Source organism: Mirounga angustirostris, unplaced genomic scaffold (genome assembly GCF_029215605.1).
Source record: "Mirounga angustirostris isolate CCGP_5_RB_7025 unplaced genomic scaffold, mMirAng1.0.hap1 SCAF_10, whole genome shotgun sequence".
NCBI classification, from domain to species: domain Eukaryota; kingdom Metazoa; phylum Chordata; class Mammalia; order Carnivora; family Phocidae; genus Mirounga; species Mirounga angustirostris.
The window spans coordinates 53,238,397-53,458,633 of NW_026991718.1; the positions used below are offsets into that span (position 1 = coordinate 53,238,397).

A 220,237-nucleotide genomic window follows, 5' to 3' on the forward strand; every position below is an offset into this window, starting at 1 on the left:
ACAGAATCTTACCTGTGTGTAAATTGCATCACCCAGGGAGCCTGCCTGGCTAAGTTTTCATTGGAAGGCACAGATGGGTTGGGAGGGAGCAGAGAGCCTGTGTAGTTGCTTCTGTTCTTCAAGAAGAATGTCAGCTTTCAAGACCCCATCTGCTCCTACATCAGAAGGGAAGAAATTCTGAGCGAGGTTGTGAGGCATCCTGGAAATAGAACCCCAGCGGAAAGAGCAGGAAGAAAGCTAATGGGAAGTTAGCATAACTAAGTCATGGGAAAATATATGCATAGTTAGCAGCAATTAACTACAAAATGACCTTGGGCCCAACACTAGTAAAAGAGAAACAAAACAAAACAAAATAGAAGCACCTGAACATTCCATATCTTTTAGCTCTGACTGTTGCTGTCAGCATATTTCTACGCTGGTCTCCTGTATCACTGAGAACTGTTGATGTAGGAAAGATGTTAGGGTTCGAAGCCATCAGCCAAGAAAGAATTCTTGAGATGTCTTTGGTGCAGAAAGGTGGTTTTATTAAAGCACTGGGACAGGACCCATGGGTAGAAAGAGCTGCACTGGGGTCATGAGGAGTGGCCCATTATATACTTCCAAGTTGGGAGGGAGTTAGGGATAGCGAAAGCCTCCCAGGTATTTTGGAAACAAGGTTTCCAGGATCCTAGGGGGCTAGCTATTGTTAGAGAAAGGTCATTTATTACTGTTTAGTAAAAACTCAGTCATGAGACTCTTCAGATGTATATCGGTGGGTGGCTTAAAAGATAATTGCCAACCTGTATCTTGGGGGGTAGAAATAAAGGAAGTTTCCTAAAGAATTTTTATGTTAAAGTAGACTTACATGATCCTGGGGGTCCTGCCTAAGATTGCCTTTTGCCCTTAGCAAAGTATTAACATCGAGGCAGCTGGTTTCCTAGAGGAGTATCACTCTGCCTTTTTCAAGCACTTGTCAATGGGCTGTAAGTAATAAGGAAACTTAATTTTTCTTCTGCCTTTGTTTCCCACATCACTGTGACATTGAGACTTTCTTAATTTTAAGGTTATTCAGACACAGTGTCATGTCTTAAGGTTTTTCTTGCCTGTGGTCCTAATCATCTTTGTTTTTGTTTTTACAACCAACTTTTATTTATTTCTATTTCAAGAAAGGCCTTGTTTTTCCCACTTACCTAGCATAGTCTCAGGCTGCTTTCCTCAAAAGATTAACTAGTGTTTGTAAAATATTTTTATAACTTAATATAATTGAATTGCCCTTGAAATGTGCAATGCCCTATGCTGGTCAAATCATGATAATGATCATCATCATCATCATCATCCCTCTTTAAAAATCTTGATGATTTATAAAATGAGATTTCAATTTATTCTTCCCTCCACTACCCTACTGTCAACAAAGCTGTAATCTTTTCATTAGCCTCTATGTATCCTTGATAGAATTTATAAAATCCCTAAGGTTAGAGGGATATGTATGTTAACTTTTTAGGGACGATAATTCCATTTCACCATTTAAAACATTCTTTATGATTATAATAGTAACATATTTTTTGCAAAAAATCCAAGTAGAAAAGATAGAAAAACACTCAATTCCTTTACTTAGAAGCTTTATTGTTAATATTTTTTCATTCTTTTTTCTATATGTCTTATTTTATATACTTATGCTCACACTGTATATAAACTGTTTTCATCCATCTTTTTCTTGTAGACATTGTTCTCAGCATTTTCTCTCATCATTAAAAACCCTAAATTCCTGTGTAATGGTTACACAAATCCATCATATAAATACACCACCATTTTCATTATATTCTCCTAAAGTCAGATGCTTAAATTGCTTCTGGTATTTAGACATTTTTGCCAAGTTGATAGGTGAATAATACCTCTGTCAAAGTTTGTATTTCTTTAATTACTAATAATATTACATTTAAAGATTTTTCAGATGTTTGCCATTTTTTTTCTTTTTCATGTAATCACCACCCGTCAAGAAGTAAAACATTTCCCCCCAAAAAGTTCCCTCTTACACATTTTCCTCAATCATTAATCCCTCCCACCCCAGGCTCTAAGTAACCACAGATGCTTCCTGCTTCCTGTCAGCATACATACATACATACATACATACATACATACATACATACATACATATATGAGTTTTATATAAATGGAATCATACAGTATATGTGTTCTTTGGAGTCTGGATTATTTTGCTCAGCACATCTTTGAGATCCATCCTCATTGCTGCCTGAATCAGTATGTTTCTTTTTATTGTTGAGTAAAATGCCATAATGACAGGCATACTAACGCTTGTCTATCACCAAGTGAGTGATGAAACATTGGGCGGATTCAAGTCTGAAGCTATAGTGAATAAAGCTACTGCGTACTTGGACAGGTCTCTAGACTGTTAAGCCATGATTCTCTAGAAAGAGATACTTTCTTTTCCTACCTGGGTAAAGAGTTGGGGACTCTAGGTATATCACCCACTGTTTCGAGTCAGGCATGTTTCCCAAAAGAAAACCAAACCCTGTTTTGGGATCAAATTAGCAGGATGAGGCAATGGTGCAGAATATAACTTGGAGAGCGTCTTGGAAAGCCATCTGGGAAGCACCTGATCACCCTCCTCCTGTAGCAATGTCAAGCGTAAGGCTCCTATTGCTTACTGCCCTGCCCCACTCCACGTCTTCTGGCTCCTGACAAGTCTAAGAATGCTGCCAAGGCAGTCCCCATCCCCTCCCATGACAGGAGAGGGTCAGAGGAGAAAATAACGACAGGCATCATGCTGTTTAATGTCAGATCCCCTAAATAGCTCCAGGAGGCAGTAGCAAGGTTAGGCTACCCTGCAGGCCACTTGAACACCTGCCCGAGTGGCCCCTAGGGTATTCTATGTCCTCTTCTCAGCTACACGGGAATTGTGTGCTCAGGGCTCAGGAGAATTCTATGCAGTGATCCGCAGGGCCTACCTTCTGGAAGTAGAATGCAAACTTCTTGAGGGCAAGAATCCTACCTCATACAAATTTTTATGTGTGCAAAGCACATAATAGTTACTCAAATATGGTTCTGGACAATGTACAATCGAAGCCTGAGACATGGACATGGATTCCTGACTCATAAATGCTCAACGTATTTTTTTTTTTTTATTATTTAAAGGTTTTATTTATTTATCAGAGAGAGAGAGAGACAGAGGCAGGCAGAGGGAGAAGCAGGCTTCTTGCTCAGCAAGGAGCCCGATGCGGGACTCGATCCCAGGACCCTGGGATCATGACCTGAGCCGAAGGCAGTCACTTAACCGACTGAGCCACTCAGGCGTCCCGCTCAATGTATTTTTAAAAGTTAAAGTAGGGTCTTTAACAATCAAATGCTTCTAAGAAAATATTTTTCCCTGGAAGTGAAATTAATGACAAAAAGGCAATTGTATCTTACATTTAGTGATACTGTGTATATGTTATTTTGTACAACTATCTTTTGAAATAGACACCAAAAGATAATCATCAAACACCATTCCCTCTCTTCGCTTCCTAAACCCCCTTCGTGGCAAGCTCTGAAAGTCTGAGGTTCAAAGAGTGGTTTCCAATAATTAAATTTGGAAAACAGATAAACTTGGGGAGTTATGTTTATTAAAGACCGTATGACAGCAAATGCCACTTGTACAATAGGAATAAGATTTTATAGAGAAAAAAATGGCTTACAGACAGCTTTTCAGGAAATTAGCTCACATAATAAAGGAAAATAGTTCATTAAAGTTAAAGGCCTAAACTTTGCAAACCAAAAGAGTCTTGACTGTTGACCCTTGAATATGCAGGATCTCTTTCCCTAACATGAGCTCTTATCTGTTGTTCGTGGCAGAATGAGGTTTTTATGGTGCGTGTTTCTCTCCCCTCAGTTCACTGACATTGGGACCTTCGAGACGGTATGGCAAGTCAAGTTCTACAATTACCACAAGCGAGATCACTGTCAATGGGGAAGCCCGTTCTCTGTCATTGAGTATGAATGCAAGCCCAATGAGACACGCAGCCTCATGTGGGTGAACAAGGAGTCCTTCCTCTGAAGATGGCTCTTTCTGATGTTGCTGGACAATCTCTTCAAAAATCAACTTTCAGATAACCCAGCGCAAGCCTTCACCAAGGCACACAACACCGTTGATGTTTCCCATCGGGTGCCGTTGACCTACTGGCCCCGATTATTTTGAAAGTGTAATTCCCTTCTGATGCCATGTCCCTGACATAAAAAATTGCGATGTATCACCCCCGAGAAGATCCCTTGCTGTGTTCTGTGTTGGTGTTCCTGCATCCAGTTGTTCCTGGTCATGCCGTTGACTGCTTGTGAGGAGCTCAGTGGAACTGGCAGACATATCCCATTTTTAGCCATTCCACTGGATGACTGTGGTGTTTTGTTTCCACATTGAGGGATTCCCCCATTTTTTTGTAGTTGTTAAATGCTAAATAAAAAGATAACAACGTGTGTGGGTTCTCTCCGCAGTATAATATGGTAACATGTAGCTTGCAGTGTTATCCAGCTCTCAAGGGAGGCTTGGTGAAAATGTAAGACACACAGCAATGAGTGGAACTCAGATGTTGTGCTTCATATAAACAGCTCAGCTTCTTCAGGGAACAATAATGACAAAATAAAAGGGCAAGTATTTAAGAAGTATATGTAACACATTAAAACTCTTTCAGGTTACTTAAGGGACTATGTTGTGGCCTAGTAGAAAGGGGAAAAGGCATGGTTGGGGTCCACTGTTAAACAAGGTGACAGAAGTTTAGGGTTACCTTTTTGGCAAGCTGCCGTAGTGTTCAAACATGCATATGATGGCATCCCAAATTCCCCTTCACTTGAACTTTGTAAAACTGTGTATGGAACTGTAATGAACTTTTGATATTTCTTAATAAAGGTATTGAAAATCATGCCCTGGCTTTTCTTCTTCATGTGGGCAATATCTGTCTAGACGGTCGACCTCTGTTCCAGGCCAGCCCCATTCAGATCTCCAGCTACATTGCAGGGTACGGAGGACATACCTGGAGGAGAATCAGCACACTTCATCATAGATCAGCTTGGACAATTGAACAGGAGCACTCCAGTCAGCTCTAACAAGGCTAGCAGAGACTCAGGCACTTGGTGGACAATCCAAAACTTGTCCCTACTTCTCCCCATGCTTCCTCCTGGGACGACCACTCCCATCAGCTGGCTGTGTAGCTGAGCAGCTTGAGGACATGCTATTGTAATAGTGAATGGACACTGGGATGGAGAGCTCCTTGCCTGCTCCCAGGGGACTGCAAGTTGTGGGGCACAAATCCCTCATTCCATGCAGTTTGAGGATAAATTCCCTAAGAAGGAAAGACATTTTCTCTGGGAGAGTAGCATACTACCCCGCAATGGTGTTGTCGTGTTCCCTTGGGAAGCACAGACCCTATTGCGTCGGGAGAAGTTAGCTGTGGATCTGCTTTTCTGCTACCTGCAAAGACTTCGTGTGGGTATATGCTAGGTTAGGGGGAGTGTTGTAGAGAGTTTACCGTGGAACCGCATTCGCAAGGCTGGCAGCAAACCCGTGGCCCCTCTGAGTCGCTTACCTGCAATGAGGCCATATTGCCAGTAGGGCACAGCAATGCCTTGGATTTGGGCTCATTGTGAGCGGTGTTGAGAAGAGAACGGTACGTTTCTCAATTCCTTCGTCTTTCAAAAATAACAGTGTCTCCTAGAACTGCTGCTAAAAAATAAGCATGAATCCACTCCTAATGACTGTATTTTAAAAACCAACATTCACTTATTGCAACAGACATTGACATAAGCAACAGATTTACTACAGACAGAGGCTTAAGTTTTCTTCCAGAATATCCAGTAGAGAGGCAGGCTTATTAGATGGTGGGAAAATATGAAAACTACGTATTTTAATCTCTTGAAACCTCTGATTAGTAAATATTTTCATTTGTGAAACGAGGTTTCAAGCTAGTGACTCATCTGTCAGAACTTTAGTATTTGTTTTGAGGAATGGAGGCAATATCACAGCTTCGGCAATTTTCCTTTTTTTTTTTTTAAGTAGAGGCTTTAGGGGTGCCTGGGTGGCTCCGTCGTTAAGCGTCTGCCTTCGGCTCAGGTCATGATCCCAGGGTCCTGAGATCGAGCCCCACATCGGGCTCCCTGCTTCTCCCTCTCCCACTCCCCCTGCTTGTGTTCCAGCTCTCACTGTGTCTCTCTCTGTCAAATAACTAAATAAAATCTTAAAAAAAAAAAAAAATAGAGGCTTTAATTTTTGAGTTTGGACTGACTCAAAGCAGAGCTGGGGAAACGTGGCGTGTTGTAACTGCATACACCTCCCCCCGGAAGAGTGGGCAGATGAGAACCGGACAAGAAGCCGGAGCAACTGAGTCCCGCAAACATGCTGGTTGAGCCTGACTGGTCACCACCTTTGTACGTCTTGGTTTGCTTGCAAAAAAACAGGAGTTAGGCTAATAGAATTCTAAAGCCCTTTAAGATTTAAAGTTTATACCTCTACTTTACACTCCTTTAAAAAAAAAAAAAAAAGCATGTGTCTTTTCCTTGGGGCTAAGAGGTAAGGTTGAATCAAAGGAGGTGGAGAGGAGATGGAGTTGAAGTAAACAGGAAATCTTAATAGCTAATCTGCCACGTTAAGTGATCTCTCCTGGCATATACTGTTCTACTTATGACTGGACTCCAGCCCAGTCTCTCTGGCTACTTCTCGCATAGCTCTCCTCCTACTCCAAAATGTGAGTGCTCAGCTATATCAAGCTGCTGAGTTGTAACTTTGCCCCTCAGCCATCTGGAAGGGCTATTTTTATACAAGTTGTAGCCATGACTCTCTACTTCTAAGCATCAGATGGCTACCCAGAAGCTTGAGGAACTAGGCCATCCTTCTAATTATGATGATGACTAAAAACACTTTTGAACAGGTGAAGAGTAGAAATGCCTTGAATTTATATTTTGTGACACCTCGCTTATCGAGAGGTACTTACCCAGCCATCCAAACTATCTGGATCATGGTTGAGGACAGAAAACATGCCAAAAAATAAAGATCCCTGTCACAGATGTCACAAAGTCCATTCACTAAAGGCTTGGGTCTTCTCTCAAGATCTCATGACTCCTACTTCAGAGACAGTTCTAACATATAGGGTGATCTGGTTTCTGACTTTTAGGAAATCAGAAGCAGAATAATTGGAGGAAAGAGGGCAATTTGTAAGAGTAGATACACTGCAAATAATCTTTTTTTCACAGAGAGGACAAAGAAAAAAAGCAGGTAAAGTACATCAAAAAGTATAATAGATAGGGACATCCCTACCGTATAGGGCTACAATCCTGTGCTAGACCACAGTAGTTCCTGTGGACATCAAATAAAAATTGATATACGCAATCATTACCCTGATATATTTAGAAAGACGATCAATTATCTTCGGAAATGTAGCATCATGACTCTGTGTTTAAGAGTTCAGATCCTGAAGCCCAGACCCCCCAAGTCAAATCCTGGCTCATCCACCTAACAACTATAAGACCTTAATATCGCTTTGCTCCAATTTTCTCATTTAGAAAAATGGAGGTAAGAAGAGTTTTATATTATGGCATGGTTATGAGGATTAAATAAATTATGTAAAAACTTTAGAAGGGTGTCTGACACATAGTATTATTTTTCTAATCTATTATCCTTTTTTTATTTGAATATAGTTGACACACAAATGTTACCTTGGCTTCAGATCTACAACTTGGGGATTTGGCAATTTATACGTTATGTCCACCACAAGGGTAGCTAAATCTGTCCCATTATATCGCTATTATAGGATCATTGACTGGCACATAGCATTATTCAGTACATTTTGTTTAAAAGACATAAAGGGCAAAATAAATTTTCAAACAAAATCATTAAAAACGTCGAGAAAAAAATTAAGGTATTTAAGAGATAAAACTCCTTCTTCTAGGATATTCCTGACATGGATGTGGAGTAATGGCCAAAGTTTATGTTCTATTTTTTACAAAAACAAAAAACAAAAAAACACCCACATGTATAGACAATATTTTAATTATTTAAAAGTAAATAGCTTGAAGTAGTATATTTTAAGATATGCTGGGAAAAGAAATTCTCCACAAACAGGCTTCCCTAAAGTTTCTTTTAGGAAGACCCAGTTTTGAATAACATGGAAACATCAGGACAGAGTCAGAGAACTTAAAATCTGGTAAAGGTCAAGAATGATGTCTCAAGTTCTATTTGTTATTTCTTTTACTCCTCCTAACATTCCGTGAGGTAGGCAGTGCCTGTCATATCTCCATTTTACAGAGGAAAAATTAGTCTCAGCTGGTGAAAATTAAGGCTCAAGCTTAATGACCTAATTTTATAGCGAACTTCTTTCTTTGATCTTCCGTTTCTCATTTATGAAATGGTGACAGTGATATTACCATCACAAAGTGTGTTATGGATTAAATAACATATCCCATGCAAAGCATCTTCTTTCCCTTCTTCCCATCTCCTTCCTCCTGACACATTTCATTCAAAATGATTTCATTATGTGCCCACACTCCTACAGTGTTTTTTTAACTTGGTGGTTTTGCCTAAGTTTGTTTGCAGCCTAGTAAATCAGTCACTAGTAAATCAATCACTTTTCACCAAGAAAATAACTATGACTCTCTTAAATATATATTATATATCTTATAAATCTCATAATATAAATGAGACTTAAAAATTACTGCCAATAAATAGAAGAGCTCAATTTCTCAAAACTCAGTACTCAGTATAGAAATCTATGGCACTTGGGGTGCCTGGGCGGCTCAGTTGGTTAAGTAGCTGCCTTTGGCTCAGGTCATGATTTCGAAGTCCTGGGCTGGAGCGCTGCTCAGCAGGGAGTCTCCTTCTCCCTCTCCCTCTGCCCCTCCCCCTGCTTGTGCACTCATGTGCACTCTCTCTCTTTCTCTCTCAAATAAATAAGTAAAATTTTTAAAAAGAGATCTGTGGCACTCTACACAGCATATATCTTAAAGATGGCCTTTTCTCTTTGAAGTCATACTAAGCACTAGATAGGACACCACAATTTTTCCTTACCAAATACATTGTTCCGTTCCCATTTGCTAAAGGGTGAAAAATCGGGCAATACTTTTGGTCCCACCCAGGCACTCTAGACTCGGCCATAGTGAACTTCTGCTTCTCCTTCAGATATACCAAGTCAGAACTGTTTCCTTATCACTGCACACCCTGTTCCCTCTGCTTGGAATGCTTCGCTCCATTTTCTACCTAGCAATGCCCTCAGATGCCAGCTTAAATGTCACCCCCGCTATGAAGTCGGTCCTGACTTCTCTAAAATGTTGAGTCAAGAATAATTTTGAAATCTTGTTTACTCAAATATTTTACTTTTTCTTTTTTACCCCATTTCTGAAAAGTGTCATCAGCCTCCACCTAACTTCTGCTTTTCTTAAGTTCTCTGGATGGCTTCCACATGTTCTTACTGACTCAGTGAGAATGAGCTGACTCAATTAAAAGGTGATGAGATTCTAGAAAGAGCTAGCTGGCTGGCTGGCTGACTGGCTAGCTGAAAAACCAGCCAGTGAGTAGTGTGGAATGTATTAACCCTTAGGAGGTTAGTTCTGCTCCCTCTAAAAGAAGGAAAGCCAATGAGAAAGAAAAAAGCTTCTGAATTCTCATACTGACGTTGATTTAGGTGAATATGCCTTTTTTATTTTTTTTAAAGATTTTTATTTATTTATTTGACAGAGACATAGCAAGAGAGGGAACACAAGCAGGGAGAGTGGGAGAGGGAGAAGCAGGTTTCCGGCAGAGCAGGGAGGGCAATGCGGGGCTTGATCCCAGGACCCTGGGATCAGGACCTGAGCCGAAGGCAGACGCTTAAGGACTGAGCCACCCAGGTGCCCCGTGAATATGCCTTTTAATGTTAGGAGTATTGTTAGTGATGATGGTACTAAGATGTGTAGTTCTTTTAAGGACTTTATTTATGGCAGGGTAATCATGTGTGCTACCCACCGAAGGTTTCCAGCCTTCCCCTGTTTAAGTGCATGATAGGATTGCAATTCCATGGCCTGGCTAGAGCCATGTGAGTGTAGCTCAGGCCAGTAAATTGTGAGCAGAAATGACTCTGTTGCTTTCAGCCCAAAATATCCAGCTGTCTGTGTGACACCCAACAGAACTCTCTTTCCCGTTGCCATGGCAACCAGCCACTTTCAAGCTAATCCGTCAACCTGCATCCTAGCATGAGAAGATATGGAGTAGAATCCTAGGCAACCTATGTTGGACCTGTAGCATAAGTAAGAAATAAACTTTTCTCCCCAACTTTTTTTTTTAATTTTTATTTTTTTTTGAGTTTTTCTTTAATTTATTGGCAAGAGAGAGAATGAGAGACAGAGAGCATGAGAGGGAGGAGGGTCAGAGGGAGAAGCAGACTCCCCGCTGAGCAGGGAGCCTGATGTGGGACTCGATCCCGGGACTCCAGGATCACGACCCGAGCCGAACTGAGCCATCCAGGCGCCCCCCCAACTTTTAATGTGAAAATGTTGAAATATACAGAAAAGTTGAGAGAACTGTACAACAAACATCCACATACCCATCACCTGGATTTCACAGTTAACAATTGGTGATATTTGCTTTACCACTTATCTATCCATCTTCCAGGCTGTATGAATCCATCCTTTTTTTTTTTTTTTGATGAATGAGAAACTATCATAAGACACTACTAAGATCTGGGGTTGTATATTATGACAATATAATTTAGACTTTCCTGATCTACAGCTGAGGAGCCCTGACCAGCTACTCTCCTTTTCTACTGAGGGTCCTAAAGTGGAACTACTCCAAAAAGAAAAATAATTGTTTTCAATTAGTTCTAAAACATCATTTCCTGCCAGGGAAAATTTAAAGTCATGGAATGAATTAGGAGACTGATTAAACCATCTTTTTTCTCTCATGGACTTAAAAAAATGAGATAAATTCTGAGCTAGTTTAGGTGGGGCTCTGGAAGTAGTGGGATGGATTAAATGGGGAAAGGAAAGGCAAAAATCACATTCATGAAGTGCTTTTTGTGGGGCAGAAATTTTATATATACTATCTCATTAAATCCTCCAACTACCCTATGAAGTGTATATGATTTCCATTGTTAAAATGAGGATATTAAGCTCAGAGAAGTTAGGCTGCCTGCTCAAGGTCACATAGCTAGTGTGAGTGGAAGAGGCGGAATGAAAACCCAGTGACTCCAACACACACACCAGCCTCTGGAAGTCTGCAAACTCTTGGTTTCTGACAGCCCCAGAACCTTTTCCCTCATACTGAGAAAGTTATTCCTAGAAAGGACATAGCCCATGAGGTAATAATGATGTTAGTGGCACCCTTCCTCAATTCTTTTTTTTTTTTTTAAGATTTTATTTATTTATTTGACAGAGAGAGAAATAATGAGAGCAGGATCACAAGCAGGGGGAGAGGGAGAGGGAGAAACAGGCTTCCCGTGGAGCAGGGAGCCCGATGCAGGGCTCGTTCCCAGGACCCTGGGATCATGACCTGAGCCGAAGGCAGACGCTTAACGACTGAGCCACCCAGGCGCCCCCTTCCTCAATTCTTGAAGCAGAATTTTATTTTGTTTTCATTTTATTTATTTATTTATTTATTTATTTATTTATTTATTTATTTATTTATTTGAGAGAGAGAGAGAGAGTGCACAAGCATGGGGAGGGGCAGAGGGAGAGGGAGAAGCAGATTCCCTGCTGAGCAGGGAGCCAGATTTGGGGCTCAATCCCAGGACCCTGGGATCATGACCTGAGCCGAAGGCAGATGCTTAACTAGCTAAGCTACCCAGGCGCCCCGGAGCAGAATTTTAAATCCCAAATTATTTGACAAAAATATTTTTTGAATGTTCCAAAAATTCAACAAGCCCTTTAAACATGGGAGCACTCTGAATTTTTCAAAGCTGAAAGAACTGGTTTTTCCTTTGCCTTTATCGGTCACTTTATCTGATTTAAAAAAAAAATTCTAAAATACTCTTTTCTTTCAATTTCTTTAGCTCAAAACCCAGTCAGAATCGTGATTTTCTCAGTTTATTCTTTAGGCTTTTATTTTGTTGTGGAGTAGATGTGTGTGTGTGTCCGTGTGTGTTTGTGCACGCGCGCGCGTGTGCGCGCACGCGTGCACACTGGGCACTTACTTCCCCAAATCGAGATAATTACATATTGAAATTTAATGAAAAGACCATACTGAGACATTTTAGAATTTTGATGGCTGCAGCCTAATTATTTCAGATTCATATAAGTTATACCCAAAGTAATGGGTGTGATGGATGTAACTTTAAATCATCATCACGTTTCCATTCAGGGTAGGGATGTTCTTCCTGAAGCTAAGTAGCTCTTGTTTGCTGGGGTTAAAGGGAATTGCTCAGCAAGGTTGCCTGGAAAGACAACTTAAGAATCCATTTAGCACTTGGGATTATGGGAATTTATCCTCCAACCCTGAATGACAAGTTTCTTCAAATACTGAACACAGACTTTTGTAACTTTTTATAGAGCTTAACCTTTCCGTAGTGATTTTTACGAGATTAAGCCTTAAAGTAAAGCTTGGATACATTCAAAGGGGCAGCATGCAGGAGTTGCCTGGGATGTTGAAACTGTTCTATATCCTGATCGTGGTTGTGGTTGCATGAATCCATCCATGTGTTAAAACTCACAGAACTGTACACACACACACACACAAACACAGAGTTGATTTTACTATACGTTTACTTAAAAAAAATATTGAAGATACTGATGCAAAGTGGCCTGTGAGTCAAGAAATCAAGTTTTCAAGGTCAGACCATCTCCCTAAAGCATCAGGGAATATAATTCCAGGACACACCACTTAACAGACTTCCCAAGGGGTAGCTGCCAGTGTGGGTGTCTCCTCTTTCCTTCAGGTATATAAATCCTTCTGGAAAACTGACCAGAATCAAATGTTTCTCAGAAATCATCTGAGAAGAGTTTAATGATGGTCTGCTTTGAATATATATGTATCTTACTTTGGCCTTGTAGTGGTGTTTTCACCCAGTCTGGAGCCATGAAGCTGGAGAGTGGACATGCTAAGGGACACCTGGGTGGCACACTCGGTTAAGCATCCAACTCTTGGTTTCAGCTCAGGTTGTGATCTCAGGGTCATGAGATTCAGCCCCACATAGGGCTCTGCACTCAGTGTAGTGTCTGCTTGAGTTTCTCTCTCCCTTTGCCCCTCCCCTCATGCTCTCTCTCTCTCTTTCTCTCTAAAATAAATAAATAAATCTTAAAAAAGGGGGGGGGCATGCTAAGAAGACAATGGTTGAGAAGACAGAACCTAGCAAATATGGAGTCAGGAAAGTACCCAAATCAGAAACTGGGTTGATTCAATTGGGTTAGCTTCATTGGATCTGAGGAAATCAGAGTCTGTAGAGCTGAGAGGGGGTTCACCAGAAGGAAAGTCCCAGGAATGAGGAGTCAGGGCAAGTCCAGGCAGATCCATGTGGCTACGTTGGAGCCCCTGGACCTCTGGGAGAACTGGTGCTCTGCATCCAAGGGACATCTGCTGCCATCTACAAAATCCTGTAATTTAGTTGTATGAAGTCTTCACTTTCGTCAGTGTGTTCCTTGGCAGTCCTGCATTATCTAGAACCTGGGAATCTTTTTGCAGCTTATCTATCTGGGGAGGGAAATTTCTGAGCCAACTTGAAGGCGGGGTAGGAGCCACCTGCTGAAGACGCCAGTGAGCATTTGGAAGGGTGGGTGGAGGAAAATGAGAGAGAGCGGAGGGTAGGAGCTGGGAATTATCCCACTTTCTCCCTCTCGCCTGCATCTGGCGCCCCAGGAGCTGTTCTTGAGCAATGCTTCTAACGAGTTGGAGAGTTGGCGTGACCTCGTGCTTGTTCCTCCCTAAGGGAATGAGGGAAGACAGGCTTAAAGCTGCTAAAATGCTTGGAGAACATCCAAAGAGAAGCTTAATACAAATGCAATATATTAATGAAAACAGCTTGGGTCTGGCTAAATAGTGACTATTCTAACAAAACAAACATATGGGACTTGACAACTGTTCCGAAAAAGAAACAGTCCAGCCCTTATACATAAAGCTTGATGCTTCTTCAGAGTCTTCACAGAATTCACTGCACTGTGGTTTTTCTCAAACTTAGACTGCTATTTATTTATTCTAGGAGTGCAAACACCTCTGGAGAACAATCACCTCAAGGGATCTCTTATGGGCATAAGCACATTCTTCATTGTATGCCATCTCGAGGAACAAATGTTCTTTGCTTTTTCTTTTCTTTTTCAGATTATTTGCTTTGCAATCTAAGGGAGGGCTTCTTCTCACAGGCCATCAGAACTATCTGGGGTGCTAGTTAAAATGTAGATTCCTGAACCCCACCTTCTGCAGACCTGTCAAATAAGGTAGGCTCTCTGAGAGTAAATCCAAAGCATCTGCATTTTAATAAGCACCTTAGATGATCCTTATCACGGTAAGGTTTAGAATCCACTGGGTCTATTCACTATAGTTCTTCTCTTTTTTTTTTTTTTTAAGATTTTATTTATTTATTTGACAGAGAGAGACACAGCAAGAGAGGGAACACAAGCAGGGGGAGTGGGAGAGGGAAAAGCAGGCTTCCCATCAGGACATGAGCCGAAGGCAGACCTTTAACGACTGAGCCACACAGGCGCCCCTAGTTCTTCTCTTTAATGTTCATTTACTCATTCAACAAATATTCGTGTTACCAGCTACTCTGTGGGATAGGAAATGGGGAGGGTACTACAATAAGTATTCAAAGTGCTCATCACCGGATAATTGCAATAAAATGTGGTAAATGCTATACTGAAGGGCATATAAAACACATGAAAGGATAGGGGAGGAGCCTGTGGGAATTGAAGGCAACTTCATAGGTGATATTTGAGATGCATCTTGACAAATTAGTAGAATCTAATCAGGAAGACAGGAGAAAAAGCACATTTCAGGCAAAGAGAAGGAATTGCAGAGTATTTGCATATGAAGGCGGGTGATCCACTCTGGAACAAGGGATTCTGTGTAGCTAGAGTGTAGGGAATATGGGGGAGAAAAGAGGCACAGGTTGGGGCCAGGCTATGAGGAGCCTTGCATACATGCAAATGGTTTAGGCTTTGCTCTGCAGAAAATGAGAGCTGCAGGAATTTTTTTAAGTGTAAAATGACAGGATGACGTGTGTTACAGAGTGATTTCCCTGTTGGCGGTTTGGAGGCAGGGAGAGAAATACAGAAGGAAGCATCTGCAGTGGTGAGGAGTGAGGAGGGGAAGGAAACCGGAACAATGGCCCATATAGACCGGAAGGTTTCTGAGGTGGTGTTAACGGACTATGAGAATGCAGGAGAGGAGGCTGCGTGGAGGCAGCCTGCCCATTGTCAGTTGTTTGTTTGTTTGTTTGTTTAAGATTTTATTTATTTATTTGAGAGAGAGGGAGAGCACAGAGAAGCAGACTCCCCGCTGAACAGAGAGCCCGCTGGGGGCTCGATCCCAGGACCCCGGGATCATGACCTGAGCCGAAGGCAGACGCTCAACTGACCGAGTCATCCAGGCGCCCCCATTGCCAGTTTAGACCATCACATGGAGAGGTAGAGGGACTATTGTTCTCATAGGGAATGAGGTAGGGCAAGTGATAATGGTTAGTCTGAGTCAAGAACCACTTCAAGGGAAGACTATTTTTTTAAGATTTTATTTATTTATTTGAGAGAGAGAGAGTACCTGTGGGGGATGGGGGTAGGGGCAGAGGCAGAGGGAGAAGCAGCGGAACCCAACACAGGGCTCAATCCCAGGACCCTGAGATCACGACCTGAGCCCAAGGCAGACGCTTAACGGACTGAGCCACCCAGGCGCCCAGGGGAAGGCATTTTTAATGCCCGTATAACTCTTCCAGCTCAGTAATTTGAAAGCCCACTTGACAGTTGAGCTTGTGAGCAAACTGTAGTGTCTGGACCCACTAGTGATAGTTTCTGCTATGCTAGGAACTAGGTATACTTGTTAAGTGAAAAGAAATCACCCCATAATATGTAGTATGATTCCATTTATATATTTTTTTCAAGATTTTATTTATTTGAGAGAGAGAGAGCACGCACAGAGGAGAGTGAGAGGGAGAAGCAGACTCCCCACTGAGCAGGGAACCCGACACAGGACCCTGGGAGCATGACCTGAGCCGGAGGCAGACGCTTACCCGACTGAGCCACCCAGGCGCCCCTCCATTTATATATTTTTTAAAACTAAATGCAGGGAGGGCCGCCTGGGTGGCTCAGTCGTTAGGCGTCAGCCTTCAGCTCACGTCATTGTCCCAGGGTCCTGGGATCAAGCCCACACCGGGCTCTCCGCTGGGCGGGAAGCCTGCTTCTCGCTCTCCCACTCCCCCTGCTTGTGTTCCCTCTCTCGCTCTCTCTCTGTCAAATAAATAAATAAGTAAACAAATAAAATAAATAAATAAACTAAGTGCAGGGAGTAAGACAAATAGCGGGCCAGGGAGAAAGACAGAGATTGGGATTTGAAGAAGTGCACAGCAGGTTACTATTAGTAAGGAAGACGAGCGGGACTGGGAGAGGGAATGGAGGGAATCTTGACAATTTGCTCTGAATTCCTGTGCATGTTCAAGTTGTTTTGAACAATGCGTTTTATAGATGTATGCTTTCGTGACTTTTCAAAGCCGTTTGTTGCGAGATGCACGATGCTTACACATCTTCCTGGCTGCCACTAGGTGGCAGTAGCGGCAGGACGGACTGGACGGCCTTTACGCTGCCTGTGCTCAGCAACGACACCTCCGCGTGGGTCGAACTTCACAGTGAAGAGTGAGACAAATTGCTTCACCCATTATTTTTATTATTTTTTTTAAAAGATTTTATTTATTTATTTGAGAGAGAGCACATGAGAGGGGGGAGGGTCAGAGGGAGAAGCAGACTCCCTGCCGAGCCGGGAGCCCGATGCGGGACTCGATCCCGGGACTCCAGGATCATGACCTGAGCCGAAGGCAGTCGCTTAACCGACTGAGCCACCCAGGCGCCCACTTCACCCCTTATTATTAGCATATATTCTCAGAGCTTAGGGCTCAAGGGTCCCCAACTTCCCTTTTGTTCCCCCTCTGGATATGAGGTAAAAGATTTTCTATATCCTTTGTATCCAAATATTTTCAAGTAAAAAAAAAAATGTCCTTTCTGCATCAATATAAGTTGTACACAGTTTGGTTCACATATATTCAGATTTATCTCAAGATATCCACTCTAAAAATAATATTCCCAATCCAAGGGGCGCCCAGGTGGCTCGGTCGTTAAACGTCTGCCTTCGGCTCAGGTCATGATCCCAGGGTCCTGGGATCGAGCCCCGCATCAGGCTCCCTGCTCAGCGGGAAGCCTGCTTCTCCCTCTCCCACTCCCCCTGCTTGTGTTCCCTCTCTCGCTGTGTCTCTCTCTGTCAAATAAATAAAATCTTTAAAAATAATTAATAATAATAATAAAGACTACTGTTCATTTGAATTCTTGCTATTTGCCAAGCCCTGTGCTAAATCCTTCATGTACTTTATCTTGATTTCCTCAGCCACGCTGTAAAGAAGCATTATTGTTCCCATTTTACAGATATGAAAACAGAAAGTTGGGAAGGTTCAAGTGGCAGGCTCAGATTTATCTATCTTCAAAGCTTGTCCTCTTAATCCCTGTCCTTTTCTGAAGATAGTTAAGGGCCCTGATTGCTCAAAAATCTGTTTACAGCCCCATTTAATAGATTACTGAGGATCTCAACTTTCCCCCTTCCTCTTACCCCTTAGTTCACTCTCTTTTGCAAAGGAGAGAGGAAAGTTCAAGGCAGGGAAGTAAATGTAAACTTGTCCATGTGATTTATACTGACATCTTGCCTTATACATTTTTAAAGGCAAGAACTGTTTTTCAGTTGCTTTTTATCTCCCCTCAGCACCTCCTATGATGATCTACCCACAACAGTTGCTCAATACTTTGATGCGCCAGTGACTGGCTGGCCTCTGTCTCACATTTGAGGTTGAGAAGGTTAGTGATGGGATATAGCTCAAGGTTTGTGATTTTCTGTGGGCCAAGATGATTTTTACCATCTGTTTCCCTTTACCATGAGTCCTTAAGAATTAAATGCAAATTGGTTTCCAAATTGAAATATTTCAGCTAGTTGTTTTTTTTTTTTAGGTGGGTCTAATCGTATTATTTTAAGAAAAGAAAAACAGATCAAGCGTGGGTGTGGTTGTTTGAAAGTAGTAAACAAGAATAAATCCACCACAACCTTCTCTTTCTTAGGAACTTGGAGCTAGAGCTTGTTTTCATGGTATAATTAGGTAGGGACTTCTGTGACTTAATTTAAAAGCCTGAATTATAATCACCTTTTTTTTTTTTTCAAAACAGTTTTCTTCTCTGCTACCCCTGGATGAACCTGGCTCTGCCTCTCCAAATTCAATGATGTCAGGTCAGTAGGGAGCGAATTCAAGACCGTGCAATGCCCATCAGCTATTAGCTGGGGAGATCTCTTCATCCCCAAGGTCCAAGTTCAATTCTAAAGGGCATGTTTTCTTTTCAACATATGTGGTTATCCCTATGAACAGTAGTGGATATTGAGTGTGATCATGAAGAAGACTCTTTACCCCTAAGAATTTCCCAAGCATGAATTTCACAAGACCAAACTAAACACGGTTTTGCTCTTTGGCTTCATCCTCCTCTGTGTTCAGACAAATGGTGACACGTAAGAGATGCCAATTGATGAAATGTCGACACAGGTGGCTTCTCATGCGTCATCTCAAGGACGTGGGCTTTGAAAATGGCTTCTCTGTGTAATTCTTGGCCATTGTGACCGTGCGAGGGAGGCGAGGGGGCATTTCTGAACAGCGTTGTTTTTTTGTGTTTTTTGTTGTTGTTGTTGTTTTCTGCCCAGATGTCCTACAATTTGTGCCAGTGAATGAGATATACTCAGGACTGCATTAATGTCCTATTTTGAAATGCTGGCTTCCCTGTCTACCTTCGGCTGATTTTATCAATATCAGATACTCTGACATCATGAACTGAAAAACAGGCACTGAAAAAAAAAAAAAACAACTAAAATATGAATAACAAACCATTCTAGATGAGACAGACAGTTCTAGAGGGCTGGCTCCACTTGCCGAGAGGTGTATAACAACAGCAAATAAGCCAAAATAAGAGGCGGCCTTGTTTGTATAGTACTTAATAGGCCCCAGAGGGAAAACAGAGAGCTCGATGAAACAATCTTGCCTAATTTTTTTCTTAGGTTCTTTGCTCTCTATTTCATGGAAACAGTTTAGAAAGGTCTCTAAAATGCACTGGTTGAAAGAACCCTAGTGTTCTTAAAATGTACGTTAACGGCTTTAATCTTGCTGGATATACAACTATCCATAGCCGTAGTTGCATTAGCATCAACCAAACTCAGTAATCTCCGCCAGTAAGGGCTTAACTGATATTTCCAAATTCTTCACCAGAAAAAGAGTGGGAAATAATATGATTAATAGTAAGATGAAGACACTTTTCTTTTGAAATTATTTTTTTTCTTTTTTCCTTTTTTTTAGATTTTATTTTATTCGACAGAGAGAGACACAGCGAGAGAGGGAACACAAGCAGGGGGAGTGGGAGAGGGAGAAGCAGGCTTCCCACCGTGCAGGGAGCCCGATGCGGGGCTCGATCCCGGACCCTGGGATCATGACCTGAGCTGAAGGCAGACAGCTAACGACTGAGCCACCCAGGCGCCCCTGAAATTATTTTTAAGGATGTAGACAACTCACTCTCTTCTTTGTTGGTATTAACCTACAAAAGACAAAAAGTCAGCTTGTGGTTATCTTTTCATGACTGTTGGCCTCAATTCCTGGCTCAGGACATAATATAAAGCAGTGCAATTGGTTTTGTCTTGTATAAGAAACTAAAATTAAAATCTCAGGAGTTACTTATTTTAACCCAGAAACAGGAAAGGAAGCAGTCTATCAGAAAAAGTCATAAAGACAGCTTCTCAAATGTGTGGACCTTTTTAACTTAGTACCAATCTTTGACAAAAAGCAAAACAAAACAGAAGTGAGGTTTTCTTTAAGTTTTTAAAAATTTTTCTTAAAAATGTCTTTCTCTAGTTGCAACTGGACACTGCTTCTGTCAGGTCATAATCTACTCTGGGGAATGACTAACTAAATTACTATATCCATAAATATTCTAGTGGAAAACATTTGCAAGGCTCATTTTCATAAGTACACTGCAGTACCTCGAAGTTGAGACCAACCCCATAGACTAAATTCAATTCTATTTTTATACATTATAGTCAACAATTTCAAGGTGTTATTTTAAACATCACAACTCTGAAAGTATGACAGAAAAGAGTTATATGGATGCAATATAAACCAATATTTCAGTTTATTGTGGAAAAAAAACTACTCAGTGATGGTGAATTCCATTTTTCATACTACCCAGTTCTGAAAGTCAAGCAGCCTCTAGCATTTTTTTTTTTTTGGCTAGGATAAGTGATTTTTGGAAAATAAAATTTGGACAAATGTATGTTATGCTGGCTCTTGACACATTCAATCTCTTTCTGTTTTTTAAAAATCATAAATCATACTCCTGTTGTCAAATTTTTAACTTTTGAAGAAGAAATAGCCCTAGATGTTTATTTACCAAAGCTAAATGAGTTGAAGTCATCACAACTAATTCTGGCTCATTCCTGGGATTCTTCTAATCACACATTACTTGGTTAAAGGAGTAAATGTGCTATATTAACTGAATGCTTGAGTGAGTGAAGTTGTTTATACACTGTGTTACCCATTAGGCAATATTCTATACTACTCACTGGTCATTCTATAATTGGAAGGGGAATTGTATTTTATTTTATTGTATTTTATTTATTTTTTTTAAAGATTTTATTTATTTATTTATTTGAGAGAGAGAGAATGAGAGACAGAGAGCACGAGAGGGAAGAGGGCAGAGGGAGAAGCAGACCCCCTGCTGAGCAGGGAGCCCGATGTGGGACTCGATCCCGGGACTCCAGGATCATGACCTGAGCCGAAGGCAGTCGCTTAACCAACTGAGCCACCCAGGCGCCCAGGGGAATTGTATTTTAGCCAATAAGCCTTTATTGAGTGCCTTCTATACATCAAAGGATTGGGACAGAGAAAGAGATCACAAAATAATCTCTAGGTTATCTTACAAGTTACAATTGTTGAGACAAAAATGTGAAAGTAAAACCACAATAAACAAGTAAATAACTTATCTGCTAAAGAGGAAAATCTTTTATTTTCCTTTTTGCTTTTGGTCTTGTTATTAAATTCCATTTTTAATCCACTTACAGTAACAGTTTGAAGCTTACTAGGTAAGTTTAGATCTAAAAGATTGAGGTGTTAGCATTATCAACAAATAATTTGTGATTACAGTGCCTGAAACAAAGAGCTAACATTTTTGAATGTCTCAGTAGAACACACAAATCATCCTCCCACCCCCTGCAACTATACCAGTCTAAAGAGAAGTAGAAATCTTTTTATATGGGAGGAATGAGTCTCTTTCTTCTCTTATCTTTTAAAGATTTTTTTTGTTTAAGTCCTCTCTACACCCAACATGGGGCTCAAACTCACAAACCCCAAATCAAGAGTTACATGTTCCACCGACTGAGCCAGCCAGGTGCCCTGGAATGAGTCTCTTCTTACTTTGTAAACACATAGGGCTCGAATTCCAAACTCCTTGGTTCCCTTTTCTGGCTTGGCAGCTTCTTCCACACATCCCCAGGGTGAACTGCTTTGTCTCATGGACATTTCATCTTCTTGCCTGATAAAAGGGGAGGAGGAATAATAATGCTTTTACTGCAGAGGTGTTGGTAAGAATTAATTAATATTTATAATGTGCTACATTAACGTCCTCAAGTGATTCATAACGTAGAATTTATAAGCACTTGATCGTTGCTTATTTAAAACAGTTCTTGGGTTTTCAATTCAGGCAAAAAAATGTAACAAATCTTTATACTTCAAACAGTAGGATTAAGCATAGGAACATTTTGGCTCTCCTAGGAACAATTATTTTCCTGAGGTGAAAATATGGCTTTAGGCTATGAATACAGTAGCTTTCATTTAGAGCTGATAAAAGCTGAAGGAAGGAGGTTTTACAAAAGCCATTTTAATAGCTTATCCTGCCATCTTTGGTTGTGTTTTCTTTTCTTTTCTTGAAGATTTTATTTATTTACTTGACAGAGAGACACAGAGAGAGAGGGAACACAAGCAGAGGGAGTGGGAGAGGGAGAAGCAGGCTTCCCACCGAGCAAGGACCCCCATGCGGGGCTCCATCCCAGGAGTCTGGGATCATGACCTGAGCTAAAGGCAGACGAGACGCTTAACGACTGAGCCACCCAAGCGCCGCTTTGGTTGTGTTTTCAACCATTCGCTCTTCAAGGGGAATCAGTTCATCTAATTTACAATTATTAATTTTAGCGCTTAAAAGAAACCCAAGGGGCGCCTGGATGGCTCAGTCGTTAAGCGTCTCGTCTGCCTTTGGCTCAGGTCATGATCCCAGGGTCCGGGGATCGAGCCCCACATCAGGCTCCCTGCTCCGTGGGAAGCCTGCTTCTCCCTCCCCCACTCCCACTGCTTGTGTTCCCTCTCTGGCTGTGTCTCTCTGTCAAATAAATAAATAAAATCTTAAAAAAAAAAGAAACCCAAGAAGTCATTTGGTTGATGTCCTCTACCTGCAGTAATAGTATTGAGCACCTATTCTGCAAAACGACTTTTTCATTTTATAGATTAGGAAATGATGGCTTGGTGAGCTTAAGCGACAGAGCAGGGATTTAAGCCCACATCACTGGACAATACAGCCCATTCTCTTTCCACTACCTCAAACAACCATCTCCAAGAAATACCGAAAGCTGCCCTACCCTGTGCAAACAGGCATTTCTTCTTTCTGTCCCCATCCTTTCTCTGAACTTAAAACTTAAATTAAGACGTTCTAATGGAACTTCAGTCCCAACCCCAGAAAGCCCAAATCATCAGTTATTTTTGAAGTTGTTTTTGAAGGATAGGTAGTTTATAATCACTTTAAAAAGACACTTTTATAAATTTATTTTTTTTAAATTTTATTTATTTATTTGAGAGAGAGAGAGCGAGAACATGAACAAAGAGGAAAGGCAGAGGGGGAGGGAGAAGCAGGCTCCCCAGTGAGCCGGGAGTCCGATGTGGGGTCGATCCCAGGGTCCTGGGATCGTGACCTGAGCTGAAGGGAGACACTTAACTGACTGAGCCACCGAGGCACCCCCACTTTTATAAATGTATATTGAAGAAACAGTAGCTATATATATCCTTTCTTGAAAATTGACTTAGTTCACTCAGTTTCAGTAATTTTTTTATGCCAAATTAAAATGCATGTCATATTTTCAGAGCCTTTTAAACTTTGAAGTATAATATACATACAGAAATGAAGTATACTGTCTAAATAAAGTAAATGTCTAAAACGCATTCCATCTTTATCTTATTAGACATGATGCCATTTCACATCTCAGACAAATGTATACAAGTAATAATGAGCTCTAATATTGTTTAAATTACCTCATATACTTAAGAGTGCTCTGAAAGGTTAAGCTCATTATTTAAATTAATGATTATTGTTAAAATATTATTATAATTGTGGTTATTTTAAATGATAATGATATATTTTCTTATGTCTTTGGACGGCAGGCAAGACAAGATAAAGATAAGTTTACCTTATTTATTTATTTTTTAAAAGATTTTATTTATTTATTTAGAGAGAGAAGAGAGAGCATAAGCTGGGGGGAGGGGCAGATGGAGAGGGAGAAAGAATCCCAAGCAGACTCTGTGCAAAGTGCAGAGCCTGACACAGGGCTCGATCCCACAACCCTGAGATCACTACCTGAGCTGAAATCAAGAGTTGGACACTTAACCAACTGAGCCATCCAGGTGCCGCAAGATAAAGATAATTTTAAAAATTGTAGGCTCCGCTGCACACTACCACAATCTGTAAACAGTGATTAATAACCCATACAAGTATGGATATGTACAAAATTTTGTTCATTCAATTTACCTCCACACAAGTTGTGTAAATCATCTTTGTTGTTTTTTAGTGAAATGATATGGCCTTAAGGTCCAGAAATACCTAAAAACTTGAATAGCAATTGAGAGAAGTCAGTCTTAAGTTGATACCCATCTTCATCCTTTCATTTGGACTCATATTTTTCTGTTTAACATTCACTGACATGTAAATAGACAGAGAGACCTTTTCAAACTCACATCATTGTTCTAAGCCGGTAAATATCAAACCCCCAACTATGGAAGCTCTGTGATGCTCCTGGGCTAAGAACACATATTTATGGGATCCCCAATGAGCATAGGGCTTCTACTGTATGTGGCCGCACTCTTCTCATCTCTTGACAGTGAGTCGGTTTAGCCCTACTTCTAACTTAGGTAGAAGGATATAGGCCACCAAATATCTTGCTCTATGCCAAGACTCAAACACAAAATACATACACCTTAAAAGATTAACTTGGACTTAGTCCCTATTCTCAGTGTCTATTATGACAGGTGCAAGAGCTTAGCAGCCTTCTGGGTACCACGTCTCCAGCTCCCTCCTGGTCATGGGGCTTTGGCACCATAAGCAGAAAACACCCTGAGGGGCGCCTGGGTGGCTCAGTTGGTTAAGCGACTGCCTTCGGCTCAGGTCATGATCCTGGAGTCCCGGAATCGAGTCCCGCATCGGGCTCCCTGCTCAGCTGGGGGTCTGCTTCTCCCTCTGCCCTCTTCCCTCTTGTGCTCTTTCTCTCTCATTCTCTCTCTCTCAAATAAATAAATAAAATCTTTCAAAAAAAAAAAAAAAAGAAAGAAAGAAAACACCCTGAGAATGTTCCCTAAGGGGCTGAATTCAGCTTTTGTCTGCCTGGTGAAAAACATAATTCTTCTCCAACCATTCCCCTAGGATTTTCCATAGGGAGTAACATATAACACTAAACTGACCCAATTTGAAGAACAAGTTAGCTAAATGAGAAAGAAAACAATGTCCAATAAACATATTGACTGAAACTTCTGTAGTTTGAGTTTAATTTGCTATCAGATTGTGTTCTCTTTTGGCACTGCAATCTGGCTATAAGTTTTCAGGAAAAAACCGTATTTTTAGAAAATATTAAATGTTGGGACGCCTGGGTGGCTCAGTCAGTTAAGCGTCTGCCTTTGGTTCAGGTCATGATCCCAGGGTCCTGGAATCAAGCCCACATTGGACTCCTTGCTCAGCAGGGAGCCTGCTTCTCCCTCTCCCCTTGCCTGCCACTCCCCCTACTTGTGTGTTCTCTCTCTCTCTCCCTGACAAATAAATAAAAATCTTAAAAAAAAGAAAATATTAAATATAAATATAGGTATTAAAAAGATCATAAAAACTTTCTTAAGAGCTTTGTTGAGAGTAATTTGAATTATTTATGAAATTTATTAGAACCCAATATAATCATCTACTTAATTTGATTTTCTAACATTTTTCCTTAGAGTTGAAATTTTTACAAAGTTTCAGACCAAAAAAAATTTTATTTACATGGAAATATTTTTTCTTTTTCTTTTTTTTTAAGATCTTATTTATTTATTTGACAGAGAGAGACACAGCAAGAGAGGGGAACACAAGCAGGGGGAGTGGGAGAGGGAGAAGCAGGCTTCCCGCCGAGCAGGGAGCCCGATGCGGGGCTCGATCCCAGGACCCTGGGATCATGACCTGAGCCGAAGGCAGACGCCTAACGACTGAGCCACCCAGGCACCCCTACATGGAAATATTTTTTAAAGGTCTTCATTTTATAGACATTATATGGTCCCAGAACTTAAGCAACAAGTAAATAAATAAATAAATAAACAAACAAAGCAACCAACGAATTTTTAAAAAGTTATGGGGTGACGAGTGGAGAGAGGTTAGACTGATCTATTGTCATGTAACACATTCTCCTACTAAATCATACAGAGGAATTTTAGATCAGCAGGTAAAAAACTATTCCAATTTCCCTTATAAATGCTTTAACAACTGCCATGGTGAGAAAGTATTTCTAGGTATCTACAATTAATGATAAAAATGAGTGGTCATTATCTACATAGAAACACTGTACCTCTGGTACAATAAAACTCAAAAACTAAATTCATAAAGTGACTAAAAATAAGTAGGCAGAAAGTCTATCTGAATCTATTTCAGAGAGGAGTCTTTTGACTAATTCAAAAAGTATCAGTCTTTGCTCCCCTTCAAACACTCACTTCATTTCCTTAACTTCTAGTTATATAACTGATTCTGTGACTTGTAAACAAACAGCCCCATTGCTTGACAATTCTGGATCTGTGGGTTTGTACTGCTATTTCCCTGTGGAGGTTGAGAGCTGCATAATGATTTATTCTTTCCCCCACCCCTGCCTTCTTTTCCTATTTTGCTCCCTCTTTATTGTGAAAGTAGGTTACAAAAAAAAATCCAAGGGAACTAAATGTGAAAACAAACCCTGGTGCTATAGGATTGAGGCCAGCAATTTAAACACCCGAGGCGAAGGAATGCAAAATGTGAGGGTCTCATAACTCAGATGAGCTCCCTACAGGGAGACGACTAATATACTGTATTTTTCAGCATCCCCTGGACTCCCAACCATATGCTTTTGTGTAAAGCAGCTTTGATTCTCCTGATTTCCCACGCATGAAACTCTCACAGCTTCAAAGAGAGCTCTGCATGCAAAAGATCCATGGGGGAGAGTTCAGGAGGAGAACCGGGCTAGTAGGCAGAATGTGGGTGAATTAACATTCCAGTCTGTGCTTTAATTCCAGTGCTACCTTTCCCTGGTGTGCCCCCGTTATAATATTCACTGCTGGCAAATTAGATGCTTTCTATTCAGATGATTAGACCTAATCAATTACCTGGAATCGAAACACACCTAATTCCACCACAGAGAGGTTAGTTAGATTCCAATGGGGACGTTACGTGGTGGATTTGATTTATTTTCGATAGTGTACATTAAATACAATTTATACTATGGCGTGTTGTACCATGCACTTACTGGCACTTTGTGTTGCTGGTGGAATCTTCAGGAAACAGTTTTGTGACATAATAATTTAATGCAGGAAAAATAAATATGAATAAATTAGGTGTTTGGAGTTTTTAAAAAATAGAAATGTGGTTTTTTTTTTAAAGATTTTATTTATTTATTTGACAGAGAGAGACACAGCGAGAGAGGGAACACAAGCAGAGGAAGTGGGGGAGGGAGAAGCAGGCTTCCCACTGAGCAGGGAGCCCTATGCGGGGCTTGATCCCAGGACCCTGGGATCATGACCTGAGCTGAAGGCAGATGCTTAATGACTGAGCCACCCAGGTGCCCCCCTAGAAATGTGGTCTTAAGTAAGGACAGATGACAGAGCCTTTAAATACCATCAATGATTATGAAATGTAAGTAATTCTTCTTTTGTGCTTGCTATTTTAGACCTTTTTTCCTAAATATTTTTAAAACCATTTTCTTTTCCACTTATCACTTATTCTTCTATGATTCTGGGCAGTGTAAATTATTTCCATGCCAAAGAATCTCTTGGAACATTAGCGTCTAACGTCTAACCTACTTGTGGACTTCCTTCTTTTAAAAAAAAGCCCCTAAAAGTATTTTATTAGCTGCCACAGGGCAGAAATAAGGATCTTTTAAAATTGTAAAAGACATCTTTGAATAGTGTCTGGTGATTTGGTCTTGGTCCCAGGAGTGTTAAGTGATTTGTGTTGAAGGAATATTTGATGATCTCTCTTTTTTTAAAGATTTTATTTATTTATTTGAGAGAGAGCGAGCGAGAGAGAGCACGAGCCGGGAGAGGGGCAGAAGGAGAGGGAGAAGCAGGCTTCCAGCTGAGCAGGGAGCCCAACGTGGGACTCAATCCCAGGACCCTGGGATCATGACCTGAGCCAAAGGCAGATGCTTAACCGACTGAGCCACCCAGGTGCCCATTTGATGAGCTCTTTATATGATGTTTGCCCCTTCCCTTTAAAAAACATGTTGTCCTGGGAACTTTTTTACATTAGTGTATTCTCTAGCTTTATTTTTTTTTAAAAAAGATTTTATTTACTTATTTGACAGAGAGAGACTCTCTAGCTTTATTTTTAAAATTTATTTTCACATGTATATTTTGAATGGGAAAGCCCTATTCTCTCTGATCTTGATCCACGTGATCCAGGTTGAAAGTGGCAGGCCCCAGCTCTATTGCCCGCAGACTAAAATGAGATTCTGAAGCAAATTAGCTGCTGAACCCAAGAAATGAAGAGGCGCCTCTGTGTTCCTCTCAGAGACTGCCGTTGCAGCTTGCCTGGTTTTGCTCTGGCAAGTTTCATAAGGTCTGTGAGAAACAATAGAAGCATAGATCTGTAGAGCTGAAAGGAATGGTGCTTAGCCTTCATCTATTCTAAATCTCTTATGCTAGAGATGAGAAAATGCATCCCAGACAAAGATTGTGATCTTGAGAGGCACATTTTCTATTTTTATTCTTTTTTAAAAAGCCTTTTTTTTTTTTTTTAAGATTTTATTTATTTATTTGAGACAGAATGAGAGAGAGAGAGCACATGAGAGGGGGGAGGGTCAGAGGGAGAAGCAGACTCCCTGCAGAGCAGGGAGCCCGATGCGGGACTCGATCCAGGGACTCCAGGATCATGACCTGAGCCGAAAGCAGTCACTTAACCAACTGAGCCACCCAGGCGCCCTAAAAAGCCATTTTTAATTCAAGTTCATATTAGCAATATTTATACCCTACTAATGGACAGGGACCCCAAAATTTGTTGTGATTGCTCTGTTCACATAGTAGAGGAATTAAACAGAAAGACTAGTTTGCTCCCGTTAAAGGACTGAGAAAATACAGAGCAAAACACTGGACAAAACTTAAGAACCTGGATGTGATTTGCCAGCCTCCGTGTTAGTAAAACCAACTACCTGACTTTATATAATCACAAACTTCAACTATGAAATAGAATAATAAAATATTGGGGCACCTGGGTGGCTCAGTCAGTTGAGTGTCTGCTCAAGTCATGATCTCTAGATCCTGGGATTGTGTTCCCCACCACGCTTGCTCAGCAGGGACTCTGCTTCTACACCTTTCCCTCCCCCTCCCCTGCGCTCTCTCTTTCTCTCTCAAATAAATAAATAAAATCTAAAAAAAAAAAAAGAAGAATAAAACCTTATTTGGAGGACTATATGTTTCTCCACAGTGGAACATAACTGGTATTTTTATAAGGTGGTTTAAAAATTAACTTTCTTACTTCACATATCTGCTTCCTGTGTATCTTGGAAACACATTTATTTACTGTATAAACAAAGTTGTAGTGTTTTAAAAGTTTACTGTTACTGATTATTATCTAATGAGTAGAAACACTAATTGAGGAAACAGTGGAGAAGATTATATTCCTGCTATTTCTACACACCAGCCCAAAACATTCCAAGTGAGAAAAAGTTGGTGAGTCTGTTGTCATGGATGTCTCCATGATTTGACTGTTTTTACAAAGTCAGAAATATTGGACCATTGTCTTTTTTCTCATCACTACTTCTGGACTTGCTGTCTGACAGATGAATGGCATGAGTCATTGGTAGATTTAGTATGGTCTTCTGGGACTGTTCTTTATGGAGGGAATTGGTTTTGATTTAAATATGATTCTCAGGCTTAAGGTTATGTACCTGGAACCATTGTTACCAGAGCTCTCCAAAGCCTAAAGTGTTACATGAATACAATAGTTGGTGAGGGAAACAGTTACAAAATAGGGTTAACATCCTTTTTTTTTTTTAGATTTTTTATTTATGTATTTGAGAGAAAGAGAGATCATGAGGGGGAAGGCTAGAGGGAGAAGCAGACTCCCCGCTGAGCAGGGAGCCCGACTGGGGGCTCTATCCCAGGACCCTGGGATCATGACCTGAGCTGAAGGCAGCCACTTAACCCACTGAGCCACCCAGGCACCCTCAACATCTTATTTTTATTTTAAAAAGAAAATTAAAAATATAAGGGATAATGCACGCACACCCACACACCACAGTTATGCACCAAATAGCAGTATAACATAGTGGGGAAAAGCTCAAGCTTTGGAGTCACACAGACCTGAGTTCTACTTCCAGGCCCAGGACTTAATGTCCTTTCTTCTTAGACCCACAAAATGATTTTCAGTCAACTGAGAAGAATTAAAAATATGGTACAGGTTTCAAAGTGCTTAAAATTATGTCTTTATAGCTACTCATACTCACTCCCATGCTTTTTCAGCCATACCTATGATTCTTTTTTTTTTTTTTCCGTACCAATGATTCTTTATGACCTGCTAACGAACCAAGCTCAGATTCCTCAATTCTTCTCCACCAGTGCTGGTCCTGGATGGCTCTACTAGGGTTCAAAGTTCTTAAACTCAGTGTTTATAGTGCCTCAATCTTCCACACACCACTACCTAAACATCCTGCAGCCCCCGCCTTCCAAAGCCTGTTTACTCTGTCCCAAGAACATGCAGATCTCAACTACTCATTGAATTGAATCTTCTGAGACTCTTCTCACGATCTCAACCCCTTACTCTGAAGTCCTTACTCTTAAACCCACACCCTTTGAGCACCAGGATACCTTTGTTTTGGGCCTCCAAAAACCAGTTTTAAATGAGAGAATAGGTAGAATTCACTGAGGACATTTACCAAACATTTCATCCTTAGTCAAAAACATACAATTTATAAGTAAAATATTTTCTTAGAGATGCAATCACCTTCCTCATTCTAATGAAATGCATAAAATATGTCTACATTGCAATTTCCAGCTGTGGCCTTGAGAATTTTAGCACTAGTGCAATTTGCCAATTACGCAGAACTAACGAGTTCTATTTACAATATTATAAATTTTGCATATCTCCTACATGTTTATAAACTCTTCTCAGAAGAGCAAATTATTTTAAAAAGCATACTGATTAATTTTAGTGATGCAGTCTTGAATATGCAGTCATGGCTCATTTACTGAATATTCACAATTTACAACATTGTACTGTATATATTTATTTCCATAATTATTTTTCTTCAAAATATGACTTTTTGGTTACTCTTATATTTCCTGGAAGAATAGCATTATAGAGAATATGCTAGTGAGTATTTTAAATTTGATTCCAACAAGATCGCCCTGAAAAAAACAAATTTTCTATAATAATTTTAATCATTACAAGGAAAACTGATATAACTAGTCAATTTTTAAAAAAGATATTTCTAATTTAGAATATCGCACAAGAAAGAACTCATTCCAGCAAAAAAACAGAATGAGGATTAACTATCCAAAATAGCTATGATGTTATTTTTGTTGAAGCAAGTTATTTTATTCTTTTCTTTTTTTTTTTTAAGATTTATTTATTTATTTGAGAGAGCGAGAATGAGAGAGAGTACATGGGGGGGGAGGGTCAGAGGGAGAAGCAGGCTCCTCGCTGAGCAGGGAGCCCGATGCGGGACTCGATCCCGGGACTCCAGGATCATGACCTGAGCCAAAGGCAGTTGCTCAACCAACTGAGCCACCCAGGCGCCCGAAGCAAGTTATTTTAATATACTCATAAAATATAGATGTAGAAGAACTATGCTGTAGTTACTTTTATGTACAAATAATAGGCTAGTTTAATTTTCTATCAATTAGGATACCATGGAGAGAAAGAATGATATGATATAAAATTTTGTGAAATTTTGTGAATAGTGTAGGTATTTCGATGGAGAAAAATTGAAAAGCAATGTTATCACATAGGACATTTTGTAACTACATTATATGGGCTATGTGTGCAATTGGTACAAAATTATAACAAAATAATATAAACAAAATTATAACAATATAAGACAAAATTATAACAAAATAAAAATTTTAACAAAATAATACAATAATCTAGGAGTAGATCCTAGATCATATGACATTTTCAGAAAATAATATCTTCAGCTCTGAAGAGTGTTAGTTGTATATGTAGTTCATTATATGGTCTTGATGCAGGATTTGCATACATTACTTGCCTCTTCATTAAAGAATATGACTGACAGGGGCGCCTGGGTGGCTCAGTTGTTAAGCGTCTGCCTTCAGCTCAGGTCATGATCCCGGGGTCCTGGGATCGAGCCCCGCGTCGGGCTCCCTGCTCCGCGGGAAGCCTGCTTCTCCCTCTCCCACTCCCCCTGCTTGTGTTTCCTCTCTCGCTGTATCTCTCTCTGTCAAATAAATAAAATCTTTAAAAAAAAAAAAAAAAAAGAATATGACTGACAGATCAGTTTTTTTTTTTTTTAAGATTTGTTTATTTATTTTGGAGAGGGTGCGTGGGGGGGGAGCAGAGGGAGAGGGAGAGGGGAAGCAGACTCTCTGCTGAGTACAGAGCCCAACAAGGGGCTTGATCTCACTGACCTCAGGACTCCAAGATCATGACCTGAGCAGAAACCAAGAGTTGGATTCTCAACCAACTGAGCAACCCAGGCACCCCAGTTTTGCTTATTTTTCAAGTCAAATGAAGTTTTGAATGAATTGGATTAGCTATTCAATAGAAAGGAGAGTAAGTAGCCACTGTCAAGACAGGTTTAATGAACTCATACTTTGTATGGAAAAAGTGGGTGGTAATTTCCTAGATATTTTACCTTCAAATCTAATCACTGAATATATATATATATACACACATACACACTCTCTCTCTCTCTCTATATATATACACACATACACATACTCAATGTTCAGCATAGAAGAAATAGATTAACAATATGAAAAAATAGTTCATAATTACCTAGAAGAATATTTATATAGTAAGGATATGAACTCTTTTGTTGACATCTTTATATTTTCTTCCATATACAGAACAGGAAAATAAACTTTGAAAATATAAATGGAATCAAAAGTCAAACTACAAGCTTGGGGGTATCATCATTAACACATGATAAGGGGATCATATCCTTCATATACAAAGAGTTGTTATAAATCACTAAAAATGATAAATCCTCTCCTCAAAAGTGGGCAATGAACAGGTAAGTTATGGGGATATATTCTTATTATTTGAGTTGAAAGGTCAAAACTTAAGAAAAATGTTCAATATTACCAGTAAACCAAAAAATGCAAATTACAATGAGGTGCCAATTTTTTTTTTTTAAAAGATTTTATTTATTTATTTGAGAGAGAGCACGCAAGAGGGGGTAGGGTTAGAGGGAGAAGCAGACTCCCCACCGAGCAGGGAGCCCGATGTGGGACTCGATCCCGGGACTCCGGGATCATGACCTGAGCCGAAGGCAGTTGCTTAACCAACTGAGCCACCCAGGTGCCAGAGGTGCCAATTTTTTTAAAAACCTACATTTAAAAGAAATGTTGGGGCCCCTGGGTGGCTCAGTCAGTTAGGCATCTGCCTTTGGCTAGGGTCGTGATCCTGGGTTCCTGGGATCAAGTCCCAAGTTGGGCTCCCTGCTCGGCAGGGAGCCTGCTTCTCCTCTGCCTGCCGTTCCCCCTGCTTGTGTCCTCTCTCTCTCTCTGACAAATAAATAAAATCTTTAAAAATAAATAAATAAATGAAAAGAAATGTCAATACATAGTTTGTACAGTTGTTGGGAAATGTGCAATGCTGGTGGAAGTCTACAATGGTACAAACTTTCTTGAAAGTAATCTGACTATATATATGTATATTTAAAAAATCTTGGACATTTTTATATTCTTTGGTTCTATAATTTCACTACAATGAATGTATCTTTAAAAAAATCAGAGATTTGGGGCGCCTGGGTGGCTCAGTCGTTAAGCGTCTGCCTTCAGCTCGGGTCATGATCCCAGGGTTCTGGGATCCAGCCCCGCGTTGGGCTCCCTGCTCTGCCGAAGCCTGCTTCTCACTCTCCCTCTCCCACTCCCCTTGCTTGTGTTCCCTCTCTGGCTGTGTCTCTCTCTGTCAAATAAATAAAATCTTTAAAAAAAAAATCAGAGATTTGCACAAAGATTTGCAAAGATGTTTAATATGCTACTGTCTATAATAGGAAAAAACTGAAAACAACTAAATTCAAAATTAAGTCATAGGACATTTGTTAAATAAATTATGGGATACATTAATATTATTGAATATGTAAAAACTAAAAATCATATTCTTGAAGAATATTTACAGATGTGGGAAACATTATCAAATATTAAGTGAAAAAGTATGTTCTAAAACAGTAGGTCCCAATTATGTAAATAATATATATAGATATATATAAAAAATTTTTCTGTATATATACATAAAAAAGATTAGATATACATCCAAATATAGCAATGATTATCTCTTGGTGGTATGATTTACAGATGATTTTCCTTTCTTTGTACTTTTCTGTATTTAAACATTTTCTATAATAACCACATTAATGATCCAGTGGTTTTCCCCCAAGAGCCCCCTTAGAATTAAGCTATTCCATTTATGTCACTAAAACTTACCCAGTGCTCAGAGCCAGGCAAAAGAGAGAAAAGGCTTGTTCAAACGTGGAACGTTCAGAGTAGTTCCCTCTAATGGAAACAATGGATGTAAAGGACCAGTTACTAATGCCTAATATTTAGCCTCAGTGTTCTCCACTCTCTCCACAGCCCCATCTAGAAAATGCCATTCTAAGTTATGCCCTAGTTATGGTTTAACCCAATATAATGGCAATGTGATGGCATTACACTGCCTCCTCACTTACAAGAGAAGTCAGTGGGGACCTCTGAGGTCTGTCATCTAAAGGCAAATAATCCCTAGTACCTGTAGGTTATAATCTGTAAAACATTGTTTCCTTTTCTAGGGGTTAGCTGGATTCTGAGTGTATATCTTTTCAAATATCAGATGAGTTAAATTAATGAATGGCTATTGTATGCCAAACCAATTTTCTTTGCCAGTTTATTCATTTCCTTTCCTTTGGAAGTCACAGTCTACCATGGAAATTCCCTGAGAAAAACCCTGACAATTGAAAGAACTAGATTCAATATGTTGCATACTGAAGGTGCTGATCAGCAGTAAGGATGTTATTTTTAGATGGACTATAAAACTGAAATCTTGATCCTTTATTTATTAAAGATCTCTTAAGAATCTTTGTAAGATGGCAGGATTAATACTTTATCCCCTACTACATTCTCTTTGCATCTTAGAATTTCTCTACAGTGTACTTATTGGTACTTGAAATTTATATTAATGGCTTGGATAAAATATGGAATTTGAATTATAGTAAGAAAAAATCATTAATGAAAACTAAATAAATTATTAATTCTATGTAGTTGCTAATAATATTTTTATAAATTAAAAATTTTTGTTGTAATATATTGCTTGATGCTGAAAAAACTAGATTAAACATTTTAATATAGAATATATACATTTTGGGGGCGCCTGGGTGGCTCAGTCATTAAGCGTCTGCCTTCGGCTCAGGTCATGGTCCCGGGGTCCTGGAATCGAGCCCCGCATCGGGCTCCCTGCTCCGCAGGAAGCCTGCTTCTCCCTCTCCCACTGCCCCTGCTTGTGTTCCCTCTCTCGCTGTGTCTCTCTGTCAAATAAATAAATAAAAATCTTAAAAAAAAAAAGTATATATACGTTTTTGTCAGTAAAAGTATTGACAGTACTTTGAATTTTTCATTTTTCAGTCTCTTTAACATACACGCATACACAATTTTTTTTCTGACATCAGCACATTTTTATTTGTTCAAATATACTTTTCTGGTTTATTTTTAGTGTCAATTATATGTCAAATGTTAAGGGCACATAATATAGTTTCAATTAGTTTGTTATATTTAAATTTTTCTTACCCTCATAATAAACAAATATTGTATTTGTGGTCAGTGATGAATAATGTCAGGTAAAGGACTTAGATGAGTGCTGTCCAAAAGAACTTTTTGTGATGTCCAATATGGTAGCCACTAGGTAGGCAGTTATCAAGCATTTGAAATGTAGCTAATAGGACAGAAGAACTGGGGACACCTGGGTGGCTCAGCCATTTAAGCGTTTGCATTTGGCTCAGGTCATGATCCCAGGTCCTGGGATGGAGTCCTGCATCCGGCTCCTTGCTCAGCAGGGAGCCTGCTTCTCCCTCTGCCTGCTGCTCCCCTTGTTTGTGCTCTCTCTCTCTCTCTGACAAATAAGTAAATAAAATCTTTAAAAAAAAATAAGACAGAAGAACTGAATTCAAATTTTATTCAGTTTTAAATAATTTAAATTTGAATAGCCACAACAGGCTAGTGGCCACCATATTAGACAGTGCAGACTTAGACTTAAACGGACTATCCAAAATTTACACAGAAATGGACTGGAGCCAGAGGTGGGATTAGAACTAGGGTCTCACTCTGGACTTACACGCTATCTCATGTGTGGAGCACATGTAGGTATTTGGGAGTGTGTAAGTATATAAATGTGTTAACAAGTATGAAAAACAGATCTTCTCTAGTGTCATAATATGTCCATTTCATTTATTTTTTAAAAAAGATTTTATTTATTCATTTGACAGAGAGAGAGAGAGAGAGAGATTGAGCACAAGCAGGGGGAGCGGCAGGGAGAGGAAGAGGGGGAGGGAGAAGCCTGATCCCAGGACCCTGCAGGGCTTGATCCCAGGACCCTGAGATCATGACTTGAGCCAAAGGCAGATGCTTAACCAACTGAGCCACCCAGGCACCCCAATATGTCCATTTTCTATTTAAATCCTATTTTTTGTTATGCTTAGGTAAATACTTTTCAGATTAATGCTATACGGTAAATACTCTTAGTAAATGTGTAAAGTGGAAATACTATCGAAATTGAAATACACAGCTTTTTCTTGGTACTCACTTTTAAGAGCAAGACACCAAAGAAACAAATGAGAGTTCTAATTCAGAAAAACTATTTCAAGACATAATCTAGGACATCTCAATGGAAATGTCCAGGTGTATACCAACTGCCTGAACTTTCCCATCTGTCTTGGTCCTCTTTGACATGCTGGTGGACCATCCTTTTCATCTTGAACTCCTCTTCTTCAGCTTCCTGGGCATTCTTGCTGGGTCTCCCGCCCAGAGCCCCCAGAGCCGAGTCCATCATCTTTTCTTTCACTTTCTCCTTGCATCACTTAAAAGCAGATGCTACCTTTGGTTCTGCATTTGGTCCTGCTCTATTGCTTCTGTGCTCTCTGATTTCTGTCCTTTACCTCATGTTTCAACATTCATCTTTATGCAGATAACTACCCAATTGTAATGTACGTATCATATGGAACAATTATCAGCACAGAAAAAGAATTGCTCATTATGTAAAGAGTGTTAACAGACTGCCTCTAAAAGCACTGTGGAATATTCCTCCAACACACAGATTTAGATGTGGATTCAAGAGCTTTAGGAATACATTTCACGAAGACTTTTTCCTCCTTTTCTTTTTGGCCCAGTATATAATATAAAAATAACTTATACAACCAATTAATCACATAATTTTGGGAAACTTGTCCAAATTTAAAAATATTTCTGATTTGTGTTTCATCTGAAAACTAAATGACTGAGGATTTTATTTTGAACAAATTCAATGTTATTAATTCTTAGGAGAATTAGAAAAGTTGCACACAATATCCATAATTTAAAATACTTATGCTTAAAAATTTAAAAATTCCATCCAGTAATTGGTATACATTTTCCCCAAACTCATTAATTCATAAGGCTATATCTTTTTAAGAGCATTGTTTTTCTACCATTATGTTTTTAATAGCAAATACAGAGCTTCAGCTACATTATAATTTAAATAGGCTTTTGCAGAAAGGTCATTGTTTATAAAACTCTTTGTAAAATGGTTTCTATGGAGAAATGAGTTTCCAAGATGGAATTTAGAATCCTTGGCTCAAACCTCTACTGCTTAGCAAGAAGGGAAGGAACCACTTCCCTGCCATCTCAGGTGCTGAGGAACCTTTCCTCAACCACACCCTTGGGTAAGGGGTGAGCTGGCATCCCTGCTCTTCCCTTGGTACAAAAGAGGATTCTGGGAAGGAAGGCAATCGATTCCCCATGCAACCTCATGTCCACTGAAAGAGGCTTTTGTGGTGTGAAACTAGGTGGCAAAAAGGTACAAAATATTCTTAAGTCTGGGATTCTTGAACTGGGACATATGTGTTTTAGCTAGGAGGAGAGGTAGACATTTTCTTTAAATCTGCATTAACAAAAAACAAAGGAACTACAAAGGAACAGACATTAATTTCAAGTCATTTTAATCAACTCTCCTTTTTAATTGGCATTTTCTTCCTATGTGTAAGAGTATAAAATTAAACATGGTTTCTAGTTGACATTAGTCAGTATAATCATGAATAAAAGTGTGGACACTTTGGGGTAATACTGCACTGGAATTATCTGAAACAACTACAGGAGTGGTAATTTGTTTCTTCTACCACCCTTAAATCTTATATATGAATAAATGACAGTGACCAGTCCTTTAAGAATAAGGCAGATTTCTGGATATCACAATGATCTGGAGAGTCTACACATAGGATTTCCTGTGACATTTCTAACTTCTTAAAGATAATTGTGGAAACACTGAAGCCTGAGGCTGTCTGTGGTCGAATAGGACTATAAACATTACTCTTTCTTAAAACTTTCTTTCTCTTTAATTTGCTTTCTGCTTAGCAGCTTAATTACTATCTTTGCATCTTTTTTTTTTATCTCTAAATAAGAGAAAACTTGAAGATTTTGCTTTCAACCTGTTTTGAAGTCGATTCCCTTCTCTACTCCCTCCTAACCTGCACTTCCAGCTCCTACTTGAATGCTTCCACTGGGATCTCTCATCAGCAGCTCAGCATTCTTAAATCCAAACTCCTCTTTCTCCACTCAGCATCCAAACTTTTCCTGATTTGTTTCTTTTAATGCCATCCTTATTTTCTGTCATCCAAACTAAAATTGGTAATCTTTTTTTTTTTAAAGATTTTATTTATTTATTTAAGAGAGAGCATGAGAGGGGAGAAGGTCAGAGAGAGAAGCAGACTCCCTGCTGAGCTGGGAGCCCAACGCGTGACTTGATTCTGGGAGTCCAGGATCATGACATGAGCTGAAGGCAGTGGCCTAACCAACTGAGCCAGCCACCCAGGCGCCCCAAATTGGTCATCTTTTATTTCTTCCTATCCTTGTTCCCTACATCTACTAAGTTGCATTGTCAGTGCATTTTTGCTTCATGTCTTTCATATTTACCCCTTCTTTTCCTCTGCCATTAGTACTTATTACCTCATGCATAGCTGTTACTATTCTTGTAACTGGGATGTCTTAAGTGTGTCTTCCTCCAACTTACCTGACATAAAACTCCCCAACAGTCATCTTTTGGTTGCTAAGTTTTCCAGGAAAAAGATCCATTTGTTAGCTATGTCCTTTGTCTTTCACTTACCTAGTTATCTAAAAACATGCATACTTGCTGCAGGACTATTTGGTACTTGCCCCCTCCCATACTAAGCTTTACACAAAAACTTAATGGAATCATTAAGTTTTAATCATTTTGAACCTTAGGGCAAAAACCCTGTGTATTAAAGGTGCATTTTAGGTTTGCCTCTCTCAATAGATTCAAAATAGACTAATTAGTTTCAGTGTCAGAGATGCAACCTGCTACATGCCTGTATTTTATGCAGTATACACAAGGCTGAGAGAATGTAAATGGTGTATCTGGGAGATTTGTAGATGAGAAGGACCAAGTAGACTTGGCTCTTGTGTCTCTTGCTTTGGTCAGTAACAGAGGCTAACCAATCTTTCCCAGTGCCTAGCTTTTGAATTTCTGATTTAGGTTCACAGTACACACTTGTTGAATGATGGTAGTCTAAATTGGCTCAAATCTTCACAAAATTATGGGTTACTCTAAATCTCCTGCATCCCATGTAAATCAAATTCTTTCTTGGTATTTAATCCTCAGTCAGAATGATAATTTGATTTTCATTGAGTCTGTCCTAGGGACACACACACGAATGCAGTTACAGTGATTACCTCTAAGAAGTGGAGTTAAGGGGGAGGAATTTTTTTATATATTACTTTTAACAACACGAGCACATCTTAATTTTATGATAAACTAATTAAAATAATATACCTAAAAAACATAAAATGACACACATTTTAGCTTAGGGACTTTTCCCTGTTTTAGAACGTAACATATTAGTATATAAATAGAAACATATATAAGAAACTTAGTATAAGAAGCAGTGTTACTTCTTGGCCTTTGCTTGATGTATTCACTGTATGAGACAATTTTATGTTTTAGTTACTTTTCTTTATTCATCTGGACACAGAAAGTAGTTCTTAGAAAAAGAGAGAGGGGGGGAGAAACAGAGAGACCTAAGGCATGCCACTGAGCCTCTTAGAAAAGATGCGCGCTTATCATGGAAAAATAATTACCACAAAGAGTAACACTCTTATGTGAGAAGCGTCAACAGACTGCCTTTAAAAACACTACGGCTTTTTATAAAACTATTCAAAGGATTTGTCAATAAGGAGTTTCTGACCACTAGAAAACATTATCTCCCTCTCTTTCATACACATAAACCTCAAGATTATCAAGAATTTGAAAGGGAATAATGGTTAAAATAATTGCAAAATGTTTTCTTCCCTATCCTTATCACACCTTTCCCATCGGCTCGCCGCCCCCAATAACTTTCCTCCTTATGCTCTTCCATTTCCCATTACAGTCTGAATTTTCTGGGAATGGTAATTGCCACCAAAGTAGATATAGCCCTACTAAAGGGATAAGTGGGCAATCCATCTTCGAATGTGTTTCAAAAACAAACACTGGGCACCCCGTCAAACGGCAGCTTGGAGGGTTTAAGGAAAATACAGAACTGGGTGAGCAAGTCTTTGCGGGAGTGGGAAGCAGCTCTTCCACTCAGCTGTTTTGTGGCTCCTCAGCCTCGAGCTGTAGCCAGCTTTGGCTCTTCTTCCCTGTCTTTCCAACCTGGCTCCTGACCCTGCCAGCTCATACTGGGGTGTGGGCCTGCGGGTGCTGCACCGGGGTGACAACAGTCTAGATGCGCCGAGCAATTTTGTAGTGGGTCCAAGTCGGTACACTGATGCAAAGATACCAATCCTCCTGAGTAAACGGATTCCCTTCTAGCTCCAGGGCTTGGATTTTCCTCTTTTTTTGTTTTTGTTTTTTGGTGCAGTGCCTGGGTGGCTCTGACACTTTAAGGCCGCTCATCTGCTGCTCCTCCCCCACGAGGCTCCTACTCCTGGAACCAAGTACGCCTTCCCCCGGAGCTCGGACACCCCTCACATTTCCTCCCTCTCACAGCACCCTCGCACTTCCTCCTCCTCCTCCCGACCCAGCCTTCCCCCCACCTGCCCGCCTCCAGCCACATGACAGGAAGGGCTCCGCCACGCTACGTCACCGACGTCCGCGCCCCCGTCCCTGTCCTCCCCCCACACCGCACGCAAAGGGCGGCCCACGGTGGAGGGAACGTGGTCGCGCGCTCCGCGATCCCCAACCAGAGCTCGCCAGAGCACCCCGGCGGCCACCGCGGAGCCGGCGCGCGGGTTCCCGGATGTGCGCCTCTCGCGGAAGCCCCGCCCCCCCCGCCGGCCCCGCGCGCGCCCCCGCCCTCCGCCTCGCTGCGCGGCGCTTTCCCCTCCCTCTCCCGCCCTCCCCCTTTTTCGTGCCTTGAGGTTGCGGGTCAGCGCGAGCCACTGCAGTGAGTCCGTCACGGCTCTGGCGCGAGCGCTAGGCTGCAGCCCCCGAGCCGCCTGGCCCCCTCTCCCCCCCCTTTCTCTCTGCTTCTCTGTCTCTCCCCTTTCTCGCCGTCTCTCCTCCCGCTCTCTCTGTCTCCGAATCTCGACCTTAATTTCTCTTCTTCCCTGCCCGCTCCCGTGTGCCCAGTCACCCGGCCGGCGCGGGCCCCGAGGCACCGCCTCCCCTCCCCCAGCCTGCACCCCCTCCCCCGCGGGCGTCCCGAGGGCCGCAGCCGCCTCAGCCCAGCACAGCTGGGCCGCCGCCGCCGCCGCTTCCTGCGGGAGCTCTTCTGAGCGCCGACACTCTCCTCCTCCCGCGCGAGCCGCCGATCGCCGAGCAAAATGGTGAGACCTTTGCTTCCCTGATGCACCATCCCTCCTCCGCCCGCCGGTTCCAGGGCCGGGGGCGGGGGCGAGCCCCGATGCCTCCGGCCAGCTTCCCCCAGTGGAAAATTCGAGAGACCCGGCCCCACTGGGGCCGCGGCGGGTCCGAGAGAGCCCTCAGTGGCCCGGGTGTGTTGGCGGCGGGCGGAGGCGGTGGGCCGTCTGCTTGACAGGACCGCGGGGCCCCCGCGCCCGCCCCCGGGCCTCCGCGGGGCGCCCCTCCGCCCCCTCCCCCCCGCGCCCCCGGGAGTCCGCCCGGGCCTCGACCCCCTTCTCCCCGGCCATCGGCCTGGTCCTGGCCACTCGTCGCCCTGCATTACTTTTTTCCGGATCCTCCTCCACGTGGAGCCCCCTTTCACCCCCAGACTCACTCCTTCAAGTTCGGGTATATTCCAGAATCCTGGGGGAACTAATACGTGGTAAATGGCTTTTTATATAAGACCCACTTTCTCTCCAGACCTGTTCTTTCTCCCACTCCATTTTCAATCAGCGAGCTTTCGCAGGAATCCTGCCACTTCTCCCCTCTCCTGTTAGTGTTTCGCTGCTGTTTGCAGCCTTATGGGGTTCCTTTCGCTGCTGCTTTTCTCTCTGCACTGGCGAACCGGAAAGGTCCAGGTATATGTTCCTGAAAACGTAGTCTAACTCGGTCTTTGATAAAGGGGGATATGTTTTCAGTGCTTCTTTACTGTCAAGGGTTTTTCGTTTTCTTTGTTACCTTCGTAAGTCTCTCTCTCGTGGTTGTTTTTGAATCATGGCGATTTAAATTTGTCTTTCCTTAACCCTCGCGTTAATCCCTAGGTAGAATTCATTGCTGTAGTGTTTCAAACCGACGCTAGGGGTGTGTCTCCCGCCTCTGTCACTGTAGCCAAGAAATCAGCGACGCCCTTGCAGCCTGTTACCTTACCGGTTCTCTCGCTCCGGGTAGCCGCTGCAGTTTCCTCTCTGCGATCACGAACTGTATACGTAGTAGAAAAAGTTCGCAGTGCTTTTCCATATGTATCAGATATTCAGACATGTGATTTGGGTGTTAGGCTTTTTCTGAAAGTCTTCCAACAGTTGTCAGAAGATTTTTAGACCGATTGTTTGACGTTGGGTAATTTCTTGGATTGTGTTTCACCCTGTGTGTAGAATTTAAGTGTTTCAAAATAGAGCGGTGGATTATCGAAGAGAGAAATTCTGTTGACTGCAACTTAAGATCAGTTCGATGTGATTGTGAGGGAACAAAGTGAAACTAGAAAATTCGAGTAAGTCAGCTTTTATTTAAAATACAGGACAAATCAAGTGCACTTATCATTGTACTTAAAATCCAAATTAGGAACAGACTTAATAAATGATTAGTGAGTTTGGTATATAGAGGTAGTTTTTCCCTGCCGACTTGGGAGGCAGCTCAGAGACAACTTTGGCCCCCAAAGTTACAAAACTTAGGTTTTTCCAGACTACTACAGAACACAGCTTAGATCAAGACCATTCATAGTGCTGTCTTTTTGTTGGCATAGTTTTTTGGAGTTACGAATTGCACTTTAGTGCTTTAATGCCACTTCCTTATACATGTATTTTACTTGAAGGTCTTTGACCATTGCAGTGGGTGTTTTTACCAGCATTTGTAAACAATACATGGTGAGGAATAATGATCCAACCTTTTGTTGCTTATGTGTTATAGATCAGAATGAGCTGGTTTCCAAGTTTTGTTTTTTTTTCCCTGTAGTGTGTACCCCCCCCCCCCGCCTTTGACCAACAGATTGAATTTGGGAAATTCCTTTTTTAGTTCTTAAATTTACCTTCCTGGTACTCAGTGTTTTTTTATCTTAAAAAAATATATATATATTTTAAGATTTTATTTATTTATTTGAGAGAGAGAATGAGATAGAGAGAGCGAGCATGAGAGGGGGGAGGGTCGGAGGGAGAAGCAGACTCCTCGCGGAGCAAGGAGCCCGATGCGGGACTCGATCCCGGGACTCCAGGATCACGACCTGAGCCGAAGGCAGTCGTTTAACCAACTGAGCCACCCAGGCGCCCTTAAAAAAATATTTTAAGATTTACCTTTTGATACTGTTTCCTTCTAGTTCATTATTTCCCTCTTTCCAGTTTTCTTTTCAGTATTTTCTGATTTATTCTTGGTTCTTTCTTCTCACCATTCTATCAATACCGTTTCAGGACCTAGTTAATTTGTTGTGACGGTGGCTTCCCAAGTTTAGAATTATTTTGGTCTGTTGAATGCAGCACTGGTTTGAAAGTATCCAGACCATATCTATAGGTCAACTCTGCTATATAGGGTATTAATTAATTCAAATAATTTGGGCTTTGGAGTGATCTGGTTCATTTTTCTAGTTAATTGAGCATGGAATTCTGAAAATTTTCACTCCCTTTGGAAAACTTGATTATAACTTACGGAGTATCATGATCATACTGACAATTTTGTCAGTGGGTTTTAGTTTATGAATTAACTTATGAATATCACTGATTAATTCAAGTAAGAGGAAAGTAAAAAGATTGGATTGAACTTATCAGCAATCTTTTCTGACAGTTATTTTAGTTGCTATATTAAAAGTAGTTTCTTTTTTTCCTGAGGGTAAAGTCTTCCCCTCTCTTCACCTCTTTTTGAATTTTTCAACTGCTGAACATCCAGGTGGGATGAAGATTTTACACACACACACACACACACACCTGAGTACTGAGCTTCTAGGAATCTCCCCCCCCCCCCACTAATGGTCAGTTGTCTGATAAAATAGTGTATGTTTACTGAAGTAAATAAATCGATGTCTTCACAATTTTTTTCTCTAGGTAGACATCTGTATTTTAGATAGAGTACTTCAGTGTGCCTGACATGCAGAAAAAGAATAAAATGATCAAACAGAAGAGTGTTTGTTTAGGTCTGTGTGATTGAAAAGTCTATGAGTAATTTTTGGAGAAGTAAATTTTGTAGGGGCATTTTTATTTTATCTATCTATCTATTTATTTATTTATTTATTAAAAAATGTTTTATTTATTTATTCATGAGAGTCAGAGAGAGAGAGAGAGGCAGAGGCAGAGGGAGAAGCAGGCTCCCCGCCTAGCAGGGAGCCTGATGCAGGACTCGATCCCAGGACCCTGGGATCATGACCTGAGCCGAAGGCAGATGCTTAACCATCTGAGCCACCCAGGCACCCTATTTTATTTTTTTAATTTATTTTAATTTATTTATTTTTAAAGACTTTGAGACAGAGAGATAGCAAAGAGGGAGAGTAAGAAGGAGAAGCAGACTCCTGCTGAGCAGGGAGACCTATGTGGGGCTCGATCCCAGGACCCTGAGATCATGACCTGAGCCAAAGGCAGATGCTTAACTGACTGAGCCACCCAGGTGCCCCTGTACGAGCGTTTTTAGAAACTTAGTTAACTTTTCTTGCATCAGAAATAGTTTTTACCATGTACTTAGGATAATTTAAAACTAGGATTCTGGGGCGCCTGGGTGGCTCAGTTGGTTAAGCCACTGCCTTCGGCTCAGGTCATGATCCCGGGGTTCTGGGATCTAGCCCCGCATCGGGCTCCTTGCTCAGCGAGGAACCTGGGTCTCCCTCTGCCTGCCGCTCCCCCTGCTTGTGCTCTCTCTCTCGCTGTCAAATAAATAAATAAAATATTAAAAAAAAAATAGGATTTTATTTTGGATGCATATATGAATACGGTGTGTAAGTAATTGGCTTTTCTTTTAAATTTGTTTTTTTAGGAAAACCTTTAATTTTATAAATGACCTTTCTATGTCTTTGTGTTTTTAAACTTTTTATTAAAGTTATTTCCATAGTCTGGGGCACCTGGGTGGCTCAGTTGGTTAGGCGTCTGCCTTTGGCTCGGTTCCTGATCCTGGGGTCCTGGGATCGAGCCCCGCATTGGGCTCCCTGTTCAGCTTCCCCTTCTGCTCCCCCTGCTTATGCTCTCTCTCTTTCAAATAAATAATAAAATCTTTAAAATAAAATAAAATAATTTCCCTAATCTGTAAATAGAAGTCAAAACATTTGTTACTGTCCATGATACCTGCACTGGAGTTGCACACAGCATATTTTAGTTCAGATTTTGTGAGAAAGGCTGTATAGCAACAACAAAGTAAGCAACCTGTCTTATGGCCAGCAGAATTAAAATTCACATTACTCATGAGAAAATTTCTCTGCTCATTATGTCCCATAGTGGATGAGAAAATTAAAAAGGCATAGATTGCAAGGTAAAGAAGCTGACTGAGGGTTAGTCAGCAAAGCAACGCGAGGGACAGATAACTCTGGGTAGATCAGGCCTCTGTTATGGGTGGTAAAGCAAGCAGAAGTACATGGCAGTATAAGGAAGTCAGCTTGGGCCAGGAGAATTAAGCAAGTCAGACCGTGGGCCCAGAGTCTGGGTAAGCAACAGGGATTCATTCATATCACAGATACTTGTAGTTTTTGTCTGCTGTTCACTGGTTACTGTGCTTGGTTGTTGAAAATATTAAAATGATCAATGCAGGTTTCCTATCTTCATTTAAATCTAGAACATTAGACAAATGCCAGTAGGTATGAAAAAAGTCCCGAGTTATCATATGAATAATGCACACAAAGCCTGATAGAAATTGAGGAAAGAGCAAGATTAATTTCCTTTGGCATTAGGGAAAGTTTTATGAAGGAGGTGAAAATTGACTTGGGTCTGAAAACGGTATTAGGATTGCAGAAGGAAGAGTTGGAGGCATCTAGGAAAAGACTTTAAATCCTGGAGATAGGAAGAGAAAATATATTTGGAGCACCGATAACTTGAAATAGCAGTGTCAGCATCATCTGGGAACTCGTTAGGTCCTGTCCTGGACCAGCTGAATCCAGAATTCTAGGGATGGGGGCAAGCAGTCTAGATTTTATAGCTTTTCCAGATAATTTTTCTATTTTTTTAGAGAATAGCAAGGAATGTATTTATTTAAATTTTAGTTAAGTATCTGTTAACATACCTCACACTGACTGTACAAACATAAGACACATTTGTAATTTCCAAGGAACTTAATCAAGTGGAGTAAACAAAACAACTGTGCATTGTGACGTGTACTATTAACAAACTAAATGTGGGGTGCTTAAGAGTACTTAGCAGGAGATGGGTGCCTGGCTGGTTCAGTGAGTGGAGCATGTGACTCTTGGACTTGGGGTTGTGGGTTCAAGCCCCACGTTGGGTGTAGAGATTACTTTAAAATCTTAAAAAAAAAAAAAAAAGTACATGGCAGGGGAGAGGCTTAATCCAAACTGGGGTGAGGATGGGGCAGGGAGACAAATGTCACTCAGAGAAAGCTTCCTGAAGAGAGAGATGAGGTGTCTGAGCTGAGTCCACCCCTTTTTTTTTTCAACAAAAACCAAATTTTTTATTCATTTCTTGCATTTTTGAAGTATTCCTTGATGACATCCTTCTCCTGAGATTCTTTGCCATATCCCTTAACTACCACACAACTGCAACCAGCCACTTTGTGGGGCTTTCCATCTCTGTCAGTTTTACAGAGGCCTACCCATTCACCTAGTTTCTTGTGTCATCAGCCTTGATTAGGTTGATTTGGTGTTCAGCACAAAGGGCCACCAACTTGACATACATGGGCTCATCACAGTTGGGCGCAAAGCACACAAAGATGGGCTTGATGCTTGTCTAAGGTTTTGGCATCTTCGCAAATTCCGCGTGCCAGGCCATCGTGGATGAGGGCTGTCTTCAGTACCTCTTGTAAAGCAGTATTAACGTCCATTACACCTTCAGCATCAATGCCTTCCTCGGCCATGGCGGCATGGCTGTGGATTACAAGTGTAGCCGAATCTTGACGGCACCTGAGCCTCTGCTTCTGCGCCACTTGGTGGTGGCAGGGAAAGAGCTGAGCGGAGTCTTTTTTTTAAAGATTTTATTTATTTATTTGGCAGAGAGACAGTGAGAGAGGGAATACAAACGGGGGAGCGGGAAAGGGAGAAGCAGGCTCCCCGCAGAGCAGGGAGCTCGACGTGGGGCTCTATCCCAGGACCCTGGGATCATGACCTGAGCCGAAGGCAGTCACATACCAACTGAGCCACCCAGGCGCCCCTGAGCTGAGTCTTAAAAGGATGAGTACTTAGCCAATGAGAGAGGTGGTCTAGAAAGAGAGCTTTATGTTTAAAGCCATAGAGGCATAATATATACAAGCCAGTTCATCATGGCTGGAGGGTAGAGGGTTAGGGTGGGTGGAAAGGAGAAAGAGGGTGGTCAGTTAGATTGAGGCAAGATCATAGAGGAGTTTGCATATCATATGAAGAAGTTAACTTTTTTTCCCCCTAAACCAGTGGGAAACTATTATTTTTAAGCAGGGGAATGACATTGTCTCATTTGCCTTTTTAAAGAGATCAGTATGGTGGCCGTGTGGGTAATAAAATAGGGTAAATTAATATAGGAATGGGGGCCAGTTAAGAAATTGTTACAGTAATTCATGTGAGGACTTAAAAGACTGTAGGGACAGTGCAGATGAGGAGGAGAGACCAGGTATGAGACACATTTTGAGAGGTAGAAGATAGGACTTGGTGACTGTTGGGTTGTAGGAAGAAAAGGGGTGTACCCTGTGTGGCTTCTGGCTTGGGTGACTGGACAGATGATTGTGCCATCCATTCAGCAAATGTTTATTGAGCACCTACTTGGCTAAGATTCAGTTTTAGGGATATAAGAAATGTCCTTTCCTCAGGAAACTTTCAGTTTGCTGGGATGACTGTTGTATTATCTCTAGCATTCTCTTATCATATGGTAATTAATACTTGGAATGCTATGTTGCAAGATTCTGTAAGTTCAGTAGGATAGAGTCCTGTGAAATATTACTGCTGCTTGCTCCGTAGATATCGTGGCCTAGGATAGAAGAGACTTGATAGCCTGAAGGTAGGGAGAGGTAATATGTATTAGAGCAGTGATTCTCAATATGTGAATCCTGAACTGGCTGTATCAGCCTCATCTGGGATCTTTTCAGAAATGCACATTCTCTGCCTAGGAGGTATAGGAAAAGGAGATATGAGGGAGTAATGTTGATTTCTATTTTGGACATGTTGAATTTAAGGTAGTTGTGGGTCGGAGCGCCTGGGTGGCTCAGTTGGTTAAGCATCTGCCTTCTGTTCAGGTCATGATCCTAGGGTCCTGGGATGAAGCCCCATGTGCAGCTCCCTGCTCAGCTGGGAGCTTGCTTCTCCTTTTTCCTCTTTCTCTGCCCTTCTCCTCTGCTCTCTCTTTCTCTCTCTCTCAAATAAATAAATCTTAAAAAAAAAGTAATCGTGGGTCATCTAGGTGGGAATGGCCAACAGGTAATTGACTCTATATCTGGAGCTCAGAAGAGAAATCTGGGCTGGAATTAAAGATTTGAGCATTGTCTGTGCAGGTCTCTTAGGTAGTAGTTGAAGCCATGAAACTGGATGAAATCCTATGGAGAAAGAATATAAAATGAGAAGAGGGTAAACCATAAACACTGCATTTAAGAGGTAGATAGAGGATGAGGAATCTGTGAAGGTTGTCTGAGAATAAATTGAGTTGGAAAATTAGTAGAGCGATGTCAGATTCGAAGGAGTCAGCAGTGCCTAGATATTGCAGAGATCAGGAAAGAGAAGAACTTTAAAAGTATCTTAGAGGAATCAGGAGAGTTCTGGTGACCCTGGCAATAGTACAAGAAAACACCATTTTGTACTGGTAGCAAGGAAAGCCAGGATGCTGTGAGTTGAGGGATAAACGGGTGGACAAACATTGAGTATAGACTGTTCTTTAAAATTTTGACTAGAATGAGACAAGATAAGAGCTATGGAGTTTAGGTTTGAGGAAGAATTTAGTTTGGGGTAAAAGGAATAGCCTGGAAAGAGGGAGTGTAGTTGAGGATTCAAAGGGAAAAGATGGAATTATTAATAGTTTGAGGTTCCCCAAGGAGGTAAGATGAAATATGACTCTCCTTAGGCAATAAGAGATTTTTTTTTTCATCTGTTAACATGAGAGGGAAGGAGATAAAAATGAAAACTGTTATAGAGGTCATAATCTTTAAGACAGTAACTTAAATCCTAGGTAATGAAAATAAGATTGCAAGGGAATGTAAACTCAGAATGCAGAGGCCTTGTCTTTGTCTTTTCATTGTTTTATTACAAATACTGATATATACCAGATATTAAGTAGTGTTTGAAGAAGTAATATGTGAATGAGTAAGTGGAATAAAGGAGTGAGTGCTGATGAGCCAGTGGAGGCAATGAGTGTCAGTTCCTTTTCTGAGAAATTTATGAAAAAAAAGGACAAAGAAAAGTTAACTTAAGTGGTTTACAGTTGGGGGGGAGTTCTGTTTAGGATAGCAGATGTTGGTATTCTTTATTTACTTTTGAAGATTTCATTTATTTATTTGAGAGAGAGAGCAAGCACAAGCTGGAGAGGAGAGGCAGAGGGAGAAACAGACTCCCCGCTGAGCAGGGAGCCCGATATGGGGCTTGATCCCAGGACCCCGGGACCACGACCTGAGCCAAAGGCAGACACCTAACCAACTGAGCGACCCAGATGCCCAGATGTTGGTATTCTTTAGAATTAGAAGAGAAGCCAGGCGAGGGAGCTGTAAGAAAGGATAGTTAATGGAATGAGTCCTGGAAGTGGCAGAAAGAAGAGGGATAAAGGGAAAGAAGGGACATTAAAAGAGAGGGGGGAAAAATAAAAAAAGAGTGAGGTGAGTAGGCCATGGCAACAGATACATTTTAATGTAGTTCATGGGAGGTGGCCTAAATTCTCTCAGTAATTCAAGATAGTTTGAGGCAAGATCATATGAAGTTGAGATTAAAGGTTGAGGCAAATGGGGTGAGATTGAGGGTGAGGAGTATGGAAAAGGATTATAATACTGATTTGGGGGGATTTGATATGCAGTTAATAGGGTATTAAGTAAATGTTATTAAATAGTAAGTGGGGGCGCCTGGGTGGCTCAGTCCGTTAAGCGGCTGCTTTTGGCTCAGGTCATGATCCTGGAGTCCTGGGATCGAGTCCCACATCGGGCTCCCTGCTCAGCGGAGAGCCTGTTTCTCCCTCTCCATCTGCCTGTCACTCTGCCTACTTGTGCTCTCTGTCTATCTCTGTGTGTCAAATAAATAAATAAAATCTTAAAAAAAAAAAAAATAGTAAGTGGACCCAAGAGAGAGTACCAGTGGGTCAGTGACCTAGGGAATGAATCTAAGAAACAGGAGTATTAACAAGAGAAGAGGTTAATACTGTGTCAGTCTTTGTTTTAATATATTCTGACGAAGTTACATAGGTCTAAAAAAACCATTTTCAGAGTTCAGGTTTTATGTAAGGGGAACATCTAGTTGTGGATTGATATTCTTAATTTTTTTTTTAAAGTTCTAAAGACACTTAATTCATTTGCTTAAAATTCAGATTGTACCAAAAGTATAAAATGGCAAGTGAGCCTTTTCAGGGTTGATCACTGATATTCTTATATTGATCACTGTTGAGTTTCTTGTGTACTTTTTTGTTTTTTGTATTTTTTTCTTCCTTTTTTTTGAACTTGTGGCAGTGTATGGATTTATTTTTTTATAATTTAGTTCTTATTTGAAAGATTAAATTTAAAGAGATTTTAACAGTACCATGCTCTAGTTGACTCATTACAGTTAGTTTTATTCCAAGGTTTTTAACTGTATTTCATTGTAAGCATGACTCAACAATTCAGCATAATTTTTTGATCGGGTAGTGATTTTGTAATGATTGAGGTTGGTATTTTAACAAGGTTCTAACTGTGACAGTGTTTTACAAAATTACTCTTAAGAGAAAAAAAAATTTTTTTAAAGTAATTTCTCCACCAAATGTGGGGCTTGAGTTCATAACCCTGAGATCAAAAGCCGCATGCTCTACCGACTAAGCCAGCCAGGCCCCCAAGAAAATATTTTATTACAAAATTTTTTTGTAATATTTTTTCCATTTATTACCTTAGTAAGCGTTAACTAAATGGATAACAATTTCTTAAAAAGAGAAAATGATCTCCAAAGTGTAGTCTATAAAGCATCTATTCTATTTCAAGCTTGCCAGTTAAAATTACTTCCTCACTTTTATACTTCCAAATAAACCTTTTATTCAACAGCTCACATCTACTCTCCTTTTCTGAATTTTCTCCTTGAACTCCCATACCCTTTTTGTGGTATGAGTTGACAGTTAATGCATAGATCTGGCACAGGAATAAAATTTTGAAATGAGCTATGACTAATACATGTTTCTGGGTTTGTCTTTGGTTTTTGTAACCTTGTACTATAAAAATTTTTTACACATTTGAAGATTTCTATAGGAAGTCTTTTAAAATTTAGCACTGAAAATTCAACAGTCCATAGGTTCTTATAGGTTCCTTCCTTAGAGTTTTGTTTTGTCAGTTAAAGCCCTTTATTAGGAGTATCACAAGGAGGGCCATGCAATAATCTGTTGCATTTCTGTGAGATGACACTTTGACTTGTTTTGGTAGCATTATTAAACTTATGTGTACTCTAGCCAGTTCTCTTTTGTCTTTTGTAAATAATACAGAGTATTCATTTTTATTTGTGAGAATTAGATAAGCATTTTTAAAAATTATTCCTTTTTTTTTTTTTTTTAAAGATTTTATTTATTTGACAGAGATAGCGAGAGCAGAAACACAAGCAGGGGGAGTGGGAGAGGGAAAAGCAAGCTCCTGGCTGCGCAGGGAGCCCAATGCGGGGCTCAATCCCAGGGCCCTGGGATCATAACCGAGCTGAAGGCAGACGCTTAACAAGACTGAGCCACCCAGGCGCCCCTAGATAAGCATTTTAAAACCTAAGTACAAGACAGTGAAGCATAGCAACCTACAGAAAAGATAAAATCTTTACCATTGGTCTTAATGGAGCTGTTAGCAGTTTTATTAATCCTTAATCTATCTAATTTCAGGGCTGATTTTTTTTTTTTTATCATATCTGCCTGAGTGTGATGCCACAAGGAATCTCCTGTTACCGGCATGCAGTAAGCTGACATCCTGTAGTATTATTTACTTGTAAGGCAATCTTTAATAAAAATTGGAATATCAGGAAAAACAAGTACTGTAATAAGGGAAGTCGTAATTTTATATCTACTTATGTTGCAACTGTTTTCCTAACAAAGAGAATTTTATGAATTATAAACTAACTCATAGTAATCTTTTTCAGGTAAATAATGAATTTATGAACAATCAAATTACTTAAACTCTGCCTTCTTGTTGGCTGTCACTCTGTCTTTACCATCATACTTCTTGACTCTTTTATTTGCTCATTTTCTTGTTTTCAACCTACTACAGTCTAGATCTGTGATGTGCAATTTAGTAGCCACATGTAATTGTTTAAATTTTAATTAAAATGAATTAAAATTAAATTGTAAATTCAGTTCCTTAGCCACAGTAGCTACATCACAAGCCCTTAGTGGCTCCTTGTGTCTAGTGGTTCCTGCATTCATGCAGATACAGAACATTTCTGTCAGTACAGAGCAGAAATTTTTATTAGATAGCACTGGTCTAGAATGATTATGTATCTGCAGTTAACTGAAAGTTATTGTGTTGGCAGTAATCTTCTAATACCAGCACGAGCTTTGGAGTTGGAAAAATTTGAATTTAGATTCTCGTTCTGCCATTCATTAGCTGTGTGACCTTGAACAAATACCATAAACTCTTGACCTTATTTAGTAGTGTAAAATGGGAATAAGAGCACCTCAGATTGTGGTGACAGTAGAGTGCCCGGAAATCCAGTTGCTACTCATTAAATGTATTCGGTTCTTCATTCTTCTTACTTGACTTCTTTGTAATGTTGGAATTTGTTGGAAACTCTTGGAGTTCTTTCCTTTTTTGGCTTCTGTGGCATTTTCTGCTAGTTGCTCTTCTGTATCTCTGACCATTTTTAATCTTTGTTGCTAGCTTCTCATCTGGGTTTTGTCCAAGGCCCTCTTAAATATTGATTGTATCACTTTCCCAATTAAAATCCTATATATTATAGGATTAACATCACCTTAACATAGTGCATGGACTCAGTAGGTTCTACTTGTTTACTTCAGCTTCTTTTACCATGTTCCTCCTTTTTCTCTATACTCTAGCAACTTGGTCTTTGTGAACGTTTTATTCAGTATTGTATGCTAGATTTATTCTGCCATCTGTTTATTCTACCATCAGAACCTTTTGCATAGGCTATGTTTGGAATGGTTCAAAAGTCCCGCAAGGAAGTAACTGAGCCTCCCACCACCGTGCTGGGTCAGACCGTGTTCCTATGTTACGCCAGCTGCCAGCATAGACCCCTCCATATTACAGGAACATTTGTTGAATAAGTGAATTGAGTGAATGCATAAATTCTTTGTTTATTCTCAAAGTCTCATCATCTCCTGTGTACTGATGATTCATACTTTCATTCTTTTCTGCTCCAGTCCATGGATCTGACTGCTTACAGGATATTTATCTAAATGAGGGTGTCTGTCAGTCACCTCAACTCATAGTAACTAAAACCACATTCATTATTGTCTTCCTATTCATGCTTCCATTATTCTCTAATTTTTCTTCCTAGAAACAGTATCTATTCATTCACTCCTATCTGGAAACCTGGTATGCCTTTTTCTCTCCTTTACTACTAGTTAAGTCTTAAGCAGTCATCAGTTGCATCCTGTACTGAAAGAGTATAATACTGAAAGAGTATAACATAGGAATACTGGCCTGACCTGGTGTGGGGGTAGGAGGCTCAATCACTTACGAGAGAGGGTTTTTGAGGAATTCCATTTTGGTTCATGTACTATTGATAAAGAGGAAAATGTATTTATAATATTCCCAGCGTATTAATGCTTCATGCTGTTAAGTAGTGGCAGCTGAATCCAAAACACACTAGCTGCTAGTGTGGTGTTTATTTATTTTTTAAGTAAGCTTTATGCCCAGCGTGGGGCTTGAACTCACGACTCCGAGATCAAGAGTTGCATGCTCAACCCACCGAGCCAGCCAGGCGCCCCAAGCCATGTTATTTTTAATGTGTAGTTTTAAGAGCATGAAGTTTTTTCAGGAACATAAGTATCATATTATAGCAAATGGTCTTCCCTTTTAGATCCCCCAATGCCTCTTGAATCAGCTTCTTTATTCCTATTGCCACTGGCATTGTTAGAGTTTCATTTAGATCTCATGTGGACCATTTCCATAGCGTACTTAATGCTTTGTTCTTTTTGCCTCCAGTTTCTTCCTTCTTCATTCCTTCTTTCATATTGCCAGTTTTTCTTCTGAAAAGGAAATCCATGTCACTGCCTCATTTGGAAGTCAGTGCTACATTTTATATTAAAAATTTAAATTCCTGGGGCATCTGGGTGGTCAGTCAGTTAAGCATCTGCCTTCGGCTCAGGTCATGATCTCGGGGTCCTGGGATTGAGCCCCACATCAGGCTCCCTGCTCAGTGGGGAACCTCCTTCTCCCTCTCCCTGCCGCTCCCCCCGCTTGTGCTCTGTCAAATAAATAAATAAAATCTTAAAAAAAAAATAAAACCTTTAAAAAATGTAAATTCCTTTGCATGACACTCATGTTCTGATCCTTATTTCTAGCTATCTTTATGCTATAACCAAGTCATACTAATGGTTCTCAAGTGCCTCATCTTTTTTTTTTTTTTTTTAAAACTTATTGGTGCTTTTGTTTTTACTTTTTCTTCCATCTGCACTGTGCTTCTCCTTTGTCTGGCAAAGATCAAGATCCCATTCCCGTGGCATTCTGTGAAAACTTTCCCAATTCCCTCGAGCAATTAATGGCTATTTGGAAACGTGTTTAATTGCCTCCCCTAACCTGTGGGCTCCTCTGAAGCGGGGGATGCATTTTTATTCATGTTCGGAAAGCCAGTTCCCATTCCATTCTCCTGGACTGTAAAGGTAAATGATGGATAGGTATAAGTAGACACTTTTCCTGCTGGCTTGGGAAGTCAGCAAAGGTGCAGCTGGGTTAGTTATATTTTCGTCTAGGGCTGTGGAGGTCTCTGAAAGTCCTATGAATAAACAATTAGAAAGTTTAAGTGCAGGGGCTCCTGGGTGGCTCAGATGGTTAGGCGTCTGCCTTCGGCTCAGGTCGTGATCCCGGGGTCCTGGGATCGAGTTCCGCATCGGGCTCCCTGCTAGGTGGGGAGCCTGCTTCTCCCTCTGCCTCTGCCTCTCTCTCTCTCTCTGAATAAATAAATAAAACATATAAAAAAAAAAGTTTAAGTGCATTAGCACAATGGGAAAGCTACTGGAAAGGAAACTATTGATTTCTAGAAGTTATAAGACTTCTTTTATGCTTCAAGAATTTTTTTACGTATCTGAGTAAATTGTCAGTTGCATGTGAGAATGTTATTTCATTTGTTAAGTGGTAAGTAGACTTTTTCATAAATAAAGGAAACTCAGAATTTGTAAATAACATTTTTATTTACGTAAGTTGATTTATCATAACATTTTTGTACTGGATATATTCTAGAACAGCTGATAAAGTGAGACTGTTACTCTGAATCTTTTATTTCTTAATTTAGCAAACATTTATGTTTGCCTACTACACATATCAAACTTAGTGTTAGGTACAAAGATGAAAGAAAAAAAAGACTCCCAGAGACTTCACAGCATAGACTGAGTCAGGCATGTGGAAGAAAAAATTATAGTGTATGTGTATGTATATATATATATAAAATTAAAATACAATAAAGTATATATATGTATACATGTACATACATACACGCTAATATATGTTTTAGTAGAGCTATTATAAGGTGCTGTAGATTTCTTCTGATCACTCTGCTTGAACTTGGCATGTAGCAGCTATTTGAACATTTTTATTATTCTCTTGGGTCACATTTATAGATAACATCAAACAGTTAAGTGCTGAGAGAATCATTTTGTTGTTATGTTGCTTTGAGTGAATTTTGTTTGATGCTGTGAGATATAATACAATGTGGTGGAACATGCATGGGTTAGAGAACTGGAAGACCTATAATGGAGTTTGCTGAATTTATACACACACACAGACACACACACACAGACACACACAAATAAATATATGCTCGTAAAATGGCCACAGCCTGACTGATTCAGAGTTCTTGTGGGTATTGAGTAAGGTAATTATCTAAGATGCTTGATAAAATGCAAAATGCTGTTTAAATTTTTATTTTATTATTTTTTTTAGACAGAGTGCAGGGGAGTGGTGGAGGGGGAGAGGGGGCAAGAGAATTGTAAGCAGGCTCCATGCCCAGTGCAGAACCCAATGCAGGCTGGATTTCATGACCCTGAGATCATGACCTGAGCTGAAACCAAGAGTTGGATGCTTAACCAACTGAGCCACCCAGGCACCCCTCTGTTTAAATTTTTAAAAATCAATGTACTAAAAACTAGTATGTCGTACTTTTTGGCAGATCTGGGTTTCATAATCATTTCATTCTGATTTCTGTGTGGCTCTCTGTCCGGTAATACACTCCTTAACAAAGTAGAAAGTGTATCTGAGTGTTGGGCTCTAAGTAACAGACTACCCACCCAACTAAATGTGGCCTGAATAATAAGGAATGTATTATCTCACAAAATGAGAAGCCTAGAATCAGAGAGTTACAGGGTGGTTCAGAGTTCATCCAGTTTCACCAGGGACATAGGTCCAATTTACATTAAAGCTCCACTTATCCAAAGGGGGCCACCTCAATTTCAGACACTAACACCTGCCTGAAGGAAAGCAGAGAGCACTTCCTCAAGTGTCTCTTTTTATTAGATTGCAAGCCTCATTACAGGTTTTTTCTTAAGGTCCATTGTCTTTTCCATGTTTCTTGCATACCAGAAAAAGACCAAACTTCTTACTCAGGCAGTTAAGTGCATCCTCCCCCCCGTACAAACTCCCCTTTTTATTGAGAAATAATTGACATACACCAGTATAAATTTAAAGCATACAGCATGATTGTTTGATTCACGTACATTGTGAAATGATGGACACGATAGGTTCATTTAACATCCCTCATCTCACATAAATACAGTAAAAAGAGGAGAAAAAAATTTTTTTTCTCCTTGTGATTAGAACTCTTAATAATTTTCCTACATATCAAATAGCTGTGCTAGCTCTAGTCATTGTGTTGTACATTACGGCCCTAATACTTATTTCTCTTATTACTGAAAGTTTGTACCTTTTGACCACCTTCCTTCAAGGCAGTTCTTTTTTTTTTTTTTTTAAAGATTTTATTTATTTATTTGACACAGAGAGACACAGCGAGAGAGGGAACACAAGCAGGGGGAGTGGGAGAGGGAGAAGCAGGCCTCCCGCCGAGCAGGGAGCCTGATGCGGGGCTCGATCCCAGGACCCCGAGTTCATGACCTGAGCTGAAGGCAGACGCTTAACGACTGAGCCACCCAGGCGCCCCAAGGCAGTTCTTATAAACTGTCCCTAGCTTACCTTCTATCACCAGAGGCTAGGCCTTATGTAGTAAAAAACCACTTCAGTATTTTATTTGGTATTCTGAACAGAAGTCAGTGATTACTGGTGGGATTGTAGGCAGTGAAAATTATATCTGGTTTTTGATGTTATACTGTATTTCTTCCCTCACCAGTATGTGGCTATAGCCCTGTGTTGTCAGCCTCTTTACAAAAATATTTTCTATACCTAGATTACCATAACCAAAAGTCTGCTTCCTTCCAAAGGATATCATTTGCCTTGCAGTCCCTTCAGGTGAAGGAAGGAGTTGGAAAAGTATTTCTATAAAAGGCCAGACAGTAAATATTTTAGGCTTTGTGGGCCATATGGTCTTTTGCAACTACTAAAGTCTGCCATTGTAGCTTGAAGCAGCTGTAGACAATGCACAAATGAGCACAGCTGTGTTGCAAAAAAACTTTAGTGTACAAACGCAGGTGATGAATTTCTAAAAGCACAAACCTCAAAAGAAAAAGATAAACATCATACATACTAACTTTTATGCTTCAAAGGATACCAAGAAGATAAAAAGACAAGCCACAGAATGGGATAAAATTTTTACAAATCATAGATTAGAGACTTCTTTCTGGAGTATATAAAGAATTCTTACAATTCAGCAATAAAAAACCCAATGAAAAATGAGCAAAAGATCTGAGCAGACATTTCTCCAGAGAAGATAAACAAATATCCAATAAGCACATGAAAAGAGGCTCAATTAGGGAAATGCAAATCAAAACCACAAAGAGCTACTACGTACCTACTAGCATGGCTATAATCAAAAAGACCAGATAAGTGTTGGTGAGGATATGGAGAAATCAGAATCCTTATAACATTTTTGGTGGGTTTGTAAATGTTGTAGCTGCTTTAGGAAACAGTTCTTCAGCATGTTAAACATAGAGTTACTATATAACCTAAGTTATATAATCTAACCTATATAACCATTCCTAAGTATATACCCATAAGAAATGAAGTGAAAAACTCATACATGAATGTTTATATGGCATTATTTATAATAGCCAAAAAAGGGGAAACAGCCCAAACGTGCACAGATTAAATAAAATGTGGTATATCCATACAACAAAATATCATTCAGCAATAAAAAAAAGTATTGATTCTTGCTATACTACATGGATGAACCTTGAAAATATTTTAAGTAAAAGAAGCTGGTTACAGGGGAACACATACTGTATGATTGCATTTATATGTGATATCCAGAATAGACAAATATGTAGAAACAGAAAGTAGAGTGGTGGGGTGAGTCAGGGAGATGGGGAGTGACTATGTGAGGAATTTGTGGTAGTAGCTGCACAACTTTGAATGTACTAAAAACCGTCCACTTCAGATGGATGAATTACATGGGAGGTGAATTATATTTCAATATAAAGCTATTATTTTAAAAAACCAAACCCTTACAAAGCTATAGTAATCAAAACAGTATGGTATCGGCATAACCGCAAACACATAGATCAGTGGAATAGAATAGAGAAACCACAAATAAACCCACACATATATGTGGTCAATTAATTTATGACAAAGGAACAAAGAATATATAGTGGGGTGAGGATGGTCTCTTCAATAAATGATGTTTGGGAAACTGGACCACTGTCTTACACCGTACACAAAATCAACTTAAAACGGATTAAAGACTTGAACATAAGACCTAAAAACATAAAACTAGCAGAACATTTAGGCAGTAAGCTCCTTGACATCTGTCTTGGTGATGATTTTTTGGATTTAACACCAAAAGCAAAGGCAACAAAAGCAAAAATAGACAAGTAGGACTATGTCAAATTAAAAAGCTCCTGCAAAGCTAAGGAAACCATCAACAAAATAAAAAGGAAATTTAACTGAATGGGAAAAATATTTATAGATCATATATCTGATAAGGGGTTATTATCCACAATATATAAAGAGCCTGCAGCTCAATAGCAAAATGACAATCCAGTTTAAAAAAAATAGAGGATCTGTATAAACATTTTCCAAAGAAAACATACAGGTAGCCAACAGGTACATGAAAAGATCCTTAGCATCACTAATCATCAGGGAAATGCAAATTAAAACCATAGATATCACCTCAAACCTGTTAGAATGGCTGTTATCAAAAAGTCAAATAACAAGTGTTGGCAAGGATGTGGAGAAAAGGGAATCCTTGTACATTGTTGGTGGGAATATAAATTGGTGCAGCCATTGTAGAAAATAGCGTGAAGGTTCTTCAAGAAATTAGAAATAGAACTATATGATCCAGCAGTTTCCACTTCTGGGTATTTTTCTGAAGGGAATTAAAACACTAAAAGTTGTATGCACTCTCATGTTCATTGTAGCCTTATTTACAATAGCCAAGACATGGAAGCAACCTAAGTGTCCATCAATGGATGGATGAGTGAATGAATAAAGAAAGTAGGATGAGTGTATATATACAGTGGAGTATTATTCAGTCAAAAAAGAAGGAAATCTTGCCATCTGCAACAACAGGGTGAGATCTTGATAGCATTATGCTAAGTGAAATAAGAGAAAGACAAATACTGTATGTTCTCACTTCTGGAATCTTTTTTTTTTTTTTTTAAGATTTTATTTATTTATTTGACAGAGACAGAGATAGCAAGAGCAGGAACACAAGCAGGGGGAGTGGGAGAGGGAGAAGCAGGCTTCCCGCTGAGCAGGGAGCCTGATGCGGGGCTCGATCCCAGAATCCTGGGATCATGACCTGAGCTGAAGGCAGATGCTTAACGACTGAGCCACCCAGGTGCCCCTCACTTCTGGAATCTTAAAAACAAAACCAAAAACTGAATTCATAGATAACAGAGAACAGATTGGTAGGTGCCAGAGGCAGGAGATAGTGGGTAGGTGAAATGGGTGAAGGCGGTCAAAAGGTACAAACTTCAGATATAAAGTAAGTCATGAGATAATACAGCATCGTGACTATAGTTAATACTGTATTGCATATTTGAAAGTAGTTAAGAGTAAATGTTAAAAGTTGTCATCACACACACAAAATTTTGTGATTGTTTTATGGGTACTGATGTTAACTAGACTTACTGTGGTGACCACTTCACAATATATACAAATTTGGATCTTCTTGTATACCTGAAACTAATATAGGTCAATGATGTCTCAATTAAAGATGTCACTAAAAAAACAAAACCGAACCCCAAGAGATGGTAGGCCTGATATGACCTGGGGCCATAGTTTGCTGACCCGATAGATTACCATTCTTTTTTTTTTTTTTAAAGATTTTTATTTATTTGAGAGAGAGATAGTGACAGAGATAGCGAGAGAGAGTACGAGCAGGGAGGAGAGGGAGAAGCAGACTCCCCACTGAGCAGGGAGCCTGATGCGGGATTCATTCCCAGGACCCTGGGATCATGACGTAAGCCAAGGGCAGATGCTTAACCGACTAAGCCACCCAGGCACCCAGATTATCATTCTTAATTCTCATGCAAAGTCATTTTCCTCTGACTGTGTTCCTTTTATATCTTTGAATTGTTATCAACTAACATCTTTCTGGATACTCCAGTTTTTCATTCAAAATATAGTACCTCTGACGCATTTTCCCTCTAGGATCCTCCTTCACTTCAGGTGTTTATGTACATCTTTGCTTTAGTGTTTCTTGACCTTTCATTTGACTAACCTGTACTTTATATTTCATCTGTTTACTTTGGCCATAGTCAGGGTGGTCTCTTAGCATCATCCAGAACTGTGCCACTACTAGGATTTTATTTCCTCTGTTCTGAGATTATTTTCTTAATTATAATTACTGAAAATGCTATGCTTATAGAGTTTTCTATTTTGTTTGGGGATAATAGATGTTTTTAAATTAAAATACAGTACCAAATTAATGTTGTTCCTTCCAGGTTTCTGGACAGTTGCCATGTAATAGTGTTTTATATTTTCCATCCCTTTACTCCTCTTCTCAGTTGTCCCCACCTATCTCACACCCTGTCGTTGTCATGTTTTTGTGATTGAGACTACGATGTTAGATATATGAACAACACTGTGCCAGTGTAAGTTGGAAGTGACAAGTCACTTAAGATGAGAGGAAAATGGTTTCAGTAATTTACTGCTTCTCTTATATAATACAGAAAGGATATAGCTTTGTCATATATTGGTGAGAATATTATGGGAATTATATTAGTGTGAGTTCAAATTTGTTCTCTGCCACTACCAGCTGTGTGACCTTGTGCAAGTTGCTTAACCTTGACATCCCTATTTATTTATTTATTTATTTTTAAGATTTTATTTATTTGACAGAGACACAGCGAGAGAGGGAACATCATAAGCAGGGGGAGTGGGAGAGGGAGAAGCAGGCCTCCCGCAGAGCAGGGAGCCTGATGCGGGGCTCGATCCCAGGACCCTGGGATCATGACCTGAGCCGAAGGCAGACACCTAGCGACTGAGCCACCCAGGTACCCCCTTGACACCCCTATTTAACCAGAAAATTGTTTGGAAGATAAATGAGATAATGTATGTAAAGTCTCTAAAAGAGTACCCAGCACATAAACGTGATTTCATTTTTTTTTTGTATTCGGTAAACTTTCCTTTTTTCCATACTTGTCTATATTTACAAAACTATTAAAGATTTCTTTCTCAGCTTTTACCTTTTTTTTTTTTTTTAAAGATTTTATTTATTTGACAGACAGCGGGAGCAGGAACACAAGTAGGGGGAGTGGGAGAGGGAGAAGCAGGCTTCCCGGCGAGCAGGGAGCCTGACGCGGGGCTCGATCCCAGGACCCTGGGATCATGACCTGAGCCGAAGGCAGATGCTTAACGACTGAGCCACCAGGCGCCCTCTCAGCTTTTACCTTTAAAAAAGTCATCCATGAGAACTAGACAAAGTAACATTTACTGTATTGCATGTTTAGTTTGAACTAAGGTAGTTTTTTTTTTTTTTTTAAGATTTTATTTATTTGAGAGAGAATGAGATAGAGAGCATGAGAGGGGGGAGGGTCAGAGGGAGAAACAGACTCCCTGCTGAGCAAGGAGCCCCATGCGGGACTCGATCCTGGGACTCCAGGATCATGACCTGAGCCGAAGGCAGTCGCTTAACCACCTGAGCCACCCAGGCGCCCTGAACTAAGGTAGTTAATTGAAATTTAAGTTAGTGCATCTGAAGTGTCTGAAGGATATTAGGCGGTTATGTAAAGAATTGTCTTAATTTGATGAAAATGTCACTGTTAGAAGTAAAACCAGATGAAAAGAGCCAGCAGGTTTTTGTTTGTTTTTGCAAACCTAGACTTTGAGAAAGATCTCTGCTTTATTTTTTTTTTAATTTTTAAAATTTTTTAAAGATTTTATTTATTTGACAGAGAGAGACATAGCGAGAGAGGGAACACAAGCAGGGGGACTGGTAGAGGGAGAAACAGGCTTCCAGCGCAGCAAGGAGCCCCATGTGGGGCTCAATCCCAGGACCCTGGGATCATGACCTGAGCCAAAGGCAGATGCTTAATGACTGAGCCACCCAGGCACTCCAAGATCTCTGCTTTAGTAAAGCTTTTGTCACGTGTCTGTTGCTACTTGAGAGGTGTTTTACATCTTTGGGAATTAAATCTTATTCTTAAATCCTTTTCATTAATTGCTTATAGTGTATCAAACACTTAAGATACCATTCTTAACTTTTTGGACATATACTCAGTTTCAGTCCTGGAAAAACTTTGGGTTGGCATAAAGAGGAAGATTAATTGGCAGATGGACTGTGTTTAAAGTTCATATAACAGTTGTTTGGAACTTCATACATTTTTTCAAAGAAATTACAAAAAGGGATTTACTTTATAAATTATAAAAGCATATTTCAGTGATAATTCAAAAATATATATTAATAAGTATTTCCTATGTTTCCATGCACTGGAGAATAACTGTAGTGAAAAAAACCCCATAAGAATACAACCCATTGAGGGCGCCTGGGTAGCTCAGTCAGTTAAGCATGTGCCTTCAGCTCAGGTCACGATCCTGGGGTCTTGGGATTGAGTCCCACATCAGGCTCCTTGCTCAGCGGGGAGCCTGCTTCTCCCTCTGCCTCTGCCCCTGCTTGTGCTCTCTTTCTCTCTCTCTCTCTCTTAAATAAATAAATCTTTAAAAAAAAATACAACCCATTGAAATTTGTGGGATGTAGGTAAAGCAGTGCTGAGAAGGAAACTTACAGCACTAAATGCACATTTTAGAAAAGAAAAAAAGTGTTAATAATCTTGAGCTCCCAAGAACCTGAAGAAGAATAAAAAAGAAGCAAAATCAAGCGGCGCCTGGGTGGCTCAGTTGGTTAAGCATCTGTTTTTGGCTCAGGTCATGATTCTAGGTTCCTGGGATCAGGCCCCACATCGGGCTCCCGGCTCAGCAGGGAGTCTGCTTCTCCCTCTCTCTCTGCCTTTCCTCACTGGCTTGTGCTCTCAATTTCTCTCACTCACTCTCTCTCCCAAGTAAATAAATCTTAAAAAAAAAAAAAAAAAAAAAAGGCAAAATCTACCTAAAGCAAAGAACAAGGGAATAAAGATAAAAACAGAAATCTGTGGAATTGAAGACAAAAACCAGAAAAATCAATGAAATAAAGAGCTGGTTCTTCAGAAAGATCAATAAATTGACAAACCTCTAGCAAGACTGGGAAGATTAGAAGAAGAAACAAATTATCAGTATCAGGAATGATGTGTAGGGTATCACCATAGAGCCTTCAGACATGGAAAAGATAATATGGAGATAAGATGAACAGCTCATACATAATTTTGACAACTTTGATGTAATGGACCAGTTCCTTGAAAAGTACATACTACCACCCTTCACCCAATATGAAATAGATAATTTGAATAGTCCGCATTACCTTGATACCCCCCCAAAGGAAACATTTCAAAAACTATCAATTTTCCCATATCAGCGTAATGCAAAAATTTTAAGAAAATGGTAAAGAAATAAAACTAAGCAGTATGGGAAAAAAATTGAATGCCATTACCAAGTATGTCTCACTGCAGGGATGCACAGCTGGTTCACTGTTTGAAACTCAATATAAATAATCCACTGTATTAACAGCTAAAGAACAATCACATGATCACATAGTTTGATGGAAAAACGCATTTAATAAAATTCAGGACCCGCTCATAGTTTCTTTAAAAAAATAAAAATAGATATAGAGGGGGGAACTACCTCAGTTGGATAAGGAATAGCTATACAAACATATAGGTAACATTATACTTAATGGCAAAGACTGAATGCTTTTCCTATAAGATCATTAACAAGGTAAATACCTGCTCTCACCACTCTTTCAACATAGTAATGAAAGTTCTACCCACTGGAATAGGCAAGAAAAAAAATAAAGGCATACAGATTGGAAAGAAAAAAAACCTCCCTATTTGCAGATGACATGATTGTCTACATAGAAAATTCTGGGAAATCTACAACAAAAAACTAGAACTAATAAATGAGTTCAACAAGATTGTAGGCTACAAGATAAACATACAAAAATCATGGTTAATTTTGGGTAGAAAAAAAATAGGATTGGTTAGGTTAGATTTTTTTTTTTAAAGATACTTATTTATTTGAGACAGAGAGAATGAGAGAGAGAGAGAGCACATGAGAGGGGGGAAGGTCAGAGGGAGAAGCAGGCTCCCCGCCAAGCAGGGAGCCCGATGCGGGACTCGATCCAGGGACTCCAGGATCATGACCTGAGCTGAAGGCAGTCGCTTAACCAACTGAGCCACCCAGGCGCCCGGTTAGGTTAGATATTTTTTAATGGATAAATTTTAAACTGTAAGATTGAATAACAGGTATCACTATTTCAGGCCCCATCATGTGGTAGGATCTTTATATTTTTATGCAGTAGGATCTTTAAAATAGTTAACATTATGTACCCTCAAACATTTGCTAGGTGTAGTTACAGAGTATAATTTTGGCAGCATTTATCAGACTAGGAAATTATAGGGTTTTGTTTTCCTCCTAAAATAATTTGACAAGTATAGATGTTCTTGACTTCTGTTGGAAAACTAGTCACTGTTTAACAATGGTATACCACGTTAGCGAATATTTCTGCCATATGATAGCATCATAACTAATTTTTATAGAGTATACACAAGATCCCTGGTGCCAGATTTGTTGCCATAACCAAGGTCATGTTTGATTTGTATTGCTAAGAACTTCTGAGATTTATTGCCTTTTTTTTTTTTTTTTAAGTTTTGTTTATTTGAGAGAGTGTGCGCACACGTGACGTGAGAGAAGAGCATGGGGGGTTTTGGGGGAGGTGGTGCAGAGGCAGAGGGAGAGGGAGAAACAGACTTCCCTCTGAGCAGGGAGCCCAGTGTGGGGTTTGATCCCAGAACCCTGGGATCATGACCTGAGCCTGAAGCAGATGCTTAACCACCTGAGCCATGCAGGTGCCCCTGCCTCTTTTCTTAGGCTGATTGTTGTACTGGCCTACAGAAGAGCATAATACAAAGTTAAGCATACGCTGTTTGGGAAACCCTTGTCTCCTGGACTACCAGGATGCTTAAGAAGTTTCTTGAGGTTCCGTGTCTGTGTTCTCTCTCCCTTTCTCCCTCCCTCCCCTTCTCCTATATTTAAATATGTCTAACATCTTCATTAGTAGTAAAAACAAAAAACGGTACAGCTGGAAGGACCCCTTGAAATCATCTAGTCAAACTTTCTTATTTCCTGTATGGAGAAGTCAGTGTCTAGAGGGAGGGGTACTTGTGAACTCAGCTTGATACAGAGACTTGTCCTTGGAAGTCTACTGATACTAGATTTTTTTGTTTCTTGGTTCTGTCCTTTGATCTTTTTACTTCCTTTCACCCAAATTTACCCATCCACAGTTCACATCTTGTTTTATACTTCTGATAAGGAATATCTGTCCTGGAACAGGCATTAAGATGGTCAGTGATTTTACCCTAGAAATTGATTTCCTTATAAAAATTACATTAACTGTGGGAAGTTGGCATACTTGTCTTTCAGCAGATGAAGACATTTGGATTCTAACTTTTTCTTCAAGTCCATATTATTTAGTATTTAAAAAAATTTTTTTTTTAAGATTTTATTTATTTGACAGAGAGAGACACAGTGAGAGAGGGAACACAAGCAGAAGGAGTGGGAGAGGGAGAAGCAGGCCTCCTGCGGAGCAGAGAGCCAGCCCGATGCGGGGCCCGATCCCAGGACCCCGGGACCACGACCCGAGCCGAAGGCAGACGCCCAACGACTGAGCCACTCAGGCGCCCCTATTTAGTATTTTTAAAATTTACCATCTTATGATTATCAATTTTGATACACATTAAATCAGGAGGAATAGGAATTTAATTTCTAAAGAAATTATCTGGCAAAGAAATGAAAGTATTTTTGGATCTCTTATCTCATTTTGTTTAGAGTTACTTTGATCTTGAAATGTCTAGATGTGAGAGAATAAAAATAAATTTTATAGATGCATACTGTAAAGTTTAGACTATTTTCAAAGGGCCTGCTGTCAGAATATGTAGACATTTATCTTCAGGAGACTTTAAGAGGTGACAACATTGTCTTATTTGGTTATAGGCTCTTCTTGGGAACTATATAAATATTACTTACGTATTACAGTACTGCTTGCTTATTTAAAGTGTATGGAGATCCAGATCTTAATAGATACTCATTATGAAAAGTGAGCATTAAGGAAAGCAGAAATCTAAAGTTCTTTAATAACTGAACTTTTAAGAATTTATTGAATCTCTTAGTATGTCCTTAATCTAACCATGTTATGTAATACATTGATGCTTAACATGCCCCTTAAACCAAGTTCCTTAAGGCTATCTGGATTTTTACATGCACCTATAAAATACTTCCTTGCATAAATTTAGGACAGTGTTAGATCTGGCAAGGGATATCGAAAGATAATAAAACAACTGCCTTCATGGAATTTAAGCTCTGAGAGGGGGACTAAGTAAAGGATGAAAGAATTATAAGAATCAAGATTACTGTAAGTTTCTGGTTTCTCATGATACTGTAAAATTAATCTAAAAAATACATAATTTGCTACCTTGAAATGAGTATGTAGGTTATAAAAACAATTCGATATACTTTAATTGTGAATAATAGTATGACAGGAAACTTACTATTTTAAAGAAAGTGATGAGAAATTTTTAAAAAGTAGGGATTTAAATCTGAGTTAGGAAGCAATTCCATTATACTTGAGACTCCTACTGAGTTTTAAAAAATAAGCTTTAGGGGCACCTCGGTGGCTCAGTTGAGTGTCCAACTCTTGCTTTCGGCTCAGGTTGTGATCTCATGGGCCGTGAGATCAAGCCCTGCGTGGGGCTGCACACAGCAGGGTATTTGCTTGAGATTCTCTCTCTCTCTCTCTCTCTCTCTCTCTCTCTCCCCTCCACCCGATTGTGCACGCACATATGCATGTGCTCTTTCTCTCAAATAAATAAATAACCCCCCCAGCTTTATTGAGGTATAACTTACATATAATAAAATTAACCTATTTTAAGTGTGTAGTTAATGTGTCTTGACAAATGTATAGTTTTGTAAGCACCACCACAATCAAGATGTGTAGAACATTTCTGTCACCCTAAAATGTTACCTGGTACCCTTTTTCACTGACCCTCTTAACCCCTGATCTTTTGGTAACCATAGTTTGCCTTTTCTAGTACTTACAAATGGAATCATGCAGCATGTAACCTTTTGTACCTGGCTTCTTTCATTTACTGCTTTTGAGATTCATTTATGTTGTTGTGTGTATGAGTTGTCTGTTCCTTTTCCTGAGTAGTACTCCATTGTCTGGATATACCACAGTTTATCCATTTGACAGCTGATGCACATTTAGATTGTTTCTGATTTGGGCTGTTAACAAAGCTTCTGTGGCCATATGTGTACAAAATCTTTGCATGGACATGTTTTCATTTCTGAATGTTACATTAAACTTAATATTAAGAATCCATCAAACTCTCCCAAAATGGCTGTGTCATTTGGGGTTCCCACCAGCAATGTATAAAAATTTCATTTGTTCCATATCTTCAACATATGTTAACATTTTTACTTTTACCCACATATACTGTATGTCTGGGTGTTAATTGCTGTTGCTGTGTTACACATTACCATTAACTTAGTGGCTTAAAACAGCACCTAGTTATTATTTCATAGTTCTGTAAGTCAAAGTTCAAATGGGGTGTCTCTTCAGGGACTCAAAAGGCTGAAATCCAGGTGTTGGCCAGAGTGAGCTCTCTTGTCTGGAGGTTTTGGGGAAGAATCTGTTTCCGGGCTCGTTTAGGTTGTTGGCAGGATTCAGTTTCTTGCTGTTGTAGGATTGAGATCTCTGTTTCCTTGTTCACTGTCAGCTGGAGGCTGCACTCAGCCCTTAGAAGCTGCCTGCCCTCAGTGACATGTGGTGCACTCCCTAGTCTTGAATTCTCCTCATGGTTTGAATCTCTGACTTCCCCTCTTTGCTCTTAAAAGGCTCTTATGATTAGAACAGACCCACCCCAATAATGTTATCTTAAGGTCAACTGATGTGGAAACTTAATTACATGTACAAAATCCCTTTGAGCTAGTACCTAGATTAGTATTTGAATAACTGGGAAAAGATGTTTGTATACCTAGGGCTGGGAATTTCAGAGAGGGCCATCTTAGAATTCTGCCTTGCACATAACCATTTGTTCTACATTTTCAGCAACATTTGGTATGTTAGTTTTTAAATTCTAGGCATATATATACTAGTTGCAAGTATTGTGGTATCTAATTGTAGTTTTAATTTGCATTTGGCTGATGTCTTACGATGTGAAACATCTTTTCATCTTGCTTATCTGCTGTGTCTATATCTTTTGTTATACAATATCTACTCAAGTGTTTTGTCTTTTCCTTTTTTTTAATATTGATATTCATTTGTTTTAGCATCATTTGTTGCAAAGGTTTTTTTTCCCCCATTGAATTACCTGGACACCTTTGTCAAAAACACATAACTTTGTGTATGTGTATTTTACATTTTATTCTTTTGCATTGATCTTTATGTCTAGTCTTACACCAATATCACTCTATTAACAACTCTAGCTTTATAATAATTCTTTAAGTCAGATAGTGTAACTCCTTCAACATTGGTCCTATGTTTGGCTACTTAGGTCTATATGGAAATGCATTTGATTTTTGTATACACCTTGTATTGGGTGACTTTGCTTCATTTATTAGTTCTGATAGTCTTTTGCAGTTTGTTTAGTATTTATGTACATACATAAATGTTAATCATGTTATCTGCAAGTAAAGGCAGTTTAACTTCCTATTTTCAATCTGTATGCCTTTTATTTCTTCTCTCTCACCTGATTGCACTGGTGCAGATATCTTACCTTCTTGATCTGAGGGAGAAAGCATTTAGTCTTCCCCATATTAAGTATGATGTTAACTGTAGGCTTTTTGTAGATAGCCTTTATAGATTGAGGAAGATCCTTTGCTTGCTGGATTGTGGTTCTTATTTTTTCATGAATAGGTGTTGAAATTTGTCTTATTTGTTGAGATGATCATACGGTGTTTTTTCTTTTTTAGTCAGTGTAGTGAATCACATTGATTTGGAATATTAAACCAACCTTACATTGCTGGGATGTTCCTCAGTTGGTCATGGAATTTTACTTTTAAAATTTTTTTCTGGATTTGCTCAAATATTGTTAAGGATTTTTGCATCTGTTGTCATGAAGAAGTGTGGGAGTATAGTTTTCTTTTTTTGTAATGTTACTGGCTGATTTTGGTATGAGGGTAATATTGGCCTCATTAAATGAGTTAAGAAATATTCCTTTCCCCTTCTGCTTTCTGAAAGAATTTGTGTAGGGTTGGCATGTTTTTTCTTCGAGTATATGGTCAAATTGACCAGTGAAGCCATCCAGGTCTGTAGTTTTCTTTCTAGGAAAGTTTTTAATTCAAATTCAGTGTATTTTAATAGTTGTAGAGCTGTTCAGCTTTTCTCTTTTATCTTGAGTCCGTTTTGTCATATACTGTCTTTAAAGAAACTTGTCTGTTCATCTGAATTATAAAATTTGTTTTCATAATGTTGTTTAGAAAATTCCTTTATTTTTCTTGTAATGTCTACAGGATTTGTGTTGATTTGTCTTGGGGGTTTACTTATTGATCTTTTCCAAAAAATGGATTTTTGTCTTTATTGATTTTTCTTCTGTTTGTCTACTTCTATTTTATTAATTTCTCATTTTTTTCTTTCTCGTTTTCTCTTGGTTTAGGTTAACTTACTCTTTTTGTAGCTTTTTACTTTGGGAACAGATCATTGTGTTTTGGACCTTCTCTTGTAACAGCATTTTCCTCAAAACATTGCTTAACCTGTATCCCATAAATTCTGATAGGTTTTGTTTTCATTCTATTCAAAATATTTTCTGATTTCTCTTGTCATTTTCTCTGTGACTCATGGGTTATTATTAGAATTGTGTTTTGTTTCCAAATTTGAATATTCCCAAATACCTTTGTAGTTTAATTACATCCTAATGGGAGAATATATTCTGCATGATTTTAGACCTTTCAAGTTTATTGAGACTTTTTTAGGCTCAGAATAATGTCTTTGTGATTGTTCTATGTGCATTGGAAAAGAATATTCTGCTGGTTTAGGACATGTTGGCTGATAATGTGTTGTTGATTTTCTGTTGTTGTTCTACTGGTTTTCTGTCAGTTACTGTGAGAGAAATATTAAAATCCCCCAAATGATTGACTGTTTGCCCTTATGTTTTTTTAGTGTTTAATTTCATTTATTTTGAAACTCTGTTCCTGTGTGTGTTTTTTGTAGACCTAATTACAGTGTGGTGGTGGGAGTTCCTCACATATGCACACAATTTCTGGACATCAGCTGGATATCCTATAATTCAACTCAATTCTGACATAATCTACCTAGAGATAGCATCAGATTCCACAGGTGAAGGGCTCACCTAGCTCTGACCTGTTTTTAAAGTAGGCTTCTTATAGAAAGCATACAGTTGCATCTTCTTTTTTTTTTTTTAAGATTTATTTTAGAGAGGGAGAGACCTCCTGTGTGCGTGTGTGAGCAGGGGACAGAGGGAGAGAGGGAGTAAGAGAGAGAAGCAGACTTCCCGCTGAGCAGGGATCCTGATGTGGAGCTCAATCCCAGGACCCTGGGTCAAAAATCAAGAGTTGGATGTTTAACTAGCTGAGCCACCCAGGCGCCCTACAGTTGCATCTTCTTTAATTGTAGTTTTTTTTTTTTTTTTTAAGATTTTATTTATTTATTTGCTAGAGAGAGTGAGCAAAAGTACAAGCAGGGGGAGCTGCGGGCAGAGGGAGAAGCAGGCTCCCTGCTGAGCAAGGAGCCCGATGCGGAACTCGATCCTAGGACCCTGATGTTAGACTCGATCCTAGGACCCCGGCTGGGATCATAACCTGAGCTGAAGGCAGCCGCTTAACCGACTGGGCCACCCAGGCTTCCCTTAATTGTAGTTGTTAAGAGTGATACACTTAGCATATCATTCTCAAAATGTTTGGATTTAAATCTGCCATCCTGCTATTTTACTTTCTATTTTTTCCACATTTGATTTTTGTCTCTTTTTTCCTATTTATCTGCCTCCCTTTGGATTGAATATTCTTTATGATACCATTTTATTTATCTTTTTATTAGAAAGTGGTTGCTCTAGGGTTTATAATATACATCTTTAACATTATGCTCTACTTTCAAATAACATTGTAATGTTTCCCTCATAGTGTATGATCTTGACAACATACATCATTCTTGTGTCTCACATTTGAGCTGCTTTTGTAATACAGTTTACTTCTACAGTATACATTTTATGCCCCAGAATATATTTTTATTATGTTTGTGTTAAACAGTCAGTTATATTTTAAAGACACTTAAAAATGAGAAAAAAGTCTTTTATATTTACATGTTTACCATTTCTGGTGATCTTCATTTCTTGGTCTAGATCCAAATTTCCATTTAGTATCATTTTTCTTCTGCCTGAAGAATTTTCTTATGACTTTTTTTGTAGTGCATGTGTATTGGAGCTTAATTCTTTTAGTTTTTGGTTATCTGGGGAAAGTATTTGCCTTACTATTTGAAAGATATTTTTGCTGGGCACAGATTAGACAGGTTGAGGTTGAAGTAATCTTTTGGATATATGGGTTCTAAGTTTGGGAGACAGATGAGGCATTCAGTGTTAGTGGATAAGCACTGAAGGGCTCCAGCTGGGCTGGTCCTTGGGTTTTGTGGATGCTGGCTAGCTGGGAATGATAAAGATAGAGGATGGATGGTATCATTTATAAAGAATTGATAACATTATAAAGGTCAGTGGGTTGAAGAAACAAGGACCTGGTTTCAGAGTTCTCCATGAAGCTACTATATAACCTTTTTGCCCTCACTTTTTTTAAGTTTTATTTATTTATTTAAATAATCTCTACACCCAGGGTGGGGCTTGAACTCATGAGCCTGAGATCAGAAGTCTCATGTTCTACTGACTGAGCCAGCCAGGCGCCCCATGCCCTCACTTTTTTTTTTTTTTTAAAGATTTTATTTATTTATTTGAGAGAGAGAGAATGAGAGAGAGCAAGCACATGAGAGGGGGGAGGGTCAGAGGGAGAAGCAGACTCCCCGCCGAGCAGGGAGCCCGATGCGGGACTCGATCCCGGGACTCCAGGATCATGACCTGAGCCGAAGGCAGTCGCCCAACCAACTGAGCCACCCAGGCGCCCATGCCCTCACTTTTAAGACAATTAAAATATTAATCATTATCGTCAAAGAAACCCAAACCAAAACCAACCAAACAACAACAAAAAAACCAACAACCCAATTCAGAATGACAATCCAAAGTATTAATTGTATTGTTTTTTTGAGAGCCTCTCAAGAAACATACTTATTCTTAAGGTAGAGTAGAATGAGATTTTTTTTTTTAAGTGTATTTTAAGGGGCTCCTGGGTGGCTTAGTTGGTTAAGTGTCTACCTTCCGCTCAGGTCATGATCCTGGGGTCCTGGGATCAGCCCTGCATTGGTGTCTCTGCTTGGCAGGGAGCCTGCTTCTCTTCTTCCCTCTACCTGCCACTCGCCCTGCTTGTGCTTGCTCTCTCTGTCAAATAAATAGACAAAATATATATATTTTTTTATTTGTCAGAGAGAGAGAGAGCACAAGCAGGGGGAGCAGCAGAGGCAGAGGGAGAAGGAGGCTCCTCACTGAGCAAGGAGCCCGATGTGGGACTTGATCCCAGGACCCTGGGATCATGACCTGAGCCGAAGGCAGACGCTTAACGACTGAGTGACCCAGGCGTCCCTAAATAGACAAAATTTTAAAAAATAAATAATAAATACATAAATAATAAATTTAAAAAAGTGTATTTTAAAAATTTAGGCATGAAATATGTGAGGCAGTAAAAGATAGGAATCATGGTAAGAATCTTAAATCCAGTAAGAGGTGGAATAAGCAAGAACTCTGTCTCTGCTCATTACTATCACGTTTTATTAATTTTTGCTATTTCTTCTATTTTTAATATATATTTGATAAAGTAACCTAAAATTAACCAGTTCTGGAAAATTGCCGTTATCTGCTATAATTTTCAAGGGAAAGACTGGTTATTGGTGACATAAGAATTGAGGATGCTAATTTACTGGTAACCTTTCTTAGACCTCAAATTTACATAGTATAAGATACTTTTAGGAGTTTAAAAGCTAATGAGCCAGACTAAAATGTTTTTTTCAGGCTGTATTCAATAATTTCTTAATCTCTATATTCGTATGTTAATCCTATTATACACATTGCTAGACAAGGTCAAGATTAGGTAAATGGAATGAATATAGGATGCATGCTACTCTGACTGTATCACTGAACTTTAAAAGCTCAATTTATGTTATTTAAAATTCTGTAGGCTTTTTTTAAAGACTTTATTTTAGAGATGGGGGCGGGAAGAAGCAGAGGGAGGGGGAGAAGCAGAGGGAGAGGGACAAGCAGACTCTATGCTGAGCCCAGAGCTGGATGGGGCTTGATCCCCTGACCCTGAGATCATGACCTGAGCCAAAATCCAGAGTAGGATGCTTAACCGATTGAACCATCCACGCGCCCCTAAATTCTGTAGACTTTTTAAAAGATCTTCATGATTTTTACCTCATGTGAGTCTGTTGTATTTGGAGTTTTTACTGTTTTAGAACTACTCCTGGTTTTATAACTAATCAAAATGGTGTGATTATCCACCAGGTACTTGACCTCCCTGGGCTCAGTTCATTAAGAATTATTAAATGTAAGCTTTGGGCGAGGTCTGTAGTTTTTCTCAAGCTCTTTTTTTCCTTAAATAGATTCAAATGGAATCCTGTACAGAAAACAGATGGTTGGTTTTATATATTTTATAAATATAGGAATTGAGATAAATTATATCAACGTGGAGTTTATCCATGAAATAAGACTTAAGAAAAAAATTTGAATTGGCTATCTTACATTAGACCCACCTTCCAATGAATATTTGTCTTATTTTAGTTGCATAGCATATAGAAAATTGTTTTAGTGCAGTTATAAATGTTTTTTGGTTTTTTCTTTTTAAGAGCTTTACAGTCTCAGGAAACTTCATTTAAATAGAGGTGGCAGGAGGAGCTTTTTTTCTGAGCTCTGTCCCAAATTGAATTCAGTTAGAGCCTTGATAGTCTCCAGTGTATGATAGTTTGGTAGACAACATATTTAGGGCATTAAAAATATTTAAAATAAATTTTAACTCAAATGTTTGTGTAAGTCACACAGCTCAGGCCTGTTTGATTCAAGAGCACTGTCATGTTGTGTAATATTTTTCATATCAAAAAACTAATTTATAGATCTAGCCACTTTGGTTTTTGGCTTATTTCCCTATGTTTTGTGACTCAAAATATTTAACCTTTTAAAGAAATTTGTGTCAATTTTGTGACTAATTATTATTTATTTCTTTTCTCCAGGGAAATGAGGCAAGTTATCCTTTGGAAATGTGCTCACACTGTAAGTCAGATATTCTCGTTATCAAGAATTTCTTTTATTTACACATCCCTATGTATGTATATATATCATACCGCTCTATATATCTTTATAGCAAAGTTAGCCCTTAACTATTTAAAGTGGGTAATGAATTTGACTTACAGTCTTTTTAAGTTATCAGAGTAGGGAAATTTTTTTAAATAGAACTGTTCTTTATTATCTACACTATGCTGTAGTTACAAATCAACCCTCAAATCTCAGTGGAGCAACCCAACAGAAGCTTTTTCAGATTAATAAAGTTTCAAGTAAACAGCTAGTTTATTTATCCTTCTCAAATCTCAGTGGAGCAACCTAACAGAAGCTTTTCAGATTAATAAAGTTTCAAGTAAACAGCTAGTTTATTTATCCTTTGGTAACAAAATGTTTGTTGAAGGCAAACTTCCATAGACCAAGTAGCTATTGCAAAAGATGTTTTTCAGGGGAATGAGGAGTATAAAAAGTGTGGGTGGTCTGGTCATTTCTGACCATACTGGAGAACGTGAAGAAAGAAAATTACAGTTTTAGACATTCTTGATTTAAGGATCAGTCAGAGGACGAGGGAGGTTAAATAAAAATCATAAAGTCTCTTGTGTGGAAGGGCAATAATTGGGTAAAGGAGAGATCTTTAGAATTGGAATAGGGACTTTTGGTAAATTTAGTTGCCATCATGAGGTCCCAGAATCCCTAAACCATTCTGAATCTTCTTGCCCTTTCTGTCCCTGTTTGATGTAGCTGGCTCTTCCTTGTTCGGAGACTTCTTACCTTGCGATGAAGTGTCACTTCCTTAGTGTCTTACTAAAACCATTTTCCCAGTTGCTCTTTATGTTTCATTGGTCTCCTTTTCCCAAAACACATGTCAATTTCATTCTCTTCTACACCTTTGTTTGCTTGTGAGCCCTGGGTAGAATGATGTTCTGTCAGCTCTTTATTTGACTGACTGTGTTGTCATTCTGTCAGCATAAATGTCACCTGTTTGGAGATGTGTTCTCTCTCTCTACTCTGCTTAGATTCTCTCTTATCATGAATAGTACCCTGTTTATTTTCTTTAAAATAGTTATAATCTGAAATTATTTATTAATCATTTTATCTTATATTTTGTGACTTCCTACAATTAAAAAAAATTTTTTTTAAATGGTCATACTCTAAGACCAGTTACCTGTAATTCTGTCATCCCATCTCCTGTTTACATTTGATTTTACTGTTTCCTCCCAGGCTTTTTAAAATGAGTTTCTTGGGGCGCCTGGGTGGCTCAGTCGGTTAAGCGTCTGCCTTCGGCTCAGGTCATGATCCCAGGGTCCTGGGATCGAGCCCCGCATCGGGCTCCCTGCTCCACGGGAAGCCTGCTTCTCCCTCTCCCACTCCCCCTACTTGTGTTCCCTCTCTCGCTGTGTCTCTCTCTGTCAAATAAATAAATAAAATCTTTAAAAATAATAATAAATAAATAAATAAAATAAAATGAGTTTCTTGTGTAATTATGATCATATGTAGGTGTATGTTTCTATTTTAAACGTGAGGATAAATTGTTACATCAGCATATTGCTAGAATTGACTAAAAATCAAACCTAAATATGACACTGTAGACCAGGGGTTGGTGAACTACTGCCTACCGGCAGTTTTTGTTAATAAAGTTTTGTTGGAATACAGCTGGGCCCATTTGCTTATATACTGCCTGTGGCTGTTTTTATGTGACAGTGGCAGAATTGAATAGTTGTAACAAAGACCATGTAGTATGCAAAGCCTAAAATATTTACTACCCAGCCTGTTACAGAAAAAGTTTGCCAAATCCTGTTACAGACTGTCATGGTCCTCTGGATTGGAGAACTGTCACTTCTGTCAGTGTCTAACCTGCCTCTGAAATATGATCAAGATTAGAGTAGTTACATACTGGTGTCCCGGGTGTTATGTAGATCTATAATTCTTGTCTCTGGCAAAGTTTACTGTGTCAGTTTTATAGTTTCTTTAGAATTGAAAGGATTCTGTTTAAAATTGTGCCTTGCCACTTAGTGTTTGGTTTGAGCATGTGACATAATTATTTCTCCAGTTGCTAGTGGGCAAAAAGAAGGTCTGGAAATCTGTAATTAGCTGGGCTTCAGACTACAAATAGAGTTGGGTTTGGCTATTGGGATTACAACAGGAAAGAGGTTTTAGGAAGTTAGTTTTTGTTTCTTTGCCACGCAAAGAGGTCCCTAAGGGGACACACATCCAGGATGGCAAAGACCAATTTTTTTTTTAAATGTGTGGTATTTAAAATTTCATACACTATTAAAGCTGCTCCTTTCAGTTTTATCATTAGAACTATGTCTTCTTTCTTATGACTTCATTTATGCTTTTATGAAACTGTTGAGCCTTGTTACTAAAGATCTATACTTGCCAATGATTGTTCAACCAGCTATGAATCTTATCTGGATTTTTCTCTGTTCCCTATTTGGTTCACTAGAATAAAATGTGCTTTTACCAATTTTATACATGATTTGGATGAATTTCCCCAAAGAACCTGTCCACATTAAAACCGCTACTTTTCCCCCACCCACATGTTGCAGTAAACTTTTTTGCTCATTTAAGAAAACTCTTCATTATTGAAAGAGCTTATTGTTATCTGTGAATAGCTACCATTATAGATAAGAATGTTAAAACTAATCCTTGAGGCACTTCACTATTTATACTTCCTTGTTCAGGTAAAATGATGTCATGCCTTCTCATCCCTCCAAGACCCACCTCAATTCTATGTTCTTAATGAGGCTTTATGTAATTGTCCCTGCCTTGAGTGGTCTTCTTAACTCTTCATGTAGTTACTGTCTGTTTTGTTCTTTTAGTATTTAAATTGTGCTTTTTAAAAAGGTAAGAAGAATCTAAATTATATCCTGTAAGGTACTGCCTTTGGCCCTGTGATACACAGATAAGTAAGCACCCACAAAGTGCTTACAGTCTGGCTGTTGGGTGAAATTATTACAGTACAAGTAAACCATTATGAGAAGTAAAAAAGTTCTAAGGAGGGAAAATTACTTTTGGTTAAGGACATTAAGAAAAACTTCATGGAAGGGCACCTGGGTGACTCAGTCAGTTAAGTGTCTGACTCTGCTCAGGTCATGATCTCAGGGTCCTGAGAGTGAGATCAAGTCCCTTGCCTGGCTCCACTTTAAGATTCTCTCTCTCTCCCTCTCTCTCTCCAAAAAAAAAAGCTTTGTGGAAGGGATGATGCTTGAAAATGGTTTTGGAAGCTGTATAAGAGTTGAATGCTGATTAACTTGGAATACAGCTGGGCCCATTTGTTTATATACTTTTTCAGTCTTCTTAAATTCCATCCAGGTCTTCAACATTCTTTCCAAATTCCCTACATAATCCTTTCCAGTACTCTGCTTTTAATCAGTGCTTTGTCTCCTGATTCTTAAGAAGATTGGAAACATTTTAAGTGTTAGCCTTCACATGTCCCCACCTCCACCTTCCACCCCTGCCTGCTAATTTTCCCAGTCCGATACATACTTTACTAACTGCTTCTGTCGGGAGTTTGTGTTATAGCTCCCTTATTTAGGGTCAGCCTCTTGTGCTTTTAACTTCATCCAGTCTCATCTCTAGGACCTTATTTTGTTTCTGTTGTTTTTTTCCTATGTCTTCGATATCTTCAGCCTCTTCATCTCTCTTCAGTTTACACATCTAACCAATTATGCTGTGATTCTGATTCTGTGTGTACCTTTTACTTTTTCTTCTACTTGAACTTCTCAAAAAAAGAGCATATGCAGTTTTCTCTATTTCCTTATTTCTGCTCATTTCTTGGCCTGCTGCATTCTGGCTTTCATCTCTTACTACTGTCATTAAACTGTTACTATTAAGGCCACCCTCATTTTATGACACATTGCCTGTTTGCCAAATTTGATGGATTCAAAAAACCTGTAAAGTCATTTGTGATGGTTGGGGAAATTGGAGCATGATTATTTAATACCAAGGAGTTAATTATTACTTTATTAAATATTTTTTCAAGTAATGTTATTGTGATGTTTTTAAAAAACATTTTAGAGATAAATACTGATCAATTACAAGGAAATGGTATGTCTGGAGTTTGTTGTAAGATAATTGAAATGGGTGTATAAGTAAACTAAGATTTCTCATGTGTTAATTGAAGCTGGTTGAAGCTGGATGATAGGTATATGGGATTCATTAAACTATTTGATTCATTAAACTATTGTATGTGAAATTTTCCATTATTAAAAGATTTTTTTTTTAATAATGGAAAAAGGGAGAGGGAAGTAACTAAAGAGTAATATCAAGAGAAATAATTGATTTATAGTTAAGTATGGCATGCAACACAGCAAGCTTTAATAATAATAAGAGGCTGTTTAAGCAGTTTTCACCAATAAAGGAATTGAGGCATTGACAGTAGAAGTGTAAGTGCAATGCCTGGCATAAAGCAGATGCTGAATAAATAGCTGTTGACTGAATAAGCTAGTAAGAGCTCACAGCTGGAGTAATAGACAACTATTTAGATAATTTAAAAGGCTGTACCTTTAGGAAAACTCAGTAGTTACCAATGGTGATAGGTATTTATTTTCATAAATAATCACAACAAATACTTATATGGCATTTGACATGTGCCAGGCATTGTTCTAAGCAATTCACATACATTAATCTTTTTAATCCTCACTATAGCCTCATGAGAGAGGTTTATTTTCCCTGTTGTATAGATGAGAAAACAGGAGGTAGAGGGACTTCAGTAACAGGCTTCAGACCACACAGCAGCAGGTAAAGTAACAAAACCATGAGTTGATCTCAAGTAGTCACGCTCCAGAGTCACATTTTTCATCACCTTCCTTATAGTAGGTTTTACAAGATAAATGTTGTATTTGTGTTTATAGAATGATTTTAGGTAAAACTGGACTTGTCCAATACATAGATAGGTATTCTCCTCCTCTCCTCCTCTTCCTCCTCCTTATATTTTTGTTTCTCAATTCAGTGTTCACTTCTTATTGAGTTAAATTATTCTAGGCCATTGTGACTTTGTTGTCTGTTGGCTAACCTGGCTGGACTAGGAAATGTACACTCTACTGGGGTGATTTGCTCAAAGTTGAGACCTTAGTTGTAAGTTGGCATGATAACTTGGAAAAGTGGCTGAATAAAAGTTACTACTTCAGATAGTTGAAGCAGAGACTAAATGGGGGAATAGTTGGAAGTTTGAGTAGAAACTCAGAGTCAGCTAATTTTTACTGATGATAAAACCAGTATAATTCTGAATGTTTCTGATAAAATTGGTAAACTTACGTCTGGCTTATTTTGTAGGCTGAATATAGATGAAAGAAATTTTTTTTTTTTTTTTTAGGTTTTATTTATTTTAGAGATAGAGCATGAGCAGGGGGAGGGGCAAAGGGAGAGGGAGAGAGAGAATCCCAAACAGACTCTGCACTGAGTGGAGTCTGATGCAGGGCTCTATTCCATGACCCAAAGATCATGACCTGAGCTGAAATCAAGAGTCAAACGCCCAACCGACTGAGCCACCCAGGCGCCTCAAGAAATCTTTTATCTAAAAACATTTCTCAATTTTCTTTCATTAGAAGGTGACTTCTTGGCCGACTCTGAAGGCATGTCCTTTTGCATAAAGAACTATCTGTAGAAACCTTGAAGACCTAATTAGCCTTTAGGACACTGCTCTCATTGTGAGTAAACAGTCTCATATTCAGGCAATTTTGCTTCTGGTTTGAGTATTTACAGGTGACTTGAAAATGTAGAGACTACTTTGTGCTATTAATTTCTGCTTTTAATCAGATTGTTGCAGGGAAGTTTATGTATTCATATTCTTTAGAATCTAGTTTTTCTTTGTTATAAAAACAGACTTTTTCAGAGAAAAAGTTACTCTAAGGTGAATTTAATTTCTTTTATTTCTGCATTCCTCTTTTCCCTTCCTTATATGGACTAGCTTAATTCCATTCAGTATTCTTTTTTTTTAAAGATTTTATTTATTTATTTGACAGAGGAAAGACACAGCGAGAGAGGGAACACAAGCAAGGGGAGTGGGAGAGGGAGAAGCAGGCCTCCCGCAGAGCAGGGAGCCCAATGTGGGGCTTGATCCCAGGACCCTGGGATCATGACCTGAGCCAAAGGCAGATGCTTAATGACTTGAGCCACCCAGGAACCCCTCAGTATTCATTTTTTTAAAGATTTTATTTACTTTAGAGTGCACCCACGAGTTGGGGGAGGGGCAGAGGGAGAGAGAGAGAATCTCAAGCAGACTGCCTGCTAAACACAGAGCCCCATGAAGGGTTCGATCTCATGACCCTGAGATCATGACCTGAGCTGAAATCAAGAGTCAGGTGCTTAACTGATTTTTAAATAATGTGTGTTCTAAAGAGTGAGTTCTGGTTGACTCTCAAACCTTTATTCATCATCTCAGAAATCTTTGGAGGAAACCTTTTTAATATCGATAAAAATTCAGTTTGAATGTGCACAGGTCAAAATGTTTCAAACATTTTATTCCTGGGGCTCCTGGGTGGCTCAGTCGTTAAGCGTCTGCCTTCGGCTCAGGTCATGATCCTGGGGTCCTGGGATCGAGCCCCACATCGGGCTCTCTGCTCCACAAGAGGCCTGCTTCTCCCTCTCCCACTCCCCCTGTTTGTGTTCCCTCTCTCACTGTGTCTCTCTCTGTCAAATAAATAAAATCTTCAAACAAACAAACAACATTTTATTCCTATAGGGGTGCCTGGGTGGCTCATTCAGGTAAGCATCTGCCTTTGGCTCAGCTCATGATTCCAGGCTCCTGGAATCAAGCCCTGCGTTGTGCTCCCTGCTCAGCGGGTAGTCTGCTTCTCCTCTGCCCCACCTCCTTCTCCCCCTCCTCATGCTTGTGCTCCCCCTTTCTTACATGCACTCTCTCAAATAAGTAAAATCTTTTTAAAAAACCATTTTATTCCTACTGTACTATTTAATATTAGAAAACTTTTTTGTCATTAACTTTGAAATTGACTTTTACATTTGTTATTTTGATTAAAATATTCATAAATGTATCACATAGTTCATGTTTGTTAATCTACCAGCCATGATTTACCATTTACTTAGTAATTTAGTGATCCTGAACTCTTTATTTTGCCTGTCCACTGAGAATTACTTACATTCTGCTTTCTTTGAGTAAAACTTTAGAGCTGAATAACGGAGAGAAAAATGAAAAGTTTTCTAAAGCATAGTGTATGACTTGAACATCTGGGTTTTGAGTTGTTCACCTTGTTTTTTGTTATAGATAACTTAAAAAAAATTCCTGGATTGTCTGCTAGGTTCTAAATATTTTAAGTTTTTAGGCAGGTAGTGTTAAGAAAAACTGAGGTGCTAGACTATCCAATTTTGGTGTGGTAGCACTTACAAATTTGAGGTTTTAACAGTGAAGTGCATGACGTATAATGTGATAGTCTACCATAATTTCAATAATTTTGGTGCGCCTGGGTGGCTCAGTCATTAAGCGTCTGCCTTTGGTTCAGGTCATGATCCCAGGGTTCTGGGATCGATCCCCGCATCAGGCCTCCCTCTCCTGCTCCCCCTGCTTGTGTTTCCTCTCTGGCTGTCTCTCTCTCTGTCAAATAAATAAAAGTAAAATCTTTTAAAAAAAGTTTTTTTTTTTTCAATAATTTTATAGTGGTATGTAGAAGTTAGTTACTTTAACTCGTGAAAAAGCCTAACCAACCAGTTAGCAAAAGTATAATGAATTCTTGGATCTCCTTCAGAATGTTATAGCGAAGGGTAACGAAAAATATACAAAAAAGGAAAGATTTGGGGCACAAATACAGCGAGTAATAGCATCTGCCCAGAGTAAATTTCAAGAGATGTAATAGATAAAATAGAAGGAAAACTAATCAGTGAAATAGTAGGAGATAAGTAAAATCAAATCTTCTGATTGAAAGAGCATTGTGATAACCAAGAAGTTTTGGTGAAAAAGGATCAACATTTAGTCTCAACTTCTTTTGTAATTTTAAAATTCTAAAAGTAGACAGAAAACCCTAAAAGCTGCTAGACAGGGAAAAAAATTGCCTAAAAAGAATAGGAGTCTGTTGGCATTGGATTTCTTAGCAGCAGCAGTAGATACTAGAAAGCTGTGGAGCAATTTATTCAAAGTTCTGAATTCCTAAATCCAGAATTTGGTACCAGTTGCAATGATTATTCAGGTATGAGATCAAATTAAAGACATTTTCAGAAATCTAAAGACTTGGTAAATTTACCTTTCATAAGTTCTTGAATATGTACCCAGAAAAATGAAATAGAAGTTAAAGAAGATGAAATGAGATCCAAGAAACCAGATCTCTAAGACACCAGTGAAAAGGTGTCTTAGAGAAAAGGATAACCGCTATGCCAGTGAGCTAGAAAACAACTGGTACAAATTAAAGCAAGAAGCTAGAATTGTCTGTGAAAAATGTCTTCAAGAAGAAAGAGAAGCCATTATATAAATTGTGCTGGAACCTACCTTCCTTCCTCCCTTCCAGAATTTCTTAATGTAAAAGGCAGGTCAATAAGAAAAAAAAAAACAACAACCCTGAGTATATAGTGTCACATTATTGATAAACCAGATTGAACTCTGGAGCAGCCATAAATAAGTCTTGAATAATTGGTGTTGTAAAGTAAAAGAAGACTCTTAAATATGCATTCTTTTGTGAAAATACCATATTTTGGGGGGAGTTTGGGATGGGGAGTTGTACAAAACTGAAGTGCAACTGTTTAAATGCAACAGAACATAGGAACAGATAAAAATAAGAGGAAAACCTGGAGAATATCATGTGTAATGGGTTGGGATTGGATTTGACTTACAAAACAATGGAAATCTTTAAGAGCTGTATCTTTTGAGTAAGATATATTACTGACCTACACAGTGTATGCTTAGGTTTTAAAAAAAAAAAAAGTGTGACTTTTAAGCCATGGTTATTAATAACAGAAAACTCGTGTTTTTATGATCTTATAGATATATCTTATAAATATGTGCTTTTTCAGTAGCTTATTGCCTATTTTGATTAGAACCACAATGTAGATAAACCAAAAGGAGAAAAACAACATCAATACAAACACCTTCAGTAGGAAAACCAGTAATGTATAAGTTGGAGAGCCTCTCAGAATTATATGGTTTGATTTTTATCTGTCTGGAGTGAGAACATTCTTATATTCCCTTTCCTCCACACTTAGCCCGAAAATGCAGGTTGAGGAACAGCAGTGTCTAATATCTCTTAGCCTAAGCTTCTATACTAACTGTTCACATGGAACTAACATAGGAAGAGAAATTAGATCGAAAGTATTTTAAGAAACCCTGTCACTCAGCTTTGCCATCAAGCTTTATAGCATTGAGCAAGTTACTTAACTCTGGGTCTGCTTCCTCATCTTGAGTTTTTCATCTCCAAGGTTTCTTTGAACAAATTGCATTACACAGCTTTTCTATGACAAATTTTCTTCTGAAGCTCATTAGCTCTGAAAACAATTTTAAGAAAGAATTTTAAGATTACTGCAACTGTGCAGCTTATTTTGATGTTTTTGGACAACATTCATTTTCCTGAGTGAGTTCTGGTGTGATGGATCATTTTTGGCTATGCCTTTTATATAAGGTAGGAAGAAGTCAGTGGAACATACAGCATTCACATTTTGAAGGAACATTCTAGAAGAAAGAAAACACAATTACCAATATCAGTAACAAAAGAACTGAAATCATTACAGACCCTACAGATGTTAAAAGATAATAAGGGAATATTATGAAGAATTTTATGCCAATAAATTCTACACCTTAGAATAAATGGAAAAATTTCTTCAAAAACAAAAACCTTAAAACTGACACAAAAGTAGTAGAAAATCTTAATAGAATTGTATCTGTTAATGAACCTGAATTCTTATTTAAAAATCTTTCCGCAGGGAGCCTTGGTGGCTCAGTTGTTAGGCGTCTGCTTTCGGCTCAGGTCATGATACCCAGGTCCTGGGATCAAGTCCCACATTGGGCTCCCTGCTTGGCAGGAAGCATGCTTCTCCCTCTCCCACTCCCCCTGCTTGTGTTCCTGCTCTCGCGATCTCTCTCTCTCTGTCAAATAAATAAATAAATAAAATCTTAAAAAAAAAAAAAAATCATCTTTCCACAAAGAAACCCAAGCCACATGGCTTTACTGGTAAATTCTAGCAAACATTTAATGAAAAAAAAAATCATAATCTAGATTCCTTCAGAAAATAGAAGCTAGCATTACACCATTGGCAGTATCAGAGACATTATAGAAAACTATAGACCAACATTCGCCATGAATGTAATGCAAAAATCTTTAAATATTTGTAAATCAAATCCAGCAATATGTAAAAAGGACAATAAAACATGACCAAGTGGAATTTATCCTCAGAGTATGATTTTTAAATAAAAAACAATATAATTCACTATGTGGACGGAATAAGAAAAAAACCATGATTTTATCAATAGATGTAGCCAGATCTTTGACAGGGTTCAGTGGTAAATACTCTTAGCAAATCAGGAATAGAAAGGAACTTTCTAGCTTTGATAAAGCATCTATAAAAAAACCTATAGTTAACATCATACTTAATGATGAAAGCCTGAATGCTTCCCACCTAAGACTGGGAAAAAGGCATAGTTTTCCACTTTGACCAAATGTAGTCAAAATTGTACCAGAAGTCCTGGTCAATACATTAAGTCCAGAAAAAGAAATAAAATACGTTCAGATTAGGAAGGAAGGAGTAAAAAATAGTCTTTATTTTCAGATGATGTCATTGTGTATATAGCAAATGTTGAGTTACTAGAAACAAGTGATTTTGGCAATATTGCAGGATACAAGGACAGTATGCAAATGCAAAAATCAGTGGAAGTTTATATAGTCACAATAATTAAAATGAAATTGACAGAAATACCATTTACAAAAAATAAAAAACATGAGCTATTCATGTAAAAATTTAACCTAATATATGTAAGATTTGTATGCATAACTATAAAACATTACTAAGAGAAACTTAAAAAGACCTCAATAAATGAAGAGAAATAACCACATTCATAGATTGGAAGACTGGATACTGTTAAGGCATCAGTTCTACTCAGACTGATTTTATAGATGCAAGTCAATCCTTGGCAAATTCTCAGCAGGCTTTTTGTAAAAATTACCAAACTAACTGTTAATTCCATATGGAAATGTACAGGTCTTAGAAGAGCCAGAACAATTTTGAAAAAGAACAACCAAGATTGAAAGATTTACTATAAAACATAAGACTGGTATTGGTCTAAGATAGACAAATCAGTGGAACAGAGTAGAGGGTATAGATCCATATAAATACGTACATACATACATACATACATATATACATACATGTAGCTTCACTGGTAAATATATAATTTGATTGGTTTCTAATTTTTATTTAATTGAAATATAGTTGACATTGTGCCAATATATAACAATGTAACATTGTATAAATTTAAGGTGTACAACATACTGATTTGTATAGTTGATTTTTTAAAAAGATTGAGTTATTTATTTGAGAGAGCATGAGCGGGAGGGATAGAGGGAAAGAGAATCTCAAGCAGACTGTGCTGAGTATAGAACCTGACACAGGGCTTTATCTCACAACCCTGAGATCATGACCTGAGCCAAAATCGAGTTGGATGCTTAACTGACTGAGCCACCCAGGTCCCCCTGTAGAGTTGATTTTTCACAAATGCGTCAAAGATACCATTGTAAGGGATACTTTTAAACAAAATATAACTATATTTCTATATGGAATAAAAATTTGCCTCTACCCTTACTTATACCATATATAAAAATTTACATGGGTCATAGATTTAAACATAAAAGCTAGAACTATGGAACTTCTAGAAGAAAACTTAAAGGAGAAAATCTTCACAACCAGGATAGACAAAGATTTTTAGTACACATAAAACATGAATCATAGGGCGCCTGGGTGGCTCAGTCGTTAAGCGTCTGCCTTCGGTTCAGGTCATGATCCCAGGGTCCTGGGATCAAGCCCCGCATTGGGCTCCCCGCTCCGCGGGAAGCCTGCTTCTCCCTCTCCCACTCCCCCTGCTTGTGTTCCCTCTCTCGCTGTGTCTCTCTCTGTCAAATAAATAAAATCTTTAAAAAAACAAAACAAAACATGAATCATAAAAGAAAAAATGGATTTCATCAAAATAAAACATTTTTGCTGTTTAAGATTTTATTTATTGAGCTTGGGGCTGGGGAGGGGCAGCATGAGAGGGAGAGAGAGAGAAAGTCTCAAAGCAGACTCTGCACTGAGTGTGGAGCCCGACGCAGGGCCCAGTCTGATGACCCCAATCATGACCTGAGCCAAAATCAAGAGACAGATGCTCAACCAACTGAACCACTCAGGCACCCCACATTTTTGGTCTTTAAAAGACACCTATGGAAAGGCAGCTTACAGACTGGGAGAAAATACTTGAAATACCTATGCCTGACAGAGGATTGCATCAGTCAGTATACAGACAGAATTTCACAACTCTTTCAGACAACCCAGTTTTTAAAAGGGTAAAAGATTTGAACAGTCACTTCACAAACGAAGATAGATGAATTGACAATGATCACATGAAAAAGATGCTCAAGATCACTAGTCCTCAGAGAAGTGCAGATTAAAACTATACATAGCGGTACTACCCACTAGAATGACTAAACTTAAAAAGACTGACAGTACCACATGTTGACAAGGATGTGGAGCTCCTGGAGTTCTCCTACATTGATGATGAGAGTGTAAAATGGTATACCGCTCTGGAAAACTTTTTGATGGTTTCTGAAAGTTGAATATATGCTTACCCCGTGTGACATAGCAAGTCCAGGAAAACATTTGTTTACAAAAAGAATTTGTGAATATTCTTAGCAGCTTTATTCCTAATAGTCCCAAACAGGAAATAGCAGGTATGTCTAGTAACCCATGAATGCCTTAAAAAAAAAGTGTATATCCATACAGTGGACTATACTATTCTGCAATAAAAAGGAACAAACTGGTGACATATGAGACAGTTTGAATTAATGTAAAAGAACTAGATGAGAAAAAGAAGATAGATACAAGAGTACATCCTATATAATCCCATTTATATGAAATTCTAGACATAATTAAGTTACAGAAAGCAGAACAGTGGTTACCGGCAATTGGTGGTAGGGGATGTGATTTGACTGCAGAAGGGCTCAGGGGAACATTTTGGGATGATGGAAATGTGCTTTTATCTTGATTGTAGTGATGCTTACTTACATAGGTGTATACATTTGTCAAAACCTATAGAACTATGTATTTAATAATATACTTTTGGAATGTCAGTTATTTCTCAAAATTGGCTTAAAATTTCTTAATAGCATTTTACAACTCAATAATTCTTGGTACTGATGTCGGCTTTCACATATTTGACAATTCATTTTTTTAAAAAGATTTTTTATTCATTAGAGAGAGTGAGCGAAAGCATTAGCAGGGGGGAGGGTCAGAGGGAGATGGAGAAGCAGACTCCCTGCTGAGCAGGGTGCCCAACGTGGGACTTGATCCCAGGACCCCAGGATCATGACCTGAACCAAAGGCAGATGCCTAACCAACTGAGCCACCCATGTGCCCCTACTTCATTTTTAAATTATATAAAAATTATAATCTAGAAACACCAAAAGTGCATGTTGCCTCTTGCATTAGAAAATTATGATATAACCCTAAAATCTAGACCTTTTAAGTGGATGACAGTTTTTCTTTGTAAGAAAAGACAGCACAAATTAGTGTGACTTGTGTTCATACTTCATAAAATGCTTTTTCATTTCTCTAATGATATTGGTAGGGTTCTTTTTTTGTTGTCAAACAGTTCCTTGCAGAATATAAATATTAAACTTCTTGTCTATACACAAGGTCAGTACAGAATTGGTGGTTTTGGGGGGGAACTGCTTATGAAGGTTTTATCTCTGACCATCTCTACTGCGCCCTCTGGTGGTTTTTGCATCTTATCTGGGGTAACATGAAAATACATTACTCATTACCTTTGTAGGAGATACATTTTACAAGAGACTTTAAAATCAAACTTTATGTTGAGAAGCTACCCAATACCTTGTATTGATAAAACTATAGTGCTTTGTTCTTGTGATAGTCTTTATGAGAGTAATTCAGTACATGTTTCTTCATAAGTAATTTTGTCATGCCTGATGGTTCTTTCCAGAATATTTCTAAGATAGAAATTCTGAGATTCCTTATTAGAGTAATCTTTCCTAATAGTTTTCATTCTATAATATAGTTCTAAATATTCTGCCATACAAAATAGATTGAGGAATCTCTTCTTGGAAACATCATGTATAGTCAGGATGAGGCTGGAATATTTTATGGTGCCAGAAATTAAGGAGGTGCTCAAAATGGGGATTGTTGATAGGTCATACAGGAGCCAACCTGAGGTAGTAAGTACCTAAACAAAGCTGGAAAACTTTGATTAACAAGTAATGAATATTATTGGATTTTAACCTGTAGAATAAAATAAATATCTGTGAATCCATGTTGTGATATGAATAATTGAATAAAGAAAGAAATGAGAAGGGACAGTTTCAAATTTTTTCTTAAATAGGAACATTTCAATTAATGTAGGAAGAAAGAGGGGAAAAGAAAATCATTATTAAGCAGATACCATAGTAATAAAATCTTGCACACAAGATTCACCTATGGATGCTAAAATTAGGTCACAGTTTTAGGAGAAATAGGATATATGCATAGTCTCAAAGTATTGAGGTGGGGGGTACCCCTTTTCCCCGATTCCCTGATATTTTTTAATACAGAGGGAAAGGTAGTAGATTTATAGTGGAGAAATCTGACAGACACCACGCTGGCCAAGTGATCAAAGTTAATATCACTAGCAAAAACACATTGACCTTATGAATCCTTTGATAACAATGTGCTGATAGGGACACATTATCATTTCTATGGTGTTCTTGCCCCAAATGCCCAAATTCATCCTAATCATGAGAAAATATCAACAAGCTCAAGCTGAGGGACATTTTACAAAATACTGGATTAAAAGTTTCAAGATCGTGGAAGACAAGGGAAGAATTAAGAGTTGTCACAAATTAGAGGAGACTTAAGGAGAAATTATTTTTAAAAAGTTATAAAAAGGTCTCAAATAGTAGAGTTCCCAGATATCTCTCATCTAGCTTCCTCTAATGTTAATGTCTCACTAAACCATAGTACAGTTACCAAAATCAAGAAATTAACATTGGTACAATATTATTAAACTGCATATTTTAGTGAAAAAACTGGTGACATCTGAAAAGTTTTCTTTTCCAGGATTCTAAACAGGATCCCACATTACGTTTAGGTTTCTTTCAAAATATTATTACCGCTAGAAGGATTTGAGAAGACTTTGTTTTTGTTCTTACATGATTAGTAGACTAGTAGTATGTTATTTATAAATCGGCTATTTAAAAGAGTTTCCTTAGGGAGGAATAATCTTGTTTCTGTTGACTACTACACAATTATTGGGAATTGGCTAAAGTTCATGGAAAGTTAATTTTCTACCATTCTGCTTATTTCTTTTCATTTTGAGAAATCTCAGAATCACCTAAAAGAGCTTAGACTTCAAAGTTTTTCTTTTAACCCTAACAGTGGAGTAGCAGCTTAGGGTGTATGTAGTAATAATAATAATGCTTTAGCAGCTAGAGACCGAGATGTCTCTATTATATAATACTATTTTGGAATCTCTTTTATTCATTTTTTCTAAATGAGAAAAAATATGAAGAGACATGGTTGTGTTTCTTTATCTGAGAGAGTGATGAATGAATATGCAACTTTCTGTCTCTTAGTATTATATTACTCTAGTACTAATATGTCCAGTTGACCGTATTTATTAAAATTTACTGTAGCTGTCTTCAATATATGTTGTTAGGAAAATTTAACAGCCACATGTGCAAGAATGAAACTAGACTACTTTCTTAAACCATACATATAAAAATAAATTCAAAATGGATTAAAGACCTAAATGTGAGACATAAAACCATAAATGTTCTAGAAGAGAATGCACAGGCAGTAATTTCTCTGACATTAGCTGTAGCAACATTTTCTAGATAAGTCTTCCGAGGCAAGGGAAACCAAAGCAAAAATAAACTCTTGGGACTTCATCAAAATAAAAAGCTTCTGCATACCAAAGGAAATAATCAAAACTAAAAGGCAATCTACAGAATGGGAGAAGATACTTACAAATGACTTATCTGATAAAGGGCTAGTATCCAGAATACATAAAGAACTGATACAACTCAACGCCCCCAAAACAAATAATCCAATTATAAATGGGTAGAACACATGAACAGACATTTCTCCAAAGAAGACATACAAATGGCCAACAGACACGTGAAAGGATGCTCAACATCACTCATCATCAGGGAAATGCAAATCAAAACTACAATGAGATATCACTCCACACCTGTCAGAGTGGCTAAAATAAAAAACCCAAGAAACAAGTCTTAATGAGGATGTGGCGAAAAAGGAACCCTCTTGCACTATTGGGGGGAAATGCAAACTGGTGCAGGCACTGTGGGAAAACATGGAGGTTCGTTCCTCAAAAGGTTAAAAATAACCCTACAATCCAGTAATCGCACTACTGGGTACCTACCCCCAAAATACAAAAACAGCAAAGGGATATGTGCACCCCTGTGTTTATAGCAGCATTATTTGCTATAGCTAAATTATGAAAGGAGTCCCAAGTGTCCATTGATAGATGAATGGATAAAGAGACTGTGTGTGTGTGTGTGTGTATATATATATACACTGTTCTGCTATAAAATACTGTTCTGCTATAAAAAGAATGAAACTGCCATGTGCAGTAACATGGATGGAGCCAGAGAGTATAATGCTAAAAGAAGTAAGTCAGAGAAAGACAAATACCATACAATTTCATGGTATGTGGAATTTAAGAACGAGCAAAGGGAAAAAAAGACCCGAACCAAGAAACAGGCACTTAACTCTAGAGAACTGATGGTTACCAGAGGCGAGGTGGGTGGGTAGGGGGATGGGGGAAATAGGTGATGGGGATTAAGGAGGGCACTTGTGATGGGCACTGGGTGATGTATGGGATTGTTGAGTCACTATATAGTACAGCTGAAACTAATGCAACATTTTATGTTAACTATACTGGAATTAAAAACTAAAAAACCTGCCACAAAGCAATGCAAAAAATAAACTGTAGCCAAATGAGCTCTCTAAAAGCAAATTCTTATTTTATGTGTTAATAAGATTCCTGAAATCACTTGTTAAAATGAGTAACCATCTAGATTTTGATGTGGTTTTGGAATATAGGTGAGGTTCAGTGGGGTGGAGTCCGGAGCCGACGACAAGAAAGAATTCTTGAGACATCTTTGGTGTAAAATGGTGGTTTCTTTTTATTTTTTTAAGATTTTATTTATTTATTTGACAGAGACAGCGAGAGAGGGAACACAAGCAGGGGGAATGGGAGAGGGAGAAGCAGGCTTCCCGCAGAGCAGGGAGCCCTGATGCCAGGATCCTGGGATCATGACCCGAGCTGAAGGCAGATGCTTAACGACTGAGCCACCCAGGCGCCCCTAAAATGGTGGTTTATTAAAGCACGGGGATAGGACCCGTGGGCAGTAAGAGCTGCTGCACCGGGGTTGTGTGGGGTGGCTGATTATATACTATGGGGTTGGGGGAGATAAGGAAAAAGGGAGGTTTCTGAAAGAACTTTCATATGCTAAAGAATACTCACAGTACCGGAGGCCTTGCCATTGTCAAGTTAAGGTTGTTTACCCCTCTAATAAGGCATTAACATTAAGATAGTTGGGAACTTCCTGGAGGAACATTACACTCTGACCACTTCAAGTATCTGTCAATGGGCTGCAGGTTATAAAGACATTTAATTGTATTTATATTCCCTTCTGGAACCTATTGCTAAGGCTTTTGTAAGTAAACTGAGGGAGACCAAGGTCTTGCAGGATTGTGGTCTCTACAAGTTAACTATTTGTTTTTCCTTTAGGGCAGCCAGGAGTGCCTGAGGAATGTCATATATATATATATATATCCCATGGGGGGGGGGTGGGTATCAGCTTCTGCTTTGTCCTCAGCTTGCCTACTGTTCCCTCATCAATTTTACCTTTTATCCTGAGTATAGTCAGGGTGCATTGATCTGGGTAAGGTGTCAGCAGTTTAATTTGGTGTTTTCAGTGTTAGCAGTCCATCAGTTCCTTATTAATAACTTCATATTTCATAAATTCTGACGAAAAGATCCAACTTTTTAATGTCCTGCTTATATTTTAGAGAATGATGTATATGACTTAATAAGATTCTTTATTTTAGTACTTTGTATATAACATAAATTGAATAGGTGGGCATTTTCAACTATTAAAAGTGATAATCTTTCCAAAGGTATCCTTACAAAAAGTAGAAAAATAACATGTTTTAACTTGGCAAAATATATGAAAACGAATATCTCTGAGTCACAAGATGAGTCAAGAGGGTGAGGTTTGTTTTTTTTCCCCTTGTCCATCTGTTTTAAGGGAGTATGATCCTAAGCAGTAGAAAAAATCTTTGATGTAAGTTGGTACCCAAAATTGGAATTTGTTCTTTAATATTTAATTTGTACTAAGTGCAGATCTGAAACATTTAGAGGTATTACCACAAGGGGTTTAATCTCTTTCAGAGATCTGTGCCTAATTTGTAGGAGATTGGTAAATGCCCATATTTCAAGAACTGCGATGCCATTTCATACTTGAGCATACGTTTAATCCTGCAGCACATCTGCTCTGCAGTGCTGGCAAGTGAACATGCTGAGTAACTGCTTCTCTGGTGACAGGAAAGACCACACAGATCACTCTGTTCCACACCTAAAATAGCTATTTTTGCCATTTGTTTTTGAAAACCAGCTTTCTTCGATCTTGGCTTTAAAAAATATTTATGGCTTTGCCTCCTAGGCTAACCATTTAAAAATACTGTAATTAATTAGGTAGAGTCCTCCAGTTGTTCAGCTAGCCTCAACTAGATAGTAAATACTGAGTAGTTTGTGTCTTACCACTGTGGGGTAAAGCAGGAAGGAAGGGACAGAAAGGAGGAAATAAATGGGTGGCTGGAGAATAGATAATGCTTTCTTTCAAATTAAACTGGTTTCTTAAAGAATCTCAGGGTGAGTGTCCGCTGCAAGGGATGTGTGAGAATGGTGGTGAATAGAAGATTTAGATAGAGCTCACTCCCTCCAGGCCTTACTTTAGGGGCTTTTAAAAAAGCCAATTATTGGGGCGCCTGGGTGGCTCAGTCGTTAAGCGCCTGCCTTCGGCTCAGGTCATGGTCCCAGGGTCCTGGGATCGAGCCCCGCATCGGGCTCCCAGCTCCGCAGGAAGCCTGCCTCTCCCACTCCCCCTGCTTGTGTTCCCTCTCTCGCTGTGTCTCTCTCTGTCAAATAAATAAAATCTTTAAAAAAAAAAAAAAGCCAATTATTGTTAAAGGGGGATCGCTGGCACATTGCTTTGGCTTTGAGGAAAGTTGTAACTACTCATCCAGAATAGGTATCAATATGTTTTATAGTATTTCATAAGATATTTAAAGCAAAAGACAGAAAATGGTTTTAAAGGTTGCTTTAAGGGCTTTTGCCAGAGAATGAATTAGTGATACTTAATAACTACAGGATTACAGTTAGTATCCCCCCCTTTTTTAAATCAAAGAAAAATTGATAGGGGTCTCCTAAATGGAGAGTTCAGGGAAGGACATTCCAGTAGAGGGTATATAAGGAAATGGAGGCATGAATTTTATGCTATCTGAACAACTGTGCCGAGAGCATTGTAGCTAAGGTAAAGATAATAGGGGAAGAGAAGGATGGAAATTTAAATTGAGGCTAAATATTGTCAAAGGCTCTAGATTTTTTATCCTGATTGTATTAGGAAGCCACTACAAATTTGTAAGCACAAGAGCTAGCAATTTGGCTGAATGTGCCTTTTAGAAAGATTACTGTTGGCAGTGTTAAGTCTATTTATTTGATGGTTTATGATTTATCTTTATTATTCTTAATATTTGTTATTCATTTGTCAAGACTGGAATGCCGTCTTCTGGATTAGTGGGGTTTTCTAGGCAATTTAAATAATCCTTCACCTCAGTTTCAGTTTAATAATGTGACTTGATAAACTGTTACTTTATGTCCCAGCCTTAGTAAATGGAATCTAAGTGCCCGTAAGTATGCTACATTTTGGCCTTTGCTCTTTCCAATTAATGATACACTCTAGAGCTGGTGGACACATGCCTTTCCTTTTCCACCTGTGATGTACTTTAGTGATCTATTATGTTCAATTTCGTCATCACCTTTTCTGGTTTGTGGTTGTAAACTAAGGCAAAACTGAAGATTACCAGAAAAAAGTAGTTAACTCATCCTTGGTATGTAGAGAGGGGAGAGTAGTTTTCAGCAAAATTTATGAACTTGGAGAAACTGTTCTGAAAGGTTTGCTAATTGGTGTCTGATTGGATTAGTAGTTTTACTCTAAATTCTGATGGCATTTTGATCAGTAAGTTCTAAAACTGAAATTCTTAGAATACTCATTTAAAACATTTATTGAGCACCTTTTATATGCAGTGTACAGAAGAACAATGAAGAGTTGTGGTCTCTGGTGTGAGGTGGCACAGGAGACATGTAAATAAATAAAAACATTTTAGGGACTTACAATTAAGTTTTTTTTTTCCTCCCAAGAGTAAGGGTATCCAGTTTCATCACAGAAAATTAGAAAATAAGGTTTATTTGAACAGTTTGCTTTTAACATCTGTTCATTAAAGAAGGAATACTAGAGGGATTAAAAGGCTCTTTGCAGTTGATGTGTTTATGAGGTGTGTATTTTGCTGTTGGAAGCAGTGTTTAGATGAATCATTAAGAAAGGCATTTCTGTTATAGTAAAATGTATGTATTCTTGCAAACCTCACATGTTGCAAAAATCACGTCTGGGGAAAGTATGGATTGGATAGACCACTTTGCAGCGTTGTTAACAGAGTGCTTAGAAAAACTATTAGGATCTTAAAAATTTTAGCACAGGGGTGCCTGGGTGGCTCAGATGGTGAAGCCGTCTGCCTTCGGCTCAGGTCATGATCCCGGGGTCCTGGGATGGAGCCCCGCATCGGGCTCCTGACTCAGCTGGGAGCCTGCTTCTCCCTCTCCTCCTCCTCCGTCTCTCCCCCTGCTCGTGCTCTCTCTCTCTCTCTCTCTCTGTATCTGTGTCTCAAATGAATAAATAAAATCTTAAAAAAATTTTAGCACAAATAACCTCTGGCATTTGTATTAAGCACCATAGCAATTCATTTATTAGCCTTAAACTAGGACTTGTGCTTCCTATTTTGGATTTTCCTCAAGGTCCTTGAGGACATCTGCTTCAGCAGAAACTAATTTTGTAAAAATTAAATAATGAGCCAGGGTATAGTCACCTTTGTTAATTGTGTTTTGAGGCTCCGTGGTGGGGAGAGGCGGAGGTGGAGAGATGAGGAAGTACTTTTGCAGCTGTTGATGTTACCAGTACTTTTCACCAGATAACAGTGTTGGAAAGCCTTGAGGTTTTTGAGGCCACTAAACTTGCTGTTGTTTTCTCTAAAGGCATTTGTTTGTTTTCATCTTTTTTTGTTAAGATTTTCTTATTTTATCAAGACGTGGTCTTTATTTTGAGAGAACTTGGTCCTTTTCCCTTCCTTTCATAACGTACTAGGAAAAGTCTGTCTGCACCAGCGACATTTCTGTGCTCTACTGATTGACACGACTCCCTTTACCAATTGCGTATGAACTACTTCATATCAGAGCAGCAGATGGTAGTTGTACAGTCTGTACTTGCATAGTTTTTATTCCATTTTAAGATAATTTTATATTTAAAAAATCTATTCTTTAACTTTTAAGTTCTTTTAATGAGAATGCCATATATTTGAATTTTCAACAACAGTTTGCAGTCTCAGTCTCTAATATTGTGGGCTTTAATACATGTATACTCTTGGGCTGCATAACATTTGACTTACTTTTTTTAAAAAGATTTTCTTCTAGAAGTATGGTTTTTAATATATTTGTATTTCTGCTATCAGTGATTAAAATTATTTGTATGAATTAGTCTGATTTCTTAAAGGAATGAAAACAGTAATGTAATTTAGAAGAAAATTATCTTTTTCAAGAATATATATGCTAAGAGACCTGCTAATGAACTTTTATAGAGTAATTACAAACTAATGGAAACACTTGTTTTTCTTTAAAGCATTGAAAAGTGAATTTTGTTAGCTGTGGTTCTTTTGGTTAAAAAATGTGAAGGCTTGTGTTTGATTCGCTCATCCTTGCTAAGAAGTATTCAAGAAACTGGCAACATTGTCCCTTGGGAGGGGAATTGAATGTCTACAGGGTGGGATAGGAGGGAGGCCTTGAATTTTGAACCATGTTCAAACCATGAACTATTAGAAATAAACTTTAAAAAGATAAGTGAAAAGATGCTTTGGTGTACAGAATAGAGATTTAGCCTGCCTAGTAGGAATCACCTGACTTCATGATCGGCTTACCATTGTAATCCTGTAATATCTTGGTGCAGTATACAGTCAGTTTTATGTTATGGCAGGGGCAGGCAAACAAAAAGGTAACCAAATAAAAATATGACTTTCTCTGTTATAAGGAATTAACCAATTGTATTATGTAACTTTTCATTAAACTAGAAATTAAACTGTTGATTAACTGCTGGATTTTTTCCCTTTTATTTTCATAAAATCATTTGTAAATCTTGCTACCTCTTCTGGTTTGCTTTTAGTTGATGCTGATGAAATTAAAAGGCTAGGAAAGAGATTTAAGAAGCTCGACTTGGACAATTCGGGTTCTTTGAGTGTGGAAGAGTTCATGTCTCTGCCTGAGTTACAACAGAATCCTTTAGTACAGCGAGTAATAGATATATTTGACACAGATGGAAATGGAGAAGTAGACTTTAAAGGTAAGAAAGTAGTTTTTTAAATTTAACAAATTATGTAATCTATGACTAATCTCAGTTTTCTGTATTAAAATGACAAATTTAGTTTTTTAAAAATGTTTGTTGGTGATCATATAATAGATTGTTAAATTCTCAAAATCTGTGGTATATGAACCTTAATGAACTAAGACATCTTTTACTGTTTCATTTTTTAAAGATTTTATTTGACAGAGTGAGAGAGCACAAGCAGGGGGAGTGGCTGAGGGAGAGGGAGAAGCAGGCTCCCCACTGAGCTGGGAGTCCGACATGGGGCTCCATCCCAGGACCCTGGGAACATGACCTGAGCCCAAGGCAGACACTTAACAATTGAGCCACCCAGTTGCTCCAATACTGTTCTTTTTTAAAAATTTTGTTTTTAAGTAATCTCTACACCCAGTGTGGGGGCTCAAACTTAACCTCGAGACCATAAGTCACATGTGCTACCTACTGAGCCAGCCAGGTGAGCCATGATGTTTTTATTTATTTTTTTAAAGATTTTATTTATTTGCTTGAGAGAGAGCACAGAGGAGAGGGAGAAGCAGACTCCCCACTGAGCAGAGAGCCTGACATGAGGCTTGATTTTTTTTTTTTTTAAGAGCCCCCCTTTTAGAGTTACATTCCGAAAAGAAAGAAATAGCTTAAAGAAGTGTGTCTCTTAGTGGTAAGCTCAGTATTACATAATAAATTTTGTTCAAATTGATTTGACCTTAGAGAACTCCAAGTTCAGATTTAAAAAATATATATAGATCCTTGTTGAAGTTTCAAATAAGGCATTTCCAGTTTAAAACACTGCTTAGTAATATTTTCCTTTGCAGCAAGGAAACACCTTTTGTGGATCTGTGAGTTTGTGTGGGGGGGAGTATGTATTTTTCTACCTAAAAAATAGAAACTTCTGATTTGTAAACACTTTCTATTCTTATTCAGAATTCATTGAGGGAGTCTCTCAGTTCAGTGTCAAAGGAGATAAGGAACAGAAGTTGAGGTGTAAGTATTTTTCTTCAATGAGTTCATTCTCCCTCTTCCGCCACTACTACCCTACACTACATTATAACCTCCTTTTAAGATACTCGAAAAGAGTATTCTAGATCCTTAATACATATAACAGCAATTTTATATTCTGGAGAAAGTCCTTTTAGGACATTTACAACTAGTAGTTTTTAAAAACAATGTGTCATGGTTGCTTTTTAGTTGGATAGAAACAAAACAATTTCCTTGTACTGAAAACAGCTATGTAAAAACTACGTGTCTTGGGTAAGGGATTTTTTTCATGAAAGTGTGAAGAAATGTTCTGTGATTAGGTAAACTTAGTTTATACGCCTATTTAGCCAGATGTCCACTATTTTGGTTTATGTAGACAGCCTCTATTACAGTGAACATCTGATACCTTTTTAAGGTGTTCAGTTCTTAACTAGAGAGACATTTTATTCAGTAACAGTTCTCTGAGGCACAGGATATATGCAGACATCCTTTGTAAATGAACACTTGATATAAATGAGAATAGTAATAGCAATTGCTATCATTTATTGAGCTTTTGCCATGTTTCAGACACTATTCTAAGCAATTCACATGTATTATTTGTCATCATAAAGTACTCTAAAGAACCTGGGAGGGTGGAACTGTTATTAGTCCCAATTTTATGTGTAGAAACTGAAGCTTATCAAGGTTAAATAACTTAACCCTTAGGTACATTAATTGGCCAAGCACTCTTGATTCCAAAGCCCATACTCTTACCCAACTGTGTTTACCTGCTCCTAGAGGCAAGATCAAATGTGGGAACTATGATGATGATCATAGTTCTGACTTTATAGATATTTGATAGCTTACTTTTTTTCTTCCTCATTCAAGTATTTACTTGTGGTTTTCTTATAATTGTCATTGATTTTCCTTACTCTCTTTTTTAGTTGCTTTCCGTATCTATGACATGGATAAAGATGGCTATATTTCCAATGGGGAACTCTTCCAGGTGCTGAAGATGATGGTAGGGAACAATCTGAAAGATACACAGTTACAGCAAATTGTAGACAAAACCATAATAAATGCAGATAAGGATGGAGATGGAAGAATATCCTTTGAAGAATTCTGTGCTGTAAGTACAAAAGAGCTGGTTCTTCCAACAGTTAGGTTTTAAAAACGTTTACAAAACTACTTACTAGAGAATTCCATATACATTTTTTGCACTAGAAATTTATATATTTGATTTTGCCTTATGGCCTTCATTCAAAGTTTTTAAATTATGTTCCTTGTGATTGTTAATAACTAACAATTATTATTCTCAGGAATTCCTATTCTCGATGATTATCTGATAATACACCACAAGAATGGTATTAATAACTTTTACTTACTGTTAATAGTCCCCCAAATTACAAACAGGGTGTATTCTTAAGGTTTATTTAAAAATAAATATGTTTGAAAACCCTGTGGAAGGTATGTGTTCATGAGTTTCAGCCAGGCATCCAGAAGGTTGGCTTCATGAGTACAACAGAAATGGAGTCTGCATGCATCTTAAACTCATTAGTGAAGCAGTGTAAACGGTGATTCCTCCCCTCCCCCCTCCCAATGAGTTGATGGTTGGTTCTATGTGTGATAGGGTAAGGGCCCCACAGGTGCAAGGACTGCGGTTTTGGGGAGCCCTAAGAAAACTAACTCGAGGTGGAAACTGGGGCCACAGTTTACCTTCTAGTTTATTGCCTTTCTTCAGTACATCCAGAGTTTTGCCACCACTCACTGCTTCCAAACAAAACAACAACACAACCACTCATCTTCTTTCACTACTTTGCCCCTAAAGCAAAGATACTAGCATTTTGATGTATTATAAGTTTTAACTGCAAGCTAGAGATGCTAGAGAATCCAGAAGGAGAGGAAAAAATAACAAAGAAAAAGGTTTTGAAATTTTTCAGTTATGATTGGATGCTTCTATAGGAAGATTTCCCTCCTCCCTTTCTTTTCGTTTTTTATTTAGACCACAGAAGGAAAGACAAATGACTGGTTATGTGTCATGGAAGGACTAAAGTTGCTACTTTGGCATTTAAGTAGAAGTTCATATGATCCTTTAAGTATCTTTCTTCATCTCAAGGGAATGCTGTCTGCATGTTGTTTGAAAAAGTAGGGTGGTACTCTAAAGAAAAGACTGGGTCTTTTTGGAAGACAGTTAAGCTTGAATAGGAGGGGGAGGAGTCTAGATGGTGGAGAAGTAGGAGACCTTAGTTTTGTCTGGCCCCAGGAATTCAGCTAGATACTATCAAATAATTCAGAACACCTGCAAACTCAGCTGGAGATCTAAGAAAAGAATTACTGCAATTCTACAGATAGAAAAGTGACCACTTTCTGCAAGAATGACAAGACGGAAAAACTCACCTCAAAAAAGAGAACAGGAGGCTGTACTGACTGCCAGGGACCTAATGGATATAAGAAAGATGTTGGAACTAGAGTGCAGAATAATGATTATAAATATAAATACTAGCTGGGCTTGAGAAAAGCACAGAAGACATTAGAGAGAATCACTTTCTGAAATAAAAGAACTAAAATCTAATCAAGTCGAAATAAAAAAGGCTATTAATGAGATGTAATAAAAAATGGAGGCTCTAACTGCTAGGATAAATGAGGCAGAAGAGAGAATTAGTGATATAGAAGACAAAATGGAGAATAATGAAGCTGAGAAAAAGGGAGATAAATAACTACTGGATCATGAGAGGAGAATTCGAGAGATAAGTGATACCATAAAGTGAAAAAATAGAATATTTGGGATCCCAGAAGAAGAGGAAAAGGAGAGAGACAGGGTGGGGACCGAAGGTATACTGATGCAAATTATAGCTGAGAACTTCTCCAATCTGGGGAAAGAAACAGGCATTCAAGTCCAGGAGGCACAGAGAACCCTCCTCAAAATCAATAAAAATAGGTCATCAGCCAGACATACAATAGTGAAACTTGCAAATCTCAGAGACAAAGATAAAAACCCTGAAAGGAGCTCAGGATAAGAGGTCCATAACCTACAAGGTTTTGGTAAGGTAACATTAGATTGGCAGCACACCTGTCCACAGAGACCTGGCAGGCCAGAAAGGACTGGCATGATATATTCAGGGTACTTAATGAGAAAAATATGCAGCAAAGAATACTTTATCCAGCTAGGATGTCATCAGGATAGAAGGAGAAAGAAAAAGCATCCAGGACAAACAGAAACTAGAAGAATTTGTGATCACTAAACCATCCCTGCAAGAAATATTAAAGGGGATCCTTTAAGCAAAGAGAAAGCCCAAAAGTAACAAAGACCAGAAAGGAACAGAGACAATGTATAGAAACAGTGACTTTACAGATAATACAATGGCACTAAATTCACATCTTTCAATAGTTACTCTGAATAGCAGCTAAATGCTGCTATCAAAAGACACAGGGTATCAGATTGGATAAAAACACAAGACCCATCGATATGCTGTCTGCAAGAGACTCATTTTAGACGCAGAGACACCTCCAGATTGAAAGTGAGGGGTGAGGGGCGCCTGGGTGGCTCAGATGGTTAAGCGTCTGCCTTCGGCTCAGGTCATGATCTCAGGGTCCTGGGATCGAGTCCCGCATCAGGCTCCCTGCTCCTTGGGAGCCTGCTTCTCCCTCTGCCTCTCTCTCTCTGTCTCTAATGAATAAATAAATAAAATCTTTAAAAAAAAAGAAAGTGAGGGGTGGAAAACCATTTATCATGCTAATGGACACCAAAAGAAAATTGGGGTGGCAATCCTTGTATCACACATTTGATTTCAAACCAAAGACTGTAATAGATGAAGAACGACACTATATCATAATTAAAGGGTTTTCCAACAAGAAGATCTAACAATTGTAAATATTTATGGCCCTAACATGGGAGCAGTCAATTACATAAGCCAATTAATAACAAAATTAAAGAAGTACATTGATTAATAACACAATAATAGTAGGGGACTTTAACACCCCACGCACTGCAATGGACAGATCATCTAAGCAGAAGATCAAGAAGGAAACAAGGGCTTTGAATGACACACAGGACCAGATGGACTTCACAGATACATCCAGAGCATTCCATCCTAAAGCAACAGAATACACATTCTTCTCTAGTGCCCATGGAACACTCTCCAGAATAGATCACATGCTGAGTCACAAATCAGGTCTCAGCCAGTACCAAAAGACTGGGATCATTCCCTGCATGTTTTCAGAGCACAATGCTTTGAAACTTGAACTCAATCACAAGAGGACATTTGGAAAGAACTCAAATACATGGAGGATAAAGAGCGTCCTACTAAAAAAATGAATGGGTCAACCAGGAAATTAAAGAAGAATTTTAAAAATTCATGGAAACAAATGAAAGCAAAAACACAACTGTTCAAAACCTTTGTGATGCAGCATAGGTGGTCCTAACAGGGAAGTATATAGCAATAAAAGCCTTCTCAAGAAACAAGAAAGGTCGCAAATACAAAAGCTAACCTTACACCTAAAGGGCTGGAGAAAGAACAAATAAAGCCTAAACCCAGCAAGAGAAGAGAATTAATAAAGATTAGAGCAGAAATCAATGAAAGAGAAACCAGAAGAACAGAATAGATCAACAAAACTAGGAGCTGGTTTTTTGAAAGAGTTAGTAAGATTGATAAACCCCTGGCCAGACTTACCAAAAAGAAAAGAGAAAGGACCCAAATAAAATCATAAATGAAAGAGGAGAGATCACAACCAACACCAAAAATACAATTATAAGAACATATTAAGAGCAATTATATGCCAACAAATTAGGCAATCTGGAAGAAATGGATGCATTCCTAGAGATGTTATCAACTACCAAACCTGAACAGACCCATAACCAGTAAGGAAATTGAAGCAGTAATCAAAAATCTCCCAAAAAACAAGAGTCCAGGGCCAGACAGCTTCCCAGGGGAATTCTGCCAAACATTTAAAGAAGAATTAATACCTATTCTTCTGAAGCTGTTTCAAAAAATAGAAATGGAAGGAAAACTTCCAGACTCTATGAGGTCAGCATTACCTTGATCCCAAAACCAAAGACCCCATCAAAAAGGAGAGTTACAGACGAATATCCCTGATGAAATTGGATGCAAAAATTCTCACCACGATACTAGCCAATAGGATCCAACAGTACATTAAAAAGACTATTCACCACAATCAAGTGGGATTTATTCCTGGGCTGCAAGGGTGGTCCAACATCTGCAGATCAATCATGATACACTACATTAATAAAAGAAAGGACAAGAACCATATGATTCAATAGATGCAGAAAAAGCATTTGACAAAGTACAGTATCCTTTTTTTTTTTTAAAGATTTTATTTGACAGACACAGTGAGAGAGGGAACACAAGCAGGGGGAGTGGGAGAGGGAGAAGCAAGCTCCCCGCTGAGCAGGGAGCCCGATGTGGGGCTCAGTCCCAGGACCCTGGGATCATGACCTGAGCTGAAGGCAGATGCTTAACAACTGAGCCATCCAGGCAACCCCAGTATCCTTTCTCAATTAAAACTCTTCACAGTGTAGGGATAGAGGGAACATACCTCAATATCATAAAACCCATATATGAAAAGCCCACTGCAAGTATCATTCTCAGTGTGGAAAAACAGAGCTTTTCCCCTAAGGTCAGGAACACAACAGGGATGCCCACTCACCACTGTTGTTCAACACGGTACTCGAAGTCCTAGCCTTAGCAATCAGACAACAAAAAGAAATAAAAGGCATCCGAATCGGCAAAGAAGAACACTCTCACTCTTCACAGATGACGTGATACTCTATGTGTAAAACTCAAAAGACTCCACCTCCAAATTGCTATAACTCATACAGAAATTCAGCAAAGTGGCAGGATATAAAATCAATACACAGAAATCAGGTGCATTTCTATACACTAACAATGAGACAATTAGAAAGAGAAATTAGGGAGTTGATTCCATTTACAATTACACCAAAACTATAAGATATGTAGGAATAAATCTAACCAAAGAGGCAAAGGATTTGTACTCAGGACTAACTATAGAACACTCATGAAACAAAGTGAGGAAGACACAAAACACTGGAAAAATGTTCCATGCTCATGGATTAGAAGGACAAATTGTTAAAATGTCTATGCTCCCGAAAGGAATCTATACATTCATTGCAATCCCTATCAAAATACAATCAACTTTTTTCACAGAGCTGGAACAAATAATCCTAAAATTTGTATGGAACCAGAAAAGGCCCCAAATAGCCAAAGGAAAGTTGAAAAAGAAAACCAAAGCTGATGGCATCACAATTCTGGACTTCAAGCTCTATTACAAAGCTGTAATCATAAAGACAGTACGGTGCTGGCACAAAAAAAGACACACAGATCAGTAGAGAACTCAGAAATGGTCCCTCAACTCTATGGTCAACTAATCTTTGACAAACCAGGAAAGAATATCCAATGGAAGAAAGACAGTCTCATCAACATATGGTGTTGGGAAAATGGGACAGCCACATGCAGAAGAATGAAACTGGACCATTTCCTTACACCATACACAAAAATAGACTCAAAATGGATGAAAGACCTAAATGTGAGACAGGAATGCAACAAAATCCTTGAGAACACAGGCAGTGACCTCTTTGACCTCGGCCACACCATCTTCTTGGTAGACACATCTCCAAAGGCAAAAATGAACTATTGGGACTTCATCAAGTTAAAAAGCTTTTGCACAGCAAAGGAAACAGTCAATAAAACCAAAAGACAAACAACAGAATGGGAGAAGATATTTGCAAATGTCTTATCAGATAAAGGGCTAGTATCCAAAATCTATGAAGAACTTACCAAACTCAACACCCAAAGAACAAGAAATGGGCAGAAGACATGAACAGACATTTCTCCAAAGAAGATACAGAAATGGCCAAACAGCACATGAAAAAATGCTCAACATCACTGGGCGTCAGGGAAATACAAATCAAAACCACGAGATACCACCTCACACTGGTCAGAATGGCTAAAATTAAGTCAGAAATCGATAGATGTTGGTGAGGATGCTGAGAAAGGAGAACCCTCTTAAACTGTTTGTGGGAAGGCAGGCTGGTGCAACCACTCTGGAAACAGTATGGAGGTTCCTGAAAAAGCTGAAAATAGAACTACCCTACGATTCAGCAATTGCACTACTGGGTATTTACCCCAAAGATAAAAATGTAGTGATCCGAAGGGACACCTGTACCCCAGTGTTTATAGCAGCAATGTCCACAATAGCCAAACTATGAAAAGAGCCCAGATGTCCATCGACAGATGAACAAAGAAGATGTGTTACATATATATACACAATGCACTACTACTCAGCCATCAAAAAAATATAAATCTTGATATTTGCAATGACGTGGATGGAACTAGAGGATATTACGCTAAGTCAGATAAGTCAGAGAAAGACAATTATATGATCTCACTCAGATGTGGAATTTAAGAAATAGTAGCATAGATAGGGGAGCGGAGGGGGAAAAAAAAGATCAGAGGGAGATAAACCGTAAGAAACTCTTAATCATAGGAAACAAACAGGAGGGGATGAGGTGGGGGGCTGGGGTAACTGGATGATGGACATTAAGGAGGGCACATGATGTAACGAGCCTTGGGTGTTATATTGGGATGAATCACTGACCTGTACCTCTGAAACCAATAATATATGTTAATTAATTTAATTTAATGGGAATAAAAAAAGGAAGAGAGTTAAGCTTGAGATTTTGAGACTTTCAACTGTTGCATGGTGGTACTTGCTATAAGGGTCTGTCATCTGTCCGTCTCTTCATTGCCAAAGATCACAGAAATACTCTAGTGGACTGGCGTCAGATTGAGTGTGACATGAGACCAGGCTGGTAGTGGCAGCACGGATAGTAGCCAGTTTTTTAAAAGAAGGAAAGAAGAAATCCTAAGCCTTGAGGGAACAAAATACAAATGGAAAACTTGCCCAGAGTGATGTGGAAGAGATGTATAGAGATGAAGACCCCATTTATATTTAGTAAATATAAAATATAAATTAAAATTGCATATAAATCACTTGTCAGTGGAAGGAAATTAAAATACATCTGTCAGATAAAATCTTGATTTTTTTTTTTTTTTAGGTATTTCTTTAGGTATAGAAATGATACTATGTACACTGAAGACAAGCTTATGATTTGAGTTCATTTCCAGTATTTGTGATAAATTACTTGTGTTTTTAAGGAGCATAGTTCAGGAGTGTAGCAAAATTTTTGCGTCTAAACCAACTTTTCACATCGATCAAGCCCGTAACTTCGGCTTCATTGAGTCCTTTTTATTCTGATTTCTCAAGCTATAGCAGTGAAAGAGATGGGAAGTTAGTTTAAGAGATGACATGCTTGTTTGCCTCCTTTAAAATTTTCAGAATAGTCCACATACACAGAGAAAATAGAAATGATTAGTGACAGGATTAAAGCTGGGACCTGAACACATGTACAATTGACCCTTGAACAACACCGGTTTGATCTTCACTTGCTTACTTATGTGTAGGTTTTTTTCAATAAAGTATTGTACATGTTTTTTGTCTTACGATTTTAATGTTTTCTCTAGCTTACTTTATTGTAATACAGTATGTAATACATATAACATACAAAATGTTTTGTTTATGTTAATGGCGAGGCTTTTGGTTAACAGTGTCCTATTAGTAGTTATAAGTTTTGGGAGAGTGAGAAGTTACACATGGATTTTTTTTTTTTTTTTAAAGATTTTATTTATTTATTTGACAGAGAGAGACACAGCGAGAGAGGGAACACAAGCAGGGGGAGTGGGAGAGGGAGAAGCAGGCTTCCTGTGGAGCAGGGAGCCCGATGCGGGGCTCGATCCAGGATCCTGGGATCATGACTGGAGCCGAAGGCAGATGCTTAACGACCGAGCCACCCAGGCGCCCCTACACATGGATTTTTGACTGTGTGGGGGTGGGGTTGGTATCCCTAAGCCCTGTGCTGTTCAGGGGTGAACTGTATTTATTTTTGCTTGCTCTCCAAACTCCAGTGAAATTAAAAAGTAAAGGTTTATGAACCCACAGGACAAAGAGATAGTAGGGAGGATAACAACTAGAGTCAACAGCTTTATAAGTAAGCTGACTTAAGAGAAAAAAATGAATTCTAAGCTATCAACTTGGAAAGCTGAGAAGCAGCTTGGTTTATAATGCAGTATCCCTGAAAGGCTCAGAAATTGGGGGCACAAGTAAAAGTGGGGATGAAGGTGAGGCTAAAAACAGAATTGCTTAGTCTGTTTAAAAAGTATTTAGCACACTAGATTGATCTCCTTTCCTACTCTTCAGACTCTCCTGCCCTATAGTGGGAGATTGAGAGGGTGAAGTGTAGAGTCTCTAAGCTGGGAAACAGGAGGCATAGATTGGGGGGTGAGAGTGGGGGGAGGGGGAGGGAGACTAAGTAAAGATATTTCCATTTTTCTACCTCTAAAAGTAAAACAAAAATCTGTCATTCTCAGGGATATAATATACTGAATGCTTTAAACAAAACTTGAATAATATATGAGAACTCTTAGAAATTTAAATTTAGAGATGCATATATACACGTTTTATATACACCTGAATGCTAGTATTTCCAGAGAGAAAATGGAGGGAATGAAGTCATTAAAAATGAATCAAAAGTAATGAACCAAAAGTACTGTTTTCTGTCTGAAAGGATTACTGAGTACCTAGCATAGTATATAAAATTACTCTGGGCCTAGGCACAATGTCCTGAAATTTTCAGATGGGAAACAAAGAGATGGTCCTACAAATTCCAAAGACCAGGGGTAGAGGGGTAGTAGGGAGGGGCTTTATACAAAGACTCAAAAAACATCAGGGCAGCTGACTTCTCTGCTATATAGCAAAGTAGGAAGCTCAAAGACAATGGAGCATTGCCTTTGCAATTCTGAGGGACAGTTATTTATTTCCAAACTAGAATTCTCTACAAACTCAAACTAGATGGATGAATGAAGACATTTTCTGGTAATGCAAGGCTTCCCTTTTTGGGAAACTACTGGAAGATGTGCTCCCACAGTAATAAGGTTGTAAATAAAAAAATAGATAATGTGGGGTCTAGGAAGCAGAGGGTCCAACATGAGAGAAGGAAATTTCGGGGATGATGAAGCAAAGTCCAGAGATGACAGGCCTAGATTGTAGCAGGTGGGAAAGCTCTGGGAATGATTTCAAGATAATAAAATTGATAGAATTACATCATATATTTGAACAGATTTAGAACAGAAGTTTGAGACTGAATTAAATACATAGATACCCAGCAAAGGAAAAGATAATTATAAACCTGTAGCAACACAAATGTGCAGTATGCAATTGTTTTGCTGTAAATAGTATTTTATATAGTCATAATTAAAATGTTGAATTTCTGTCTAATCAAAGTGAAGATTTAACTGTTGGAAGGGTGGGGTGGGAAGTATACGGGGTAGGAGATAGATGGGAGGGGTGTGTAGGTGTTTAAGAAATAAATCTTCCTCTTGTGTGGTGGGAAGTCAGTGGATAATGCTTGCAACTTTGAATCCAAGAGAAGGCAACGTAGGAATGTTACTTGGAGACCTATAGGGAAATACTGAATATTAGCTGAAAAGTCTAAATGATCATCTCTATGTAAAAGGAAATAGAGAATGAGGGCAGGGTAGCAAACTGATATTTTCATAGCAGAAGCTGTAGCACTAATTGGCTGTTTAAGCTTTATTTTTCAAATAAACTTTTAACATAAGTTTAAATTGAATAATAATACAGATGCAGTTATACACAACAACATGGATTGTCAAAAATATGTTAGGTGAAACAAGTCAGACACGAAAAAGATCTCCAACTAATCCAGGTTGTTAAAGTCACAGTAGTGGCTCCCTGTGTGTGTGTGGTAGGGCAGGAGGAGGGAGATGGCTGGAAGGGGGCCACAGAAGAGTCCTGGTAATGGTCTGGGTGCTAGTTACTTGGGTGTTTACTCTGGGAAAATTCATCAAGCTGTGAACATTTGTGACTTACGTACTTTCTTTAGGTAGGTTGTACTTAATAGAATCTATCCTCCAAATAATAATACAGGTAATTAAACTTGTAGATTACCATGTCATTATTCACAGAGATGTCTGTAACAACTCTCCATGTCTTCAAGCCTATGGGAAAATAATGTGCAGAAAATTTTATTCATTTGTTACTTTTTAATACTTTCTAGAATAGACTGACAGTTAAGCCCATATTTGGATTTTGAGGATAAATTTTTATGATAACCTCCGGTTATTACTATAAAAGTAGGGGTTGGCAAACTACAGAGTGGGTTAGATCCTTCTCATCTCCTGTTTTGTGTGTCTTTGAGCTTAGACCAGTTTTTTACATTTTTAAAGTGTTGTTAAGAAAAAGTGGGAGAAGGGCACCTGGGTGGCATAGTTAGTTAAGCATCTGCCTTTGGCTCAGGTCATGATCTTGGAGTCCTGGGATCAGTGGGGAGTCTACTTCTCCTCTCCCTCTGCCCCTCCTCCTGTTCGTGTTCTCTCTGTAATAAATAAGTAAAATCTTTAAAAAAAAAAAAAATCTTAAAAAAGTAAGTAAAATCTAAAGTAAGTAAAATCTTAAAAAAAAAAGTCTTAAAAAAAAGTTGGGGCGCCTGGATGGCTCAGTTGGTTAAGTGACTGCCTTCGGCTCAGGTCATGATCCCAGGGTCCTGGGATCGAGCCCCGCATCAGGCTCCCTGCTCCGCAGGAAGCCTGCTTCTGCTTCTCCCTCTCCCACTCCCCCTGCTTGTGTTCCCTCTCACGCTGTCTCTGTCAGTTAAATAAATAAATAAATAAATAAAAATCTTAGAAAAAAAACTGGGAGAAGGAAATGCAAGAGAAATTACATGTGGCCTACAAGAAGCCTAAAATACTCTCTGGCTTTTTAAGTTTGCCAACAGTTGTCCTAGAACACAAGAAAATGCCTGTTATCCTGGGAGAAAGAAGCCATGAACATTCTAACTAGATGCAGTACAGGTTTAAAAACAAAAACAAAACAACTCAAAAAAGGCAACTTCTGAAAACAGTTAAAGTATTTTTTAAATTGTAATTTTGGTTAAGGTGGTTAGACCAGTAAAAAGGAGTTTTCATTTGTGGTTAAGCTTGATTTGTTCCTATCTGTTGCAGGTTGTAGGTGGCCTAGATATCCACAAAAAGATGGTGGTAGATGTGTGACTCTTTTTTAAAGAGTACCACCCAACACTTTTGCTTTCTTCTCCATCTCTGAAGATCTGCTCAAGACGTCCAGCAATGCTCTCTGTGTATTTAAATGGAAGTATTTTTCTCTGTGAAGCCACATTTTCCATCACGAGCCTCATGAAGCCAACTAAGTGTTATTGAACTCTAATTCTCTCAATAACTCAGTGTAGCACTTTAAAGTCTGAAGGACAGCAACATGAAAAGAGCATATCAATGTGGTGAAGAAAGGGAAGGGGTTGGCTTTTTAATTTATTTTTCTTCATCTTTTATAACAAGAAAGTATCTATATATACATATGTAAATATTTATATATAGATATATGTAGCTTTCTATATGTGTAGTAGGTTGGCTTTAATTTAATCTACTTGATTCAGAAACAAAATGATAGAGTACAAAAGTGCCAAGCAGAACATAAAACATCCTTACTTTTATTTCACACAGTTTTATATATAGATAGAAAATTGTACGATTTGAGCCGGGTGTTAGGCCAGCTGTTTTCCTTTTCCTGCGCTTTCTCCTTTGAGAGATTGACAAAGCATTTGTTAACGTCCTATTATTTACCTTAATTACATTTTTTGTAACAAAGGAGTGTGTAATTTTCTTTCTACCTATGAATATATTTCCAGGGACTGTGTCTCATTGCTGAGCAGCTTTTACTACATCTCTGCTTGAGGACAAAGTATAGTGCAGTGCTTCTGCCAAGAGCTCATTCTTGTGTTCATATAGTAACTGCACAGAGCTTGTGGCTGCTTCGTTACTTCTTAACTAGGAGCCATTACATTTAGTAAATGTCCCTGAGTCAATGTAAGTTACCAGTTATGGAAAGGCCAGAAGCCATCTGAGGCAATCACGATTTTCCTTAGACATTTCTTAGTAATACCTGAAGGAAATCACATAACTACTTAGGATATCCATTCGTTTCAGTATGTAGGTAATCAGTTTGTCATTAAACTTACCTTTGAACCATAAATTTCCCTTCTGTTTCAGAAGGCTTACAGCTCATCTAAAAAACTGGTGATACTTAATGTGCATGTATGTATCTGAACGCTCACATATATTTGTGATGTAAATGGAAGAAGTCGTACTAATTTATATGCCATGGAAGAGCAAAATTTTATCCAAATTTATACCCCTTGAATTTCTTTACCACAAGGCATAGAGAGTGCATGATGGTTTTCTTTCTTGATTTGCCCATATTTGTAATGGATGCTAACTTACTAAATGTGTGATATAAAAGTAGCGTATCATGTTCCACCACTTGATATTATCCCTTCCCTTTTCTGCAAAGGTACTATTGGCTGGAAGAAAACATTTTGGTTAGCTTTCTAGGACAGTAGTCTTCCCCGGTATAGTTTTTCTAGAAAAGCGGTTTTATAATCTTAAGTGGAAAAGGGCAGGTTGAATCAAGGTAAATGAATCTTAAATTGGGCACACCTGCCTGCCATCGCTGTTCCTTCAACTGAGTGCTGCACATCATGGGCTCTGTCTGTGAGAGAAAAATCCCGGTGCTTGGTGTCCTTGCATGACATGGAGTTTTGCATGTAGATCAATTTAAAATGTACCTCTTGTTTACATAATTTGCATAATTTTAAAAGATAATGTTGCCAAACTTTGGAAATGTTAATGTTCAAACTGAAAATCTCCACTACATGTAACTTTCTTCCTCTGGATCAGTACGTGGCTTATAATCCCAGCCAGTGGTTTGATCTGTTCCAGTGTCAACTGCCATGTGCTCTGCTTCAAGGGGGAACTAGTCTTTTGTGAATTTTTTGTACATAAGTATTTGTTACAAATATTTTAGCAAATGCTTTCTATTTCTCTTGCTTGTGCATTATCTTGGCTGGCGTTACAGAAAAATAGTGCAAACATTATTTCCTTACTAGGGAATGAGGGTTTTTTTTTTTCCCCCTTTCCTTTTTTTTTTTTTTTTTTTTTTAGTGTGGGTGGGGGCGGTTTATGTTGAATGTTTAGTTTTTCTTCTGCATGAAATGTCATGTTGTGGGATCTTTAGAAAACTTCCTACTGTATGAATAAGAAAATAAAATATTTGAAACTTGCTGGAGTGTGTTCACAATCGTCTTTGGTGAGCTTCCACAGCCATTAGATACTTTTTTTCCCATGAGGTAGTCTTTTCTCCATTCTTTTGGATTTAAAAAATAACCTGAAAAATTGATGTTTAATATTTGACTATAAGCCGTAAGTAAAGATAAATCTGTTTTATCACTGGTTAAAAACACAAGTCATTACAACAACCTACAAAGCCCTACCTCATCGCTTTACTACTCACCCTTCCTCTGCTTCCAGCTGCCTTCGCCTCCTGTGCTTCCTGGAGCTTTGGACCTGCTTCTGCTGTGGGCCTTTGTACCATCTCCCCAACCAGAGACCCCACAGCTGATGCCACCAGGTCTGTTCAGGTATGTCCTGGCTCCACGGGGATGACGCTCCTGGCCACCCCACGTAAACAGACTCCTACACCTGCATCTCCCTTACTCCACTCTTTTTTCTTCCAGAGCATTTTCCCTCTGCTGACAGAATTTACTTAGGTATTTTGTAGATTTGTCTTCCCTGGTTATTGAAATAAAACGAAAACTCCACAAGGGCAGTGATTTCTTTTTCTGTCCCTTGTCCACCAACAGCCTCAACTGTCTAGGATTCTACCTAGCTCGTAGTGTTTGCTAAGATTAAACACTTACTTTAAAGACTAATACTTAAATACTTACCAAATGAGTATTTAAATAGGCAGACACTAGTTAAAACAGGCTCTTGCATTTGCAGAACATTGTGGTTTTCTTGGTAAAAACGTTCTTTTACCATATTTCACCTTCACCCGAACATTGGTAAGGTCTGACTACTTTCACTGAATGCTTATTTGAAAAATAAAATTTTCCTCACATCAACCTTGTGATGTCTTTAGTTTTATAAGCTACAAAAATTAGCCTTTGTTCACAACAGTATCTCCAAACTGCTGCTTCTAAAAAGCCCACATACCACCCAGTATTAAGGGTCAGGATTCAGAGCGATTTTGTAAGCTGATTCTTTTAAATACACTCCATAGACAAGAAATGTTTATAAATTTATAAGAAGTTACAAATTTATAAATTCATTTAGGACTGTTTAAACAAGTTCCCAGTAAGAGAATTATAAACTATGCAAATCTTTTATTTAAAGTGAAGTGATAAATTATAATTAATGTATAATTATGGTACTAAATTCAGATATGGGAATTATCCTCAAGTTGCTGCATGTGAGTATTAGCAAACCTTTCTGTTGATGCTTCTGGCTGAGAACAGAAGAAGCGATGGAGGCTTAAAGTGACTGAAAAGTTCTTCTCTTGGTTTCTTATGACCACATGCACAGGACAAGGGCTTTTTCTCTAGAGTCCAAAGACAAGATAAAAAGTCTCTGATTTGAAATCAGAATCGATCTGCTGCTCTGCTAGCCACAGCTCGGATATTGCCATAAACCTTTGATGGAGGATTTCCTGCAGAGGAAAATAAACATATCTATACAAATATACTCAGATATATAGAAGACACATGGAAAGCAGTCTACAACTCTAAAGAGCACATTTTCCAGTGGGTCTCTTTTAAATCAACAAAAGAATCATAAACCATACCCAAACATTCTCCAAAAATACTTTAAATCCTAAGAGTCAAAGACACCAAATTGTCTAAATATTTTAAAAAGGAGCTGGTCAGTCAGATCTGGGCACTGATGGAAAATCCCATTTAGAGCAAGCTGCTACAATCCTATAACTCATACCAGAAGTTACTGACTTTGCTGCACAGTTTGAAAATAGGACTGGGGCGCCTGGGTGGCTCAGTCGGTTAAATGTCTGACTCCTGGTTTTGGCTCAGGTCGCGAACCCAGGGTCGTCAGATTGAGCCCTGCACTGGGCTCTGCACTCAGTGCAGAGTCTGCTTAAGATTCTTTCCCTCTGTCCCTCCTCCCACTCGCTCATGCTTGCTCGCTCACTTTCAAATAAATAAAAATAGGACTAAGTGCATCAATTAAGTTGACTGATGGTGATCAGCAGCTCTCTTTTCGTTGAAACCTAAACCACACTGCCTGCTATTCTGGAATGGCTTCACTGCATCTCTGGGGAAAGCAGCAAAGATATAAGCAATATAACCCAATAAACCCCTTCTTTTCTCTAGCAAATTGATGAAATCTAAGCAAAAATATTTTTTTTTCCTTTAGGCCCACATTTGCCAACCACTAAGAGCTTCTACTTGCAATCTTTAACATTATGCTTAACTTGAACTGATGTGCAAATGTGGTTTGAGTTCTAAATTCCCTATTTTCTTTCCAGAGAAAACACCCAATGAGTAAATTATTATTACCCAGGATGAGGTTGCAAATGGCAGTTCTTGCCATCTTGATGTTTTGAAAAGAGCCAAGGATGTGAACTTTCCTGCAAGAGAGAATATGGGACGAGTTAGCAACAAAAGCACTTCCTTAACTGAATCCCATAATCCAGAAACTCTGGAAAATCATGATAGATACAGATTCCTAAATAAAGATGGTTGCACAACTCTAAGGACACTAAAAATCACTCTGAAGGGGAATTCTATGGTATTTAAATTATATCCCAACAAAAATTAGAAAAGACAAAAAATTTTAAGAAACCAAGAATTTTTTAAGATTCTTGGCTAATAATGGCTAGTTGACATCAAGTGAGTGCTTTTTATGTGCTAGGGCTTTATGTGTTCCCATTTAATCCTCACGTGAGCTTTATTAAGGTAGATGGTATTTCCATTTTATAAATGAGGAAAGAAATTTGCAAGAAGTAAAAAAGTCTGCCGAAGATTACACATTGGCAGAGCTGGTATTAAGTATCCAGAAATGCAAGTAACACTGTAATTAAAACATCTGGGTTTCAACTGCAAAGCTTTCTAAAGGTAATCTAAATTTCTTCACTATTCAGTGAGGATCATCCAGACCCTACAAATAGAAATTCCTGGCTGGCAAACAAGATGGACAATAGTATTTTGACTTTTTGAGCCCATCTTCCAAAATGTCAGTAAACTAAATTGTCAGTGGGAACATCAAGCAGAGCCCTCTCATCCAGACAGGCTCAGCCATTTCTGGAAGTGGGGACAAAAATGACAAAACCTGTTCAAGATGATCCCTAGATTTTCTTCCCCACTCTGTGTAATCAGGCAACCACCCCCCGTAACTGGCAAAATTATGGGAGGGGAGGCAAGGTGTTGCTCCCTGGGAAAGGTAAAAGACATGGTATCTGGACCAGGGGTACCAGGTACAGCTGAAGTAGGAATGCCATGTTAAAAACGGGCAATGGGAAGCAAGTATCTGCACACTGGACGTTGAGACGTCCAACTATCTTCCATAACCAGGCTTCAAAGTCTGGCAGCAAAGAGCCTGGAGAATGCTTCTCTCAGGGAACCTGACCTGCTCAATAAAAAAGACCAAAGGAGGGGCGCCTGGGTGGCTCAGTCGGTTAAGCGGCTGCCTTTGGCTCAGGTCATGATCTCAGGGTCCTGGAATCAAGCCCCAGATCAGGCTCTCTGCTCAGCGGGGAGTCTGCTTCTCACTCCCCATCTATACTCTCCCTCAAATAAATAAAATCTTAAAAAAAAAAAAAAAAAGACTAAAAAATACATCAGAAACAGCCTGGCAATCACCCTAAGTGAAGCCTACAGTCAACCCGCCACACTCCAGACCCCATGAGCTCAGGGCTTCTGGTCTGCTCTTTCCTGCCTCACTCGTGTACATCTGGCACACACACACACACACAGATCCCCAGACTCTTGACGAAAGCATCTACTACAAAAAAAAAGAGGCTACAACCAGCGAGGTGAAGAAAGAGAAACAGAGACTACGGGGAGAAAAGAATGAAAACAGCAAAAACAAAATCAAATCAGTAAGGTCAGAAAAGCTATTTTCATGCACCCATGAATCAAGGGCATGATGTTAAGAAAAACAAATATAAGAATTAGAAGATCGAGAAAGGAATTCCAAAGAAAAGGAAGACCAAAGTAATTCAAGAAAATTTCTGAAAATTGTAGAAAATGAGTTTCTAGTTTCAAAGAGCCCAGTAAGAGGAGTAAAAATAGACCTGCACTAACACATAGCATTATGAAATTTCAGAACACACCGGATGAAGATACTACAACTGCCAGATGGGACGCTCCAAGAATCAGGTATAAAAATGGTGCTGGACCTCTCAATAGCAACACTGAAAGCTACGATACAGCAACGTCTTCAAGATTCTGAATGGATGTGAATTATATAACAGAACTGTATAGTAAGCCAGGAGAGAGGACACCTTTGGAACTAGAAGTTCTCAAATAATGTTAGCTAGCTAAGCTAGCTCCTGGACTATATACAGCACCAAAATAAGGAGTACTTGGGGGGGAGCGTGTGCAAAAATGAATAAAGGGGGTCAAACAGCGTAAACTTCCAGTTAGAAAAGAAGTCCCAGGGATATAATGTACAGCATGTCAAATATAGTCAATAATACTGTGCTACATAGTGGTAAATTGCTAAGAGTAAACCTTAAAAGTTTCTACGCACATAAAAACAAATTTGTAACTGTGGTGATAGATGTTAACCAGACGTACTGTGGTGCTCATTTTGCACTACATACAAATATCAAATTAAAAAAGAAAAACAAAAAGAAAAAAAGAAAAACAAAAGAACCATAAGGAGTACTCAGGAAAAAGAATCCAACAACCAAGAGATTCAAACAGCAAAAGGGCAAAGGTGAAAGGAGAACCTAGGACGCCAAATGGGCACCAGGCAGAGAGGAGTAGTGCTTCTGAGAAAGCAGGCTCCAGGAGAGGTTGCTCAAATGTTTGATATATCTGGATGCAACAACATACAGCTTTTTACTGAATTTTACTGATAGTCAGAAAGCACAAACATAAATAAGAATTCTTTTTTCAAGTGAAAACAAAGTGGTAAAGGACAGAACAATCACAGTTATCACCTGGCCCAGTGTTAATACACTAAGCACTGACCCTGTACTCAGGTAATGCTAACACTGGTCTTAGAAAACCCAAAATGGGGACGCCTGGGTGGCTCAGTTGGTTAAGCGACTGCCTTCGGCTCAGGTCATGATCCTGGAGTCCCGGGATCGAGTCCCACATCGGGCTCCCTGCTCAGCAGGGGGTCTGCTTCTCCCTCTGACCCTCCCCTCTCTCATGTGTGCGCTCTCACTCATTCTCTCTCTCTCAAATAAATAAAATCTTAAAAAAAAAAAAAAAAGAAAAGAAAAGAAAACCCAAAATGTACAGGGGACGTAGGGAGGGATAAGTAAACTGGATGTCAGAAGGGCTGAGTACATGGGGTGGAAGTGGGGGGAGAGATGAATAAAAGCTAAATTTTCATCTTTCATGGTAGAAAGTCAATGGTGAAGCTAAAAAAAAAAATCAAGAAGCTGGTATATAAACAAGATATTTGAAAATATGGAGATAAATAATTTTTAAAAATTACCTAAAAGAGCTGAAATCAGTTCCTCTGAGGAAGTGGAAATGGAGGTAGACGGAAGAAATCTGGGGCTTGCTCAAGTATGTGTATGTCTAATTTTGATAAAAATCCTTGACAATAGCGCAGGAAAGATGAGAAAACAGTGAGCATACATGAAGTGTGAGTGGTTTTGCTGTCGAAACCACCAAAGTGGTGGGGCAGTGGCCACAATGGTATAGAGGTCTCAGGACATACAGGCAACGTTATCTCCCATCTGATGCACTGAATATACAGGGAATAGTTTTTAGCTTTTTATCTTGCTCACATCATACTGTATTTTACCAGGTTATCAGCAACTCATCAAAAACAACAGTTATGGGTACATACTAGTCCACATTATGGTTACATCATAATAAATGGATGAACATGTGGATTTACAATTAGCCTATTTATACTGAACACTCAAGACAGTATACTCAATTTCAAGTAATACGGAATTCACTTTGGAAAAAAAGATATAAAAATTCAGTAATAGCAACATTATTCAGAAGAGCCCCAAACTGAAAACAGCCCAAATGTCCATCAAATGTGAATGGATAAACAAAATGCAATACCTTACAATAGTACTTGGTGATAAAGAGGAATTACTGACACACCTAACAAAATGGAGAAACTGAAAACAGCATGCTAATTAAAAGAAGTCATACACCAAAGAATGCATACTGTGTATTTCCATTTATATAAATTTCTAGAAAAGGCAAAACCATGACAGAAAGTAGATCAGTGATTGCCTGGGACTGAGGTGGGATCACAGGACTATAGATTTACCCAAAACTCGGGCGCCTGGGTGGCTCAGTTGGTTAAGCGACTGCCTTCGGCTCAGGTCATGATCCTGGAGTCCTGGGATCGAGTCCCACGTCGGGCTCCCTGCTCAGCAGGGAGTCTGCCTCTCTCTCTGACCCTCCCCCCTCTCATGTGCTCTCTCTAATAAATGAATAAATAAAATCTTTAAAAAAAGATTTACCCAAAACTCACTGAAAAGGATACTAAATAAGGTAATGTTTTTTTGTATGTAAATCATACTGCAGTAAAGCTGTTAAAAAAATTAGTTCAACTAGTAAATTTTACGTTAACACTTATCAGTATACTTAGAATTTAATACATCACAACATCCATAATTTGATTAGCACATCAGTTACATTTTTAGATTTCTAAATTAACAAAAGTTTTTAGGGCTACGTATGATGCTTTCAAATGTGGTATGCATTTCAAAATATTTTAAAATGTCTAGGTCAGAACAAGCTATCCTCGTGGCTCCATACTCCCAAGTCTAGGCTCCCCTCACAAAGATCAAAATTATAATAAACCTGTCTTCCAGTAAGAGGGCCATCAACATGGCAGTATCATTATCCCTCGAGTGTAAAAGAGTCTAAAATGTAGGTTCTAAAAAATGGTGAGCCTGAGTTTAGAGCCAAGATAGCATGATTTTTTTATTTTTTTAAAGGTTTTATTTATTTGACAGAGAGAAAGACAGCCAGAGAGGGAACACAAGCAGGGGGAGTGGGAGAGGGAGAAGCAGGCTTCCCGCGGAGCAGGGAGCCCGATGCGGGGCTCGATCCCAGGACCCTGGGATCATGACCTGAGCCGAAGGCAGATGCTTAACGACTGAGCCACCCAGGCGCCCCTATAGCATGATTTTAAATAAAATTATTTCTGGGTTTAGCAGCAGGCAGGTCCCTCCTCCTGTCAGTCAACTGCTTCGTTCCCCAACTTCATAGCACATGGTGTTATATAAGCTTGGCGCCATCTGCCAGCAACCCCGACCTGGCCCCGCAGCATCTTCAACCCCCGCCAGGGCTAATCCCAGCTCCACTTCCTGCACCCTTATTCTAAGCCCTTATCTTCTTTCTGTTCACATAGAGCTGCTCTCGAGTTTTTCACCCAACGTGCAATGCTCATCGTCCTTTTATGAAAGGCCTTTATATATAGTTTTAAAATATTTATATAGAGTTATACACATATATTTCTTTCTTTAAAAGGAAATTCACAGTGGCATTGAAAACACCCACTCCTTGCTCTCTCCTACTGATTTAAGTAGGAGTCCCCTCTGATACTATTTAAATTTTCATCTCTCAGGGCGCCTGGGTGGCTCAGTTGTTAAGCGCCTGCCTTCAGCTCGGGTCATGGTCCCAGGGTCCTGGGATCGAGCCCTGCATCGGGCTCCCTGCTCAGCGGGGAGTCTGCTTCTCCCTCTCTCACTCCCCCTGCTTGTGTTCCTGCTCTTGCTATCTCTCTATCAAATAAATAAATAAAATCTTAAAATAAATAAATAAATAAATCTTCCCCTATCATGTAACTTCTTTTAATAGTAATTCTTAAACATTCCTTTTTTTTTTAAATATTTTATTTATTTGAGCGAGAGAGAGAATGAACATGAAGGGGGGAGGGGCAGAGGGAGAAGCAGGCTCCCGGCTGAGCAGAGAACCCAATGTGGGACTCAATCCCAGGACCCTGGGACCACGACCTGAGCCAAAGGCAGACGCTTAACTGACTGAGCCACCCAGGCACCCCTAAACATGTCCTTTATTGCTAACTGAGAAAAAAATAAGCTAGAATTCCTCAGATTTTGTCAACTAACTTAATCTGCTTTCAAAGTAATTATGTATTTCATCCAGAACCATATACTGACAAAGAGTCAGTGGCAACAATATGCATAAAATACAATCTTTATGACTTCTTGAAACCAGCAAAAAGTCAAATATAAATTATGACAGTAATTTTCTCAAGATCGGATACTTACACATCAGCCAAAACTATCCGTGTCCGTGTCACATTCTCTATGGTGAATTTGGTTTTTCCTCCTTTGCCAGCGATTCTTCCTATTGCCCTTGACAGGTGGTCTCCCTTTAGGGGTTTTACTAAATGAGAGAATCAAGGCCTCAGGAGGCAAGCAATTCCAGCACACCACCCACTCCATAATGAAGTTTAATCACTAACTAAATTTACCTACTAAAAGATACAAAAAATATATATTTTAAAACCTGCTAATTATACAGGTCAACTGATGCTATTAGAAAGCTAAAAGTCACTTACAATACAAAGTCAGCAGTAGAAAAGTACAATAGTTAATAGGAAAAGACCACCCTATACTCACCATCTGTAATTTCAAAAGACTCTAGGAAGAGGTCATCCAACCTAATGAGGGCAAGTGCATCCTACAACATAAAAATAAATGCTGTGAAGCCCTTACGTTTAGATACCTGAGAATAACTACTAAGTTAAAATTCACCAGACCTAGAAAACTCAAAGTTTTTTTAAAAAGCCCAAATCCACAGAAACATTCACGGACCCTGGGATCATGACCTGAGCCGAAGGTAACACTTAACCAACTGAGTCACCCAGGTGCCCCTCATATTAAGTGTTTTTAAGCACCTATTTTAGATGTCATGAAATCACTTACCTCCACCTGAAACCCAAGAATAAAGGCTTTCACAAAATCAGCTGCTTTTGTCAAGGCACTAACATCCTTGGTTTCTTTACAAGTCTGTTAAAAAAAAAAAAGGGCACATATTATGGCTGGAGATGAAAATACTCTAATACAACACGAGGACTGATGGCTAGCATATACTCGCCATTACATGCTGATGGTTCCTAATGCACTAACTCCAGGACTACCATGAATGGTTTAAGCAGGGATCTTGTCCTTAAAGGCTCTACTAGATAATTGCAGAAATAGCTACTATTCATAAAATCCCAACCACTAAAAGTGACACGTATCGCAAAGGTGCTTTACACACAACAGCCCTAATCTTCACGTCGACCCTGAATTCTTTTTTTTTAAGATTTTATTGATTTATTTGACAGAGAGAGACACAGCGAGAGAGGGAACACAAGCAGGGGGAGTGGGAGAGGGAGAAGCAGGCTTCCCACTGAGCAGGGAGCCTGACATGGGGCTCGATCCCAGGACCCTGGGATCATGACCTGAGCCGAAGGCAGGTGCTCAACAACTGAGCCACCCAGGCGCCCCTCGACCCTGAATATTAAGTAATATAAAAACTTTTATATTTGAGAAAACTGAAGTACTGAAAAGTGAAAAAGGCAGAATTCCGACACAGGTCTGATTCCAAAATTGTCATTTCCATTCTCGCACAAAAACTCAAATTTAGTTGAGGAGACCACATATTTGACAAATTTCAAACTTCACAGGTTGTGTAATACACATATAAAACTAGATTCCAGTTCCAATCCTGTATGTGACTTTGGGCAAGCCCCATAGATGCTCCAAGTCTTAGGTTTTCTCATTTGTAAAATAAAAAAGTCGGGGGTGGCGGGGGGTCCTTTCAGGACTAACAAGATTCACTTGTTAGTGAATGACTTTGATGACTCTGACTAACCTACTCCTTTGACTCAGTTTCCTCACATCTAAAGGATGGTGATATGACAACTACTTCACAGGCCTGTCTTAAAGATTAAAATGATGTAGTGCACGCCAAAGCACCACTATGTGCCTGGCATCCAGAAGCAGCAACGGGTGTGAGTGGAATCCAAACTGATGCCTCTGCAACACGTAGTAAGACAGCCAAGCACAGTAAGAGTGTAGACTCTGAAGACATGACTGAAACACAGACCAATCCTAAAGGAGAAAGCACTTGAGCCAGACTCCGAGAGATGACTGGAATTGAGGCTGGAAAAGAAAGAGTATGGAGGAGAGGGCTTTCTTCAGATGGCAAAGTCCCCCACAGGTATGGACACAAAAAGGTCAGAGTTGATGAGATGAACTTGGGACTTAGCTTCCTACTTAAAAGGCAAGTTCAGGGGCGCCTGAGTGGCTCAGTCGGTTAAGCGGTTAAGCATCTGCCTTCGGCTCAGGTCATGATCTCAGGGTCCTGGGATCGAGCCCCATAGCAGGGAGTCCGTTTCTCCTTCTCCCCGTGACCTCTCGCTCTCACTCTCTCAAATAAATAAATAAATAAAAATCTTTAATAAAAAAAAAAAGAAAAAGGGCAAGTTCAGTCAAAAACTTAGCTCTTACCCTTCAGAGATTTTGAAGATACCAGAGTACCATAGTGAAAGCAATGTGGTCCAGGAAAATTAATCTGGCACTGGCAGAGGAAGGACTGGTGAGAGAGATTTAAAGCAACGAAGCAAGGGAAACCTCTAAGGAAACAAGACGTTTTGGCACAAAACTACAAGAACCTGAAGAAAAAGGAGTTCTGCCAAGTTCCATATTTTAAACTTTACCAACTATTTAAAGCAGTGCCCCTCTGCTTTATTCCATTATTCTAGTTCAACAGAGATGAGTCTATACCAGTCCTGATGATGGTAGAAGAGCCCTCAAAATGGAAGATATAATTAATTTTGGTCATTGATTCTAATATAAAACGCACCCAGAAAAGGAAGCCCAAAGTCAATTAACATTGTCTAGCTTTTGAACTGACACCATGAAATGAATATATGTGTGTGCACAGCAAGCACTTTTATTTTCTATTTACGTATGTCTGTTTATGACCAGCTCTTTACTCAGCCTTGTCTCATTTCAACACACAACATCATAAAATACATGCACAGGCATAACCAGTATTTTGGTATGACCTTAGGTCCACCTTATGAATTCAACTAATATTTGTGTTGAATGCAGAATTTGAAGACATTCAAGAAGTTCGAACTCACTATACTATTTTAGAAGACTGTATAACGACAATTTAACAAAACAAGTCCCACTAAGGAAAGTCTATTCACTTCTTTTCACCCCTGTAGGAAAAAGAAACCCTAATATATTTGGAAATGGTTGACATTCTCCTTACCCTAATTTCTACATTCCTCGATTTCAAGTTAAACCGTATCTGAAGTCCCAAATGTTCTACAATAGGAGTAAATATCTTCATCCAGTTCTCTTTTAGTGGCGTGTATCTGTTAGCTGGGACTGGAATTTTCCTTGTTTCTTCTTTCCCACCCTACAATAGAAGAACACACAAGTCGGGAGATGTATTGGGATGGAGGTGGAGCTGTAAAATGACAGCTCTTCCACAAGAAGCTTTCTTTAACCGAACGAATTAAACTTCGTTCAGGAGAGTCACTTCTTGAAGGCCGTCACGAAAGAACGGCCCCCGCCCTTTCAACATCACCCAGGGACCACCGGCTTTGGCCCCGGCCCCGTTCCTGTCCCACGGGCCCCGCCAGTACCAGGAATCCATCCCCGGCGAGGGGCGGGAAAACCGGCCTCTTCGCGGGCCGGGCCTCCTCCGTGTCCATGCGGCCCGCCTCCCCTCCGTCCCCCGCCGCGGACAGCTGCTCAGCCTGCCGCTTCTTCGCCCGCCGCCCACCCTTGCGGGTGACTTGGGTGAAGCCGTCTTCGGCCCCGGCGCTCTGCGCTTCCATCTTCGTTTCCATCCCCAGGAATCTCCAGCTCCAACATGTGCTTCCGGCTAGAACGCGTTCGCCGCTGCACGGCGCAGGCGCGCCTCGCGGGGTCCAGCGTCCGCCAACCAGCCCCAGGGCTCCGCCCCGTTTCCTAAGAAGTCCCGCACAGGGGACCTGAAGCAGGGTTTCGTGCGTTTGCTGGGGATGTAGGGGAGGACATCCTAAAATATGCCTGATTCCTATGGTGCCCCTCTGGCTTCGCCACTCACAGCCGAAACAATTGCCATCTCCAATATGTGTACGTACGAAAGGCAGTAGGTAAAGACGATAAGCAAGTTTGTGCTGTCCGTGAAGAAAAATCTGGCGTGACTTCAGAAGCGCATCGGGCATTATCTGAGACAACTAAATCCAACTCGCCAGGGCGACAGGGGACGACTACGGCAAGTGGGAGGGGGAAACTGTCGTTAATGTTTGGAGTTTGGTTTCCCGGTTAGTGTTTTGTCAGGCTTTGGGTGTGCTGGTTGGTGGAGGGAGATCGGCTGGACCATGTCGGCCTTCGAGAAGCCTCAGATCATCGCCCATATCCAAAAGGGCCTCAACTACACGGTATTTGACTGTAAGTGGGTGCCCTGCAGCGCCAAGTTTGTGACCATGGGCAACTTCGCACGGGGCACCGGCGTCATTCAACTGTACGAGATCCAGCACGGGGACCTAAAGCTGCTTCGGGAGGTGGGTGCCGGGCGAGACTGCCCAGTTCCAGGCTTTGCCGTTGGTGAGGGGGCGAGTGAGGATTCGGGAGTGGGGGGAGTTTGCATTTCTTTTTGCCCCGGCCTTCGTCCAGCGTCCCCCAAAAGCACAGCTCGAGCTGCGCGGAATCCGCGAAGGTGATCGCAGATTGAGGAATACTGCCGACGTAAAACGCTTTGCTTCGAGTCCTGAATTCTCGGCTGGCCAGTTCATCTGTTCCCTGCTGGCCCCTTCCTGCAGCCACCCCTGCATTCCAGCGTGAGGTCTCTGGGAAGTGACATTAAGACTTCGTCTAAATTCGAGGTTCTTCTAGGCAGTGGGCAGTTGTTTGTGGGGAGTCGCTTTAATTAGGCCTGTGTTAGTAAAATGCTCTTTCGTACAAGCAGAGACAAGGCAGGCATGCACTGCATGTATGCCTGCACTGTAATTGGAGGAGACAACCTAACCATTATTATTTTTTAATATTTTCTTTATTTTTTTCATGAGAAACAGAGAGAGAGAGAGGTAGAGGCAGAGGAAGAAGCAGGCTCTCAGCGGAGCAGGGAGCCGGATGCGGGGCTCCATCCCAGGACCCTGGGATCACGACCTGAACCAAAGGCAGACGCTTAACGGATTGAGCCATCCAGGCGCCCCTTAACCGTTTATTCTTTCAATAAGTTATCAGTTGATTGCCTGGTATTCCCAGGCATATGAATGACAATGTCTCCGGTCTCATGGGGTTTATTTTCTAGTGGGAGAGAGAATCCGTTAAATAATCACCAACGATGCCTAAGTACAAACCGAGATGAATTCCCTAATATAAAGTTACACGGTTCTGTGAGAGTAAAAACAGATTTGGGATGAGTAGAAGCTAACTAGGCTAAAGTAGGAGTAGAGGAGGAGGAGGTTTCCAGAGGAAACAGCGTCAGTGGAAGCTTGGGAAGGGGAGCAGACTTTGCAAGGTTTGTAGGTCATTTAAAAGATGTACCCCTTTTTAAATGGTACATCACTGAAGGACTTTTAGCTGGGTGTGCCAAGATCAAGTTTGCAAGTTTTGTGATGATCATTAGGGAAAGACTTAGAATAATGATTTTTTTAAAAGATTTTATTTATTTACTTGACAGGGAGAGAGACAGCACAAGCAGGGGGAGCAGCAGAGGGAGAGGGAGAAGCAGGCTCTCAGCTGAGCAAGGAGCCCGATGTGGGGCTTGACCCCAGAACCCTGGGATCGCGACCTGAGTCGAAGGCAGAGGCTTAACGGACTGAGCCACCTAGGTGCCCCAGAGAATAATGATGTTAACTAACATTCTTACACTTGTTTTTAAAATGCGTTGATTTTGGGTGGTCAGCCATAATCAAGCAGTTAGGGTTGTAATAGACTACAGGGAAGGCTCCAGGGATTAAAAACTATGGAGAGAGTCTGCATGGACGAGAGAGGCATTAAACTGGCAGATAAAGGATGAATACAATTTGGACAGGCAAGCTTGGATGAGAAGGTATATAAGATCCCATCTCACTTTAAATTTCTATGAGTGCCAGTTTTCTTGTTCAGTTTGTCTTTTCAAGCCAGATACTCAGAGTTCCTAAACTTGGCTTGTTCTTTTCCACCTTGCCTTCTGTTGCTCACCAGTTAGCCCACAGGCACCTGTTGCTATTTTAGGGTCCAGTTCAGATTATTATTATTATTATTATTTTTAAAAGATTTTATTTATTTGACAGCGAGAGAGACAGTGAGAGAGGGAACACAAGCAGCGGGAGTGGGAGAGGGAGAAGCAGGCTTCCCCCGGAGCAGGAAGCCCGATGCGGGGGCTCAATCCCAGGACCCTGGGATCATGACCTGAGCCGAAGGCAGACGCTTAACGACTGAGCCACCCAGGCTCCCCAGTTCAGATTATTTGATTTAGGAAATCCCATCCTGATCCCTACACAAACTTCTTTACACTGCATTCCTCTGGTAATTATTATCTGCTCCAGAAATAAATAATTGTGTCCCATTTATCTCTAATTAGATTGTAAGCTCCTGGAGAGTAAGGATAGTGTCTATCATTAGTGTGGTTTGTAAGGTTCAGCCACTCAATAAATTACTTGTTAAAAGAATGAGTGAATGTATATCTGTAAAAGGATGTAACTTGGGAAATTTAAATATTGATTTGTTGATCATTAGTCAGCTGGCCTCAGGGTTTGAACAAATGGGAGACATTGGAATAGCAGACAGAAACTTACTGGTAAAGTATTAGGAACAAATACCAAATACCATCAAATTTCACCAGAGAGCATTTACCACTTGTGACTTTTTAAAAATAAAATATAATTTGTGTACATTTAAGGAATACACTTGTTCCACAAAGTGAAATAGTGCCCTTTGTCTCTATCTATTGGCAACCTACTATTTCAAGATACTATGTGAAAGAAGGACCAAAGATGCTTGAAAGATGAGTCCCTTCTTCTAAAGAGCCTCCTGTCTAAAGAGAGGGTTAAACTAATGCAAAAACACTTTTGAGAACTTAGATCGAGTGTGGCTGAGATGGTGCGATGGAAAAGGCTATGGGTGTGACAAAGGCTCAGTGATGCGCCACCCTTACTGTGTGTGCACGGGATCAGCCGAGTGTGTTCTGCTGTTGCTGTTGTTGTGTGTATGTGTGTTTTAAAATATTCATGCCTTGGTCCCACCTTAAGGAATTCTGATGCAGTGGGACTCTTGCGTCTACACTAGAGTGAGGCTTGGGTATCAGTATTTTTAAAACTTCAGTTAGGTGATTCTAACAGGCACCAGTGTTGACTACCATTGGGCTAGATGAATTATTGAAATCCTTGATTCTTCATTGTGGGACCACCTCAAGTCATGTGTTCCAAAGCCCATGCATCTAAGGTCAAAATGTGTGAAGGTTGCAAATGGGTCTTCGTTGATGGCTGCCTTCTCTTGTTACTAAAGACAGGGAGTGAGGGCCTTCATGTACAGTTGAGTAGTTTGCTCCATCACACTCAGGGTGCAGGGTTCGAGGAAAAGCTGCAATCTATTTCTTTCTCATCAAACTCTGCAAGTGTGAGACTTCCTCATTCTATAAAGAGCAGCTTTTCTCTAATTGGCACAAAGGACTAGGGGTGGCCCTGAAAAATGGAATCATAGTTGTGGATGTTTATACTGTAAAAATTAATAATAAGCTAATAAAGTTCTGCTTTTTTAGCTCCTGTGCCACTGAGTTCACTGCTTGTTACCATTTGGTTGACTAACCCTTTTAATGTTAATTAAAGTAGTGCCAGGATGTGGAGGAGGAAATACTGACAAGCTGTCCTAGACCCACCCACAGACAGAACAAGAATAGCTCTCATGGGAATTATCCATCATGGGCTTCCTTAATCATGTTCACTTACTGTAGCAAAGAAAACTAACAGCTAGGTCAAAAATGACCATCTATGATGTGTCATACAGCAAAAGTTATTAATATATACCAATTTTCTTTGTGGAACACATTTTGTAAAATCTTTTTAGCCAGTTTTTTTTTTTTTTTTTCCTAGCAAGAAAACTTTAAGTAACCCCTGGATTTTTTAAATCTTTCTTTTCAAAGGTAAAATATTTAACCAAAGCAGGGAGGGAGCCTTTTTATTAACTCTAAAAAATTGGCTTCACTCCGGTGCCCCTTCTTAAAGGTATTATGATTTCCATGAATATCTTAGCGAAAACACTCCTGCTTCTATAAGTCCATTTGCCAGCAGAGCTCAGCCCTTCTCAGCAAACTGCAATCCTCACTGTCATGCAGATGTTAAGATGTTTATACATTTGAGGTGTTTTTTTTTTTTAAGATTTTATTTATTTATTTGAGAGAGAGTACGAGCGAGGGAGTACAAGGAGGGGGAGCAGCAGAGGGAGAGGGAGAAGCAGACTTCCCACTGAGCAGGGAGCCCAATGCGGGGCTCTGCGGGGCTCGATCCCAGGACCCTGGGATCATGACCTGAGCTGAAGGCAGCCGCTTAACCGACTGAGCCACCCAGGTGCCCCTATATTTGAGTTATTTTTTTAATGTTTTTATATTTTGAGTTGAATTTGACTCTTGGCACAGCAGACTACTACTACCTATAAATCTCTATTTATTTTTTTTGGTATAAGGAGAAAAAAGAACATGAGGGAAGCATAAATACCATATATTAACATCTTGTAAAGATATGAATGAAGGTAAAAACCAAAGGACACAAATCTGAAAGTAGGTTCAGTTTGTGACTATACCATTTTCCTCACCAGTCCATTTCAAGGTTGGAACATGTCTTTGGTACTTTTGATGACTCTCAGGTTTATAGAATGGGGGCTACATACTAAACTTTATTTAATTGATTTACATGTAGGTCTGGGGGCAGCCTAGTTTAGTATAAAGAGCTTGGAGTCTCCCTGGCTCTAGGGACCTTGAGCAAGCCCAGTCCTCTGAACCTGTTTCCTCATCTGGAAAGGAGTGTTCCAAATACTTTGCTTGCAGTTGTGTCCTAGTCTGGAAGAACATCTAGAACACATCTGATCTATGTGTTCAATATATGGATGTTGTTTTCATCGCATATAAATGACACCAGAAACTATATGGTGTGTCATGTGAAAACATGGGAGAAATGAGAATATGGACTCCAGCAATGGTTTCTCTCTCCCCAGCACTAGGAATGAGAGGTTAATAATTAAGATATTCATTTATACTTTGATTTAACAAATGTTGAGCACCTACAAGGTTTTTAACAGATGGGACAAGGCCCCATTCTCATGCTACTCATTCTAGAAAGGATGGCGGTAGAGAATTGAATAAATAAAATAATTTTATTGGTAAGTGCAATAAAGAAGGTTAAACAAGGTGAGTGATAGTGATTTGGGGGTTCCACTTCAGATTGGAGGAGCAGGGAAAACCTCTTAAAGGAGGTGACATTTAAACTGAAATCTAGATTAGGAGAAGGAAGACATGATGATCTGAGGGAAGAGCAGTTCAGGCAGTGGTAATAGTAAATGCAAATGTTCTGAGGTAGAAATGACTTTGTTGTGTCTGAAGAGCAAAAAAGAAAGCTGCAGATGTGGCTGGAGTGTAGTAGAGAGGAGAGAAGCAGGGCATAAGTTCAGAGAATCAAGGCAAGATTCCAAAGAGCTTTGTACGTTTTGTCTACCACGGGTGTTGGTGCCACTCCTGCGAGTCTGAGCCTCTAAATGTAGATGCATTTTATTTCATTCCATTATATTTCAATAAAGACTGACTTTCAGAATTTGTGCAATGACAAATGTGGAAATACCTAGTATAGGCTCTGTTGTAATAGAGTGGTTCTCAGTTTGGTTTCTTTCCTTTTAAGGTAGGGATTCTCAGATGTGTTCAGGTGCCAGAATGTCTGAACATTGTGGTGCTGTTTTTGGAACTCCATAAAACATTGAAATAGTCAGTTCCAATTCTGCACAAAGAAGTGGTTTTCCAGTAGAAAAATCTGGCTATATTATCATACTGTGGTCTTTATATTACATGTAGTAACCATACATAAATTTTTTAAATCTTCATTTCCAGATTTTCTTACTGGTGTACATTTGTTAATATTTTCTAACAGGCAAGCTAAAAAAATATCCAAAAAAAACTTAAGTTTGAGAAAAACATATCCATTAGCTGTTTTAAGCTTGTGTGTGTGTGTAAATTTATGTTGGTACCTGAAGATCAGTGTGTTCCAGGAGCATAGTTTGAGATTCTCTGCTCCAAAGGGTTAAAAGGTGACAGATGAAGAAATCACATGGGGGGAAAGTTTTTGCTTCCCAAGTTTTTATTACCAGGAGTAAAATCTTCAAAGAACTATGTGTATACTACAGGCACTGAAAGTGAGGTTAGCTTTTACGGTAAAACTCTTCTGTGGCTTAGGAAGAAGAGATACCCCATCAGAGACCCCAGGGTATAGTGGAATTGTGGGAAGCAGAGTGCTTTAGGTAGTAGAAGAGGAGAAAACGGGAGACCGCTTTTCCCAGGTCTCTGACAAGAATTTTCCTGGCGAGTTAAATCAATACATGATGCAACCTCCCCACAGCTCCTAATCCCCTGAGTCCTTGGAACCATTTCCTATCCATCCTGCTGCTTACTCAAGAGGCCCATCTTCACCCTATGCCCATCTTCACCCTGTGCCTCCGACTGTGGTGACTTCTTGCTTGGCGCACCCAGGCCCAGTGTGAGGCCAGTGGAGGAAGGAGCTGGTGTCTGTTTCATGAAGTTGGAACTCTGAATTACTTTAACCATAGAAACTGTGCCCTTATAGTGATTAAGGGCTATACCACTATTGATACATTATTTCAGTTACTTTTATTTGGGGGAAGTGGAGGGTGGGGAGCACATAAGTGATCTGTTGTTGGAAACTACTTTGTTAAATTGACAAAATTTTGAATTCTTGGTGTTGCTGTGTTATAAGATAACTTTTATAAAATTGGAAAATACCTGAAATAAATGAATATCAGTTTTCTGAATAACTGAACTATCTTGGACCACAATATGCATTACAAAGAAAAGTAATGATTCTGTGATTTTGTGCTTCTCATCAATGTGGTCTTTTATGACCATGTTATTATGGATGACTGCATTTGATTACTGGGCAATTCCAAGGAGGCTGTGAATGCTTTCTTATAGACCTGGCTACATAGTAACTGCTAATTTCTCCAGATCCCAAGCAGTGAGAAAGCTCAACAGGCTGGGAGTTTCCAAAGCCCTGTACCATATAATATCTTTTGAGTCATGAAAGAAAAGTTTAGTTACCGTTTGTGTTAAGTGAATTTTATTTTCTTTTCCTTTGAAAATTGCTATGTATACTCTATATGGAAGTGCCCAGTCAAACATTGGAAGTGTCAGGGAAATTATTTTTTAAATTATATGAAATGGGCTAAACCCAGTAGGAGGGATGAAGATTGGCTCAGGAACTGAAAGGTTATAAGAAGAAATCTCCTAGAAACTGGAGAACTCTGTGGAGAGAAAAAAGTATATCCAGAATATTGTTATGTCAAAAAAAAAAAAAAAAGAAAATATATTATGGTCCTCCTTATGTTAAAGCAAACCTATGTATGCTTGTAAATGTGTAGGAAAAGGTCTACAAGGATGGGGATTACTACTGGGGAGCATCAAAGGGAAACTCACTTTTTGATGTTCAGTTTTTTGTTTGAATTTTTATAGGGAACACGTATTACTTTTGTACACACAAAATTTACAGTTTATAAGAGATTAAATAAGAGGAATAGTTTTGGGCGCCTGGGTGGCTCAGTCGTTGGGCGTCTGCCTTCCGCTCGGGTCATGATTCCGGGGTCCTGGGATCGAGTCCCACATCGGGCTCCCTGATTGGCGGGGGGCCTGCTTCTCCCTCTCTCACTCCCCCTGCTTGTGTTCCTGCTCTCGCTATCTCTGTCAAATAAATAATAAAAAAAAGAGGAATAGTTTTGCCCTGTTGAGTCCAACAGTAAGTGGGAGGATATAGGGCCAGAGTATGATGTCATCAGGCTTCAGGTAGCGGCCTCATCTGGTTCCATGTTGCCCAGAGTTCCCAGGGTTTAAGGCAGCAGCAGACTCCAGGAGGGACTTCAGTGGCCTGGGCAGGTGGGGTCAGGGTGGGCGGGGGCAGCAGAGAAACGGGAAGCATCAGGAAGTAAAAAGAGATTGGTGGAGGCCCCACAGAGGTGTGGGAGCAGGTGAGAGTAGCATAAGGCATGGACATATGTGGGAGGAGTCAGAGAGGAACTGATATTTTGATTGTAAACTCCTTGAGGGCATGGCCAGTCTCCTTCATGTCTGTATCCTGTTCTGCCTAGTTCATTGATTTGCATTTAGTAGGAACCCATTAAAAAAAAATGCTAAATGCCTGAGTTGGGCAAATGTGTAAAGCTGTATGCTTCAAGCACTTTGCCTGTGGCAGGAGGGTTATTATATGATACCATTTCTAAGGACCCTTTTGGTGATGTGGTCTATACATGGTTTCCATAAGCCGCATTTCTTTCTTTCTTTCTTTTTTTTTTTTTTTAAAGATTTTATTTATTTGACAGAGAGAGACATAGCGAGAGAGGGAACACAGCGGGGGGAGCGGGAGAGGGAGAAGCAGGCTTCCCGCGGAGCAGGGAGCCCGATGTGGGGCTCGATCCCAGGACCCTGGGATCATGACCTGAGCTGAAGGCAGATGCTTAATGACTGAGCCACCCAGACACCCCCATAAGCCGCATTTCTTAAATAGTGCATCGGTGTGTGGTGGTTTTACTAATGTGGTTATATGCAATACGGGGAGCAGTTGCTTTTTAAACGTCAAAATACTGGCTAATCCATACCAATAGCAGTGCCATTGGTACTCACGTGTATACAAATCTCTCTGCATTGATAAGGTCCCAGAGAGAATAGGGATATAAACATTCTCAGTTTATAGGGTTCTGCAGAGAAAACTTTAAGAGACACATAAACATTTTTGTTCCTGTAGCTATCTAGAAAGAATAATATCTTCATTATGTTCTCATTTCTACTGAGGATCTTAAGAATAGCACATTAAATGCTAAAATTTTCATATTTGCAAAGCAGTGGAGATGGTATATTTGTCAGCATTTGAATGTCTCATTAGTGAGATGAGAGGAAAGGCAAAATTAAAACTCATTCTCTTTGACAGTTACATACTTTTAAACTATAGGAAAGTGACTAGAGGAAATGCGTGATAATTTTGATCAGAAAATGTTTTAATTGCTTTTTTTATTCTGTGTCTTATTTAAGTCCCATAATAGAGCCATAAATATCATGAATTATAAATAGCTGCTTACATAAATAATGTATCCTCTCTCCCTCCCTTCTGTCAAGATTGAAAAGGCCAAACCCATTAAATGTGGAACATTTGGTGCAACATCTTTACAGCAGAGATATTTAGCTACTGGAGATTTTGCTGGAAACCTTCATATATGGTAAGATTATTTAATCAATATTAAGACATGAGGTAGGCCATTTCTTTGATAGTCGTGTTGCTCTTCCTCCGAAAGGGAGAATTCTAATTTTAAAATGTTTCTTGTTCAATTTTAACTATTTATAAAAATGCAAGAATTGTCTTTTAATACACATTTCTAGATTTCATATTCAAAATCCTTTTAAAAATACTGTTTTTCTTTAGATATTTTGAATAATGTTACCAATATTTATTTCCATACCTGCTGTTTGGTGCTAGCATTTAATACTTTATAAGTGTACATAAAGGGCTCTTCCCCACACATGTGTAACACAGAAAAGTTCAATATTGTTAACATATCAACAAGACAACTGGCATTACAGAATGATATACTGAATTTTTATTTGTTTTAATTTTTTAATGTGTAACTCTCAATTCATTAAAAAAATTTTTTTTTAATACTTTAGCTAACATCTAAGCACAACTTTTTAGGAACATATCTGTTGAGCAAATCAATATAAACCTGTTATTAATGAACAAAACCATAATTATGCCAAATGTTTGTAATTTTCATGTCCTACCTAGAGTTATTTCCTCGTATTTAAATTAAATTGCAGGGACTGATATTTCTCCTTAATTACTTTTCAAGAATATCTCTTAACTGTTTAAAGTATACATAGTAATGTTCTAGAAAGAAACTATCTTCTCTGTCTCATGTTTTCTAAGGTGACCTTTCTTGATTCTCACTTAGAATCTGCTGCTTTGTAATTGAATTTCTCTGACATACTTATCTTAGAATCACAATATAAAACAGAATGAAGCTATTTAACTTCCCTTTGCTTTAACTGCTTAATACTTAAGTTCGCATCTATTAGAATACATCGGTTCTTACATGCTATGTCATATACTTTAAAAGAAATAGGGAGAGACCAGTCTGATTGTTATTTTTAAAAATAACATATTTCAGTATAAGAATATGCAAAAATACAACTGTTGACTAATACAGTTTCCTAGTATAGTTACAGGTATCACTGACTTAACTATCATTGTTAAGTCTTACAGTTTCATGTTATAAAAAGCAGTGTTTTAAAGTCTGTAAAAGCAGTGAAAAAGTTCTTTTAAGTAGGATCTCAGCCCTGTTTAGATTTTACTAATAAATCTTGGCCTAGTAATAAGTTGGGATTACATTTCATGAATAGCTACATTAATTTTTTTTTTAAAGTGTAGATTATCAAAAACTGACCTGTTAAAGAGAAACGTGATTTAGAAGCTCTAGTAGAAAAAAGGCAGGAGAAGGGGTATATTAACATAACCTACTTGAGCCATTCATCCCCCTGCCGTATTGGGTATTCTCAGACACTCATAGTAGTGGGTACTTTCCTGCATTCCTTTCTCTTAACTAACCTAGATTTAGACAAACTTACCTTTGTTGTGACCAGCATGATGATACACTGAAAAATATGTAATGAGAGGAAACTAGTATGGAATTTAGTGAGAAAATAATACATTATAAAGGAAGAAATGTATACAAAGTAAACATTACTCATATTTTATCCTTCCAAAAGATCTCAAGATCAGACTACCAAAGCCTATTTTGGAAAAACATTCTGAATTACTTTGAATTTACTCTGTGTTTAAAGTAGTGATGATTAGATTTCAGTGAAGCAAAGGGTCAGCAGATTTGGGGCTCCTTATCCATTACATCTGGGGAGGAGCCCAGGAATCTGCATTTATTATCAAGCTTGCCTGATAAGTCATGTGCAGAGGTCCTAGATTATCTCTGAGAATTACTAAGTGGGCTCAGGACATAGAATTCCAAGTTGAATGATGACAGTTCTCATTGAGGGCTCGAAAGAAGCTAAAGTGGAGAGAAAATATTGGAAGTAAATGTATAAATTATCTTCATAGCAAAACCCTTATTTTTAAACAAAAATCTAAATATGGTATGCATTCTTAAATTTCAGTAGTGAACTAAATGTTTGGGACCATGGAGTAAGTAGGAAGCTGTGTTCTTTTGTCTAGGAATTTGGAATCTCCAGAGATCCCAGTATATTCCGTAAAGGGCCATAAAGAAATTATAAACACCATAGATGGTGTAGGTGGACTGGGAATCGGGGAAGGCGCACCGGAAATTGTGACCGGCAGCCGAGATGGTAAGTTAAAGTATTCTATGTATTTCAAAAAATTTTTTTCTTTAGATAAATCTTTATGCAACAGTATATCTTTTCTTACGGAAATCGACTTTGGTAGCCATGACTCCCTAAATCTAACTGTACTTTTTTAATAGGCAAGTTTAATTGCATATCCCTCAATTGCCTCTGACTTGTGGATGTTTTGAGATAGAGGCATAGCATAGCACTTACTATTTTAGCTTTGAGCTAGTTCAACTACTAACAACCATAGTTTCTTATGAACTTTGAAAGATTTAAAATTTCTTTACAGGTTTTTGAGGCAGCTGACAATAATAAGGTGGGTAGCAGCTTTTCACATTTTGGCGGGGGAGGGACAGGGAAAGAGAGGGGGAATCTTTTTTTTTTTTTTTTTTTTTTAAGATTTATTTATTTGTCAGAGAGAGAGAGCACAAGCAGGGGGAGCGGCAGGCAGAGGGAGAAGCAGGCTCCCCGCTGAGCAAGGAGCCCCATGTGGGGCTCAATCCCAGGACCCTGGGATCGTGACCTGAGCCAAAGGCAGACGTTTAACTGACTGAGCCATCCAGGTGCCCCAAGAGAGGAAGAATCCTAAGCAGGCTCCATGCCCAGTGCAGAGCCCAACACAGGGCTCAATCTCATGACTCTGAGATCATGACCTGAGCCAAAATCAAGACTCGGATGCTTAACTGAGTGAGCTACCCAGGCACCCCTCACTTTCTTTTTTTAAAAAGCAGAATTAGTACTTGTGAAAATTGTCATGTTGATAGCTGGTTGAACATCAAAGTTCTGTGATCCTTCCACTGAGCATTATAGAAAGATCCAAGGGCACCAACACTACTTTTCTACCCTGTGGTGACTAACAAGGGACAGGTCTATTGGTGTTCAAAGATGTTCTGAATGACTGTAAAAGGAGTCAGAATTTGTTGCTTCATGATGGGTACATAAAAAATTTGGTACCTTCTTGGGTTTGGCTAGTTTTTTTTTTTATGTTATGTTAATCACCATACATCATTAGTTTTTGATGTAGTGTTCCATGATTCATTGTTTGTGTATAACACCCAGTACTCCATGCAGAACATGCCCTCTTTAATACACATCACCAGGCTAACCCATCCCCCCACCCCCCTCCCCTCTAGAACCCTCAGTTTGTTTCTCAGAGTCCATAGTCTCTCATGGTTCGTCTCCCCCTCCGATTTCCCCCTCTTCATTCTTCCCCTCCTGCTATCTTCTTCTTCTTCTTTTTTTTTTTTGGCTAGTTTTTAATGGCTGCTCAAGACCATGAGGAAATTGTTTTAAAAGAAAAGTAAGATATATTTTTCTAACAGTTATTCAGAAGTGTCTGTGTTTTAGAAATCAGTTATTCCTTTTAATCATTAAAGCACTATGAAAAATGTGAGGAAAAATAGCATTCAATCTACCACAGTAGCATAACCCTTAGATTTGTTTTCCTTTCCGGTCTTATATACAATTTTGTATAGTTGTCAGTGTGGATATGATTTTTGTCTTTTTTTATTTTGTGTTTTGTCATATGCAAATGTTGCTGTTTCCATCATTACCATTCTAATGACTATGTAATATTCTATCCTATGGATGTATCACAGGTGTCCTTAACCATGTCTTTGTTAAGCATTCAGTTGGCTTTAAGTTTTTGTTTATTGTTTTGGGAGAGTAACTTTAAAATAATGAAGGAATGAGTAACATCATGTATATAACTTTTTAGAATAAGCATATTTTGTGATTTTTAAAATTTATTTTCAGACTTTCCAAAGTACATTCTGAGCTACAGTAGATGAGGTGGATTTCCAGTCTACCCTACCAGCATTGATTTTCCTTTCCTCCTCTAATTTTATAGATAAAAATAGTAGTCCATTCCAATTTGTGTTAACTTCTTTCTATATTTGTTTATCAGTTAGTTTTGCTTTGTGAATTGTCTGTTTATGTTCTTTGCTCATTTAACTGTTGCAAATTTCATATGAATCTTATCAATTTGTATGAACCCTCTAGAGTAATATAATAACCTCTTGTCACATTTGTGAGAATTTTTTTTCTCCTTAAAGTAGGCTTTTTAATGACTGACTTTATTTTATCCTTGGAGATAAATCTAGTGGGATATCTCCCCTTTTCCTGAGTTTATTATCTCTTTTAAGGATTTTTTGCCCTTTTCCTGTTCTCTCTTAAGTACTTGCCTTTTAGCCATTTTATTAAATGCATTTGTATTTCTCATAGGCAGTGATGAGTTTAGTTAGTAGTCCTGCAATTTGCATTAAAAGGAGAAGCATTGAGAAGAAATATGTGTTAATTTTATTTAATATTTCCCTCATCTCTATTGCCACAGGGAAATTAAACTTAATTGTATGTGAGATAGTATTCTAAAACCCCATATAAGAAATCATAAATGTAAAAATTAGACTTTGTTCATCTGTAGAAGAAAAATGGCAGTGATTATAGGGGTAGTATAAAAAATTAAAATGACACTGATATTATTCTAAATAAATAGTACATTAGGTTTAGGCTCAAAGAAAGACATGATCTGAATTAATAACATTTGTGTTTCCCTTGTCAGTCATACCTTGTTGATAACTTCAGAACAGTTGTTGGCTTTTCTGTGTATCTATTAACTTGGAAATCAAGTCCGACAGTAACATATGGGTTATATCTCTGATATTAAATACAACTTGCCCAAGTAGAAGTCAGAAATATGTGAATATTTTTCAAGTGTTATATTATCTATAATATGGCCATATACACAGGAAGTCATAGGAAGAGAATGCAGAAAATAAATGTCATCAATCACTATTGAATTTTCCCAACTCACTTGTATGCACAACAGGAACTGTGAAGGTGTGGGACCCAAGACAAAAAGATGATCCTGTTGCTAATATGGAACCTGTACAAGGAGAAAACAAGAGAGACTGTTGGACTGTGGCATTTGGTAAATTATTGAAGAACCTTGCATTTGAGGTATCAGATGGTAAAAAGCACAGTGCTTTTAAGAAATTCCCGATAGTCTCATTACAGTCTGTTTTGTGGATTATTCTGATAGTTTATTGAGGCAAATAGAGATGGTGGTTAATGTCAGCCTCCAGGGCCTAGGTTTGAATCCTCCCTTTGTTATTTCTTGGCTGAGTGAAGTGGGCAATTTACCAAGCTTCTCTGTTCCTTAGTTTCTTCATTTATAAAGTGGAACTAATAATAGAATTTACTTAATAGCATTATGAGGATTCAATGAATTAATATAGGTAAAGTGCTTAGAATTGTGCTTAAATTATTAAGTGCTCAAAAATATTTGCTACTATTATATACTTCTGTTTAACTAGGTAATGTTGACCTAGTTTAGAGCCAAATGCCGTTAATGGAGCTAAGCAGAGTTTCAAATGCTCAAATGTGACCTAACAAATCTTACATTATATGCTACACAGAGGATGTTTATTTTCTAGAACATAGTTATGCCATTACAGAATTATTTGTTATAATTTGATAACTGTGTTCTTCTGTTACTATACTTAAAATGAATATTGACCTTATAGGACTAATTGATGTATGCCCTAGTATCTCTTACTGAAAGCCATAATTAAAATAATTTTTGCTACTAAAGGATATGGGTCATACTTAGTTTGAAACTTATATGTTCTTTCTTCTTTTTCTTAGTATAACCCTGTGTAGATAACAGACATTAAAAGTGTGATTTAGGGGCGCCTGGGTGGCTCAGTTGGTTAAGCGACTGCCTTCGGCTCAGGTCATGATCCTGGAGTCCCGGGATCAAGTCCCGCATCGGGCTCCCTGCTCGGTGGGGAGTCTGCTTCTCCCTCTGGCCCTCCCCCGTCTCATGTGCTCTCTCTCTCTCATTCTCTCTCTCTCAAATAAAAATAAATAAAATCTTTAAAAAAAAAAAAGTGTGATTTAACAGTACATGTGAACTGTTTAACTTCCATATGTTATTTGAAAATTGCACTATTATTTAATCAGAGGAAAGTTTTAGGTTTCCAATTTAAAAAAACAAGTTCTTGTATGGGAATTATTGAGTTTGTATGTTATGAGCAATAATATATAAACTAAGCACACGTACACTTTGGGGAGAAATTTCAGGATTTGTATTTAGAATCATCATCTAAAATTTGATATAATAATTAAAAAGTAATTACCTGTGGGTCCATTAATGTCTTTCATCTTTGATCTAAGGGACATAAGTGCAGTTTTAAATTTGGGACATTGAGTTTGAAAACCAATCCATTGATCTGACTCTTCTATGAAAGTCAAGTATGTCCAGAATACTGTGGACATGCAAAGGTGAGAGAGATTCCTAGTCTCGCCTCAAGAAGCTTATAGTTTAGTAAAGAGGGCATGATATCTACACTAATTATAGTACAGGGTAGGAGTGATAAAAGGTCAAAAGAGGTGTGGATGCATATAGAAGGAATCTCAAGGGAGAGATGGCTATGGAGGAAGAATATTTTGACCTCAGACCAAGTATATATAGGATTTGAACCACTGAAATTGGGAGGAAATGTCAAGCATAAGGAGTAGCCTGAAATGTGCCCAAGAAAGTATTTTGAAGGAAACAGTGGTAGGGGTAGCCTTAAAGAGGTCAGAAGTGTTTCGATAGTGTGGAGGCTGTGCAAATCTTTGGAGGTTTTTGTGAGGATGAGATGTGACTAGAGCTTTAAGAAGATCAGATTGGTGCTGTGTAATCGGGAGAGATGAATGCCAGAGGTACTCCAGAAAACATCCTCGGATCCAAGGAGGATGAGGCGAAATATAGATTATAAACTTACTGCAGGTGCGATCATTCATACAACTAAAAATATATCACGGTGTGTTACAACTTATTTCAGATTTCCTTGCAAAGATAACACCAGACAACATTTTGCAAAATAATGAGTTTTAAAGTAGTTTCTATTCACATTCAAATATAGTTACTGCCAAAGAAAGCAATTGAAGCATAGCTGTATTTATTCTACCAAACCTGCTATGTTTGAACTGTAATTGACTTGTTAGTCTGTGGATATGGTAGAGAAAGAACATTTGCTTTGAACTTAGACTCCAGTGAGCACTTTCACTTACCCCTTCAGTAGAGAATCTCAGCAAATGAGCTTCTTCTTTAAAAAACAATATTAGATAACCAACTTAATAATCTTGATGTCCTGTCAGGATTAGCAAAACGAGATTCTGCCTAGTGTGATCTTTTTTTGGGGGGGGGGGTGTGATTTGGTACAAGTTATATGTGTAGTTTTATAACATTATTTTAGCAGCCTTCAAATGAGCATTTAAAAGATCTGAGATGTATCTTGATTTCCAGGCAATGCTTATAATCAAGAGGAACGTGTTGTTTGTGCTGGCTATGACAATGGAGATATCAAACTGTTTGATCTCAGAAATATGTCATTGCGGTGGGAGACAAACATAAAAAATGGGGTAATGTACATTTGGGTTCTTTATAGTTTGAGCATGTTTTTGTCCACCTCTGAACTACTTCAAAAGGAGAGCGCCTCTAATAACTCATCTTGTACAGCTCTTCTGCCAATGGTTTTTAACTCTTGGGGCTGTGCAGCCTTTGAGAACTTAATGAAAATCATGGATCCTCTCTTCAGAAAGTGAACACATACTTAGATGTGGTATGACAGTCCCTGGTGAGTCACCAGCCCTTGTGGCCTATCTGTGGACCCCTGTGGGCTATGCAGTGTGATATTAAAATGAGCTAGTAAGAGGCCTTTTTTTTCTGCTAATATTAGAAAGCTTGAAATAGTAATAGCCTCCCCAAGTACTTTCAGATTTTTGGGTCCTGAGTTGTATACCTTTAGTGAAGAATGTGGTTCCTTCCTGTTTTCTAAAATCAGCTTTGATTGTACTATATAAAATAATTATGTAATAACAGTAAAAAATTATATGGCTTTCCAAATTAATCTGCCAGACAGGGGAACTCAGGATGGTTTTGTTGATCCTATGAACCAAAAAGAAATTTTTTCAGTTAGAAGTATTTGATGTATTAATTCTCAAAACATAAAATGATTAATTAAATGCTTTCGCATGAGCTGATAATTTTAAAGTTGTTTTACTTAGTTTAAAAGAACTCCTGGGGGCGCCTGGGTGGCTCAGTTGGTTGGGCGACTGCCTTCGGCTCAGGTCATGATCCTGGAGTCCCTGGATCGAGTCCCGCATCGGGCTCCCTGCTCGGCAGGGAGCCTGCTTATCCCTCTGACCCTCCCCCCCTCTCTGTCTCTCTCATTCTCTCGGTCTCAGATAAATAAATAAAATCTTTAAAAAAAAAAAAAAAAAAGAACTCCTGAATAGTAATCATTAGGCCATCAATAATAAATTTTTCTATTTCAGGTATGTAGCTTGGAGTTTGACAGAAAAGACATAAGTATGAATAAGTTGGTAGCTACATCACTGGAAGGAAAGTTTCATGTTTTTGATATGAGAACACAGCATCCAACGAAAGGTTTTGCTTCTGTTTCAGAAAAGGTAAATATGAGGGAAATGTCTTTCTATGAAGAGGAATGTTCATAGCTTGTTTTAGACTAATAAATAGAATTAGTCACCCAGGTTCCTTCCAGATCTTTATATGAAGGGAGCTATTTTTAGTATATTCTTGTGGGAACTTGACAAGTTTTTCTGTGCAGAGAGTACTTTTCCAAAGTTTATCAGTTTTAGATTTATTGATTATAATAAAGGCCTCAGTTGGCTAAGAATCTTATTTTGTAGTTTAGGAACAATCACAAGACAACTAGCTAATGCTAAGAATTGGATCGACAAAACCTAGCCTAGTGTTTTCTAATAAATATATTTGTGTTAATACCTAATTATATACTTTTCAAAACATATCAACATATATACCTTATGTCATTTCATCACATTTTATTTTATATTCTGGTTTGCTATATTAAGTGAAATTATTTAAAGCGTCAATCATGGGCACATAGTAGGTTCAAAAAAATTAGTCATTTACACATACATACATACTTTACCTTGTTCCAAAAGTATTTGAGGTGGCTTAGAAGGAAACATACAGTGTTACAACATCAAAAATAGATGAAGAAAGCAGAGCATAGGGAAAATACTGGTTAAAAAAAGAAAAAAAAAAAACAAGATGATGAAGCCTGGAGTAAGGGGACTGCATAAGATTAAACTGAAACACCCTGTCATTGGCCAGAGATGGGCTGGGAATGTGACTCTGACTTCCTTGAATGTGAAAGTAAAGATCAGTTACAGGGGCGCCTGGGTGGCTCAGTCATTAAGCGTCTGCCTTCGGCTCAGGTCATGATCCCAGGGTCCGGGATTGAGCCCCGCATCGGATTGAGCCCCGCATCGGGCTCCCTGCTCGGCGGGAAGCCTGCTTCTCCCTCTCCCACTCCCCCGCTTGTGTTCCTGCTCTCGCTAACTCTCTCTCTGTCAAATAAATAAATAAAATCTTTAAAAAAAAAAAAAAGGATCAGTTACAGATTTGTAGTTTCCATAGATTAAAATATATAAGTTGCTCAGGAAATAAAAATTTACTCTCTTGTTCTCTCTCCCTCCATTGTGGATTCAGTAGTACTTCTCAAACCTTCCTATTTTGTCTTACTTTGTTGTTACTGTTAATTATTATTATTACTGCATATAAATTGCTGTCACTGCCTGATAAACTAAATTCTTAAGGTAGCTATAAATTGCAATATTGTTTGCTTTCATTATCTCAGAATATAGTTAAGTATCTGTCAACAACCTAAAGCACTTTATTAAATTTTCCCTTATGCAATTATAACACATTTCTCATCCAGTATACATATTTTAAGATTTTATGATTTATTTGACAGAGAGAGAGAGAGCACAAGTAGGCAGAGTGGCAGGCAGAGGGAGAGGGAGAAGCAGGCTCCCGCTGAACAGAGAGTCTAACGTGGGGATCGATCCCAGGACCCTGGGATCATGACCCAAGCCGAAGGCAGACACTTAACCAACTGAGCCACCCAGGAGCCCCTCATCCAGGTTATTTTAAGAGGTCATGTCCCCTCTTGCTTTTTGTGTTTTTTTTTTTTAATCAGCTTTCAGAAGCAAAAGAGAAGTTTAAACTAGGAAACAAATTGAAATAGGTTTTAACAGCTTGAACCCATTCACTTGAGGACTCTTACACACTTAAAGGGTGTATTTTGAGATACGGGGATTTTAATCTGCTAATGGTAATCCTTTTACAAGACTATTAAGTCAAATGCCAAGACTAATCACTCACTGAAATGTGAAGTGTCTAAGAATGATTTAGATTTAGCTGGTCTCACTGTTTCTGCAAAGCAGAATCTTTCCTCCCTCCTTCCATCTCTCTCCTCCCTCCTTCCCCCCTCTCCCTCTCCCTGCCTCTCTCCATCTCTCTCTCTCAAATTCCTTGCAGTGAGTATTACACCATTAACACTGATTTACTAGCTGTTGTTGAGGTGCTAACAAGCTGTTAACCTTCCATTTGCCATTTTTGTCTTTTAGTTTAATGTGACTGATAAAGACCCTGGCTTATTATGACCTTAAAACACCATCTATAAGCCCTTGTAGTCCTTATTTTGAAGATTAGACAAGTCAAATGGTATAAATTAAAGATAAGGCTTTAAGTTAAAATTCATTCTGTATATGGGAACTTTTTGTAGTTCCCACTCAGTTTTCTGGGAACCTGAAACTCCTGTAAAAAATAAAGTCTGTTTTTTTTTTTTTAATTCAGTATCCTTTTTTCCCCTTAGGATGAAGTATATGTTTTTGCATTTTGAGTTTTTCTTCTCCCTCAGAGTGAGCTAGAGATACTTAAATGTGTAAAATCTATTTGCATAATTTATATGGTACTATAAACTTACATGGACTTTTAATCTGATAACATTTTTTTTAATCCAGTAGAACTTTGTTTCATAAAGCAATAAAGAAAAATGATGCTTTTCTTAATTTGTGATGGACTCCTATAAATCTCTGTAGCCCTTACAAAGAGATGTGCCAGAAATACTTTAATTACTTCTATAACAGTTGAAATTATAGTAGTAAAAAATTTTTTTTACAGAGTTTCTCTTCTAGGGCAGTCTTTGTTTATCATATAAATGTAAAAACTAGTTATGTGCCTCTTGCCTCTGTAGGCTCATAAATCGACTGTGTGGCAGGTCCGACACCTGCCACAGAACCGAGAGCTCTTTCTGACAGCTGGAGGCGCCGGCAGCCTTCACCTCTGGAAGTAGTAAGTCTCTGCCTGTGAACATTGCTCCTTTTTAAGTTACTGGTGGGCGGAAAGTAGGATTGGATTGAACTTTGTTGTCTTTCTTCCTCCTTTGACTCAGTTCATTTTGAAACGATTTTAAATTAAATGGTATTACCTAAGTATTATTTTTGTCAGCTTTTTAAAAAATTAATATACTTATTTTACACTTAGTAAATATTAACCTTCTTTTGGCACACTAAATATATTTGTCATTGTAGTTGTGTCTTCCATTTATCAGGGTAGCTTAGGAATAGTCCTTTTCATAGATGAAAATCATGGTTTTTGCTTGTTTTTTACTGATGTTGTTTGTTTTTGTTTTTCTGTTTTGTTTTTGATATGAAAAATGTGACCCAAGGCTTTTGTGAAATATTACCATCTGGTCGTTAGAACACTACCTCTAGAGAATAGGAAAAGGGTTGGAATTCTTAATTTTAGATCCTGATAATTTACTTGCCCAAGTTCAGATACCATCGTTATGAAAGAGCCTGAAGAGCGCTGAGGCCCCTGGTGGGTCTCCAAGAAAAGCCTGGTCATTGAGTTTGCTTTCTGTGTGCTGTGGGCAGGCTGGGCTATGGCCATAGCGGTGCCCGGAATCCCACATGCCCTAAAGTGGCACGTACGAGGCCAGCTGCTCATTTATTTATTTATTTATTTTTTAAAGATTTTATTTATTTATTTGAGAGAGAGAGAATGAGAGACAGAGAGCACGAGAGGGAAGAGGGCAGAGGGAGAAGCAGACCCCCTGCTGAGCAGGGGACACCCCCCCCCCCATGCGGGACTCGATCCCGGGACTCCAGGATCATGACCTGAGCCGAAGGCAGTCGCTTAACCAACTGAGCCACCCAGGCGCCCCCAGCTGCTCATTTAAAAGGCCTGATAAAAGTTGAGAGTGAATGGTGTTTCTTTCTTCATAACTCAAGGAAAAAAGTCTAACAACACAAGCCCACAAATGAAAGATATTTCAAAAATAAAGTTTGATTAATGATGTAAAAAGAAAAACATCTTCAGCATGGCTGGGACTTTCACATTTGCAAAATACGTGTCTATTCATTAGCTCCTTTTAGAAGCTAGCAGGGAGGCTTATAAACAGGGCTACATTTGAAAAGTGTTAAGTATTTAGGCATCCAGCTGACAAAAAACTGAGAGTGAATGCGTTAGATCAAGACTGTATAGTTTCTGTGAGTAAAAAGCAGAGGAAGAGTTTTAAGAATTCTGGGCGAATGCCCGGTAGACAGACTGTTTGGTAACTTCTCTTTTCCTAGTATCTTGCCCATCATCCGTCCCTGATTCTTCCAGCCCAGTCTGCACTCCCCATTAGGCTCGCCATCTCCTTAGTTAAGCCATGCAGCAGCACCTCACTATTCTGCCTGGTGACCAAACTCCTTGGGCTGCTTCCTTCAAGAGCTGCTTTCAGTTTTCTTTGTAATCCACATATGGAGTTGTATTCCATGTGATGTGCAAACACTTTTGCAGCTAGAATTTTTGATGACTGAATAAAGTGGGGTCTTGTATGTAATTAGAGATTTGAAGCTTATCTCAATATGAACTTTAATCCCTACCAGAACAGATACCTAGTCTAATCTTCAAATTGGTTTGGAGATTTGCTGCTGGAATATTACACCAGCAAAAGAGATTTGGTTTAAGTAAAATGATATTTAGCTTTATTTCCATTTGCCAGTCTCCCTTGGTAGTAATGCAATTAATTTATAAATATTATGGAGCACGCAAGAGTTCCTAGAACATCTCATCTAGTTAATTCAGAAACTGTTTTTTGAATGAATGGACCCCAACGTGCTAACTTTTTGTGTGTGTATTTGAGACACACACACACATACATTTTCTTTATTGTTGTCTCTTTATTTGTATAAAACACAACATTAGAAAGATTATTTAAGTATTTGTCAGTTGCAGTAATCAACAGAGAAGTAAAAATAGAGTTACTGGACTATATGTATATAAACACAGTGTGGAGAATGCTAAGATTTCTCTCCTTACCACTCTGGTCTTATTTGCAGCGAATACCCTATTCAGCGGTCAAAGAAAGATTCTGAGGGAGTAGAGATGGGAGTTGCAGGCTCGGTCAGCCTTCTGCAGAATGTCACCTTGTCTACCCAGCCCATTTCCAGTTTGGACTGGAGTCCAGATAAAAGGGGTCTCTGCATCTGTAGTTCATTTGATCAAATGGTAAGAGTACTGATTGTTACAAAACTCCATAAAATTTGATCTGAAGACTTAGGACTTGAAACCTTCCAGAGGAATGCTCCTAGTATTTAGAATGGGCGCTGGGATCCTCTGACCCTCACTGAACAAAGCTGGATATGACTGATGAAAACAGGCCCCAGATGCGTACGTCCAGACTAGCCTCTCTCTGGGTGTGAAACACCGAGCGGCGTGTTCCGGTGACCAGACCCGGACCTGGTTTGCTGCAGTGCGCGGAACACCACTCTCTCCGGCTCTGCTCATCTCCCCTCCATTTCTAAGAAGAAGTTGTTACATGTCTGTAATTAAACATATTTTAAATTTGCTCTCCATCCCCACAGTTACATAGTTTACCATAATACCTGGTTTAAAATAGTTCTAAAAGTACTGTGAATTAACCTTCATAAGTATACTTTGAGAGATTTCAGTGTTGTTAAGTTTCTGTAAAGAATATTATTTTATAAAATCCCAAAATGGCATGGTCACACTTAACTGTTTTCAGCTGTACAACTCTTAAAATGAAATATTACTTACCAAGTGAATATTTACAATGACCTCTTTTTACTTAAAAAATAGGAGTCAAATTAAGACTTTTGGTTATTGACTGGTAAGTGATGTTGAGATATATAAGATTATGGGGGTTTTCTAGCCTTATTTTTTGTCAAATCTTTTCATATATTTTATGAATAAATTTGTTTTTGAAATCTGTGGAAGCTTTGATTCTGTTAATTTAACAGTAGTAATAAAGCCAACACCGTCACATCTTTGCTTTATAAATGCTTAATAAGTACCTCTTCATTCACTTTCTTTAATGCTCACCAGATCTTTTGCTCAGCTCAGAGGCATTCACTTTCATTAAGCTACCCTCCCTCACTCCTCAGCTCAGGAGTCAGCCACCTAAAACATTTGTAATATGTAAGAATCCAGTGACTTCATGGGTTCTTGGCAAGTCACTAGTTTGGAATATTAAATTAAGAAAATTAACCTTTTAAAAAATCCCCAAGATGTTTTTTGCTGTGGATATAATTATGGAAGTAATAATTAAATTGAACTTAAAGCCTGTACCTGCTGGGATTTGGTTGGTGGTTTTTTTTTCAATTTTCAAAGAAAAATAAAAAAAATTGTGAAATTCTCTCTTAGAAAACTTGTATTTGGTGGTGTAATTAGAGAGGTTTAAGTCAAGAACAATAAATATTTCCATTTCATTAAATGTAAGATGTCATCGATTGTAAAATGATCTTCAGCCACTGAGAAAGGAAAACAATGTCCCTGAAGCTCATACATACTTTTTATGACACAGCATTTCTTTAATGTTCATTGGATGTTCTTTTAAACTTAGATATATGTTTTTCCTTGTGCATCCTTATAAAGGAAAACATATAAAATAAATTTGGTATGGTATGCCTCAGATTCCTGATTCAGAGTGTGATCCTTCTAAATCGCCTTTTCATGTTTTTCTTACAGTATTGTCCTTTGTACCATAAAAAATGTTGGTGACGCGGCCTTTCTTTGAAACATACTTCTCTATTGTCTTCAGTTAATTGACACTTACTCTGCAAGTTTTGGTATACACGTGCTGGTGGTGACAACTGTCATGGTTGCTGCCTGGCTTACCAAAGGACCATTTTCAGTTGTCTGTTGCTGGGTCACAAATCATCACAAAACTTAGCATCTGTGCTCCGTGCAGCATCAGTCAGGCAGCCTGAGGATCTGTCTCCAAGGTCTCTTAATTCAAGTTGTCAACTGGGACCTCAGCCAGGCTGAGAACCAGGGGCCTCTCCACATGGCATGTGCTTCCTCAGAGCAGTGGTGGCTGGGTTCCAAGGATGAGCATCCCAAAAGAGAAGGCCAGGTAGAAGCAATATCATTTCTTAATGGCCTAGCTTCATCACTCACTTAGCATCACTTTTGCCACACTCTGTTAGTTGAGGGAGTCACAAAGTCCCTGTCCCTCCCCAGTTCAAGGGGAGGGGACATAAATTCCACTTCTTGATGGGGGCTGGGCTAGGTTCTGGGAGAGTATGTGAGACTTAAAATACTGTGTCCACTTTTGGAAGATACAATCTGGCTTGGTGAGATTACAGGATGAATCTCAATTTCAAAGATGTAAAAATGGGGGAGGAGGGTGATGGGCTGGTTAGAATTGATGAAATTTGTTACTTGGAATGCAGCTCTCCTGTCCCACTCATCTGCTTACACCCCTCCCTGCCCCTAACTTATTGCAGCCATTACTAATCGCTCATGGTACTAATTTTCTGAGTCTCACAAGCTTTGTCATACAACTAGGAGCTACTACCAACTGTTGGCGATACCCTAATGGAGTTCAGCTAGTCTCCTGGACCAGGCATTACTTCATTGTGGACTCCCTCAATCCTTGGTGCTGTTTTTCAGTATGCCAAGCAATGATGAGAATGTCCTGCACTAGACCATATAAACCAAACATGCAAAAACGAAATGGCACTTCATTTGTATACCATGAGAAGTGAGTCTCTTAGCTACCACAATGCTTAGGTTTGCCAGCTGGTATACCCTCTGTGCCAACTTACCCGATGGGCTGTATTGTTCTGAAGGCTTCCTGTGAGGGTCGAAGTAGAAGCAGACATTTAGAAATAATTAATCTGGACCTTGGTGAAGCCTCAAAACCCAACTCTGGGCAGTGAAGCCCTTGGATATTGTGTCCATTTTTGTGTACTTGTTTCCATCCTTCTGTAGCACAAACATGTAGCACTTGGCTAGGAATGGTGGTAAATTATCCAATATTTTGGTAAAGAGTTCCCTGGAATGACTTTCTGGGATCTCGGCCCTTCCAGGCAAGTGCTACTTTGTAAAGACATGTTTTTCCTTTGGTCACCAGACTGTCCTGTAAAGTAGGTGAAGCAGCAAATAGGCTTTGGATAGAAGGCTGGTTTGTGCAATCTGAGTATAATATCTCAATCTGCATTCAGGTGCTCTGGCTAGTTTGGAAAATAAGCAGGCAGTTGGCTTTTAGCTATGTTACTTAAAAAGGACTGGTTGAGGGCGCCTGGGTGGCTCAGTTGGTTAAGCGACTGCCTTTGGCTCAGGTCATGATCCTGGAGTCCCAGGATCGAGTCCCACATCGGGCTCCCTGCTCAACAGGGGGTCTGCTTCTCCCTCTGCCCTCTTCCCTCTCGTGCTCTCTGTCTCTCATTCTCTCTCTCTCAAATAAATAAATAAAATCTTTAAAAAAAAAAAAAAAAAAAAGGACTGGTTGATTGTTTTTGCCCAGGAAGACCTCAGCCCCAAATGTCCACCCTTGTATGGTGCGGCCCCACCTCATTACTCTGGGTGGGATTAGGCTGCCAGGTTCTTATTTTGCACAGAGCTCTCCCTTAGAGCTGGGCCATACCCAACAGTCCCTATAAGCCAGGGGGTACTAAGCCCATGCTGTTCTCAAACCTGATGGAAGTCCTGTCCCTCATCCAGACAGCTGAGGACTCAGGGCTGCTAGGACACTGCCCCCTACCTCACTCCACCCACACCACTGAATGCTGCCTGGAGTGGTGAGAAGTTCTTTGGTTAGGGTGAGGGTGGACAAGTCGCTGCATGAAAACTGTTTTATCCAGGTCCTGTGAATCGGTATCATTGTGTTGGGATCTAGAGGGAAATAGACCTGCCTGTGCTCAACCTCGAACCACAAAAGTGGTGGTTCTTAATTAGAACAACCCAGAGAGAGCAGATGCAAATTGGCCTCACGATGCCATGGCCATTAATGTCCACAGGTTTTGCATTTTGCACCAAACATTAAGTTTGAATGCAGAAACAGATTCTGGCTGTGTTTAAGTCAAAAGGGAGATTCAGGATAAACACAACCTCTGCTGCCAGGGAAAACACAGATGTCAGAAATGGCTATGGCGGGGCGCCTGGGTGGCTCAGTTGGTTAAGCGACTGCCTTCGGCTCAGGTCATGATCCTGGGGTCCCAGGATCGAGTCCCGCATCAGGCTCCCTGCTCAGCGGGGAGTCTGCTTCTCCCTCTGACCCTACCCCCTCTCATGTGCTCTCTCTCTCTCTCATTCTCTCTCTCAAATAAATAAAATCTTAAAAAAAAAAAAAAAAAGAAACGGCTATGGCTGTGACCAAATACAGCTGCCTTTATGTAGTAGCATTGAAGCAATTTTCATGAAGGACTTTTTGACAGCTGAACTTTGTTCATGGTGGTCCTCATCCAACTCTGTCCTTAAGCCAACTTAAAACCAGATCATCTGGCAGTGCCCTCCACACAACGTTCAATATATGTTGATTGGTGGTAAAAATTATGAAATCATGGCAAAACAAATAATTAGAAAAAAAGTCTATCTTCTGACCTGTTTTCTCAAGGTATCTCTGCTGATTAGGACTAGATTCCACTGCAGAAAAGCCCAAAATATTATTTCCCTCCCTTCCAAAAATCTAGGTTGGCAGTCTAGGCTACTGTGGTGGCTTCATAACAAAAGACCTGATTCTATCATCAGGTTTTTCTACTATCTTCATTATGTATCTTCTACCTCATCATCATTGGGGCTGCTCCAGCTCCAACCATCACATCCACATTCCAGCCATCAAGAAATAAAAGTAGGAAAAGTAAGAGAAAGGATACGCTGCCATTTTAAAGAACACCACGTCTGCTTTCATTTCATTAGCCATGGTTTGGTCATGTGGCCACACCTACCATAGTAAGGCTGAGAAACAGACTTACTCCATGCAATGATATACTCAACTCACATCCAGAAGTTCTGAGGAAGACAGGGAAATGAATATTAGGAGACATAATGGATTTAACGACAGTGTCACAGAATAGTCTAGCATAAAGTCTCCCTGGCTAAGGTTTCCCATGAGACGAAAACCAGGGAGTGATCAATTCATATTTCCTCAGGCTGGATCTGGATCTTGGCAACCAGAATACACTTTTGGCAATTCCATTTTCTCCATCAGCTAGTATAGACACGACATAGAGGAATCACTTGTTTTCCTAACCTGCTGAATTTCTTTTACTGTTCTTTACATACATTTAGTGGAAGCCTAGCCCTGTATAAAAATATGAAAGGGAAGCTCCCCCTAAAACTCAAACTGATCTTCTATCCTAAATTTCTTTCCTTGAAAGTTTGTGTTTACTTAATAATAAATTGTTTCAAATCCTAAGCACTGCTTCTATCCACTGGGCAGTGCAAACACATGAGTAGTAGAACATGAATGCAACACTTGACCTCAGGCATTTCCATAAACTAACAAAAGAAACTTGAAGGGAAACTGTATATTTATGATTCAGTGTATATTAGTCCTTGCCTAAAATTACTTTTTTTTTTTTTAAAGATTTTATTTATTTATTTGACAGAGAGAGATAGCGAGAGAGGGAACACAAGCAGGGGGAGTGTGAGAGGGAGAAGCAGGCTTCCCGCTGAGCAAGGAGCCCGATGCGGGGCTCGATCCCAGGACCCTGGGATCGTGACCTGAGCCGAAGGCAGACGCTTAACGACTGAGCCACCCAGGCGCCCCTAAAATTACTTTTGTTGGTGATATAGGTGGATAAATTTTGTATTGATATAGAAAAAATAATTTCTGTTAATATTGAAGACAAATACTGATTTGTCCATCACAAAATGATTTCATCCTTTTTCTGCATGAGAACAGCCAAAAAGTTTCTGGCACATACTTAGGGCTTTCAATTATGCGGAGACACTATCGGATCTGCATCTTAACAGCTTTTAGTGAATTGTCTTCCCCCTGGGTACGAGCCACTCTCCTAGGGCTGGCTGTGCTTTCTGAATCCCAAGCCGATGTTGTGCCTAAAGGCCCTGTGGTGTGCTGTCCCCTTGTGGGAAAGTGTGGGCATTGCAGATCATTTATTGCCAAAGAAAATGGATTTTGTTTGCCCTTCAGAGGCAACTGGAAAAATCTTCATTGTTCACAGTAGGCACACAAGTCAAACTGGACCGCAAAGAAGACATTATCTTTAGAAATTTCTTCCAAAAATGGTAGTGTATTTATGAAAAGAATGTGATAATACTGTATAGCATGGCTAAGCTTGTACACAATGTGTTTATTTGCCAAAAGTTGTATAATTAGCTTTATTATAGATTCAACCATATTTTTAGTGCACCATGAGAGCTGACTTCCAAAAGGAAACATTTAGATTTTTATAAAGTGCGGCATCATCTTGTAAAGTAAATAATCTTTGCCCCTACCTCCCACCACCCATTCATTCTGTAACTTCTGATTGTAATATGAAGTATTTCTCAAAGTAAGGACCTCTTTATACCATCCGTTATCTTCTAGCAAAGATTCTAGAATCCCCCCCCCCACCTCCCTTGCTCCATATTTTCATGGGATATAGTCATTGTTTCTACAAGCTATTTCTGCACGAACAAGTCAATGAGCAGGAACCCTCCTTCTGCTCACTTTTGGCTCTGTGACCACACAGTTAAAACAAGCAACACAAAATAATGTGGTCAAAAGAGACTCACAATTCTCCCTCACACAGGAGGCTGAAGACACACTTCCTGCTCCTAATTTTAAATCTTCAACTTCTCTTCTTTACCCCTAAGAATGCTCACACTGGGCTTTTCTTTCTTTCTTTTTAAAGATTTTACTTATTTTGACAGAGAGAGAGAGAGACAGAGAGGGAACACAAGCAGGGGGAGTGGGAGAGGGAGAAGCAGACTCTCCACTGAGCAGAGAGCCCGACGTTGGGCTCGATTCCAGGACCCCAGGATCACGACCTGAGCCTAAGGCAGACACCCAACGACAGAGCCACCCAGGCGCCCCTCATTTCATTTTTTAATATATTTTTATTTATTTCTCAGAAAGAGAAAGAGAGAGAGAGTGGCAGTCAGAGGGAGAAACAGGCTCCCTACTGAGCAAAGAGCCCGATGCGGGACTCGATCCCAGAACCCTGGGATCATGACCTGAGCTGAACGCAGACACTTAACGACTGAGCCACCCAGGCAACACTGGGCTTTTCATAGCAAAACAGAATGTCAGCCCTGGAAAAGAGCTTCAAGTCTGCTAAGCCCAATCCTTCCACTTGGGGACAGACTCAGGGGCTATGTCTCTTGACCCCCTAGTCCAATGCTCTTCGCCCTGCACCACCTGGAAGCTGCTCCATGTGCTGTTCCCCTCTAGAAGCAGGGCACCTTTCAGTGTATCCAAGCCAGAAACTGAGATCAGGTGCGCAAACAACACCACGGTCAGAGGCGATAAGGGTAAGCCAATAAATACCAGAGAGGAACAGAAGCAGACGTTTGGCTCTCAGCACTCTGAAGATAAACAAGTGTTTGATCCGGGCTGAACACATTCCTTATCTGGTGAGAAACAACATTCACACTCAGAGGGAGTCTGTGCTTGCAGCACGAACATTTGGAATCCTATGAGTGCTGGCCTGGTCCTCACACCAGCTGATCAATGGATTAGGGGAAACTGTTACCACCCATTCAGGGGTCCCTGAACTCCTGGGAGATCACAGGCTAAAGATTCCAAAGAAGACAGAGCCAAAAGTCTTGGCCCGGGAGTCCTGGTGGCCCCAATCTCTACTCATCCATGAAGGGCCACTGGGGCATGGCATGGATTTTCCAAATCTGTCCAGTAAAGCTTCTTAGACAGAAGTGTCAGAAGCCTCATTCTCTCTCACTGTTCAGATTATTGCAGCCGAAGAAAGCAGTGAAGAATGAACCCAGAGAGAAAACCATTAGTGTGTCTCTAGAGAGACTTGACTAAGATAATGTCTGTAAAGATAATACTAATGACAATAATAACAGTTAATATTTACAGAGCACTTTCTACGTGCCTGGCACTATACTAAGTGTTTCTCCTGCACTATATTCTTCAATCCTCACTACAAAACTTGGAGGTCGGTATTATTGTTGAAATTTGCAGTTAAAACATAGACTTCAGGGGCACCTGGGTGGCTCAGTAGGTTAAGTGTCTGACTCTTGATTTCAGCTCAGGTCGTGATCTCAGAGTCATGAGATGGAGCTGCGTGGAGCCTGCTCAAGGTTCTCTCTCTCCCTCTGCCCCGCGCCCCCCTCTAAAAAAAGACTTTAGGATATTAAGAGACTTGCCCAAAATTCCACAGTCACGAAGCAGGAGATCCAACAGTAGAGACGTAGTCCATCTATCTCTAGAACCCAGACTCTTAACCTCTTCTTTTTCATACATTGGCATAAGCTGTTTGATGCATTTTTTTCTCATCTGTTTCACTACTTTAAGGATACAAGTCCTGTTAGAAAGTGTTATCGTGGTGAATGGAGCCTCTAGCATGGATTCTCATGAGAGCAGGAGGCACTGAGGGAGCACTGATAGGGTTGGTGGTGGGGGGGCTGGAGTGGGGGAGGTAAATGGACCCTTGCTGGGTTCTGCCATGGCGGGCTCTGGCTTCCTTCCCACGCTGGGCACAGCCCTGTTGTCTCCCACTTTGCGGCAGCAGTGGCCTCCCCTGCCTACTCTCTCCTCCTTCCTCAATGACAGGAACCTGTTTTTATTGCCACACATAATAAAGGTTACATTTGCCAGCCTCCCTTTTAGCTAGGTGTGGCCACCACTGACCCGGAGCATGGGCTTGCCCTCCAGCGACAGCACAGGGTGTGAGGAGCCTGGGGGCCTGATGATGGAGAACCCGAGGCTGTTTACCTCCACTGCTTCCACATGACAGACAAATGCACTTGTGTTTAAGTTCATAACTTGGGATTTTCTCTTTGTATGCATGGATACCTAGTCCTAACTACTAACATTGTTTTTTCTTCTTTTTACAAAGGGGGAAACAAGGTCAGAAAGAGTAAAGAGTAATTAACTCGACCCAAAGTCATACAAGTATTACTTGGCAGAATTTAGATTTAAATCTGACCCCAGAGTTTGCCTTTCCAGCACAGTCTCTACTAGAAAAAGTAGTAGGAGCATGCACGTATTTAGTGCTCTGTAATTTGAAAACATTTTCTCATGCATTATGCAATGTGTATAGTTTGGGATTTGGGGGTTGCAAGCAACAGCAATAGACTCTAGATAACTTACACTAAAGTGGACTCTCTTAGGAGGATTTGGAGAGGTGTATCAGTCAGCATTCATTCAGAGAAGCAAAATCGCTAGGGATTTTTTTTACAGACATTTGACCTCATACTGTGGTGGGGGCTGGTCAAGCAGTAAGACCACTGTCCTCAGTTCTGAAGCTGGGGCATGCGGTCCAGAGGGCAGACAGCTGGAAAGGCAGCTGGATGTAAAGTAGGGGAGAGCAAGAACAGCTGGAACCCACACACACCAGCTGGGGACCACAAGGATGGACTGCAACCCATGCCTCTGACCTCGGGGGCAGGGATATCCTGCAGACATCGGGACCCTTCATGAAAGTTCTTGGAACACACACACACACACCCCTGGCCCCTAAGTTGGAAAAGCTGAAGGAGGATCCTGGGAAAGGCCACTGCCTCTTGCTAACAAGGTGAGCCAGCAGATGAATGACAACAATGTGGGCTACAGAATGGATGCTTCTCTTCCACGTTCCAAATCTCACCCTAGAATCTCTCTCCTGGCCCATCCTACATGAAAACATATAGGAAAGGGAGTTCTGGGAAGTGTAGTTCAGCTTAGCCAGGTTGGCATAATATAAAGCCACCTCAGGTAGCTTAGAGAATTAGAGGAAAAGCTGCAGAATCAGACTATGAACAGGAAAGAAAGCAAGGCAGCTCAGGGGAACTGGCAGATGGCACTCAGATTCTCTCCAAGTCTCAGAGTCACCTCCAGCTGCACTCCCTCCTTGTACTGCTCAAATTCCCAGGACACAGTCTGGTCGGCTGCTGGGATCCTGTGCTCATGCCTTGGCCAGAGAAGAGCAGACTCCTCGGTTGACCGTCCAAATAACAGTGCATGAAATGGGGGAGTGGTGGTCCCCCAAAGGGAAATCAAAGTGCTGTTACAAGAAATAAGGGTGTGCATGCTGGAAAGGCAGACACAGTGCCTACCCTTGTACCTGCTGAATGCTGCAGAACAGGAGGCAGGAGGCACTGAAACCAACTTCTCTCCTGTCAGGTCAGCCTCTCTTCAGAGGACATGTTCCCTCACCAGATCCAGCTTCGGCTGAGATTTTGGACAGCAGAGACATCTTCCCCTTCCTCTGTCCCTTGCAAATACCCAGCCATAACAGAGAACTGAAGGATAGAGTGAAGATGTCAGAATGACTCCACAATCAGGGCTCAGGGTTGCAACCCTTCTTTTTCTCAGGTGTGGTGTGCATGTGTGTGTGTGTGTGCACGTGTGTGTGATGTGTGTATTTTCTAGAAGGGTACAAACCTTTCAGATTTTCAGAGGAGTACATGACTCCCAAAAAGGTAACAACTATTGCTTTACATTTGGTAAAATTCTGCAATTCCCTGTGTTCCAGCAATTGATACTTATCACAAAGTGGCAGAAAGTGATTCCCAAAGTGGCATGTAGTGTAGTGATCAAACCGGTGGACCCTGGAGCCCAGAATGCCTTGGAGAAAATCCTAATTCTACCACTTCCTAGCCAGCTGACCCTTGACAAGTTCCTTAACCCTTCTGTGCCTTGCTTTCCTCCTCTGTAGAATAGAAACAATAATAATAGTTATAGGTCTGTTGTGAGGGTTTAATGAGTTTGTACATGTAAAGGGCTTAAACTTATGTCTGGTACACAGCATGTACCCATACAAATTTAGTCATTATTTTTCCCTAACACTGATTCAGTATTTGTACAGGCGGGAGGCATAATCTCTGAACTTGAAAAACTTAAAACTGAAGAGATAAGATCATCCTATGGAAACAAAAGCCAATGACCTGGGCATTGTTAAATTGTGTGGTGCCCCCCTGGGTAGGAATTGAGAAGAAGGGCAGAGTGGTAAAGGAAGTTGAGGTTCAGAAGGGGTTGGCAGAAGAGATGGAAGTCTTGCCCTGGGCTTGACGGCTGGTGGCACAGGCCAGGGAAGGTGGTCTGGAATGAAGATGCTGATGATGGGCACGGGTGTGGCACACTGGGGAGAAAGACTGTCATGGTAGAACAGAAAGAACACTGATGACGGAATCAGAAAGCTGCAGTGTTAGTCATGCCTTTTTGGGTTCGAGACATAGGAACTCAGGTCACACTGGGTTAATAAAAATGGGGAGGTGTGAAACTATGAAGTCCAGGTATAAATTACCACTGGCATGGCTAAACCAAGATGCAAAGCTCATGCAGTGCTGCCAGGGCAGTCTTGGAGTCATGGCCCCCCTTCCTCTGGGTTGACTGCATTCTCAGGCAGGCTCTCCCCACATGGTGGCCGAAGAGACCGAGTATATGTCAGCTCAGCTGAGCAGCTCCTGTGGGCAGAGGGCATGTTCCCTCACCAGATCCAGTGGAGGTCTTGGAATCAAGGCTTATTGGCCAGGTTGGTCCCAGACTTCCCTGAGCTAACTTGTGTTGGTCAGGGAGAATGAGTGCTCTCATTATTCAAGCCCAATCCTGTGCCCACAAAAGTCCAGACAATGCTGAAAAGATTGGGTGGTTTCCTCCAGCAATGTGAGGTTACCATTGCTACAAGATGCAGGGGAGTGGCAGCTGCGCAGGCCAAAACAGCATGCTTTGGGGAGGCACACCCCCAGTCCTGCTCTTCACATGCTCCAGGTCTAGCTTGAGGCTGGTATCTGCAAAACCAGCAAATGGGATAAGGTATGCACAAGCCCTCTGGAAACTGAGACAACCTCCCACATATCTAAAAGTTAAGAGGAGGCCAGCACGGTCAGACAAGAGAGAAGACATCTAGAGCACAAATAAGGGAAACAGAGTCACCAGGATGGGTGTGGGCAGAACCCCGAAGAGAGTATAGAAACAAAGACCAAGAAGTCCCTGAGGCAGAGGAACAAGCATGGGTGCTGAGTAATTGTTTGATGTTTGATACAAAAGCATACATCACTAAAGGATAGATAACTTGCAAAAGAGTCAACACAGTGCGAGCTGCAGGCCTCAGCCCACAGGCATTCTCATCAGTAATCAGTGGGGAAGACCTGGCTACAGTTCTGGGCCCCCAGGGCCTCCTGCCCTCATAACTCTATTGGGAGCAGCCTCAGAAAGCAAGGAGAAACATGGGATCTGTTAATTAGCGTAGCTGTCGGGTGCCTGCCTGCCATGGGGCAAGGACACCCAAGAGGGCCTGGTCCCTCAGGCTGGGCTGTTATTTACCTGGCCCACTGAGGCCCAAGGCAGGAGCAGCACTCTGGTGACCTGGTGCTTGTCCCCAAGGAGAAGCAATCTCTGAAGCAAGATGCAAGGCAGTGCAAATCCAGCGAGTCAAGCACCCAGAGGCGACCACAGGGTCTGCTCTGCATATAATAGGCGAAGGCCTCTTAACCAAGCCATTCCAATCCACATGCCAGGGCTGCTCCCCTCTGAGGGTGACCACCTGTGCTGGGATGCTGCTGGGCTTTTAGTGCAAAAACTAGAAAAGTCCCAGGTAGACCGGGATGAGTTAGTCATCCTACCCACCTTCAAGGACTGAATTGTTCTCTGACTCCTGAGGAACTGACCAGGAGGAGCATGAACATTATGTGAAGGGAGGAAGAGCCAACAGAGCTAATTTGGACTTTGCTTGCCCATGCTTTGGGGGCCTCAAAACAAGGATAGAAGCAAGATTGTCTGCCTGGCTTGCCATTCACTTCAAGGCAGGTGATACCATCTTTGCCATCAAATATGGAATACTTGCAAGCCAAGAGAAGTTCCTACAGGAAATTCAGAGGGGAAGCAACAAATATTGTTCACAGATCATTCATGGGCCAAAAAGCATGTACTCCCAATCAGATAAAGAGGAAAAGCAATAATTAAACATTGTCGTAGAAGGAAAAGTAGAAGCTCCTGCCCCTTCCTTGAGGCACAGGGCCTGTCCTGTCAATAAATTGAACAGATTCAGAGTCAGTCAGCCTTTTTTGAGCATCTGCTATGTGCCAGAGGAATTACTCTTTTATTATGTAATTATTCCCACTCTAGAAAGTAGAGATTATTATCCCCATTCTACCCATGAGGAAGCCAAGGCTCAGAGCAGTTGAGCGAATTGCTTAGGTGACACTGTTAGAATATAGTAGAGCCAGGATTTCCCTCTGTTCTGCTCTGTATCTGGTGTCCCTTCTCTGACAGCAGGCTAAATAACTCAGGCACTAATCATACATTACTCACAACAGAGATTCTCTGGATTTGACTGCATTGACTATGAACTTTGCCACACTTGATTCCCATTTGACAAGTTCTACAGGAGCTTTAATCTACACGAATGTGTAATTTAAAAGAAATTTTATTTGCTGTCTTTACCAGGCAATGTGGGACCTGGTTTGGGACTCAGACACTTGTCAGTCACTGTCTTTGACACCTGTCACCTGCAGGGTGAGTGTTCCTGATATGGGGAGGGAGAGGACCATGGGGAGGCAGGTGATGGGCCATTACAATGGTCAGGAAGGATCCTTTGGGGATACATGAGTAAAGTCACTCCTGCCTGATCCTCACCAGGGACAGGAGCAGGCTCAGCTGCCAATAAAGGCCCGTTAATCTTTGGAAGGCTACGGCCATCACATTTTCAACATATTCATACAGCAAATATGGATTGTTAGGCTAACCTGACCATAACTTAGAACAGTACTCTCTAAATTGTGCCATTGGTATTCATCACTGTAATAAAATTGTCTAATTAAAAAAGTCCATATTGACAAACCAACAGGAAGTACATTGATTTAATAGTAGCTTTGAATTATTAATTCTGCAATTTTTTATTCCATAGAGCTATTATATTTTTCATCAGATGGGCCTTCTCTTAAAGAGGGCCAAAGGGTTATTCTGGAAAATTCCTGAGACTGAAGTAAGAAAGTTTTATGGATGCTGTGAAAAGTTATTTGGCTTTTGTATGCACTGGTGTGTGTGTGTGTGTGTGTGTGCATGTGTTTGACTGATTTCCTTAGGTGATCTGAGCTAAAGACAGGAATTTAAAGTTTGCTTTATTAGTTCTGTGGACTGAGATTACCATTTGGGGAAGAAGAGATGGGAGTCAGTGTAAAAGGTCACATATCTGGTCATACTGACCTCTCCAAGGACAGCCCACTTTGGGCACAGGTAAGTACACTGTGGTGATAATCCATAGCACATGAGCAGGCTCATAGCAAAGACTGGCTTATTGGTTAAATGGTTGAAAGGAAAACTGGGTCATTAAGGAATTTAGCTGCATGTAACAAAGACTCAGAATATAGGGGTTTATTCTCTCATATAATGGAAGTCAAGATGTGGGGAGTCTAAGGTTGTGCGGTAGTTCTCCATGATTCAGCCTCCTTTCTTTCTTCTCTAGAATCCCTAATGGATAGTTTCCATCCCAAGATCACAGCTAATGATCTTGGCTACTGGAATGTTAGCTATAAAACCACTACATATGTTGGAAGAAGGCATAAAGGCAGAAGGGCAAAAAGTGGCATAACTTTCAGTGAGCAATACTGCAAGATGTTCCAAATATTGCCACTCACAGCTCAGGGGCCAGAGATAGTCATGTGGTCATACTTCACTGAGAGTGAGGCTATGAAGTGTAGTCTTTAGGTAGGCATACCACCACTCTGAAATAAAACAGGGAATCCCTGCTCAGGAATTAGGGAAAATGAACATTGATTTTGCGTTAGTAGTTTGTCACAAAATACCATTACATTAGCATGAGGGAGACAAATTGACAACATCCATCAAAATGTTAAATATTCACAGTCTTTGAATGAAAAAAACTAATTTTTAGAAATCCTTTCTATGTATTTACTCTCACATTGTGCACACACAAATATGTATATAAGTGCTTACTATAGCACAGCATAGCACTATTAAATATCACAAAATTGGAAACAAACTAAATGTCCATCAACAGTCAAATTGTCCAAGAAGCTATTATATGCACCATGGGATACTATGCAGCTGTGGAAGAAGAATGAGGAGAAGACTAGAAGTACTGAGATGGATAGGAGGCATTACTAAATTAAATAGCAAGTTGCAGAATATTATACATATTATAAGTATAATATCCCATTAGTAGAGTTTTATTATATGTATTGCTGTATCAAAATCTTTGTGGACAGATGAAGGAGACTGTGTAATTTGAAAGAGCTGCCAGAAATTCTAAAAGAGAGAATCATAGTTTATAACTGCGATGAACCCCTGAGAACAAATAAATGAGTGGAGTCCATGGTTGGAGAAAGTGCTACCAGTCTGGTTTCCAGAAGAGTACCGCTTGTACTAGATTTGCACCAAAATATTGGGTGGGCCAATCAGATGTAAGGCCTTTGTGGCACATCTTAATGATGAAACTGGGGTGGTTCCTGGCAGGAAGGTGAACAAGATACCTCGAGGTAATACTCTAGACTACAATGGCATTGCATCCAGGTGATGATATGATTTTTAATACATTTAATACCAGAAACAGAGGGAACTTTCCAATGATAATAAAACAAAAGAATAACATAGAAACATGCAAAGTAAGCTAAAACCAGGATTGAGAAAGGAAAGAAAACTGCAAATTTGGAAGATAAATGACAATGCCAGCCACAAATGCCGGGACTGGAAGCTAAACTCAGCCTGCTGCTGGAGCCCATTCCCTCATTAAGAAGGTTAAAGCCATCTCCTGTTGGTGGTATACATGACTCCAGGAATAAGTCAATGCAAATTCCATTTTGGAGGAGGGTGTCATTAATTCAGGTTTTCAGGATTTCCAGAGATTATGTGAAACCAATAAAAGATCACAATAAAAAATTATCAAACACACAAGGAAACAAGACATAATGATTATATCACTAAGGACTAAATTTAACCTCACATGGCAAAAAACAAGAACATAAACAAAAACAAAAAACCCACCAAATAATGGTGCCTGAAATATGCATTTATTTGTTTTCATGTAAAACAAACCAAGAAGTAGGTATCCAGGGCAGGTTTATCACAAATTCATCAGGGACCTGTATTCTTATGGTTCATGAATCCTCTGAGATCTTGGTTATGATCATTGTTCTTGTGATCCGAGGTAGCTGCTGGAGCTCCAGATATCCACATTCCAAACCATTATGGAAGGAAGGACAAGAAGAGCACGACTATTCTCTTTAAAAACATATTCTGGATGTTGCACATAGCTCCTCTACTTGTAATTTACTGGCAGAATTTTAATTCCAGTGACCACATCTGGATGTCAAAACAAGAAAAAACCAAAAAACAAAAAACTAGGGAGTTTTAACTGGCTGACAATAAGCCTGGCTAAAAATTAGTATTTTCATTCCTAGGAAGGGATGGTAGAATGAATACTTATTGGCAACTAGCAGTCTCTGACACAATGAGTGTATGGTAGTCTGAATAATGAGCCCCCACAATATCCCAGTCCCAATCCCTGGCTCCTGTGAACATCACCTTGCATGAAAAAAGGGACTTTGCAGCTGTGATTAAGGATGCTGAGATGGGGAAATTATCCTGGATAACCCAAGTGGACCTTAGATGCAATCACAAGTATCCTTATAAGAAGAAAGAAGGAAACTACAGAAGTAGGGTATGTCATGATGGAAGCAAGAGGCCAGAGTGATGCAAGAAAGGGGTCCCAAGCCAAGGAATGAGGGTGTCCTCGAGAAGCTGGAAAAGGGAAGGAAATCGATTCTGTCCTACAACATCTGGAAAGAGCAGCCCTTCCAACACTTTGGCTTTAACCAAGTGATTTTGGATTTCTGGCTTCCAGAACTGTCATAGAATGAACTTGTGTTGCTTTAAATCACCAATTTCAATTTTGTGATAATTTGTTATAGCAGTTATAGGAAACTAATCAAGAGTGAGAGACAGAAGAAAAAAAAAACAGATACAGTGCTCCTCTAAGAATTCATATATTGTAATGATCAGATAGTGAAAACTTTAAAGAAAGTTTAAGATAATTTAAAGATAAAAAAATTCACTTTAAAAATGTGCATAGAAGAGACTATCAACAATGACCTAGAAATAAAAAATGGAATCCATTTCAGAAATGAAAAATTATAATCTTGATATGAATAACAAATAGGCGGGTTAAACAGCAGATTAGAAATGGCCGAGAAAAGAACTGACAAACTGTAGAAAAGAACTGAGGAAATTATCTGTAATAATGCACAGAGACATGGGGAGATGAGAAGGATGACATATAAGTTAAACAGTATGGAAAACAGAAGGAGCAAGAGAAGAGAGACAGTATCTGAAGTGATGAAATATGATGAAAGCCATGAATCCACAGCTACAGGAAGACCAACATATATAAAACAGAATAAAAAAAATTCTACACCTAGACACATTTTTGTATGATTCCACAAAATACCAAAGATCTTAAAAATAGAGAAAAAGGATCACCTACAAAGGAAAGGCAAATGGGGTGACAGTAGACTTCTCAATAACAGCAAGGGAAAACAGACAAGAATATATCTTCCAGCTCATTAACATAATATCCAAATAAGATTGTACTCCAGGAAAGGTATTTTTTTAAGAATAAGAGCTAAACAGGGGTGCCTGGGTGGCTCAGTCGTTAAGCCTTCAGCTCAGGTCATGATCCCAGGGTCCTGGGATCGAGCCCTGCGTTGGGCTCCCTGCTCAGCGGGAAGCCTGCTTCTCCCTCTTGCACTCCTCCTACTTGTGTTCCATCTCTCTCTCTTTCTCTGTCAAATAAATAAATAAATAAAATCTTAAAAAAAAAAAAGAACAAAGGCTAAATAAAGATATCTTCAGAGTAGCAAAGAATGAGAGAATTTATAATTAATGGCTCTTATGAAATGAACTTCTAAAAGATATCATTCAGGAAGAAAAATTATCCCAGTAGGAAGGTTAGAAATAGAAGGAGGAATGAAGAGCAAAAATACCTGGTAAACATAAAGGCTTAACTGAGGTAAATGTGAACAAACATTATCCGGATATGATTAAGAATAATAATAAAATATAATATAATAATATAATATTCAAATACAAGTTGACATCAAATGAGATACCATTTTACACACCCACTATCTTAGCAAACACTAAGAAGCCTGACAATACCTCATGTTGGTGAGAATGTGGAACAAGGACTCCTACACATAGCTGAAGAGTATAAATTGGTGTACTTTGGAAAATAATTTGACCCTGTAATACCCTAGAAATTCTTGCACATATGGACTTGATGACGAGTTCAAAAATGTCCATAATAGCATTGTCTGAAACAGCAGAAACTGGGACAACCCAAATGCCCCTCAATGGGAGAATGCATAGATGAATTGTGGTCTGTTTATACAAATGGAGCCCAGCAGTGAAAATGTTGACAGCACAGTCAACTGACACAATAGGGATGAAATTTAGAAACATAATGCTGAATTTAAAAAAAAAAAGGAGGGCGCCTGGGTGGCTCAGTTGGTTAAGCGACTGCCTTTGGCTCAGGTCATGATCCTTGAGTCCCGGGATCAAGTCCCGCATCGGGCTCCCTGCTCGGCAGGGAGTCTGCCTCTCCCTCTGACCCTCCTCCCTCTTGTGCTCTCTGTCTCTCGTTCTCTCTCTGTCAAATAAATAAATAAAATCTTTAAAAAAAAAAAAAAAAGGTAAGTCCAGCTCTAATTTCTTCCCATTTCATTTTCCCTCCCTTCCCCGATGAGCACTGAGTGTTATATGCAACTGATGAATTACTGAACTCTACATCTGAAATGAATGATGTACTATATGTTGGCTTATTAGAATTTAAAAAATAAAATAAAAAATGTAAGTCACAAGTGGTTGTGTATAATACGACCCTACTTTTTAAAAGCTCGAAAACCACACTAAAACTATAGCTTTAAGGACATTTACCTATGTGGTAAAGGCTATTTTACACACCTAGAGGGTGATAACCACATAATGGTGGTTTCTGCGGTGCTTAGGCTGGAGATGGAATGAGTAGAAGCGAACAGGTCACTTCAAAGACATTGGTAGTGATGGAGCTTTAAAGTTGCATGGTGGCTTGTTATTATTACACATTATAACATATATGCCTTATTTATATGTTTTATGCATCAAGTATTACATAATAAAATAAAAAAAATAATGAGGGTCTGGCTCAAAGCCAGATTGCCTGGATTTCAGCGCTGGTGCTGCCACTAAACTGGTTGTATGACTTTAGGTAAATCCCCTAATCCCTTAAATTGCAGGATTCTCACCCTTAAAATGAGGACTATAATAGTTCCCACCTCTTAGAGTTGTTATGAGGCTTATATAAGATAAAACTTTATTAAATGCTCAGTAAATGTAAGGAGCAATTATTGTGATTACTCTTATTTCGGGATTCACCCTCCCTTTGGTCACTGCGTGCAATCAAGCTATGCCTGTGATAATCCACTCATTTTCACATCTCCTCTTTTATGCCCAAATCCTTACCCTTTTCTCTCCACTGCCTCATACAAATGTGAGCACGAGCAGCATCCAGGGCTTGTCTGACAGAGCATTTAAAAGCACATATATGGATGCTAAGAAGGGAATCCTAAGCATAAAGGGACAGAATATTCTTTGTGTTAAGGCCCAGCAGATGTGGCTTTTGCTTTAGAATGTGTTTGGATAGTACTGTTTGGCCCTTTATACAACTCTGAATGACTAATTTCTAAGCGATGCATCCTTAGGGTTGCAACCAGGACATTCAACTCTGACTAAATAAAATAAAAAGACATCCCCTTAGGGAGATTTGGATGCTGATGGTCTGAATGGGTTGGGGAAAATGCTTCCAGAACTGGGATTCCTGAGGAATAATGAATGCATAGTTGGTTAGCACAGTCTGACAAACCCTGCTAAAATCCTGGCAGCAAAAGTCTTGAGCTGAAAGGGTCTGTTTTATTGTGCCCGAGGGACTGGAGAAAAATAAGTACAAAGTCACCCTTTCCCTCGACTTTCTTCTTTTTTTAGCTCTAGTATATAGCACAGGCTGCTTGCATCTGGCTCAGGAACTAGGCATTTTGCAACGTGTTTTGGAGTGCTTCTCTTTGTGTTCTCCAGAACTGCAGCTGATTTCCTTGGCTGGAAACAGAGATGGAAAGAGAAGCTCATATCTAGCTGTCTTCACTCTCCTCCAAACCCCTAACTCTCAGTAAATACAATCCATGGCATGATGCCTAATGTGGTTCTTCTGTCCATGCCTGCCAGCTTCCAATTCTTTCTCAGACTTAAGATATGTTGAAGTCTGTATTAGTATGGGTTCTCTAGAGAAACAGAACCAATAGGAAATAATAAAGATATATAGAAAGAGATTTAGTATGAGGTACTGGCTTACATGATTATGGGGAATGAGAAGTCCTGTGATTTGCAGTTGGCAAGCTGGAGGCCCATGAAAGCCTCCAGTCCCCACATGAAGGCCTGAGAGCCAGAAGTGTCATTGTCAGTGGACAGGAGATGGATGTACCAATTCCAGCACTGTGTTGGGCTCCATCCATGGACTCACACCCATGAGATTAAGACCTGAGCTGAGATCAGATGCTTAGCTGACTGAGCCACCCAGGCGCCCCTATCATTCCCAATTTTTGAACACATTGCATTTCATGTGGTCTCAGACCACATCTTTTGAAAAATGTATTTATTTCCATGCCCCTATGGTCCGGTCTACAGGCAGAAAGAACCACACTCTACAGGAGTGAAGTACTCTACACCTCCGGCCATTGTAACATGGATGGGGGAGGACCCCAGTGGGGATATTTTCAACAAGATAAGTGTTGTTCACTGTGTTGCAAATAGAATCAAGAGCCTCTCAATTACTCTTTCTGTAGGAGGAGATTTCATTAATGTCCTATCCAGATATCATTTCTCCTTTCATTTCTTTGTCCAGATAATTGGTGGTTATATACTGTTCCTCTTGCTTGTTTAACCCAACTTGCTTTACCTATTTTTTCCTTCTTTCCACCAACAAATGTAGCCTTTATCATACAGATGTAATATACTGTTTTGAAAAAAATCCCCAGGATGGATGTTGGGTTTGTGACAAGAGTTCTAGCCCAGCCTTCTCTTCCCACCAGCTCCCCATTCCCTACCATCATGCTCCTTCCAAAGAAAAGTATCACTGCAGTTGGAAATCACAGATTTTACACCAATTAGTTATTAAAATTGTCTCTTAAACCTTAAGAGTAGCTTAAAGGTAGCTGTAATTTCAATTCAAGACTATCTTTGATTTATTTCATACCTACCAAGTGTCAGACCGTGCAGGGCATCAACATGAATAATCTTATTTAATCCTTACAACTGACCTGCAAGGCAGACAATTGTGTTCGGTTGTTTGGAAACTTTTGTTCTAAATTATTTTGTCCTTAATCTCACTTAAAAAGCAATAATTTAGTTTTAATTTTGTATAGATAATAACCTATACACAAAATCTAAAGGCAATGGAAATAGGGCCAGTCCAAAATGAGATGTATTGTAAGTGTAAACTACACACTGGATCTTGAAGGCTTAATATGGAAAAAAAAGAATGGAACATATCTCATTAATAAGTTTTTATACTGATTGCATGTTAAAATGACAATATTTCGATATATTGGGCTAAATAAAATCGATTATTAAAATTAAATTCACCTGTTTTTTTTTTTTAATGTGACTACCAGAAAAATTTAAATTACATATGTGGCTTGCATTGTACTTCTATTATATAGAGCAGTGCTGAAATACCCAGGAAGAGGAAACTACTCCTTTGAAGTCTCAAAGGGAAGACTTAAAGAAAGTGGAGGCAAAGGTGCATGACCTGTGATACAGAGCAAGCTCTCCGTAAATTAACAGGGAGGGGATGAACTGATTTTCTCTATGTAACATTTAGTTCTTGTTAAGGATGAGGAAGTTGACTTGAGACTATGGCTTGTCTTCTACCTTCAGTCAGGTACAGGTATTCTCCTTTCACACCCATGGCACTTCCTATTCAGCTCTACCAGAACCCTTCGGCTAGTGCCCCACCCCGCCCCCAATCTGGGCATTGCCTGCCTCCTGCAAAGACTCACACTCCTCAGTCACAATCTTGGGGGATTTAAGACTACTTCATTTTGTTCCCAGAGTCCTTTTCCTTTTATGAAAACCTGGCCCTTGGACTCTATGAGCTTATGCTTTAGAAAACAAGCATGGATGAGTATCTTTTAGGGTAAGGAAATCTAAGCCTTCCATATATAAATGTTTAGTTGATTTACAATGAGCCTAAAGTTGAAATCAATATAGATGGTGTCTTGGACAGAATTCCTTAGAAGCAGAGCTTGACACGGGGACTTGGGTACACATGATTTATTGAAGGAGTACTCTTCAGAAAAAATAAATGATAGATAGATAGATAGATAGATAGATAGATAGATAGATAGATAGATAGATGGATAGGAGGCAGGGAGGCAAGATAGGGAAGTAGGATAGGGAAGGGGAAATTGCTGAGCATGGACTTCACCTAGGTGAAATCTAACCTTAGCCTGATCCATAGTGGGTAGACTCTGAGCTGTGCTGTCCAAGAGGAATTACTACAATATTGGAAATGTTCTATGTAATTGGCATTGTCCAGTATAATTACCACTAGCTACATATGACCATTGAGTATACGAAATATGGCTAGCATAACTGACAAACTTATTTTTAAATTTAATTTAAATTTGAAGAGTTTTACATGGCTAATGTCTACCATGTCAGACAATGTAGTTCTGTAGTATAAGCCTCAAGACAGAGCAGGGAGGAGGGGGCTGACACCTTGTGCTCTCATTGGTTGTGGGCTGCCCCAGCCTTGGTGGGAGGGTCGATGGGACATAATTTCCTAGCCAAGGCTTTTAACAGTGGACATTCACACAGCTGAGGGGTAGGTGTACTGGCTAAGTAAAGGGGATGAGGCACATCCCAACGCCTGCTATTGGTTAGTTCTCAACTGGACATCCTGATATCTTATTTTCATCACTCCTCATGGATTCTCCAAGAACTAAATTGTAGCCATAGAATAACCTAACACTAACAACTGGCCATGGCTTCATGCAGCAGAACAAACTTCCTAATCCCCAGAGCTGTTGGTTCCTCTCCACCCCATTCTCAAATCTTCCCTGGCAATTCTACTGGTTTGCTGGTCCCAGGAGGAGAGTCATGATGTTTTGTATAAGTATGCAGAAGGAATTTTTCTGTGGGCTTCTGATTATTAGCTTTTTCAGCCATAGAAAGGAAATCTATTTGACTTTACAATATCTACTAGCCCAACATCTCTAAAAGAGAAGAAAAAACAAAAACAACTTTGCCCTTTTCCACACTGAGGTGTCATAGATGTGAGGTTATAAACGAGGAAACCTGAGTTCATGTTTTATTTATACCTATTACACTTGATTTATGGTGTTGGAAAACATATTGAGCTTAATTTATGCAGGAATTAACTTTGGTAGAGATTAATTTTGGATCTATGGCCCCTTCCTAAAGTATATCATCTCTTTTCATAACCTTGGCTTGCAGACAGAGATAGTAGTAAGTGAAAAAAGAAAAAGAGAGAAAGAAAAGGAAAAACAAAACCATAAACAAAACCAAAAAACTTCCAAAGGGAAATACTTTAACTCTTTAAAATGAGAATAACAAGGGGCGCCTGGGTGGCTCAGTCATTAAGCGTCTGCCTTCAGCTCAGGTCATGATCCCAGGACCCCGGGATGGAGCCCTGCATCAGGCTCTCTGCTCATTGGGAAGCCTGCTTCTCCCTCTCCCACTCCCCCTGCTTGTGTTCCCTCTCTCGCTGTGTCTCTCTCTGTCAAATAAATAAAATGTTTAAAAATAAAAAACAAATAAAAATAAAAATAAATAAAATGAGAATAACAAGATGTTTTAGAATTAGGATACCTTTAGAGTTCATTGGTAGAGCCAGAATTCAGAATTTATATAATGGTTCTTTCTACTGGGTTCAGCCATTCAATAGAAGGCTTTAGATGAAATACATAATAGAAGGTTTTTTTAAATTTTTTAAAAAAGATTTTATATATTTATTTGACAGACAGAGACAGCGAGAGAGGGAATACAAGCAGGGGGAGTGGGAGAGGGAGAAGCAGGCTTCCTGCTGAGCAGGGAGCCAGATGCAGGGCTCCATCCCAGTACCCTGGGATCATGACCTGAGCTGAAGGCAGATGCTTAACAACTGAGCCACCCAGGCACCCCCATAATAGAAGGTTTTAGAAGAAAAATAAAAATAGGACCGTGGCACATATTAATACTTAATATTAAGAAATTAAGAACTCTGAAATATTTAATCAGTATTACACTTATGTTATCTATGTTATATCTTTATAGGTCACCAGGTATGTGTGTTTGTGTATGTGTGTGCTTCCGTGTGTGTGTGTGTGTGTGTGTGTGTGTGGAGAGGGAAGGGATGGGAAGGAGAGGGAGATCACTGTGTCAAAAAAAATCAAAGGGAGGCACCTGGCTGGCTCGGTAGAGCACGTGACTCTTGATCTCAGGGTCGTGAATTCAAGCCCCAAGTTGGGTGTAGAGCTTATAAAAAAAAAAAAACCTTAAAAAAATCAAAGGGAAGCACAACATATAGCTTTGAGCTTCTTGACAGTCAAGGGAAAAAGGGAACAATATATGTCATGCCTAATACAAGAAAGTATATTAGTTTGCCAAGAGGAACTAATTTTGTTTTTGTTTCAGAATGTTGTCTATTTAAAAAAAGAAAGCTGTCGGGGCGCCTGGGTGGCTCAGCTGTTAAGCATCTGCCTTCGGCTCAGGTCATGATCCCAGAGTCCTGGGATGGAGCCCCGCATCAGGCTCCCTGCTCAGCGGAAGCCTGCTTCTCCCTCTCCCACTCACCCTGCTTGTGTTCCTTCTCTCGCTGTGTCTCTCTCTGTCAAATAAATAAATAAAATCTTAAAAAAAAAAAAGCTGTCTTTATTAAAAACAACAACAACCAAAAACCAAAAAAAACCAAAAACAAATAAATAACATAGATTATGTCTTTTTTTCTTTTCTTAGATCCCAAACATCTTTATTGCCTATACCTGGCCCATTTCACTCACTAGCACTACCTGCCTGGCCCTGGCTGATACCTGTGATTGTGACCCCTGGGCCTGAGGATGCCATTCAGAGCTGGTCATACCTGCCTCTTCCTGTTTAAGCCTCAGGCCAGTCAGTGCCACCAGGTGGATAGAGGAGGAGACAGAGTGAGTTGTCCCCTACCCTTCCCAAGGCAGATGACACCCTCTCTCCACAGCTGTATGGTTTTCACAACTCTCTATTCCTGAGCCCCTCGCACTATCATCACCCCAGCAGCCAGCCGGCACCCAGAACTCCAGGCCACCTCCGGTGATGGGACAGGGGTGCCAAAGGAGGGTGTCTGGGGAGAGGGCACCAAAAAAGGCTTCCCTCATAGATGGGGTCTTGTCTGTTAATTTGTACTTGAAAAAAGGCAGGGAATTCTACCTGGCTATGTGTTTTATTGGACAAAAGTGGAGAGTATATAATATTAAGTCATCGTTCTGTAGATTATCTGACCAAGTGAGTGATTCTGGTTTGCTTCTAGACTGTGTTGCTGGCAGTTGCCCGGTTTAGTTCTGAAAGGGAGAACAAATCTCTCTCCTTCACCAGCACTCCACAAAAAGCAATGCAGGAAGCTTAGTCAAGTGCGCAAATCTCTACTATGAACTTTTCTGCCACATATGGGGGAATTACTGGCCCTTGAAAGCTATCACAAACAGATAAGAAGCAGGGTTATAACATGATTTGACACGGAGTTTTGACGGGTCCCACTCAGAAATGTGGAAAGTGCAGCTTTAAAGGCACCATTTCAGGAGATTAAGATTTGAAATTGTGTTGCTTTATCTTGCCGTTTTCTTTCCACAGGCTTTTCCTTAGGCCTTGCCGTGGAGTCCTTTTTTTTCTTCCTTTCTTTCCCTAGTGTACATATGAAGGTTTGTAACACTTCATGCTTTAAGATTTGAAGAAAACTGAATAAATTTAATATGACCGACTTGATAGTCACTGGCTCCACATGCATTTGCTTGCTGTGAAGAGAAAAGCATGTGAGGAAAATATATTGCCACTGAAGGAATGGATCTGTCTCCAGTATAACTGCTCATTTTTATCCATTCCTTGTGTTTTACCAGAGTAGATTACTAAAGAAACTAGCCCTGCAGCATGAAGCCCTCTCAGCCACAGCTCTTCAGGATGGGCCACATCTCTAGGCCTCCTCACTCTCCACCCCACGCACACTAGCAATTGCTTGGTGAACACCAATTCCCTGGGTCCCTTCTTAATTCCCTGACATTCCCTGAGCATCTCACAAGGCTTGAGTCCCTGGGCTCTTGGCAGTTGAAACAAAATCTAAAAGAAATCCACTAAGCTCTGCAACCAGTATGCTAAACCCCTCCACAGCAAGAGGCCAAACCCTTCTGTTTCTGGTCACATGAATGCTGGAGCCACTGGGCTCAGATCCCTGGAGAAGCTGAGACCAAACTCTATGTCCAGAAGGGGAGAGCAGATTTAGTCCTTAGCGCAGAGCCACTTCTATTTCCTGAGAAGAAATGAGGAATCAATCACTCACATCAGACTTTCTAGAGCAATCCTGTTTTGAGCTTTCTTATTTTGTGGGCTATAAAAAAAGCTCTTCTGTCCTTATTAGAGCACATGCTTGACCTGTGCCTGGGGTTGGGGGTGAAGAGATTGGGGAAAAGGTAGGTCTAGGAGCTAACAGAAATTGAGGTTGGAGAACTGCTCATATTATTTCTGGGGAGTCCACTGCAATTATTAGGGCAATGTGTTATGAGGAAGAGCTGTGGACCAGGACTGCAGTTGAAACTGCCTTATTTGTTTAGCACACTCTCAGTCTTGTCAATTAAACAGAAATTGGGGCTCTGACAGGTGTGGAGAAGGAAGAAGAATGGCAGGGTGTGGAGCTGGGAGGACTATGAAGGCCTGAAACCTCTGGCAGCATCAAATAGGTTGGAATGTACAGGCAGAGGCTTTCCAAATGGCCCTGGGGACCTGGGATAGAGGTTGGGAGGGAAAGGGAAACTCAGCAAAAGGAAGGTCTGGGACAAACTCTGCCTATTCTATTGTTTTGCTTAAGCCAGCCTTAATCCCTGGGGTTGAACTGCATAATGAACAAAAATCTTACCAGGACTAAATAATTCCCTAAAATATTGATCCCAATGATGTGACACATTGCCAGGGCCTTTGGTCAGGCCTGGTGTGGTTTTGACAATATGGCTCCAGTCTGTCTTTCTCAGGTCATCTTTTTCCACCCTCCCATCAGTCCCTTGTTCTTGTCCTTCCCCATTGCCAGGGCCTTTGGTCAGGCCTGGTGTGGTTTTGACAATATGGCTCCAGTCTGTCTTTCTCAGGTCATCTTTTTCCACCCTCCCATCAATCCCTTGCTCTTGTCCTTCCCCATTCCCAGGCAGACCCTGAAGTTACACAGCTGTGCTGACAGTGTTCTCACTGCCTGGCAGAAGTTTTCTCTTTACTCTCTAAAGAAGTAATTATCTGCTCTTCATGTTCCCTGTCAAGTTCCTTCTATAATTATTTTCTAGATCCCCATACAAAATTAATCCCATCCTTTGAATTTCCATTTTTATGCTACTCTAGCATATGTTGGATTATGATGATTTCTTTATTGGTTTTGCTCTGCTGGATCATGTATGCTTTAAGTGGAGGGGTGGGGGAGACCAAAGTTAAGTTTCGTTGCCTTGTCCTGCATTAAATTAAATGAAAAGTCTGAGATACACAAGTAGGTGTTAATAAAAGGAAGAAGAGAGGGCGCCTGGGTGGCTCAGTTGGTTAAGCGACTGCCTTCGGCTCAGGTCATGATCCTGGAGTCCCAGGATCGAGTCCCGCATCGGGCTCCCTGCTCAGTGGGGGGTCTGCTTCTCTCTCTGACCCTCTTCCCTCTCGTGCTCTCTGTCTCTCATTCTCTCTCTCAAATAAATAAATAAAATCTTTAAAAAAAAAAAAAGGAGGAAGAGAATAGGGGTAGAGAAGCTCAATCTCTGTTATCAATGTCGCATGCTGGCATACACACACATTCATATATGTATGTGTGTGTGTGTGTGTGTGTACGGACACCCAAATATAAATATATAGAAGTACTTACTATGTACCATATACTGTGCTAGGCTAGGCAATTTTACATGAATGTTTTTATTTAATCCTCATAAGGGTCTGTTGTAAAGGTGAAGAAATAGAAATGATTAAGGATTTAAGTAATTTGCTCAAGATCACATAGCTAGTAATAGGCATAAATTTAAATCCAGATAGTCTGACTCCAGAGCCCAAGATTTAATCTGTTATTATTAGTTACCTCTCTTTATCATACCTATAATGGACAGCTCTCATTTTCTTGGCTCCCTGCCTTCCACTTTAGAAGCTGAGAAGTCCAGCCATTTCCCAGCTTCAATTGTAGCTAGAATGTAGGCACCTGACCCAGGCTTAACTAAACAGATGCACCTACTAGTGACTTTGAACTGGGAGCAGGTAACATAAAGAGGCAGAGACAGTGGAGAATTCAGAGGCACCGAGGTGGTGGTAGCAGAAGGAGCACCATCCAAAGTCCACTATCTATGGCTGCCTGGTAACCTGCAGCATTCATTGTTTAGAGATAGGGGCGGTAGTGGTGGTTTCCTCCCTAGATGGGTAGGGTGGTGTGCTCTTGGCTAGGGTCCTCTTGCTGCCTTACTCCCTTGTCTGGTCTCCTTTTCTAGCCTGGTTCCAGTCATGTTGGAAATTCCTTGAACTATTTAATAACTCAGCAAAAAAAAAAAAAAAAAAAAAAAATCTATCTATCTATCTATCTATCTATCTATCTATCTATCTATCTATCTATATCTTCTTTTTTCCCCTGCTTAATCAACCAGAGTTAGTTTCTGTTGCTTGTAGCCAAGACCTCTGGCTGGTATAATATCCAAACCCATTATCTTGAATATAGGTTGACTGCCACATACACCATTCCTACCTGGAAAAAAAAAAAACCCAGAATTTTATGAAAGTTCAACTGAGTGGAGGATGAAGGTGGCAGATTGTGTATCATTGGGAATAATTTCTAGGTCATTTATCTGACTACCTATTTATGATTCATATTGCAGTTTGCATGGATAAATATGAGACTTTTTAGTATGTTGTTACTAAACTAGAATCCAGAAATGGATTTTTACCTTCCAAGTGTAATTTGATTTCCAGGCCTAACTGTGAGCTTTAAACATTTTGTAATGAATTTTGCTTTTGAATAATAAGAAAAAATACTAAATATCTTTCCTGATCATTATAGGATAAATGGCTTCCCAAAACTGGAGTAGTTACAAAACTAAGATCACAGAGGAAGTTGAATTGCTGAATTATTTGATATAATCTAACTCATTAGAGTCTTAGTTTCTGAGATGGAAGAGGATATGATAGCTTACATAAAGATTATTGATAAATTCCAAGATGAAATTCACTTTGAAGAGAATGAAATGTGGTTGGGTGTAACTAATCTCTCTGGCCTAATTCAATGAGGGAGTTGAGTTTGCAGTTTGACAAAGGGGTTATAATTATAAGGCATCTTGGAACTTCTGGAAGAAGCTACTGCTTTGGATGGCCAAGTGGTCTACCGAGATGTCAGATATTAGACAGGAATAAACCTTACAGAGGCCAGGGCTTTGACCTTGGTAAGTCTAGACATACTAACATAATTATCATCACTCTAATCAGATTATAAAGTAAACACACACTCTACAAAGCAAAGAATCTCATGGGGTTATTTAGAAGATGATGAAAAGCTGCTTTCTATCTCTACCGAGGACACAACAGGAAGAAATGGGGTGGTTTGTAGCATAAGAGACTTTGGGAAGATTAATGGTTCTTTTTTTTTTTTTTTAAGATTTATTTATTTATTTGAGAGAGCGAGAATGAGAAAGAGTACATGAGAGGGGGGCGGGTCAGAGGGAGAAGCAGGCTCCTCGCTGAGCAGGGAGCCCGATGCGGGACTCGATCCCGGGACTCCAGGATCATGACCTGAGCCGAAGGCAGTTGCTTAACCAACTGAGCCACCCAGGCGCCCAAGATTAATGGTTCTAAACCAGGATTAGTTTGGAGACATTTTTGGTGGAAGGGAGAGGGTGGGTGTTACTGGCATCTAGTAGGTAGAAGCCAGGGATGCTGCTAAACATCCTATAATTTATAGGACAACCCCCCCAACAAAGAATTATCTGGTCCCAAAATGTCTAATAGTGTCAAGCTTGGGAAACCCTGAGTTTAGACGTAAGGAAAAAATTTCTGATTATGAAATTATATAAATAGTGGAATGGGTTTACAGGTCCAGGATAGTGTGAGGTGAGTGAAGTATTTGCTTTAAGGTGCAAAATTTAAGTGTCAAAAGCCTCAATTATCAAGATAAATAATATAAAAAAAACAAAATCAATGCAAAATATCCATGATGAGCAATGTAACAAAATTTTAAATAAAGACAGGATTCAATAGAGAAGGCATTTGGGTAGGCGAAGTTGAAATATTATTTATCTTGATTACTAAGGCTTTGGAACCCCCTCCCCTGGCCCCCGTTAAGTTTGTGCCTGAAGGCCTGTGCCTCATTCCCCTCATCCTAGTCCTAGCCTGTTGGATTATTAAGGGTATGCAATTGTTTTAGCTAAAGCGTGATTTGATTTGATTATTACTAAAATGGGGTTAGTCAGGTCTGGTAAAGGTAAATGAGAAGGTCTTTTCAGCTCTAGAATTTTAGATCTTAGTGACTACATTAAGTAAGGAAGCAATCCCTGTATTAAGCCACATAGAATTTCCCTAACATGGGTTTTTAATTTCTCTGATTTATAGTCTGGCCTTGATTAGCCAAGATCACCTTCATTATGAATGGTAATATATGAATGGAATCCCAAAGAAATATGTGGCATTAATTGTGGTCTTAAGCAATACTCTTCTGTTGTAACTCACCCTTCCTGGAAAATAACCCTTGTATGATTTTTCCATTTTATTTAGCAAGTAAACTATTCTTGTTTCTTATCCTCTCCTCTCTGCAATCCCACTTCACCTCAAAACCAGCTAAGTATTCTTTTCTGGGCTCCACTGATATTGACATTCTATATCATTTGCCCCTTTTGTCTTCCAAAATGCCTTAGATGGAATTTTTTTTTTTAAAGATTTTATTTATTTATTTGAGAGACAGAGAATGAGAGACAGAGAGCATGAGAGGGGGTAGGGTCAGAGGGAGAAGCAGGCTCCCCGCTGAGCAGGGAGCCCGATGCGGGACTCGATCCCGGGACTCCAGGATCATGACCTTAGCCGAAGGCAGTCGTTTAACCAACTGAGCCACCCAGGCGCCCCTAGATGGAATTTTTTTTTTTGGTGGGGGAGAAGATTTTAAATATTTCTCCTTCTAATTGGCTGGGAAACTTGTCTATATCTAATTACTAAGTTTACGTATGTGGGATATAGAGTACTCACAACATAACACTGACCCCCTCAGAAATGCCAGATGAAAGATTCAAAGACAATTTACTGTCCTGGGCAGGGCAAGATAGTTATAAAAAATTACAGTAATATTACTAATTAGGAGAAATGTGGTCTTGGATCCATATCAGAACAAACACTCTAACCATTATAGATTGCTTTCCATTAATTTCCCTGGTTTCTGTCTATGTGCAGCTAGCCTGTTAGAGTACCTGCATTCAGCAAATGTACTCGTGCATAAAGTAACTGGATATGGGACCTACCACTTCCCCACATCCTGTCACTTAATCTAACTGACATATGTACAATTCCTTTTGATCTATGATAACCATCTTTATCTCAATGCAGATCTCAGCTTCCTATCTGTTATTTTTAAAAAATGCTTTAATCAGAGGGTAGTGACAAGTTGGGTTGAATTATAGGGCTCGGGTTTAGGACTTTTTTTTTTCATTCTGTTAAAACAACTTCAAACTTGGGCTCTTTCTTCCTAACCATTTAGTCATAGCTATTGTGATTAGCTATTTTGAGTTTATTTCTTGAACAAAGAACAAAAAGAAAGAAGAGAAAAAGGAACTAAGGAACTAAGTGGTGGGGGGGTAGATGAAGAATGATTCTAATATTATTTGAATTGCCAAATCTAGACATATCCAAATGTTTTCTTCTCTTTTTTTTTTTTTAAGATTTTATTTATTTATTTGGGAGAGAGAATGAGATAGAGCATGAGAGGGGGGAGGGTCAGAGGGAGAAGCAGACTCCCTGCCGAGCAGGGAGCCCGATGCGGGACTCGATCCGGGGACTCCAGGATCATGACCTGAGCCGAAGGCAGTTGCTTAACCAACTGAGCCACGCAGGCGCCCTTTTTTTTTTTTTCCCTTTTCCATTCCTTTTCTTTTTCATTTTTGGTTCGGAGGTGAACAGAAGTTCATGTGCATCTGTCCGCTGCTTTAATTGTCTAGGATTTGGGACTCAGCTGCCTGAGATGTGAGCTTTCCAGAAAATCCACCAGGAGAGGGCAGTATGGAGCACTGAATGGAATGGGTGTTGTCCTGGGGAAGAAGTTGCTTTACTATTAAACATTTTGGCTAAGGACAGGTCATAGGCTCTAAATCGTATGTGGCAAGGTTTTCCAATTCACAAAATGGTGATGACGATGTTTAAAGCTTCCTTTATAATAAACTGTATACATGAATATTAAGTTTGTGGACTACCTATTATTCTGTTGCAGAAAGAAAAACCCAAAACCAACCAACAAACAAAAAAGCTATGTCCCCTAGAAAATTTTAGTTAGACCTTTGGAAAGAAAATCAAATGAGACAAATGAGGTATTCTCTTTTTAAAATATAGAATACTTTTTCTCTAAACAAATGTTACTCCACCTATTTTATGATCATATCCTGGCCAATTGTGCAGTTAATTTTCTTCTCAAGATTACATATATTTTTTACAACAGACTTCCAAGTCCAAATAAAAGAAAACAGCTTTTTAAAAAAGTATATTGAAATGTAGCATGATATTCAATTAAAGAGGTTATTTATTTATTTTTTTAAAAAAGATTTTATTTATCATTTGAGAGAGAGAGCACAAGCAGTGGGGAAAGGCAGAGGGAGAGGGAGAAGCAGACTCCCCACTGAGCTGGGAGCCCAACATGGGACTCCATCCCAGGATGCAGAGATCACGACCTGAGCCGAAGGCAGACGCTTAACCATCTGAGCCACCCAGGTGCCCCTAAAGGAATTATTTAATCTAGCCATTGTTTCAACAGGTTTGTGTTTATAACTGGCTAAGCCATTTTTAGTTCTTAGGTAGAAATGAAATGATTAGGTCTTTCAAGCAACCACTTGCAGGACTTGGACACTAAAGCTTTAAGAGATGGGAACTCTGCAGAACCACAGAGGAAAATAGGACATATTCCTGTAGGTTCCTTGAAGACAAGATAAAGGGTGGTACCAAGATGGATACATCATTTTGTTTTGTGAACCTCAGAGAAGGAGAGAGAAAGTTTGCAAAGCATTTCCATGCTTCTTACCACATAGAGGATTTTAACAGAAGATTCTGCTCACAGTGCTCAATAAATGAGATGCCAAGAATAAGGCCCTTAAAGGTTATGTGAGGGCTTGATGTGAGCCAATATGTGAGATTCTGGTTCTTTGCTGTAGCTGGTGGGTTCTTTGCGTATTTTATCAAGCTTTCAGGACTGATGACTTTGAGACAGGGAACCAGAAGTAGTGTGAGGAGTCATACCTTCTAAATTATGCTTCTTAAACATCTGTTTATTCTTGTTGTTTTAAATTAGTGCTTTCAGTACTGATACTTTCAACATGGCCCCCTTCTAGAGGGGTGGAGAATATAGGGCAAAGTCAAGGAGTCTTTTTTACTGAGAATCTGCCCTTGCCCCTTGAAGGAGGGTGAGGAAACTGAGTAGAGAGTATGATGCCAGGGTAAGACAGCAACTATCATATATGACACATGAGGAAAAGTTTCAAATCCAAATACTTATTAAGTAGCGAACACAATTATTTAAGGTCACAAGAACTTTACACTATTCTTTTTTTTTTCTCCTTAAAAATGACATTTTAAAAAAAGATTCTATTTGAGAGAGAGAGAGAGAGAGCATGTGATGGAGGAAGGGTGGAGAAAATATCAAGTGGAATCTCAAGCAGACTCCACATCAAGCACGGAGCCTGACACCAGGCTCCATCCCATGACCCCAAGATCATGACCCCAGTCAAAATCATTAGTTGGATGCTCAACCGACTGAGCCATCCAGGCGTCCCTTAAAAATGACATTTTAATTTGATTATGTAGCTATTAATTTTAAAAAGAAGCTGATATTGGAAACATTAACTTGGAACTAGATTCTCTGTTGCTTTATATTAAAAAAAAAAAAAAGAATAATACAGTGAATCTCCTGTGTGAACTTCAGCCATGAGATCTGAACCAATATGCTCTAGAGAGCAAAGAAAAACGGAAAAATCTTCACATAAATGCTGGCTTAAATAGTAGAGATGGGGTTCTTTGTGGAGAAATAAGATACTCTAGCATTTATTTGTGTCTGTTCTGTCCAAATCAGTTATGAGGGCAATTATGGAGTTCCTTTAAATTGGCCCTGCTTCTCGGTGGTCTTGAGAATCAAGGCCACAGACTGCAGTGAAAGCTTTTCCAGATACTCCTCCCTGTGAGGGGGTGAGTGAGAGGAACCATGGAACATGTCTGGAAATAGAGCTTTAGAACTCCTTCAGGCTCAGAGGACTTGCTCAGGGCAAAATCTCCTAACAAAACAAATTATTAAACACCCACTATGGAGTAAGATGAAACTCTCCTTTAAGGTATGTTTAATTGAGCCATTAACACATAGTGAGGAACAGCCCAAAGCACTTGCATTTCAACCTCCTGGCTCACTCACTGGGCATACTAGGCATGTCATAACAGCCTCATAAAACACAACCAATTGTCTCTTATTTCGTAATTAACATCTTGTAAAGTTGACAATATGATTATGATTGAATTGAGCCAGAAATGAATTGCCACTTTTATCTGCATATAAGATAGTTTCCTCACGGGAACTAAAGGACTAGTGTAGATAAGAAAGGAGCTGCCCACTACGTGAAGACAAAGCAAAAATAGTGTTATTTTAAGGAGCTCCTTAAAACCTTTAAAGAAGAAAATAACAAAGTAAGGGGGATCTTAGCTCTATGATTCCTTAATCAGCTTAATCAGCTTCCTCTTCCTTAGCATAAGACTGGCTGTGTATATAGCACTAAGGCAGAGTAGGAAGAATCAAGTGCCAGGTGCAATTTTATCTTCTTTTCACAGATTATCTCATTTAATCCTGCCAACGAACCATCAGGAAGATATATAACGACCATCTCCTTTTACTGGTGAGGGAAATGAAGCACAGAGAGGAAAAGTAACTTGTAGAAGTTCACAAAGTCATTAAGTTCTGTGCTGGGGTTACAACCTGGAATTCTGACTTTGTAGTTGTGCTTTGTACCACTATTACCACACTGCCTTTTTCTTTTTCCTGCTAAACTCTTTTTTTTTTTTTTTTTAAGTAAGCTTTATGTCCAATGTGGGGCTTGAACTTGTGACCCCGAGATCAAGAGTTTGCATGCCCGTGGACTGAGCCATCCAGGTATCCCTCTGCTAAACTCTTAAAGAAATGTTTCTCAAGTTGGGGTCCAAAGACAAATTTTCAGGGACTCTGGAATTCTGTGAGAATTAGCATTTCTTATGATCTTGCCTTTTGTGAGAATCTGAAAAAAATTAACATAAGCATGTTCAGGGAATCCCATTATAATTGGGTATGGGCCTGTGCTGTAACTTCCTTTTGCCTATGTAAATTCCTGCCTCCTGTGAAGCCACAGACTTGGAGAGAGAAGGATTTAGTCATTAAGGGCTCATGCTTCTGACAGTCTTATGACATCATGCTCCATGGAAGGAAGAAGATCTCTAAATACAGTTTGTATCCCACGTTTACATCTCTGTTGGGACTTTTTTCTTTTTTCATTGGCTGCCAATTCTCATTGCCTCTTTTGTTTCCTCAATTTTTTATGTATTTACAGTGTAGGAAAAGTGGAGACACAGGGTTCCCTGTCTTCCCAGTATTAATTATCTGTATTCCTACAGTTATGAGATTGAATAGATTACAAGGATTACTGTAGGATAGGTGCTTTAAAAGAGGAAGATTTGGGGGCACCTGGGTGGCTCAGTTGTTAAGCGTCTGACTTTGGCTCAGGTCATGATCCCAGGGTCCTGGAATCGAGTCCCTCATTGGGCTCCCTGCCTGGTGGGAAGCCTGCCTCTTCCTCTCCCACTCCCCCTGCTTGTGTTCCTGCTCTTGCTATCTCTCTCTCTGTCAAATAAATAAATAAATAAAATCTTTAAAAAAAAATAAAAGAGAAAGATTTGTCTCAAGGGACTAAGCGAGGTCCTTGGGAAAATTGGTACATCCTTCACACACTTCTGCACAAATGAATCTCTTTGTGGTTATGTTGTTAAAGTGAGAGAAGAATGTCATGTCATGCCACCTAATAATTTTGAAATAAACTTTTCACTTGTAATGTTAGATTTATAGAACAGTTGCAACTATAAGAGTTCTTGTTTACTTCTTACCAGTTTCCCCCAATGTCAATTCTTTTTTTTTTTTTTTTTAAGATTTTATTTGCTTATTTGAGAGAGAGAGAGAGAGATCACATAGGCAGAGCGAGAGGGAGAAGCAGATTCACTGGTGAACAGACAGCCCAATGCAGGGCTCGATCCCAGGACCCTAAGATCATGACCTGAGCCAAAGGCATACACTTAACCAACTGAGCCACCCAGGTGTCCCTCCCCTAATGTCAATTCTTAACTTACATGTATTTGTACACTTGTCAAACTAAGAAATTAACACATATTACTTTTAACTAAACTCTAGATTTTATTCAGATTTCACCAGTTTTTCTCAATTTTTTCTGTTCTAGGACCCAATTCAGGATACCACACTGCATTTAGTACCTAATAATTTTGTCAGAAATATTAAATTAAATTAATTTATTCATTTTTAAGATTTATTTGAGCGAGAGTGAGAGAGAGAGCGAGAGAGAGAGAGAGAGCAGTAGGGAGGGTCAGAGGGAGAGGAGAAGCAGACTCCCCACCGAGTGTGGAGCCTGATGCAGGGCTTGATCTCACAACTCTGAGTTCATGACTTGAGCTGAAACCAAGAGTCGGATGCTCAACTGACTGAGCCACTCAGGCACCCCGTGAGAAGTATTTTAAACAAAAATCTCAACCAATACTTGGTTCTGTCTTTCTTCATTCTAACAATTAGTGTCTTACAGTTATAACCAGAATTTTGTTAATATATAATGAAATAAATTTTTAATAATATTTTTTCTTCTAATTTTCAAATTGGAGTACAAATCAAAATATTTCTTACACAATTTACTATCAAATTTTACTTTAACTATGGAACTTTAACTTTAACCAGTCTTTTCATCTTACTATGTTTAGATAACTAGTTGGCTAGAGGGGCTTCTTTAATATATGTAAAACAGGTTTTTAGGATCTGTGGATAAAAAGAATAAGTTTGATGTCTGTATAATCAGAACTATGTACAATGTGCATATCAGTTCTTTGAGTTAAAAATTAATTAATAAGGGGCACCTGAGTGGCTCAGTCGTTAAGCGTCTGCCTTCCGCTTAGCTCATGATCCCAGGGTCCTGGGATTGAGCCCCGTGTCGAGCTCCCTGCTCAGCGGGAAGCCTGCTTCTCCCTCTCCCACTCCCCCTGATTTTGTTCCCTCTCTCGCTGTGTCTCTGTCAAATAAATAAATAAAATCTTTAAAAAAAACCCATTTTTGTTTTATCAACTTATTAATTTTTTAAAAGATTTTATTTATTTATTTATTTGAAAAAAACTATTTTTGTTTTATCAATTTATTAATTTCTTTTAAAGATTTTATTTATTTATTTGACAGAGAGAGACATAGCGAGTGAGGGAACACAAGTAGGGGGGAGTGGGAGAAGGAGAAGCAGGCTTCCGGTGGAGCAGGGAGCTCGATGTGGGGCTCCATCCCAGGACCCTGGGATCATGACCTGAGCCGAAGGCAGACACTTAACGACTGAGCCACCCAGGTGCCCCAAAACAAAAATAGTTTTGATGCATTATAGAACCTTCAGATGAATACCTGGACAGTAATGCATTGTCAGATGGTAATTACTCTCTGCCTGCCTCTTGATACATAAAAGTATACCTTCAATCAGATATGTAGCTTTATGATAAAAAAATAAAGTTTTCATTTATTTCAGCAGTATTATATTTCACCACTATCACCTTTATAATATTATGAAATAAACCCCACTGAATATGTAGCTTATATATTGGGGGTAAGACACCTTTATGGTTTTTGTTTTTTTGTTTTTTTTTTACTTTTACATTTTTTGGTTCAAAAAATAACTCATAATATCCAGGAGAATTAACACTTTACAAGAAGCCAAACTCTCTCCTCTTCCCCTTTATGTATTTTTACTGACCTGTGGCAGTTAGCTAGTGCCACAGAATTGTGTGCTGTGTGGCATATAATTCTATACATTTATTTCTTTGGTGTCTGAAGAATGGCCTACCTCTCATCTTGACCTGGGCTCACTTATGTATCTTGGCAGCTGGTTTGGCTGTGCTTAGTGGGATGACTGGGTTCTGCTCCACGTGATCCTCACCTTCCTCCTGGGATAATGGGCTAGCTGGGTCTATCCTTCTCATCGTGATGGCAGAAGCACAACAAAGCAAGCCCAGGTTTTCATGCTTCCTCTTGCATCATATCCACTATTATTCCATTGGCCAAAACAAAGCAAATGGCCAAACTCATCATCAAGGGGTGGGAAAATATACTTGACATCCTGATGGGAGGAATAGCAAAGTCACCTGGAAAAAGGCACAGACACAGAGAGAGCTGAAAATGCACTGATCTACTACCTGTTTCTTTCAATGATTTAGCCTTCTCATAACAGGGGCCTATGTTACAATGTTGAAAACTCAGTACAGCCTGGCTTAGTAAGGAATACATATAGAAACATTTTCAAAGCCTTAAATTGCAAAATATAGCACCTAACTTCTGTCATAAAGTTTAGGAAAAGCAGTAAGTAGGTTGGAAATCATGATTTTACAGGTTTTACAGATTAGGTTCAGAGCACTTAACTGAATCACACATGCCCACACCATTGATGGACTGATTTCTGAGTCTTGGACCATCTAAGAATGCCCTTTCCCTTTATATCCTTGATCGTCATTCCAGAAAACTCAGGTTATTCTTCATGTGGGAATGGCAGGAGGCACAGAGCTACGTGCAATTCATAGAATGGATTCATTTTGAGTAATAAATATATTTATTTTCATTATGCCTATAAACATTGATTTTTTTTTGAAGGATGTTATTATGTGGCAAGGTTTCAGGGTATATTTATTTATTTATTTATTTATTTATTTATTTATTTATTTATTTATTTATTAAAGATTTTATTTATTTGACAGAGAAAGACACAGTGAAAGAGGGAACACAAGCAGGGGGAGTGGGAGAGGGAGAAGCAGGCTTCCCATGGAGCAGGGAGCCCGACGCAGGGCTTGATCCCAGGACCCCGGGATCATTACCTGAGCCGAAGGCAGACACTTAACGACTAAGCCACCCAGGCACCCCGGTTTCAGGGTATTTTTAAGGAGTATGACAGGAATCAATTTCTTAAAGAAGCACTGAATTATCAGTTATTTTTTCAAATGGGCTAATTCTAGGGAGGTTTTAAAATCCTGTCTTTATTCCATTTTTTGATGTAAATAATTTAGGACAATAAAGCACAGTGAGGTGAAGATGAGTGTTATGGTCTGAATGTGTCTCCCCCAAATTCATATGCTGAAATCCTAATGCCCAATGTGATGGTTCTAGTAGCTGGGGCCTTCGAGAGGTGATTAGGTCATGAAGGAGGAGTCCTTATGATGGGATTAGTGCCCTTTTAAACAAGGTCTGAGATAACTCCCTTCTGCCTTCCCCAAGCAAGAATACAAGAAGTTGACAGTCTACAGCTGGAAGAGAGGCTTCACCCAATCTTACTGGCACCCTGATCTCAGACTTTCAGATTCCATAATTGTGGGAAGTAGCTGTCTATTGTTTATAAGGCACCAGTCTGTGGCATTTTGTTATAGCAGTGTGAAAGGACTAAGACAATAAGGGAAGAAATATAACTTTTCGTGTATTTAGAACGACTTATGAGCTGACAACCTAGCTTAAATTTTCCCATCCCACCAGATGCTTCAAATGAATCAAGTACTCAACACCCGGAAAACAAAACAATAGCAACAACTACAACAACAACAACAACAACAAAAACCCAAAACCAAACCAAAACAAAACAATAGGAAGGAAGGAAGAAAAAAGCACAAAAAATAGAAGAGGAAGTGGCTTATTTATTTAGATTAATTAGACAAACAGTACAGATAGTGATGGCATCAATTGCTCATCACCTAGAATCTCCTACTTGGTTTAAAGAAAGAATATTCTTACCACCTGGGCATTCTTCTTCAGGGTGTCATGAAACACTAATGACCTCCCCTGAACTAAGCCTAATTTGCTGCTAAATTCTCATTGTAATTTTTCTGTTTCTTACAGCAGGAGTCAAATGAGGTGGAGTTAGACTGCAGATTGTCTTCTGAACTAGCAAGTCAGGGTCCCAAATGGGGCTGGGCATACATGCAGGGACTTCCATCCCTCAGTACCTATCTGTCTGAGCAAAGCTTATTTTCCATCAGTCCCTCTCCTGCAAGGCTGGAAGTTGGAGTGGAGTGCAGGGAAGCTGAGTGGTAAAGCAGCCTCACTTGCTTATTTATTCTCAATATCCAGTCTGAGAAGTAGGGAGAGAGTGATTTAGCCACTTTTGGTTCAATGATTAAACAATTAGATTAATGAATGAGAACAAACTTCCAAATGCTGATGTGGACCAGTTCACAGTTGTTTTTTAATTCATGATATATGAAACAAAGAAACAAAGATGGAAACAAAGCTTGCTATTGGAATTGTTAACATTACTATGACCTGCACTTTTCAAAATTGAGGGAGGGGATGGGGGTAGCAATGGGCAATATTCTGCACAGTAATATTTCGTACACATAGACCATAACCTGTGGTGATTATTTCATCCCAGGTCCTTAAAGGTCACAAACAAGACAGGAGTCTTGTAAACAAACCACCCATAAAGCTAAAGGGCTGAATTTCAGAGAAGGCTCTTCCTCTCTGGTCTCCCATCCATCATGCTTTTCCCCCCGCTTCCCCTGCCCTTCCCTTCCCTTCCCTCCCCCTCCCTTCCCTTCCTCTCTCCCCTTCCTTCCTACTTCTTTTTCTTTTGTACTTTAAATTTATAGACAAGCTGCAAGAATAATACAATAAACTCTCTCATATCTTTCACCTAGATTCACTGATTATAAACCAAACACTTGGGGCGCCTGAGTGACTCAGTTAGTTAAGCGTCTGACTCTCTTGGTTTCAGCTCAGGTCATGACCTCATGGATCTCGAGATCAAGCCCCACATTGGGCTCCATGCTCAGTGGGGAGACTGCTTGAAGATTCTCTCCCTCTAATACTTCCCCCCCCACTCTCTCTCTCTCTCAAATAAATGGATAAAGCTTAAAAAAAAATAAACGAAACACTTTGCCACATCTGAGATCTCCTTTCACATATAATTACTATTATTATTACTATTAATATTTTTTCAGAACTATTTGAGAGTAAATTGCAGACAATATGGCCCTTTACTCCTAATCTAAATATTTTAGCATGCATCTCCTGGGAGCAAGAACATTCTCTAACATAATCACAGTGCAATTATCAAATACAAAAAACATAGATTTAATACTATTATTCAATATAAAATCTATATTCAATTTCAACTGCCCCAGTAATATTCTTTGTAGGGTTTTTTTTTTCTTCATTGATTCGGGATCCAATCCAGGATCACACATTGCCTTTTGCTGTTGGTCTCTGTATACAGTTTCTCAATCTAGGACAGTTCTTTTCTTTCTTTCTTTCTTTTTTTAAAAAATCTTTTATGACATTAACAATTCTGAAACAGAGCTATTTTTTTTTTTAAAGAATGTTTCTCATTTTGGGTGTGTTTGATATTTCCTGAGGATCAGACTCACATAATATCCTTTTGGCAGGAATAACACATTAAATGATGGTATGGTCTTAGCACATCACAAAAGGAGGCATGTGATGTCAGTTTGTCCCATTAGTGATGCTAAAATAGAACACTTGGTTTTATATCTACCAGATTTAGCTATTGTAAAATTACCATTTTTACTTTCGTAATCCAAAAATAACCTATGATGAAGTGTTTTAAGGTGGTATAAATGTCCTGCTCTCCATCAAACTTGTACCTAACAGTTTCAGCATCTACTGATGAATCTCACCTGAGTTGATTATTATTATGATGGCTGTAAAACGGTGATTTTCTTTTGTTATCATCCAGAAGATAGGAAAAAATTATAATATTTTACTCTGGTATTAATTGGGAGCCTGATTTGTAATACATAATTTGAATACTAAGGTCTAAGAAACTTCTTAAATTCAACATCAGAATTTTCTTTTTCTATCAACATTAGAATTTTCTAATTTCCTTTTTCTTAGTGATAATATTGTATAGTGATAATTCCTCTTACTAATGATTAATGTTTATTAAATGCTTACTCTGTGCTGGGCACTATGGAAAGCACTTATGGTGCCTCATTTGCCTCACAGTTATTATTAGCTCTATTTTCCCAATGAGAATACTAAGGATCAGAGAGATTAAATAACTTGCCTAGGGTCACATAGCTAGTTTGTCCTGAACAGCTACTTTTGCATCATCCACCATCATTTGTACTGTGAAGTAATCAAATGGGAAGGAATTGATCTACTCTGGGAATGTGGTCAGTGCCTTTATCTTCCAGTTTGAAGGCCAGCTATATTGTTAAATATTGAGTCTCTCTCATTGCAGCTAAGAGCTGGAGTATTCACCAGCACTGAGGCGAATTCAGCCTCCTGATGTGAAATAGAGTAATAGAAACTGTGATGTAGCATAAGGCAGTGGTTTTCAAATGCTATCAGGAGGTATTCCCCCCTCCCCCAGAGGTTTTGGATAACTTTTCTTTTTTCCTTCTCCTCTCCATTCCCCCACTGCCGCCAGTTTTATTGAGATATAATTGACTTACAACACTGTATTAATTTAAGGCATACAATATAATGATTTGATATATGTATATAAATCACATATAAAAAGTTACAAATGTGAAAATGATGCTCTTAATCACTTACGGTAGTCCCCACCTTGTCTTTAGAGAATATGGTCCAAGATCTAACACCTGCCCCCATGCCTGAAACTGCATGTAGTACTGAACCCTGTATATACTGTTTTTTCCTATACGTACATACCTATGATAAAGTTTAATTTGTAAATTAGGCACACTAAGAGATTAGCAACACTGATAATAAAATAGCACAATTATAACACTATATTGTAATAAAAGCTATGTGAATATGGTCTCTCAAAATACATTATTGTACTGTACTTACCCTTCTTTTTGTGATGACATGAGATGGCAAAATGCTTATATGATGAGATAAAGTGACATGAATGGTGCAGGCATCGTGTTAAGTGACTATTGACCTTCTAATAATTCTAATCATTCATCAGAGGAAGGATCATGTGCTTCCAGATTGCTGTTGACCTCAGGTAACTGAAACCAAGGAAAGTGAAACCATGGTAAGAGGGAGCTACTATACTACATTTCCAATGAACAGTTTTTCCTCTCATATCTGATTGTATTTATTAAAATATAATTTTATGCTTACTGAAACTAATAATGAAAAATCTGTACTTGTATTTTGCCTATTTTTTCCATTTTTCAAGAAATTCATTTAAAAAAATTTTTTATTGTTATGTTAATCCCCATACATTACATCATTAGTTTTAGATGAAGTGTTCCATGATTCATTGTTTGTGCACAACACCCAGTGCTCCATGCAGAACGTGCCCTCCTCAATACCCACCACCAGGCTAACCCATCCTCCCAGCCCCCTCCCCTCTAGAACCCTCAGTTTGTTTTTCAGAGTCCATCTCTCTCATGGTTCGTCTCCCCCTCCGATTTCCCCCCCTTCAAAGAAATTCATTTTTGCTCTATCTTACAAAAGTATCTTTCAGTGATGAATTATAAAACTAAAGAACTTGTGCTTTAACCACAGATAATTTGGGAGTCCGCTCTAGACGGTTAATTTTGAGGCGGACATTGGAGGTGTAGTAAGAAGCAGAGCCCCTGAGGGGCGCCTGGGTGGCTCAGTGGTTAAGCGTCTGCCTTCCACTCAGGTCACGATCCCGGCATCCCGGGATCGAGCCCCCCATCCGGCTCCCTGCTCGGTGGGAAGCCCGCCTCTCTCTCTCCCACCCCCCCGCCCTCGCCATGTCTCTGTCAAATAAATAAATTATATAAAACAAAACAAAACAAAACCCCAGGGTCCCGGAACCAGTTTACGCAAAAATAAAAACCTAGGGCGCCTGGGTGGCTCAGTCGGTTAAGCGACTGCCTTCGGCTCAGGTCACGATCCTGGAGTCCCGGGATCGAGTCCCGCATCGGGCTCCCTGCTCGGCGGGGAGTCTGCTTCTCCCTCTGACCCTCCCCCCTCTCATGCTCTCTCTATCTCATTCTCTCTCTCAAATAAATAAATAAAATCTTAAAAAATAAATAAATAAAATAAAAACCTAACAAAGCTTTAGTAACTAACATTTTTTTTTTCTGGTTAAGTATGCCCAACTTGTATCTGGGTGTACGCAGAATACAAATCCAGTAAAAGGTACCCGCCTCTTGCCCCAGACGCTTCCACAGGTCTGGCCTGAGGTATTTGAGGTAGAGGCCCAGGGAAAAGGAGACAGGGGGCGGGGCGAGCCGCGTGAGGTTATCACAGAGCGCCGCCGCCCAGCGGACGGAGCCGGCGCCTATTTGACGTCACCACCGCCTGCTCTTCCTGGAGACAGGACTAGAAGGCCCGCGAGGTATTAATCAAAGCTGGGGTTTGAGTTTTTCTCGTGTTTCTGCAAAAGTTCGCTTCTTCTCGGAGTCCCCCTTTTCACCCCCGGGCTGACTGAGGGGCGCGGGTCGGGCTGCGTAGCCTTCACGAATGCGTTACCTCTCGCCTGAGCAGTGGGGTTGGAATTGTTGCAGGACCCACGCTTCGGCTTGTCCTGCGGCTGCTAGCCGGTTTTGGCTAACCTTGGCCCCTCACCTCGCGCTCTTGGCTTGTCCTTTAGTTTTTCCTCCTCAGCTCCTCCTCTTAAATATTGGGAGGTGGAGGAGAAATTAAATGACTTCACAATTTTCAGCTGCCGTCAAATCTTGTTTAGGGACGAAGGCCAAAGTGTAGGGTGCAGGGGAATAACTTTAGGTTATCACCGTTTATCATTCACATACGGCCTGCCGCTGCAATATTAGCCCACCTGAGACGGTAGGCTAATTTCGATTTAAAGGTGAAATCTGTAGTCGATAATCTCGACAAAGTTTTTCTTTTTGCCTCAGGAAGGCTAGGTGCGATTCAAACTTCTGTTTAAATTATCTTTAATGTCTTTCTGTTTGTTGACCTCAATTCAATTTTGGCTTGATAAAGGTGTATGTGTCCCGCTTATTAATCTCTTTGGACTGTCTGATAATATACTGAACCGAGAATTAACTGTATGTTGATACAGTTGTATTAATTGGATCTGAAAATGTTGGATCCGAAAATTCAGACAATTCCTGTTGAAATTCAGAGGACCGTTTGTGATTTGTGGACATGCTAGAACTCTTTGTTTTGTTGAAAGATAAAATAATGCCCGTGTGAACAGTGGTTTTCCAAAATGTTACAGGGTGGTATAGCTGCCTTCAAATAGTTAATGTTACAGGTATCACAGGTCAGAGGTGATACAGTTTTTCATAAAACTGCTTTTAATTTTCAAATGGTTCTTTATATGTGTTATCTTAGCTACTGATTCCAAACAGTCGACCCTTCGAGTATGGCTTTGAATAGTCCACATTGGTCACATTTGGTCATTTTCACTTTAGTAAATTAATAACTATTACCACTAGCTAATGTGTTGAGTGGTAACTGAGCCAAGCACTGTTCTAATAGCTTTACCAATATCATTCATTTAACTTTCACAATCGTCCTATATACGGTTATTATTTTAGAGATGAGAATTTTGTAATAAGTGAATTCCATGGTTTTGGAAGGTAATTTTGCTGCTTCATATGTGTAATTTTGAAAATACTTTGAATTAAACATTAGCATTAAATAATAGTAAATTCATTATAATCTGATGTAATTATTCATCTCAATTTTGAGCAACCTTTTGTAATTTGTATCTTTTTCTATTATAAGACTTTGGGATAAATTTATTTTTTAGAGGTTAACACCTTTAAAAGGAAAAAGTATCTTTTCTCAGGTATTTTACTGTTAGTTTGAAGGAGAATTATAGGTGGCATCAACATGGACTGTCTGCCAAAGGAGCAATATTATTGATAGATTGTTGTATGTGTGTTTTACCATTATTTTCTAAGATAATGCAGTGTGAAAAGGTCATTATGGTAATAGAATTCTGGTGCAACATCTGCAGATGTCTCAAAATTATAAATTGGATTTTTTTCTGGTTTAGTTCATAATTGTATGTAACTCTACTTAGCATAGGAATGGAAATAGCCCTAGAATGTACCTTATGGTATATTTTTCTTTTGGGTCCATGTGGTGACTTCCTAATATCTTTAAGTACAAACTCAAATCTGATATTAGGATTCCCAAAATTTGTCCCCAGTTTACTTTCATTGGTTTTGAAGTGGTAACAAACAGTTACTAAGTACCTAATATGTGGCAAGATGTTATGTTAGTCATGTGCAGATGCAAATGTCATGCAGTATAATTCCTGCTTTGAAGGAATAACGTAGAGGATGAATAACCAGTGGGATGTTCTGGGCAGAGGAATGTCATGATCTGATTTAGGTTTTTAACAGGATCACTCTGGCAGCTATGTTAAGAACAGATTGTTGGAGAGTGTGGTAGGCAAAAGCCAGGAGACTAATTAGGAAGGTGTTGTAATAATTCACATGAGATTATAGTGGCTTCATAGGGTGAAAAGAAGTATGGTGAGAGGCAGTTCAATTTTGGATGCATTTTGTAGGTAAAGCTAACAGATTTGTTTATGGATTGAATGTGGATTGTAAGAGTGAGATAATTTTCAGGGTTTGGGGCTTGAGCAACTTGAAGGGTGGAATTGCCATTAACTAAGAAGTGAAAAACTAAGAAAGAAGTTGTGTGGGGGAAGATTAGGAGTTCAGTTATGACATGTTAGGTTTGAGATGTCTGTTAGTCATCCAGGTGGCGATGTTGAGTCTACCAAGTTAGGAGTTCAGTGGGGGGAGTTCATTGTTGGAAAAGAACATTTGGGAGTTGTCAGTGAACAGATGGTACTTAAAATTGTGAGACTGGAGATAATCACCAAAGGAATGAATGTAAACAGAAAAGAAAAGTAGTATAAGACTGAGTCCTTAGGCATTTTAGCCTTTATAGGTTTGGGGAGATGAAAAACCAGCAAAGGAGACAGAATAAATAAATAGCTAGTGTGGGACAATGACAGTTTTGAGAGTCTAGTGTTGTGGAATTCAGGGCTGAGTAGTGTGTTCATTTTTGTCAAATGCAATGAATGAATGGGTCAAGTAAAATAAGGTTTGACACCTTTGGATTTACCAAGAGACATGAGAAGGAGTATGATTGATGGATATATAATAACTAAGTCTGGAGAACCTTGGGAACAAAGAAGAGAGATACTTTTGTTTGGAAGCTGTGGGAGCCTTTATAGAGGAGGGGCATTTGATGCTGGTTTAAATAATTAATGTAGACTACGCCCAGAACATAGGGGATGGGATGTGAGGATGAGGTAATCCAAGCAGAGGGAGGGGCCTTACTTTTTTCCCTTCAAGGCCATACCTCCCAGTCAGTTGTTTTAAGGATGCTTTTCCAAGTTCTTTCCTAGCCATTTCCTCATTCTGGATAATTATTCTTGCTCTAGGTCTGAAGAAATTCACAAAAGACACAAATTAATGCTAGTTATCCTCAACCAGGTACTCGCTCAGTTCCCTGACAATTCTTTTATTTATCCCTACTCCTCCTAGCACATACTCTACAATGCCATGTAAATGAATAACATTTACTGAGCATTTACTACATGCCAGGCACTAAGGAGTCATTTATTTAATAGATATTTATTTAGCAACTATGACATGCCGCCACGATACTTGGAATGTAATCATGAGCAAAGACTTGCCCTATACAGGATTATAGTCTAGTGCGGATGATGGGTGTTCATCAAATAATCACAGAAGTATAAAATTACAACAATGAGAGGGAGAAACCAGGACGCTGTGAGACTCTATAACTAGTGGATGTGACTTGATCTGAGTGATGAGGGAGCTGGGTTAAGCAGGCAAAAAATGGTGGTGACTGGGAGTCCTCACAATTCTAGGAGTTCTAGGCAGAGAACAAGGCCAGAGAGGCTTTTGTACGTGAGAATAGGGAGAAAATGGCCTCATGGTGGCTAGAAAATTTATGTGTAGAGAAGGGAATCTATTCATATGGTTCTTTGAATATAATAGAGCTAAAGAATATAGGTTTGATTTTAGCTGCTAAGTTGGGAGAAATGACATTGGGCATATTTGGGAATAAATTTCAAAATTTCAGATAATTAAAAAATTTATGTATGATATGTAAAAATATATAATTATTATAATATGTTATATTTATTATTGTTTAAAACTCGTAATTCTAAGAGTATAATGTAAAATGTGCTCCTTTACCTTCCTGCTTATTGGTTTCCCAGAAGTCGCCATAGTTAGCAGCTTCTTCTGTATCCTTTAAGAAATTTACGTGCATATACAAGTATGCTTCCACACTCATACATCTTTTTTCTTAAAAACAAATGGGTTGTATTATATATCCTGCTCAGTTTTTGTTCACTTAATATATCTTAAGAATCTGAGCTCTACTTTATACTTTTTCACTGCCTCAGAGTATTTTATTGAATGACTGTGTCATAATTTATTTAACCAGTTCTTGTTAATGGACATGTAAATGGTTCTCTGCTTTAAAGTTTCAGTATTTTAAAGAGGGTTACAGTAGATGTCCTTGAACGTTATCTTGTATGAAAATGTACTCTTTGGGAAGTAAAATTGCTTGGTCAAAGAATTTGAACATATATAATTTTGAAGCAAGGTGCCAAATTCCCACCACCCCCCATACTCAGTTTACACTCTAAGAGTGAATGAGAGACTGTTTTTCCTCACCTTTGCCCATATTAGATACTATCAGTCTTTTTAATTTTTGCTTGTTTGGCAGATGAAAAGTGACATCTTGTTTTAGCGATTTATGTTTCTTTGATTATAAGATTGAGTAGCTTTATCTTTATTGGTCGTCTGGATTTCCTTTATATGTGAGCTTCTGATTTTCTTTGTTCATTTTTCTTTTGGGTTGTAGGTATTCTTTTTGTTGTTAAGTTGATTTGTAGGGGTTCCTTTTTATGTCTTTGTGTTGCAAACATTTTCCCTAGTTTTACATATGACTTTTGACTCGTGTTCGTTTATTTATTCATTCCTGCATGCATACATTTTTAGGAGGGCCAGATAATGTATAGGACATCAGGATTTTTTTAAAAGGAAATTTTGACATTATTGAAATAATTTGACATTCTGGAATGTCAGCCTTTGTTGGAAATGTTAGTAATATAAACCTCATTTGAGGCCACAGGGTCTGTTTTGTTTTTATAAGCTTTGTTCAACAACTATCACCCATCTGTTGAGCGCACCCAGTAACCTAGCTTCCCTTTACCCCCAGTTATATTTGGAATTGAAATGGCAGATAATATAGCTGCTTTAGTGTTCTAGACTGTAATTTCTGTTTAGGTGTACCTCAATTTATGAACGGAGTTATATTCTAAATGTTAGGTTTGTGAGTTAGGTATCTAATTTCACTATAGAAATAATGTGCATAGGTTCTTTTTTTAAAGATTTATTTATTTATTTTGAGAGAGAGAGCGTGCACGTGTGAGTGCACAAGTGGGAGGGAGGAGCAAAGGGAGAGAATCTTTCAAACAGACTTCCCGCTGAGTGAGAAGCCCGACAAGGGGCTCGACGAGGGTCTCGATCCCGCAACCCATGACATCATGATCTAAGCTGAAATCAAGAGTCAGACACTCAACTGACTGAGCCAACCAGGTGCCCCTATACATAGTTTTTTTTTTTTTTTTTAAAGATTTTCTTTATTTACTAGAGAGAGAGAGAGTGCACACAAGCAGGGGGAGGGGTAAAGGGAGAGGGGGAAGCAGACTCCCCGCTGAGCAGGGAGCACAATGTGGGGTTCAATCCCAAACCATGGGACTGTGACCTGAACTGAAGGCAGATGCTTAACCGACTGAGTCACCCAGGCGTCCCCCACCCCGCCCCCCTAAATAGGTTCTTGTCTCTATTCTCAAAGTATAAGTAATTCGTGAAGGCTAGTTTTTTTAAAATTGCGAATTCAAGATGTCCTGTAATTGTGCCCCTATGTACTTTAGTATGCATCCTTAAATGATATCATTATATAACTATAATGCCATTTTCAGCTGAATTCTAATTTCATAGCAAAATTATCAATAATCTCTTAGTGTCATCTAACACCTGATCCATATTCAGATTTCTTTGTCTCAAAAATATTTTTTTACACTTGATTTGAATCAAGATCCAAACAAAGTCTACATATTCCATTTGGTTGTTAGCTCTCCCAGATCTCCTTAATCTCTTCTTCCTCTACTTCTCCTCCCTTTTCTTAGTTTTTCTTCATCACATTTTTTGTTACAGAAACCGGGTCAATTGTCCAGTAGAGTATTTCTCATTTCAGATTTGTCTGTTTGCTTTCTTGTGGTGTTAACTTGTTTCTCTATCCTCTGTATTTCCTGTAAAATGGAAGTTAGCTTTCAAGGCTCAATTAGATTCAGAGTCAACTTTTTTGGGAAGTTGGAAATGCTACACAGATGGTGCTGTGTACATCACATTGCTTCACATCAGGAGATTCATAATATGTTTGTGTCCTACTTTCAGTGATGTGAAGATTGATCCCTGGGCTTAAGTAGTGACAGTCTCACTCCTGTGTTGTAAACTTCCCCATCACCCCTTTATCTGTCAGTGATTGTTGCCTGAATCTATAATTTCATTAGGGGTTGCAAAATGGTGATTTTTTTTTTTTTTAATTTGTCATTCCTTCACATTTGTTAGTTGGAATTTGAACTCTAGTTTTATTACTTGGGAACCTGACAATCAGGAATAACAAGGCTATTGTGGGAGAAGTTCTGTCAGAACAACAACTTGTAATGCCAGGAATGCACCTTTTCTTGTTGTAGTTCCAGAGGCTTAAACGAGTGTGATGGTCTTTTTGATGTGACAGCTTGACTAGGCTGCAGCCCCAGATATTCAGTCCAAAACCAATCTAGGTGTTGCTATAAAAGTATTTGTAGGTGTGATTAAAATCTACAAATTAGCTGACTTTAAGTTCGGAGGAATATTCTAGATAATCTGGGTGGGTTTGATTCAATCAGTTGAAAGGCTGTAGAAGCAGAGCTGAGGCTTCCCTGACAAAAAAGAAATTCCACTGTGGACAGCAACTTCAGCCTGTAGCCAAGACTTCCAGTATGCTCTTCCTTGATGGCCTGCCCTGCAGATTTTGGAATTACTTAGCCAGCCCCCACAGTTGCTTAAGCCAGTTTCTTTCAGTAAATCTCTTCATGTATCTCCTATTGGCTTCTTGCAATAAATGTCTTCAAATCTCCTATTGGTTCTCTGCTCTGGGTGAGCCCTGGCTGGTGCCAGGAGCAACTCCCCTGATGCCGTTCTCTAACAAAATGGGGTGGGGAGTTGTGGTAAGGGTCAGAGAATCTACACTATTTAGGGTGATCATATGATTTATTGCTCAAACTGGGACTTCTGAAAGAGAAATGGGGAGCTGAGTGGATGGCCAGTAGAAACAATAGGCACAAACTAGGATTGTCTTGGGCAGATTGAGACATAGTCATTCTATGTGTCAGCCACTGGTGATGGAACATCAGTATGACACAGCCCCTTCAAGGAGCTTGTAGTCAAAAGGGAAATTAATTATATCAACAGAAAATACCAGATAGTGTTTTAGTGATATGACAGCTTGTAGTTGCATTTTTCAGAGAGAATAGGAGGGTGGCACTCAGAGAAGTCCAAAGTTTGAACAAAGTTAAGTGGGAAGAATGGTTAATGTACAGAAAGCCATGTAGGTGAAAGGTGTGAATGAGCGTGGCACATCTGGAAAACTGCCATCATGGCTGCAGCTATAGGATTGGAAGAGGGGGGCAATGGAAGATGAGGTTAGACAAGCAAGGGTCATGTCATAATGGGCCTGGTATCCATACTGAGGGATTGGGGAGCTATTGCAGGATTTTAAGCAGAGGTGTACCATGACTAGAGTATCTTTATAGAAAAATCATATCTTGTAACTTTTCAAAATTGAAAGTGGAAAAAATTGACAGTAGGGAGACTACTCAGAGGCTCTTGAAATGATCTAGTCAGTGAGAGTGGAGGAAAGCTTGTGGTGTAAGGACATTGAAGCCAAATTGATGGGACTGATTGGATCTGGGGTCTGAGGAAGGGGTGATGGGTGACTCCCAGGTTCCTGACTGGATTGACCTTCCTGAAGTAAGAGAATCGTCGGCAGGAGGTAGGGGGATGGCTTCTGTTCTTGTGTGATGCTGTGCACCCCTCCTTTTCTGCCTGTATTATGATTTTCCTTACCAGTGAGAGGAGGGAGGGAGTGGCAGTAACATCCTATAGAGATGACTAGGGAGGGTTCCCTCCATCTGCGCTTAAATCTTAGCCAGACCTTAGGGATGGAAAGAAGCACATTTTCTCCTGCCCTCTCCTACCTCCACCTCTGCTGCTGGTACTTCAGAAGGAGCAGGTCGAAGGGCGAGAAATACCTATAGACTTTGGGAGAGGGTAAGGAGCAGAGGAGGTTGAGTTCTTTTCTTCTTTCCCTTTGGACATTTTACCATGTACAACTTTGGGCAAGTTATTGACCCTCAAGTAAAGGAGTTAATGTGTATAGAGTACTCAGAATAGTGCCTGGCTCATAGGCAGTGATTTTCAAATGTTTGCTGTTGCTGCTAATACCATACATTTCATGGCTTTATTCTGGGATCTGAGTAGCAAAGGGAACAGAGGGAAGTTTCTGCAGTTCTCTCCTTGTAGATTTTCCTGTGGAAGGAACGAATATTTAGGAACTGTCTATATAAAATGTTAGAAGAAATCATATGAATTGGAGGGAATTTCTGATAATAGAAGAACCATTATTTTGTAGTCTGCCTTGCCTTTATTTTTTTTAGTTAGGAAAAAGGCAAGTGGTTCAGTTCATATTTAATGAGGGTAATTATTCTTACTGCTTTGCTTTCAGTGTTCACCCTAACCCATTTTAACAATAAATAACTGCTTGTTTATTGGGGCTTAGGAACCAGGAATAGTTGTAGGAAAAATCCCCATCATGATTCTGGAGAGGAAAAATATTCTCAAATAGAAAAATTGGATGAAAAAAATGCACATTTAAATAAAGGCCTTACTGTGTTTTTAATATTTGCAGTATTTGTTAAAAGCCAAAATGCATTGTTAAAATATGCCTTTATTTGAATTTAATGATTTGTTTTTTATTACAATTTTAGTACATGCTTTTTGAAATAACAAAATTTAGGGATGCCTGGGTGGCTAAGTCAGTTAAGCCTTTGACTCTTGATTTCGGCTCATGTCATGATCTCAGGGTTGTGAGATCTAGCCCCAGTTTGGCTCAGTGCTGGGCATGGAGCCTGCTTAAGATTCTCTCACTCCCCCCTGCCCCGGCTAGCACACGCATGTTGACTCTCTTAAAAAAAAAAATTCATGAAGAATGAAGAATTAAAAAATGAGTCTGCTTTGATCCTATTCCCTAATCCCTGCCTCTTCTCAGAAAGAATGTCTCTTTTTTGTGTATCTCTTTCCAGACCTTTTTCTACATATCTACTTCTCATTGTGTGTTACTACATAAAGATTTACTTATTTGTTTTTAATACTCTTTTGGTTGGATGTGCTATAATTTATTTAACTGTTTCCCTATTGATGAATATTTAGATTAGTCTTTCCAATATTTTGTTAAGAGTTTTTTCATTCAACAAATGTTTGTTGACTGTCAGGCAGTGCTAGTAAACAAAACACAAAAATTTCTGCTTTAATGTGGCTACATTCTTTTGGAGGTGGCCAGATAGTAAATGAATAAAATAAATATGTCATGTTACTGAGCACTGTGAGGTAGAGAAGGAGATAGGAGTGCTGGAAGTCGGTGGGGGTGGTGGGTGCATTTTAACAAAGGGTGATCAGGAAAGGATTGCCTACAGGTGACGTTTGAGTAGAGATCTGGTGAAGATGAAGTAATGAACTCTGAAGCTCTTGGTGCAGGAGAAGCATTCTAGGAAGGGAAGAACAAAGGTCCTGAGGTAGGGGCATGCCCAATGTGAAGGGGAAGAGCAATGAGGCCATTATGGCTGGAGAGTCAAGGACCATTCTGTAATTTTAGGTCTGAACAGTTGGAAAGGTAGAGTTGGAAAGACTATAGCAGGCAAGATTTTGGTTTGGGCACATTACATTTGAGAATCTATTAACATCCAACCAGAGAGGTATTGAGTAAGCAGTTGGAAATGTGATTTGGAGTTCATGGGGAGGTCAGAGTTGGAGATGAAGACCTGGGAGTCATCAGTATATTAATGTAATTTAAAGTCCTGAGTTCACTTAGGGAGTAAATTGGAGGGGAAAAAAGAATCAAGGACAGCCTGTGGGCATATCAAGGGTAAGAGGCTGAGGATATGAAAAGGATGCAGCAAAGGAGACCAAGAAAGCAGCCATGAGGTAGGAGGGAAACCAAGAAAATGTGATGCCCTGGGAACTAAAGGAAGGGAGTGAACAATGTCAAGTGATGAGAACTGAGAATTGACCATAGAATTTAACAGTGTGACTGTGTGGGTGACCTTGACAAGAGCAATTTTGAGTGAGAAGGAGGGGACCTGGTTGTAGCAGATTCAAGAAAGAATGGAAGGAGAGGAATTGGGACTGTTCGTATAAGCACGTCTTTCAAGGGTTGGAAAATGGTTTTTTTTCCTGGAGGGGATATGAAGTCAAGATGTTTCTTTTGTTGTCAAAGATGGAGAAATAAAATGTGGTAAACTTATGGTTAATGATAGAGCAGAAGGAAAACCTGATGCAAGAGAAAGTGGGAGAGATTGAGAGAAGAGTTCAAGGTGTCCATTTTAATAAATTTGTATGTATGTATGTATACAAGGATTTCTGTAAGCTAGATTCTTAAGACTTCCTGAGTCAAAGGGTGTGTACATTTAAAAAATCTATGCCAATTTATATTCCACCTTCATTGTATACCCTTGCCAACATTGAACTTTGCTAATCTTTAAAATTATTGCCATTCTGATGGGAGATATCTATATTATTTTAATTTGTAGGAATTCTTTATATAATCTAATTCTTTAATATATTTTGGTAAATATTTTTCCCAGGCTGTTTCTTGCCTTTTAACTTTGCTTATGGCATACTTTTACCATGTAGATTTTTTTTTTTCTTTCAGTTTTTATGTAGTTAAGTCTGTCACTCATTGCCTTTTATAGCATTTGGGTTTCATATGGATTATATAAATATTTTAATCTTTTAATATGCTTATACATTTACCTTTTTAATTCATCTGGAGTTTATTTTTGTGTATGTTATGACATAGGTATCTCAGTTTTTCATCTTTTTCTGTGTTCATAAACAGTTAAATACTATAAGAATTAATTGTTTCTTAAAGATTTGAAAGAAATTACCTGTATCTTCTAGACTTGGAGCCTTTTTGGAGGGTAGACCTTTGACCTTAAAATTTTTTTCTGTGGTTAATCTATTTGTTTTACATACTTCTTCTAGGTTAATTTTGGTAATTTCCCCCCCCCGAGCACCTCGTTCTTTTCATCCAGATTTTCAAATTTATTGGCTTAAAATTCTACGTAAGGAGAAGAAACACTAAGTCTTCCCCATATTTGCAGTATATCCCTTGTACTTACACCTTTATCTGGGCAGCAGCTGCTGGAGCCTTCCAAGATCTAGAGATTTTGGTTTAGCTGTTTTCAGCCCTCATGCCCCAGTTCTTAGTGCCCTTCATCTTGGAGTTAGTCATACATTCACCTTCTCTTTTGTTTGTGGGGGATTGCAGGCTCCTTGGCTCTCTTTCCTATCACGCTGATCCCATTTGCTCTTTAGTTTACAAAAATTTGTGCTGTTGAGGTCTGCTGATGGATACATGCCCTTTTTGGTTTCCAACATTACCATGGACTTATTTTTGGATTTCTTTTGTCATTTGGAGAGATTTTGGGAGGGATGAGAGGCAAATACATATTTTTAGTTAGCCTTTTGAAATAGGAAGTCACAATTCCTTCCTGTGTGGTTTTCTTTTATCAGGTCCTTTGTTCAATTGCTGGTTGCACAGTAGTTAGATAGTAACTTTACAGCCCAAGTAGTGATAGCCAGATAGACTTCACTTTTCTTTTTTTTTTTAATGAAACCAGATGACTCAGCAGAATGTACTTGTTGAATAGAAATGTTGACACATTGTCAATAAATATTCCAATAGTACTTTTTAAAGTTAAGTGACATAGTCGTAACATTTAGAATTATAAGGGACTTTACAGATCATTAGACCAACTGCCTTATTTTATGCATGAAATATTTGAGGCCCAGAGACTTTCAGTGATTTATCTAAGGTGACAAAGTCGGTGATCAAGCAAGACAGAAAGCCCAAATTTCTTTACTTCAGTTCTACTATGCTTTGCTATTTTACACATTCTTGGTTGTTCTACTTAGCTTTGTAATGAAAGAGGTATTTTCAGCTAATACATATTTTTTAAACCTACAGATGGTACGTATGGCTTGGGATTGCTTCTGAAAATTTGGTCGTAGATATCATATTAAATATGTTGGTGTGGATTTTGTTTTTTCTCACACAGATAATATGTATTATGATATAAATGTGAATTTTATTTTATTTTATTTATTTTTAAAAGATTTTATTTATTTATTTTACAGAGAGAGAGAGACAGTGAGAGAGGGAACACAGCAGGGGGAGTGGGAGAGGGAGAAGCAGGCCTCCCGCCGAGCAGGGAGCCCAATGCGGGGCTGGATCCCAGGACCCTGGGATCATGACCTGAGCCGAAGGCAGACGCTTAACGGCTGAGCCACCCAGGCGCCCCATAAATGTGAATTTTAAAAGAATGGGCTGTCAAGATATACTCTAGCCTAAATGAAAATCATATCGTTTATTTCTCCCAAGTTTCCTCTTTTCTGCTGGTAGACTTTATGTGATTTATGGACTCTCTGAATTTGTTATTACTATTTTAAAGAGGCTTAAAGAATATATATAAATGTAAATATAGGCTTAAAAATGATTTTAGTGATAGTCATAAGCTATTTCAGACCTAGGTTTTCTAATTTTTTAGTTTAATATACCATGCTGCTAGATCAACACCTAAATTAGTTAATTATAGATTTTATTTATTTATTTGACAGAGAGAGATATCTAGAGTAGGAACACAAGCAGGGGGAGTGGGAGAGGGAGAAGCAGGCTTCCCAAGGAGCAGGACCCTGGGATCATGACCTGAGCCGAAGGCAGATGCTTAACGACTGAGCCACCCAAGCGCCCCTCAACACCTAAGTTTAGAAGGGCTAAAATTTTTCAAAGTTTTTCAAAGAAAGAGCTTATTTTTTCAACAAGCATAGGATATACTCATTGTACTTTCATAGCTTTGGTTGGTCTTTAATTTCAACAGGTTTTTTTTTTTTTTTTTTTTTTAAGTTTTTAAAATGTGGGATTTTGATTATTGATAATCCATGTTTGGTCTTTGTTCTTGAAAGGCATTGAGGCTCTGATACGTGTAGCATTAGTGGACTTGGGTGGGTTCTCTTCTCCCCCTGCCACCTCGAACAATTTGAGGATGGAAAGTGAATGTAGTTGCTCTAGAATTATATTTTAAGATTTGTATAGTTATCTTTAGGTTTTAACTCTTTTAGTACTTTTTATTATTTATTTATTTATTTATTTATTTTTTAAAGATTTTATTTATTTATTTGAGAGAGAGAGAATGAGAGACAGAGAGCACGAGTGGGAAGAGATCAGAGGGAGAAGCAGACCCCCTGCCGAGCAGGGAGCCTGATGTGGGACTCGATCCCGGGACTCCAGGATCATGACCTGAGCCGAAGGCAGTCGCTTAACCAACTGAGCCACCCAGGCGCCCTCGTTTAGTACTTTTTAAATGCATAATATTGATTTTGTTTTTGTAAACTAAAGAGCAATCTCTGTCTTCCACGAATTCTAAAAATTTTTTTTTTCCAGTTGGTCATAATGGCCGGTGAAGAAATTAATGAAGACTATCCAGTAGAAATTCATGAGTATTTATCAACATTTGAGAATTCCATTGGTGCTGTGGATGAGATGCTGAAGACCATGATGTCTGTTTCTAGAAATGAGTTGTTGCAGAAGGTATTTTAAAAATGTAATTTCTAAAAATGTAATTCATAAAACAGAGTGCTATGTTATGAAAATATAGAAGATACAGATTAATGACATATGCTCCTTTTCCCCTTAATTTCAGTTTTATAAGTGTTTGGGTATTTTTGGGGGGAAAAAACAAAACAGAACTCCAACCTTAGGAAATACTTCCTAACTATATTTTTATTTTCACTTGGTTTTGAGAAAAGAGGAGCTCTCAACAACATTCTTTTTGACAGACTCTATCTTTGACCTTTTAAATATTACAATGATGTTATCAGGGTTTCTGGAAACCCTATAGGACGAAAAGAGTAAATTGACTTTGACATTCTAAAACAAATCTCATTATGTTTCTTCTGTCTTTGGTATTGCCTAAGCATTTTAGCCTGCCTCTTATACATAAATGCATCATGTACAGTGTTTATATTGATAAATTACTTTTGACATACAAAACCCAGATCATAACTCCTGAAATTAAAATAATTGAAAAGAATTTTGCTTGGATTATACATTCCTTGTCTAAGTAAAGTTGATACCCTGAAGTGAAAATTTGTGGGCAAAATCACTGGTTAACAAAACTTTTTCTTTTTGCAAATTATTTCAGGATCATTTGGTTATTGGATTATAGGAAGGGAAAGAAACATCTCTTTGATACATTGTATTTGGTGAAAGTCTAAAATAATGTGATGGTGCTCAGAATTTGTATATATTTCTTTTTTCTTTTTCTCTCTCTCTTTTTTTTTTATAGTTGGACCCCCTCGAGCAAGCCAAAGTGGATTTAGTTTCTGCTTACACATTAAATTCAATGTTTTGGGGTATGTATATTAATTTGGAGTTAATTAGCAAATTATTTATTGTGTCAAAGGTGATTTATTTTTTAAATGCTAGCACTTTATATACAGTTATACTTTATGGCAATTTTAATAGTCAGATATTTATTTCTTTTAAGTCAGAATACCAGATATCCATGAGGCACATAAAAATTTAATAATACATAGAGGTTGAATAATTTAAGATTTAATTAATCTTTTTTTTTTTTTAAGATTTTATTTATTTGCGAGAGAGAGAATGAGAGACAGAGAGCATGAGAGGGAGGAGGGTCAGAGGGGGAAGCAGACTCCCTGCTGAGCAGGGAGCCTGATTCGGGACTCGATCCCGGGACTCCGGGATCATGACCTGAGCCGAAGGCAGTTGCTTAACCAACTGAGCCACCCAGGCGCCCCTTAATTAATCATTTTTTGTGACATTTCTTTTTTGTGAGTAACTAGAGTTTCTTTAATTAATGCTCTTAATTAATATATATGCCATTTTATTCCATGAAATCTTTGTCTTGTAGTTTATTTGGCAACTCAGGGAGTTAATCCTAAGGAACATCCAGTAAAGCAGGAATTGGTAAGATTGCAGTGGATTTTTTATTTGACTCTTTGTTTGTTGTGGTATTCCTGAAGTCAAAGTCACAGTACCTTTATCATACTAATTATGGAGAACAAAATTACTTAAGAGTCCAGCTTATGAAAGTGAGCCAGATTTCCTTATGTCTTTTCCTTACCTTTGTCAAAGAAATGGTGTTCCATATATTATATAAATCTCTGGATGGGAAAATGTTACAATTCAAGTAATTATTTATAACTTCCATATTATTTTTTCTATAAATTCTTGAAATCCTGTTCATCTCTACAGCTGCCTTTTTTTTTTTTAAAACTCTTACACAATTCTTAAAAGTATATTCTAGTTGATTTACTAGCAAAGACGGGAAAGTTTCTCCCCCACTTTTCAATTCTTCCATTAATTCATTTTCTCAGCAGTAAAGAATCCAGTTCAGCAACAAAGCTAAAAGCTTTTTTGGCACCAGTTGTATGTGTACTGTCCAGTAATTCTGCATTAGTGACATATTTACAACCTGTAATAAATCTTCTAGGTTTGTCTTTGTATTCCATTTAGATGTATAAGTACAGTATATAAGGTCGGGTATGTTGGAGTTTTTGCTGACTTCAAAAATTAAATCATTCAATATGAAAGAAAAAATTAGAAATCTAACTTACAGTTACCTTCTTGACTTGGCTTTATGAATAAGAATGTTAATAAATTTATTCTTTGTGTTTATAAGTTATAAGGTAAATATGTGAAATACACTTGACACTGTATTATTATTCTCAAGTCTTATGGTGGTTGATACGTATGTTATTTTCAACTTAGTAGAATACTTGGTCATTTATTTATAAAAAAACGAGTAAACCAGGTATCTTGTCTTCATTTTATAAATATATGGACTAAGGCATTGTCTTCTTTTAAAGTTCTTGGGGGAAAAACAAATTTATTTTTAAATACAGAAATTGTGAAAAATACTTAAAGCAAAAATGTAAAACAATATGAAGCACAGATCTTGATTTGACCGGTGATACTGACTTTAAAATCTTAAGAAGTGTGCCCTGTATCATCTGTTTTCAACTTTCTAATATGGACTTTACATTTATAAGGTTTCTCATTTTTCCTTTAATACAAACTTATTTGTAGTGTCTTAATACTTGGTTCTGTCATTGGAAATGGATAAAATCATCATGTGTCTTTTTTCTCTGTCAGAACCCACTTTATGGAGGAGTACATTCATATTCTGGACGATGGTTGGCACATAAAAAGCGTACATAAACCCATTCTCCTTTTCTGACCTTGTGACAGACATCACTAATTGATCACAGAGTTAGTGTGTGAGAGGAAACCTATTTGTCATATATATCATGAATGGGGAAAGGCATTGAAAATAGTCAATTTATTTACAATTATTACAAATAATTGCATGCCTACTGGAAGCCAGGCATTATATCCAAGTGAGATGATTCCTCTGTGAATAAAGCTGATAAATACCACTACCCTTGTGGCAGATGCCAGACTATCTAGTGGAGGGAGACCAGCAATTAACATAAACAAATGATAAATACATATAGATATATAGTATGTTAGAAAGTTATATGTTATGGGAAAAAAGAATAGCATAGGTTGAGGGGGATTAGAGTGCTTGAGTAGGATTGCCATTTTAAATGGTAAAGGCAGGGCCTATTAACAAGGTTAACATTTGAGCCAGCTGGAAGGGAGAGAGGGAGTGGCTATGTGGATATTTGAGGAAGATCATTCCAGGCAAGGCTGGGTGAGTGTGTGTTGGGAGGACTTGGGCTTTTACTCCAAGGGAAGTAGAGAGCCATGAGAGGATTTTGAGCAGAGTTGTCAGCCTTTCACAATTAAAAAGTTCTAGGGGTCTGCATTTTTCTGAGTATATTTCTATAACTATTTTGATTATTTTAATGAAACTTGCTTTTTATCAGTGATCAATCATTTACTATGCTATTTTACGGCTCTCATCCCCTTTATTTCTCCAGTGAAGGTATAAAATAGCCCTTTATTCTGATTAATGGTCTCAGAGGATTCGAAGTGGTATGGCAACCTTATTATGTTCCTTACCTTGTAAAGTCTGATTAGAATTGATTAGAAATATAGAAACTATATTTCATTAGAAAGTATCATGTGCTTATCAATCAAAACTATGAAATTGAACAAAAAATCTTGTATTTTCATTTTGCTTATTTTAATTGTGATACTGGAAGGTAAAATAAAAAAATAGTTAAATACTACTTCTTCCATTTCCTGTTTAGAAAAGTTTCAAGAGTTTAATTTGTATGTTGCATACAAGTATATGAGAGCTCTATTTTCGATTATAGACTTCAGATACATGAGAGTTCTTATGTGGATTTAGGTTAATGTTAAATTAAAAAATATATAACTACATATGAACAATTCAGTGTTTATCTCTGTAGTGATGTCTTAGTCTAGTTCTTCCCCTATTGAAACACTCCAAATACTTCTGAAATGACTTTTTAATGTCTATGCCCCCCAGACTATGAACTCCAGAAGAGCATGGAACATGTTTATCCTATTCACTTGCACTTACTAGCACCACTCAATAGGCAATAAATACATATCTGTTGAATTTAACTGAGGTATAGTATAATAAAGCTTAGTGGTGGTGAACAACTTAGTAAATCTAAATCTATTGCCTTTTTTTTTTTTATCTTTAAGGAAAGAATCAGAATATACATGAACAGAGTCAAGGAAATAACAGACAAGAAAAAGGCTGGCAAGCTGGACAGAGGTGCAGCTTCAAGATTTGTGAAAAATGCCCTTTGGGAACCAAAACCTAAAAATGCATCCAAAGTTGCCAATAAAGGAAAAAGTAAAAATTAACCCTTTGGTTTTGATGTACACATATTGTAAAAGTACATCACTTTTACTGTTTTCCACAAAATAGATGATTATGTGGCATTGCAAAGTTTAAATGTATTTGTTATTGAATCCATATATAAAATTTACATTTTAAATTTGTAATGCTAAATATTCTTTCCCCTAGAAAGATTAAGTTATCTTTATTGATTTTCCTATAGGACACAATGAGGTTTTTAACATTGTGATGTATTTTATATTTATAGTTTATCATCTCTCTTGACAAGACTCTTATTTCCTTATACAGGTCAATCTTTCAAGTACCATTTTATAAGCAACTATGAAATTTAAGTTAAATGTTCTTTGTAAACATTTGTCTATTTTAAATGAATGACTTTATGAAGTATGCTATCTGAAGGCTAAAGTTATAAATACATCGGTTTTCACTATATAATATTAAGAAAGAATGAAATGACTTAAATGCCCATTTCTTTCCTATGTAGCTACTTCATCATGTTTTCATGATTTTGGGAATTATTGCTTTTTTGATATTTGAAGTATGAAATTAAGACTTTAAGGTTATATTTTAATTCTTGGCAATTTGCCTCTATGTCCCATTTAAGGTAAAATATATTCTCATTAGCTTTAGATGGGAAATGAGGCTGTATATTGATGGCTGAATTTTGGCATAATGGCTATACCCTATCAATAAAGGCTGTAAAGGTTGTATAGATGACTGTTTATTTTTCTCTTTTGTGTAAATTTGCCCTTGAAATTAGGAAGATAGGTTTTAGAGATTATTAGGAATAGAGAAACTCGAATTTTTGTTGCTTATGCATCATGCCTATAGATCTGCTGGCCTCATTTTTTCACATTTTTTGATTACATGGTTTTGAGGTGGCATCAGGTACATACAAGTATTTTGGAACAACTTTCTTTGTTTATGTAATGCCACAGTTAAGGAGAGGGCAAGTCCAAAGGAGATTATATTGTTTTAAATTCTGATTTATTTTTCAGAATATTTGTTACAGAGAATTCTACATATTAAAAATTTTTTTAAATGTCTAAGTCCTTGAATTTTAATTATATGCTCTTAATGCTTTCAGTCTTTGAATCCACATATCCACATCATTATGTATAGGAATGCCAAGTACAGTAAAGTACTTTAATTTTTGAAAAAGAAGTTGTTAAAATTTTCTATGTGATTAATTCTCCATAAGTAACCTTGAATAAATGGATTTCTTGATTTATGGTAGAAGATATTGGAAATGGTCTTAAAATGTAATGGATTTTGTAAAGCATGTTGAACTCTTTCTATGACACATGAAGAGGAAGTCACTGATAGATGCAGAGTCTTCTGGCTCAGATGTCAGACAATTTTTGAAGTGGAAGAACATTTATATTTACTTCATTACTTTTTTTACCCTCATCCTCTCAAATTTCTAGCTTTTTTAAAAAGTAACTTCTTCATGAGAGAAATAAATGTTATTATGAACAAGTGTAGTGTACATGTGTTATTTATTACAAAGAAACTTACAACTTGCATTTCTGTATATTTTCTAATTTCATAAAGAAAAAAATGAAAAATGTCATACAGTTGCAGAAAATCATTAGCCAAGTTATGGGTTTGTGAAAGTCCAACTCTAAATTCTGTTAAATTGGAGTTTCTTAGTGAATAATTCTTTCAGTGTTTTATTAATAGAAATAAAAAACAGTTGAGTGTATTCCCTTTTATAATGTAGAATTTGAAATACATATTACCTGGCACATAATAAGGAACTGAATGGTAAAAGTGCAGTGGGTGCTCATTTTGTTGTTGTTTATTCATTCCACAAATATTTAATGACATTTACATTGCCAAATACTACTCAGGTTCCAAGGAAGACAACTCTAGCCTTTATTCTATTTTTATAAAGTGTTATGAAAAAAGTGGTCTTTTTGTTCACTTCAGTTTTTCAGAGTTACTAGAAAATTTATGACAAATTGTGCTCATTAACCTTAGTCAGAACCATAAAGGGTGATGGGTTGATCTATTTGACTGTGGTATAGTTATTGTTAACATAGTTTTTTCCAAATGACAGTCTGCTCTAAATTTAGATGTTAATCACATCTTTTATTAATCTCTTTGGGAATTAACAAGTTGGAGAGGTTATAGCTATAGATATTTTTAAGATTAGAATTATGGACTATTAATCTAATACTAAATAATGAGATTTTGTCTTTTAATATTATTTTAAGTACAATTTTCTTGTTCAAAATTGCAGGATGGGAATTCATTTTAGTAAAGTAGAATATGTTAAGAGGAAAATTGAAGGTTGAATTATGGTTTACATTCCTGGAATTAGGAGGTTATGTCAAGTTGATTGGTTTTTAAGATACCCTACAGATTAAAAAATTGTTCTACTTAGCTATTAGAAGTGGATTGGTATTATTTCTAAATAAGGCTTTTAAAATTGACTAGAAATGTAGGAAATGCTTCAAAAATGGACAATGTATTGAATATAGATACTAATTTCTTAAGTAGGTGATTGGAGAAAAAGATGCTCTAGGAATCATTCGGCTTATGATATAGTTAAACTATAATTTTATGCAGTAAATTATTAGAAACTCTGGCTTTACAAAGTGACATTAACTGAGAAAGATTTGAATAGTGATTCTGACCGTCATGTAATAGCTAAGTTTGGTATATAAAGGGAAGAAAAAGAAGCCCTTGGCATCTCATTTTCTTCCCTCATAGCATAGTTCATAAACTTGCCCTTGCCCAAATATATTCAATGGCTCCTTTACCAAATAACCTTGGTAGCAACCTATTTTATATAAATGTGATCTGAATGTACTTTACTAATAAAAACATTTCCTTTTCTCTGTATCCTGGTCTAAAACTCTTCGGTTTTGGAAATATAAACTACATTTTGTTTATTTTGTATATTAGCATTTTATAGTTGTCATTAACAATTATGTTAGGGGGAAAAGTATACAGGACTTCATAGTAGAATTCTGTAGATTTGTTCTACTTTGTTAATTTGCTATTATATTGCTTGTGAGCAGGATCTCAAGAAAATGCTTTGAATGTTTTTGGCTAGCAGATAGGTTTTCCAATCAGAGTGAGCTGTCATAGAGTACTCTTTGGAGCGTCCACCTTCTGACTTGATGTGCCTTTTAAAAGTGTTTATTTTATGGCATAATTTTTAATATAGCCAGGAAGGATTAGTAAAGTTATCTAGAAAAGGGGATAGCTATAGTGATCTCTATTGGCAATTGAGGTTTAATTTTAATTCTGCCCCCCCCCCAAAAGCCAAAACCCAAAACCAATCTAGCTCTGTATTATTCTTCTGTTCATAAAAGGTTGAGAAAAAAATGCTAGCTCCCTCCCCTCCCCCCCCATAAACCTTGAAGTTAAGCAAATGTATTGTAGCAGAATAACTGCATGCAAGATGTCAATTTTGTAAAGTGATTTATTTATTCTGTAAAGTGTACAGAATTTGATGGTGGGGAAAAACAAGCTTGTATAAATGAAACATTTAAGAGACTTTTTTTTTTATTTGGTTTCAGTTTAGTGTTGCCTTTTAGGTGCACCATTTCAGTTTGGCAGCTACAATAAATGACTGAAGGAAATTGAAGATGATAATTCAACATTTCAAGATGCTTCTGCTGAAATGAATGTAGACCTATCCAGGTTTATTTAAAGTTTATAGTAATATGGTTTTTTAAAGCCAAGTACCCAGGAAATGATATGATTTGAATGAGATGATTAGGAGAAATAGCAAAGAATACTTTCAATCCCTTGTTATGTGGGTATTGAGAGTCTATGTTGAAAATGTTAGTGTAAAAAGAATAGAGGCTTGTTATGTACAATTTACTGTAGTGTGTACAATTCATCTTGGATCTTGTCCAAAGAGGTTTAGTTATTAAATAGCAGAAGAATTATTGTAACAAGGAATCACCTGATTTAGTGCTACAGGAATGGATTACCCATAAAGGGTACTGTAATGTATCTGGTTGATACTGTTTCATTTAGTGACCTTTGCTCTCTCTCTCTAATAACGCATTCCATGACTTATTTAAATCGAAATCATTTACTACCCTATTTCTGATACTTTCTTTTCTACTATCATTCCCTTAAGAAAGAAATCATTAAAAATATGTATAATAGTTGCTGGGTTTTATGGGTTTTGACATTTTTGATTTTTAACTTGTGATTTTGACTATTTATGAGTGACCTTAGAAGTCCATGGGGTATATGGTAGTTTGCTATTTTGCCAAGGCATAATCCTAATTCCCGCTAAATGCCATGCAGAATGGCATTACTCAGCTAATGATGTGGCCTAGCAAGCCTCTCAGCAGCCAGTTTCTTCCCTCACAGTCTCTTGCATTTATTCACTCATTCATTCCACAAATATTTATTGAGTCTCTCCTGTGTGCCAGGTTCTATTATAGGCATGGGAAATTCAGCTGTTATCCAGACAATATGTAGTGGTTGGAAGATGTCAAACTTTATCATGTGAAAATGGCTGCTATGGGTTGAATTGTTCTCCCCCAAAATGCATATGTTGAAGTCCTAACTCTCAATACCTTGTAATGTAACTCAGAAATAGGGTCAATGTGGATGTAGGTAGTGAGGATGAAGTCATTAGGGTGGGCCCTAATCCAATATGATGGGTGTCCTTATAATAAGGGGAAATTTGAACATAGACCTGCACAGGGAGAACATCAGATGATGAAGGCTGAGATCAGGGTGATGATTTTATAAGCCTAGGAACGCCAAAGATTGCCTGCAAACCACCAGAAGGTAAGTGAGAGGCGCAGAACAGATTCTCACGGCCCTCGGAAGGAACAAACCTTGCCAACACTGTGATGTTGTATTTGTAGCCTCCAGAGCTGAGAGAGCATACATTTCTGTTGTATAAGCCACCCAGTTTGTGGTACTTTGTTATGGCAGCCCTAGCAAATTAATATAATGGCTATTCTATGAGAGGAATTAAAAAGATTAATAATTTGCATGTGAAAGTATGTGTAAGAAACTTTATGACACAAGGTTGAAAGTGTAATTCTGAAGAAAACCAGGAACCTGTATACATTTATTCAGGAATATTTTTGAATTTGAGCAAAGATCTCAGGACTTAGACTTTGAAATGTCAAGGGTCTGTTATACTCACTCTGAAGCCAAAATGTTCAGACTTTTCTAGCAGACATTGTCAGTTATGATTGAGTGTGCCATCTTTTAAACTTGGTTTGAAGAACCTCATTTCCCTGAAGGAAAGAAAACCCTGTCAGGTTTCCATGGAGAGAATGTTTTCACCAAGCCTATTATGTGCTGTGTGGTCTTTTCCTAATATAATGCCGCAGTCAGGTTCAAGTAATGAATATAAATACTTAACACATCTTACCCAAGCTGTGCTTATCCAAGAGCACAAATCACGTAAGAAATCTCATATTGGATTCAGCTTGATAGTTTTTTTTTTAAGTCATTTTTTCCCCCCCAAATTCTAAACTGTATAATGTGCTATTCAGTTTTCTTTCTTTAAAGTTAGGTATTAGAGAACTCAGAAGTGGGTTTTACTCTTACTGGTTTGGGCCCAGTTTAAGATTTTTTTTTAATATTTTAAATGCTGCGTATTGATGTTCAGTTTTTAGAATCAGTCAGTAGATTTAAACATGGAAGACAAGAATGTAAACAAAATCCACCGTGACTATGTAAAAGTAAAAGCATCTAGAATAGAAGTGAGTTTGAAATGGGGGAAAGAGGACATCATCATGGGGAGAAATCCAGATGCTGCACAACGCTGATGGATGAATATGGTTTTAACGTTTATTTCAGTAGGAAAGGTAATAGCTCTATTATTCTTTTTTAATTCTTTCATGAAAAACTGGAAGGAATTGGGGGGACTAGTATAAATTAAATCCTTATTTTTAGGATGGGAGGTCAGATGAGGTCAGTGAAAATTTGCAGTGTAGATACACATTATGAAGGTAACCACCAGAATTAAAGACATGATTTGAAAGTGGTAATTCATCACTTGGAATGGTGATAAAGTGGGAGCACAGCTTTTTTTTTTAACATGATTTGCTTGGTAAAAAGACGTGAGGAAGTTGTACTAATGAGCAAAAGATTTGTTCAAAGAAGCAGCATGACAATTGGATAACCCGGTGAATGCTAGTTGTTTAGTTTTTGAAATGTTAGGCAATAAATAAATATATCAGTGAAATAATATAAGAATGCTTAAGTGTGCATACGTATATTTCATTGTCTTAAAAAACCCCTCAAACACCCGTATATAAAAATGCCTTTAGGCATTTAATAATTTTCCTAAATTTGAACGCAGTTTAATTTTCATTTTAGACAAGTTAAATTCCAGTTATAGCTAGAAAATAAGAATTTTTATTTTGAAGTGGCCCTCTAGTGTGCCTTCCATGTTCTTTCGAAACTTCTAAATGTTATTCAAGATAGTTAGGCACCACAATGATAGGGTTATATGTAAGTGATAGGGTGATCTTTGCTTGAATGTTTTAATGATGCTGAATTGGAAGAGGGGTTTTCTTGTACCTAGTTTTCATTAAAAAATGAAAGGTCAGGAGAAATGCCCTTATAATTTTTTTCAAGACCTTTTTTCACACTGTAGTCTAACTAGATAGATGGAAATTGATTGTTCAGTAACCGAAGTTATACATGTCAGAAAGTGTAGCAAAATGTAAAATCTTAGGATTTGTCCTAACAACAATTAAAATTAGGGTTTAAGGAATTGGAATTGCTAGATTTTATCTACCACTTCTAAAATTTGTAGAAAACACTAATAAAGACTAACCTATTAGTGGTTTTCTTAATTATTGATGCTATTTAAAACCTTATTAGCACAAGTTGATATTCAAAGTTAGTACATTCTATTGCCTAAATACATAACATTGGAAAGAACCTGTAATTAAATTTCATTCTCTCACTTATGTAGGCATTTAAGGTAACTTAAAATAATTTAAATATATAACATTGAAAAGAAATGTTAAAAGCAGCTTTTGGAAATAGGGTTAATGTATATTCTAATCCTCTTAAGGGAAGTACTATGTATAGCTTAATACATATCTTGTTAAGCTTAATTCTTATGTACTGCCTTGAAGTTTATAGAAACATTGAAATAATCATCTTAAGCTATAATTGTATATGATCCATTCATTGCCTGTACTCCTCTTCCCCCTTATATGTGATCTTAAAGAAATTACTTAATAAACTTTATTTTCTACAGCAGTTTTAGGTTCACAGTGGAAGAAAGTACAGAGAGTTCCCACATCCCACATACCCCCTGTCCCCCAACATGCATAACCTCCAACACTAATGACATCCCCCACTAGAATGGTACGTTTGTTATAACTGATGAACCTACATAGATCAGTATAACCCAGAGTCCATAGTTTACATTAGGGTTCATGCTGGGTGTTGTACATTCTATGGGTTTGGACAAATGGGTAATGATGTGTATCTATCATAGCATCATACAGCATAGTTTCACTTCACTAAAAATCCTCTCTGCTCCACCTATTCATTCCTCCCTCCCCAGAACCCCTGGCGACAACTGATCTTTTTCCTGTCTTCATAGTTTTGTGTTTCCAGAATGCCATACAGCTGGAATCATGAGTATGTAGCCTTTTCAGATTGTCTTCTTTCACTTAGTCATATGCGTTGTTTCCTCCATGTCTTCGTGGCTTGATAGCTCATTTGTTTTTAGTGCCAATAATATTCCATTGTCTGGATGTTTATCCATTCACCTCCTGAAGGATATCATGGATGCTTCCAAGTTTAGCAATTATAAACATCCATGTGCAGATTTTCGTGTGGGTATGTTTTCAACTCCTTTGGTTTAGTAAAGACTAATATGTGCGATTGCCGGGTCATATGGTAAGAGTATGCTTAGTTTTGTGAGAAACTGCCAACTGTTTTCCAAAGTAGCTGTACCATTTTGTATTCCCACCAGTAATGAATAAGAATTCCTGTTGTTCCGGGACTCCTGGGTGGCTCAGTTGGTTAAGCGTCTGTCTTCAGCTCAGGTCATGATCCCAGGGTCCTGGGATCGAATCCTACGTCCTGGACTCCTTGCTCAGTGGGGAGCCTGCTTTTTCTTCTGCCTGCTGCTCCCCCTCCTTGTGCACACGCTCTGTCTCTCTCTGATAGGTAGATAGATAGATAAATAAATAAATAAAATCTTAAAAAAAATAAAGAATTCCTGTTGTTCCACGTTCCACATCCTTGCTAGCAATTGGGGGTGTTGTAATTTATTTTTAAAGCTTTTATTTGCAGATTCTGCCATACATTTTTGTAGTGGTTCAAAGAAAAAAATTTAAGTGATCAAAGGAGATGTAGAAAATCTTAAATTTCTTTCTTTTTTCTTTTTTTTAAAGATTTTATTTATTTATTTAACTGACAGAGAGACAGCTAGAAAAAGAACACAAGTGGGGAAGTGGGAGAGGGAGAAGCAGGCTTCCCGCCA

The 220,237-nt window shown here is 39.0% G+C and overlaps 5 protein-coding genes, 2 long non-coding RNA genes and 1 pseudogene across 9 annotated transcripts in view; 4 read left to right on the top strand and 4 right to left on the bottom strand.

Annotated features, from left to right (window-relative positions):
* Positions 1 to 4,886, top strand: part of CNRIP1 (cannabinoid receptor interacting protein 1) — a 15,352-nt gene extending 10,466 nt beyond the window's left edge. The window contains exon 3 of the mRNA XM_045884869.3: positions 3,866 to 4,886. Within this exon, the coding sequence (XP_045740825.1) occupies positions 3,866 to 4,030 (165 nt within the window). The 3' untranslated portion in view covers positions 4,031 to 4,886. The remainder of the gene's footprint in view (positions 1 to 3,865) is intronic.
* Positions 4,887 to 19,605: 14,719 nt separating this feature from the next.
* LOC135361756 (uncharacterized) lies at positions 19,606 to 42,901 on the bottom strand. The gene is made up of 3 exons (XR_010405654.1): positions 42,790 to 42,901; positions 21,591 to 21,708; positions 19,606 to 19,719 (listed from the first exon to the last, which is right to left on the bottom strand). It is a non-coding gene; the product is annotated as an uncharacterized LOC135361756 (long non-coding RNA).
* On the top strand, positions 41,218 to 114,167 carry PPP3R1 (protein phosphatase 3 regulatory subunit B, alpha). Of its 2 annotated transcripts, XM_045884871.3 has the most exons (6): positions 41,233 to 41,846; positions 76,049 to 76,088; positions 98,777 to 98,953; positions 99,893 to 99,952; positions 100,870 to 101,054; positions 112,039 to 114,167. In XM_045884871.3, the coding sequence occupies exons 1-6, from the start codon at positions 41,844 to 41,846 to the stop codon at positions 112,084 to 112,086; spliced, it is 513 nt and encodes a 170-aa protein (XP_045740827.1). In that variant the 5' UTR covers positions 41,233 to 41,843; the 3' UTR covers positions 112,087 to 114,167. The 2 variants fall into 2 exon arrangements, with proteins under 2 accessions (XP_064428489.1, XP_045740827.1); XM_064572419.1 differs by lacking the exon at positions 99,893 to 99,952 and having other exon boundaries at positions 41,218 to 41,846.
* LOC135361825 (small ribosomal subunit protein eS12-like) lies at positions 47,221 to 47,622 on the bottom strand (annotated as a pseudogene).
* A 1,322-nt stretch (positions 114,168 to 115,489) lies between the features above and the next one.
* Positions 115,490 to 126,004, bottom strand: PNO1 (partner of NOB1 homolog). Its single transcript, XM_045884870.3, has 7 exons — positions 125,725 to 126,004; positions 125,346 to 125,495; positions 123,002 to 123,085; positions 122,696 to 122,756; positions 122,342 to 122,459; positions 116,454 to 116,524; positions 115,490 to 115,591 (listed from the first exon to the last, which is right to left on the bottom strand). Exons 1-7 carry the CDS (start codon positions 125,929 to 125,931, stop codon positions 115,524 to 115,526), a joined length of 759 nt encoding a protein of 252 aa, XP_045740826.1. The 5' UTR covers positions 125,932 to 126,004; the 3' UTR covers positions 115,490 to 115,523.
* Positions 126,005 to 126,321: 317 nt separating this feature from the next.
* Positions 126,322 to 149,757, top strand: DNAAF10 (dynein axonemal assembly factor 10). 2 transcript variants are annotated; one of them, XM_045884872.3, is made up of 8 exons: positions 126,326 to 126,630; positions 135,426 to 135,526; positions 137,527 to 137,657; positions 140,485 to 140,586; positions 142,951 to 143,066; positions 143,982 to 144,116; positions 146,732 to 146,829; positions 148,866 to 149,757. In XM_045884872.3, the coding sequence occupies exons 1-8, from the start codon at positions 126,448 to 126,450 to the stop codon at positions 149,071 to 149,073; spliced, it is 1,074 nt and encodes a 357-aa protein (XP_045740828.1). In that variant the 5' UTR covers positions 126,326 to 126,447; the 3' UTR covers positions 149,074 to 149,757. The 2 variants fall into 2 exon arrangements, with proteins under 2 accessions (XP_064428488.1, XP_045740828.1); XM_064572418.1 differs by lacking the exon at positions 140,485 to 140,586 and having other exon boundaries at positions 126,322 to 126,630.
* Positions 149,758 to 164,895: 15,138 nt separating this feature from the next.
* On the bottom strand, positions 164,896 to 193,817 carry LOC129046080 (uncharacterized). The gene is made up of 4 exons (XR_008506806.2): positions 193,671 to 193,817; positions 192,465 to 192,628; positions 187,498 to 187,795; positions 164,896 to 165,196 (listed from the first exon to the last, which is right to left on the bottom strand). It is a non-coding gene; the product is annotated as an uncharacterized LOC129046080 (long non-coding RNA).
* Positions 193,818 to 193,857: 40 nt separating this feature from the next.
* On the top strand, positions 193,858 to 213,261 carry C1D (C1D nuclear receptor corepressor). The gene is made up of 5 exons (XM_045884873.3): positions 193,858 to 193,938; positions 207,399 to 207,545; positions 208,303 to 208,369; positions 208,891 to 208,946; positions 211,623 to 213,261. The coding sequence occupies exons 2-5, from the start codon at positions 207,408 to 207,410 to the stop codon at positions 211,785 to 211,787; spliced, it is 426 nt and encodes a 141-aa protein (XP_045740829.1). The 5' UTR covers positions 193,858 to 193,938; positions 207,399 to 207,407; the 3' UTR covers positions 211,788 to 213,261.
* The last annotated feature ends 6,976 nt before the right edge of the window (positions 213,262 to 220,237 follow it).

Excerpts from the sequence above, each read along its gene's own strand:
- PPP3R1 (XM_045884871.3), top strand. Across the intron at positions 76,089-98,776 it reads TTTGGAAATGTGCTCACACT|TTGATGCTGATGAAATTAAA; the intron begins GTAAGTCAGATA and ends GTTTGCTTTTAG. Across the intron at positions 98,954-99,892 it reads TGGAGAAGTAGACTTTAAAG|AATTCATTGAGGGAGTCTCT; the intron begins GTAAGAAAGTAG and ends ATTCTTATTCAG.
- DNAAF10 (XM_045884872.3), top strand. The coding sequence starts at position 126,448 with ATGTCGGCCTTCGAGAAGCCTCAGATCATCGCCCATATCCAAAAGGGC. Across the intron at positions 126,631-135,425 it reads ACCTAAAGCTGCTTCGGGAG|ATTGAAAAGGCCAAACCCAT; the intron begins GTGGGTGCCGGG and ends CCTTCTGTCAAG. Across the intron at positions 146,830-148,865 it reads AGCCTTCACCTCTGGAAGTA|CGAATACCCTATTCAGCGGT; the intron begins GTAAGTCTCTGC and ends TCTTATTTGCAG.
- PNO1 (XM_045884870.3), bottom strand. The coding sequence starts at position 125,931 with ATGGAAACGAAGATGGAAGCGCAGAGCGCCGGGGCCGAAGACGGCTTC. Across the intron at positions 122,757-123,001 it reads TTCTTGGGTTTCAGGTGGAG|GATGCACTTGCCCTCATTAG; the intron begins GTAAGTGATTTC and ends TTTATGTTGTAG. Across the intron at positions 115,592-116,453 it reads CATTTGCAACCTCATCCTGG|GAAATCCTCCATCAAAGGTT; the intron begins GTAATAATAATT and ends TTTCCTCTGCAG.
- C1D (XM_045884873.3), top strand. The coding sequence starts at position 207,408 with ATGGCCGGTGAAGAAATTAATGAAGACTATCCAGTAGAAATTCATGAG. Across the intron at positions 207,546-208,302 it reads GAAATGAGTTGTTGCAGAAG|TTGGACCCCCTCGAGCAAGC; the intron begins GTATTTTAAAAA and ends TTTTTTTTATAG. Across the intron at positions 208,370-208,890 it reads ATTAAATTCAATGTTTTGGG|TTTATTTGGCAACTCAGGGA; the intron begins GTATGTATATTA and ends TTTGTCTTGTAG.